This window comes from Oryzias latipes, chromosome 9, assembly GCF_002234675.1.
Source record: "Oryzias latipes chromosome 9, ASM223467v1".
Taxonomy (NCBI): Eukaryota; Metazoa; Chordata; class Actinopteri; order Beloniformes; family Adrianichthyidae; genus Oryzias; species Oryzias latipes.
This window is the reverse complement of record NC_019867.2, coordinates 14,315,734-14,604,091: the sequence shown is the minus strand read 5'-3', so window position 1 is coordinate 14,604,091 and position 288,358 is coordinate 14,315,734. Positions and strand designations below refer to the sequence as shown.

The 288,358-nt window shown below is 38.0% G+C and overlaps 5 protein-coding genes across 7 annotated transcripts; 2 read left to right on the top strand and 3 right to left on the bottom strand.

The window, feature by feature from the left end:
• The first annotated feature begins 50,712 nt into the window (after positions 1-50,712).
• On the top strand, positions 50,713-181,608 carry edil3 (EGF like repeats and discoidin domains 3). 3 transcript variants are annotated; one of them, XM_011479263.3, is made up of 10 exons: positions 50,713-51,065; positions 73,576-73,602; positions 86,251-86,379; positions 113,893-114,006; positions 127,204-127,385; positions 143,916-144,071; positions 144,785-144,929; positions 145,058-145,242; positions 171,187-171,342; positions 178,758-181,608. In XM_011479263.3, the coding sequence occupies exons 1-10, from the start codon at positions 51,002-51,004 to the stop codon at positions 178,905-178,907; spliced, it is 1,308 nt and encodes a 435-aa protein (XP_011477565.1). In that variant the 5' UTR covers positions 50,713-51,001; the 3' UTR covers positions 178,908-181,608. The 3 variants fall into 3 exon arrangements, with proteins under 3 accessions (XP_011477565.1, XP_011477564.1, XP_011477566.1); XM_011479262.3 differs by having other exon boundaries at positions 73,573-73,602; XM_011479264.3 differs by lacking the exon at positions 73,576-73,602.
• A 61,657-nt stretch (positions 181,609-243,265) lies between these two features.
• hapln1 (hyaluronan and proteoglycan link protein 1) lies at positions 243,266-251,098 on the top strand. Its single transcript, XM_004072440.3, has 4 exons — positions 243,266-243,561; positions 247,286-247,609; positions 249,085-249,387; positions 249,541-251,098. The coding sequence occupies exons 1-4, from the start codon at positions 243,471-243,473 to the stop codon at positions 249,825-249,827; spliced, it is 1,005 nt and encodes a 334-aa protein (XP_004072488.1). The 5' UTR covers positions 243,266-243,470; the 3' UTR covers positions 249,828-251,098.
• Positions 251,099-253,958: 2,860 nt separating this feature from the next.
• Positions 253,959-275,405, bottom strand: LOC101165399 (mucin-17). Its single transcript, XM_023958529.1, has 8 exons — positions 259,876-275,405; positions 259,672-259,785; positions 259,467-259,580; positions 257,394-257,552; positions 257,108-257,190; positions 255,018-255,162; positions 254,713-254,895; positions 253,959-254,602 (listed from the first exon to the last, which is right to left on the bottom strand). The coding sequence occupies exons 1-8, from the start codon at positions 275,153-275,155 to the stop codon at positions 254,427-254,429; spliced, it is 16,254 nt and encodes a 5,417-aa protein (XP_023814297.1). The 5' UTR covers positions 275,156-275,405; the 3' UTR covers positions 253,959-254,426.
• A 479-nt stretch (positions 275,406-275,884) lies between these two features.
• Positions 275,885-278,722, bottom strand: LOC111947894 (mucin-3B-like; the record flags this gene model as incomplete). Its single annotated transcript, XM_023958439.1, has 1 exon — positions 275,885-278,722. A coding segment is annotated over one exon (2,838 nt), but the record flags the coding sequence as incomplete, so codon positions are not given.
• A 2-nt stretch (positions 278,723-278,724) lies between these two features.
• LOC111947893 (uncharacterized protein YMR317W-like) lies at positions 278,725-286,642 on the bottom strand (the record flags this gene model as incomplete). The annotated part of the gene is made up of 2 exons (XM_023958438.1): positions 286,632-286,642; positions 278,725-281,095 (listed from the first exon to the last, which is right to left on the bottom strand). Coding segments are annotated over exons 1-2 (2,382 nt in total), but the record flags the coding sequence as incomplete, so codon positions are not given.
• Between the last annotated feature and the right edge of the window lie 1,716 nt (positions 286,643-288,358).

Sequence of the window (288,358 nt, the reverse complement as noted above, 5' to 3'; positions counted from 1 at the left end):
GTGCTTATTGATGTCTAGTCAAAACAGAAAAAATGTTTCTGTATGATTTTCAGAGTTCTTGTTTGTTAAAGTGTGTCATCTTCTGCAGGTTGCATGTAGTTTTCCTGCAGGAGTACAGGATTCTGTGTGGCCCATATGTCATTTACAACATATTTCTGAATAAATCAACTTCAAAGTGTACACTGTATAGTATATAATAATAAAAAAAAGTTGCATTAAATTGTGAGGATTTAGCAGGGTGGAAGTGAAAGACTGGACTAAGATAAAAACTTCTGGGAAGCGAATCCTGACTGAGAGTCTCTGGTGATACTTCAAGCAGTTCACCTGCTGTGCTTAACCGCCTCTTTTCTCTACCTCCTCCCCAGACAGAGTCCATTTATACACACTGGTGCAAAAAGAATTCATCTCAGCAGAAAATTTTCAGGTACTTAGTAATTACAGGTTGTCACAATCGGACTCCTTCATTCAAGTGACTGATGTAATCGCTTGGAAGGAACAAGCACGAAACACCGCAGTCGGGACCTGGAGTGTAAGACAACAAATTTTTCATCTGAAAAGGAGATCAAATCTTGCATTAGTACTAAATGACTTTATTTTAAATCTAATCAATCACTCATATTCTCAATAAACGTGAGCAGAATTTATAGGTCAAGGTTATTGTTAAAAAATATTTATGGTGTGTAAAAGCAAAAACACCCACCAGCGAGTAGAAAGTGTTCATCCCAAAAAGTTTTGGTCTAATTATTCTAAATGATAATGAGCAGAAAAATGTCCCTGCTTTAGATTTTAACCCTGAGCCTACCTCATGGTTTTATTCGCATCAAGTGTGAAGAATTTATGCAAACAAGTTTGAAAACTGGAACACGGTTTGTTCCTTGGAGGCGCAGTATTCCCATTGTATCCTGCACTGTCTCCAGGGAAATTGTGTTACATTTAGGTCTTAGAAGCTTGAAGTTAGTTAGAGGGTTAAAAAAAATGTAGAAGGATGTTCAAAGGTACTGCAGGAAAGGTGATGGAGGTCGCATTCGGGCTAAAAATAAAACACAGTTTTAAGGAAAAAGTGAGATGGATAAACTAGCTTTTATCCTTTCAACAGTGAAATAATAGCACAGAAATGAGTGCAAACCCAGTGACTTTACTGATATAAGTGAGGTGTTTGACAGTCTTTACAAAGGGTCAATACAATCATCTGTTGTTTTTTGTATAAAAAGCATTTTTCACTCTTTTTCTGATCATCTGAATGTTGATCAGGGAAACAAATATGCAAGAGGATGAAAGACAGGAGGGTTTTCATGTAAAACAGAGTACTAATGCTAGCAAAACGTTTTATAAGATCAAGTTAGAAAACTCTAAAAAAGCATGATATAGTTTTATTAAGCAATCGATCTGACAAAATTGAAATAACTGTGTCAGAAAATGGATTTTTGAGGATTTTTTTTCCCCCTGTAAGAACCTAAAATTAGTTCTGGGGATGGACAACTCAATCTTGTTACTTATCTCTGTATTTGCGATAAGCTGCAACAGTTGTTGTCACTGGACTTTTAAATGCCACTGCCTGCTTCCATGGATTTTAGAGGTTTTGGGGAGCTTGATGATACTGCAGCCAATTTTAGAGAAGAGCCTAAATGTCATGAGTCAATACAGGGATTGCTGACCGAGGGAACATTTTATCTGCTGCATGGTGCTGGATAATTGTGATGAAAAACATTGACTAAACAGTTAATTCTAATTAATGTATTTTTCCACTATATTTTTTTAAAGAGTTATATCCCTTTGAAAATACTGTATTCAGTATTAAGAGGAACTTTTCTCTAAAAACAATGACAAAATAAAAATGTGAATGACACTGCAGACATAGGTCTTGTAGTAAGAGATATTGATTGGAGACATTGGAGACAGAGCCATTTATCATTGGTATTCATGCCTATTATATTGATGACGTTTATCCTATTCTGCTGGGGTGATTTGCATTTAAAATCTCATTCTCGGAAGGTCAGGATAATTTATTTTTAAAAGGACAGACCCTCTATACATTTGTCCATATTACTTCACACCTGAGAAATGAAAAGATGCTTCAGTGACATTATCCAGACTTGCTTCTGTATTGGTATCATAGTTTGGAACCAATAAATGACATCAACTTTTCAATTAAATGAGAATACGCTCAACCAACAAGCTAAATGTCATTAACACTTTGAACAGCCAATGTGTCATGTTTAATTTAGGAAATAAGTAATGTTATTCTTAGTTACAAGGTAAAAATCTGTGTAAAAAACAATGTACATCAATTACATTTGAATACCATAAGATAGAGATTGTTATGGTTTATCAATAAAGTAAGTAAATATTTTAATTTAGGAGCAGATATACCAGCAACACATCTTAGTGGAAGTGTGCTGGAATAACAAAACTTTTAACTTGATTTTTAAAGCAACACTGGTATATTTTCTTATGTATAGTTATTGCATGCTGAAATAGTTTTCAGATCAAAAAAGTAACAGATCAAGTTGTTGTTTTTTTTCCCTACAACTTCTAAACTGAATATTTCTCATTATTTGAGGAGTATACCTCAGTCTGCATTTAACCCTATCATAATGCGTATTCACTGTGTTTCACTTAGATGTGACATGCTGTTTTTAAATAAAAAATGGCTTTTCTCACATTTATAATTGTTCATACTTAATTATTAAAAGAAGTTTTAGTTTGTGAGTTGCCAAACTATATTTAATGTATTTTTCTTTAAGGAAAACCCCATAATGACCGGAGAATAAAATGATGCATTATGAAAAATGTAATAATGCATGGAGTATAAGATAATAAGACAATACCGATGTTTTTCTAGGGATGGGATGATTGTAGTGGACTTCAAAGATGGAAAATAAAGAGATAAAGGAATTCATGTTACACTTTTTATACAAAGCAACTTAGAATAGTTAATAAATTAGTAAGGATTATGACAAAAACATTGTGAAAAAAAGCACTTTTCCTATACAGACTTGGTTTTATGCTTTTGCTGTTCAGAGGTTTTACCTTTTTCTCTTTAAAGTCCCACTCGGATCATATTTTAATCTGTTTTAAAGATGTTCCCAGTGATCTTTTAATTATGATTGTGCAGTTTTTAGCCAAAACATTTTTAAAAAATCTGTGTTTTTTTCTAGGAAATATTTTTAGCAGGGTGGCAGTAAGTCATTAGAAATTCGCCTCTGAGTTGTTCGACTTTTGGCACATGGCAAACCCTCCCTCTCCTCTCCGTTGCTGGGAGCTTGGAGCAGGGAGCTTGTGGCCGACCCAACATATTTCTAACGTCACAAATAACCTCTTGTTCAAACAGGACCTTTTCATCTGCTCCTGATTCACAACGATTCGAATAAAGAAATACTCTGAAATGCAACTTTAAGCTTAAATATTCTTTACATTTGTCCTCCATCATCAGAAAAAGGCCAAAAGAGCATGTTAAAAACACCATAAACATAAATTCCCTTTGAATGGATCTTTGAGTAGATGACTTACTCCAATAACAGAAAAAAAACATATTCCTAATTTGCATTTATTATTTATTTATGTTTTGCAGTTACAGAAGGTAAATTCAAATCATCACAGTAGGTCAATCATATTTTACATAAGAATAATCTGTAGGTCAATGAAATTAAACAGGATTTCTAGTGGATTTAAAGAATATTATAAAGAGACAAAAATGCATTATGTACAGATTAGACTAAACCCTATAAGCTGCTTGTCCTAAGCCTTATTTTTTGAAAGCCATCTGTTTCTCTGAGACTGTTTCAGCGATGCCATCTTAGTGTTTGGGCACATCTGAGTCTTTTCAGACTACCTTAGTCTCAAACTATACTGTACTGAAATATAAAATGCTATACTGACTAAAGACTTGAGCCCACCCCCTGATACCAGCAGGAACTGAACTAAGAACCGGATGCCAAAGGGGAAGTTTGTTTGTGAATGTTTTTTTCTCTCCTTTCCTTTCTGCAGCTCCCTTTAAGGGTCGACACAGTGAATCCTCAGCTTTCATCTATCACCATCTTCTGCATTTTCCTCACTCACATAAATCACCATCATGTCTTCCTTCACAACATCCATGAACTTCCTCCTGGGAGCTCCAACCTCAGCATCCTTTTACCTACATAACCACTGTCCCTGTTCTGAATGTGTCTAAAAAACCAACACAATCTAACATCCAACATGAGCTGATTAGCTCATCTATGTACAAGTATTTTAGGCAAACTCTATTAAAAAATACATTTAGTTATACATTTATTGTGTTGTCTTTATTCTATTTCAGTTATTGTGCCATGTATTTAAGGATTCATGACATATAGAATTTTTCTTGAGCTTGCTTAAGTGATGAACGGGTTGATTTCTTCATTAAAGCACAGATGTCCAATAAGCTTTTCAGTTCCCATCTAAGACATTTTTTCTTTATTATTTTATAACTATAGTTGCAGAGTTAAAAGGTTGGATGTCAATCAGGTTTTCAGCAAAGAGAACTGATTTCCTTGCATGTAAGGTGAAGGTGTGCAAGATTGTTGACTGTCTGAAACTGTTTTGTTAAGATGCTACCAGAGTAAAACATTTGTTGAGAAAACATAAATTCAAAATGATCAGTTTTTGATGGCATGTTTTCAATATACACCAACTAACAGTGTCAACTAACACACAACATTCTTTATTTGTTCAGGGATCCAACCGTTTTTAAAATTTTTATTTTATTTTATCACTAGATGAAAGATGTTCCACCGGGTGAGCTGTACTTTTCTGTGCTGCATTCTGCATGACAGGGTTTATTGGGAGTGTCAGTTAGGCATTAATTAAGATCTTGAAAACTGTCCTCATTCAACTGCATTCACTTACATGATGCATCCTTGCAACATCTCACACAATTTGCACATTAATAATATAACTGAAGCAAAAAACAAACATATTTTTAACAGTTCTGCACGAACGTGGTGCCATTCACTATACCGGCAAAATTGTTTTAGTAATTGCCTTAAGTCAAGTAAGTTTAGTAGTAGTTTTGGAGTCAGTCGACAAAAGCAGGTAGACTATCTCTCAGCTGTTTTGGAAAAAAACACTTCAAAGATGGAGGGCAAACTTTTGTGCTAATAGAAAATTGAATGCTGTTGCGTAGGAAGGCACAGTTGGCTCTTCTTCCTGCCAACTCTGCTCGATTCCACTCTGCTTTGTTGAGACATACAAACACAAAGATTGTTCTCTTTGTGAGAGTTCCCATCAAGAATTCACAGGGCCTCCAAGGCGGTGATCAAAAGAGCACACTGAGATACGTAATGGTGAAAGTGCGAAAGAGGGAGAGTTAACTAAGATGAGATGTTCTAATACAATTTCACTGACTCATCTGCTCCCTTTGAAGTTAGTTTTTCACAGCATGTGGTAAAGCTCTATATGCTCTCTTCAAGTGTACATGATGCACCGCGTTTCTTTTAATGTTGTTTATAACATTCAATCCATTTAATAGAGAAATTAAATTAAAGTTTATTTAAGGTTTTAAAAACCAGCAAACTATTTTCAGCATGCTTGTTTTTCAAACGTGACATGACGGGTATAAGATGAGTAGTTGATTCATTTTTTAAGAGATTTAGAATATGTCTAATCCTAAAATATAAATAAATTACCACCAACGTTCACCTTAAATTAACCTAAAAGGTCATGGAGTTAAAAAAAGGAACCAATGTGGGAATTTCTAAGATTAATGCAAAAATATAAGAGAGAGAAAAATTAGTCATTTAAACAACCTCTCTTAAAATAGAAGACAACTTCATTAATCTTCATGTCAGTTCCAAAGATATATGGAAGAAGTAATTAAAGCTAATGGGAATTTCATTTCCTCGTCTATTTTACTGAGTTATTATTCACTATTTGTCTGTAGGAGTAAAAAGTTAAATGAATTCCAGATTACATTAAAATAGCTTGTGCCCCCCTTTGATATGATTGGGGTTGTAACCCTCTTTTTTGGACCTTAATTGTAAATATTTGTTTGAAGTGCACACGTTATTGAATGGATAAAATACACACTGGCTCATTTAGCAGTAAAATGCAAAGATTAGACCCTCTTTTTGAAAAACCTTTTGTTTGAACTTTTTTTTTTTTTTTTTTTTTGATGTTTGAACTTTAAGACAAAAAACGACTTATCAGGAATTGAAAAGAACTGCAAAAGAGATTTTCTCTCATTCCAAGGATGGTTCAGGTAAAAGGGGAAACTGACTTAGGTGTAAAGTAACTGCTATTGGGTGACAAATGAAAATATTTCACAAAGTGTGAACAGAGGGTGAATTAGAGTCCATTCCAATAAATTTGAGGCAGCCCTTTCTTATATCAGAGACTGTCAAAATTTTAAAACCTCCATTAGAGGTAATATAGTTGCTGTCTTTTCTTCCATCATGCATTCTTTGGCTGGAACTATCTTTTACTCAGCTTAATTTGAAGCCTTACATTGCGTTTGGGTCAAACGGGGTGATTTTGACCCGAACACAATATACGGGTTAAGGTAGATAGTAGAGTCAAAATATACAGACTAGAAAAGCACACAGGACAAGAAATTTAAGCCATGCTTAAAGTGACAGATTGGTCTCTTAAAAGGTTGCACCCTCATTTAAAGGCAATGAAAATAGTTTTTTTTAACATGTTTTTGTGTCATTTTCTCATGTTGGAGGAAAGATATAAAGAAAACTAAGCTTAACATTGCATTTTGAGTATTTATTTATTCAAATCATTGAGAACCAGCAGAAGAAGAAAAAATATCAGAATAAGATTGTCATATGTCATCCATTCAACACATCACACCTGTTCAGCGCAGCTCCATTGGCTACCGATCATACACCAAATTACATACTGTGAGGAAACTGGATTTTCTAGAAAGGACTGTATGAATAAAAATATTAGGTTGGTTCGTTCCCTTTTCAGTTTCCAGCACACAGAAATGAATGAATAATGACTCAAAGACAAAACTTAGCTTTTGTGGAGGTTTTACTTCGTCCAAACACGAAGGGGACAGACATGAACATGGTACATTCAAAGTCCGAACCAAAGAGTTCAGGGATGGGCTTTGGTATAAAAACCCTGCATTTGCATATTCAGAAGATCGTCCAATGGACCTCGTGTGAAAATCACGCCCACAGGTTACTGGTGGAGAGAAGCTCCAAGGCTAAAGTGAAGATAAGTCTGAGGCCTGCTCAGCAGATCACACAGTCACAGAAAAAGGGAGGATGAGAATAAACTGTGAAAACTATAGCTTGGCTGTGCTTTCTTCAAATGTAATATAATTTTGAGATGACAATACATGCTCAGCGAATTAAGTTTAAACCATTAGTGTAATAAAAGTTAAAGGCAGTTTCTAACTATTCTATTTCTAATTATTCCTAACACATACAAAATGCTTCTTCTGACTTTTAAATCCATCCAAAACCTTGCCCCTCCATACCTGTCAGATCTTATTCATGTTGCCACACCCACCTATACCAACAGATCCTCCTCCTCCCTTCAACTGGTTGTCCCCACTGCTCAGCTCGTCACTATGGGGAGCAGAGCATTAAGCTACTCTGCCCCCCAGCTCTGGAATTCACGACCCCCTGACCTCCAAAACATTGTCTCTCTCCTACAGTTCTCCAAGAAACTAAAACTCACCTTTACCAACTTGCATATTTCCCCCTCATAACTTGACATCCCTGGCCTATTTTTTTTGCAACTTTCACTGTACATTTTACTCCAGTTTTATAGTTTTTTTTACTGTCATTTTTATGTACGGCGACCTTGGGTTCCAATAAAGGCGCCAAATGAATAAAATTGATTATTATTATTTTTATTTATTTTATTTACATGACATTGAACCTACAATGATGAGCCACAAGCTTCCTGCTCGGCTCCATTCTGATGAATTTGCTTGTAAATAAACAGATCTTTGTACGTCATTGTTTTCCTAATCCGAGCTGGCATCTGGCTCAAGACTGATCCAATATTGCTCACCATTTTTGTTGCTCTTTATTGCTTACTCCTTGCCAAAAGTCCCGCCCACAACTAAGAGGTGAATTTCCAATGAACTCCTGCCGCTCTGCAGAAACTATATGCTAGAAACTATATTTTTTTACTTTGTCTAAAAATGACATAATCACAATTAAAAGAGCATTGGAAACACTTTCACAATAGAGCGAAATATGATCAGAGTAGGACTTTAAGAAAAAAGCCAGTGCATCCTGGGTTAAAATCATTAACATTTTCTGAACATTTACGCTATGTATGGAACATTACTACCTCTTTACCTATTATAAGTTATTTTTTTCCCAATTGTTTGCCAAAACGATAGAACATCATGTTTCAGACCAAGTATTGTATACTACAGGGGAAAAAAGGGACATAATCCAGTTTGCAATGGTTGATGACCTGTCAAAGACATATCTGTCCCCAAAGAATACAATGGTTGGAAGAGGCACAAAGTCATGCACTAATGCAATTATTACCGATACTTTACATGTTATTTTAAAGATTATACATGCAACAAAAATCCGACTAAAGATTGCTGTTCCTTATATCCTATCTGGCATTAGGAAAAACTAAAACAAGCTAAGACATTGTGGAATTTATATCACCATCATATGTCATAGGGCAGCTGTCTGCAACCTCTCAACATTCAGCTAATGTGCCCTTTGTCAAACAAGCATTAACAAGACTTTCTGCTTGTTAGCTTGACTGACTGGCAGAGAAAAAGTTCTCCTAACCACAAGCTGCAGTTTGAATTCTTCATTAGATTTCAAATTCTGATCTGGAAAAGTAAAGAAAACACAGAGACAGCAGTTTACCAAATACATCAGAGGTGCCTTTGAGCCAAACACTTAACCTCCAGCTCCTGATACACCAAAGTGGCTTGCTGCACAAAAACCTGTCTTTTGGGCATTTTCCCGATACCATAATAGTTTTCTTACTTTAATTTTTCTTATTTTTGCAAATACCTTGTAATTAGCTCCACAAGTCTGTCTCTCTCCGACTGGTGTTGTGTTCATTGTGGAAATAAACCGTTTTTATACTCTCTTACACAATTGTAACTTAAAAGACGATACTTAGTTTTTAAATTAAACAGGCACCAAACTTTAATAAGAAAATTGATATGGTGCCTCTGTCAGACTCCTCCCCCTCTCCTCTCCGCTTGGCTCCTGATTCATCCCAGCTGCGACCACTTACCTCATCGCCTCACCTGCCTTCATAAGGAGCTCCAGGATCATCATCCAACGCCAGTCCGTTGCCCCTGATGGTGCATAGTTGGTCATCACGTCTCGTTCATGTTCCCTTTTACGTCAAGCTTGCACCTAATTTCTGTCTCTACTCACCTCCAGGAATCCATAGCCACAAGTGGTCGCCAGAATCAGCCTCAGTCTGGATCCCCTTCTCTGTCTTCACCTGCTGGACACACCTCGAGCCTCTGCCGTCTCCTCTCATCTCTCGGACCTCCACAGACGACGACTCCTTCCGAAGGCCTGCGAAAGACTCCACCAGTGACGTCACCGAAGTCTGCTCCTCGCATGTCAGAAGCCTCGGATCCTGCTCTCGCTCTCTCACCTACCTGCTCATTAAAACCTCTTGCCTGCCACACTCATCCTACTCTCAGTTTCTTCCGGGTTACAGCATCTGGGTCGACAAGTGTTCTGTAGCCATGACAAAAATAACTGAGAGAATCCAAAAAGGGATGTAAAATAAGAGCTGGGGTCCTAAGAGGTTGAGCCAAAGTGGAGGAATTAAACGGCAAATGGGTTGTTAACTGCAGAGAAGGAACTCACATCCTCTTTTGATTATTTAGCTGCGGTTCTATACTAACTGACAGTCCGGTCTAGTAAGCCCCCTGCACCCCTAGATTTCAGGCCGTTACAAACTCTGTGATATAATAGATAATACCGATAGTGGCGCATTGCAATTTATTTTTCAAAGAACTGAGCTGCCGCCCCCCCGTTAAAATTACGCCCCGGGCAATTGCCCGTATGACCCGTGCCTAAAACCACCTCTGTAATCATTAATAAAGAAAAATGTAGATCAAATCTTGTAAATGGTAGATTTAGATACAATGTTTGGTAGAGTGAGTTGCTGGTATGACCAGTAAACCACAGGTTATTGGCAGTGAAAACAATTGTTCGTGGTTGAAATGCAGCCCACATTCCAATTTCAACTGCAGGCTCCTTTCGTAAAATCAACAATATATGGCTCCCATCATTTTCTAAAAACTGAGTATGCTAAACAACATTTTAAGCCATTGTAAACCTGTAGCAACACTGTCGTGCAACCCTTCTGTAACACTCTCTAGCTCATTTCTAAGATATTAACTGTAAAAAAAAAAAAAAAAGAAGAAAATTCGACACTGAGAATATATTGTCTTTTGTCTCGCATCTTTTTTCTTTTTTTGCAGTAATATTCCCAGCTCTGGAAACACTATGTAGAGATTCTTAGTATTGTTTCATGAAATGATTCAAAAAAATTTTGGCATCTGACGTGGAAAGTATGCTGAAATGGAATAACTAACCGTCCATAATTTATCTGCACTCTAATAAAAGCTAGCCTTTAGTTGCATTAATAACCTGCAATCCCCCAATAGTCAGTGTGTAAAAAGAACAACTTAAAGTGGTGTGGAGGAAAGGTGTTTCATTTAACAAGTACCCTGAAGAATGTGTTCTTTGTACCTTTAAACAAAGGATCTTAAGTGGTGGAGGGGTTTATCTCTTAAAAAAAGGTTAAAGCTGAATTCTCTGGCACCCTACTCCCAAGGCAACACGGCTTAGCTGTCCAGTGGTTAGTGCCCATCCATCACCAGGGAGTAAAAGATGATTTACAAGGTGCCAGAAAGACCTTCAGGAATTCCACCTGTGATAAATTAGCAAGGAAGAGATTATTTCCTAACCCACCAAGGACCCACACTAAACAACCTTTTCCTGGGAGACAAAATGTTTCACAATCTTTAGTCTAAAAAAGTATTAAAATGAAAGTAAGGAAAATTGGGGGGAAAAAAATAAATAATTCAAAAGAAATGGGAGTCGTCCAGTTCTAATGGAGAAATAGTCTATCATGAATGACCTGAATAAATCTGGCTGCTGTTTAAAAGTGGGATTTACTAAGGATGGCTGTGGGAATACAACAATCCATCTCACAAAAAAGCAACAAAAAACAGGAAATTTAGCAGCAGTTTTCCTTTATACTTCTTGCTGAAGGTTCAGTAGACATTTTGAGGATTGCTGGCCATGAAAATGTTTTGCAATCCATTGTCCTCATTTTTCTTTGTGGTTGGAGAGTTTACCCAACAATTCTTAATTGAAAGAACAACACATTATGAACTTTGTAGGGGTCAGAATGTGGTTTTCACTAACACAGAGTCCAGACTTTCAGCAAATATGTCATCTTAAACATTGCTTTGTTGTTTTTATTTGTTTTACTTGTTCTGATCCTCAGTTTTACATTGTCATATATGTATGATCTGACAAAACGCAGCCATGAGAACTCGAACATTCAGGGACTAAACAGTCCACTGAGTGCAATAAGACGTGGTCCCTGTCAGCTGCGTAAATAAAAACAATATTTACAGCTGTGTTTGCACTCCTTGTTGGAGGTTCTGCTCTTTATTGGATATTACATGAATCTTACAACTTGATACAGATGCAGCCTGCCTTTGAATGACCATTTTTGCACTTCCATTAAAAGCGATAGTAGGAAAAAAAATGTTCTGCCCTTAAATGTGCAGATGTTTTTTTTAGAAGCCATTCTTGGTTCCATAGAGTATTGCAAAAGGAGACTTCCTTTATGACATGCTCGACCTGTTAAGCTCTTCATTGCATGCATAAGAATGAGGAAGCGCTCTTCGAGCATCTACAAATGACCAAACGCAAAGCTGGGCAGTCAAAGTCAAATAAAAGAATTAGTTATTATTTTAGGACATCTGACCAGTGCCGCCGCATACCATTTGGTTGCCCCCCCCCCCAAAATCTCCTGACCATATCTTAAGATCCAAGTAAAAGAAGGAGACAAAAAAAGTAACATTTAAGAACACTGTATTCCTAAAAGGTTGCATCATGGCATTTTCAATCATTCAATATTGGCATACTAAATAGTTTTAGGTGCAAGCCTAAATTAACAGGGGACGGATGGACCACCCTAGAGAAGGGCACGTCTACGTTTTCTGGCTGCAAGATGATTTATTTGTTCATTATTCTGAACCATTTTAGCATTAATGCTGTTCACAGCAAAGCTCCTTTGACGTTCTTGTCCCTTTGATGACCTTAAGTACCTTTTAATAGATTCCAATTTTGAAAACTTTCCCTCAGCTGAGGCAACTGTAAGCTCAGGGTAATTCAATGCAAAGTGCAGGGATAAACTTTAAGCAGATATAATTTTCTCTTCTTGCTGGATGAGTAACCAATAGAGAAAGAGTCTACTGTCTCTTGACAGTATCCCTCTGTTGTAATTCTCTGCTCTTTGTATCCTTCTAATGCTACACACACACCTGGCATGTATCGTGCTTTTAGCGCATTCTTGAAGGCACGTATAGTGTTCACACCGGACTGTTGCTACCCGATATTAGCTCATGTACTGCTGCTAAAAGAGGCTTGGTGCGAAATGTTGAAATGTCTTTCTTCTTTTCTAACTCTATTCCGATATGTGGAAGACTTGTTGTCATGTTATTGTGCCTGTGCACAAATTCCAATCATTATTTTCTCCTTCTTGGTCAATTTTCAAATAGTTGGGACCTCCGTTAATTAAAAGGCCCGGTCTCCAAATCAGAGTCTCTGATTAGTCAAAGTTCAATTGGTTTAACAGTTGTTCAATGGCCAGAAATTTGTGTAGCAACACATAAACGCAAGAGTTTTGAACGTGGAAGCCTGAAACATGCATTTAGATGCATTATAAAGACTTTCCGTTGGAAGTGGTGGCTTGAACGCACTTTGCCGTGCCCGGTACCGTGGCATAAGGGAGTGATCGTGTTACGGTAGCATCTTCTTTTCTCCCCCTTCATCCACCTGTGAAAAGGTCAGTAGTATTTTTTTTCTAACCATATTAGTATTAAAAAACATAGATGCTAAAAAACAAAAACAATGACATAGTGTACTCAGTGGCAGTGAGTCATATTAATCCCTAGAATGGTTTTGAAGGTTTAACTAATTATATCTCTGTGATGCCTGTGCTTAAATTCTAAGAATAAAACATGCGAGAAAGCTTTAAATCCTTTTATTTTTGGCAAAAATTGACAGAATATCACTATAAGACAGAAGTTTGTAAAATATAGCTGGACAAAGACATTTAATCACATTGACAGGAGCTGCCCCTCCTCCCTAAAAGGACATTTGGTTCCCTACGCACAGTACATTTTTCCCTTGTTGGGGGGCGGCAGTGCCGCCATTACAACACAACACAAGTTTTCACATTCCCCTTTCTTCAACTGACAGTTCTTGTCATCTTACTCAAGAGTTCCGACTTTCTTCTGATGTAATTGCTTCAAGCAAATATAAACTCAGACGTCTGAGAAAGAATGAACAATAGCTGTCTGTAATGAGTGGGTGTCTGTTTTTCTAAGTGTAAGCAACTGCCGACAGCTTCATATTTAATAGAAGTCTTTTCAGCATATCCAGCACTGTGCTACATATTTTCGTTTCTTGCCGTCTTCCCTGAGCTACACACTGAGTTTGCATTCTATAGCTGACTTGGGACTGCTTGATTTGCATACATCTGCAGTGCTGTGATAAACATCTAGTTAGGTCAATGAGGGAATCTACACCAGGGTTCACTTGAGGGCAAATGGTACTCATTGTTGAGGTGCTTTGATGTGAGTTATGAGCTGCCATGGGTGTCATTACGCGGAGATCACTCAGACAGCAATGGAGTAAAAAGATGCTTCAACCACAGAAGACATAAAACAACAGCCGCAATGTGTTGCTTCCATGTTGTGTGATCGGCAACCAACAATGTGGCTAAAACTGTTGAGGAAGTCCGAGGGTCTGACCCATTCGTTTTTATTGGGGTCACTAGGCTTTCACAATATTCTTGCAAGTATGCAAATTTTGGCTCCCATTAAAATTACATTTCAAGAGGGGGAGGGGGGGGGGGGGGCACATTCCTGTTCCAGGAGTGTCAAATATGTCAAAAGAACCACTTTTTTCTGGGACTCGCTCTAGGTGTCCATTTTTCAGCAGCTGAAGCAGGGCCCTGCTGTGACAACACTTTTTTTTTTTTTAAAAAGGAACAAGGTTAACCAAAAAGATCAGTAGGAATTTTTCCTGAAATCTTCTTTTTTCTTTGTATGTAAAACAGCAACAACTGTGTTACTAGAGGAAAGGAATTTTGTACAAACATACTGCCAAGTGAGGCCTGAACAAGTTAGTATGGCCTGCCTTACATGCTTGATTTCATACGGGAGTAAACTGCTGTACATGTAGAAAGGTCACACATGCAAAATGAGAACATGTAAGCTTTACACAAAGGTTTCTTGTGGAACTTCTAATTTTTGTTCTTGTTTTAGGAAGACAGAGCCATAAACAGCTGTTTACATATGCAACATATGCAAGCATGTTTGTCATTTTTAATAGCACAGGAGGGCTGAGCATTTCGCACCGACAGGCTTTCAGTGATGTCCTTCGCCCTCTTTCTATATTAATATGCTTTTTAGGTAGAGTTAATACTAAACTAGGACTCAAAAATCTATTAAGAAACACAATTGATTTGAATCAAAACACACATAACTGGCAGAAAGTTGTCATTTCATGAAAGTTCCTGCTGTCTTTTGCACATGATGTGGGAAAATGAGCAGCATTGGAACCTTTACTCCTACCTGTAAAATCCTCAATAGAGGTGTTAAAAAGGCTAAAATCTCAGCAACAAAACAGCTGAAAAAATAAACTCCCATAATGCACCTTGCCAACAGCTTGCCATGCAGTGAGTGGGGGTCAAAACAATGTTCCAACACAAATCCCCTTCTCAGCACTTTCTCATTAGAAAAAAACAAGACATCTTCCTTTCTTATCTGAGTAAATGACTTTTCTGTACATTTTATGTTTTACTATGTTTTCTTTGTGTTGACAATGGATGTCATAGATAACACCTGTTTGCCGTTGTTGTACTCTTTTTTTTGTCGTCTTGTTTTGTTTATTTCAAGAGTTTCATTGCCAGAAAACTTAGCCTTGAACAAAACAATTAACACAGAAAAGTTGTGGGTAAACAGGCAGGAGCAAAAATGAGCCACGCCCAATATTTTACACTATATGTCAATCAGGTGTAAAGTTAACACCTTATATGTTTGCATCTTATGTGTTAGGGCGTCTGCAAGCAGCAGCCCACGAGGAACACGGTTGGAGACCACCCGCCCACAGCACAAAGCCAGCCTACCTGGCCCCGTCGCAACGGGCAGATCCAACTGAACAAGCTCTGCTGTTAACAGCACATGGCAAGCCCCCTCATGATATCTGAAAATCTCAGGAGAACTTTCAGAAAACATGAGATCACAAGCCAGCCAAAATAAGTTAGTTAAAAAAATCTACCACCTTGTTCAACACTGTCAGCAGCTGAACCAACAGGTGCAACATAATACATGTATAAGAGACTACTACAAAACATGATTAATAGTTTAAAAAATAAATATAAAGTCCATAAATGTTGATTCAACATTAATAAAAAAGTTATAAAAAAAAATTAAATGGAGTTTTCTAAATAGGTTAAGACCTGTAGAGCTCTGATGGCACCATGGTATTTGGTTATCTATGCATTTAGTATCTTTTCCGCCATTTATTTGGAATAAACCAGCACAAAGACAGGTTTAGGATTCTTGGAAATGATAATCCTTTATTAGATGTTAAAAAATGATTCTTGGTATTGCATCAGACTGGAAAAAATGATAGTTTATTGCTGCATCAGACTTTAAATAGTTCATGTTTAAAATGATCATTACTTTTCTGTTCACTGACAATAAATTTACCTTTTGCTTTGCTCATTGAAATAAGTGAGTCAGTGTCCAACACCAAATATATACTAGAAAAATTCATCATTTTGACAAAAATGTGTTTTTAATTTGAATATACTGATTTGTTGCAGTAACAGCATCTTAGGAAGCTGTTGTCAAATCTTGTTTGAGAATTTTAAGGAATATGAGACAAACTCATATAATCCTTTTTGGACACTTACAGGCAAGATAACTAATTTCAGACCGTGTATTTATGTGACTGAATTTGTTTGTTATTGTGCACTTTTTTCCATTCTACTGGGAGGGAGAATAAAAGATTTGACTTGGATTTTCTGGGTCTTTTCCTTCCAATTTGAGATGGCTATTTGCCCAGCTCTATAGTCAACCAATACAAGCTTCCCAGAGGTGAATGGTGCCAACTTCATTTGTTACAGTCAGGGACTGAACCTGGTTTGCTTTTGCGTTAAGTGTTTTCCTCTCCATTACTGAAGCTCCCCAAGAACAAGAACAATCTAGAATACTGCTGGAGTCAAAGTGTCATTATTTTTAACAGTATAGCATCTGCCAGACCTTATGTTTATTGTAGTCTTGTCTGGGGAATTTAGACCTAGAGGCAGAACATAACGCACCAAAGCTGTGAAAAAAGATTGCTCTCTTGTTCTAATTAACTGCATCACAGTTGCACCAAAAATAAACCCAAGTCCTGATCTGTTTAAGGCGTGGGGATTGAGAGTATGGAAGATCTTCACATACCACCCAGGCCTGTAGAGAGAAAGAAAGAGAGAGAGAGAGAAAGACCCTGGAAACCTGCATAAATTACCGCAGAATGTCTCACACAGAAATTTCCCATTTCTCCTTACATTGTGACCTAATTTCTTGTTCCCGGGGGACCCCACAGCATCTTTAGCTCCCCCTTAGTCTCGTATTCGAACTCATAAAAAGGCAAAGCTTTGCAGCAGAGCACAGAACGAAGGCTTTCATGATGTGAAGTCAAATGCAGGTCGCAACCCTCTTAAATAAAAAAAATTGTATGATGCAACTTGAATATCAAAAAAGTGATGCAAATTGCAGTAATGCTCATTTATGCCCTTAAAGCAACTATTAAATTGGGTTCAATGTAACGATTACCTGAGCCTCTGCAAGGGGAAGTGTATGGAGTAGAGGCATGTTTTATAAATGTCTTCTGAAAGAACTGTTTGCTCCCTTTAGTTCCTCGATGGCTGTCACAGTTTGAGCTGCTTTGTCATACATAACAGTGGCTTATGTCGGACACCATGACACCATGTCTTGTTACGCAAGTTTGGATTCCCAGATCACATGCGTTTGTCCTCATGCTGACACATTTCACTACTAATGTCTGCAGCCCACTTGATTGTTCCTCTTTTGATTTAGGGATGTTATGAGGCGCTTTCTCATGGCTCCTTCTCTCTCATTGCTCCTTATGTTGTTTACTACAATTTTTCTTTTATCTTTCTTCTTGTATTTAAGTGTTACATACATAAAATCCAGTTCGCTTGCATCTTTGGAGGTTTCTGTCTGACCCAAAAGCACAGCTTGTTGAAAACATTTTTTTTTGTAATCCAGCTCTCCGATCTTGAGATCTTGACTCAAGGCAAAAGGCAAAGTGAGAACATTGTTTTTTGGTATTTTTAAAATGAATATTATTGGTTATAATATTTCATTGACACTGTTATGGTGGAATTAAGCTGTTAAGACAGCACAGTGGATACATTAGTCGAGGTGAGAACCAAGGAAGAGACACAAACAAGTTCAGTTTTGAAAAGTTTTGAAGAATTGCAAATAGAAAAAAAATTGAAATCTACTAATGGGATAGTATTGTTTCATTATTTGATACAATTACCTTTTTCTTAATAAAAACGAAAAGCAACTTTATAAAAATTGGTTTTAGACTGAGAACTAACCTATAAAAACGAGCTGATAAATGTTTTAAATCTCTTCAGGCTAGAGCTGAAAACATGTAATACCCTGTGTTATGCAATGCCATGTTATCCTGCGCTGAATATTGCAATGACATGGCTTGTATGACATTGTCACAATATCTAAAGAACCTGAACTTACACATTAACCTCTACCTTGGCCTCATAAGTTTTTTTCACTGTCAGGCATTTTTAGTGTCTTTGTCTTCTTATGGAAAGTTGGTACAGACGATTTTTGGGTATGTTTGCAAACATTGAATGACAAAGTTAAGTACGTGTTTTCACTAAAGAGATCACTGCCCCTTTTACACTTCAATTAAAATATAGTTGAAAGTCACTATGAAGCTTTTAACTAAGTTCATAAAAAGTTCCTAATAATGCCAAATATTTTTTACATAATACTATCAATCCAGGCAGTCTTAGTTTGGCAGATTTTAGACAGTCTTTCAGGTCACCACTAAAGCATTTTGTAGTTTTGCTTTTATGGTTTTCAGTAAATGGTAACTGGTGTGTGCTTATACAGCAATTTACTACCTTCTTATAAGGCCCAAAGTGCTTTACAGTCACAGTCCCATTTGCACATATTCACACACTAAAAAACACTGGTGCCAACTACCAGGAGCAAAGTGGGTTTCTTTGAGCTAACTATAAGCCAGTCCAGAGTCATTAAATCTTTAGAAACAATAATGTGCTTCAGGGATTTTTACAAAATATGTTGTATTGCAAATCATGGTGTTTATCGGTACATACCTTCAACATTAAATCTGAATATTCACATTACATCCCAACATTAGCTATACTTTTGAAAATCTCATTGCAAATCAAGCTTCCAAGCATAATCATTGCCAGGATGTGAGTTTATTCAATACAAGATCAGAACAGTGCACCTAGAAATAATTAATGACAAAAAAACTGTGCTGTAAACAATCAAAACCAGCTCTGTTAGAATGGTCTAAATGTAAAGGCCCATTTTGACATGTACAAGAACAAAAAGTAAATATTAATCAAGACAACCCAGATAAAAACCATTTCACGCTTTCTTATTCTAATTATTAATGAAAATACATGAAAACATTTTCTGTTTTTCTTAATTATTTAGTATTTTAGACTCCTTATTGTAAGTTACCCAATAATGAATGGGCAAAAAAGTGTTCAACAGTTCACAGTTAGAGCCTTTGTTTTCAGCAGGAGAGCAATGCAGAGTTAATTCTACTTAACATGCTTAACAAGCCCACAACTTCAAACCAAGCAGAGAGAAGCTGTTTAGACTGAGAGCTGATATGCAGACCGGCATGGCAGGACAACAGCAAGCAATAAACATGCTAATTTAGGAAATTGTAACAGCCATTTATCTAGTGCCAAAAAAGTCATATCAAAAATTGCTTATAGCATTCTTCTCACCGCTGCAGCAAACAAGCTGGAGTTCAGAGTCACATGAGACGTTACGGCGTGATGTGGCTGAGGACCAGTTTGTTTTCTGCCTTCACACAAAACGTATAAATATTTAAGTGATACTTTGATTAGTGTAACATAATCATCACTTGTGGCATTTACATATAAAGTGTGTACATTCTGCAAATAGTGTCTTTGCTCGAGGACAAGATAATAATGTTTGTGTAAAATTAATTTTTAATCTGTCCTTGCTGTTCTGAATTTAAACTTTCAGATATTTTACCAGTAGATGTTGGGATTGTGGCTGCATGTAAAGCATCGCTGGTTAGGTTTGATCTGATAAGACTGAAGTTGGGTTTGCTGTTGTGGTTACGCTGTACAAAAGCATGTAAATCAATACAATGTCCTGATAAAGATATCTGCTCCGAATGTGTGTTTTTGCCTTTAATGAAAGTGTGTGCATGTGAAGTAGTTGTTTTTGTGCCTCAGCGGAATACAAATGTTCTTACTTTAAGACCAAAGGAAATGCGGAGACATAATTAACTGAACATTTACTGAGCTAATGCCAAGTAAATCTCCATTTCTTTTTGGAATAACACATTAATTTTAATGCCATCAGTGGAGTTTATTTTGCAAACTAGTTTATTTAATTTTTTGTTTTTATTTTGCAGCTCTCTGTTTGATCAGGTATCTCATCCCTTGTGTCAGCTGCCTTATATCTCTCCTTTAGTTTTCTTTTTATTGGCAAACCTTTGGTCAATCTAAATACAGGGAAAATCAAAACCATAAGAACGTATTGTCAAGATAGTTTTCTATTGTATCGCTATCTCACAAGCTAGAGAATTTGTTTTTTTTTTTCAAATCAATTTTACAAGCCAAACAGAGATGTTGTAGGAGCTCACAAGGAAGCAGAAATGAGGACAGAAAAATGGCAGGCAATTTTGACAAGACAGTTGAGATGATGAAACGCCAACATGATTGCTGGCTATCATTTTATGTGTTGTTTCCACCTTTGGTGTTGCCCTTGGAGAAATAAATGAGCTCAGTTAGTACCACAAGACACAGGGAATGATGCTGTACATTCCTCTCTTATGGCAGTTTGGCTTCTGAAGGAGCTTGTATAGGGTTTGCTCGTAGACTATAGTCTTCCTGATAAAACTTGATAGGTGCTCATGGGAAAACTGGGAATTTTCTATCTTTGGCTCAACTTGTTATTGATTTGAAAGTTGTGCAGGGGTGGTAAAATATAGTAAGATCCATGGTTAATGTCATGTTTGGTTTTTAGTTTTTGTTTTCCCCCAGTTACAGTCACTCCTGGTTTCAATTGATAATCATCAGTCTTCTGTTCAGTCAGTTTTCCTCACCAAATTAAAGACCCATGAAAATCGTGTTTTTAATGCGTTCTTGTGGCATTTTTCTCATGATGGAGGACATAAAGAAATTAAGATCAAAATGGCATAGCAGGTAATAAACTATAACAGACAGGCCACCAACTCCCTGCTCCATTCTGATGCATCCACTTGCAAACAAATAGATCTATGTACGTCTTCATTTTTCTCGCCTGAGCTGACATCTGGCTCTACGCAGTACAGCCGAATAGCTCCAATATTGCTCGCCATTTTTGTTGGAACGTAAATGTTCGGTTTGGGGTGTGTGGGGCTGTAAGCTTGCAAGAGACACTCTCATCGAATGATGATGGGAAATGTGGGTGGGCTTACTTCGCAACAGTCCTGCTCACAACTCAGAAGCAAATATAAAATATCTAATGAACTACTGCTGCTCTTCAGAAACTAATATGTCCTAGAAAATGTTTAATGATTTTGGCTAAAAATGACATAATAGGAATTTAAATACCATTTGGAACACTTTTAAACTTTAAGTGGAAACTTTTATATTGTTGTCATTTTTTTGTTTATTAATTAATAGTTCTTGCTTTAAGGCATTCTTCAGCATTTTGGATCCCACTCACTTGATTCTTGACACTTTTCCAAAATGTCAATATTAATGATTTTTTTTTTGTTTTTGTTTTTCTTCTAACTTGTTCAGTCCAACAACTGAGCAAACAGATTAGATCTTAAAATGTGCAAACGTTTGAAAATGTCACAGAAACCACTCAAAACATCATTTTCCTAGCAGTTTCTTCATATTTGATCACTTAAAATACAACTGCATAAATGTCATAATGTGCTGTGTCTGATGACCTTCCCACCCATCAAGGTATTCAGCAAACAGCCACAAGTTCCAGAAGTTTAGGCCTTTCTCCTCTCTTACTGATTAACAGGCAAAGTCATTCTGCTGAAAAACATTAAGAAAAGAAAATAGACTATAATGAAAAATGACATTTTGGAACAAAAAGCTCCCTTGGAAAGTGAAGTTTGTTGTTTTTTTTTTTAATCACAGCTTCTAAGCGTAATGACAAAAGAAAAAAGCAACTGTAAACTTTTGAAATAATACATGTTTCAAGACCATCTGTTTAGCAGAATCTTCATTTAGAAACTTTTCAGACCCCTTCAACAACAACTTTATTTTTTATTTTTATTACAAAAAGTGGCCAGTGAAAAATGTAGTGACTTTTTCTTTAGTCACCATGCCTAGCTGACAGCTGCTGACATAAACCACAGACAGTAGCCCTAATGGAAACAAAATATGTAATATTAAAGTCCAGAGTCGGTTCTGACATTTTGTAGAATGCTTCTCGACAACTTTTTTATTTTTGTGGTCTCATGGTGCATTTTTACTGTCAATATTAAGCCTATACACACGGCATGGTTCAATTGTTATGGTAAAACCTTTTACATAAAAATGCAAAGTAAAATGGCAGGCAATTTAGCAAAATGTTTCGTTACTTTTCTTTTTCAGTTCTGTTTCTTCAGTTCAGTTCTGATCATCCACAGCCTTTATATTGTTTAAAGTTGGTCATAATTCAGCCTTTATAAAACAATAGTTCAGTGTCAGGTTTTGTTTTTTTGGCTTTCCAATTATATACATCACAGTTTAGTTATATAATGTTGGCATTTGTTTATAAAAACCCTCAGTTTTCACCAAAAACCCATCTACTGCTCTTGAGTTCTCCACATCTACAAGTGCTGCTTAGGCTGCATTTTTTCAAGCCCTTTTGTTGCTCTCAAGCCAGTAAAAGGAGGATGGTTACATATTTTCCATTAAGAATAAAATTGTTTCGACTGATAATTCTGATCGTCACGTCAAAATGACCTCAGTAGTTCTCACGATGTACTGTAGAGACAGTATTTAAAATTACAAAATGCATTTTTATATTGCAGTTTGTGTGTAAAGATTTACTGTACTCAAATATAAATCAGTAGTCCCTTCCTGCTCTCACAATTTTCTGATCTCACAACTATTTTTATGTTTGCAAAAAAATCCTCCCATTACAGAATTTTTAAGAAAAGCCTCTTTTTATCCAGGTTTGCACTAGACGTTTTCATAAAGTTTGAGATCATATTCAGTTAGATGCTAGTCAAAGCATTCTAATCACAAATGCATCCAACTGAAAAGAGTTTTCATTGTCATAAATATTTCACAAAAGAGAAGAGGTCCAGGCCGAGAAATTGTAAACACGGCACTGCTGACATAAAAAATGTGCAGTCCAAATGCCTTTGTTGGGAGCTGAGAGCTGTAATAAGTGCAGATCATTTTTGTTCAGGAGAGAAAATTGTGTACATAGGCAGGATTCTTTTTTATTTTTGGTTGTTTGCATCTCTCAAATGCCACTAAAAAATGTTTAAATTACCAAAATTGCTTTGAAATAATACAGCTGAACAACTTTTAGTTTACGACATTTATCAAACTGAGTTGTTTTTTTGTGTATTTGTATTTTTAGTGTGCTGAAGCTCCCATTCTGGACAACACATACAGAAAATAGGTCAGAATTTCCCACAAACTGATAAAACTTTCATGCTGCGTGTTTAACTGTTAGTCCTTTCATATAATGGATTTTCTTTGTCTCACTTTTCTTTTTTGTCACCTGTAGTCAGTTTCCTTTCTTTTGACCTTTTGCTCTGTTCTCATGCGTTTTGGCTTTGCCCAACTGCCCTCATGTCGCAGTTTTTCGTTTCCAGGGAAGTGCTGAGCGTTAGAAATCTATGAGGTCATTCCAAATCTACCTTTTAGAGCAGTTGCCAAGAACAACATGTTTTGATGAGTAGTTCGATTTCCAGCTAAGACGCTCTCTTCAAAATGTCTCTTGGGTACTAAATCCCAATTTCATTTTAATGTACTGCAGGTGTATTGCAATAAACAGACCCAGGTGTCTGCACAAGGTTAGGAACCTTCCAGCATGTGATTATCCTGATGTCTGGTTGCAAAAGACAGCTTTGGTATATTATATAATGTCAGGAAAATGATATGAAGGATACATTAAGATTAAAGATTTTGGTACAGAATGCAGACATTTACAAAAATACAAAAGCAGTTGGAATGCAGAATGATATATCAAATCCAGGATTGGATTTCCTTAAAATGTCAAGCGCAGAGATTGTCAACTTTTTTTTTTTTTTACTTATCCTGCAGCTATGCAAAATCCCGAACTCTTATTGCACAAACATGCACACCATATGAATGCACGCATTGTGAGGTCACATGCACTGAAAGTGAGGCAATACTGATCGAAAAGAAAAGTAATACTTTGCCTTTATTTGTTATGTTACTATAATTGTAGAAAAGTATCATTCCCCAATCAAAAGTTTCAAGTAATTTTGAGATTAAATAAAGGTTTGTAAATCACAATAAAGCATAATCTACCCCAGAAACTGCGCTATTTTGCTTTTTGTTGGTTTGGTTTGCTGCAAGTACAAAAATATTATTCAGAAAAATAATTTTTCTGAAAGAAAGACGAACTGTATCTGTTTTTAAACAGCACAGGGTATGCCAATATCTGTATTCCTGCCCCATTATTTAACATGCAATCACTGAATACAAATCAAATGCTTTAACAACATTGCCTGAAGGCATTGCTTTTTTTTTTCTTTTTACAAGATTGTATCATTCTCACTTGTTACCCCCGGTCAGAATATATATTCAACAGCAACTATTAATGCATCATAAAAATAATAGATTTTGTATGTATATTTTCACAATTTGCCTTTAAATTGTTTGTAAGTAGCTTGAAAAATTGATAAAATAACTTTAGGGCTGTTAGCAATGAGATTACCGGTATTTGCTCTTTTGAATGATCCAGATTTTGAGAAATAAGTATTTTTAAATTAAATATTACACAGGATAATAATAGAGGGCTGATTTCCAGTTTTAAAAAAAAGTCCCCAGCAGGTACACAACAGAGTAAACCGTGGTCTGGACATTTCATCGCCACTGAGACCACTTTAACAGAATAAAATAGCCTCTATTTGAAGTGACATTTTTGAAGCGTGATTGCTTTGTGTTTACTCCACTTTTTCCTTTCTTGGGACAACAGCTCAACACACTTTGTGTCACCTGTGGTTCCCAGTTCACTGGAGACAGCTTCCTTACCTCCATTCAGACAGTTGTTGTAACAACACAATTCTTACTGGTTTAAATCTTCATTTTGCATCCAGAAAATCACTTCTAAAAGACTAATGATTTTTTGTGATATCAGAATCAAGGATTACAATGCAGAGTTCAACCTTACCTCTTGTTATCTTTTCACCATCACTTCAAAAGCAGTGATAAATCCATGTGAGAACTGGAGCATAATGGATACAATCAAACTTAATCGCTAAAGAAGTCCATATTCCTGTCAAGATGATAGTTTTAAGACAGATCTCAATCAATGAGTCATTCCTCTCAAAAACATATTAAACTTTATGTTTATTTAGCTGCTGTGAGCAACAGCTGGAGAGCTAAGACATTCAGAACATGCTTGCATCAGAAGAGAAAACTCAATCTCTTTGGTATCCAAGGCATGGAGAATAATCCCGTGTGAAATCTGACTGGGGACCAAGCAGCACATCAAGGCAAGCTTCATTTACATACCCTGCATCTCCTGTTTACACGGCTCCCATTTATCATCAAAGACAACTTCATGGATAGGTTTTTCAACTGGTGAGCGATATTAATCAACCACAGATCCAGCAGGAAACAGAGAAATTGCAAGCCAGCGGCCAGCAATTTCTTGTCTGTGTGGCTAAAGTCTATATCTAGAGAATGCTGCATGCAGATGAAGTGTGGGAGTAAGCACAAACCGCATAAAGGAGACAGCATAGTTTGCAAAAAGAGCAAGTCTATGAAAAAGCATTTTGGCTTATCTGAATACACTGGTATGTTGCCACAGGTAATACTACATTTTACCTTAAAAAGATCCTTATTTTTGTAAAAACACAGTAACTCAAATGCATAATTTACTTTAAAACTAGGCATTGGGAAACTGAAAAAGCACTATTAATAATACAATCCAAAAATATAATCATAGAGAATTTCTCAATTTGAAAATAACATGAGCTTTGATGAATTTCCCAGAATCCCTTCAGATTTGATCTAGATATTTCAGTTGTTAAAGAATAGAAAATTAAAAAAAAGGTTTCCAATGTACCTCTCTTTTTTTGGCACGTCTAAAACAAATACCACAGTCAGTATATCCTAATGTGGTTGCTTTAAAAAAACAAAAAAAACAAGTAGAACAAAAAACACACACACATTTGTTGTGAACAGGAGTAAAATCCAAAATACTAAGATGGTGTACACAACACCAGCAGCATCTCTCTTGACACCCATCGCCAGTTTGAGGTGTTGTTCACACGTTGTCCCAGCAGTGAGAAGCTGTGAACAAGGAGAAAAGAAGAAAAAAAACATAACAACAAAAATAACGTGTGGAGAACGGAGATTTATATATATTGGAACATAACCTTTTTGTTTTTTCAAGGTCAAATGCATAACATAATAATGCTAAACTGTGATATCTATTCAGTGAGGTGCTAGTTAGTGTTTGTCTATAAGCTATATTATAACAAGGTCAGGGACAAATACAGAGCCTATTGGGTAGAGGCACATAAACTCCTTCATTCTCTAACTGCTGTTGTGGAATAAATAAGATATGAGTCCCATTCTCTTTGGTTTCCCTGATACCAGATCACAAAAATACCTGTGAGTTTAGGTTGTATTGCGCATGTTTGTCAGACACAGGATTGTTTAATGATTCAGGCAAGCCCTGATCAGAACAAGTGATGATTGACAGTCAGGATTCTTTCTTTTTTTTTTTTTTTTTCAAGGAGAAATTAAGGCAAGCTGAAAACCAGAAAGATAAAAGATGAGAGGACAATTACAACATATGCATATACCAGTACAGGCAAAACATGTCAGTTCATAATCTTGGATCAAAAAGTAAAATATTTCAAAGTTATATTTGTTCTAGTTACATTATTTTAGTTTTACTGCCAAGATCATCCAAAAAAGCAGGTAGCTCACAAAACATAAATTTACAGCATAAAGGGGATTTATAGGTGTGTTGACATGCCTATTGATGCTTTCTTGCTTCTAGGCTTTTATCTGAAAGGCAAAGAATTGTGAGATAGTATCATCTTTTTTTTTAGAAAGGATGGCTGGTTGTATTTTCTGCTAAAGGAGGTAATAAAAAAAGCTCCGAAGCTCTTTTCCTTTTCAATTTGCTGGATTCAAACCCTCTTTTCAAAGGAGACACTCAGTTACTTCCAGATCACTTTATTCAGTCAAGATCCTTTCTTTAAAAAAAGGGGGAATTTGGAGACTCTATGTTTTTTATCTCCTTCATTTTGTTCTGTCAAAATGTTGGACTTGCATGGGTTGACATGTTTACTTACAACAAAAAATGGCTTAATTCTACCATGAAAATCTAATAAATCAATCAAAATATCACTCCAATGTCTGTGTCCACAAAGGTTGTACAAGAAAATCCAATATACTATCTGGATTAAACTGGATATTTACAATATTAGGCTTTGTTTCCCACAAAGGCTCAAACATACTAATGTCTGAAGCCCCAAAAAATGGGAAATAGTGTCTTCATTAAGGCTTTAGACACGATGGCCTTTAAAGAACATCATTTTAAAGACCCACTCCAATGAAAATCGCATTTTTGGTGTTTTTAACAAGTTCTTGTAACATTTTTCTTATGATGGAGGACGGATGTAAACAACAGGAATTTTAAAATTGCCTTTCTGAGTATTTTTATTTTTGAAATCGTTGTGATCGATGCTCTGCAGGAACTATGTGCTAGAAAACAACACAGGCTTTTTGATTTTGGCTAAAAATGGCAAAATTATAATTATACCAGAAAAACCACTGGAAACGCTTTGAAAATAGATCAAAAAATTGATTAGTGTGGGGCATTCACACACCACAAAGCAAAGTTCAGTTAGTCTTTAAATGGGATCTTATAAAATACGTCCATCTGCAAAATGAGGATATAACACACACTTGACTTGACAGTTGAACATTACCAATTTTAATCCTGTGTGGTTCCAGCACTGACTCACCGTGTACATTAAATATCGTGTTTCAACCAGAATGTGCAGAAGAAAAATGGCAGCACAATTTCTGACCCATCAAATGACACAGACATAAAATAGATGCAAGATATTTGCACATATTTTGAGATAGCATCATATGTGCTGTGATTCTGGAAAGAAACATTTCAGATGAAGATGAAATGGACAGACATGAAAGGCCAGTTTTCAGTTCTGAAGAGGCTCTCATTTATAATTACCCCATTTCGTTGATGATGCTTCATGATTCCTTTAATGTTTTTGTGTTTAAAGCAGATACAAAAGATGTTTGTACAAAAATTCAGCGCATCCTATCTGACTGTTTATTACAGTTAAATTTTATCACACAAACATTATACTTATTTTTTTCATAGCATGTCATAACTTGCTGGTATAATGTCACTAATAGCAGTGCAGTAGCTAACATGAGAAAACGTGAAAAGGTGTAATCATTTTTTCTTTCACATTTGACTTTTTTCATGTATGCCATTGCCACAGGGGAAAAAAAACAGGCACATAGCAAACATCTTGTAAAGTACTGGATGATTTAACAACAGCAGTAATTACTCAGATTTATTCAAGGAGACATCTAAAAAACAATGAGTTCCTTTTCTGTGTCCCTTAGTATAAAAATACCTATAATTTAGTTCTTCCATCAGATTACTCCTTGATTCTCCAAATCTAGAAAGTGTTGGTGTTTATTATCTTGAGTAAATTATTTTTCCACTTGTTTTCCCTGAAACAACTTTCACATGCCTTTAAGACTGTGTGACTGCTTGAATGAAAAGAAAAGCCTTGTTTTGATAAAAATGTTTTTGATAAAAAGAATATATATATATATACTTAAAACATTAAAAAAATATATATGAAAAAAGAAAAAAGAAAAGGGGGGTTTATACAAATTTACAGCCTGGTTACCCGGAGATACATAACCTATTTTTGTGATAGTAAAACCTGTCCAACACAAAAGGCCTTCAGCTCTCATCTGTTCTCTCAGTTGTTGAACAAGTTAAAAAGGAAAAAAATAAAAAGGTTTTTGACTTTTCTTTTTGTTTTAATTGCAACATTTTGTTTGTGTGTCTGGGGCTTTCTGAGCAGTTGTTTTTTTGACAAAAAAGTATAGATTTGTAGCTAGTTTTAGTTTTGGAGTGGTGCATGGCCTGCAGTTTTTGAAGAAGAGCAGTTTAGGTTTAAGTTTCATTTGCAGCCATTGACACCCTTCAGCATTACCAGACTGCAGTATGGAAGTCAAAGTTAGCTGTCCTGAAAGATGCTTCATGTCCATATTAACCCTTGTGCTATCCTAGGCACTTTACCATTGGGAGTTGGGTCATCTAGACCCACTAGACAGTGCGCTGAACCTTTTTTCTTCAATGATTTGTGATCTTCACTGGTGTCCATGGATTACATAAAATCTTTCCACCTTTATCAACCTTTGTCATGGTAGGGAGAACATGTCAATGTAAGGGCAGGGTCATCTAAGATAGTTTAATTGTGCCAAAAATTAGAGATTGTAAAAAAGATTGAAATACTTCATAGATAAAAATGACTTGTCTCTGTTAATATTTACCTTTTTTATCATCTTTCTTGTCCCCAGATATCTGGCACCAATATTTTTTCTCAGAAGCATTCATGTATTTGTATATTTTTCAAATGACTGCGTTTTGCCCAACTGCTAGTTGGTGATTTTCTGCAGTTGGTTCCTTTCTGCTGATGTGCATATTTGCATATATAAGCTGCTCTTTTATCTTAAGCAATAAATCAATGATTTGCTAGCTATCACTATTATGAAAATGGGACAAGAACAGACTTTATAAAATGCGATTTACTTAAGAAAATTACTTCTAGGATTATAATTAATAATTGAACGAGGAAAGAAGCACCACAAAGTTTACAACTTTTGATACATAGACATTCCTATTTACACTTTATATATTTACTTACATGTTAGTATCTGTATCACTTGGGTTAAATCAAATGTTTCTCAAACACCACATGCATGTAACCAATAAATGGATGTCATCCTTGCAAGACTGAGATTATAATTTAAGATGCAGTTCAGAGGAGTTTTATTTACCTTCCCTTTGTGCTCCAGACATATATTACCTGTTGAAAACAGTTTTTTGTGTGCAGGAACAAATTCTTTAAAGATGCACGATCGTCTAAAACCTATTTTTAGCAGATGGTTTAAGGTAAGAAAGGCAGAAAGAAACAGTCGGTATTCCGTCATCTGTGGCAAAGATTTCCAAAAAGCAGTTTTTTTTTTTTTTTTTTTTTTTGCTTATTTCATGCATCCTCCCTAAGACACATGGTTTCTATGGAGACAAATGTGGGTGGAGGTACGAAGGACTCAGAGACCTTTTTACCCACTCATGTTCTGCTACATTGATGGTCCAGCTTGGATAGTCAATAGTTAATGGGTTTTTTTTGCCTTGAAAAGTGAGCAGTCACAGAGCAAAGGCAGATAATAATTCAAATACTTCAAGTTAGATCCAGCAGTAATGTTTTTGCTGGATATGTCTGGAACATTTTCTCTCTAGCCTTATGTTCTTTACTCACTCATGCAAAAACTAAACATGCTTTAAGAGTAGAGAAACTACAGTATCTATTTGCTAAAGCTCTTTAGGGTTAAATTTGAAAAAAAATGAATGTGGAGTATAAAAAGGATGTATGGTACTACTTAATAATCTAAACTGTAGTGATATTTCTATTCTAAAATCCTTAACAAGGTTAAGATTATTTTCCACTTCATAGAAGCATAGTCGACAAATGCATATTTTCACGACTTTTTTTATTATATGTTGCAGATTATCTTGCACAGCTGGGAAAGAGCTCAGCTGAACTAAATGCCAAAAATAGTCCAAGTATTCTGTTTTTCCGAAGTCCTGTGAAAGAGGGAAATCTTCTCATCCACTGGGAGAAGCCGATTTTGTAGTGTCAGCTTCATCTCCACAAACAGTATTCTAATTACTCTGTAGCATCTTCAGTTCACACAGCTGTTTTAAAGAAAAAAAGAGCAACTCTTGAAAGTTTCGGGTGTTCCAATATGGCTCTTTGACTGCGAAATGATAAGGGAAAAATATCCCAAGTCCAAACATAAATTCTCACTGCCTTTCAAGACAATCCCATGGATAACATCCTGAATGATTTACATAACACAGTCGAGGTCCCAATACATTACAATTATAAGCTTTGCTGAGTAGGACTGCATAGACAGGTATGCAGGCACATACAGTGTTCAACATCAAAGACTGTGATGTGAAAGAGTACAGAAAGGGGGGGGGGGGGCAATATCTACAAGCAGCATCGACATATTGATCACAACTCTGAGACAAATGGCTCTGCCGTGTCAGGAGCTATTCCAGCCCTGCTTAACCTATTGATCATTTAACAGTTTTTGCCATGGCAGTCAATGGTAATGCAGAAATTAGACCTCAGCATTTACCTTTAAAAGATCAGACACACTGGTGGTGTTGCAGCCACAGGATTTGGTATAAGGCCATATGCATCCAGTAGCTTCATGCTTTGATCAAAATGGCTGCGTAAGAACAACTGCACTCTACTCCTCTAAAAAACCTGTTTTCATTTCTCTGCTGTTACTATAACACCCATGAAAGTGATGGAGCAGAGATGAAGATTTCCAGAGTAAGGCAAAATCAGTTTAACATTTTTATTATAATATTTAGATCTCATCAAGCTCTTTCTGCATGGTTACTACAGGACAAAAAATACATTCAACAGGACTGAAAGAAGAGTGTAATTAGGTGCTTAAAAATAATGAACACAAGGTCTTACGCAAAAAAACACACGTCGGAATCCATTGGGTTTTACTCAGATAAATACTAGATTTAAAAACTATGATTCCTTAAATATCTACATAAGTTATATACAATCAGAAGTCAATGTGTGGAGCCGTGGCTTTCATATGGTCGGTGCAGACTGGAAAACAGGTGGAGGTTGGAATCCTTACCTTTGACTTTGAGCAGAAACGTCATTTAAAAAGTTCTTGCACAAGATGGAAACAAATAATCTGGATCATGGCTCTGAAAAAACTGATGGACAGGATGGACAGGGAAAAGAGAGGAAGAAAACGATGACAGGGGCCATCAATGAATACATTCTGATAGAACAAAGCTGTAAGATGCAGCAAATTTGCTATGAATGAAACCCAAGCAAAATCATCCCTAATAGAATGTGTATACTTTGTAATGCAAATGTGTGTTTCATTTTTTAATAAGTTGTAAACTTTCTTAAAAGGGCATTAAAAAGTATTAAGTTAAATTTGTTGATTTCTGAAAAGCCTTCCTCAAAAATTCTACAACATGCAACACTCAAACATACATGTTCAAAATGCTCCTGGTTGAACTTGCAGAAGTTCTACACACAAAAAGGAATATAGATAGATAGATAGATGACTTTATTAATCCCACAATGGGGAAATTTCATTTCTGTGGCAGCAACACGACATTCAGAAATAATCTATATAATATAACATCAATAAAGGACATCACAAATGACATTTATATTAGATAATTAAAAATATTGCTAAAATTATTATGAAAAATTATTATCAAAAATGAGATTCTTATTAAATAAAGAAATAAATATTAAATAAATACAGCTGCAAAAGTGTAAAAAACATGCAGTCTGCAAAACATGTAAACTGTAAAAAAACATTACAAATTTTTTCAAAATACAGAAATAACTAATGAAGTTCACACCAAAAACAAAAACAAACAACTGTTCAGGAACAAAAAACAATTTAAAATTGAAAAACAACAACTACAACAAAAGTAAATGAATCAATGACTAAACAGAAAAACACCCCTGGGACCGTGGAGTGTCACTTTGACACGGTGTTGTACAGTCTGATGGCTGTGGGGAGGAATGACCTGCGGAACATGCTTGGATCAATGCCTTCACATGGTTTATCTAGTCTAGTGAAAAGTTTAATACTAAACTTCAACATCTTAAGTTTTTGGAGTTTAGCTTGGAACCCCCCCCCCCCCCCCTTTTTTTTTCAATTTCTACTGTACTAAAATAAGTAACACTTATCCAGTGTAAACCCTTTCTTTAAAAAATCACTTGACAAGAAATGTTTACTTCCATATGAGTGTTTGAACACGTAATGCTGCTTCCTTCTCTTTAAGTGCAGACTTGATTTCTAGTGTCACTTCATTTTTTTCACTCTTTCATCTCCCAATTTTTTAAACTAGAAAGTTTCTGCATCTGCTTTGGATTACGATGCACTATGAAGATCCATTTGGTGAAGAAAAAAAAAAGAGAATCAATAAATAAGTAAGCGCAGAAACTTTCTTATCCTTTGAGTCAAAAGTTTTACACTTATCCCAAGTATCACTGCACTTATTTGTACTTCTTATATATTTTTTTGTTTAGGTAATCTGTGGTTAGTTATTTTATCTAGCTTGTTTCATTGTCTGCATGTAATTCCTGAATATACCAAAGCAAGACTTGAGCCTGAATGTGTATAGTGTACAATGCGACACCTCAACAAGAAAATAGTATCATATTTTTTTAAATATTTTTGACACTTTCAATCATTAATCATGTGATAAGATAAAATGCATAAAAATGAAACCACGAAAATATTAATATTAATTTTCTAACGCCTTTTTCTGCCCTCCGCCTGGATGTCAATAAATACTTTATATGGCTTGGGTGAAGGAGCGAGTAAATGGTTTTAAAGCAGCGCACCAACGCATGAGGTCTCTTTACTATTATTTCACATTTTACCCCTGTTGTAATTCTTTTTGCGGCAGTGGAACAGACCAATTATTCCCCCATTTCATTCTGCCTTTCAGCCTGGCAGGCAGTTCAATTTCTCAGAATGCTGAGACATTTGTGTGTCTGTTTCCTCATTCCCAGCAGTAAGAAAGCTGTGTTTGATTATTTTAAGTTGAGATGACATACAGTACAGACCAAAAGTTTGGACACACCTTCCCATTCATTTGAATGAGAAGGTGTGCTTTGTCTGGACAGAGGTAAAAAAGAAAGACCCAAAAAATGGCCAGCTTTCCTGTTAAAACTCACATTTGAACATTATTCATTTAGCATTTAGCACTTATTGACAAATCATCAGAGCTGCAAGTAGATTTAATGTGACTTTTTCATTTGAAGCTACTATTTATTATGATTAAATAGATTCATTCAAAAAGATTTAAATCCAAGTATACACTACAAATAAGCAAAACGTCTTCAAGTCTTACATCATTCTTAGCATGTCAGCTTAAGGCCCACTCTGATGAAAATCCTGTTTTTTAGTGTTTTAACATGCTCAGCATTTTCCTCCTGATGGAGGGCATACATCAGGAGAATAAAGCTTAACATTTCATTTCATAGTATTTCTTTATTTAAACTGTATTGATTGAGGAGCAGATATCAGAAAAAAGCTTGTAGCTGTGATGGTCTTACTCCAGTGCCCACAACTCAGAGGTGAATTTCCAATGAACTCCTGCCGCTCTGCAAAAAGCCTGTTTTCATGAGGATTCTTCCCAAACTTCTACACTGTTTTGTAAATGTAGAAGTATTATATTAGTAAACGTGCTCTGTAAGTGAGTCTATTTTTTCCCCAATTTTTCCCCAACACTGCGATGCTTTTAGCATGTTTAGCTCTGACTTGCTTTATTTGTGGCTTAAAGCTTATTTTGTGGTCCATAATTACTCCAAGGAACTCAATTTCCAAAACATGACTATCATTAGTAACTTTATGTCTAAATCTGCAGGAAAATGGTGATTTAAAAAAAATCATTAATTTTGTTTTGTTAACATTGAGTGAGTGTTTATTTTTGTCGACCATTTTTTTAGTTTCCCTAATTCTGTATTTCTAGTTTTACTACTTGACTGAGATTTTTCCCTGCACATACTGTACTTGTGTCTTTGGCATATAAAAAGTATTTGAGTGTATTTGACACCATGTGTATGTCAATACTTTTTATATGCCGATGACACAAGTATAGCATGTGCAACTGGAAAATTGTAAATCATCCCTACTAAATTTTAGCTATCCAGTTCCACAAGGGTCAATGTTAGGTCCAACACTGTTCATCCTATATATTCTGTACTAAAGTAGAAAGGATGAAAGAAAAAACAGGAACTAGCCTCCTGCTAGAAATTAACCAGTTTAGCAAATGTTAAACTGGCTAATGCTGAAAACTGAAACAAAAGTTCATTTCAGGAAGTCTCCCAACTCTTTTGTGTTCACTGGTTTTCAGTGAATCATCTGTCTCTGCTTGTTGCTAAATGTTACCAAGATAAAAAAAGCTTGTGATTGTGATCTGTATGATTGTCTATGTGCCAGAAACTCATTGTTTAGACTACAAAAGTAGTTGGCAGCTCAAGGTTTAGCAACAGTGTGCAACAATTGCACAGCTGTTGTCCATAAAATTAGGACAAATTGAAAACATTTTTTAGTAAACTATTTAAGCAAAAGGAATTTAAAACATATATAATCCTGGTATTTACCCAGAGTACCTTTGTATTTTAACCTTTGTAACACTTTTACAAATGTTACAAAGGTTAAAAAGGTTACAAGGTTTCAAAGGGTCTTCAAGAAGGCCCGTTTAAACTACCCTGATTTTAACCCTGAACTCTGGCTGAAGTGAGTCTGAATGTGCTTACTCTGCGTATGTCGGTTTCCAAAAGACTGGATATGAGTTAGCTCAATTACGCTCGACTTGACAACCGTGGGTTAATGCGCGTGCACGGCCAGTAAATAAAGGCATTCTTAATGGATCGCTGATTTCCGGAGTCACCATGGAAATGCGTGGAGAAAAAAAGAGAGCGCCATACTCCAGTGAGACGGAGTTGGAGATTTTAATGATGGCATCAGCACTACGCACTGCCAATTATCAGATACGCTGCAGGAATAATACGATGGACAAAGGAAGAGATACAGACCACGGATGTTAAGACACGAAAGCTCCTCACCATGCATGGAGGGTTCCATCCCAAATCCAGCACCCTGAGACTGTATGCCAGCCGCAAGGAAGGAGGCCGAGGACTAGTGAGCGTAGAAGCCACTATCCAGGATGAAACATCCAAGATGCATGAATACATCAAGCTCAAGGCCCCAACTGACAGTGTGCTCAGTGAATGTCTCAGGCAATGGAGAACAGAGGATGCAGTGCTGGAGGACAGATCCTCATGGGAGGACAAACATCTGCATGGGATGTACCACCGGACAAAAACTGAAGTGGCTGATATCAAGAAGTCCTACCAATGGCTAGAAAGGGCTGGCCTACAGGACAGGAACAAGCCCTGAGCACCAGAGCGATAGAGGCTCAGATCTACCACACCAGACAAGACCCAAGGTGTAGGTTGTGCAAAGAGGCGCCTGAAATCCAGCACATAACTGCAGGGTGTAAGATGCTGGCAGGGAATAATATACAGGAACATGTGTGCAGAATATGGACTGGAAACCCCAAAGTTAAAATGGGAAACACCTCCGAAGGTGGTAGAGGATGAGAGGGCAAAGATCCTGTGGGACTTCCAGATCCAGACTGATAGGATGGTAATGGCGAACCAACCAGGCATTGTAGTGGTGGATAAAGAACAGAGGAAAGCCCTTGTGGTGGATGTGGCAGTGCCAAGCGATGGGAACATCAGGAAGAAGGAACACGAGAAACTGGAGAAATACCAGGGACTCAGAGAAGAACTGGAGAAAGCCTAGAAAGTGAAGGTGACAGTGGTGCCTGTGGTAATTGGAGCACTCGTGGCAGTAACCCCCAAGCTGGAGGAGTGGCTACAACAGATACCTGGAAAGACCTCAGACCTCTCAGTCCAGAGGAGCGCAGTGCTAGGAACAGCTAAGATACTGCGCAGGACCCTCAAGCTCCCAGGCCTCTGGTAGAGGCTTGGAGGAGAAACCACCAGCGGAAGGGTGAGTTTTTCTTTTTTTGATATATATATCCAATTTATCCAACTTAAATGAAGTAATTCAATTGGTAACAAGTAATTGAGTTAAATTTATTCAACCTAATTTCTTAAGTACCAACTTAATAATTGTTTTTACTACTCAAATTTTGTCATATTACCGTAATTTCCGGATTATAAGCCGTTACTTTCTTCCTGCGCTTACAGCCGTGCGGCTTATTCAGCGACGCGGCTAATTTATGATTTTAATTAGCGGCCGCGATGTACGCATTTTCAGACTCAGTGACTGGTTTGAGTTCTCTATCTAACACCAAGCACAAGTCATTTGTTTTCAACACACCTCTTAGCAGCCAAACAGCATGGACTTGACTTCAGGTCTTAGACACTTCAGTCATGGTTCAACCAAACGAAACACGCATGCCCGGCCGCATCCCAGAATCCTTTGGTGCCATTAGACCCAACGTGCACGTGATCGCCACTACAATATGATGAAGCTTTCAAGTTAAAAGCAATCGTTAAAAGCAGCGTGAAAAAATCCACCATCACCAACGGGTTTGGAAAAGCCGGTCTGCTGCGTGACAAAGAGAACAGCGCATGGAGTGAATTTACCTCTGAGTCATAGTGACTCGGCTGGCTGCACGTAAATATGTGGGACTAACATCCGCCTTTATTTTGTCGGGACACGACTGGAAACACAAATTGACGTGGTCGTTTTAACGGTTGTTAAGGACTGAGCGGAGTTTTGCATTGAAACGCTCACAGCCTCCGTGTGAGCTGGAGACTGCGTGTCGTGTGAGCTGCAGGGCCGATGGCAGTCTGAAGGCTCCCACACGTAACAACGCATCCGCCCTTCATACACAAAACGTACAGTATTAAGTCCGATTGCTCTGAACAGACACGATTTGCTCGGTTCACCGGCGCAATGGGGACGAAGCGCTCCTCCTTGAAGCCGCCCTGGCCAGAGCTGTCGGAGTAGATAGGAAGGGGAGACAAGGAGCGCGCGGGAGCGCGGAGGCGTCGAGCCATTCTGCAGGCTGCAGCCAGGGCTTACTCGAGGCGTCCGCGGAGCAACAGTGTTTGTTGTGGAAGGAAACTTCTGACCCACGCGCCGCGAGGAGGCGCGCGTATCGCACTGAGGCGCGCGCTTTTCAGTCGCCACTGCTTTATTTTACCGGTGTGTTTTTTAACCAGCCCTGTTACTCCCATAACGCTGCGGAAGGAGAGCTTTACCCGTTCACCCCTCCGTGCACTGCTGATACTTGCTCATTCTTAAACACTTACAACAGAATGGCGAGCCGGGCATTGGCCCCGCCTTTAGCCCCTAAGACTCATGGGAAATGGGGGATCGTGGATGTAAATTTCCTCATCATAACTGAGGGATGTAATGTTGATTATATGGTTACTGTTTGTAATTTTATGTATGATACCTAGATTGTCAATAAGTTAAAAAAAAAATGAATAAAAAAAAACATAACTGAGGAACTTGTGAACAGAATAGAGCTCCATGCTGTTTGGCAGATGCAGAAACACTCAAATACATGAGCCTGAGGCAAAGCTGGCCCCACCCACTGTGTGCTAATGAATCAAACTTGATCTGGCAGTCAGGACGTGATTTGTCATGATGACAATGTCGCCTAATACTGCCTAATAATGCGGCTTGTACTCCGACGCGGCTTGTGTATGTATAAAAGCAGTTGAACACATGAAATTGGGTGGGTGCGGCTAGTAATTGGGTGCGCTTTGTAGTCCGGAATTTACGGTACTTCAATTCGATTAAATGTTTTTTTGCATCTTAATTTATTGTGCTTCATGAGCTTATTTAGGGGTGCCAAATAAGCTCATCATCCTCTCCCTCCTTCTCACTCATGGTGCAGAAATAATTAAATGTAGTAGGACAAAATAACTCGGCAAAAGAGAGTGAAACAGCTAAACAACTAAACACATTTGGACAAAAATCCACACTTAAACCCTAATCTGTCCAGACAGGCAAAGGGAATGGTATCCCACAATTCCTTGTGCTGCCGATCCAACAGCAGCACCAAAGTTACACCTACTTAATTGAATTAATTTGAATGAAAGTAAATGAACTGTTTAATAACTATGTGTTATTTAAAGTTGACTAAACTCCAAAAAATGATTTATCTTAACTGAAGCAAATAATTAAGTTAGATAAATGTAAAAAAAATGTATCCCTACAACATCCATGCATGGTCTTATCACCCTCTCATGGTGGAAAAAGTATTATCTGAGCTTCCTCATCCACTAAATCATCTTCAAAGGGACACGGCATGCTGCTTCACCTCTCTGAAAACAAACTAACCTTGAACTAAATCTGATCCAGACCAGGTTATGTTCAAAGCATGAATTGCTATGGAAACTAAGCATACCCTGAAACATACCTCTGTTTTTGGAGTAGTGTAGAATTTCACTTTGTTTGTTTTATTAACACATTTTTTCAGAATGTTTTTTTAATTGCCTCTGTAGGGCAAATGTAGAAACTGAAACTGTAAAAATGAAATTTCTTAGGTATTAGTTCACAGTTTGACTTGAGAATTCCCTGCTATATACCGGTACTTGTAAATTCTTTGTAGCCAGAGGAAAAAAAATGGGTAGGAGGGAAATAGATTCATTCTTTCTCATGTGTTTTTGCTTTTTTTTTTTTTTTTTTTTTTTTTTTACTGTATATTCCCTTTCCTCTTACAAAAAGAAGAAGGGCTTTTTTTCATATCCTTTAACTTCTCATCTTGTACGTCTCTAGGTTCTCAGACTCTCCAAAATCAGGCCGCTCGAGTTGTGTTCAAGGCCTTTTTTTTCTCTTTGCACTTACCCAAAAGACAGTCTGAAGAAAGCCTAAGGTGGGGGAAAGAGAAAATGAGGCAAAATAAAAGAAATGGTTGGGGATGGCAGTGTCATAGAGCAGGAAAAGGAGAGATTTTGAAAAAGATAGATGGAAAAAAATTAAATGGGAGTGTCGGAGAGTGGAAGGTTTGTTGAGCCAGCAGGACAGACAAGCAGCACTAAATGATAGGCTCTTGGAGCCTGTGAATATATTCTAAAGAGAATATAACATTGTGTCTTCTTTCCCTCTTTCCTTTTAGCAGTGGGACTCTGTATGGAGTTTTGTTGCCTCAGCAGGGTTGCTCTCTCATGGCTTTTCTGTTAGACTTACGCTGTTAAAACCGTTTTCATTGCTTCATTATTGTTCTTCTGTAAATTAATCTACAGGTTTTGCTGCAAGTTAGTGAGCACTAACATGATATCGTCATTGAAAATCAGTTCCTGACACACATTTTTTATAAGGAATTCCCGGCATTTTATTGATGGGAGGAACTAATGGTTGTATGTAAGCTAATATATGTCTGGAAGTTCTTTAAAATAACTTTCAAAAAAATGTTCAATGTTTTGTTTTCAATAAAAGGAAAATAAATATTTTTACAAAAATGTTAGAATGATAACTGTCCTTTTTTATACTTTTTTTTGTATTCAGATTATGTGTTTTCTTATAAGGTATGAGTCACACCCTCAACTTCTTCTCTTGTAAAGAGCACAGTCCAATGTCATTTGTCATCGCATCCAGCCTTTGTAGTTTGTAGATACAAAAGTGGCAGCTGAAATTTATGACCTGTCTTGAGCTGTAAGAGCAGCACAACAGTCATCAAGGACTTAATGTGCAGATCCTTCACACACAGCAGACACATTACCATCCAAAAGTGCAGCATCAGAAACATCAAAACCAGATGGGCTTCTTTGCTTGTTGCCAAGCAATTCAGAAAATACATTTTTTTTCTTTTGTGCTCAACAGCAGTTGTTTTTTTCTTGGCCTAAAATTACATTTCACTAATTCTTGTTTACTTTTTTTTATCGTCTTATCAATCTTGGCACACAATGTCGTCCTGCAGAAGTGGAAATCCAAATGTCTTACCAACAGATCAAATCTTGTACCTTGCTTATTTTCTTCACTTTACTCCAAAAACTCTCTCTATAAATTACCTGTTCCTATCTTTACACTTTTATTTAAATTCCTATACACTTCTTCCTTCTTAATGTCTTTCTTGTCTTGTTTTTTACCTGACAGATGACTCTCAAAATAGTTCTGTGCTTATCAAAAAAGAAATAGGGAGCACTTCGGAGCTCAATCAATACACAAACTTGTGGGCCCACATTTATTTTGTTATAAACACTGATAAATGGAAACAAATTCACAAATATAGATTTCGGCAAATATAGATTGATGCAGCGTTCAAACACAAACATGCGCCACAAGTTTTTACTTTTTTCTGTCATCAAAGTGGATTCAAAAAAATCTCTGTCTGTTTGTGGGACAGGCTGTCTGTAACACTGTTTTTCTTTTTAAACTTGTTGTCTTTTTTAAGTAATCCAAAGTGACCTTGTATAAAAATGTGGAATGTCATTCCTTGGCTAGCATTGGCTTAACTTAAAGTCTGGTATTCTGCTTGGAAGTCTGTGTCATCTTGGCAGCATGTGAGGATTGTGCTCTTTGGTTTGTTTGCCAGTTTTTGCCGCCCATTTCATGACCTCAACCCTTAGCCGGCCTCGGCAGCGTGTCTGCATTTTGCCCACAATAACAAACGTGCATATAATACGAAAGGAAAGAATTTAGCCGATCAACGCTAACTCCGCAGAGAAAGTGGGTGTGTGTTAGCCTGGGGGCGGTGCTGGCAGCGCAGACTCTTCCTGGAAGGGGCTGTTCTTCACTTTGTGATGTCACAATGTGAGAACCCACTCGTTTTCATGGATTGGGAAGGGCTGGTGCTCAGAGTGCAGGTTTTTAGAGGACTACTCCAAAATTCATGAATGGATCAAAATACCACTTTGAGGTTGCGTTTTTCTGTTAGGAATTAACATTAAGACACAGGAGCCGGTTTAGCTCGTGCTGGTTTGCGGCGCCTCCCGTCCGTGACACCAGGGTTCGACTCCGGGCTGCTCCCCGTTTCCTTCTCTGCTTCTGTGCCGGTTCCAAGCCCGGTTGCTTTGAGAGGGTTGCGTCAGGAAGGCCATCTGGCGTAAAACATTGCCAAGTTTACCATGCGACTCATTCGCTGTGGCGACCCCGATGGGAAAAGCTGAAAGGGAAACAACAACAATTAACATTATAACACACTTCAAAGCTCAAAGAGTTGATTTTGCATGGTATGGTATGTCCCCTTTAGAGTTTTAGTTCTCGTCACAAGCCCGGTCTCCTGTATTTTGGGTCCTACACCAACATTTCCTGACGATATGTTATCAACAAATTCTTTTCAATGGGCAAAAAGTAAAGCTGCTTTAAAGTGCTCCTTAAGGCTGTTTTAGATATGAAAAATTATAAATCAGTCAATCAAAAGATCACACTATTTCAGGATAATTTCCAATTAAATTACTAAATAAAATGCAATTTCACAAAAATTCAAACTAGCACATTTATCTTTGAATTAAAACAATCAAGTTTACAATAGTTGTGTCAAACAGTTATAAGTTTATGTATCAAAAATTAGGAGGTTTTACTTTGAAACGAAGGGTAATTGACTTTGTAACAAGTTATCATGTTGTTACCTCAAATAACTGACTTGGTTACAAAAACTTTTATTTTTGAACCACTATACAAGATCTGTTTTGTTTTAACTCTTATGTCTGGTTCATTTGCAGTAAATAAAGCTAATCCTTGTATTGCCAGCAGTTTGAAAGTCACACAGTCTCAAGTGTTAAAAATGAAATTTACCATACAAACAGTCTTTTTGCATCTTTAACCAACACTCCTACGAAGCAGAAGTTTGGTATCCTACATATCATCATGCACATAAACTAACCTTTACTTGTTGCCCTAACACCACTAACTGGTCAAGTTTATCTACAATTACTTGGGCCAGTTCTTTTTGATATAAGAAAATCATTTTATCAAAGTTTCTTAATGCCTGAAAACACTAGGAAAAACTGCTTCATACCACCTGTTCTATTGCTGTTTAGGTTAGTAAGATTGTGTCAAGTTAAAACATTGCAGGTTAACAGAAGAATGCAACACATAGACTCAAAAAATGCAGTGTGAAAGAGCCAAAATATACAAACGCAGTCCAACACAAGCATCTGCTTTTGCTGCATTGTAGAAATATGTGGAGGAGTTCTGTTTTGAATTAAAACAGCGTAATCCAGCCAACGTCTGCCAGTTTGCCACCTAATACATCAGTGAAGTTAAATCCTATACATCTGACTGACTTACCTGATGACTTGATTTTTGAAAATACTCCAACAAAGGCAGCGTATATAAAAATTTGATTGACAACATATTTGACCAGTTAAAACACATTTGAGTACATACTCTCTGAAATCCAATGAATAGCTAAGCAAATGCAAAAAAAATAAAAAAATGTCTATTTTTAACCAATCCCCTTCAAATTACATTTGCCATTTTAGGTGTAACAACATTAGACGTTATCACCCTCATCTCTCTTCTTTTAAATCTGCATCTATTGAAAAATACAATATGCAAAAAAAAAAAAGAACAAAAAAAAAGAACCTGGATTTTTTTCAAGCAAGTCTCATGATCTCAGCACTGGTTTTGAAACAAACACTGCGGGATATTTCCAGGTTCTTCTACTTGACAGTTATGTATATATTTTTGTTTTATAGCAATGCAGTTTTTACCCACAAGAACCCATATATTCCCCAGAGATTCGTATGCCACACTTGGTGAAGATGATGTATTGTTCTTGACCACATGCACACAGTTGCAGTAGAGACCTCTGCAAAAACGATAAGACACTATGGACTTAAATGATTCATGATTTATGATAAAGAACTCAAACACTTCAAGGTCAGACTTGAAGTAAAATTGGGTTGTTGGGCAATGACATTAGTTTTAAGTCTGTTGGCTCCAGAACACCTGATCCTAAACAAGACACATATAATTGTAACTGGAGAACATTGAAACATCCATCCTAACATTAACAAGTTAGCTTAAGAACATATAACTCTTTAAATTGCATCACTTAAGCACAAATACATATAAAGCCTAAAATGAATTAAAACTGCATTCAAAATCCTCAGATCAGCTCGGATATCTCAAATTAAAATCACAGGTTGCCAAAATATCACAGGATGCAAATAATAAATAGGCACCAAGCCTGTGCTACATTATCACATTTCGTAAAATGTCAGTGAGAAAACTGGAAGCAAATTATCATCGGAACATTGTCTTGAAGATCAGAATAAATAAGATTTCAAAGTCTGAGAGAAAATTATTATACTGGCTGTCATAGGAAAGTTTTTCTGCTCTGTATGTCCTTCAAATAACGTTTTAACTTTAAAAATAATTTAAGCCATAGATTTATTTATTATGTTGTTGATGTCCTCTGGGTAAAAAATGTAATTCTTAGGTTAAAGGATAAAAACAAAAACTCCTTTTGAGTTTTCTGTGCTTGTCTTGAAGAGAAAAATCTAATTAATAACAGGAACCTTTAAATGCCCATAAATCAAACAAATAAGTCATCCTGATGCATTTGTGCTTAATTGTCCTACTAAGAACTGCCTCTTTTAAAATGCCAATCACCGCATGTGCACTAGCCCTGAAGCGCTTCTTTGGGAACAGCACAATGTGACCAGACTGGCTGGGACACTCTGTACTGATAAGAAAACTCTCTTTTAAATTATGTTCATTTTTGGTTTCTAAATGATGCACTCCAAATGGTCTGTTAATTGCCTTATAACCCTCTGAATTATCATTAGAAAACAATTCTATCGCTGAGATCTCCTTTTGGGCACTCTGTGAACACATAATTTATTGCTTCAAAGCAGAATAACAGAGAGGTTGGGGAGGGTAGTCAGAAAGTGTACGAAAGAGTAGGAAGTGTTGCTTCAAAATAATATTACTAAAGAGCTAATAGGTATTCATCCAAACATTCACTCACACAGGAATAAAAAATTAACTGGTGAAAAAACTATTCATAACCGAGGAAGAGAACAATATGAACTGAACTATAATTTGATATTTATTCAGCCAGGCAAACAAGATGTAAAAATCAATGCACAATTTGTGGTGTGCTAAAACATGCTTTTGTACCGGTATTATAACTTTTTTGAGAGTCCTAAGACTTTGACTCACCTATAAAACAAAATACGGACGCAAACAAACTCAAAAGAAGTGGGATTATAAAAGTTAGCTTCTTCCCACTCCTTTTCAAGCAATAAATAAAACTCTACTTGACTTTAGTAAATATTCACTATATTTAATAGATCTAGTGTGTAATGTATACATTATTGGAAAAATCTCTATTGGTTTTCATGAGTAATTACACACTTAAGAGGATGGCATCTCATTCTTACATTTAAAAATAAAAATTCATTGTTTTTTGATCCTAACAGTTCTTTGTTTCTGAAATTAGACTCACATATTCATGCAATTTCTTGTTTTATTGTCTACGTTGATGCTTGAAATAAACCAATAAATCAAATCAAATCAAACATTGTTTTTTTTGCTGCTTTTCTAGTTGCTGATATTTTCAATATAAAAATACGGCGGTGTTCATCATATTTTCTTTCATTCTTCAAGTTAAAATGTCTCATTACAGGATAAGTGGCTGCCATTTTAAAATTTATCATGAATTTTTAGCATCATTTGAGTGTTCTTTTATACTTTTCCATGTATCAATGCTGTTTGGCCAACATGACAAACGGCAAGTTCATTTCCTGTCTAATTTTGAAGTTTGGTTGCAGACTCAATAATCACCTTTTCATAGCGATACTGCAGTATTAATGTGTATCCTCAGAATAAATCCCTCAAACAGTAAAAAAAACAAAATATGTAAGCTCAGAAAATGGATGTGACTATCTTAGTTTCTCCAATGTTAGACAAAAAAAAACTGTTCAGGTTTTTGTGAAAAATTAGGCATGTTTGCCCAGAAACATGTAAGAATTTACTGGTTATTTAAATAATTTGTGGTTTTGTGGAAAAAACATTTTATTTCAATGTGCTTCTTAGTTGATCCTTGGTAGATGTCTTGTGTGTTCAGTGTAGAAATAAGGTAATGGTTTAAGATAGTGTTTTTTGGGTTGAGAAGAAAAATGAACTTTTTCAGTCACAAATTAAGTTTAAAATGAAACGGCATGATGTACCATTGTTGGAAAATTCTTTAAATTTTTTATATTTTCTTAAAATATTAAAGTTTTTAACACATAATGTTTGAAACAGAAACCTGTGTTAGACCTCATACATTATTAATATTCAACTGGAGAACTTTAAGTAAAAAACTGAAAAGATTAAAGTTTATATACATTAAAAAATCTGAGAGAAAGAAGACGACCAGGAGCAACAGTGATAAAACACATCAAGGTAATTGTAACTCACAGGTTCCCATCTACCTCGAAGCAGTTGAAGAAAAAAAAGGTGTTACAACACAGCTTCAGAAGAAAATTGTTCCAATAACTTAGGTGCCAGACACTAAATGAGCAAACCAGAGAACATTTATAGTCAGTGTTTCTCACTTCCCTCCTCATGGTCTAAAAATGTTTCTGTTGACACTCTGCTCTGTCTATGTTCACCAGTAATGTTCCTATATTAAGTGATGCAATGTTGAGGATTGCAGATTTGTGTTTCACCTGGGGACAAAAAAAAGTGTGATGAGAGTGTAGCATAAGTATACTGTGTGCTGCATGAGTCATCAGGGCAGCTAACATCTACAGGCTGGCATGGATTTGCTGGTTCTATACCTTGATTTTTCACCTATATGTTAAAGTAAAGTAATAGTTGTCCCTGTGTAGTGACAGTAGCTTTAGTGGAAGAGGATTGCAAGATTCAAAATGACAGGTACGTATGTACAGAAAAAAGAAGCTTGGAAAATATGAAGGGGTGAAAGACAAATTATAAAGATGTAAAAAATTAATAAAAAATTGGATATTCAGAGGACTTTAGAAGCAAAATCCAAGGACGGGTCGGGGTCTCCGCTGAGGCCGTCGGCGGTTTCCCCGGCCGGTTGGCTGCCTCGGTCCCGTCGAGGCCTGACCAGAGCTCTTCTAGGGCCGGCGTTTGGGGGTGGGGGCCTGGGCTTGCTCCGGGGGGGGCCAGCGCTTTCTGGCTCCTCTCTCTCTGTGTGGGGGGGGTGGTGCTGGGCCTGGGGTGTCGGCGCCTCCGGGGGTGGGGCCCCTGGGCTGGGTGGGCCTGGCCCCCTTGCTGGGGGGGGGGCGGGGGACAGCTGTTTGACCACCGGGGGACAGTCTATCAGCTGTCCCCAACTTACCCCCTTCCTCATATAACCTCATAATAGGGTGAGGGGGTGGGGGGCTTAGCCTGCGATGAGCCTTGGGGGGGGGGTTACTAGGCAGTGGCCCCCCTCCTATGGTTGCCGTATGGAGTGGGCCCCCCCTCTTTCGGTTTTATTTGCACCTTAGACATGTAGGGCCCTTGGTAGGGGGGGTGCTTGGACATCACTGCCAGCAAGCAGCGGATGTCCTCCTAGCACCCTACCCGCCAATTTTAACCGCACCTTAGACATTTAGGGCCCCTTGGTGGGGAGGGTGAGGGGACGTCACTGTGAGTAATCAGGAGATGTCCCCTTAGTGCCCTACCCGCCAATTTTAACTGCACCCCCCTTAGTACACACACCCCTCCCCCCTCAATATATACATCCCAACATAAACACACACACATGCACACACACACCCTCTCAAACACACATACACGCACACACATTTTGCAAGGAAGGTGGGACCTGGGTCCGTCTGTCCCCTGCTTCTTCCCTGGTGGGGGGTGCGGGCCCCTTTGCAACGGCGGCCGTGTCCCCGGGGTGCCGGCTTCCTGGGCCCGGCGGTGCTCTCTCCGCGCGGTGGGGGAGTTCACATTACATCTGAGCCGGGGGTGTCTGGTCCCTGGGGGGTGGGTTCTGGTCCTTGCTCCTGAGTGCTGGGCCCCGCCAAATTTCCAACTGTGGCCGAGCCTGGTCGGGCCATATTTATAACACCCCTTGTGGGCCCTCTTTTTTTCCCCGGGGTTCCCCCCTCCTGGGCGGGGGCGGCGGGCCCCCTGCCTCGCTCCTCCCTGGACTAACCGTGGGCCGGGCGGATGGCTGCCTGGAGTGCGGAGCGGGTCTCCCTTGGGGGGTCCTGGCTCGTACCTGGGGTTGGGGCGGGGGGATGCCCAGAACTCCTGGGTGGTGGTGGGGTGCTCGTTTGGGGCTGTGGGCGTCCTTCTCCGGTGGGGCTGTGCGTTGGGTTCTCCCGGCGCGGCGGGGGGGCTGCTCTCCTGGTTGGGCTGGGGCGGCGCTCTCTTTCCCTCCGTGCTTCCCTGGCCTCTGGCTCTGGGGGCCTTGCGGCGGCCCTGCTGGCCCTGGCCTGGGTGGCGGGCTTGGTCGCCCGGGCGGCGGTTGTTCCCTGCCGGTTCCCGTGTGGCGTTGGGGGGATTCCGGCTGCCGCTGCTGCTGCGGTGGGGGTCTTGGGGTGGGGATGGCTGGGCACTCTCCCTCCTTCTTTTCACGTTCCACCATCCATTTTAGAAGAACATAAACACTCACCTGAGCACTGGTGTTAGCTCACCTTTGCACTAATAGCTTGCATGACTGAAATATTTCACACTAGTTGGTTTTAAGGCATAAGTATGCGTGTGTGAACACTATCTGTTTTGTGTACATGTCGACAGGTGGACATTTTTGCAGCTAGCAGGTGTGTTTATAACATTTGAGTGTGTGGACGGGCCCCGCCCTTTTTGTACTGCATTTGAACCTTACCATAATGATTAACAACCAGTAAACTTGTTGCTGTATGCTGCTTCATGGTCTTATCCCCCTTCCCCTCCTATTATCACCCTCCTACCCCCCCCTCTCTCTAGCGTCCCTCTCTCTTCTTCCCCTCTTTCCTTTTCCGTCCGGTCCAACACCAAAGATTTTCAGACATGATTGAAATTAATAAAGTTTGGCCTCAATTACAAAAGGGGTTTATGCAGACATACCTTTGGTTTGTCTGAAGATTAATAACCCCTCTTGTTAAAGCAAAATATGTCCAACACAAGAGGCCCTCAGCTCTCGTCTGTCTGCCCAGCTGTTGGACAGGACAAGTTAAAAAAAAAAAAAAAAAAAAAAAGAAGCAAAATCAAAGCACCTTAGCAAAGTAAACAATTATTTGATTGTTGTTTATAATGTACGTCTGTCTTAATATGATCAATTTTCGCTAGATAAACACTAGATTAAGATTTGTGCATCCATAGTATAATTTTACATAATTTATTTTAGATTTTTTTTTATTTGAACCAACATGGAGCCTTTTTCTTTTTTTAAATTAACTAAAGTGTGATTTAAAGTAAGATTTAGTGGATACTTCAGAACACATCAAGATCTTGAACTGCTTCGGATCCAATAAATCACAGAACAAATGTTGAAAAGTCTTACAAAAAACTGGTGTTAAGGAGTCCAAATGATTAGAGCACAGTCTATTATGCCTATTATTAAACCTCAGTCCCACGGGGTTTCAGACAGGTGAATGAAGCCCTTTGGTAGCCCCAGGACTGATCTACATTCGGCATAATATTATGGACATACAGTACTCTACAAGAGATTCTGGACCACACATCATTCATTCATTTTCTACATCCCCTTCATGCTGTTCAAGGTTACCAAAAGAAGCAAGCCAATCCCCTCCTTCAGGGTTGATGCACCGTGACTGTGTCGCCAGATCATTGGATGTATATTTAAAAAGAAGCAACCACACAAACTCACACCACAAAAGCCTGAGAAGTACTGCACTTTTTTCTAGAGTGAAATATAGACACAAAAAAAAAGCTGTGGAGAGTGAAGAAGCAGTACACACAATAAGCCCTGAAAAAGTTGACTAAGACATGGTTATAGAAGTGAAATCACTGTTGTAATTCAATGATGATATATTTTCAGTTGGATAGTTTTATCACTTCTAAGGTAACCTAACGTCTTAAAATAAACAAAGAAAACAAGGCCCTTCACATTTAAAGCTCACAGCGATTGCCTTTGCGCCAACCATATACTTCACCTACAGCAATCATCAGGCCTGGTTAAAGTCAGCCAGTTTCACTTGCGACTGACCATGATAACTGCAAAAAACTTCAAAACGCTGTTTATACTTTTCATGCCTAATGACGCGATTTTCTCCAGCATTTTGGTTGTTTGGTATTTTATTTAATGATACATGGAGATCTTTGAGATTCTGGTTATTATTTATATATAAAAGCTTGATTTTCTGAACATGCTTACAACTAAATACACAAGTTTGTGGTTAATTAAGAGAACGTAAGTGGTTAATCATGTTTTATTTATTTATTTATTTATGTTTGGCTATTAAAAGCTTCAACACACCCAAAAACTATACTCAAAAAAAAAAGTTAACTTTGAATTGAATGGCAGCCTGCTTCATATCTAAAGATAAAGTTATTTGCATTAGAAAGTAAATTGGCTATGCAGCAAAAATGAACTGAGTCAAAATGAATTAACCCAGTTATATTTTTAAAATGCAGTAACAGCAGTCTTGTTTTTGAAATCCTGGGCAGCGCAAACCGCAATTTTCGGGGATCCAATTTTTTCTCCACCATTATGTCTTCTAACTGCTCGATATAAGTATAGGTTACATGGTGCAAAATGCACAAAATGCAATGTACTACGGTGTAAAATTCTAATTGTGGGCGATGTCATCAGCTTGTGTCACATTTCACTGTAATCCCTAACAATGGCCTTGGAACTAATGTAACTCAAGCGATTACAAATCGTTATGGCACTTTCCATCAACAATGTACGTTTACCAGTGAATGGTGCATTGTCTATTAAATGTAAAAGGAAAGATACATTTCAATTCATATAAAAAAAAAAACTAAAAAACTGAAAAATTATAAGATTGTCTATATGATATTTGCCAACCTATTTGAACCCCTTCTATGGTTCAAAAAACGTTTATTTTGCCTTCTAACTTAAATACACAAGTCATGTTTTTGTCTATTTTTCAAAAAAATAAATTATAAGATGGGTTTTTGTGCTGGTCTTACAAAGTATATCAAATTTCAAATTAAAAGTCGAATTCAAAGCTTTTGTTTTGTAGATACACACCGGAAACGGAGAGCTAAGCGCACTGCTTCAGCTTGACAGCAGGTATCGCTCTCTCCACTACATCACATCACTGCAGCAGGACCGTGAAGGCAGCATCAGAGGAGAGCGGGCGGCAGCTGGAGCTCACTTGTTCCTCCTCGGCAGAGCCAAAGAGGCGCGCGTGCCTGTGTCCTCTTTAAGGATACTTTACCCTGAAAGGACATCACAGCAACGTCTGCAAAAGGCAGTTTTACACCCTGTCGATAGCGGGGGAGAAGGACAACTTTTGAGAATTTTTCTTTGAAATTCTTACATTTAACGTCATCCCGCTTAACCTTGGAAGTCACACCTGATAGTTGTAGTGCAAGGATGGGACCGCTGCTGCTTGTCATCGCGTTGTGTTTGGGTGCCGCTGTCCCGCGCCATGTGGAAGGTGAGAGGAAAAGCTTTCAGTACTGTTAAACCTCCGCGCAAAGGTGATCGATACTAAGCAGGACATTTTGACGAATCCTAATGAAAGTGATGAAGTATTGATTGATGATGGGCGATTTTTATTTTGAAGTATGAGCTGTGTTTTTGAACATATACGACACTTGTTTTGATCAAACAAACTATAGACACTTTAATTGGATAGAGTTTGTGTACAAGAAAAAAAAAGTAAAATAAAAATAAAACAAAGGGGCATTTTTATTCATCTTCACAGCCATCATCTGATGCATGTCTAGTATTTCGCCTGGAATTTATATGAGAAATTACAATTAATCAGAGTCCAGGTTTAGCTTTCCCATTAAATGCTGTGATGTATTACATTTGAATAAATTAGGATGAATTTCAAAAAGAAAGAAAAGCAAACACAAAGGAGAAGATGCCATGCATGTGTGGAGACAGAGACTAGAAAATAATAGACAGAGCTTTCTCTGTACCAGCCGCACTGTCACCTCATGAAAATAGTCAGCTAGGGCACTGCAAGTTCAATTTTCACTGTTGCCATTAGCCGTCCAGGTTAAATGGGAAATTGCCGCGATCTGGACTGACCTGTAAGACACAAAAGCCCATCCGAACCGTCTGGCATCCGTCCGGCTCTCTTGGGTGACAGAAACGTCTCCGTTCTTCCCAGCTGTGCGTTGCCCACCATTGACACTGAAAAGTACCTGTGGGATTTTCTCCTGTGAAGACAACTACAGCAAGTTAATGGAAGTGGGTCATGCCATTTTCCGTGTCTCCATCAATTTAACAACATGCTTGCCTCAGGAGTCACACATGTCAGACAGACCTCAGTCTCTGCACAGAGAGTGCCTGTAGCACCGTTTCTAAGGCTCCCTAAGCCACAGTGTCAACTCCGAGTCAGCCCCTACAAGATATAATACTCCCTGGATGGCTGTTGTAATGATTGCTTAGGAAAAGTAGGGAGCTACAGTGCTGCAAGTTCACTTTTTCAATTAAAAAAAAAGGCTTTTTGAAAGTTAAAAATACAGCCATGTGTATCTCTTAATCATGCATATCTAAGGGAAATTTGCGGTGCTGCAAAGGGATCTGGGTGCGACTTTTTTCAGGGGCGGATAAAGTTGTAACCTCCTTCACAGCGGGGAGCGGCTTTAAGGAGATTGATGTGAAAGTTATAATGAGTCAAGCGACACTAGTCGAGAGCATTAGGTCGTTCGAAAGCGTTCAAACTTGAGCGTTCAAAGACACTGGGGTTTTTCTTTTCATGATTTCTAAAAGATAGCGAATGGATTAGGAAATAACACAGAAAAACAACAATAAAAAAAACAAAAAAACAGTTGGGGATGTCATGGAGGGCTGCTGGAACAAATCGATGTGGTGCAAACATTCGCCTTCAGCTAAAACAGACAGCATTGTTCCAAGTGAGCGTGCAATACATCACATCCTTTGGTTGGGTGCTGGTTCTCACGCATTGTTTGTCTGAGCACATGACTGTGCCCGGTGTATGTAGTGCCTTTGTGCCTGGATAGTCACTCCTAATGAATTTTATGCATATCAATTTCTGTGTCAGTCTTACTATAATTGCTGCCCAATTAAAGCCTTTTAGGCAGATAGAAAGCCATCTGGAGCGCGTGTGCAATTGTCCGCTGTTAGTGAATCATGATTAGTGTTAATACTTTTGGTTTGCTGCTTGGTCTGAGCAAAGATTGACAGTAATCGGGCTGCAGGAGTTGGACATAGAAGTGCTTGAGTGAAAATGGGAGTGGTGTTGATTATTTGCTGGGAATATCGAATTGAGAGTAAAAAGGGTTGTCTGCTAAGGTAAGAAATTTGCTTAAATGCGGAGATGTGGCATTAGAAATAGAGCATTTGGTTGCGTTCAAAGACAACTCAGAAAAATGTCAACTGCTTTTTTTGAATAGAGAAATATAGCATTCATATGGTTGGCTGTTAAATCACTATTAATGGAAGATTGGAGTTAATGATGGCGGTTTAGCCCTGATAGTAACAGTTAATGTGTCTTTTAATAACAAATTTCAGTAAATAAAAAGGTCAGACCTCTGGTAGACCCTCAGCCAAAGCAATCATGTGCAAATTCAACAAGGTGGACGAGAAAATGGACTCAGCTAACTGACGCCATCTTTTAAAAAAAAAAAAAAATAATTCCACCTATTTATGGGAGTTAATTGAGCCATTAATCCTACTAATATTTGAGTGAAGGATCATTTTTCTCTGACAGTGACAATTTAATGAATAAAGTGCTGTTTGTCTTGTGCTGGTAGTTGGACCTTAGCAGTCCTGCCTACATTTCATGCTTGACTTAATAGCAGGGCACTCGAGGGACGACTATAAGAGCTGCAAGGACACACGGGGAGGAAGCGCTTATCCAAGAACTTTATTAAAGCCATGAGACACAGTGGTAAAAACCAAGCAAAACAATACTTCATTATAAAACAAGAGTTTTAAGTTATTCCTTTTTTTCCCATTTTGTCTTTTTTTTTTTTTTTGCAACTGTGCATGCATGTATCTGTTCCAAAGAGTGCAATTCTACCCCTTAAAATAGTGAAGCTTAGGATGCACGGTGCTTCAGGCCCAGTTCTTGACTCACAAGGTGACTCCAGGCTTATCAGCTCTGCATTTGTACATCAGAGAGAAAAAAATGTGAAAGTGTTCTCGCACCCTTTCCAGATAAAAGACAAACACAAAGGCTGATCAGTGGTAAAAATAGCTTCTTTTCACACACAACCTTCAAGTATGTTGTGTTTTTTTTCTCCTTAATACTTCAAATCAATGTCTGCTTCTATTAAAAAAAAAAAAAAGCCCTCACTGGAAACAATGATTATTAATATTCTCAGACACGTTAAAAGTTATTTGCTGAAAGCTGCACATTTTTGATAGCTGGCTTAAGCAATACATTTTCTGCATTTTAATGAAGCTGGAGTCAAAACTCAAGCCAATACTCTGCCAGGAACAGAGGGCCCTGAAAATAGTAAAAAAAAATGATGATATGAATGTTAATTTGTAGTGTCAGTTCACGTTCAGTGCACACTCATTTTTCTGCTAAGAACACGGAGCAGCTTATCATCTTATAGTCTGAGTAGACCACACACTGGTTTTAAGTAATCCCACTGGGTCACGATTAATGACTCAACTGTGGGCAGCCTCCATGTGTGTGTGTGTGGGTGTGTGTGTTAAAAAACAGCAGATAATAAAGAGCCATGATGGCCTGTCTGAAGGACCTGGACTGTAATAAAACAAAAATAGCCCAAATTAAACCACATTTTGTAACATAGCAAACTTTTTATGCAATTTTGTTACCATTTTTTTAAATGTAAAATTACTGCATAAATCTGAGTTTTTTGCCTGCCAGGAGACAAAATATGTTCCTTCCTTGTTGATAACTAGGGCTGCACGATATGAGAAAAACTCGCGATATGCGATATTAGTGATCAATATTGCGATGATGATATAATTTGCGATAAATTAACAAATAGCAAAAACAACAAAAACATTTCCATTTCACTGCAAAAGTTTAATTTAAATAAGAGTCAAAATACCTTCAATTATTCTCCAAATGACCCTCGTCTAATTAGCAGAGCAACCTCTAACATAAAAGCTTCATCTGATTGGTCAACAATGTGAAGGGCTCCTTCTGATTGGTGAAATGCATAAATGGATTTTTTTTCAATTCTTTAATTAGTTCAAGTTGCCATAAGATTGTTTTAGCACATTTAAGGTTTACCATTTATTGCGATATTCGCTGACTTTTGCAATATGGACATTACACAGCTTGAAATCACGATAACGATAAATTTGCGATTAATTATGATAACCAAACATGTTTCAGTAATATTGACATAAAAGTCACATATTGCAGGGGTTAAAACTTAAGGAAGGAGAGTAATGTACTAAAATATGAGTACATGATAAAAAATGTAACGTAATTGCCATAAGTTCCATTCTGAATTATTTGTCATTAATTAACTGTGCTAAAATGTAACACTCTTTTGCATATTTCCACTTGTTACATGTTGACAATAAATCTTTCGACCTTTATTGCTTAAAAATAGACAAAGAATGCTTTTGAAAGATAACTCAGTTTTAGTTTTTGCAAGCACATAGATGACATCAAACATTGTAAAGACGCGCTCAGGTCTGGACATATAGTCATGTTTTGGGCCATCATTGCTTTAAAAGCATTGCTTATGCTTTGGTAAACCACAGTAGCCATTTTTTGAAAGGATTAGGATCAAAAAATGGTTCTCATTTTCAGAGCGGATCACCAGGGCATCTGGATGTAGTTGAACTTTTGTATCAACTGAACAATTTCCATTCAGTTATAATAAAATAAAATAAAAAAAAGAACTTCTAGCCTTGGGGAACTCTTACATGTTTTCAGCCTTTCATGCTGAGTTGCAACATTATTTTCCTGCAGATTAGGTTGAGGGGATGACTTTTGGTTGGCTTTGTGGTCTTTACAGGTTTTTCTTGTTTGCTAAAACAACATAGTCCTGTTGTAAAATATGTTTAAAAGATAATATGTTGACATCTTATCGTTTGGGGAGATGAAACTGTTTCTAGCACTCAAAGTACTTTTAATATATATAGAGAATAATATACAACAAAAAAGCATGAAGGTGTGCTGATGGATGAGTGTCTGGGAATGTAAAGAGTATGTTTGTAAATGGAGCCAAATCAACAGAAGCCAAACCAAAAGTCTCTCCGAAGCAGGTCTACGGCGGATCTTTTATCCCTGTCTTCGGATTTTTAATAAACCGCCCCTGTGCTGGAGGAGGAGCAAAGGGGCAGGCAGCAGGCACAGACTCATACAGCCCAGGGCTGGAACATTATCAACCATGATGTTTACAGTTACACCACAAGATTACCCAGGCTTTTATTATTGTTAACGTACACCACTACTAATTATTCACTTCATTGTTTACCAGCTAAACATGTCCTTTTAGACGGCTTACATCCAAAAACAGGGAGATTATACAGGTCACCTTGTTACTCTGCTGTCTTCACCTGCTTTTAACAAGGTATTTTACTAAGCTTGGTCTGTTGTTCTTTGGTTTTGAAACCCATCTGATGTCACATAACACTGAGGCAGTTGGTGATTCTCGACTCTTGTGTTTAATAAAGGGATGAAAGTAGGTGGATTGATTCTCAAGTGTACACAGAGCGTCTGCTCGGCCAAATGGAGCAAAGCAGAGTGAGCAGCGTTTGAACATAGACCAAAACATACTTTAGAAACAGCACAAGGAAATGGGGGGGGGGGGGGGGGGGGGGGGGGGGGGGTTGAGAAAAAACTTTGATTAGGTTGAGATCAGGATCTCAACCTAATCAGACTCCATTCAGCTGCATGAGACAAAGCTGAAGGCAGACGGAAAGCAGGAGCCATTCTGGCAGAGATTCCCGTGGGGGTCCAGACTCTGAACTGCCATTGAATTCAAAGGGTTCTCAAATGAACGATTCAAATTCTCTGTCGATTGAAATAACCACCTCTCTACTCCCATTTCTATGATTTTATGTCTTTCTCCACACGTACCCAACTAGAATTAGAAGAAGGAAATATGTTTATTTTGGCATCATGGGAAGTTTAAAGGCTAAAACCCTTAAGCACTAACTAATGTCTCTGTAGTGGGTGTGTCCACCTCGGCCCGTAAGCACAACACATGATTTTTGGATAAACTGCAGCAATGTTCCAGCTTTAATGTCTGAGAAATTGTTTCAACCGGTTTAGGTTTGCTTGGATTCCAAATGTTAAAACTGCAATGCAATTTTCAGAAATAATGAAACCCTTGGCTGTAGGAATGAACCAAATGTGGTTATATTTCCGCGCTTATCCACAAAACCAATTGTATTCTTATAAAAAAAAAAACAACAAGCTTTAGCCTGTAATAGTTGGGTATTTGTCCTTGTCCTTCTCTCTATCTTCTAACCATTCAGCCTCCTTCTACCTTTTTTTTCCCACCAGAATACACTTGAAGGATTTTCTTTTCCATATAAATAAAGCTAGAAACAATGTTGCAAGTATTTATTTCCTGCATGCTGTGCACCTGGGAAGGGAAGCCAGTCAAGCCGTAATAACATTGAGGAGTTGAAGCAATCAAGCTTTGCTCCAATCTGATAGTGTCTGTGCTTGGTTTTGTCACACCAGCACATTTTTAATAAATCGGTCTCCTTATTTGAGCTCAGTGGCTTAAATTGTGACATCTAACAAGCACTGGGTAGACGTGACCAAATCACGCTCTTGTCATTTTCATGGACAGAAAGTGGCTTCAAATTTTTGTACTAATGTGCTGTTTGATATTTGTCTTTGTTTCCTTTTACCTTATATGTTATCTGTCTGACCGTCTGTTCTCTCTCCCATTCATCTGCCCTGATACAAAGTATAGAATGACTTCAGGCAAAATTGACATTTTTGCTGTCAAAGATTGATCTGCTATTACTAAAGGATTATGCGAATACTAAAAATTTCCTTGATGTCAAATCAGATAGAAATATAGAATTGAAATGAAAAAAAAAAACAGTTTTTGTCTGTTTTTCCCCCTTTCTTTTAACATTTGACATAGCTTTACATGACAAACGACTGATACATATGGAGGAAGGCAAAACCCAAGCTGGTCAGACTGTGTAACTGTGTTCTAAATAAAAGCAGAAATGATTTCATGTCATCAGATATGGTGATCAAAGGAAGATATGTGGGATTTAGAGTAGGACAATCTTTTCTGAGAAGAGGATCACATGACTCTTGGATGTAAAATACAGTCACAAATGAAGATGTAGCTCCTCAGTAAACACTGACAGAACTTTTCCGATTTAAATAAAGGATTTAGGAAGCTAAAGCCCACATAAGTTGCTGCAGTCACTGCCAGAATCGTCAAACAGATGTACAGATCAGTACATGTTTATTTTATTTTCAATTAATGTTGCTGTTTTAATGCATATCTGTACAAATCCTCTTCTATATTCTACAGAAGTTCAGACCATCCTTTTTCTGCCACTTTTCAAAGTTTCTTTAGTGAAAACAATGGGAGAAATGCGTCTATGAACTGTCACTGATCTCTTCTATGTAAAAGCTGACCTTAGTTTTGTTCGTGCAGATTTTTTTTCTCCTTACAGCTCCAGTAGCATTGCTCCGCACGCTGGTTTTTGTCACGCAGTTTGCTTCTAAATTAAGGCTCTCTGCAGTTTAGCTGCTATATTATTCATCACTGTTTGAGCTGTATAAAATATTAATTTGTGTGGTCCTATAAACCCGACTCTCTGCACCAAGCTAGGTGTGGGAAGCACAAATGCATGCAGGAATTAGTGATGACTCTACCCGTCTGGCTAAAATTAGCAGATGGAAAAAGTTAAAAAGTGTAAACTAGTCCCTCTTCCCTCTTTTTGTTTGTCCTTTCTTGCACGACACACTCACACAACCTGTGAGCTTTAGTTTGAGGCTTTATGTGGATCTGTCCACCACATTTCGACAACAATTTTCTTTAAATTGACCTTCTCGTTTTGCAAATGCATGCTTATCTGGGCGTCTGCCGTTTAATAGTGCAGTAAATCAGTCAAGCAAATACACAGAAAGACTAATATTTGAACTGTGTGCATACTCAGTGACACACACACACAGATAGAGGAAAAAAAAGGAGGTAAAATATATCATATTTGAAGGTTCAGTTGTAACCCTTGATGACACATCAGCAGTTGTAAGGCTGCTATATGCAAAGCCTTTTCTGGCTCCACAAACAGCCTCTTTGAGTAAGTCCTCCTGCTACAGTGTGAAACTCAGCCCCTCACAAGTGGTGAGCAGGATGAAAAAATTGAATTTGTCAAGCCTGCCCTTTTTGGTATAAACAGTGCACAGCTTTGAAAAGTGTGTGTGATGTTTGGGAGTAAACCACCTCTTCACGCTTTTCCAGCATGCATTTCATGGAGTCGAGTATTATCACTAACTCTCTTACGGAGTTTTGTTAGTCAAACAAACAGTTGCATTGTGGGAAAGACCTGTTGTGTGTTGAAACAGGGAAAAATGCCTGACTGTGTGTTACTTGCAACGACCCAGTAAGTAATAGAAAACTATCATGCTGCTCTAAAAGACCTGCTGTGACATTTGCATACCTCTCCTGTTCAGAGCCCGGGCACAAATTTACATGATCTCATCTGTTTCAGACTCTTGACTGATGATGTGATATTTACCCAAAGCACCCCCTATATGACTTGCAGGATGGTTTTGCACTCACCAGTTGACCTGAGCAGGTAGAGAAACGCTGAAGATGAGTGGAGAAGTTACTTAAATAGAAACATGACAGTGACTTAGAAGATGCAGAGCGGACTTTGATGTGCCTGCCAGCCTGGGAGCCAAAGCTCAGTTGGTAGTAGATGTATTTTTTTGAGATTTGCACAAGTCACATTTGCCTTAAAAGGTCTGACGTTAAATATTACTGGGAGATTCATAGGCTCTGAACATATTCTACTCATGCCTTTTCACTTTTTTTACCTGCATATTTAACCAGAGCAAAGGGGTTTTCTGATAGAGGTTCGGATTTTTTTTTTTTGTGGCAATTTTAAGTGATCTTTTTTAAAGCAGTGTACCTGTCTGGCTAACGAGTGCAAGACGAAGGCTTATGTAATGCTCTCATATGTTCCTGATTTACAGGCAGCTGCAAAAAAATTGCATCTCATATCGCAAATTTATTATTTCGAATGAGCAAAAATCCTTTTTTCCCTCATGTCAGCAGAGCAACTGTGGTTTCAGACCGTCTGTTGGCCAAGAAATAGCCAGAGATGTCATTTCCCTGAATAGCAAAAATGTCTGAATGCACTTTGATTTTAGTCGAACATGTACAAGCTTTGCTCTTTTTTTTTTAACCCGATGAATTGTTTTTTGAAGCTATCTGTGTTATGCTAACTTCAAACACTCTTAAAAACTGTCACAGAAGACTGTTTGAATGTAGTGCTACTCAAGTCTTTGTGAATTTTTAATCAGACCATTGCTCATAGAGAAATTGTCTGTGTGGCCAAATCTGTCTCACATCCAAAATGCCACATGGAAAACATCATGGCAACAAGAAAGCTAATGAGGAAACCATTTAATGAACAGGGGCAAAAGAAGTGCCGCGCCGAGCCGTTGAATATGCATTAATCCTGAAAACTGACACACTTTTCACCAAAAACGCGTTTTCCCCTTTTCCTATTTAACTTCCAGCGCCTGTTAATCTGCAGTAGCACTTTTCATCACAGACTTCAGTCTCTCCACAGAGCGGATTCAGATGAGATGTGAGCCGCACTTCTTTATACATCTTTGATGAATCTTTTTAGGCTGCTCCTGGGATAAAAGCATGAATGTGGGAGATCTTGTCTGGAAAAAAGGTACAAAAGATGGGAGATGTCCAAGTTTGTAATGAGGCTAGCAAGGCTCTTGGCTCACAAGCAAACTAGGGCATCTGTAATGAGCGTGCAGAGATGAGGGGATGGGGACAGAGAAGAAAGAGAGGCGCGCTGCAAACCTGCATTTAGCCAAAAGCTTTACTGTCAGCCGTACAATAAATGCGTGGAGAAAGGAGGTGTCAATCATATTAGAGCTCCCACTTAACAGAACCCCAAACACATTTGGTAATTACTCCTCCCCTCATGCCTTAAGGCTAATTCTTGGAACTAATCGAGTGAATTTTTTCTTTTAAGAACATGAGGTTTTGCAAGAATTTCCGATATTAGATAACACAAAACAGATCTTGTCTGTAATAGAAACACAAACAGTTATCAACCATTAAAGTAAACATAGTTTATAACCAAGGATTTGATTAATACTGTATAGCTCTGCTCTGCACTGAAAGATGCTTGCGTACGATAGATAATGCCTCATTGCCAGGGCGACATGTAGTGGCAGAGATATTGTGAATCCATTGAAATATTTTTGAAGCCAAATTGGCTTTCCTGGCTCTTAATTAGCAAGAAGCTGAAATAGAGCGCTCGAGAGTGATATTAATTAGCACAATCCATCAAAAGGCATTGTTATTATGTTTCCGTGCCAGTCTGTTCTTTTGACAAAGGGAGGGGAACCCGGCGTTGTTTAATAGTGCCTGCTCTTGACTTTTGATTACCATATAGTTAGGTAGTGAGGTTTAATAACCTAGACCTAATTTGTCTGCAGAACTGTCATGTTTGTCAAATATCTGTTCCAAATAGATTCTGTAAGCTTGTCTCAAACAGAACCAATATGTGTCATGATCAACATTAATTACACTTCACCATAGGCCTAAAGGGATAGTTAGGAAAACCTCATTAACTTACCCCTGAATGATTTATATCGGTTAGAGCACCAGTTTAATACGGGGGTTTAAATGAGGATTTCAGTTTTTTGAGCAGTGAGCCCCCACCAGGTCCCGCTCTGCCTCAGGGATCTCTGGAATGAACCCGATAAAAGGAAATAGTGATGTTTGTAAAAAATAAATGCAGCTAGTTTGTGATGAAGAGTATCTTAGATGATGTTTAGTGATTGCATTTTTTTATTTGATTAAACAACAAGGTTGTAATAAATCTTCTAACAAAAGCAGTTAATAATTACCCCTGTAAAGACCTATGCTGCTCTGAGGCCTTTTGCATAGAAAACATGATATAATAGCCTTTTTACTCTGCCCAATATTACCTTTGAACCCTCACTTCTATGTGATTGCTGTTCTTTTCACCAACTCTCTGCTGAGAATTGCGGAGACTCCAGGGTTTTGCTTCTGCGTGGAGTATGCTTTCATCTCCAGGAACTTAAGTTCCTAAATGTTGGACAATCCTGGGGACTTTGCAGGTCCGGGTTGGAGAGCACTGATACTGACCCAAGCCCATAATGAGGCAAGGCATTGATCTTATTCTGAGACAAAATCCCTGCATGCACCTCTGTAGGGCTCATACAGGATGTACAGTATTGACAGCAGAAGGAAGGACTTGCATATTCTTAAAAGGACGGGGACCTTAAGATTAAAACTCTGCTTTTTAAACGTTTTTTTACTCTGCATAGTTCAGGTTTTAGCCACACAGCACCGTAGCCTCCAGGTCTTATCTGAAATTTAGAGCTCCTGTGGGAGTATAACTCAAAGGACAGTTTGAAAGCTGAGCTTGATTTATTCTCACTGTGAAGGTAAGGTTGAGGTCTTAAACAATTACAAGCATTTCTTGAGAAGTGCCCCTAAACAGGAATACCTCACACATGCAGGACGGTCCTTTGAGCTCTCCGCCTAGGTGGGGGTTTGACGGCAGTAAAAGCTGTTTTTTTTTTTTTTTAACAAGGACTGCAAAGACCAAACTGGGTGCAGACCTTTGAAATGTTAATAACATTTGCCGAAGCTGTAAAATCTCTCAGCCTCTCTGTGACCAAAGTTCAAAAAAATATATTGATTATGGATGCGGATTGTTGGTTAAAAAAACCCGGGTCTTACGGTTTACTTGCACAGAGCTCTAGTGTGCATTGATGGAAAATGCAATGCAGCAAAACATATTTATTAAAAATCCCCAACATCATACATGTATACGCATGTATGTAGATGTGTCCGTGTCAGCGTGCAGTCGTCTTAAATCCAGCACTCACTCTGGATTTATGGTTTTCAGGCAACGTAGGTGGTACTGGACCTTTAAAGTGCACACACACTGACACCAGCTGAGAGTGGAGGAAATAGTGTGGAGGAAAAAAAACCCACAAAGTTTTCTTTTTTGTTTATTGCTGAGTTTCAAGAAAAGATAAAGGCCAATGCTGTTTCTAATATAAATATAAAAATAGAAATGCAGAAATTCTCTAAGAGCAGAAAAAGTGACTCTTATAATACATTTTTCTCGAGTTCATACGTTTTAGTGTCATCTCTGACACTCCAATGAAAATTGTGTTTTTAATGTTTTCTTGTGGTATTTTTCTCATTGGGGAGGACATATATAGAAAAAAATTAAACTTCAAATAGCATTTCTGAGTATTTCTGTATTTAAATCATTGTGAATCAGGAGCAGAAGAAAAAAAATCCAGTTGGAAAAAGTCTGTAGCAGTGACACAGCGACTACGATCGGCAGGCCACAAGCTTCCTGCTCCGCTCCATTCCGATGCATCCACATGGAGATGACTAGATCCACGTACATCTTTGTTTTTCCTGTCCGAGCTGCCATCTGGCTCACAACTGTACGGCTGGATAGCTTCTATATTGCATGCTATTTTTGTTTTTTGGTGCTGTGAGGGGTTGTACGCTAACGGGAGAGAGTGTAAACAAAGAGATCACAGGAAATGAGGGTAGGCCTACTCTGTTCTAACAGTCCCCCCATAACTCAGAGGTGAATTTCTAATGAACTACTGCCGCTCTGCAGAAACTACAAAACGACACAGTTTTTTTTCATTTTGTCTAAAAACGGCATAGTTATAATTAAAAGATCACTGCAAACACTTTTAGAATAGATCAAAAGATGATCAAAATGGGACTTTAAAAAAGAAAATAGCTTCTTGGTGATGATTGTCAATATTTAGCACTTTTAAAGTAATGTGTAGTCTTTTCATAGGCATTCTCTGATTTAATATAACATTATTTGTTCTATGGGCTGCTTTCAGCTTCTTCTGTTTCATGGTGTCATTGCTCTCCAGGTTCTTTTCTCTTTCACTCCTTCTATCTCAGTCCCTGTTTTCTGTACAGAGCAGTTTCTGAACAATACGCTGCATATGCTTCTGAGTTCCTGGGACCACGCTGTGTCTTTTTAGTCTTCCAGGGATATTTAACATTTTCAGCCCTCGCTAAACATCTTCTATCTCTTCTCATTCGCCCCTCCTCCCCGAGGCCAACGCAAGTTTATTCCCTCTGGCGATTACATCCAATTAGGAAGAGTGAGGCTTTCACCCCTCCTTCGTTCCTCCGCTAACAATGCGGGATGGGGGCTCGGTGCGTCAGGGCTTTTCCCGTCTCTTCTTTGATGTAACAAAATACACTCTTGGAAAGGAAACAAAGATCCAGTTTATTTTTTTGTGTTGGGATTCATTTATCATTTGGTGAATGTTGAAAGAGGAGCTCTGGATGTGGACAGCTACCCTGAAATCTGTGTAAATATTTGCCTGCATATAGTCATTTTAATTCTAAATTAGAGATTCATTATTTTTCTTTTTATCAACACTGTCATCCGATTGTGCAGCTTTGATATTTGTCTTAGAAGTGTGAGATTGGTGAGATTGTGCATAGGCCACATGTATGTACAGAAAAGTATTTAAAAAAAAACAAGTTTTTTGATAAATTTGTCAATAAAAACAAAAGTTAAAAAAACATATCTATATATATAATATCTATATATCTAATATATAATTATTTTTAATGTTTGTCAGAAGTATCAGGTTAAAAAACGTGTTACTTGTAACACACTTTTAGTATAATTTCATTTCTTCTTCCCGGATTTTGCATTTTTGTGAGAGATTTCTAGACAGAATGAGAGCCATTAGATACTTTTTACAGGGGTTCTCCTGTTCTTATGATTTTTCTTGTTCCTTTTGTCCTTAATCTTGTTTTTCTTTTTCCTATTTTTTTGCTGTTACAGCTCCTGTTTTATTAAGGCAACATGGCTTAACCTTTGGGGCTCCTTGTCTAATAATTGAAGTAAACAATGGTGTGTACACAAAAAGGATGGAAATTACCATAAGGTGTCTGAAAACAGCTCGTGCTGCACGCGCTCCAGGATTCAGCGATAACATTCGCCTTTGTTTATTAGTTTTGCTCATTTCCACTGAACTTGACCTGGATACGTGCCGCTGAAGGCGCTGTTTCTTTAAACTGCGCCTGGGCCTTTAGGATGTACCCTATCCTGCCTTTTGTAGCTTGACTTATCTGCTGGGAACTCTCAATTCTATTTCTTTTTCCATTCATCTTTAATCCTTTTAATTTCTCCTTTTTGGTGCTACAGATCCAAAAAGTACACATTCTCCCTTAACTTCTAACTTCTCTTAAATTTGATAAGATGAGTGTTTAAAACCAAACTGTGTTGCCATCTTACATTAGTCATTTACACTGTACTGCTGTGTATGCCAGTCTTCTGACTTTAAAAAAGAAAGGCCACAGTGTTAATTGAAATTGTTTTGGGATCATAAACACTTGCATATTTTGAAGTCTTTTTTTTTTTTTTTTTTAAATTTCTTTTAGATTTACCTAGATTTTCTAGACAGCCTCAACTTTCACTACAAGGTTTTCACATTTCATCAACATCTTTCATTCAGTCTTTTTTTTTCACTCCTGTATTCTTTAGGTAGGTTCCCAGCATTATGTTTGGCTTTACTTTCATCAACTTTAAAGTAAAGGCTATAAGGCAAGACTACGTCATACATCACACACCTGGTTTTTTTATATACTCAGATTTTCAGATGTTCAAGCTTTTGAGATCTTTGCCTTAAACATCTAAAAGATGTTGGAAATAATAAAACTAGTACTCTTTTTCTGACAGGAGGTGGATTTGTTTATTATTTTCCACTTCTACACATCAGCCACTTGTTAATAGAAGACTCTAAGGCTGCACTCTTGCTCCTCTGACAATAGAGCAGAATGAGGACGGATGGGTTATTTACTCAAAAAGAGATGCTGTTTACCACTTCATTTGGCATAAAGGGGTATGATACCGCACCTCCGTGCCATTAGTTTGAAGACGGCTAATGATAAGGAAGTGCTTCAACAAAGCCTCCCTAATTAATGTTGGTATTGTGTTTGTGAGTCATTTCACAGTTAGCCACCCACTCCACAGCAAGATGATTTTATGTTAATAAGCAGTGCTCTGATGGAATAAACACTTAAAAAAGATGATGGTATGTGGGAGATGGATGTTCAGAGAGCATCTGCTGTTGTCTGCAGGGTGACTATGCGTGTGCTGATGCATGTGTGCGTATCAACTACAGACTCCGAGACATTTATTCCATATATTCAATGCTAATGCACAAACTTTGGCCGGTAAATCAAATTCAGGTGTGTGAAACAGTGTTACACAAATTAATAAATAAATAAAGTTAATAATAATCATTTCAACTTTTAATTTTAAAACTGTACTTTTAAGATTATTTCTCTTTCACATTTATAGTTTTTTTTTTAATTGGGCAATACAACTTTCTAAGCTGCAACTTGAATCATGTGCTAATTAAAGGCAATTATGTTGCAAATTAAATTGGTTTATATTAACATTTTTAATTACAACTTTTTAAACCCACCATACCTGATTGAAACAGCCCCTGTCTCGTACTGGCTGCTCTTTACAGGAGACAAACAGGAAATCCAAAACACTTTTATGGATGATATTCATAACTGGAGACACTTGACAGACACGGATGAGATTTACAAGTCTCACCTAGTGTCAGGGCTGGCAGCATTAGCAGTGACAACTAACTGTCATTCTCTATGTCGCACTGTTAAACTGGAATGCCATCCAATACTCAGATTGTTTTTTTTGCATTGACTTCTATAAAGGGGAAAGGAGACAGTTTTAGGAAAGCAAGGGTTCATTCTTTAGGATGCCTCACATCCATGTAATTCCTAATTCCCTATATACAGTGTAAACAAATAGCATAAACTTAACACATATTAAAAAGACTAGGGGCAGAGAATACTTAATTGATATCTTAATGTCTTACTCAAGTCGCTCAAAATTGTGCATCAATTTGTTCAATTATAACTAAAAACAAGTTGTGGCTTATTTCAATATTTTATAACCTGAATGATCAAGATTTATCCTGTACATTTGCTTTCTTTTTGTTTTAGTCTACTTCTGTGACAGGTAGACTGTGATTAAATACTTTGATGATGTAATTTCCTGCCATTTCACACTTTATTTAAGGTGAAGCTTTTCTTCACTTCATGCAGCATACCATATTTACTTTCTGCTTTGTTTTGTTCCAATCTTTTGAAAAAAGGTTTTCGTAGTTTTGCACTAGGGTTCTGAATTGAAATTTGTTGAGAAGGTTCTTAGACGAGTCCCAGGCAAGGATGTGTTCTTGGTTAGTTACAGCTGCTTGATTGATTATTTTTCTCTGATTATATTGTTCGCATGTGTGTGCATATAAACCAAGTTCCAACGACTCCTCTGGGTTTTCAACGTTAACAACTAACATGCTTATTGTGAAACTTTATTACTCCTCTAAAAGAGACTAGATTAAAGTAGCATCTAGAGAAGAATGAACACACACTGCACATTCTTTCTTTTCACATGTTGTATTCATGTTGGGTTTAATGTTTTATGTGTACCCTCATTCTCAGGTAGGTGTATGTGTGTGTATTTTATGAATGCCTTTCTTTTTGAAGGTTTTCATACTTGCTCGTCTTGTGCAGTCACACCTCTATCTTGACTGAACACCTTGAGGCCATATCAGGCTTCCACTGGACAGGCTAGATGGTTCCTATTAAGATTATTGATGGTTATTACTGCCTGCTGGCTGTCAGTCAGTCAGATTAAACCAATATGTCCTAGGATAGAGGCTTATCGTGCCATAGAAAGGACTCTCACCTGGGAAGGAGGGACAATTTAAATAATTAATCTCTAAAGATGTTCATGTATTACAAATGCATAAGGGGTTGTCTCAGTGTGCATCAATCTTTGAGTGTTTATTGTATAAAATAGTATGATATTCTTCTTGTCCAGTAGCTGACACTCCTGCTCACTACTTCTTAGGTTAATTCATGGTAAGTACAAAAAAAAACATAAAAACTGCCCATTTAAGAAATTACCAATGAAATTACCAATTACCTGCTCTTTTTACTTGTAGGGAAATCACGGTTTTGTTGAGGGCTTTTGTGCGAGACTCTATTGAAAGAGATGCACTGCAGTTGCAAAATCTTGCTTATCTGTGCAAGTCAAAGAAATATGTACACTTGAATTTTTTTCTTTGAGAACACCCATTCGATTCTGCACGATGAAAATAAAGCCATAAGTGCAGAGCATCTTGACCTGAGTTATATTCCCTTTTTCACAAACACTCATAAAACAGCAATTGGGTGTGACAAAATAAAGCTTGAAGCTCTGGTATAAATGTTGCAGTCCATGTTTGAAGGGGGAAGAATGATGAGTAGAATTCCAGAAACATCATACTTTGTTACGGCAAGAGGTTGAGGAAGTACCCAGACGCAGAGAGGATGAAGGAGGCAGGAGGTTGCAGGGGAGTGGGAGCTTTAATACTCAAAAACGAAACAAAACTACAAACCAAAACCACTGCTGTCGGCAGGCAAACTCGAAACACTAGAAACAGGTGATATACACGAACCGGGGTGGGACAGCATAATAACACACTATGGACCAGCACAGGAGGAAGGGAAGGACAGGACTTAAATACATATAGGACTGACGAGACACAGGTGAACACAATCAGGACAGATGGGGACCAAAGTAAAACTCAAAGCCAAAGTACAAAACAGGAACCTTTCAAAATACAACAGGAAGTGAACTAAAAACACGCCAGAACAAAAAGAGAATCAAACCACAAAGGCAAAGAACTGAAACCGTAACATACTTACTGTTAAGCATGGGGGTGGAAGCATAATGCTTCAGAACTGTTCTTCCTCACAGGGGACAGGTATTTTGATCAGTATTTTTAGACAAAAACCTTTTTCCATCAGTGAGAGCATTGAGGATGAAATATGGCTGGATCTTCCAGCATGACCTTAAACACATCGTCTAGGCAATTACTAGGTAATAAAAAATAAAATAAAACATTTTTAGGTTCTGGGGTAGTCTCCAGATCTCAATCTAAAAAGATAATCTGTGGAAGGAATAGTCTGTTATCCAGTGATACCCCAAAAACATCACAGCTCTTCAGAAGATCTTAATGGATGAATGGGCCAAAATAGCAGCTACAGTGTGTGCAAACCTGGTTAAAACTTACAGGTAACCTTTTGACTTCTGTCATTTGGCAACCAGGGTTTCATTGCAAAGCACAGAAGTGAACAATTTATTTTCTTTATTATTGCACAAATAAATTATTTTAAAGTCATACAACATGATTTCCTGTGTCCTCTTCTCACATTGTTTCTCACAGCTGAAGTGTGCCTATCACAAACCTCCCTCATCTTTTTTAGTTGTACATCTTGTGGAGTTGGTGGCTGCCAAATACCTTTTTGCCCCCTGTATGTATGAATGTTTTTGTTAGACTCAATAATGTTCATGCAAAATAAAAAAAATAAAAGCTTTGCAACGGTGCCAACACCGTTTGCATGCTTCTATAGGGAACAGGAGCCAATCGTTTTGCACACTTATGCAATCTTGTGATTCACCACTTCAACACTTGGATAAACAAAAACAGCAGCTAAAACTTCATCTTTCCCCTCTATCTTCTCAGCCTGTGTATTTATGTGTGGGAGTAAAAAGTTGTCTGCACTTGGAGGCATATTTTATTCTCTGCTGCTATTCCCTTTGTTAGTGTGTAATTGTGTGTGTATACTGTATTTGTCTGAAGAATTGCAAGTGTGTGCCTTGACCCTTATGGTAAGAGAGGAGAAGAAAGGCTGATAAAAAAAAAAAAAACCCACACTAAGTGAAGCGTGGAATATGCTTGGTTGAGGATTACATTGGCTCATGTGCATGGGAAAACACAAAAGGGAAGCTTCTGCTGCCAGACAAATGAGAGGCTGACGAAGTGCTTGCTTTTGCCTTTGTGTGACTCTCAACTTCAGCTTTCCTTTAAATTTCAAGCTGTATGAAAGACTGCTTATTTCTTATTTCAAAATTCACAACACTCTTTCTTCCATTGTGTTTGTAGACACCGCTTTGCTGAGTGGTGTTTAAATGTGTTACTTTGCTATTATTCTAGTTTTTCTTACATTTTTATCAACATAATTTGCTCATTTTGCTATAAAGTGGTTCTAAAAGATTTAATTTCATTAATGATATGCCTATAGACTACCAATGTATGTCCAGCTTTTAACTCTTATTTTAAATAGGTAAAGGTATTGGTCTAAAACTAGACAAAAATGTCTTGTTTTTAAGGATGGAACAAACAGTAGGTCAGGTTCTAAATACATAAGTAGGATCAAACGTTTCTTTCTGAATTTTGCTTACTTTTAACCTGAGTCGGGCCTTGTCCAGTCTCCTGTGGGTCCATTTATGATGACTCATTGTAAGACCATTCGTTTTTTTAACCCTTTAACATCAGAAATGTCGCTCTTCGAAATACAGTTACTCTTCAACTGTTTATGTGATCTACATGAATCAGCTTATTCTGACGCAGAAAAAAGTGGCTTTGCACCGTTATGCAACATGTTACTGATAATCAGCACAAAGCCGCTTTTTTCTTCAATACAGAATCAGCAGATTTTAATTGATTGTTTAAGATATTTTGCTGCTGTTAAGTGTTGCATGTCAGTGCAACGCTTGCTTTTCTCTCTTTCAAAATACGCTGGATTTAAGTTAAATGCGCAAATGGTTGAAAAGTTTGGGGAATTGAAAGAATGTGAAGCTAAAACTCCGGTGCTAAAGGGTTAAGTTCTAGTGGTTGCTTTTTTTAGTAGTCATCAAATACTTAGACGAGGGGTTTCAAACGCAATTGTACAGGGAGCCGTAAACCAAAACACAATTTTGGTCACAGGCTAAACAGGATAAACATTTATTGAACATTCATCCACTAAACTTTTAAAACTTTAAAACTTTTGAGACATAACTTCTTTGAACAATAATATGAATAAAAACAAAAAGGAGTATTACTGTGGAATAATTCGATTTTTAGTAGTAAATAAAAACCTCTAATAACTAATAATATTTTGCACTTCATAAAATGAAGTGCAAACTATGCAAGTTAGAAATAAAATATACTTTAAAAGCAAAAGCATTCAAATATCAATTGTCATTTTATGTAGATGGTTAACATTATACCATCTTATAATATGAATTTGCTGCTTAATAAAACAAATAAAACCTGGAAATATAAATAAAAATGTGATTTTCAGAAAAAAACAAATCTGTTTTCTCAACCCTTGTGTCCTTTTATTAGAGCTGGACGCCCGGGCTTCTGTATTTAACAAGTTTGTTTATGCGTGGTGTGAGGTCGTGTGTTGTGGAGATTTTCAGGATGGATTGCAGATGCTCATCAGTGAGATGACTCCTGTGTCATCTCACTGTTTCATCTTCATCAATGAGAAAAGTTTCTCACATAAAAATGTGCTACCAAACATGCACAAAGTTTTGGCTAAACGAAAATGGCAAACAGGGTACCCGAGTCAATAAACATACAGCCACATTTGAGTCCTATAGCTATACAACACATTCTCACCCCATCATATATGGACACATGGGTGGAGACCCCCCTCTGCGTCACATATTGGCGCTTTGGATGAAGCCAACTCGTCATTTTTTGACGGACTGTCTGCTCCGATTTAATGATTTAGGTAAAGTCAGAATGTGTCAACAGATTCTGTCTTCCTCTTTAATAATAATAATAATAATAATAAAAATGATAATAAATAAAAAAGAAAAGAAGACCAAGATGTTTTTTTCCCCCTCATATAGTCTGACAGCAGCGCTCCATGTTTTGCTTTAGCTTAAAATAGCCTATATTTTTGTTGGTGTATAAAACAGAAATTAAAGGAAAAATTTTGTTATAGTTGAAAACGTAAATGAATTACTGGCGTTTCCGGATCTCCTATTTTCAGCATGTCTGAAAACGATGAGGTGGGCTCACCTAAAGCATCGATATGTGACGCGGCGGGGGGTCCTTACTCATGCATGCATGTCTGCCGAGTTGGGGTGAGAACATATTGAGCCATAGAAACTGTGATAATTTTAATTTTCTCCACTATCAATGCATATTCTGCCTTGTAAGAACTTTTGATGAAACACCCAATATATATATATTATATAAAAATTATTTGTGAAGTTTTTTTATTTCTAAATCTAAACCCCACCTCCACCAGAGGACACAATAACTTACTTTGTGCATGTCTCTGTGTTATCAGGTGAGATTGATGTTATTTTGGTTTATTTGTAGCCGAATAAATGCAGCTATTCAATAGCTTTCACAGTGTCTGCTTAGTGATCTATGTGGCCTCAACACTCTCATATGCTAACACCTAATTGGTATTCAACTTAATTAAGCAAGCACTGGTAAGCAATATCATTAACTGTATTAGGAGACAAAAGACTTACATATTTAATCTGCTTTGTAGAGCGGCAACTCCTAACTTGGGTCTTGTTAGGCCATCCATCCGCCCGTCCATCCGTCCATCCATGCAACCATCCATGAAATCATATTTCTGATCGTTCTCTCCAATAATAGTAGCATTTTTAGCCATCCCTTGCATCGAATGGCCTTGGTCTAGTGCTTTTATAGCTGTGTATAGCTTTCAGGGACATTTTTTTGCAGCAATTTCACAGGCAATAATAGAGGTTGAGGATTACAGTAATGATGGCAAACAGGCCAAATCTCAGCTACAAAGATGAAATGGGGCTTGGAGGCTGGGCATGCAGCAAGTCAGCGTTTCCAGCCACGTGAAAGAGTAAGGAACTCAAAATACCAAATTCTGCTTACCAGGACATCAAATTAGTGCAAAAAAACAGAACAATTTTAAATTTAAATCAAAGTAATATGAAATAAAAACATAAAAAATAACTTTATTCTTTAAAAGTCACACATAAAGAACACCTGAAGTTACTGCTCAGTGGTACATCAATTTTGCTTCTAAAAAACATTTTCTATATTAATTTCTAATTGAATAATGATAAATAGCATTATTTAAAGCTAAAAGCCTGATTTCACCTTTTTGGAAGACTACAGTGAGGTTTACATTTATGGCAAACCAGTGGAAGGCATGTGACCAGGGAAAAGCATTTCAATTGGTGGGGGATGGGCTCTGACAGCATGCCAGGCTATGTTTCATGGCAGCACCTAGGAGTACCTATATCGGCAGGATACCAGGTATAGGTCTGCAGTAGGCCCGCAAATATATCGTTATCGCGACATTAAGCTGTGCAATATGCATACCGCAAAAGACGGCGAAAATCGCAATAAATGGTTACCTTAAATATTCTAAAACAATCTCATGGCAGCTTGAAATATTGAACAAATGAAATAAATCCCTTTATGCATTTAACCAATCGGAAGGACCCGTTTACATTGTTGATCAATCAGATGAGCCCTTTTATGTTTGATGTTTGCCTCCTACGTCGACAAGGGTCATTTGGAGTATAATTTTTCAACTGTTGCAGTGAACACGGAAATTATGTTTTTGGTTGTTTTGCTATTTGTTTATATACCGCGAATTATATCGTTATCGCAATATTAATCACCAATATCGCATATCGCGAGTTTTCCTCATATCATGCAGCCCTAGTCTGCAGGTAGCAGGTGTGCTGGACTTTACATAGCGTGTTTTTCTGTGAATTACATGTCAAATGTTAAAGCACATACAGTCGTGCCTTGCAGTTTATTCAGCAGTTGAATAGGCAGTGTTACATGCAGCCGCACACCAGGATACTGGGAGGAAGTTGTTATTACTCCAATAATTCACTTTTCTACCTTTTTTTGTGCTTTTTTTTGGTCTCTAAAGCAGCAGATGGTGAAGAAGCAACCTCCGCAGGTGGGATTTTTTTCTTTTTTTTCTGTACTTTGTTTAACACAATCACCCATCTTCTGTTTTTTTTGCATCAGATTGTATGCGTGTGGACTTAAGAATGCAGAAATAGAAGGAGACTTACTAGGTTTTAACATTTGGGCCTGGATTGTTTTTTGCCTTTATTATTATGGGGTAAAACATTTCTCTATCCACTGATCAAACCTCATCAGCAGCTTTGATGATGATTATTTTGTGGCTGTTCATTTTGTATTAAAATCTCCTTCATTAGAGTGGAGGAAATAGTACATCTGTTTGCAAGAGTTTTGTATTCTGATCATCACAGTTCAATTTGATGCAGTGATTACTTTTGTGTGATTGCTTTTTGGTAACTATTCTATTCACCTGAGTTTTTAGCATCATTTCTGAGTTTTGGTAGACCGTCTTTCAAGTGTGACAGACTTTATTATCCATACACTTCACAGCATCCATAACAAGAATATTTTTTTTAATTTTAAATGTGCATGCAAGTGTCCTCAGTGAAAATGCTTCAGTTTTAATCTGTATTTGAAGAAAACTGAAAAAGAAAAAACGTAAAAAAACCAAAAAAAAACCTACTAATTTTGTTTATTAAAGAATCAATCTATCTGTGGCATGCCTCAAAAAGACAAATATTATTCATCATCATTTAGAATGTAATTAAAATGTCATTTAACGTTCTGGAAAAATACAGCATATGAATACAAACCTATTTATTGTAGCTCTCTACTTCTTTCATTATTATAATTATTAATCTTTGCTCCTTTATTTCAATCAAAGTAGGTGAAAACAGTACTTAGCTTTAATACAATGAATGAGTATGAAAAGAGTAGTGTGTGATTGGTCCATGTGTTTAATGTTCTACAAAAATTTGCTTTAATTACAGTTGAACACACCTTATCACACTTTAAAATAAGAAAACAAGTTGCTCAATTTTTAGTAAAGCGAAGATCACTGCTTCTTTTCAACTCTGTCCAAAGTGAAAACCAAAATGTTTTCCTAAATGTTTGCACATTTCTAGAAGGCTGTCTGAAATGCAACGATAAGTAATGTTTTTTATTTACACTCTTAACATTTGTCAGTGAGCCATGCTCAATACTGTTTATCTTTTTCAAATGTCAATTTATTCCGGCTTGCTACGTGTTAATCTTATTTATTAGGGCTTATTTTTTTATTTAGCCTATTTCTGAGCATGTTTTATTACTCTATATGTAATAATTTAACCAACAGTTCAAGAAATAATTACAGGATTTCAAAATGACCTGAATTTGATGTGATCACTGACCTGGAACTGGACTTTCAGAGAAAAATAGGGCAGCGTGATTTGAAAGGCCAAATTACTTGTGATGGGTTTGAAGAATTTAGCATATCAACTGCTCTTTCACAACCTTCATAAAAGTAATCTCCATAATCTGGAGCTTTGTCTGCACAAGTAAAATGAGACCTATTATTCATCATGTCTGACCCGTTTTGAATTTGGGACTGAACAGATTTCATTTTACTTTTTCTGTGTTACATCTAAATCTAAAGTTTGAACCTGTTTATGAATGATAATGTGATTATGTACACTCCAAATGGAACACAAAATTACATTAATTGGATGAAATTTTTTAAAAAGGAGACTCATGAAACAAAATATATATACTGTAGTTTATTTAGTTCATAATCAGTCTGTAAAAAAAATTTTTTTTTTGTTTCCCACAAAGTGCCTGTTATAAAAAAAGAAAAAAAAATGATAAAATGATCAAAAACACTGCATTTTCAGTAGAGAAAAGACTCTCAAGGGCATGCTCAACATATATGTTTTTCTCTACTGACAATGCAGTGTTTTGATCATACACTCATTGCACAAACAAAAGTGCGATCATATGTATTTTTTTCTATAAACTTAAAGTCATTTGTTAGGGTTTATTAATTGAAAACATGTTTTTAAATTCAGATTAATCCAAATACAAATCCCAGTGTTAATCCAAACATTTTATGAATTGTGATGTATATTTGCTCTCAAATTGTCACAAACTTATTAAGAGGGTTTTTCAAACCATTCACAATTCGATGCAGCCTAGAAACAGCAGAATAAAACTTTCAGCTTTCCTTTATTCCTTTTCATTTCATTGAGCATGCCCTTGAGAGTCAGGATATAGTCCTGACATTTCTGTGGCATTTTGTCTGCCAATAAATCCTCTCATTCAGGGTTTCTCTGGCTCCTCCTACACAACTGCTGTTATCAATGTGACCTCCCCCTCAGGATATTTATTTGACATATTCCAGAAGCAATTGTTTTGGTTTGTCACCTCTAAGTGCTCTTGCCTGACTTTGCCAAATGCTGACTGGCTTAGTAGCAAGGGTTCATAAGAATGGCAGACTTAAGAGTGACTAAAAAGCCTGTTGGTGGAGTGACTCATCCTCAACACCTTGATGCAGTGTTTGGGGTGCACAGCCAGCTTTCATCAGTGGAAAGGCAGGATGGGTGAACTCATGGTGAGCACATAAACCAGTGAAGCCATCGAGGAAAAAAAAAAAAGAGGTTGGGTTAAAATAGATTTGACACAATTAGGCCATGTTAGATTTCCATGTGAAGTGGTTGAGTGCACACTCAGAGCTGTGACGCTTAAATGTAAATTTCAAACCCTTGAAGCAGGTGAACTGTGAGTGTGTGTGTTTGACCAGGTTGTGTGTGTGCCTGTTTTACAGATTACTTGAGAGGTTAACAAGGTGGCCAGTCAGTGCCAACTCAGTGCCAGGTTAAATATAAAATAAAATAAATTCAGAGTTGACACGTTCATTTTCATCTACCTTTTCAGCGAGTCTTCTCACTTCTGTCACATCTCAACCAAACATACTCAAAATAAATACTTTTTACTAAAGGGTCTGGCTCTGTGGAGCTGTCAAGGAGATCAAGGCTTTTGCAGAGTACAAACTCAGTTTAACCCACAATCTGAGCTTCTTCTCTTGGAGCAACAAAATATGATAACGAGACAATCAGCAATATATTGTTCACATTTCTTGGGATTTAAGAATAAATGTTCTTGCATTTTAGTCACTGGGAAACATTGGATCATAGTTTATTTGACTTTAACAAGCACCTTTACCCCAATCCTACTACATATTAGAAGGTTAAAAAAGGCACAGTTTTTTACTTTGTCCTTAACAGAATGAGTGTTCCTTTTAACATTCCCAAACTATTAAATATGTGAAAAAAAAGCTTTTAGTTCAGATGGTCTTTATCCTGAAAATGTCAAGTCTTTGTCGTTTTTCTCTAAAGAAACAAAAGATGCTTTGCCGTCTTTAACCGCGGGTCAGTTTCCACAGCTGATTGATTGGCTTCCGTTTGAAGCCAGAAAAGAAATCCAAGACCCAGTGCTGCACAGAACACAGGCTCAAATCAATCACAGAGTGAGTGCAGACTTCTACAGCAGAGCAAGCAAGCAGTTGACATTAACACAACAAAGCTCCTTATGGCTCCTCTGGACATGCATCACATAGTCATGCATCACATAACTTACAGGAGTGAATAGAGGTTTTATTGGTGACATACCAATGTCCACCTTTTGTCTTCTCTGCAGGATTTAGTGGCGATGTTCATAACAACAGTCTTAGTGATGTCTACAGCTAGGGGATCTGCTTAATATTTCTGACAAACATGGTCACACGGAGCAAGCTCCTGCTCTGGTTATGCCTGTTTTCTCCCTCTTTCTGCCTGATTTGTTTGTCTCCCTCCATCTCCTCGCCAGCTGCTCTCCGCTTTACGCAGTCTCGATTAAAAAAGCTGTCAGCACAGAGTCCACCATAGATCGCTGCATCAGAAAAGCTCAGAAGCTTGTCACCTCTCCTTCCCTCTGAGAGCAACGGCTTAGCGCAAGCTATTATACGTCCCTCTGTTTGACTGATTAACCACCTCTTTTCATTATTACAGATGCAGGTTCTGGCTTTAGAATGGCACAACTTTGATGGGATTACTTTGTTGTAAATTACATCAGGAGGCCAGCTCCTTTAAAACAAACAAATGCACTAATAAACCTGCCATGGATGTTTATGTAGTTATTCATATTCTCCTTTTCAACCTAAAGTAACCAGTTTATGGATTATCTCCAGGTTTCAATGGTTGCCCAGATGATTTACTATACAATTCAAAGTTGCAGTCGTTTGTGTGACTTCGTCAAATGTTGTGCTTTTGCCCATTAATTTGTCAAACTGACTTAAGAGGGCATGATATTCTTTCCTTTGGTACTCCTTCTTGTTGTTTATAACACACAATGACTTAGGAGGCCTGTCAAAGTACAATTTACCTGTCAGGTGTAAGATATTACTGGAAAAAGACCAGAATTGAAATTGCATCAAATATATGGGGTGTGCAAAAAGATATAAAAAATGTATTTTTTTCCCTCTCAGCTATTATTTCAGAAGACTTGTGAGTCTTAAATGGACAAACATTGCAAAGTAAAACCCAACGTATATAAATTTATACAGCTTTTCAATTATTAAAGGAACTTAGAGTGGTAGCTAGTGGACCCCTTCACACACCTACACACATCAACACCATCTGTGATTTCCCTTTAAGCCTCAATGTGTAAATAATGTGAAGCAATTGACTATTAAAAGCTATTGGAATACATTTTATTTAAAAAAAACACCAATGCAGCATTGTGGCTTGCCCACTTAATCTTGCTTTAAATGTCTTAATGCTTCTGCCAATAAACTGTTAACGCATATTACATTTAGTTTTAACATTTTTTATAGAAAGTTATAGGTGGAAAAAAATTTAAAAGTTAGAATATAGGAAACAAAATTCCATTCAGATTTGCAATATTGACTTTTCTGTTCCTGAAAGTTGGCTAATCAAATACTCTGTTTCTTTTGGAAAATACTTAGACAGACATGGTCTAAAAGCAAAACCTTAAGGCCCGTACACACCGGGACGAATTTCACGTGCGATATTCGCCGACGTTTAACGCCTTGTGACTAAACAAAGGGCACCAATGTGAGTGTGCGCACCGACGCGAAAAAACGCCACGCGTCAAAGCGTCACTTTTTAAAAAATCGCCTCGGGTTCGTTTTTTTGGTTTGACGCGCCGCGTCGAAAACTATACGACCAATGAGAATGGTGCTTTTGCACACGTGTCTGGAGCTTCTGAAGTTCCAGTAAAACACAACTTGGGGGCGCTCAAACACAAAACTGCCTTTCTGAGCACACATACCAGCGAAGAAGATAGACGCCAAGTAGCGTCTACACTGCCGCGAAGAAATAATGACGGACATTCTAAAATATCCCCGAACCAAGCACCAGTCGGAGCAACTGGTGCTTGAAATATTCATGTTTTCTTTGTATGATTCTGACAATCGCGTAAATACTTGCTCTCTTCTTCTGAGGGAAAAGCGACTTTAAGAAGCGTAAAGTTGCGCAGCGCCACTTTGTGTACAGGAGTATTTCTGTTTTACATTAAGCGCCATCTAATGTCAGGGAATGAAATTGCATGTTCGCTCGGCTCATTGTCAGCGAAAATCGCCTGGGTGTGAACACAAAAAACGTGGCGAAAAACGCTGGCGAATAACGCCTGGCGAATATTTGTCCCGGTGTGTACGGGCCTTTAGCATGTCATTATAGCAGTTGCACTCCCCACACACCCCTAGAATGACCCTTTTGCTGATTTGACACATTTAGGATGATTAATTCAGTTGAGATCCCAGATATCTAAGAAGTAGGAGGGGAATTAGGTCACAGGGGTTTGGAATATTGGGATTGGGTTTCTTGGCATTTATGGTGTACAATTTGTGTTTTTTTGGAAAGAGTAACACAACCACTCCTTGAATTTATCAGGATGCTCAAAAAGTATTACTTTTTCGTTCGTGACAAAAGATGATTCCGTTTCCATTAAGTTAAAGGGATGTACCAGATGTTGTAATTTCTGGAAAGACCACTAGAGGATGGTGTCAGAAAGGGGCAATTTCCTTTTTTCCACATATAAAGTCTCTTTTGGGAATCTCATTAAGATGGATGGAGTAACTTCTGGTTGGTATGCCAGTCAATCGGAATTTTATTCTTAGTCCAGTGGGTGACATCAGAGATTTTCTGTCCAGTGTATATGTGTCTCTACCAAACCTCCAAATGTCTACAAAGTTACAAAAAGAAAGACCACCATCTCTCATTAGTCAATTTTTCATAGAAACACAGCTCCATAACTTACACCTACTTTAACATTTTCCTGTGTTTGCTAATAACCTATATATGAATGTACACTTTGCTTGCAAGGTTCCTAAAGCAGACAATGTTTCACTCTAGGAATCACTTTTTGTAGTTTTTTTTTATTAAAGTATCTTGTGTATGCGACCCACCATTCATGGGAAATTTTTAGTTTTCCTTTCTTAAGGATCAAACAGGTTAAATAAATACTTCCAAATGAACATGGATGGGGGGAAGTGAGGGGGAACCACTCCATTTGAAAGAGGAAAAAGTAATTGTCTACTATTTTCTTTAAGTTTGTGAGTATTTGGGGTACAACTAAGTACAATAATGAGGTACAATTAGGAAAATGCTGATTAAATTGACCAAATAGTAGTAGAAAAATAAATGTATTTTATTAATTTGATTTTTGATCACACATTTTCTGATTTTTCTTTTTTTTTTTGTTTACATCCTTGCTAACCTTTACTGATATGCAACAACAGAGACATATCCAAATGAAAAAGCAGAAGAAGTTCAAAAACATACTGACTGAGCAAGAACGAAAAGTGCTGCAGGGCAGAAATGCCAGGAGAAAATATACACTAAAATGAAACTACAAGCCAAACAAAGACACTAGACTTGACAAAATGAGAGAGACAGCGGTCTTGGAAGTGAGAGACAACGATAAAGAATGTGAAAAAGGATATGCTGAGAGAATCAAAGCAAATAAGTCAAGGGTCCAGTAGGAAAATCAAATTGGTGTCTGTTATGACCCCCTTGTTTGACCCAGGTTGACTTTTGGGAATTTTTGAGTAGATGAAGCTCAATGGAAAACCTTGACTTTTATTGACCAAAGAAAATTTCAGTTTTCCCCTCTGGTATCTTAAAGAAAACAATGTTTTTTCTAAAAATAGACAACAAAAAAATCAACTATTTATGTGACTTTGGGCTACAGCATGTTGTGCATTAATAAATTATGTAACTTCAGCAGGTTTTTCTGCCAAATTATTCAAGCATCACTGACTGAGATTCAGGTATGTTTTTATTTGACTCAGCCTTTTTCCCTACCTTTAATTGAGAAGCAGCTCCATGCAGTCACATACTGTGAGTAATATCAATACGAATCAAGTTTTGCACTTATAACTATGAATGAAGGTAGATTGTTTATAATTAGCCTTTAAAATGGGAAGATACAGAAAACAGAGACTAAGCCACATGGGGCTCTTAACTTATTAATTGAATAGTCTAATTACTGTAACTAATTATTTTAAAAACAGAAGAGCTTCATTGTCCTGCAGCAATAATGTGCACAAAACATAGATGTATAGCGCAACTTTAAGAAAATTTAAATAAACTGGGCCTATTTTTAACTCTCTTTCTCTTCATCCACGAGGCTCCTCTACCTCCTACCTCCTCTACCTCTAGGCCTTCGTCCTGGTACCTTCAACCTCAGAATCCTTTTAACATCATAATCCTTGTTCCCTCCCTAAATGGGTCTAAACCACCTGGTTTTCCAGCTTTTAACTCCAAAACATCTAACAAGCTGTTTCTTTGATGTGTTCATTCCTGATATTATCCTTCCTTCTCGCACCCTAAAGAGACCTCCACAGGTCTGCCTCATGTCTCTTTCTCAGAGCCACTGTCTCTAAAGCAACAACATGGCTGCACACACCACACACAGGTCTTCTACACTTTGCCATTCATTCTTATTTACACACTTTTGCCATACCTGAAGTCATCCTCCACCCATTCCACCCTATTTGCAAATCTCTTAGGAAGTTTAAGTTAAGTTTCTTTTTCATCCCCCTGTAACATCATTGTTCTACTTGAGTCCCCCTCATTTACACACAAATACTTCGTCTTACTGCAGATGGCCTTCATTCTTCTCCTTTCTGCAAACCTACTACAGATCACACTGTCATCTGCAAACATCATGGCCCACAGAGATTCCTGTCTGACTTCATCTGAAGTTCTTCTGAGAACAAGAAGGGGCTCATAGCTGATCCTTGTTGCAGTCCCATTTTCATCTTAAATTCATCTGTCACACCTACAACACATCTCACCACTGTCTTACAGCTCTCATCCATGTCCTATACAACTTGTGCCCCCATAGTTCCTTTTATGAATCATGGCTCCTTTCTCTGCACCCTTGCATAGACTTTTTTACAAATACACAATGAAGCTCCCTCTGACCTTCTCTGTACTTTTCCAACAGCATTTTTAAAGCAAAATCTGAATTGGTTGTACTCTTTTTTTTGCCATGAAAAAATCAAGTCTACCCTCCCTCCCACTCTGGACCCCCTACCAGTTTGCATATCGGTCTAACCAATCGGCCGATGATGCCATCGGAGAGCATTCTGACCACATGCATCACCATGTGGTACGGAGCCTGAACCGCGTCCTGCCAGAAGACTCTGCAGCACATTGTAAAAACAGCTGAGAAGATCATCGGTGTCCCTCTCACTGGCCTCTCGGACATTTATCACTCCAGCCTCACCCACAAAGCCATCAGGATGGCAGGGGACCCCTCACACCCATCCCAGAGACATTTCCTCCTGCTGCCATCAGGGAGGAGACTGCAAAGTCTCCAGGCCAGAACCAGCAGGCTCAAAGACAGTTTCCTCCACCAGGCGATAAGGAAACTCGACTCCCTCCCTGTCCTCCCCCCTCTGCCCCCTCCACTCCGTGCTACAAACTCACACTGAAAATTCTCACACCTGTTCAGAACATCATCTTCACCAAGGACTGCCATCACTGACTCATCTACTTACTGTTCTTAGCACTGTTGTCACTTTAAACTGCCACTTTAACCACGTCATTGCTCCTTTGCACTGTTTAGATTACTGTTATTCTTCTTATTATTACTGTCATTTATGTATTTTGTTTTATTTATTATTTTATAAGCTGCTTGCACTGTGGGGTGAGAGGAAAGCAATTTCATCTGTGCTTTATGTCTTGTGTATGCAGCATACTTGACAATAAAGCTGACTTTGACTTTGGCCTTGAAACTATACTGTTACTCAAAAATGCTCGCATCTGACCTCGGAGTAGCTTCCAATACTCTTTCCCACAACTTTGTGTTACTGATCAGCTTTAGTCCTCTATAGTTTCCACAATTATTCATAGGTTTCTTGTTGTTAAAAACGGCAGCATTTTTTTATTTTAACTTTTTACATAGATTATCTTCTTAAGATTAATTTTACTTAGCTTAACTATTAGAAGTACACCAATCAATCTTTCATGTGAAATCAGTCTTATCCACCAATCTTATCTGCCTCCACAAAGGCCAACCTCTGCTGTGAGGGATGGCAGATCAGGTCATGTCTCTCTGTAGTCAGTCAGTTTCAGGTAATGATAAAGATCATTTTGTTGGTTTGGCAGACTGTGCAGTAAAGAAAAAGAGCAAAGAATCCCAATTTGCTATTCATACAAAGCCAAATAAAGTCAGGGAGGGGCCACACCAATAAATTTAGTACTGTGAATCTTTTAGTAGTACTCTTTGTCTTATTAATGTCACCCATAAGTGCCAGTCTGTAGTAAACACTAATCTTTAAGGACCCATCACCTTTTCCATACACTAAACGATAGAAGCGCATCTTTAATAATAAGTCCCGAAATATTCGTCTGTTGTTGTGGCCTTCATTTTCTGGCATATAAATATAATACATTTTATTTGATTTGTTGAAAAAGAAAAAGTGTAATTAAACTTAGAGGTTTGTGATCTTAGGAGCAGCTCTCTGTGGACATTTTTCCCTCTGAGTCCTCTTCAGAAATGTTATCATCTGAGTTACAGTTTTTATTTTTTTTCACCGATATGCTTCCATGAGAAGTTCTTAGATATATGGAACCCAAGCAACTTAACACACTGCACCCTCGCCACACATTCTGTGTCAATGAAGAATGTTGGGGAAGACTCGATTAAAAGCTGAGAAGAAATTATTTCTATGCAAACTGATGGTGGTCACTGAAGGCTGGAAGGGTTGCATGGAGGTAATAAATGGAGGTGATTTTTAAGGCCCTCATTATTTCTGGTAATAGTGGGATGGATAATTCTTTAGTCCTTTTTTTTAATGGTAATGATTATTGCTGACTGTAAACAGCGTGGTATAATGGACTGATCCAGGTAAATATTGAAGATCACTGTGACTTCCTTGGCAAGCTAGTCAGCAAAAATCTTGAGATTTTTGTTGGGTACTTCATCAGGTCTGCCTTCCTGAGATTGGCAGTTCGGAGTGCCCCCCCCCACACACACACACACTTCTTTGTTTCACACCCTGTCTTTGCAGCACCAGAGATGGATGGGCAAATCTACCAAACAAGTGGATCAACTCCTCTGCCAGTGAACTGTCAGTGAATTTAGTGATGCTTGCCCTTGTAACTTGTTATTAATTCCAGTCATTGCCACAACTTAGCATGCTCATTGTGTATAAGATAAACATCAAGTCTCGCCTCGTTGGTCTTTCTTGGTTCCCAGTATTCTTTTTTTATTGCAGCTTGTACTGCACTGCATTAAATCTAGTCCCTGATCTGAAGGATGTGTTGTGGCTCCTGTCGGACGTCTATGGTCATTTATTGGTTTTGGTTTAAAAATGCCTTAATAATTATGATGACATAGACATTGTCAGCACAAGAACTGATGATGAATAATGAAGTGTAGGTAAATGTGTCTAGAAACTAGATAATCAATGTTAAATTAGTTCTAATCAGTATTACCAAAAGAGTGGAGCATTGGTTCTGCTGGACTAGTTCCAACAGATGTCATGGATGCTTATCTTGTTTTGCTAAGGGGGCAGTAAGCTGGAAATGGAATAGAGACAGGTTATCTGACTGTCCAAAGACAAGGGAAACAGCCCTCTAGGCTTCCTGGATGTTAGAGTAAAAACCTCTTTATGGTGTTTCGTCCTCTTGTTGCACAGTTTGCTATGTTTGGCAGAATAGTTTTTTTGCTTTGTTTAGGTCGGCTCTCTGTTGTTTACCAATGAGAGTTGGCAAAAATCCCATTGTCTTTGATGTTTGTATTAGGAGAGATGCAAAATATGGTCACAGTAACAACAGTCAACTCTTGGGGTGGACAAAAGAGTCTGCATAAAACCAAGAATGCCTTCAGTTCAGAATTGCAATGCTGAGCAATAATCTTGCTGTTTGCACACCAGTCATTGTGCATATAAATGCAGAGGCCCCTTCCTTCCCTCTTTCCCAACAAGCTGGTTCTGTCCTGCCTGTTGCAGGTGTTTCCTGCTAGCTGAGGGGCAGTTTTGGGATTCATCAGGTGAAGCGATCTCTCAGTGAGGATCATCAGAGAATAGTTTGTGACAAAACGGTTTCTGCGGAATAAAAGTTCGAGTGAATCATTCTTATTTATGATGGATCTTGTGTTAGACAGAAAGAGAATGAGGAGTGGTCATGACTGGTCATTCAATACTGGTGCCGCCATCATACAAGCCAGACATTTAGTAGTTTTTATATAAAGGAAACATCAATTTCAATGGCAGAAATGGTAGAAAAATCAATTTCTTAATACTTTTTAAGACTTCTACATTTGGATGTCTGCTTCTCAAAACCAAAATACAGAGATGTGACCTTGAGAACCACAGTGGGAAGAAAACACTCATTACTAAAAAGGTGACAGTTGCATGGAAAAATACAAGGTTGTGTCCACATTTTTTCATTTTTCTAAAACTATACATACAACAGAAGCTGTATGCTGGAGGCAATGGTTCAAACTTAATACGTTATATCACTTTGTTTACTGTCAATAAGTGGAATATGAAATACTCTAAAGGATTTTAGAACAAACCTAAAATCTGTCTTTCTAATATTAGTGGTTTGGGTGAAATCAAACCTTCTTGAATGGATACAAACCCGAAACAGATGAAAAAACAGAATGACAAATTTCATGTTAAACTTTTCTTTAAAATGAAATGGACTTATATGCCAAAGACTGCTACTCACTTTAGCTTTGATTAGCAGTAGTCTTATCTTAAGCATCTTAAAATTGACATATGGCTGTAGATAATGGTGCTCCACTGCACCCAGCTCTTTCCTTTCACTGTCAGAGTAAGGCTCCCAGAGGGGACAGATTCAGTGATTTTTAGATGATGCCTTTGGCCACCCTCTATGCTACAGAAATCAGCAATAACGGAGAGCCAGGCTCCTCCAGTTCTCTTCTCATATTTAGTATTGCCTGCCAACAGTCAAGCAGAGTTTTATAGACTCTCTAGGTGTACATTTGAGCCAAATCTTTTCCCTTTAAATACACTTAGCAAAATACAACCTGTGCACTATGAACTTTGAATTTGTGGAGTTTTTCTGTTTAGATAGGGCTGCTTGAGTGAATAATTGTCTCTGTTTTATTAATAGAGATAAAAACAGTGCACTGCAACAGGGTAAATGTGTTGCCTGAGATCTAGTAAATGAAAAGATGAAGGATACAGTCCATTATTACTGTCTTTTTCTTTTCTCTTGGTTCACAGGCCCTTGTCATCCAAACCCCTGCCACAACAGAGGAATGTGTGAGATCAGCGAGACCTACAGAGGCGATACATTCATTGGTTACGTGTGCAAGTGTCCGCCAGGCTTCAGTGGAGTTCACTGCCAGCGCAGTAAGTGGGCTGTCTTTTTACTTTTTTGGAATGTTGAAACTTTATATCACAGGGATTTACATATTATTTATTTTCGTTCAACAAAAGCTTGCAAAGCTTCAATTCATCAGGATTTTTTGGGAAAAGCGGAATGAAGTGTGACTGGGTTGTTGTTTAAGGTTGGAGATATTTTCTTGTTATGGCAGCAGTGGTTGTTTAGTAGTAAGAGGAAAATCGGAGCATACCTACAGCTTCCTAATAAAGGTTTGTGTCAGAGGACTTTTGCTGTCCGCGAGATTTACAAGCACGTTAGATCGGGAACATCACTGTCACAGCCAATGCATTTAATTCTTTTAAAACATTTTGCTGAAGCCTTTTAAAGGGGATGCCCCTGAACCTGAGAGCAAGGTCAAACTGTACTATAAACATGGGTGTCAAAGCCATTACCTTTAGTTGTTAAATGACTGACATATTAATGTATCCAAAGTACAATTTCAAGCTATCTTGGCATTTTCTGACCTCAGTGTTAGTTAGGAAAAAAAAAAGACTTATACTTTAACTTGCTCTGCAACTTTTTTTGTACTTTCAATATTTACTGCCAGTATATTAAAGGCAAAGATGATGACTTATGTGAAATAAAAAGGTCATGTAGCAGCTGGAAGCTGCATTGGCAGCTCTACATTATAAATAAACATGCAGCATCAAAAGCACATACATACTGGGATTTTAAAATTGCATTTGGCTTTGTCTGGCTGCAATAAATCTTGCAAAATCTTTTTGAGTGGGATATGGAGAATAAGGAGTGGTAAGTTCAGAGCATCACATTAACCAGCACAGCATAGCTGTCCTTCATTTCCAATGATCTTGTAAGTAATGGATTTAATCTATGAGGTGCAGAATGTGAGAGATATCTGTGCTGGTTTAATGGGAAACAAGAGGCATGGAGGGAAAAGGGCACATCAGGATTTGAGCGCTTATCAGAAAGCATGACATTCAATTCTGCCTCCAAAAATAGAAGAAAAAGAAGAGGTGTGTACCTCAGACAGGTAGGTGTCAGTCATTCATTAGGCTGCTTCCGCATCACCTTTGTGTTTTCTATTCTATTAAAAAGCATGCAATATTAAAGGAAGTGAAGCTATATACCAAATCAGTTGTATTTCATTTGATTTGTTTACAGTCAGAATTGCAAAAAATTGGTTAGCATTGTCATATTTCCTATTAAACCCACAGGGGGGTTGAGAAACGGATTTGATATGGCCTGAAAACTGACTGATGTCTCCCGGTTCTATTTGCGGTCATTACCACTGGAGTGGAAGCAAATTTATGCAAAGACATTAGTAAATCTGCGCCTGGATAATTCCTGAAATTAAATTATAAAGGTGGATGAATAATTGTTCCAACTGGGTGACAGCTTAGCTGGTTTTGTTGTTGTACGGTTTTGGCTCTAAATGAATGATAGGCTTAATGAAATGGATAAAAGTGTTCAAAGCATGAGCTAGGAGCGACAGGTTTTTAGTGAGTAATCTCAATGAAATGCCCGTGTTATTGTAATGAATATCCGTTTAATGGGCAGACAAGTGCTGCATGTGTCATTTATTTTCATATTTTTTAATATTTTTATATTAGAGCATTTAGCCTCTCTTGGTAGCTTTTATCAGGATCCCACAGGTGAGGATTACTTGTGATTGACTAAGTTAAAACTGCATTCTACTCAACACTTCCCAGAATTTTTATGATAATTTTTAGTGGTGAAAACATTTTTAAGCATCTGCTTGTTTGCATTTTTGTTGACTATTTGGGCATGTGCTGAGAAAAAAAAAGGCATTTCTCCCACTGGTTTTAACGGCGTTATTTAAAGCCTACATAGAAAGCATTCAATTGAATTTGTTTGGAAAGGCGCCTAACCTTAATTAATCAAAAGCTGTTGATTTTGGACCTTTTTATTGGGATATTGGTGTTTTAATGTAAGATTTTAATCAAAATAATTTTTTTTTTCATGCACTAAAGGTGGATTGTAATTTCCCTCACAAGTTTTGCTATTTTATTCATGTATTGGTCTACAGGAGCCTGTGAAAATAGTCTTGCCAGTTAAGACTTTGTAATTTTTAACTCACACATTAAACAATTCCTTTTCCCTCATCCAAAAAAAAAAAAAATCCATCTCTCTAGTTTTCTCTCTGAAGTGCAAACTTATAAATAAAGGAAGTAGGGAGAAAAAAAAAAACTAGGAATGTATGTTCTATTCAGTAGGAGCTCTAAGAAAACACAGAAATATGCCTTTTTAAATTTCATCTTTGTTTTCCGCACACTCTGGGATAAACTGATGACCTGTCCGAAGTCTATCAAGTCCTACCCTGAAACACCTGGTATAGCCTTTAACAGCCATGTTTTAAAAAAAGAAGGTTAAAACAATTGAATTAGTTAGATGATTGGCTTAAGATTTTTAAATAACGAGGTAATTTCACTAATTGTTTGAATGCTGTACAGCCGTCGTTTTTTGCCGCTTAACTCCTTCTACAATTTTTCACCTATTTTAACCATTTAACCTTTTAAAATGATCAGCTCTTTCGGCTTATTCCTGCTATGACTTTTGGTTTTTCAAATCCGTTAACTTTTTAAGATATTCCAGGATTTCCAGTATTTTTTGCTCCATTAAAATACATAGGGAAGTCTTGGTGCATGAGGTCGCCGGTTCAAGACCAGGCTCGGACATTTCAAATTTTTTAACCATTCAACTATTAAAATGTTCAGCTCCTTCAGTTTATTCGTGCTATGACTTTTGGTTTTTGAAATTCTTTAACCTTAAAAAGATATTCCAGGATTTTCAGGATTTTTGCCTACATTGAAATACATAAGGAATCCTTGCGCTTAACTCCTACAATTTTTCACCTACTTTAATCATTCAACCATTAAAAGGTTCAGCTCGTTCAGCTTATTCCTGCCTGGATGTTTTGCTCCATTGAAATACATGGAGAATCCTTGAAAGCCTTTGCTTCTTTCAACCATTATAACTTCAACATACTTTTAGCTAGAGACACCATTCAAACGTTAAAATGCTCACAAGGCTTTGGACTTCAACATTAGTTTTGAAATCATTGTGGGATGGCAACACAACCTATGGTTTAGCGGCCATTTTGTGCAAAAACAAGAGGCTAAGTCTATTTTAACCATTCAACTACTAACATGTTCAGCTCTTTCAGCTTATTTCAGCTATGACTTTTGGTTTTTCAAATATTTGAACTTTTCTAGATATTCCAGTATTTTCCAAGATTTTTGCTCAATTGGGCACACCTTGAAAACCTTTGCTTCTTTCAAGCATTATAGCTTTAACATACTTTTAGCTAGAGACACCGTTTAAACATTGAAATCCTCACAATGATTTGGACTTCAACATAAGTTTTGAAATCATTATGGGATGGTGACACGATCTACAGTTTGGCATTTTGAATTTTCTGCGCTTCTACCATTTCTTCAGCAAATTCAGCTATCGTTCAGCAGTACAGTATTTTCTTCAGGAAATGCAGCTCCTTCTAGTTACTGATTTTGTTTTTTGACAATGCTGTTACTAAGTAGTAAACATGGTGTGTTACCATGAATTGAATTAATAAACTGTGCAACCAAATGCAGCACGTATCAGAAGGGGAAACTGTGTGGTCAACAATGGGATAAATGACTGTATTTGGCTAAGGCAGTGTCATGTTTCATGTTAGCCAATCAGAAGCAACATTATGTTACAAATAGCCAGAACAGTCGTCCCCCACACACACAAATACTGAACAGGAAGAAAAAGCTGTAAAAACCCCGAGTCCAGTACAGCCTGATAGAAAGCTGCCATTTAGCCTTAGTGGAGATATAAGTACTAACTCCAGTCTGAGGTTGTGGGAGTTTGATATATTAATTAGCTACAGTCACTGCAAGAATATTTCATATAATATTGAACAGTAAACTTTTGTAAGGAAATAAATACAGATGTGTGGCAGATTATTTTTCTGAGATTGTAAATTTGATTTATATAATTTCAATCAGTTAAATGAACTTTGTTATGTAACTGTTTTTATTTGTTTCCTACGATCAAAATACTTGGCATTACAGTTTGTTTTGTTTCCCAGATGTCTGGGGTTGTTAGAGATTGAATTACCTTATAAAAACTCTAAAGCACTATAAAGCACACTTTATAAACTTTAACTGTTTACTTAAAAAGATACTATTTGAATAATCTAAGCGTATCCATTCATCTTCTAAACCTGTTTTTGTCCCCTGTCCAGGGTCACAGGGCTGCTGGAGCCTATCCCGGCCACTCGTGGACAGGTTATACCCTGGACTGGTTGCCAGTCTGTCGCAGGGTCACAATCAAAATCAAAATCACAGATCCTCCCCCCGATATTTTTTTTACTTTTTTAAATTCATAAATGCCATCTGAACCCATTTTTTTATTTAAAAAAAAAATCTAATAAAGTTTCACAGCTTATTGATCAGCAGTAGTTCTTAAGGGATTCGCTTGTAGTTGTTTTTTTTTTCCTTTTTCATAAAATTCTACACATCAATTCCTCTTCAAGTAACCAGACATCAGAAATCCATCACATTGAAGGTTAATAATCAATTTTACATGAAGTAGAATTCTATTATGTTCGGTATTCTTCCTGTATTTTGGAATCTTTTTTTCATCCAGATTTATGTTTAAGTCTAGAAACTGTACTTTACAGGGCTCTAATGGGAAATAAGACTGGGGCTGACTTTTTAGTGTTGCTCTTAATATTTCCTCGGTCTGTCAGCGCCAAATCCAATTTCACACCTTTAAACATTATCCTAAATACACGCACTGCACATCCTACTTGTAAGATTGGTTTTATGAAGCGCAGTGAGGAATTAGGTCACACTTGGACAATGAGGAGAGATGCAGTCTATTTTACAGCCATTTAATGGGAAGACCCTTCGCATACCTATTTAATGTCAATGTTGATTCTTTTCAAAGTTCAGCTCCTTGCAAGGCAGATGTCCTACAATATCTGCTGTAACAACAGCAGCAGAGATGCAATACACACATTATTATTTTTTTTATTTCACTCAGTTCATGTACAAACATGAAAAATCCTAGATCTTACCACACAAAAATATTCAACAAATTTGACCAATTCACAATCATACTTAAAATAATAATAATAAAAATAAATAAATAGAAACACTTGTCCTAATCTATTACATTAAGATGGTGTGAAGTCGTGTTCATGTGCTGGCAGGAGAACAAGTGTGGTTGTATTGGGCTAGTAGCCAAACGAGTAATGAGTTGTCAGAGTGGGAAGATTGGGAATGATTGCGTTACACGTCATGTGGTTGCTGATCATTTTAGGACACACATTTTCATGTCCATCAAGGAAGATTGTAGTATAAAAAAAGTTGAAAGCTATTTAGTTTCCTGGCTGGCACTTAGATGCAGTTCTTCAATAAGAAACGGACCAATGCATAGGCTCAGATTTACAATGGAAACCAGTTATGATCCCTCATTTTGCTCTGTCAGACTCAAGCAGCAAAAAGGATTCAGCTGTAGAAAAAACAAAGCAACCAAAAAACAAAAAAAAACCTTTTCGATGACTGCCATTTACTTTTTAATTTGATTTTTGAGCTTTTCTCCCAGAAGTCCCTTTTGAAGATAATTCTGTCTTGCTCGGTGATCAATATGTGGTGGAACACATCAGCTTGGCACAATTGATTAAGGCTAAATGCAGGATGTGTGAAAGGATTTTTTTTTTCCTAATGTGTTCTCTGCTTTTGATCCCATATTGACAGAGGCCATCATGCTGTATACATATCTGCTGCTTGGCGTAACATAATTGGACACCGTTTCTGACTGTGGCCTGGTGGTAAATGCCATAAACCTGCTGCAATTTGCATTTCATTGAGGGAAGTAGGAGAATGACTTTCATCAGCCAAACAGAAGGATGAGGACATGTGTTAATGCCCTGTTTAGAAGTGCATTAGTCACCTGTTTAGTTTATGCTTCCCTTGGTGAGAAGTTAACCAAAGGTAATTTCATTCTTCCTTTTTCCTTTGGAACTTTTATTCATTTTTAGCGCTACATTTTCATTCCATGGAACTTTAATGGAAATAAAAAAATACATTTGGAGCTCTGACCTTTTTTAATTGAATTTCTTCTTTCGGTACTACATTTACTACTTAAAAGAAGATAGAGCACGCATTAGCACTCCATTTGACTGCAAGAAAGCACTCTCCTTGTCACATACAACGCAGTTCTTTCCGGTGAACGCCCACCACTTCTCCCTGTCTCCTTGTCTAGTGTGTCAACTGGCTCCCCTGCACTTTTTCCAGCAAAAACATCCCAATCTGAAATCTGCCACTGCATCATTGCAGGCAGTTCTGTTCACTAACTGCACATCCACAGTATTTTGTGATGGAAAAGGGTGGAAAAAATGTGTGACTTGGCACACCTTTCACTCCCCCCTGTGTAGGGTATGATCAGAATCCAGCAGGTGAGGGGGGAGAGAGCATGGCGGTCTCCCCCCTGCACGACTGAAGCAGCTGTTATTTCCCCCTGACTGTGAGCTTGTTTAAGTCACTTCAGCAAAAAATCACGCCGGAGCATGAAGGCCCGTCTTCTACTCCTGCTGCTCCTGTTTTTAAATGTTAATAGCCTTTCACTCAGGATTAAAAAATAATGAAAGACCTTAAATCATTGCAACCATCAACTTTTTTTTCAGCATTTTGCACCTCATCACAAATGTCACAGATAACTTACAGAATTTTAAAGCAAGCAAAAAAAAAAAAAGGTTTTATTCTTGGAGCTAGGCTTTCCTGTTCTCACTGAGCTAGTAAATAGCTCTATAATTCCAGCAAATGATCATGCGAATAGTCACTGTGCCCGCAGAATGAGTGACAGTCAGAGTGCTGTTGCTGTTTATTAAGCAGCTCCAGGGGTAAGTTGCTCATTTCTATCTCCTGGATCACATAAGTGGGACGGGTAAATTTTGTTCAGGGGCAAATTTTCACTTGAATTTAAAAAGCCTTCCGTTTTGGGGAAGATTACGCTAAATGGATTAAGATAGATTTATATACAAGCTGAGTTGGTAAAAAGTTGTTCGGGGAAAACCCAGTAAACAGGCAGAAGAGTCACTTTTATCCATTGAAACTGAATCAATTTCCAAAATAAACAGCAGCCCTGCTTTAGTTATAGTGCCTGAGGTCTGTACTTGTAGATTTAAACATGTCCCATTCCAAAGCCACTGAGCTGCGGGAGTTGGAAGATTTTGCTGAAATTATTTTAATCTGCATACCAGTCCTATTTCAGTGTGCATAAATTAGCATGAAAAAAACTTTTAGGAGCAGTTTCGTCACTCAGAACAACTTGCTCCTTAGCACACATGTGCCGGTGGAGCTTGCAATTGAACCCACATGAGCAATATTTCTCTTGCTTTTCAAAACAGTGTTATGGTTTTGGATGGATAAACAGTCCTAGTGCAGAGTTTATCTTGGCAATATTTAGCAAAAACTCTCAATATTTTGCGAACAGTGGCTGCTTTCCATATTGCTTTGCTGACGAGTTATGTGGTGAACATTTCCAGACACAATCTAACCGTTTCATCCACAAGCTCACAGCCCACCCACTGTTCACAGTCTGTGGCAAGACAGTTGCATTTACAAGAAGAGAGGAAGTGCACACAGTCCTGCGGGAGGGGTCTACTGGCCACCAAACATCCAAAGAATCGACCACAAGTGAACGGCCAGACCGACAGACGCAGATGATTACCAACTACGACAACCAAACATCCAAAGAATTGACCACAAGTGAACAGCCAGACCGACAGATGCAGATGATTACCAACTACGACAAGAGACGAGGACAGTGTCTGCAGAATACACACAAATAAAAGGGGATGTGCCTTTAGGTCAACCTTTCATTCTTTTGTTTTTTATTTTAGCTTGCTGCACATTGGGTTTATGATTCTCCAAATAGTCCTAGACTTGTTTCAGTGGATCAGCCAAACTCTTTATACTGTTTGTGTCAGGAAACACAAATTTTCCAATGTTGCTTAGATGACACAATACCAATCATGAATTATCTTTAACCTATTAACTCTGTTTGGATTATGGGGGTGTGAAAGGAATTCCAGCTGTTATCGGATGTGGAATGAAATACACCAAAAACTGGTCAGGAGTTTGTCATAGACCCTTATTTTATCCCCACATATGTTTGTGATACAGTAATCTGATGGAACGTTAAACTAAAGGTCAGGATGAGTTCAAATATAGAATGAAACACACCCTCACATGTAAACAGCACACACACACAGAGTGTTTGTGTGCTGTTTACATGTGAGGCTATTTAAAGGAGAGCCTCATACTCGGTGGCTGCCACAGTCGTTTTCAGTGACTCAGATTCTCTTGGGTTTTTGTAAAATAGTCTTACCAAGCAGATGTGTTATGTTTACATAAAGTAACAAGCATCACTTGACAGATGCTTAATTATATCCATTGTTGAGGTGGTGAAGGCTCGCTTGGTGCATTGCTCTGCAAATGGGAGTACATTCAGCTCTGGCGGAGGCTTTAGTCCAGTGCGTTGGAGGGAAAACCTACCTGTCTACGGTTGAGAGGACACTGACATTCACATTGCAAATGTTGCATTGTTGCCTTATGCTGTATTCACGCCGGAGACGATTTGAACCCCTGTGTTGCAATTTAGGCATCGGGCGCGACGACTTAGCTTTGGGCATGTGGCGTTTTCAGTGACTCGATCAAAGGGTCGAAAAATTAATCCAACATGGCTGTGTGATAAGAGAATTTTCGTCCTGAACTTCCATCCATTTTCTTAACCTGCTAGAGCCGCGGGATTGCCCAAGGCAGTCCCAGTTACCACGTGGCGAAGGCGGGATACACCCCGGACAAGTTGCCAGCATGTACCCCGCCATCGCCCAACAGTAACCCAAACACTCTCAGGCAACTCAGCGTAGCAAGTGAGTGAGCAAGGAAGGATAATCGAGGTTCACTACTCGGACCCTGAGTAGCGGCGCTCGCTATACTGGGTGGTTGGCTGCCCGACAGATGGAGAGCGGGTGCCGTTAGAGCAACTGTGACCGCTTCAGTAACACCAGCGTTGCCAAAAACCTAATGATAAAGTCGGTTCTCCCCACAAAAGGAAGCATCAATATGCAGCTGAGCGAAAGCCCAATCTAAATAAACAGTTGATAAATGTACTTTTTTTGTGAATTTTTTCTGTTGGATTGCCAAAAACATTTCCTTGATACACAACTTGTATACATTTGTAAAAAGCTTGGCAGTACAAATCTAACAAGTAATTGGGACAATGGATCATATAATGCCACAATTTATTTTCCAATAACTCTCAGGAAATAATAGGTACATCTACTGCTTTGGATGCCAAGTACTCAATAATGTAACAGCTATCGGCAAAATCATTAGAAACTGCAGAGCTCCAGATTTAACAAAATAGCACTAAAATGCACTATGCCATCAAAGAAACCCTTAAGCTTTACGTTAAGACCACTTTTCTAAACATCTAAATACATATGTGAAATGAATTACTTGGAAAAATGACATCATGGTCCTGGAGAGTACTCTCTATCAAAAACATTAAAAATAAATGATAAAACTGGTTAGAATATAGCAGCTGTAACGTGGTTCCATTTCCATCTTGTTGGATTAAAAAGGATTTGATTGTTTTTTAATCAAGAGGAACCTCCTGTCTCCTCCCATTCCTATTCAAGCCAAAAAAGATGTTTCCAGTCAGACGCCATAACGTTCAAGATTTTGGAATGGTGATTTAATCACAAGTGGCCATTCGGAGCCCAATGTCTTTCCTGTGTCAACAACATGCTGAGAAATATGTGCATCTTGTTGTTTACTGACTTTTTAATGTCAGCTATCATGTTACAGAGAGAGTACTCTCCAGGACCATGTTGTGTCATTTTTCCAAGTAATTAATTTCACATATGTATTTAGATGTTTAGAAAAGTGGTCTTAACGTAAAACTTAAGGGTTTCTTTGATTCATTTTAGTGCTATTTTGCTAAATCTGGAGTTTTGCAGTTCTAATGATTTTGCCGATAGCTGTTACATTATCGAGTACTTGGCATCCACAGCAGTAGATGTACCTATTATTTCCTGAGAGGTATTGGAAAATAAATTGTGGCATAAGATGCTCCACTGTCTCAATTAGTATACTTGTTGGATTTGTACTCGCTAGCTCTTTACAAATGTATACAAGTTGTGTATCAAGGAAATGTTTTTGGCAATCCAATAGAAAAAGTACCAAAAAAAAGTACATTTATAAACTGTTTATTTAGATTGGGCTGTGGCTCAGCTGCAAATTGATGCTTCCTTTGGTGGAGAAAACCGACTTTATCATTAGGTTTTTGGCATCGCTAGCGTTATTTCATTTCCCTCCTGGTGCACTTTCTTAAAGGTTAACAGCATTCACCTCTTCGTGTAATGTCTCTTGAGCGCTTTTACTAGTGAAATCGGTAAAGTGATAAAAAGATTGTGGCACAAGAACTCAATAGGGATTCCCAGTAACTAGGCAAACAGATTTTTTTTACGTTGTGTTTGTATCGTAAATTCATCTTCAGAGTGACTCCTGTGTCGGAAGAAAATGTTAGATGTCTCCAGGTATAGAAGTTGTGCAATAACTTTTTGGTCTACTTTTATTAAAATATTACATAACTTTAATTGTTTTTTTCCCTTATTATAAATTAAATGTTGTAAAACACATTAAAGAAACACAAACGAATTAGGATCAAATCAGCAACTTTTGGTGTCTGTAGTTTATTTTGCATTGTGCCTATCATGTGTGTGGTATGAGCAAATTATCAATAGTGTAACACAGTCAAACATCAGTCTTTGGAATTCTAGTTTCTAATATTTCTGGTCCTTGCCTTGTCTTTTGTTGTTTTCAGCGGGCGGTGGAGAAACAAGGTGTTAAAGGTGTTCTTGGAGAATCAAAAGTGACAGAAGATTTCTTCAAATTCACGTCACCTGTATTTTATGACAGAGCTTGGATGATTTTTTTTTTTCTTGCACTTATCGTGGTGGTGTGCTAGTACCTTTTTCTTTCAAGGTAAAATGTTAGAAAAAGTATCCATGCTCATATTTTAAAGTGAATTTTAAAAAAGATGGAGTTTTGCAAAACTGTAAAATTTTCTCTTTTTTCACGTTTTTTTTTAAATCTTGACAGAAATAAGCTCTACACCCCGGTTTGGTGTTGCACTTTTATATTTGGTCTTGCAACACTTTTATCCTACATCAAGTACTGTCTCTTTATTTATAAACCTTTGCATTGATTTAATCCTACAAACATTGGGTGTGGCAAAAGGAAACAGGTTGCTGCATAAAGCCATGCACTGAACCCACTTCAAGTAGGATTTCACCCAGTTTTGTCATCATAAATACCAACCTGAGGTTGTTTGTGCATAAAAAAGTATGTGTCTTATCCTCCTCCCTGATCCAGCGGCAGAATGTCCTTGAAAGATTCCTGTTCTTCAGAAATAAAAAAGACAAGCATGGAAAAGAGCTCCAGTTGTCAAATCAGTAAACTGATAATACGTTGATATATGTTGGCAGCTAAGACAGTCAGGTTTGCGGAGCGGTAAGGTGAGGCATGTGAAACACCACAAATGGATTGCTGTAGGTTTTTGTAGATAACAAGCAAATTGAGTGGCATTGTGTTGATGCTGTAAATAATATTGCTTTTGCTGCAGAAGGAGAAAAAAGGCAAGAACCTAAACCACATTTTTTATTAGTATTCAAACTACTGCAGGTGGACAGGGAGAACCTGGCTCCTCACTGACAACAGAATGGAGATACTCTGTAATTAAGCCTCAGGCAGAGCCACACTGATGCAGTTAAGAATGTAATAGGGAGGCTGAGCTATTTTGTGTCAAAGCCACATCTGAATTATTCCCATATTTATTTAGAACAAAAGAAAAAAAGACACGTAGACTGTATTTGACACAGTAGCCTGGCTGATTGTTGAGTAGGCAACTGCATCTTTTTCTCTGCAGGGGCGGCGGTCCAGAAGAATATGCACTGAAATACAGAGGCTGGCATCCTACAGACTTTTCTATCATAAATATGCCAATCATGAAAACTCATTTCTTCCATACTTTAACCAACTGTTTTTTATTAATAATCAGCACGAACAGATTATTTATTAAGGTTTTTTTTATTTCCTATTAAGTTATATGCATTGAATTTGCATGTAACTAAAGTGTCAATATTTCACTAAAGGATAAACTTTGTGTTGATTTTGGAAAAGTTTCAAAGGAGGATAAAGTTATACATTGCATACATAGTATACCTTTCTTTAATAACTTTTTCTGTTGCCAGAAAAGTGAGACCCACAATTACAAAACCTGTCATAACAAACAGGAGGAAAGAATGGAAAAAAAAAGTTTTATGTTGTCATATTTTTTTTCCTTTGTTCCTTACCATTGAGCATCCTTTCCCCTACTTTATCCCTGTATGGAAGACACGTAGGGAACGGGCTGTTACAGTGCCCTAGTTGTGCAGAGCCTGCACTCGGTCACTGGAGCCAGGCTGTTGCCTTCCTGGCCCTTGCAGTACGGATGGACCTTCTGGCAGATAGCCAGGGCATAAATAGAGATGCAACACTAAATCCCCGATGGCAGCAAACAGTCACACTCAGACCTTCTCTGGTCATTTGGCTGCCACTGGAAGCCAAAACAAAATGCTGAAAACTGTTCAGCTTGGCTTCACAGAGCTGCTGCATTCATTTAGGATATTCAGTGACACCAGTTTGTGGTTACACTACAGATGAGAGGTTAACGGCCATTAAAACAGCACTATAAAAATGTGCACAGGCATGGGACTTTGAAAGCACACAGACGTTTAAGTATTCAGGCTGTTATGACTACATTGAGAAGCCAGGGTTTTTTAGAAAAGAGCTTGGTAAGAAAATGAAATAGTGAAATGAGCGTGAAATCACCTTTTTCAAACCACTGATTAACCCTAATTGGGTGCCAGTATCAACCATACTGTGCGACATTAGATCAGAACTTGACCTTTTAAAAATCCCGACTGTCAATTGCAATGCAACTTTTTTTTTTATAACAAGCTAAACTCATAAACCTTTATGGCCTTCTACTTTTATGTTTAGAGCATTTATCAAAATATAGGCATTCGTATATGTTTCAGAATGAATAAATCCCTTTAATTACCAATTTGAATGTTTCCAAAAACTGTAAATGAAATAACTGTATTTTAATTAACTGCTTTAGTGATGCCGCCATTTCTAACACCTAAAAAGAGGTAGTTAAAGGTCATTTATGAAACCGGGGATAACCTTTTCTCTGAGATTACTTGTCATTTGCAGTTGCGTCGATCCTACAAGTCATACCGCTTTGTCAAGTTCACAGTTCCCCAGTGGTTGTATGATTAAGTGATCCATCCCTTTAGCAGCCCCAGTTTTTGGAGGTTGGGTGAGTTCAGGATCAGTTTTTGAACACAATGTTGTTTTTTTGTGACAGCATTTGTTTGTTCATTTGCTTTTTGTTTTCCCTCATTTCCTCAAAATGTGATTCATAAAAAAAACAAGGTTGGGGGATTTAATACTTTCGAAGCCAAAAAAGAAAACAAAAACCATTTGTGAATGACAGGAGGTAAAATGACAGAAACTTGTTTTTTTTATAAAATGGTATAGGCCTCAGCAAGCCATATCAAGTATTTTAGGGGGGTTTTCAGAGGTCATTGAGACACACTCATCACAACTTTAAACTTGAGATGTTGAGCACTCACAGAATAAATGGTCCTCAAAGGGGTAGAATACAGCCCATAAATACTATTCTGTACTTTCACAGGAAAAAAAAAGCATTCTTAGAGAATATTTTTATGCTGACAGATCATCTGTGACTTATATAAAGTGCATCGTTTCTAGATTGTGAAAGTGGTGACTTTTGAAAATAATCAAAGTCTCCGTCACGGAAAATGCTCCTACAACTTCACGGCTTGTGTTATTTGCCATTGCCCCTGGTGTCATTGAAGAAAGCAGAGACAGTCGTGTGGGAGGAGACGTCTTGCTTTGTGCCAGTCACCTTTACCTGCACTGTTTACCTGCGTGTCATTTAAACATTCGGTTAAGCGCACTGTGGTGGCATTAAGGAGCTTGTGGATTAGGGTTTGTTGTTCCGGGTTCAATCAGTATTCCTCTCACTTACCTCCTGAGGAGCCTCCATCTCAAAGCTTAAAATCACACTTAAGGCTTTCCTTTCCAGTGTCATTGTGGCTGGAAGCTCAGGGCTCTTTTCATTCAGCACATCCCAGCCTCAGCAGATCCCCCCACAGTCTCCATGATGAATGTTTTGCTCCTCTGATACTAAAACCCCTCTGTTGCGGATCCTAAGATACCTTTTCAAGGGCTTCTAGAGTGCTGCTGTGAATAAGTTCCTGGTAGGCTAATCCCACTTCAGAAAGCATGTCCTTGAAATACACCATTCTTAATCCTGCATTCACAACTTAATGCATTTTCATCTGCCCCAAAACATACAGCATGTTTCACTGTGAAACTGACCTGCATATGGAATGAGATTTACTTTGTAAAAGAAGTGAATCCAATCATTTAAGGGCAAGATGCACATGATGAAAAGTCAAATATATCACTATTAAAATAAAATTCAAAGACCCATTGGTGGCTTTCAGCTGGTGTGGAATTCCTGTCTTACAGTCACTCCAGTCACACAGCTATGGCGAGGAAAGACTGACAATTGACAGGTTGACAGTGAAGACAGGCACTTCCTTATTCTGTCCTCCATATCTTACTCAACAAGTAGTGACAGGACATGTCTGGCCTTGTGCAGTGAGGACCAGGCACATTTCGATGCAGCAGTAGCTGTCAAACACAACATCTAAAGCTGATCACCCACGCTCAAAGATGCTACTCTGGACAAGTGAGAACTTGTCAAAGTATACTTTTACTACAGGATTTTTCACTATAAATTGTTTTAATTAGGTGTTAATGTAGTCAAGATGTTGTCAGCTCAGTGCAGAGTTCACCAACTAAGTTGGTGCATTCAAACTAAGTTCATTAACAAAGTCGAGTAACGATAGATTCCTGTATTGTTTCTTGGTAAGGAATTGTACCCTTTTTGGAAGCCTGTTTATCTCCCTTTTAAGAGATGGAAGGTTTGTAAGATGTATGTATTTGTGTGGTGGGCAGTAAACCTGTGAATTTAGGTGACACACATGAAAAAAGGGCTGTAATGAGTATCAAAATGTCCAAAATATTCAGGATGTATTTTCGAAAATGAATATTTGTGAAGTCCAAAATTACTGATTCACTGTCTTTAAAATTATAGTATTGTAAAATACAATTCAGGCAATGTAATTATTGCTTTAAATCTGTAGAATACCATTGCATTTTAATCAAATAAACTAAACATATGCATTACTGCCACTTGGAGCAAAAAATCTTCAAAGTGAAGTGTTGATGAAGGTTCTCTTTTTCAAAGTAAAACTATCAAATGTTTTCTTGGTAGATTACAAAAAAAAGAATGGAATTCAGTTTACTGATATAACTTATGTTTTAAATATAGTCGAGAATATGAATAGAAACATAACGAATATGAAATTGGACACACTTGTCAGTTTAGATGAAAGAACTGTGACGATATTCTAGTTGATATAGCGGCATTTTTATTAAGTTTTGCTATGTCTTTATTTACTATCGTCTTGTCATCTATCTAATGGAACTGTGGTCAGCAAAACCACAAGTAAGGAAAAACTGTGGAGAACGTTTTCAGGATTTGTTGTGAAATGATCCAAAGCAACCTGACATTTATGTTTTGTATACTGCGAAAGTAGACTAGAAGGTTGATAGAAAAACTTTTGAGTGGAACATTGTTTTAAGTGACAAATACCATTTATGTTGTTCTCAAAAATATTTGTTTTTACCTTTTCTGTCTTATTGATTCTGATATCCTGTTCAGAATAAAGTTATAAAATGATGTTGTTTAAAAACATACTATTTTTATTTTCATACATCCAGTAAAAAGACATATATATTACAATCACTCAAAAATATTAAACAGTAAGATTCCTGATTTGATCTGTGAATCGTTTATCTTGATTTGTGAATTGAATCAGATTGCCACCTACTGTAAGTAACAATCCAAAGGCCTGCATGATAATGTTTCCAAATCCTCTTTGCCAAACAGCTTATTGCTGGAGTGGCAAATCATTGGCACCGTATTGCCATGTGTCCTTTTACAGTGGTCAGTAGTCATCTGCGTGAGGAAAATGTGCTACGTTTGTCTGATCTGATGTAATCAAGGCCAACCAACTTTGAGATGAGTCTCAATGTGCTTTAATGTATATATTGCTGTTTTATTCTGTATGACCATCTCCACCAATGATAATCCTACAACTCCACGGCCAGTAATATAGCGCTGTCCTCAAAGAACACAAAGCTCACCCTTGAACACTAGATTCATTAGAGACTTCTTGCAGAAGTTTGGAAATGGAGAAGATTTGTAAGTCTAGCAGCTGTCCTGACCTCACCTACAGAAGCAGCTTGGGGGTGCCATTTGAGCCAGAATGAGGAACCCAACCACACTGGATGAGCTGTGACAAACGCTGGTTAAAACAGATATTGTGGAGAAAAAAGAAATAACTTTTCATCTGCTAGAGAGAAATCAAAATCCTTTACTGACAGAATGACTTGGTGCCTTTATTTTACAGCTTCAAAGCTACAAATCACAGAGTGAAAACCAGTCTGGAAGAGTGCAAATTATTAACATGTGAGTGCAGCGTCTACACAGTGGTGTCGTGCATCTCTTTTAACCTAAATCAACAGAATGTACATGTGATGATGTAGCCTGACTATTGCTGATCTCTGCACCACAAGAACCTGCAAAAGGAGCAGTTGATTTAGCTGCCACTGTGTGTGTGTTGATCAAGCCACACCCAATCTGTGATTGAGTCAAAACAGAAGTGATGAGTGACAGAGTTAATACTACATTAAGTATTAATCATGGCATTGGGTTAAATTATCATAGCAAGAATTTAGTCATAACACAAGTCAAAGCAGTGTTGTAGTGCTGATAAGCACTACAGGAAAGACAAATATCAAGAGGTAAGAGGTTACAGATGGGTTACTGACGTCTTGTTTCTTAAAAATTCTGGATTCACCCAGTCCACCAAACACAGACAGAAAGCAATGGGAGTCTGAAACAAGTTGGCAAATGTATCAAGGCGGCAAACTAGACACTCAACTCTGCTGCTCAACCAACAAACGGATACATACAAATGTGGGACCATTTAAAAGGTTTAGAAGACAGTTTTTCAATGGCATAGGTTCTAGATTTCAATCACTACAACATGTCTGCATGAGAATTGATAAAAACAAATATGTTCAGCATAGGACACAGTCTGGTGGCTTTCAGGCTCATTTGAAGTTGACATTCCAAAGAGCTGCAATGACCTCCTCAGCAGTCCTTCTAACAAGACGTGACGGTGGTTTGCTGTACGTGTTCTTGGTCTTCAGAGATCATGAAGCTAAAGTAAAGAAGTGTTTATCAATGGTTTCTGCTTTGAAAACACAAGAATAAAATTACCAGCAGTCCGTAGAATTGCAAGCAAGAAGTGTTTTCTCCCAAGCACAGCAGCAACAGCTTTTAGTACTTGTTTGAAAAGGAAAATACTGAATTAGTTTAACAATCATTCATTCAATCAATCAAGCTTTATTTATTAATCACTTTTCATATAAAAGTATAACACAAAGTGCTTTACATTAAAAAAAACAAATAACATAAAAATGAGCATTAAAATAATAAAAAAATTAAAAATGTAAAAATAGGGCCCCCCTCCCCATACCTACACACAACCCCCCACTTCTTTCACATCTCCCACCAGAAAATATACATTTTGCAATTGATTCTTATTTTGACTCTCAAACTTCCTGTAGCATTAAAGTGTTTCCTTTTCATATATTGCACTTCACCAATCATGCTGGAATATAACAGCAGTCTCACCTTTTGACAACATTTTTGCCAAAAAGTGAGCATGCAGTAATTTTGCATGCTTCCTTTTTTCTGTAACAGTTACGTTACAAGGCTTTCGGCCTTGTCAATCAATCCCTTCTGTGCTGTCCTGTACTGAGTGCGTTCAGTTTGCATAAATCACAATTACATAAATCTTTGAATGTGAGCAGTTTTTATTTTATTTTTTTATTTCAGAATACTAGACTTATTTTTATTTGAAGGTTAGAACTTCAAACAATAGAGAAACTAGTAAATATGTTAACTTTTGTCTTAGAAAAGTGTATAAAATGTAAATGTGGGGTTTGTAGCCTCAAAACATTAACAGTATAATCCTACTTTATGGATTTCACCTATTGCAGGTTATTTTTTGACTGGAACCCACGCGATAAATGCGGGATCACTGCATATATCAAGCAAATGATTAAGTTTACGAAATGCAAATGAAAGCACTGACAAATCAGCAATCAGTTCAAATCATAACACATGACAAAAACATATATGTCTATGGTAATTCCCAGTGAGGGAAAGAGTGAAACATGGTCGAGAACAAAAAAGTACATTTGGTGTGCCGTCTGGTGATGAAGCAGCTATAGATAAGAGGAAGTGGATTCAGAAGAGTCTACAAAATAAAAAAGGTCACAGCTTAATAGACTAACTGTAAGAACGAATGTATGGCATGTTCTGTAAAGTTAAAGAAAGCTCTATTTAGGTAACGTCACATGAAAGCATTAATCACAGAGAAGGAGGGTCTAAGGTCGGGGATGTGCAGGGTCTGTCTAGTTTAGTTAAGCAATTGGTAATTGTTTATATTTTATAAATGATTCTTTTTCATTCATTCATTTATTTTCTTCCGTTTTGTCCTTTTCGGGTCACGGGGCTGCCAGAGCCTATCCCTGCCACTTGTGGGCGAAGGCAGGGGACAACCTGGACAGGTCGCCAGTCTGTCGCAGGGCCACATACTGCATCACACACTTCACCACACTCACGTTCAAACCAATGGACAATTTAGAGTGACCAATTAACCTATGAGCATGTCTTTTGATGGTGGGATGTCCCCGAAGAAAACTAACCATGCAGGGAGAAAGTGCAAACTCCACACAGAAAGGTCCCCTTTTGATGTTGTATTTCAGGTCCCATTCAGACAAAAAGGCAAATATCTTTAGCTTAGGACCTGAACATGACATCTTTTTTAAAAGACACATTTTTTTAAGGATATACTTTTAGATGCTAGATAGCAGGTGTAGAGGTTTGCAGTGATTTTGTTATGTTAAAGCTTTACCATTGTGTTTCCTGCAAACTTGCGCAACAGAATCTGCTGGGCTGTCTGAGCATGAGGAGAAACTCAGTCACGCTACATTTAGATACTTCCAGTGTGTCTTGGTTGTCAAGCCTAGATGAATATGTCAAAACCTTTATCAGAAATAAAACATATGTTTTCATAACTTCTCATAAATTTCTTTTATACAAGTACTGAAACTTTCAGAATGTTCTGGTCAGGAATATAAATCAGCGGCTGTTTTTTTTTTTTTTTTTTTTTTTCGTCTGAGGAGTTCATTTAAACCAAATCCAATATCTCTCAGGGCCTTAACGTTTCCAACAATAAGACGGTCTCCAGCAAGATTGTCTTTGATGTTAGGGGTTAATGAGGTGACAAACATAAATAATTAGTTGTCCACATCGTGACTGCTGTTAACTGACCGCAGAGGTCAAACGATTATTTCCCCTGCAGATAATGGTGTCAAGAGGATCCACTTGCTTGCTAAACATTTGTGCAATGCCATGTTCTGGAATGTAAAACCAGATAAATGAAACTTCCCCGGGGAAAACTTTGCATGTGAACAAAACTAAGTCCAGATGTAGAGATGAAACACGATGAGACATCTCCTCATGAAAACAAAGTCTTGAGTAATCTCCAGTCGTCTGTCTTTTATCTTTTTGACACATAAACCAAAAAAAAAGAAGGTGCTTTTTTTACTACTTCTTGAAGACTGTGTGGACACCAAATTTCATTTTGTCAATCAAATTTGTAGATAGGAAAGCGATACAAGTGATAAGGTATTTATTTTTGTTTGATTTAATTTAAGGTTAATGTTTTGGGCTTTTCAGAATACAAGCAGTGTCTGCATATATGCAAAATAAGCGCAATTTCTCTTTTTGCAGTAAATTGAGGGTATGACGAGGAAAGATGCCAGTCCTCTTTACAGCTAAATGAAGTGGAAAGCAGAGTCATCAGTCTTTGTGCTTATGTGGATGTAGCAAGAGCAGGTACTGTAGAGGTCAATGCGGCTCTGATCATAGGTGGACCCCCCCCCCCCCCCCCCCCACCACCACCACCACCACCACCACCACGCTCCAAAAAGGCTAGGCTTTTTCTGCAGCTCCCCAGGCACACAAAAGCCACTTTAGCCCTAACAGTGAAGGTTCTTGTCCTTCACCAAATACTATTTACTGCTCTAATTACTGCCCACCTTTCTGAGGAGCAACTAAAAAGTAAAGCTTGGAAACAATGCAGTGTATTGTAGTAATAAAAGCATGATCTTAAGGTGAATCAAAACCTTTGGAGTGCTTTAAAGACAGGGGACAGTCGTGCTTTGTTTAGAGTTAGTGTACCTGTAACTGTTTTCCTATCTATCATGTACAGATAAAGTGTTAGAGATTGGAATCTGAGATTACATGATCTTCCTGTTGATATATTACATGCGGTCCATTTACTGATAATGCCCATATAATCAGTTTAAAAGAGCAACTGTAGACAGATGAATTTAAAAACTGAGTAGACTTCAGTTTGCATTGTCTGTCTTATTTCCCCCTTTCCTTCACATGGTACCTTCCATATTCTGATTGTAGTAATGGAAAATCAGCAGGGCAGAACCTCTGAGGTTTAGAGTCAATAACCCCTGAGTAATGTGCAGCTTTCTGTTTCAAATGTCAAATTCCAGCTCTGTGGTAAAGTGATTCATTTTTCTCCAAATGAAATTATGAAAAATATGGTAGTTTAATTGAACAGCAAATACTTTCACTGCATGATCAAATTTATTTATTTATTTTTTAACTTTTTTGTTAATCATAGCTGTTTCAAATTAATTACTTTATATTCTGTTACAAATTACAATCTGCTATTGAAGGTATTTGGGCAAAAAAAAAGTCTATTTATTGCAGTATTTCAATAATTTAACATGTCAGTATCCACCTAAATGTTTTTTATTTTTTATTTATTACATTTTTTTTTGTTATTGGTCATCTTACGTTTATTAAAGAAAAACCTTGTCACACATCACTACTGCTTCAAAAACATTACAAAGAAATCTTCCTTTGTGAATTTAACGCCCCAACCATGTTATTAAGTTGCAGGTGTTCTGATGCATTCAGCGTGATTATGCTGAATTTTCTTTGCACCGGCCCATGCTGATGCTTAATCTTTAGTGTATCCTTAAAATAAATGTTAAAAAGATCAAAACAGCCCAACGTTGCTGATTAAGAATGTCACCAAACAGATGGTGTGGGACCCCAAATTGCAAGAGACCAGGCTTGATGGCAGAAACTTAAAAAACTAGAATAAATAAACTCAATCAAGAAGGAGATTCAAAGCGAGCAACAAATACAGCTGTGGATACATCTCAAATGAAACCCAATGAAACCTGTGACAGGGGAAAAACATAACTGAAATACAAACCAAAGCGAAGGATGCAATCCTCAGGCTACGTTCACACTGCAGGGCTTAATGCTCAATTCCGATTTTTTGAAAAAATCCGATTTTTTTGCAAGGTTGTTCACATTTCCAATTAAATGCGAACTTTTGTGATCTCCTGTGTGACTGTGAAATGACCCAGAAGTGACCCGCATGCGCAGAAGAGTACTCAACGGTGAACAACGTCACTCGTTGTTTGTGGAAGTGGCTAACTGTAAACAGGGTTGTCAACAGCGGAGCTCTTTTGCATTATTACAATTATTTTCACAAAGGAGCCAGCACAATTACAATGTTCTCATTTTAAGAAGGCATTGGAGTTTATGGGAATGCAGGTATATGGGCGTTTTGGGCATCTGTGTACAAAACTCTTCCATTCATGCGTCCCCACCCAAGTTTTTAAGTCAGGTTTTGGGCTCTATGTATAAAACGCATGGCTATCTAATAAACGTCACGAAATTTGTGCCCGATCAGAATTATATGACACCACGTCTTTCATATATCTAAATAGAGCTGTGAAAGACAAAGCCTGGAGCTATAGGTTTGCGACATTTGGACCGTTATGACTTTTGCACCAAGCCTCTGCGTGGTAGTATCAGGTAGCAACACACCTGTGTGAACACTGTATGCTAAAAAATGACAAAAACACACGTTCAGTACGTTACCTGTTACCATTATAGACTAGACTAAATAAATGCATTTTTGTTTAGTTATGTATTTTTGTTTAGCATTTTTGTTTAGTTATATATATATAAAATATATATATATATATATATATATATATATATATATATATATATATATATATATATATATATATATATATATATATATATATATAGATATATATATATATATATATATATATAAACATACATCCCTTATACCAGTGGAAGAGCAATTACCTCCTCACAGTTATCCTAACATTTGAATACAGATTTCCATTGTAGAGCTATGTTCCAGTAGTGAAGGAAGCTCCTATGATAAATGCCATTGAGTGTAGAAAAAGGCATTCACTGAATTTATTTACCCAAACATCAAGCTCAATAACTTTTTCCAAATTTATATTTTTTCTAGTTTGGTGCATATTTCTTTCATGGTTTCTGGTTTCCTCTGTTTTCTATGCTTGTCTTTCCTTCTCTAATTTTTACCAGATGGATTAACTGCACGCCCCAAAGGAATCTCCTTTCTTTCACCTCATTTGCTGGCGAGTATTACGTTCCCCGCGCTGATCTCCCAGGGGCTGATAGCCTCTCATGAAAGGGAAGTAGGCTCGGCTTGTTGTGTTTTCCTCTCTCTGTGGGCTGCTGTGCTCCAGTTTATTGGAGTGGCCTGACTGCTGGGTTTCATCTGTATTTGAACCCGTTGCTCCCAACAAAACATGGGGTGAACTTTAGGGGTTACCAACAGCTTCACATCTAAAAGAATTGCAGCACTTTGTGTCTTCATCTACACATTCTGACCTAGAATTCCTGAGCTGCTTTTATAATGTTTCCAGCCAAACGTCATCAGTTTAAAGTTTCTACTAATGTGTTTAGATCCACTTATAGCAATATTATGTTGACATGTGGCTTTATAATTGCATTTCTGTGTTAATGTTCTCCTAGGGCAGTTTGCAAAGTGCTAATAAACTTCACAGTGCCTTGTTGGAAATATATACTGTTTTGCAAGGGCATGCCAACAAGCAGGCTTTTTATTTCCACTGTACTGTCTGTACACAATGTGGTAGAATACAGGTAGTAAAAAGCTGGCTTTTTTAATGAGAAATAATGTTATTTTCTTTCATTTAGTTAGCTTTCATTTTGTAATGTCATTTTATTACTTTAGTGTCTTGTTACTTACATCTTGCAGCAGCTACATTAGTTTGTTACTAAAATAAATTCTAATCAGCAACATTTTTTTTTGTTTAATATTTTACTTCTCACATCAATTTCTTGTAGGTGACGATTTTCCATTTGCTATAATGAAGTGGCTTTTGTTTTCGGCTATTGCCTTTTTAAATCAAATCTTATTTCAGTCGGTGATTTCTTTCCAAAACAATGAAGGTTCAGCTCCACAGACTGCAGTGGCCAACGGCAGTCATGTATGTTTTAAAACCCGGCAACAGCTTATATTAAATGTCTTGAAATATCAGGAAGCTGTGGAAAAACGTGTCTTTTTGTGAAGATACCAGACAAAACTGAGATGATGCTGTCCCCTGCACAGTACAAAAATTCAATGGTAAACTGAGTTTTATTGTTTGTCTTCTAAGAATCTCTCTTTATAACTGAAGATGAGTGAAGCTTGCAGTTTAAATGTCTGTGTAGTCAAGTCTTATTGCAGTTCCACTGTTAAAAGTGAGTGATTTTATTGCCTACTGTGAAAATTAGTTTTTTTGTGTGGTTCACAAAGCACACCACGGTTTTCTAGCATGCAAAATGAGAACTAGGAGCCAAAAAAAAGAATAGATTGCATTTTAAGAGTTTTTATTTTACTTTGCAGACTTCTTTTTTATAATCTATAGCTTTTCACAAAAAAATGGTTGACTGGGGAATTGACAGAAGAGAAAACTTGTCATTTTAACTTAAAATGTGAGCATTTTTAATGGGTAATAGGTGTTTAAATCCATGCTTCTCTGCATAGGTGTCCCAGAAAAGCCTCTACTTGTTGGTTTTAATTCGATTTTTTTTAATTGTAGAATATTATTGTGTTTTAGGTTATCTCTATATTTTAGGTAGATATTTTAACCGATTTTTTATTTACTTATTTGTGACAAACTGGAAAATATTAAAGTAGTTATGTACTGAAAAAGTGGAAAGATGCAGATTCACTTGTCAAGCCTTTTTCAAATCATAAGCCTAGATATTCATAAGGATGGGGAACAATTTGTTGCAGCCACAGGCATGTTTGTTAATCCCTTAAAAAGAAAAGTAGAATGACTTAAGAAAAAATCCTTTTGCATTTGAACCTTTCATATCATTCCTCTCACACTCAAGTTTACTAACAGCGATCACATGGGTGTAATGGGTTCTGCTGAAGTTCTGTCAATTTCTCTAATGGGTTAGATGAATCAATCAAAGAGCTTTTTCTTAAATCAGTTACAGAGTAAGGGTGAGACAGCTTTTCATGTTAATATTATAGATTGCTTGTATCTGTTGCTGTCATAACAAGATGAAAACATGGAAGAAATTTAGCAAGCTTTCTGCAAAAATACTAGGCTTAATGCAGTGGGGCGCGCCTGCAATGCCAGGGAGCGCGCGCAGTAGTAGCGGCTTTAGGCACAGGTAATACACGGGCAGTTGTCCGGCGCAAATTTAACAGGGGGGCGGTGGTGACAGGGGCTCAAGGCTTGGAAAAAAATCTGCGCTTCTATTGGTTTTCTATTTTCTGTTATATGACAGAGTTTGTAACAGCCTGAAACAGGGACTGTGAACGTCCCTGCAGCTGCGCGCTCCCGTCTCCTGTCACACGCGGCTGCGTGTGTGAAAACGGGAGGGGTAGGGGGCTCAGACTGCAGGTGGAACGGGGCGCGCGGAGAGCTGCAAGCGCTGCCGGGATAGCGCAACACCACGATCATCGTGTGCCTTTAAATTCCTCAGCTCATGCTAATAATGTCATTCTTTATTAACTATTGTAGACATTTTTTAGACAACTTTACTTTCCATAAATGTATCTTTGTCTGCCTGTCGTTAGTTGGTGTCAGTATTTAACATACAGACAGCAGGTAATGCAGGAAAACAGCTGCACTTTATGAGATCATAAATAAACAATCCATCATTTAGAAAAAAAAATCAGCACAATGTTTTTTTTACCTGTTTCTTCAGACTAAAAACGTTAAATATATTGGTGCTGCTGTGTTAATGTTTCAGATCAATTACATTTAATATTATTTATTGATTGAATTATTTTTCTCAGCATCAAATGGTTCAATTGGTCAAAAATGTTTCTAGTTTAAATAAGGACTGACAGATCTTTTATTATTTTTAGTCACTTTAAGCTACTTTTCTGTTTTAAACTAGAACTGGGTTTCTGTGTAACAAAATAAATGTATTATTTGTTGAAAGTGGATTTATATTGCTTTTTTTTCCTTTTTTATTGTTAAAAGATACAATTTTAGGTATACTTACTTCACTTTTTATACATACTAGCCTAATATATTGTCACCATGCGGCTTTGTGTGGGTAAGGTAAGGTGTATCTTTTGTAATAAAGTGACAAATATTGGGAATGGGAATGGGTAGCAAGATAAAGGAAAGCTGGAGTGGTGTGATTTGTCTGAACTGCATGAAACAAGTTTGTGCTTATCACACCACAAGAGACCGTGTGAGCGCACAACACAGCTCTGCTGCCTGTCCTTAGACCGACACGTTCAGCGTTCGTGCGCTCAGGTGACCTTCCCACCGGCCGTGGATTTGTCCCATTCATTGTCCTTGATGGTATCAAACACGCTGCATATAAGCCAAGAGACTCACACATATCTGAGGAAAGAAAATTATCTATATTTTGCTCTGAATTTCATGTTTCGCAACCTTAAGGGCTCAACCCAGAGGGTAGTATAGAACATCAAATTTTGCCTGACTAAATTTCCCTAACTTGGAGAAGTATGTACTTTTTGTGAAATGTCTGTAGGCATTAGAAGTCAGCCGATAAAATAATAATTGCACATGCACAATAATATGTAAATGGATGCTCACCATTTATGCTTTGATTTGCATACATTTCGCAAGTTTAACATGTAAAGTGCAGGAAGAGCTTGACTATCCTCATCCTGTGCAGTTTTGTAGCCAATGTTCATAAAGTTGTAGTTCCATCACGTGAACCAACATATATGTCCTCAGTTGCACTGCTCTACTATATATTAGTGAAGGTTGAGTTGGATTCTGTAAATGTCAAGATTTCCTTTTCTTAAGTCCTTTTGAATCACATTTTTCTGTATCCTGTGACCTTTTCCACTGAGGTAAAAGAAAAACCAAAAAAAAAGGCAAAAAAAAGATTCATGTACAGGCAGCAAAGAATGGATAAATGGGTGTAACTTGTATTAATATGTCTATCTGCAGATCATCACTGGAGTTATACGGACAGGAAATGCACCTTTCTTGAGCTAGCATACCGTAACGTGATATAGCAGTTGCTTGCCTCAGCTTTTTGCATAATTTTTTTTATCTTTTTTTGTTTTGATGTGGCAACGGTGCAGAGGTAGAGGGGTCAAGCTCTCATCGAAAGATTGCAGAATCGGTTTCTGACCTATTAGTTAAAGTGTCCCTGGGCAAGACACTCCACGTTGCTCCTGGTGGTTATATAGGTTGGCGTCTGTGTTCAGCAGTGGAACCACCATCAGTGCGTGAATGTGTGACTGCATGAGTGAATTGGACTGTAAATGTAAAGCCCTTTGGGCGTTCTAAGAACATAGTGAATTGCCTGATAAATATTTTTACCATTTTACCATTTCTTAAGACCAAGGTTTTCAGTTTAGCATTAATCATTGTATTTTTCCCATACATGGTTTTAGTTCTTCTCTTTGCTCTTAAAATCACTTTCTTTTGGGAGCATCATGGTTCTGTTTTGTAAATTTGCAAGTGAAATCTGTTGCATTTATTGTAAAACTTCTAGTCATGTAGTCATGTCTCCTGACACCATTTTTACAGTCTTGGTGTCTGGAAATGTTAACCTGGCTGTCAAAGGATTTTTGGGGGCCAGCAGAACAAACCATTTTACTTTGGAAAAGCAGTTGCTCCAATAATGTGCTAAATAGTAACTTGCTTTAAAAAGATAATTTTGCTTCCTGGTGATGTATTTTACCTGTTTTTATCAATGAAACGAATGTGGCTTTAGTGTTATATTCTTGTTTCTTTCAGATGTTAATGAATGTGAAAGAGAACCATGTAAGAATGGAGGCCTTTGCACCGATCTGGTTGCCAATTATTCCTGTTCATGCCCAGGGGAGTACATGGGGAGAAACTGTCAATACAGTAAGTGCTGGTCTTTTGGCTTTTTCCTGTTGTCGCTCAGTGTCTGTTCTATTGTCCAGGCAAAGTTTACTCACGTATTTACGGTTTCTTTTTCTTTGTTTGTTTTGTCAATTACACTGATTTAGCATTGCCCCGTTTTTAGCTTGTTGCAACTTGAAGTGAACAGGTTGCATAATCTCAGACCACAGAAAATACTTCAATTTTTTTTTTTATTGAAAAACATACTTTTAATTACATTTAGCTAGGTTAAGATGTCCTTTTTGTCATTCTTAATGCGATAGTCTCCTGTAACAATCAGTTTATAGATATTAGTTTTCCATGCGCTCTGTATAGGACAAAAGGAGAGACACACTGTTTTGTGTGGTTTTATTGGTTTTATAAAATTAAAGGTTTCCAGATAGTGACATGCAACATTTGAATCCTATGTGTTGATGAATAAATATCTCTTAGATGTTAACAGTAAATCTTAAACATAACATTTTTATTGAATAAAAATCTTAACCAGACATGCACTACTGCTTCTTAAGGGCTGTTCCAAACGTTTTGGAGGAGAAAAAGTCCAATACTACTATAAAGTTAAATAAGCACTCACTAATGTTAGCATCAACTGGAAGTCTAACATTCAGTGCAATTGATTTTATTTATTTTTTACAAAATCAAAGCTGTACACATACATTGAAATTATGATTTCACATGTTTTCCAAATGTGTGGTTGTAACGCAAGTAAATACTGCATGAACAACATTCACAATAAATCATTTTTCAGTGCCATGTCTTTACTTTAACACCCTCCTCTTGGCCAACAACCAGCTTAGATTATCCATCACAATAATAATTGTCATTGATATTTTAGTCCCATAGATATACTTTGCATCAACAAAAAGTCATTCATGCAGCAGTTAACACTTCAAATGCATGTTAATGCCAAACACGTTTCAGTGTAGTCAACAATAGCTGAGTTTTCATGGGCAAAAGTAATCGGAAAGAACGCCTGATCGGAAGAAAATGCGTCATGTAAACACGCCGTTCGGAATAGTTTGCCCCGATCAGACTCGTTCTGATCGAAATTTCTTTCTGATTGAGATAGGTGGGTTTTGCCGATTGTTGATCCGATCATTGTTCATGTAAACGGTTCATTCCGATCGTGTGTCACTACTGCTCTGGTTTAACGTCATGCATAGACGGTGTTTTGCTCCAGAGAAAGCCTTGGATCTCAACAGGACCGACCGGCTGCTCTGCGGAGGCCCGGTGCAAAGCGCCGCTCCGCTCTCGCCCCGCTGGCTCTTCGCCTCTCCCCTCTCTTACACGCCTCACGAGGGAGGTGCGGGGGAGGAGTGCTTCGTGCCCCATGACGTATTGACCCTGCGCGGTCCTGGCTCGGGTGCCGGTGGACCGAGCGAACTGTGTCTCTGAAAAGAGCAGCTGGATTAATAACTTTGTGTTTGAGGGGAGGGAGGATGCTTTGTTACTTGTGCGTTTTGTAGTTTTGTTATGTGTGTGAGAATTCGGACTGCGATCCGTCCCGCCGCTCTGAGTTAGTGGCTGCCGGACGCAGGAGAACCGTGTGTCCGAGCAGAATGAAAAGAAAGCAGAATGTCGCTCAGTCCTTAGAAACTGTTCAAACAATCACATGGATTTGTCTTTCCAGTCGTGTCCCGACAAAATAAAGACTGATGTTATTCCCACATATTTACGTGCAGCCAAGCTGCAGATTGCAGCATTTCCCGCATGGATTTTGTGTTCATCAAACAAGGCTAATGTTGTTAGCGCGTGTTAGCCCCTCCTGGGAGCTCCGTTCTTCCACAAAGAAAGCACGGACCACACGGATTAAAAATAAAATGATGAACGAACAGGTGCTTTAGAATATTCATAACATTAATAGAAGCACGTTTGGAAGATCGTCTCGTATATAACTGAGCTGCTGCATAAATGTATTTTCAACACTACTGCGCATGCCCAAATGATTTATTCCGACCGAAAGTGTGACCATGTGAACGTTTGTTCTAATCGGAAAAGCTTTTCTGTGCGCATGTGCACGGTTGAATTTTAATCCGACCATTGATCCGATCAAGATATTTTGCCCATGTAACCGCGGCTAATGTGAGACTTGGATATATTGGATATATAAGAAAAAATATATAAGGATATATAAGAAAAAATATAAGTCATATTTTATTTTGTCAGCCCTACATCACAAAAATGCAATTGAAAAGTAAAAATTAAGTAATTCCCTTTACACATTTTCCACTATCTTATAAGTTCCTCAGTGTCTATGAACTCTTTTTTTTAAGATCTTTAAAGATTCTTGTCAACAAATTATCCACATTTGCAATTAGAAACTCTATAGTCATTCCACACATGCCTCATCATTTCCTGTTTGTGAGTGTCTTACAGTCTTTTTTTTGTTATATGCAACCTGACATTGTAGCCGCTAGCAACAAACACAACTTTGATTTTGAGATTTGGATTCATATCAAAGCTCCTCATATTTTTGTGGCTGCCGATTCAGAAGCCAATGCCTAGGGAGATGCAGAGATGCAAAGAGGTTCTGAAAAAAAAACCCTAACCATAACTTGCTTTGCAAGAAGAACCGTCAGCTGTACTTTTTTTTTTCTCTGTCAGTTGGCAATGATTTTTTACTAAGCCAGCTCAAAGGGCAACATCAGTAGGTTTGTCAGTAGACTTAGGAGCAGTGAGTAGGTGATCTTTATGGTCTAAATTGACCGTCTTATAAAAACAAAAAAAACAAAAAAAGGCCGGACGATAATTCAAACTGAACAATCCAATGTTGAAGGTGTTTATAAAAAATATAACGCCTGACTCTGTACTTTCGCCTGAAAAAATATAATGCCTGAATCTGTACTACAACAGGGGTCACCAACACAGTGCCTGCAGGCACCAGGTTGCCCCCAAGGGTCACATACAGTCAGGACCATAAATATTTGGACAGAGACACATTCTTTTTAATTTTGTTTCTGTACATTACCACAGTGAATTTTAAATAAAACAACTCAGATGCCATTGAAGTGAAGACTTTCAGCTTTTATTCCATGGCTGGAAAAAAATAGAATCATTTCCATGGTCAAGAGGAACCCGTTCACATCAGCCAACCAAGTGAACAACACTCTCCAGGAGGTAGGGGTATCAATATCCAAGTCTACCACAAAAAGAAGACTGCATGAAAGTAGATACAGAGGGTACACTGCAAGATGCAAGCCACTCATAAGCTTCAAGAATAGGAAGGCTAGATTGGACTTTGCTAAAAAGCATCTAAAAAAGCCAGCACAGTTCTGGATAAACATTCTTTGGACCCATGAAAGCAAACTCAACCTCTACCAGAATGACGGCAAGTGAAAAAGTATGGAGAAGGCGTGGAGAAGCTCATGATCCAAAGCACACTACATCATCAGTAAAACACTGTGGAGGCAGTGTGATAGTCTGGGCGTTCAGTGTTTATTGATGACGTGACACAGGACAGAAGCAGCCGAATGAATTCTAAGGTGTTCAGAGACATACTGTCTGCACAGATCCAGGTGAATGCAACCAAACTGATTGGGCGGGGTTTTATAATACAGATGGACAACCACCCAAAACATACAGCCAAAGCAACTCAGGAGTTTATTAAAGCAAAAAAGTAGAATATTCTTGGCCAAGTCAGTCACCTGATCTTAACCCAATTGAGAATGAATTTCACTTGTTGAGGACTAAACTTGAGACAGAAAGGCCCACAAACAAACAGCAACTGAAAGCCGCTGCAGTAAAGGCCTGGCAGAGCACTCAGAAGGAGAAAACCCAGCATCTGGTGATGTCCACGACTTCAAGACTTCAGGCTGTCATTGCCAACAAAGGGGTTTTCAACCAAATATTAGTAATGACCATTTTGTTTTCAGGTATTTCATTTTTCCAATTACTTACGAGCCCATGAAATGAAGGGATTGTGTTTAAAAAATGCTTTAATTTTTCCGATTTGTATGCCATCATTTTGTTCAACCCATGGAATAAAAGCTGAACATCTGCACTTCAATGGCATCTGAGTTGTTTATTTAAATTCACTGTGGTAATGTACAGAAACTAAATTAGAAAAAATGCGTCTCTGTCCAAATATTTATGGTCCTGATTGAGGTGCTGGATGAATTTCTGAGTAAGGGGGGAGGAGATGTAGCTCAACAGCTGGTTCTAGCTGTTCCTGAATCGCGATAACTGTTGTTTGAGTTCCTGTATGGAGAAATGGCATCAGCTGACTCAGAAACGGACTCAGAAATGGACGGAAATCCGTTGTATGCTATATAAGCATATAGGCTATATAAAAATCCCCGCGAATACGGGGAACTTGGATGCTGGACAGGTGATGATTAAAATCATAAAATTGCAAAATGAGCTCTATCTCAAAGCCTACCAGGCTGCACCCAACTTTTGGTGCCTTCTTGACACAGATAATTACGGTGGTGTATGCACATCAGCTATGAAGGTTGCTAGCCTGTTTGGTTCAACCTTTGGTTCAACCTACCTCTTCATCAAAAACAAACTCACTGATGCACATCTGAAAGACTCAGAATTGCAGTATCAAGTTACACACCAGATTACAATAGACTGGTGAACAGCATGCAATGTCAGTCTTCCCACCCACGTCACACTAGATGTTGTCAGTGGAAACACTGCAGAGCCATGGCAAAGGTGAATTAAAATATTGAAGAAATGTTTCATATGTGTTATATAATATAAAAGTGTGTTCATGACATGTAGCAGTTATAATTTTGTTAAAAACACTGCAGATTTGGTCATTAGTCCAAAATATGACAAGATTTAAAAATATGTAAGTTGATTTTTCTTTAGCACTACATTATTGATGAACATGGTATAACAGTGAAAATGGGACAGTTTTCCTATGAAATGTAGGGATGTAAGTGATCATCTGAAAATGTAACAATTACTGAGATGAATAAACAGCTGAGTATTGAGATCTGTTTCTCGACTTGTTGTCATTGTTGATAATTAATGTGAGAAATAAATAAAGTGATGAATCTTTTCACATGAATGAGTATCAATAATCATTATTAATAATGTATAACTAAAGGCAAACTGATCATGTTTGTTGTTGAAACTGGTAGCCTTTCGAATGACTCAGTAACAATGAAGTAGCTCTCAGTTTCAAAAAGGTTGGTGACCCCTGGTGTACAAGATCTTAGCTGCTTGTAGGACATTCCATCATTTTGCAACAGTTGTTTTAAATGTAGCTTTAAGAAGAAGCTCAAGCTGAAAAAGATTGACAAAAAGAAAGTCTATGTACAGAATAGTACTGTACAACCTTTTACGGGCCCTCCAGGTGCCAGTGGTTAAAAAAAAAAAACCATCTGATAACTGTGCGCACGGATTGCTAAACTTTTTCAATAAATAAATATTCTGATAAACTTTAGTTTATCAGATTATTTATTTATTTATTTATTTTTTAACCACTGGGCACCTGGAGGGCTCAGTACCCTTTAGACATCTAACTGCTGAAATTTCCACAGTCAGGTCTACTCTAATCTAAAACAATTTATAGATTTCCAGCGTACAATGACTTCGTATTGGCTTCTTATTCTGCATCTGCAGTCACATTTCTGATTTCAGGATTAAAGGCAGGTGAAAATATTAAAGTAGGTGTTTTCAAAGTGGTTTCTACATGTCAGGTTTGGGACCTGATCTGTCTTGTAAATTCTAAAGTGAAAAAATGCATTTTTATTAAATGCAACAGTGCTATTTAGCAACATTTTGCACATAAAAGCAACATAAAAGATAGAAAAATGATTAGTTTGCGACAAACCAAAAAAATTGTAATAATATTATAGTCTGACCGATGTAACAAAACTAAACAATAACTATCAAATGTTCATTGTTCCTGATGACTGGATTGTAAATATGAAAAAAGGTAAAACAAGCTAAATGAAATAATTGATCACCACCCACAAATCTGTTGAAAGTTTCTAACTAATACACAAAAAAGTTGTTGGGCTATAAGGTTTTCAAGAAAAGTGCATACTATTTAGAATGTATGTATTTTTGCAATAATTTTTTGCCAAACAGTGAATGTAAATGTTTTCGTCTGTAGCAGCCAGGCTCTATCTCCTTTTTTACTCTACTGTTTAGGGATGTGAAATTATGCCATCGCTCTTTTAGGGGATAAGTTCCAGCTGAGTGTGTGTCTGCTTAAATGCCTCCCAATGAGTCATACTAATTCCCTGCTTTCAGAATCACTTTTATCCACTGATGAGCAGTTCAACATCAGGGCAGTGAAACTAAAAGCCTGATTGATGAAAAGTTTTACCATTTTCTTTTTTATTTCTCAAATATGCGTAAAAGGCATTTTGCTCCTAAGTTTTCATTCATTTGACACAATTTATTATGAAAGAGCAGGAAACACAATATCAGTGTTAGCTGCGATACCTAGTGTTGACGGGCTTAGAGGAGAGAAATTATGTTCTATTTATCTTTGTGAATTGTATTATATTGAGTGAGAAATTTTTTCTCGGAGGAAGAAACGCTCAGGAGCCAGAAACAGTCAAATAAATGCAAGAATTATGGAGTTTTATTATTAAAGGCTAGTGGAAGACTAGAGTAAAGCCACCTTAAAAAAGGAAAAGAAAAGCATTAAATCAATAATCAGTTAACCCACACTAAGCTATATAAAAATGAAATGATTCCTTTGCCACGTGGTTGATTCTCACATATCTTCTCTAGGAGACAGGAATGTTTTTGTGAACTTTCGACATTTGTTATATCCAAGTGAAGCAGCCAAATATTATTTATAATTTCCGTATTATATTTAGAATACATAATTGTATATGTTTAGTTTATCTGATTATAAACTGATTTAAAGTTATGTATTTTTTAGTCTACAGGGTTGACCTTTACATTCCTCGTTGAGATTATTGTTCTTTTCCTATTACATAATTATTTGTAATATGAAAGCACATATGTTGAAATAAGTGCAGCAACCATGATAGAAGCTGCTTTGAAAATTCTAAATTGTTGAGAGTACCAACTTCTTTCTTTCCTTTATTTAGGACTATAAATAGTGAATCATTTTCATTAAATGGAAATACTCCTGTTTTGTTCGGTGCAGAGGTAACAATAAAACAATACATTGATTGATATGCACTTAAACAACTTGGATTCATGTTTATAAACATGAGGCCTTGGGGAAACGATGTTTGATAAAATCTTTCACTTTATTGTTTACGTCTTTGCATGTCTCGAATTTAAATAGCCACTCATTACAGCTAAGGTTATACAGAAGATCCTTTCTACACACACAACACGTTGAACCTTGGTGTTGGTTTATAAATGGTGTCAGTCCACTCATTGAAGCGTAAGAACATGCTGTTCAAATGTGCTCAGCAAGAGTGTACAACAGAAGACTGAAGAAATGGTTCTTAATTTCCCATGCGATGGTAAGATGCCCACTGCAGAATAGATAGATCCATCCTTCTTTGTGTCCGTCCCAATGATTCTTGTCTTGGGTTCATTGGTTTTCACAATTTTGTTTACCTAAAAAGTGCTCTTTGGTGAAAACCCTATTGGACTTTGGTGAAGACTAGACAGACAAACTAGTCTGATCAAGGTGCTGAAGGTGCAATCATGAAAACACAGAGACATGCCTTGTCAGTAACGGAAAACGAGGTGTAACCAGCTGCAAGAAGTGAAAGGAGTGCTGGAGATCAGGCAGAGTGGTAGATCTTCAGGACCAGGGTGGGGCATCCCTGCTTAATGCAAGTGAAGCCAGTTGATTGAGTGAAAAGCAAAGTATTGATATAATACTCAACAAGTTTTCAACTACCAGTTAGCTGAGCTCCAATTTTCTACAGCACACTTAGTGAATTAAAAAAAAAAAAAAACAAGGAACAAAAAAATTGTTAGTGTCTCAGTCAAATAGCAGTTAATATACCAGTTTAAGCAAATTACAAAAGGACGGAAACATAGAAAACGTAAAACAAACATATAATTTAAATTGTGGGAAGAATATGACTCAACAGTGATGATTCAAAGAAAAGAAGAGTAGTCTGAAAATAAAGAGATCAGCTGGAAAAGTACAAGGCTGATGCCAAAAGGCTTGCAGATACAAGACTTTTTGACAAGCTATCACGTGTGAAAACACTCTTTACCCCTATATATCTGGTTTGTAGGCCAGGATACCATACATGCATTTTTTTCCCCAAAGAAAAGGTGTATTAGCAATGTATTTTAGCTAGAATATGTTATAAAGACTATAAAAGATAATAAGCTCTTTGATCAAACATAGCTAAAATGAAACACAGTTATTGTAATTATAAAACAAAAACAAAAAAAAACAGGTCATATGTAAAATATTGCAAAAGTAGAAGAACAGACTGTGTAGAATTGTGTGCCAAATAGTAGAGACTTGCATGCATGTGTACACTTTTATGCAGATGATACACCCGTCAAATTCAAAGTTTTGGTGTGTAAAGGAGAGTTCAGTTTTCTGATTGGGATTCTGTGAGGCAGATGCAACAGATGTCCAGACAGGAGGGAAGTCTGACAATCATAGTTTCAGATAAATACTTCTTACAACTTTTGAAGTAAGACAGTCAACCTATTTTTTCAAGTAATTGAAAAGCCATGTCAATTTATCAGGCTAATCATAGAAAAAGCATGCATGAGTAATACTTTTTTCCCCCCTCTTTATTCCATTGTGTTGTTAGTTATTTAATGATAAGAATTCGATTAGGCTTAATTCTGAATTGGATGAGGATGCAAATGTTTGCATGCAGCTGTGTTTCATTCGACATCACTTTTCACCTGCGGAACCTGCTGTTTCTTCTTGCTGTTGTTTTTTTTTTTTCTCATCCTCTCTTTCTGCTTCACACTCATTAGTAGCTGTGTATTGGCATTAATTTCAATGGAGCAGTAATTTGTTTAGGGTGTAGGTGGGGCTTATGGGTGATGGATTCAGCTGTCAGCGCACGGCAGCGCTGGTTTTGTCGATGTCTGCTGTCGCAGTGCTGATATATGCTCAGGGGCCAGCAGGGCAAGGCCCGAGGGCCGTCTGCCTCTGCTGCTCTGATGGACGACTGGCAGGTAGCTCGTTAGGGGCGGCCCATCATTGCTGTGAGGAGAAAAGGATTGTGGCTTTGAAGCGGCGTCTTGTCATAACATAACAACATGATGCAAGAGTACTGCCAAGCAGAAATGATATTAAGCTCCATTACTTGATCTATATGATGATGTTCTACTAAAGAAAGGTGCTGTTCAATTCTAATTTTATTGTGTTTTTCTGATTGCTCTTCCTTTTGTCTGTACTAGAGCTGTAGATAGATCCGATCTGTTTGTTGAAGAGCTGGTTAAACTACTCAGTCTATTCTGTTTTCAGTTCAATTTTATGAAATATTATTTTTGGTCATAACAATGATTTTGCATATAACTAGAGATGCAAATTGAACCAAAGAAATCAAAAAAATTGCTGCCTGAAAAATATATGAAAAAACAAGAATGTATATTTTTCCCCTTTAGAATTCTACCCCAAGCTTGTTTTTGGTATTAAAATTACAATCAGTCTTTTAAATCATCAAATATAAGACACCCCATATGCAGAAAAACGTCCGATTTAAACACAATGTGAACTTAATTTAGCTGCAAATAGTCATACAAATCTAAAGAAAAAATAAATTTTTGGTGTTTAACTTTTTTTTTTATTTCATTATGCAGTTTGTCAAAATACCTTGAATATGCAACATATAATATTTCAGGAGTGAGTTAAATGTAATTAAATTATTGTGTACTGTCTGATATTTGTGTGAGTTTATTTATAATTCTTACTTTTTTAGTAGAATTATGTGTGGTATTACAAATTATTAAAAAAAGAGATGTTAGCAGTAACAAAATTGAATCTTGCATTGACAAATATTTTGGAAAGAGTAAACATTTGGACATTTTAAACGAATGACAGTACTATAGAAGGACATTTAACTAAAAATTTCTAAAGAACTTGTTAAAAACAAACTCATGTCTAAAAGATTTCAATCTCTTTCCAAATCTGAGTGTCTTTAGAAATCCAGCAGGAGTCTGGTGAATCCACCCACACGTCAGTGCAAGCACTGAGTCACATGCAATGAAGAATAACAAAGCAAGAGTGTTTTACCATACTTGCATCAACAATATGAACTCATCTCTGTCAATACACACCGACACACCAACACCCAGAAACATTGTCTCTGCTCTCTTCCTGCCTATCCTCCATGGACCATCTTCAGACATTACTCAGTGTCTCAGTAGCCCGCTGGTTTAGCAGCTGGATATGTCGTGCAAGGGATTGTTTTATTATTCCACTCCTACTTTACTCTTTGCTTTCTTTGAGTGTGAAAATCTTTTCACAGCTCTCAGCCCTGTCAGTTTCATTATCTGTTGTTATGTGTGATTTTTTTTTTTCTCCCTGTGTGTTGGCGCCGAAATGCTTAGGTGATTGTTTAAATGGCGAAGGCGGCATCACTGCTTTTAGATGGCCAGCGCTTGAGGCGTCCCCTGAAGGCAGTTTGCATGGACACAGTTCAGCCACAGTTTACACTTCAGTCAGCATGAGCAAGCTGTGGCTCTGACTGAAGTCTGTGCCTGACATGTCCTCATTCTTCTGGTACTTTGAAGTTCCCTCTGCTGCCTCTGCTTCATGATTTTACACAGACCAACTGTCTTTAACCGCTTGTGACCAGACACAATGTGAGCTATAAAATGAGCTGATTAATCTTTACTTGTCCATGCAACAGTTTATGAGATAAATACATAAAAATACACAATAAATTTAAGAGGTATTAATGGTTAACTGCGTGTTTGTTTCATTTTTATATTTTGCTTAAAAATACTACATTAAGTTTTATTTATTAAACTCCCAGATGTTCCAGAATTGTAATCCCCTGTAATCCATTTTTATTGTAAAAAAATCAGCATAAGACAGATAAACTATGAATGCAACTATGAAAACTTTTATTTGTGGGAATATGCAGCAAATAACAAGCTGAGGCCGTCGTGGTGCAGAGGTAGAGCAGTAATCCTCTGAACAGAGGGTGGCAGGTTTGGTTCCCATCAATGTGTCAAAGTGTCCTTGGGCAAGACACTGAATCCCAGCCTCTGGGCATTGGGGGGGCCCCTGTAGGGGGGCCCTCTCTGTGCCTGGCTGGTGGGGTGGGCGGTCCCCTCCTCCTCCCCTCCCGGGCTGCCTGGGTCCGGATGCTGGGGGGGCTTCTGGCCTGGGGGGCTCTCCTCCCCTCTCCTGGTCTGGCTGGTCTGGCTGGGTAGGATCTGGCTCCCTTTATGAACACACGGTTCACGTCGGCAGCATGCATGTATCTCCACCCCCACGTGCACGTGCACACTCCACACTGCTCCCTGTCTGCTTCATCCCTCCTCCTTACCTACAGTGTATTGATGGACAGTTTTTTTTTCTCGCTCATCTTAGTGTCAGATTTTCACCTTTGATGTAACATTCGTCTTTCCAGCAGATCTGGTATAATTGTTACAGCTTAAATTAATAACTTAGTCAAATCAGTGCTTGTATCCCCCACCTTTTCACCTTTCTTCCTTTTACTCTCTTCCACCCTCCCCTCACATTCTTCCCCTCTCCCTCCCCACACACACTAAATGTAACAAATAAATAAAAAATAATACGAAAAAAAGGGGTTTATACAAATCTACACTCTAGTTTCTTGAAGCTATATAACCTCTTTTTGTGATAGTAAAACCTGTCCAACACAAAAAGCCTTCAGCTCTAATCTGTTTGCTCAGCTGTTGGACAGAACAAGTTAAAAAAAAAAAAAAAAAAAAAAAAAAAAAAGACACTGAATCCCACATTGGTCCTGGTGGTTATAGGTTGGCACCAGTGTTAGGTAGTGGATCCAGAGTAAGTGTGTGTGAATGGTACTGTGACTTTATAGGGCTTTATCTTCTAAGAAGGTAGCAAAGCACTGTAAAAGTATATTTCATTTACCATTTAAGTTGAAAGTTTATTTAGTGTTGAGTTTTTAGCCTTTATAGATGTGTCACCTTTGCAATTTAAGATAAGAATACAAAGAAATTATCTATCTTATTTTTTTTTAGATTGATTGCCTTTACCTGTGATAATGTCCACATTAGCAACAGTCCAGACACAAGATCCACTTACAAATTCCCCACTTTTGTTGTCTCAGATTTATATTTTGAAAAATACGAATTTCCCTTTTACTGTAATTCCTTAAATTTTTGCCAGATATTTGCCTGATGTAAAGACTAATTAAACCTGCTGCACATCCTCATTAAAGCCTTTGGGAGGCTTTATTGCAGGAGCTCTGCAAGAAGAGAAGTGATGATGCAAGGTCTCTATGCCCATAACTGCAAGCCAGATTCTGTTTTATTCCAGATTACAAAGTCTGTGAAATTAATCTCCAATCAATTTTAAGTGAGCCAGTTCCATATTACAAGCAGAGGTGCACATGATGATGTGTTGGGTGGAGATAATTGTCTTACAGAGCCGAATAATTTGGAAGAACTTCGAGTTTTTAAACCAGACACACTACAGCTGTTTTAGATAACACTTTAATCACTTTAATCATCATTTTAAGGGCTTGTTTATACAGTCTGGTGTACCAGAGTTTCTCCACCATGAAGCTTTTGTCCAAATTTTCCAAGTTATTAGGAGCTTTTACAATTCCAATTGACTTAATGCATGCTGATGTCCAAAAGGCCTTTTGGCTACAAATGAGGCAGATTTTGTTCCCCAATAAATAAGATGGACGAATTAAAGTCTTGTTCAGACTTCAAAAATGTTTAAAAAAGAATGAGAAGATACGTTTTGTTGAGATCTTTGATTGGCAACATGTGAAACGATTTTCCTTCCTTGAAAATGAGCCAATTTTTGTTTTGTGATTCTAGTTACCACACAGTGAGGGGTAGAAATCAATGCTGACGTTACTCTGATGATGCTGAAGCAGAGAATGAAACCAAGAATCAGAATGAAGTACCTTTAGTTGCTATGATTAACATAACTTAACAGATTGGGATTTCCAGAGAGAACAAAGATATTAAGAAAAAAATGGTTTAGTGTGAAATGTAAAAATGACTTACTCTTAAGATGAAATAATTGGTACCTTTACGAATCTACTATACATGCTGTCCATTAAAGGATGTATGCTTTTTCAGAGTGCTGCTAAGGGTTTGTGTCTCTATGTTTCTCTCCAGAATGCTCTGGACCACTGGGCATGGAGGGTGGTATTATCTCCAACCAACAGATAACAGCTTCTTCCACCCACCGCGCCCTCTTTGGCTTGCAGAAGTGGTACCCATACTTTGCACGGCTCAACAAGAAGGGCCTGGTCAATGCCTGGACTGCTGCCGAAAATGACAGATGGCCGTGGATCCAGGTAAAGCACAGTAACAGGATGGCCGTCACACAGAGTGGAGCCGGGGCCAAGCAGAACTAAATTAAGATGCAGGTGCTGTCTTAATCACAGAAGGCTCCTATGTTTATCTTTTGCTCTTACAATTTTATTATAAAACCTTTCTACTAAAAACAAGAAATAATCTTTTAAAGGAATCCTAGGAAACTAAATAAAATAATTTTCAAACATGCAAACATTTTCAAAAGCAGTAAAATGAAGGTGCAAGATCAAGATGATGTAAATATGAAAAAAGTTTTAAAATGCCACTTTGATTAAGCTGTAATTGTGTGTATTGTTGCACCCTTGTATGATATAGTGTTTATAGTCCATCAATAATGTTTTTTTCATTTACTCTGAGTTCTCACTATGTATAGTTGTGATCAACGTCCCTCAAATGAACAGCTTTAAGTAGAGATACACAGAAAGGTTATAGTTCAGTTATAGTAATCAAAAAAATATTTCAAAAACTTTCATTTTGGATAAACATCATAAAGAGCTGCTATGACAAGGCATGGTGAACCATTCTAAGCAACAATCGTTTTTGCGCAATCACCGCAAGTAATTGAGTGATCCCCACTAAGAAGCTTATTCTCTTTATCAGGGTTCTTAATTTCTTTGAGTCTCTGACTCTGACATTGATGCGCTCAAAGATTTCAATTATAAAAAGATTTGACTCTGCACTCTCCACCATGCGCATATAAGAACATGGCAACTGATGGTTGGGAATGTTAAAAGACACATTTGTAATGACTCGCGTACTACGTCAAAGAACCACCAGTTAGCATGTGTTTGTTTTGGTGATATTTTTCAAAATAAGTGTAATTAAGGACAGATCATTATTGAGCTTTTAAGAAAACCTGCTGAGTTTAATTTTATACTCACCTGTTATTGTACTAGTAATGTCTATGTCCATATTTCAGCTGTTTTTACACCAGTGTCTATAACTGCAAACAGGTCTTTTACAATGAACAACCATATAATTGAAAATCAGACTGGTGAGTCTGTTTTTGCGTCAGTAAAGCTCTTATGCATGAAACTCCACTGTTTCTAAGGCTCTGCTCACCTCCATGCTGAGCCATTAAGCCATGCTTGTATTCTAAGAGCGACACAAACAGATCGATAAAATGGATTACCTGCACATCACATCCCTTGATTCTGTCATCGCACTCCTGCCCTGACCCAGTTACTTTTAATTTCAACTGTAACTGGATTGTAGCCCTTGAACAACCTGTGCTGTAGGATTTCACTTTACAAGAAAACGCTCTAAATGACTGTAATGAGTCTTCTGTTTCTTCTTGTCCCTGACTTAAAATGATCCTGTACCTGATTTCACTTTATTTTGCTGAAAACAGTCAACATTTGTCTTCAAATACAACCCTTTCTCAAAAATTTTATTTAGTATTGATCACATTGTCACACACAGCACATACACACACAGCTTGGCCAAAAACAAACCACCCAAAAAAAAAAAAAGGTCACACACTAACTTTTGTTGGGCTGTGTTGTTTTAAGAAGCTTCTGCAATGTCCCAAGATTTATTTTCATCCTGTGTTGCATTAATTTTTCACCAAGATGCACTGTTGATGGTCTGAGCATTGCTCAAAGCCTTCTCCAGCTCATCCGTGAGATTCTTAATGGGGCTAAAGTCTGGACTCTGTAGAGATCAATCCATATATGAAAATGATGTCTCATGCTACCTGTACCACTTTCTCACAAATTAAGCCCAATCTATGCTGGCATTGAAATATGCCTGTACCATCAGTGAAGGCAAAAATCCATTGATAGAATAGCCTGGTCATTCAGTATATTTAGATAGTCAGCTGACCTTATTCTTTGAACACATACTGTTGCAGAACCTAGACCTGACCAACTGCAGGAACTCTAGATCATAGCACAGCCCCCACAGGCTTGTACAGTTAGCACGGGGCATGATTAGTGCATCAATTCAGCTGCTTTTATCTACCCAGATGCACTCATCCATCTGGAACATTGTAAATCTGGGCTCATCGCACCACATGACATCCTTCTATTGCTCCAGACTCCAATCTTTGTTTGCAGACAATGGGTCCTCACTATCCTTTCAGATTTTAATAATGCCTTGGACATTTCTTAGCCCAATTTTAGAAGCCTCTGGAATTTCCTTAGATGCTTTCTCTGCTACCTGCATGCCAATAATTTGACCCATGTCAAGTAGGGCAATATCTTTTCCAAAAGCACAGGATGTGTTTTTCAACATGGTTGTTAAGAAAACTGTTAACGTTAAAAAACTATTTGTTTAGTTGGGTCCTAATGGCGTCTTTTTTATGGCCAGGCAGTCTATTTTTCCTTCAAAAGTTATCCATAATACTATACTTTTTGGTTCTTATTAATTCTTATTTCTTTTTTTTTCCTGTAAGTTTACTTATATCTATTATTTGAACTATATATTCACCTCTGTAATGATGTACGGCGAGCTTTGAAGCATACCGCTGTCAGATGTATGATACACAGACAGTAAGCCATAAAAGGGGTGTAATAGATCAACATGCCACACTGTGACAGATCGATCTGGAAGGGAGACAGCGTATAGCAGCAAGATAATAGTAAGATGGGGCAAAAATGGATTTGAAGAATGAGTGAGAAAAATGAGAAGGAGAGAAGGAGCATGGCACGTGGAGAGAGTGTGAGAAAAACGGTACGTAAAACATTCAAGCAGTGTGCTTGGCTTTAATGACACCACGCGGGATGTTGCGTGGGATGCTGCAGGCATTGTGTGTTTCTACAGAGAGGCCTGGATAATTAGGACATAAGCACAGAAGTGTACAGTCAATATTTTGGGATTGAGTTTGCGATCTGTGGCGTTCCTTTGTAGGATAGAATGATGCGGTGGAACTACATGTCTGTCATACTAAACATGTTGATCTTGACGGATGACAACCCTATCTGGGTTGAGATCTCTCTGTACAGCCTCCTGTGTTTCAGCAGGCTCGTCTTACACTTTGGAATGTCTCGGGCCAAATCTGACTTGTCTTTTCCAGCATCCTAACAAATACATCAGGAAAAAAAAAAAAAAGCTAAATAAAGGCCAAGACTCTTTGAATAATGCATCTAGAGTTTTAGACAAGCATACAATCACTGAATATGACTGCGTTTTTGATGTGTGTGTGTGGACAAAAGCTTTCTGCAGCTCACACACCTGTGAACAACCAGCTTTCCACACCCTCACTACATCTGGCTCACACATTAAATTGCATTTGAGTACTCGTGGGAAATATGCTGCCCGGCTGGCCAATATCAACAAGATGTAGCCTCAGACAGTTGTGCTGGAAAAACAAATAATATGATCAATTGTGAAGGCTTAAAACACTTGTTACATATGCCTTATAATTTGCATATTTTTCCCATTAAACATACACATTTGATGCTATATAGGTAGAAAATAGAACTCCATAACTGGGGTCATGGTTGATATTAGTAGGGCTGTATTACTTTATTCTAATAGTTACAATTTTGGATTTTTGGCCAAAAAGGAAAAACATGTTATAGGGAAGGCTGGTTTATTTATTAACCTGAGAACAAAAGTACCCCTACTTAATTAGAATCAAAAAAGAAAATTAAGAACATATGCAGAAGAGGTGGACATTTACCAACACATTTATTCTGCAGGTACTTTATTTGGCTTCCCATCTTAGAGGTCATAAAATAGATCTTCTGTTTGAATTTGGATAACATTTATTTGATTTTAACGAGAAAAATATACCATGAGGGGATCATTGGTTACCTTGGGCAGAGCTGTTTCTGTGCTATAGGCTCTAAATCGTGGCTGCCAACGCTTTTTTGGCATTTGAGCTACTTTTGAAATGACCAAGATATATGTAATCATAATTTGACATTTTCATATTTATTTACTTTTGGATTGGATTGGGAATTGTTTATTTTAAGATACCAAAACAAAATGAAACTAAAATTAAAGCCGCAAGCGGCGTTGTATGGCCCGCAGACGCAACCCGCCTTCCACGCCCAACTCTACGCACCACCGCCCTCACCGCCCACTTTTGATAATGGCTAGTCAAAACTGCATATGCTAATTATGCTAACTATGCTAGCTATGCTAATGTGGCTAAAAGTGCTAGCATAGCGATCAGCATCATCAACTGACTCAGAAAAACACATTACCTAAAATGCTAATTATGCTAACTATGCTAGCTATGCTAATGAGGCTAAAAGTGCTAGCATTGCAATCAACATCATCAACTGACTCAGAAAAACACATTACCTAAAATGCTAATTATGCTAACTATGCTAGTTATGCTAACATAGCTAAAAGTGCTAGCTTAGCGATCAACATCATTAACTGACTCAGAAAAACACATTACTTAAAATGCTTATTATGCTAACTATGCTAGCTATGCTAATGTGGCTAAAAGTGCTAGCATTGCGATCAGCATCATCAATTGACTCAGAAAAACACATTACCTAAAATGCTAATTATGCTAACTATGCTAGCTATGCTAATGTGGCTAAAAGTACTAGCATTGCGATCAGCATCATCAACTCACTCGGAAAAACACATTACCTAAAATGCTATTTATGCTCACTATGCTAGCTATGCTAATGTGGCTAAAAGTGCTAGCATAGCGATCAGCATCATCAACTGATTCAGAAAAACACATTCCTCCATTGGTGAGAGCTGTAAGCCATAAGTTGATAAAAACCCCACTTTTTCCAAAATGGCGGCTATTCTGTTGATTTTATCTCCATAGCAACCATTTTATGTTTTGGTCACCTTGAGAAGACGAACAGATTGACTTCAGTTTCGGACAAATCGGTAAAAGTAAACTTTTAGTTGTCCTTAGCAACAGTGGTTTTATGCTAACCACGCCCACATTCCTTATATGTCCATATCCAGTGTTTTTCAATGTATTCAGTTTCAGGCATGAATGCATGCATTCAATTTTCACTGTATTGTATTGAAAGGCATGGGAGTTATAACAGTGCGCCACTTTGCTAGCTTGCCACATGCACGCCGTTCAAAATCTACAACTTCTAATTCCAACATTTTTTCCACAGTAGTTTGCCATTGATGCCCAAAAAGTTTCGAGACGATCGATAAAAATTCCAACGACAAGTTTACGTTTGAATCCAGTGGCAAAGGTGTTTTTTATAGAAAATTCAAGATGGCCGCCTTTTCCCGAGGTCAAAGGTCGACGAAACTCCAGAGGTAATTGTAGACTTATGCTACGGACATGCGAGTCAAATTTCGTGAAAATCGCTCAAAAAAAGTTCCTTTTTCCATATTGTGTAAAAACGCGATAATCTCAAAATGGCAGATTTTGGCACAAAATGGCCGCCAAACCGTAGGTCGTGTAGCCATCACGTAATGATTTCAAAACTTTGTTTGGATATACCCGACAAAGTTATCTGGGTTTCGCTAGCCGATTCATAAAAAAAAAATCCGAATTTTTTTTTTTAGCCGAGTCAGCACTTTTTTTTGCGATCGTTTTTTGTTTACCACGGCCACATTCCTTTATCGATTTTGTCGTATGTGACATCGATTTGTTCAGTGTGGTTCAAGGAATCGCATATTTCATTTTCAGGCTATTCCGATAAAATATGTGCGAGCTAGCTAAAATGGCGACGGTTGCGAATTCGCCACGCGCACGCGTTTCAAATTCTACAACTTCTAATTCCAACATTTTGTCCACAGTAGCTTGCCATTGATGCCCGAGAAGTTTCAAAAAGATCGAAAAAAATCCCTAGGACGAGTTTTCGTTTGTATCCGTTACTAAAGGTGCTTTTTTATGAAAATTCAAGATGGCCGCCCCTTGCCAAGGTCAAAGGTCAACGAAACTTCTTTGGTAGTTGTAGAATCGTGCTAGTGGCATGTGTGTGAAATTTCATGAAAATCGCTCAAACAAAATTCTCGTTTTCCCATATTGTGAAAAAACACGAAAATCGCCATTTCTCTGAGTTCGCCACAAAATGGCCGCCAAGCCGTAGGTCGTGTGGCCATCCCATAATGATTTCAAAACTTCTTTAGGATATCTCCAACACCCGTGTTTTGGTTTCGTAACTGTATCTTGAAAAAAAAAAAATCGGCTCCATTTGAGATTTCGGCCCCATTCATTTTTTTTACGGTTTTGCCGACTGTGAGGTCATCGGGTTTGGGGGGGGGCGTTCACTTCGCCGAAAATTCATTTTGAATTTATCCTAGGTGTGTGCCAATTTTGGTGAGTTTTCGAGTATGTGGCGGGGTTCAAATTTGAGCTCAAAGACGCAGTAAGAAAGAAGAAACGTAATAAAAATGAAACAAAGCAGAAACAATATAGAAGTTTTTGCAGTCAGGTGGCCTATGTATTTCAATGCGGCCTGTCTTTTACTATAGGCTGGGCAGGTCTTTTTGGCTTGAAACCCTTCTTTTGAGGGCTTTTTGGGGCTTTTTCGTGTTATTATCGTCATTTTTGCGATTACAAATTTGACGTTTTTGCGTTGGTGTTGTGCGTGTGTGTGTGTATTTTTGTTGCGTTACACAATTGTTGTGTCGTTTTGTGCTTTGGGCGACTTTTGACCCCATTTTTTGGCGTTTTGACGCGTTTTTTTGATGTTTTGGACTTTTTGAGTGTTCGACCCTCGTACCAGTTACAATATGGTCCTTGCACTCTGTGAGTGCTGCGGGCCATAATAAACAAACAGCAGAAAGGTACATCTATACACACATATATCAAGCTATATATAGGATTATTAGTCTGGACTTTATTTGGAAAATACATATACATATGCATAAATTCACATACAATTGTAAAAAATTCAGTTGTTACTCTTAGACATCCTTAAATACAAAGACTTACTATGAATAGCAGATTTTAAAGTGAATCAGACAATTATACTGAATTATATTGAGAAATGTATCTGAATGTATAAGATTGCAACATGACAAAAACTTTGTCAGTCATTTTTTTTCCTTCAGTAGCTTGTTGAATTGAACTCATGTGTTTGTAGTTGTCATGTCAACGATGCCACAGTACATAGTGCCGACTACAGAAATGTTCTGTGCGTGTTCTGTTCAAGGTTCTTTTTGAATGGCTGACCTCGGGCTGGTCAACTAAAATATAAGGCAACATTACCGGTGAATTCGGGTTAGAAGTCTGATGCAGAACACAATTGTTATTCTTAAACTTTTCTGATGTTTAGGAGGAAGAAAAACTCAGTGGCACTCAGTTTAATGGGAACACACATGTGCTGTGACTTTAGTATCAAAGGTTGTTTGATTGGCCGATCTGCATGTCAATCAGGTGACATACTTTACTTCAAGGCAAGGATTATAATTGCCTTATGTATTTTTGGGGGTATTTTTTTTAATTCTGTTTTTTTATTTTGGATGGCCTGCGATCTACTTACACATCCTTCTATATATAAATATTGAATGGAACTTACAGAAAACACATACAGTTGATCTGCAACCGTTTTCACAAGAGCTTTGAACATAAAAGTACACAGACCAGTTTGTATCTGAGAATTACAGATCAAGTACAGTTTTTTATGCTTCCTTGCATCTTCCATGACCATTGAAGAAAATCTGTACATAATAATGGTAGAAAAGTGGATTGGAGAGGTGAAATCCAACTGATGGCCATAGACATTTGTGTCATAGTCACTTTGAAAAACTACATTGCATTAGACAGTTAATCTATTATAGATTTTGTGAGATTCTCTTAGAACATTTCTTTCAAATCGAATTGTCTCATCAATGCAGACACCTGAGGACTACCCATTGTGAAGTCATTTCCAAACTTCACTCGTCACCGAGGATTTTACTGCTGGTTGTATATAAATTATTTTGATTTTTAAATAAAGTATGAGGGGTGTCTCTTCATAAATGTGGAATGAAAACAGTTTTTTTTTTCACAGTACAAGAAATAACTTGATCTCATGATCTACTGTCATGCAACACAAGTTATTTACTGCACAGCCACAAAACTAGATTTTTGTATATCTCATAGCTGTGGCTACAGACTGTAATTAAATTTTATATCGATCTTAGTGCTGACAAATTTCTTGATGAATCGATTATCCATTCTGTTAGTGAAATGTTGAGAAACAGTGAAAAATGGCCACAATAATTCCTAAGAGGCCAGCTGTCATATATTGACTAAGACCTTCTGCTATAATTATTATCTATAAATCATTTTTCTTTTGACAACCATTTAAGGGCCTTAGTCTCTAAATGCAGATAAAATGTAAATAAATCAAGGGAGAACACTTACAAATAGATCTGGCTTAAATAGAACTGGCATAGCAAAGCTCTTCTTGTGGTGATGCTGGGATTTGAAAACATTCAAAGTTACATTTATTTCTTACCAGTCTTCTCTTGATATCCTTGTTCTTACCATTTGCTTCTGGTAGGAGGTTGTCTCCAGTGTTCGGCACCAGAGCCATCAATGTGTGAATGTGTGTGTGAATGAATGAATAGGACGGTGACTGTAAAGCGCTTTGGGCCTTCAAGGAAGGTAAAATAATGAAAATAAAACCACAACAAGATGTACCGGTAAGTCATTCTATAATTCTTGTAGTGATGCACTTATTAACACTTCACATGTTTAGTGTTTCTGCGACAGACTTGTTGCTTGTTGTTTGTTCTTGTGCTTGTACCGTTGACTATACTGGACTGAGTGAGTATGACGTCACCATGAAAAATGGCTTGTACCTGGCGTCATCAAAATGAAATTGATTACATCATCACTTTTTGGCTATATGAATGCCACCATGTTGGAACCACACTGTGTCAGTAAGCAGTGAGTGGTCCAAGTCGGTCTGAGTCGATTTTTGTGTGGCAGCCACTTATATTGAGACACCTGATTGGTCTGTTCATAATTCGAATGACTTGCAATAAAGAAATTACAGTGATCCCTTGCTATAACACGGTTTACTTTTCACGGTTTCGCTACTTCACGGATTTGCATCGTGCATTGTGTTCTGCATTCTGATTGGCTAAAAAGTCACTAAGCTTCTTCTCTACCTGTGCGTCAATAACGTTGCAGTTTAATATGTACACGTACGTAAAACAGCTTGCCAAATTTACATTATGTACGTGCAAATTCTCTTGATGTTGGCATGTCGGTGTATAAGGATGTTTTTGATGTTTTTGGGAAGAAGAAAAAAGAGCGACACCAACTATGATCACTATGTTCTTCTTCCCCCGAACAAACACACCTGCAGCTGCACCGCGGGCTGCAAAAGAAGAAAACACTGCAGAGTAAAGTCAGGATGCAGCGGCTTAGTCTGGACTTAGAGCAGTTAAATACACCTATTTGTCCCACTGTACTTTTTTTAATCATTATTTTATAATGACAATTCTTTGGGTCTTGGTGGGCGGGGCTAATCTCCGCGATTTGAAGCCTTCTGTTCACATTGATGATTAAAATTATTATTTGACAGTACAGAACAGAAGTTATTTGTAGAAAAAAACGTTTCTAAGGTACTTTTATTGGTGAAACAAATGCTTGAGCCTGTAAAATGGTTTGTTCTGTCTTTTCAATGTATAATAGAGTATTTAAATGTATAATAATTGTTAAAAGATATAGAGGTTTCTACTTCACGGTTTTTGCCTATCACGGGTTCTTTCTGGAACGTAACCCCCGCGAAAAACAAGGGTTTACTGTATATCATAAAAAAAAGGAGTAGCAAGTAGGGGTGTGACGATAACCGCAAGACGGTCATCACCGCACGTTTTTGTTGTTTTGTTTTTAGAAAGGTTTTTTTTTATGTTCTGCATATGCTGCGTGATGGAACTATAATAAACACATTAAACACATTCATCTTTGCTGATAATTTACTTTTTCTGCTAGTGCTGTGTTCAGACTTCAAGGTCTTTTTTTTTTAAACCTGTTTTTTCCAACAGCTGAGCAAGCAGATCAGAGCTGAGTGCCTTTTGTATTGGACAGATTTTGGACATCATGTTCATGCTCTTCCATCTGTCTAAAATGTAGTGATTCAAATGATTAGGCAAATTGGCTTGACAATGCAGGTGTCACAATGTTTTTGGGGTTATTTAACAGGTTAACTCCTGGAAAGTTTTTAGTTAATTGCACTTTTATGAACACACGTTCTTTTTTTTTTGTTCATTTGTCTGTTTTTAACTCATAAATACACTAACTATAGAACACTTTATCTTAGTTGCCCTAGGTTGATTGTGGATAATAGAAATTGCAGTTTCCAGCTGTTTCAAAATCAACAACCTCAACAAAAAATACACAGACAAGTTTACCAGATCATAACACCAGTTTTGACAAAGAACAGTTTCCCACCGGTTAGTGTAAACACTGCTGCTTAGCGTTTTCCAAACAGAGAAGTTTGCTGTTAAAACAAGAGCTAATCTATGTGTTGACCAGTCTTCAGGTGAGTGTTGCTCCCAGTGTAGTTTGGTCTGGACTGGCTCATGAGTAAACACAAAGCAGCAAGGAAATGAATGAAGTAATCAATATATCATAGTCGGAGAGCTAGCAGGACTAGAAGTGTTGTTCCAGGATAGCAATTTAAAAGAAAAACAAACCAAATGGAGCTGTCAACCTTGTCTACATTTTCTAGAGTAAGCCTGCCCCCCTTGACATGATCCTTTTCTCTGCACTCTCTATCTCTAGCTTACAGCCCCTCACAACCCCAAGCTAACATTAGCTGTGCAAGAAAAATGGTGAACAATTTTGGAGCTCTCTGGCCGTTCTTCGACACACCTCCAAACTTTTTCCAACGCCTTTTTTTTGCAACACTTTGAATAAAGACATACATAGCATAATTGAATAAAGTCATACATAGCATTATATCATGCCATTATGATCTTTATATATATATATATATATATATATATATATATATATATATATATATATATATATATAAATGCCACAAGAACATGTTAAAAACGCAAAACGTGATTTTTATCAGATTTGGTCTTTAATACAAAATCTGAATTTGCATTTTGCAAAGACCATTTTTACTAATAAGACTTAAAACTGGATATGTCCTCTACTTGCCTCAATCCTCAGTTATCTGTTTTTTGCAAATTAGTGTGATGACTAATAAACCAAAAGTTTGCTTCTGCGTAATCCCAGCGTAGGAGCCTGGCTCTGTGAAATAGACCAGGATGATCACTGCTTTCTGAACTCCTGCTGCACTTGCTTTTCTGTGATACCTTTGGACTGAAGCTGCCAAGTAATTATTTGAGTCCGTTAACAGCTGCTAACTCACAACCTACAACAACCCCCCAACTGTGTTCTGAGGTAAAAACTGAAAATTTATTTTGGTAACATAATGAAAGCCATGTAAACATGAAAGCATTGGGTTAGTTGCATTTGGAGGCTGATTGATCTCATCAGCAGAGGACCCAAAAAGAGGATGCCGTTGTTGCTTTTTTTGAGTAATCTCTAGTGTTTTGTTATGTTGTATTTGTAAGAGTTTCATCAGATTACTCTGACAGGGAACAATATTTCTCTGCATTTACTTCTTTTTTTTTTAAATGGAAGAATTTATGTTCCATACATACAGGCAGCAGTAAGTCTGCTATGGTCATTATTTGTAGGCTGGCACAGACTTAAGTGACAACCAGCACCAGTTTAGCAACACGGCTAATAATGACATTTTCTCATCTTTTTATCCAACGCATTCAATAGTGTCTAAAATGTGTGTACAGTACAGACCAAAAGTTTGGACACACCTTCTCATTCAAAGAGTTTTCTTTATTTTCATGACCATGAAAATTGTAGAGTCACACTGAAGGCATCAAAACTGTGAATTAACACATGTGGAATTAGATAACAAGAAAGTGTGAAACAACTGAAGAAAATATGTAATATTCTAGGTTCTTCAAAGTAGCCACCTTTTGATTTGATTACTGCTTTGCACACTCTTGGCATTCTCTTGATGAGCTTCTAGAGGTAGTCACCTGAAATGGTCTTCCAACAGTCTTGAAGGAGTTCCCAGAGATGCTTAGCACTTGTTGGCCGTTTTGCCTTCACTCTGCGGTCCAGCTCACCCCAAACCATCTCAATTAGGTTCAGGTCTGGTGACTGTGGAGGCCAAATCATCTGGCGCAGCACCCCATCACTCTCTTTCCTGGTCAAATAGCCCTTACACAGACTGGAGGTGTGTTTGGGGTCATTGTCCTGTTGAAAAAGAAATGATGGTCCAACTAAACGTAAACCGGATGGAATAGCATGCTTCTGCAAGATGCTGTGGTAGCCATGCTGGTTCAGTATGCCTTCAATTTTAAATAAATCCCCCACAGTGTCATCAACGAAGCACCCCCACACCACCACACCTCCTCCTCCATGCTTTGCGGTGGGAACCAGGCATGTAGAGTCCATCCGTTCACCTTTTCTGCGTCGCACAAAGACACTATGGTTGGAACCAAAAATCTCAAATTTGGACTCATCAAATTCAAATTAATTTTATTGATGGTTTTTGTGACTGCACTTGGGGACACTTTCAAAGTTTTCCCAATTTTTCGGACCGACTGACCTTCACTTCTTAAAGTAATGATGGCGACTCGTTTTTCTGTACTTAGCTGCTGTTTTCTTATCATAATACAAATTCTAGCAGTCTATACAGTAGGTCTATCAACTGTGTATCCGCCTGACTTCTGCACAACACAACTGATGGTCCCAAACCCATTCATAAGGCAAGAAATCACACTTATTAAACCTGACAAGGCACACCTGTGAAGTGAAAAACATTTCAGGTAACTCAGGTAACTACTTCTTGAAGCTCATCAAGAGAATGCCAAGAGTGTGCAAAGCAGTAATCAAATAATAAGGTGCTACTATGAAGAACTTAGAATATGACATATTTTCAGTTATTTCACACTTTTGTGTTGTGTAAATAATTCCACATGTGTTAATTAACAATTTTGATGCCTTCAGTGTGAATCTACAATATTCATAGTCATGAAAATAAAGTAAACTATTTGAAAGAGAAGGTGTGTTCAAACTTTTGGTCTGTATGTAAGAATTGAGTGTATTGAATATAACATTTAATAAATTCATCAGTGTGACATTGCTTTTGCAAAAAAAAAAAAATATTTTCACCTCCTCAAGCTTCTTTTAAATTGTCTCACATGGTTTGGGTCATTGTCCTTTTTCTTCCGATCAATCAGAGCAGCTTTGTTGTTAACACATTTGCAGCTTTTATGGAACAGTCTCTTGTGTGAATCTCACACACAGTCATTCAATTAGTGGTTTCTTCAAAATGACAAAAATGTGACATGTCTGCCTTCATGGAGCCACTTGAGGAAGATTTTTCTAGTGTTGCTTTACTTGATCAACAAAGTCTATCTCTATAAGCACTGAAATGACAGAAGAGCATTTCTGAGTGGTCATTAAAAATGTGAGGGATCACTCCTAATTACCCCAATGGTGCCCCTTTAGTTAGAAAAGGGCTTCTAATTAGTGCAAGACAGGCTTATCTCTATGGAGATGTTGAAAAATAGTGTAGGAATGCAAGTTTGAGTAGATCCCACCTCTTAGCATGTTAAGACAATTTTCTCTCATCCCCCCTTAAGTGGCAATTTGACTGAAGATTAAATTAATTGTGATTAGCCCAATTTGTTCTTGATGATTCTATACAGAATAATAAACATCCAGATTTAAAAATAAAAATCCCTAATGTTACCAGGAGAAATGTGAATGTTTTTTTTTTTGCTTTCCTTTTTTAAATATAATATTTGTCAGTTTATTTACTAAACTATTCTTCTTTCCACTAGAATACTATATTTAAGAGCTTTAAATTTCAAAATAAAATAACTGCCATCATTGCATGAATGAGACAAAATGCAGGAGACCAAGCTTGGTGGCAGAAACTTTAACATTTAATAAATAAATGTAAACATGACGAAACCCACGAAGAAACAAAAATATGACAAAGCAGATGACCTGACAAGAAAGAAATGAAAACCAAACATGTAAATACATTATGGGTCATTAAGGACCCCCTCTGATGAAAATCATGTTTTTTTTAGTTTTAGATATGTACATGTGGCATTTTTCTTTTCAAAAAGAATAAATGTCATACGAAATCATCTCAATTTTGCTTTTTTTTTTGACACTAAGATAAGCTTTTGTAATTGACTATGGGTCATACCGGAAGACATCTGATGCGTCTATCAATACACTGTGGGTTAGGATAGAGGGATATAGCAGACAGGGAGCAGGGGAAACGGAACATGACATAAAACGAAGAAACATCACTAAAATCCAAGTGCAGAATCCTCACACACAAACACATTTGATAGGTTATATAATGGCTCTTCCAACCGTTAAGTAGTGCCAACTCAAAGGTAAACAAAATTATATTTATAGTTACACTAAGCAAGGCGCTACTATGTACTTTTTTGAAACTTCATATATATATTGTGTATTTGTGTTTCTGCTTAGATATGTGTGTGAAGGTTTGCACAATCAATAGGTATGTTTGAGTGTGTGGACATGTGTCTGTTGACAGCACCAGCTCTTCTGGTAAAGATCTAGATGGGATTATTGCCCTTTTCCAGTACTGTACCAATGTCCCCCACCTCATCTAACCCTCATTTCTTCTTCATTTGGCCCATCCAAACAAAAATATACCCAAATACGAATACAAATAAAGTTGAGCCTCAAATACAAAAGGGGTTTATACAAATATATACCTCAAGTGTCCAAAGCTATATAACCCACTGTTGCAACAGTAACACTCATCCAACACAAGAAGTTCTCAGCCCTTATCTGTTTTCTCAGCAGGACAAGAAGAAAACACTAAGAGAACAATGTGAAAAGTGAAATTTGTGTGGGAGAGTGTGCAGAACTTAATCTTTTTGTAGACAGTGCCATCAGATTAACCATAAAAGCTTGTTATGAATACAGTGCTGAAAATATCCTGCATTCTCCTGCTTTTTCATTTTATTTCAATTCTTTTTTTTTTCTTCCGCTTCAAAGTATTCTAAAAATGAGTTGTTTACCTTCCTGGTCAACATGAGAAACAAAGATGATTTACACACTATGCAGCTGTGAAATCACCTACACCAGGCCTCAAGGTTGCATTATAAAAGCCTGAATGATTATGTCAAAGCCTTCCATCTCTGTTTAACCATACTTTATAGTTGAATCGTGCTTTAGACGTGTGCCCTTGAAAGCAAGACAAGTAATCTATCATGGCTTTACAGAGGAAGATTCTGGCCTAAACTCAAAAGGTTTTCACTCAAACAGATAATGGGTTTCTAAACAAAAGACATAAAACTCTTCAATGCAGAAAAGGAACCGAAGACCATGATCCAGGGCAGTGTAAAGTATAATGACAAAAGTGTGTTCTCAAATGGTTGTAGCGTGAAGGTCATCGATATTTAGGATGTCGTACAAGTTAGAAAGTAAGAGAGACAGACAATGGACATTTCCTAATGATAAAACAAAAATACTCATCAACAGCGGTGCAACTGTTAAATAATTTTAATGGGTCTCAACCAGATGGTAGTAAAGTTTTAATTTGGATCATTATCTTGGCAGTTAATCCTCCCTGGGTCCTTCAGTCTTCTTGCTTGTCAGTACTTTGATATATTCTCAGTCATTAATGTGTGATGTCTTTATGGGTTTTTATCACACTCAGATACAAATTATTACACTCAGCCTTTGTGTTTCACATTGAGAATGATGCATTTGCAAGTCTTGATTGTGTTCTTCAAAACCAGAGTGGACTATTCGGCTTCTATCAGCTTTTGTTTTTTTTTCTTGATTTGTCAGATTTCTTTGTATGTTATTTGTTTTTAGAAATGTTTAATCTGACAGCTAAGTTGAAGCTGTTTTTTTCCTTTCTTTTTTTTGGGATGTTGACCACAGAGGTTGACATAATTTAGTGTCTTGAATGGTGTATTTTAAAGAATAGCTGATGACCACAGTTACAGATGTCAGACCTTTGCTATCTGTTTTTCAGAGCTAGTTCGTGCAAGTGGATCTCTTTGAGTGGTCTTATTTTGAAATGTTGGTCTCTATCTCTCTTAATTAGTTCTCAAACTACCTTTTGATTTCTGTGTTGTTGGTCATTCCCTTCTTTGTATGTAACTAATGTGATACATAGACTTTTGATGTAAATATTATGAATACATACTGAAAAATAAAGCAGCCACGGGGACAAATGGCATTAATAGAAAACCTAGCAAGTGTTTATATGTAGCAAGTTTATGATAGATCTCACAACACTGATGAGAGTTCTTTTAACTTGTATGATTACAAATCCACAAAGTCTCTACTACATTTGAAATGTATTCAATTACATTTTATTCAGACATATGAGTCTGTTTAATATATGTCATTTTTTAATTAATTGAAGTGTGGAGAATGAAGGGTATAAAAATGTCTCGTTTAAGGATGTTTGGAATAAAATGGATGGCCTTGAGGCAGCAGATAGAATGAAGTGAATTTACACTACTGTCACACAAATCATACTGGTAACCACATACACATGTAATGTACACATATGTTAAAAAATTCATAAGTTTGCCTTTTCTTTTTGCATTTCCAGATAAACCTCCAAAGAAGAATGAGGGTCACAGGCGTAATTACCCAAGGTGCAAAGCGTATCGGCAGTCCAGAATATGTCAAGTCTTATAAAGTCGCCTACAGTGATGATGGGAAGACCTGGAGAACATATAGAGTCAAGGGCAAGGATGATGACATGGTAAGACACAAGTGGGGACACAGACAAAAATAAAATAAAACATGCACATCTGTTGACATATATTTATGTAGAACAAAGGCCTACACAGTCATGCACGCCGGCGTTCAAGGACTAGAGACGGTGCACTCTTTCAAGGGCATTGAGGAGGACAGGATGAGATGGCTTTTTATTAGCCAGGACACACAGGGACCATCATTCTGCCCTTTACCCCTCTTCAAGTTTAAGGCTTTGAGATTGAATTTTTAGACTATTTGGGGATAAAAGCCTCCAAATAAGAACATTCATTCATTAGAAACTAATGAAAAGCTTTTTATCAAATGTATTTTTGCACCACTGTTGACCTTTTATTAAAATTTTATTTACAAGTTTATTTATTTTCTTTTTTTTTTGTTTAAAGCAAGTGTAAGGAAAGCAACTGCATACATTCAATTTACAGTCAAATTTTGCCTCCCACTTTCCCCAGAGTGTTTAGCAACATAAATGTAGGGCCAATTTTAAACACACTTCTTCTATGAATTAACAGGCTCAAATGGTGCGAGAAATTATCAATTTTTCACTGTAATTCCTATTAATTGACCTTGAATGACAGCAATTTGTTGGGGATGGAATAGTCAGTAGAGACAGAGCTAGATAGACTGGAACACTAAAGTAATAAGATCTGCTTCACTGTCCTCCACGCCTCCAATCTGCTGTTATTTCATCTCTTACAACAGATTTTCAGAGGCAATGTTGATAACAATGCTCCATCAGCCAACTCTTTCACACCTCCCATTGAAGCCCAGTATGTGAGAATTTACCCCCAAGTCTGCAGGAGGCACTGTACTTTACGGATGGAGCTTCTTGGTTGTGAGCTTACAGGTAAATGATAGATCTTAACTAAGTGTATTTTATATATCGCATTTATTAGATAAATGGTGATTTTAGTGTAAGTTGAATTTGTGGGGTAGTTCAAAGATGAAAAGAAATGTGTGTTTGTTTTTGCAAAGGCTGCTCTGAACCTCTGGGGATGAAGTCAGGTCATATCCAGGATTATCAGGTGACAGCCTCCAGCATTTTCAGAACGCTCAACATGGACATGTTCACTTGGGAGCCTGGGAAGGCCCGTTTGGATAAACAGGGGAAGGTCAATGCTTGGACAGCTGGACACAGTGACCAATCACAGTGGCTTCAGGTAAGAGATACTCTGAGTTGTTATCTACTGTCAAGACAAATTAGTGTATCAGCAGGAACTGAAAAGATACATATTTTTGTGAGCTGCAGCTTCTTCCTCTTTGGAAATGTAAATAATGGTGTGTAAAATTTGTGTTCATTCCTTAATAATTAGTCTACATGAGGCAAGATTTAATCCATTGACAGTCTCATCTGTAGATGACATTCTTCACTTGACAGTCAAAAAGCAGTTTTTCAACATCGGTTTCACTCTGCCTTTAATGCAGTCGTTTGTTCCTGTCATCTCTGGCTACTATCCAGCCTTCCTATGAAACCAGCCAATCTATCCATTATCGGCCGCTTGGTAAACATTATCATTATTCTGAAGAGAGGACATGGCGTGGGTCCCTAGATGACTGTTTATCACAAATTTGTTTCTCTGAAAAAATTTGAAAGTGATGCAGGATGAGGGAGATCACATCTATCATGCCCCTGATATTGCTTTTTTGCAGGAGGGTGCTACTTTATTTTTAGAGGGACATGTCACATGTCACTTCAAGTTGAAATAGTGAGGGAAGGCAGACATAAGAAGGCTATCATGCGGATCATTTTCTTTGAGAATCAGAGATCAGAGCAATTTCTATGACTTTTCTTTTTTTTTTTTTATGCACCCAATCTATAAATGAACCCTCCCTTGCAGTGGCTCAGTCAGCTCTCCGTGGTCAGTCTGACTTGTCTGGTCGTTATTAGGTGGCTCTAGTTTGAAATCAGACATTTTTTGAACCGAATACTTTTTTAAAGGCGCTGATGGTGTGTGTTTGAGGAGAAAGCTACTTAGGCAGGCTCCATCTGTGCCATGGAGCTCGGCTGAGGAAAAATTGATTGCTGTGGGTAAAGGGAAACTTGTGGTCTCATATTACATGCTGTGCCGGCAGGACAGAAGAGATGCTATACAGATCCAGTGAAAAAATCAATGGCTTCCATTTTCAAGAACCATGTATGTGCTTATAGGCATAAATGAAATCTGGCTTTTAAAAAAAAGTAAACGTTGAGAATGACTTATTGCAAAGTGCTGTTTCACTTTTGCAATGATATAGCTGCTGGAACTGAGTAGTTTGTGTATCTTATGTGCCTTAATGTCCTACAATTTGTGTCTTTTCTTTGGTTGCCATGGTAAAGAATTGATTTTCAGTGCCATTACAGAAAGACTTAATGGAATTAATCAGCCCTAATGATGAAATAAGTATTCTTATTAATCAAGACAGCTGTTCTGCCATGGAGTGGGAGTAGAGGAAAGGCTTTAACAAACATTAAGTGTTAATATTGAAAACCTGCTGAATGATTCTGCTCATTTCCACCACAGTAAACAATACATTTTCTTTAATGCTGAGCGCTTTCCAGGAAAAACGCTTTCTCTCGTTAATATTTTGTTGTTTTTATTCACACCATTTTGTTTATACACACTTGAAGACACAAACAAAGTGAACAGTCTTTCCCATCGTAGTGTTTTGTACTGGGAACAGCGGTGTGCCAACATCAGTCTCAGAAATATGGATCCAGACAGCAGGGTTTCAAACTTCAAACAAGCCCGAGAAACAAATCCAGACGTCTTGAAGGCTGGAGTTTGTCAGATCAGGGACATGTTTTAATATTAACACTGCAGACACATGACTTGAAGTGGTAAATGCTCATTTTGTTTTTGCCCGTTGCTACTTTTCTAACATTACATCAAGTGAAGACAGAAAAATTCAAGCACGCTTTAACATTTTTTTCAGTAGATACCATTAGGTTTTAACAGCAATTTGGCTTTAGAATGTAATTTTTTATCTGCCACACTTTTAAGAACTCTATTTTGATTCACATATACAACACTTTCTGACAGATAACTGTGACTTTTGTAGCTATAGGCCATTGCAGGTTAAAACAAGCAAAAAAAAAAAAAAATGAATGCTTTGCTTGAGCCATCGTTTTTCTAAACTGATTTGAATTAAAATTACAAAGAGGGAGACTGAAACAGAATCTGTAAAAAAGCTTCATTAGCCCACCTGAAGATGTCAGGTGAGGTAAAAGTCTAAAGGCAAAAGGTAAACACTGTAATTCTTTTTAGGATCTGTTCCCCCAAAGTTTCTTGTTGTACCTGGACACTACTATTGCTGAAACGTACAGCTTGAATTTCTTCCAGCACAGGCAGACACACGGAACCAGCTCACATAATTTATTTGACTATTTGTCAAGAGATGCAGTCAGTTCATCAGCCTGAGTGCACACTGTCACATCCACATGCTACTAAATTGAAAAAGGAAAGAAACTATAAGAATATTTTCAAAGCTTTTTTAGTTATTAACTCCTGGGACGTCTTGCAAAACTACTGCCCCCTCTCCTTCTACAGCTAAGCAATTTAAACTGGGGCTAATCCAACCACTGCACATTCTCCACTCAGGTAACACAAGATTTAAAATGGTAGATTCAATAGCAGTTTTGGTACAAAGCACCTATGAGGTGTTGAGAGTACCAAAGACTTAAAAAAAAAAGAGAATTGCACAAATATATACAAACCAAATGAACAGAACAAGACTGTTTTTCTCCAGGGTCTAAAGACAAGAGATTCTGCCAGTGACCTTTGTTGACCTCTAGTGCAGAGGAAAGAGCAAGCCTTTCTGAACAGATCTACTTTTCATCAGCAGGGGTCACAGAGTAAGCCTGAAACCATGCAACCTAATTAACCTTCCAGTAATCCACACAGAGGCATGTAGGCTCATCCTTCTTGATCACAAGAACAATAGAGCTTCACTAAACACTGTTGGATTTCTCTGTTGCTCACATGTCCGACCACAATTATAATTCTTTCAGAAGTGTTTTTTTACTGCTTTATTTTTTTCCCCTCTATTGTATTATTGAAACCTCTACAACTGTGACTGTAACTTCCTGCCCATCATAGTGTCAGCAAATGGAATACCACATTTGTAAAGTTCTCCTGCAACAGACAACATCTGCTTTACCGAAGAGTTTAACGATGGGTGATCTCACTACAGAGTGATGAGGTGGAATTTGGCACCTTGAGCTCCAGCTCATATCTGATATTTACCATCCCTACCAGAAAAAACTGCCTCTTGCCGTGTTTTGCAGAGGCTGATTGGACATCACTGCTGCGCTCCCTCTGTCAAGACCAAGCCACCACCTTTCAATCTCTGATTTGAAGCAAACGCTACCAAATGTTGCAGTTCCTTAAATGACCCCTGGAGGCAGATTCCACGTTTTGATACAGCTCAGTATGAGTCAGTTTACCCGATGGCTTTTGCTTTGCCATTCAGAAGAGTAACGATTTCCAACTAATCATTACCTTGTGTTAGGATTATTATTTTTTTATACATTAGAAATGCCCAGAACTTTCATCACTTAATTCAGATTTGCTCTTTGGTCCTACATTCACATCGTGGATAAAGTTCACCAGGTTATCTTACAAGTGAATCACAATATTTATTATTTAGACGGCCAGGATTTGCAAGTTTAGGTCTTCCCAAAGTTCAGACAAGTCTCACACTTTCCAATAAAACAGACTATCTAAGAAACCAAACCTTGATATGAACTAAATGATCTAGTGTGAAAGCAACCAAATGTCCCGAACCCATCAGTGATTGTTCAACCTCATGAAGGGCTGAAAATCACCAGGAACCGTAGCACTTCATTAGCAGCTAGAGAGTGTTGTGGACAGATAAAGGGGAGATGTGAGTTTATATTGCTTTTCTCAACTATGATAAAAGCTCATGATGCTTCTCTGTCTACGTCTTTTCTTGTGCACTTATCAACTTTAAGTGTCAAAAAACTGCACTGAACCTGCTCTCATTATAGCAGCTCTTTCTCAGCTTCCTGCCTCCCTGACAGTTTAAATTTCTAGCACAAGTCTTTTTTTCTGCACAGGCATCCACACAGGAAGTGATAGTCTTCCGATACCGTAACTTTAGTTGGCTATTTTTAGGAGTGAAATGAAGTGATCACTTTAATACCCTCAGTTCAGATGTAAGACTTGTTCCGGGTCTCAGCTTCCTATCGAATACAAGAAGGGGAAAAACTGACTAGACATTTTCCACTGTTGTGTTAATTAGTTTTCCCTGACACTGCTCCTGGATTTGCTCCAACATCTCTCCCTGTACATTTGAGCAGAACCATCCATGCTACGACTTTAAAGAGATAAGTGCTGGATTAAAATACATATGCCTCAGATGCACAAGAAGTGACACCTGGAATAAGATGAAGGTGCTTTCTTTTCTCAAAACTAAATTTTTAATAATGATCTGGCAGTTTTAACAAAGAAGAACATAAAACCCATCTTAGGAATTAACACTGCTGATCTTCAAATCAAGCAGATCTATTCGTGAAAACCAATGTTTAACCTTTTTTCATCTTTAGATCAACAGAAATCTGAAGCTAACCTGCGTAGTTAATGCAAAAATTGCATTTGTGATTACAGTATGCCCATGTGTATGGCGAACAATTATAAGGTAGGGGGAAATACTATACAGTAAATCTGATATTTGTAACACATTTGCTTATCTTCTGATATACTTGGAGCCCACAAAAGCAAAAGAAGCCATGATCATTATTCCTTTTTTGGTGGTTCATTAGTTACTCCCCTCGTCTCCAAGGCTTTTACACTCAATTATCTTCTTATGGTGATAAATAAGTGTTATGTGTGTGTGTGTGTGGCAGTGTTATAATCACCTCTGCCTCCGATGATGCCAGAAGAGCTTCTGAGAAAACTGTGAAAGATCTAAGGCATCTCACACCCCCTTACAATTCCTCGCTCACCTGTCTGTACTGTAGAAAAAAAAAAGGGGTTTAAATGCTAAAGTTCAATGCTCAGTCTCTGTTGAAAATCAGTGCCATATTTAGCAATACAGCAATTCACTGTTCTTTTTTGCCTACTCTTCTACATTTACTTTTACCTTTTTTAAATACCTTTATTTAAGTCAACTGTTTTATCAAAATTAAGAAAACGCTGGAGTGGACTCTGATTGAAGCTTTTCATGATTTAGTAATTCAATGCGTTTTACTTAAAAATGCCAAAATGAATGTTTTGTCTGATGAATTTGTCCAGATGTTGTCAGCTGTGTCAATACACTCTCAGAACCCATTTGCACATTGCACACAAAGTGTTTTATGCCTCTGAAGGTATTACATTTACATGGGATGAAGGCTTTTCTCAAGACCAGATAGAATTCACAGCCAGGGGGAATAGAACGACAAAAAGAAAATAGGTAAAAGAGTATGTTAAAGATGTCACTATAATTCCGCAAAAGCACACGCAGTGGGGCAAAAAAGTATTTGCCACTCACTGATTCCACAAATTGCAGTACTTAAATAGATGAGAGAGATCTTTAATGGTCTTCATAGGTATATTTCAACTGTGAGAGAGATTGTAAAGAAAATGATTCAGGAAATCTGTGTATCTGCTGCTGAGATTACCCTTTGGATACGTTTTTTTCTGAACAGATTTCCCGAATGTCATTATCCTCCCTTAAAACTGCACAGTAGAATATTTGTCTTCCATTTTTTCTTCTTTTGTTACATATTTGTTATTTTATACCTTGTGTGAAAATATACAAATGTTAATGTATCCCATATCAAGAAATCCAGGCAAAAGTCATATATAAATTTGCCAATATTGGAGGCAGAATTTATCAATCCTTAGGGCCTAGTTTAGCTTCATGAAACTTCTGGGTTGCAGCCATGTTTCCTCCCAGCCTTTGGCTAAACCAGTTTCTGTGGTGTCTGGCTACTGGTGATAATGAGTTGTAGTGATGAGAGAACAGAACCTCTGCCTTCACACTCTTTTGGTTTGATCAAAAAAAGTTGATGCTCTATTGGCAAAGGACTTTGGGCTGAATATAGATAGCAGTCAAATCTGTTTTGTGTATTTTTTTCAATCAGATTACTTTTACAATGTTTTCACAGTTGATATGAAATGTTTGTGTTTATGTAACCAGACATCAGTGGATCTGTTATCCGTCTTTTCTTCATTTCAAGTCTCATGATGCACTTTTCCCATCCTATCTTTATTTCTGTTAAAGTGGCAAAAAAAAGATCAAATTTGTTGTCCTTGCACAACAGTTCACTGCAATTCTTCACTGTCTCGCTCCCTTAGTTTGTGACTTGTGACTTGAAAAGTGAAAACAGAGTTTTTTCTTTTTTTTCATATTTAAATATGCATGTTTAAGTGGTTACAATTTTTGGGAGATGTTAAAAATGTTGTTTTATTTGATCTTTAAATCCATGTAAATGTGATTCGTCATGACCCCATTTGCATGGGGCTTGTGTGTAGTAATTTTGTCAAAATAAGTTATTAAATGAAAACAAACTTTCATTCATCCATCTTTGGAACCAGCTGAATCCCTTCCAGGGTCACAGAGTTGCTGGAACAACCAAGCTGTTGTTGAGACAAGGTGTGGCACACACTGGACAGGTCGTCAGTCGGATGCAGGTCTACTCACACCTAGGGGCAATTTACCAATTAACCTATGAAGGATGGTTTTGGACTGTGAGAGGAAACCAGAATGCCTGGAGAAATAATGCACACATGCATGGGGAGCAGATGCAAACTCCACAATGAAAGGTCTAAGCCAATTTTTTTTAAAATAGGACCTTTCTGATGTGAGGGGAAGGCGCTAGCAACCAATAATTCAATCAGAATTGTTTAAATTATTTGGTAACAAAGGTAAATTGAATTAAGTGATCTATTTTTGCCCTGTATCTTCCAATAAGAAAAAAAAAAGTAAAATGTTTTAGCCTGAATCAGGAAAAGCAGGAAACAAAGGCATCCTACTTTATGGTTTTTGTGCTGCTCCAGTCCGTAAGCAAATACATGACGGATGTGTAGGTCAAGCTTACTGAACATAGTTGTTAGTAACAAATTATAATTAGCAATAAAGAAGAGCACACCTTATTGTACAATGATTTTGGTAATTACAGAGCTTGCGTCTCATTTAATAATAATATTTGTATGTCCTTAAAGGCATACAGTGCCTGTATGCAAAGAAAAATGATGGATGAACTCTGTATGTCAGCTGCCTTTTTTTTACACGCAGCATTTTGTTGAAGCTTTGATTTACTGAAAATAAAGACAATTTTGTTGGTAGAGACTTTAATATCCTGGCTAGAAGAACATTGTTGGTCAGTGGATTAAAACATCAAAACCCTTTGAGAAGATAAAAGAATCACATAAAGGAAGTCATAAGTGTATGACTTCCTTTATGTGATTCTTCTTACAACTAACTTTTAAATAACATTCTTTGACTCCTGCCTCTTTCAGCGAGGTGTAATACTAAGTACTGACGTTTCTTTGAAGGTTATGATGACATTGTGAATGCATTCACAGAATAACTAAGATTTAAAACCAACTATTAATGCTAGAAAAGTGAGCTGCAGAACAAGATGTTGTGCAGAAAATATTGAAATGTAAAAGGAAAAAAAACTGTAACTTCCCGTATGACACAAGTTTCTATTTATTTAGGGCAAGTGACTTTAAGAAGACATAATATTACTTGTGACAGACTTATTATTACATAAAGGTTTGTTAAAAAAAATCTATTATAATATGTATGCATTAGCATGTCCATACAAATCACAGTCCTGCTAATGACACCAATACTGATGAGTAAAGACCCAGGTAATGCATTGATTAAAAAAAACATTTTGTAAAAGGGATATGTAGTCATAACTCTCAATTGATCTCCTCTGTTGTGTGTTCTATTTAAAAAAAAGTGAAACAATAAAAATCGTAAAATTTGTGAAAAATAAAGATCCAAACCTTGGCCATGATATCTTTTTTTATTATTTGCAATTTATGGAAACTTGCATAATTTGTGAGGCACATAATTTCTGGAACTCAGCAGCCAAAACAAAAATCACAAATGAACTAATGAAACAGCAAGAGGTGCAGCAAGTTACAGTCAGGCCAGCTGAAGTAAGTTAATTATGTGGGAAAAAACACAAGGCTTATTGGAAATACAGTTTGCTTAGAGCAGTGTGAAAATGTGACTCTTACTGGTGGGAGAAATGTTTATTTTGCAAATAACAACATAAAAAAGGGAACCTAATCCTATAGTGCTTAAAATAGAAAATAGCATTTTTAGCCTTTTTTATTCAGGCTTTGTCATAATGTTTTAGAGAGTCAATAAAGGAATGTTCTGCTTTTAACGAGAAAGAAAAAATATGTACTTTGGAATTAATAGTTTTCTTATTTGTCGTCTTGTCCATCCTATCTCAAAGAGTAAACGAAAGAATAGAAATAACAAACACAACTCCAAAATGAAAGAAAAGCAAACATTTCACACATAGCTCCAATAATTGGATCATACTTCACACCATGCATTTTTGTGCTGCAAATACTGTGATCTGTATAGAAATGTAGCTGCACTTTAAAGCATTAATTTTTATTTTTGCCAGTTTTTTTTAAGTAATTCCGCCTCCTAACATCGATTTCAGGTTTAGAAATTGTACATTTATGGTATTACCTTGTGTCTAAAGAGAGAACTGTATCAGTCTGTAAAAACCTCTGAATAAAATGCACAAAACAATGAATAAAATCCATTTGAAATGAAAAAAAAAAAGAAACTAAGTCAATACACTTCCTGACTACTCTTTTCCAGCAGTTTATTAGGCACTGGGGCATGTTGACACTTCACAAAGAACTTTGTCTATTCAGCTCAAATACTCTTTGAGTACCGTCCACAATTACATTTCCCAGCAGACTAATTAAAATGTCAAGCACTCAGTCATCCTTTAACATAGCTGCAACGGTAAACACTTATAAGAGAAAAGTTTAACTGTTCTAAAACTGTGACATTAAAACATTACTTTGTCCAAAACTGTATTAAAATAATCAACCACACAGAGATAATTTTTATTTAAAGCAGTGGTCAGGCTTGACCTTCAGTACGTTTACCTTAAATCAGACCTGAAGAAGCCCTTTACTGACGCTACTTTGCTGCTTTGATTGGATTTTGTGCTTCTTGGACAACATGTTGCAATGCAGCATTTTGTCTTTGCACATTTAGATTTGTATATTATTAATATTATTAATATTTGAACAGAACAAGCCTTCTTTATCATTGATTCAGTGTCTTTGAGTCTCTGGCTGCATTACTTGTACTCCTAAGATACGTGAAGAACGTAACCTTTCTTTTGTCTTCATTCTAAAGAGTTTTAGTGTTGCACTTCCACTATAGCTCAAAACTATTTAAACTTCTACAATACCTTGACGTCTTCCCTCAGGATAGTCTGGGGTTCTCCAATAATCCACAGTCATTCCGGAGTATGAGGAAAGTCTAAGGGGTAAAGAAAAGTTTTTGTCTCATTCATTTTTTTTTACCCATCAGCCTGACAAATTGTGGTCTGTCTGTCAGGTGGTCAAGGGTCATTTTAGGCTCCCCTCTTCTTCTTTCTGGAGCTTCTCTCTCAGCAGCAGAGGCTGGTTATGATAATTCACTTTATAGCAGGTAGACGAAGACATGTCCTGCTACCACATCTGCACACTAAACAAGCTGCAGTCCACTCTGACAGCTTTTCACTAACCTAATTGATTTTATTTCTTTCCAACCAGAACCAGGCAGGATGTCTTCCACATCACCGTAAACTTTCACTCAAGTCACGCTGATGTCTCCAGAACCCTGCAGCATCCACTTAACCTGATTGTCAGTGATGGACAAGGCTGCAGGATGGGAACGTGGGGCCGTTCAGATCAAAAAGCAGCCGCATCAATGAGTGGATGTGATGCTGGATTGATTCCTGCTCAGTACTGGTGAACATGCATTGGATGTAATCAAAACCGGTATTATCTTTTCACCAGCTTTGCCCAGCACAGCTCACTAATCAAATCACACCTCGTAATGCAGCTCTGCTGACAACAAACTCTATTTCTCGCTATCGATGGAATTAACTTGGCATTTGTTTCAGCCATCTTCAAAAGAGAAAAGCTTTAATTTGTTCCATTGAAACTCTGATCTTCCCCTCTCAGTGTTTATGCAGCAAAGCAGAAAAAAGCTTCCTTGTGAGGGAGTGGAGCCGTTGTAGCATGGAAGGATTAAAGTGGCATTCTGATTATCTATAAAAGCAATGATAAAGCCTTTGTTTCAAGAACAAGAGACCAGTACTTTTTCGGTAGTTGCTTGCATAGATAACGGACAAAACAAATCATTTGGGAACATTTAACTGGTGAACTTTATTTTATGCCCTTGAACATATCCCACAATTATTTTAAAATCCCCTTAGCATCAATTGTTTTCTAGTTTTATCCATTTAATTATCAACATAAAAGTATTTTGAACTGGTGTTGGTTTCATAACCATCTCTACCTCCAACTTCCCAAAGTAGGTTTGGCAATGCTCTAACAGTTTTCTGTATTTCACCTGCTGCACCGCTTTTTATCAGTGTTTTCGCTGCCAGAGTACACAGAAAAATTGAATCAATAGCGCCTGTAGCTAAGTTTATTTGCTAAACTAATAAGAGAAAAAATGGAATGCCGCAGTGGCAACATCTCCAGCTGATGCATTTAGTGGGAAGAACACAAGCTGCATGAGATGCAAACATTTTCAGAGCTTGCAAGTTAATAACCTAAGTGACTTAACATGAAAGAAACCATATTCTGCTAGAAGTCTTTGAAAATGTTTCTGCATTGGATTGTAAGAATATATGGAGCTATTTAAGGTCACATAGTTATATAAACCACAACAAAAACTGACTTAGATGTAGAAAGAAGACCTTTAACTGGCAGTATTCATCTTTTTAATTACCGGTACCAATGACTTACATTATCATACATAATAGATTGCATTGCATCATTTAAAATAAACCACATCAAATGCAGAAGCAGTGTGATGAACCTAAGACATACTTTGCTTCACTGCAGCAGTTCCTGCTGTAGCTACATGACTCTCCCAATTTGCATTGCTCCTTTTCTTCCGTTGTGTCTTCAGAATCAGTTACAAGTTTGTTTAATCTTCACCTGGTTGTGCCAGCCCCTTGTACAGCTGCAGAGAAGGCTGTTTAGTAAAGTTTCCAGATCATTCATCTGCCAGTATACCCTTTGGGTAAACCATTGGAACTTCCTGGATGTGTTTCAGTCTGTCCTTGAGTTTCTGCTTAAATAAAAAAGACTTTCCTGGCAGCCCTCTTGAAAAAAGTCGAGCAGAAATTTACCGACTTGAACTTTGAAACTATCTTTGTTATTGCTTTCCTTTCCTGGACACTAATATGAATGTCAATAGTATTTTGATGGATGTTTATAATCCCCAAAAAATAGACCCTGTCGCTATATATATATATATATATATATATATATATATATATATATATATATATATATATATATATATATATATATATATATATATATATATATATATATATATATATATATATATATATATATATATATATATATATATATATATATATATATATATATATATATACATATATATAAAATAGGCCCAACTTTTTTAACTGTAAAACTGGAATACATCAACTCTGTGCCCTAAATCATCACTAACATGGATTGCTAGTCTAGTGTGTTTTAGTGCTGAGCAGAAATAATTAAATGCATTTTTACAACTTGTGCTCTAATTGTTTTTGTTCCTTTTTAGGCCAATTATCTTTTTGAAAAAAATTATACAAATATTAGTTTTTCAATACTTTGGTGGAAAGCAGAAGATACTAGAACAGGTCTGCAACCTGTACCTCTGAAAGAGCCATTTGGATCAGTTTCCCACAGAAATGAAGGCACAGGGAGCTGCAACACTAGGGGTGTTAGAAAAAATCATTTCGCCGATATATCGCGATAGTTCATTTGGTGATACTTGTATTGATTCAAAATGCTGTCAGGAAAATTATTTAATGATTTATTTTAATTATTTATGAGGATGGTGTTTCCTTTGATCTTTTCAGTCTCCACAACCTTGAAAAAACTTTTCTGTCTGTCAAACACCCAGAGTTTAGATGAGTGAGATGATGGAAACAAACTCAATTTGATGCAGACTTCTTTCTATTTATTTTTCTTTAGATCCAGGAAACCCAATAAAGTATATTAGTTTTATGGACGACAACTATTTTATATCAGGAAGCAGCTGTTAGTTTGTTGCGGGTCTGGAATCATCAGCGGTGAGTCTAAGCCCCTCCCCCACCTTTCTACCTGTTCACATCCTCTGCAGCTCCAAGTTGTTTTCCCCCGCGTGTAACCCCCCCCCCAGCGTGTTCTACACAGACAGCGCAACATACGGTCATCAGAGCAGCAGGTTGACAGGATAGTAGGGGCGCCCTAACGCACATTTAATTAATTTTTATGTGGAAATGGGTGGTTTCAGTCTAGGAAAAAAAATTGCTTTTTTTTGGGTGGGGCGGGGGTGTTGCTCATGTTTCCCCCCACTTGCCTTTGACTGTCTTTTTAGAAGAACTTTCCATCCCATAACAGACTCTGGTCGGTTCACAGCTGCAGACACGCCATCTCTGCGTGCTCACGCTGCTCTCTTCCTCCTGCCCGCTCGCGCTATGATATATAAGCGATATAGAAGTTCAGTGGGCTGGTGGTGGAGTGTATACCCTGAGACTGATAGCTTATGGGTTTAGACCCATGGTTGGTTTGTACCAAAGATTTTAAATGGTACCCAACAAACACAGCTGTGACTGCATCTGTTCTGTTGTGTGTGACAATAATGAGATTACACCTAATTTAAATTAGTAATAGGGTTTTAAACAACAATTTTTGAAAACATATAATCTAAACGCATTTCTTTAAGATGTGCATGATCATTTCCTTGGTTGAACTTTCTGGCATTTAAAATATATTTAAAAATATATTGAGATGGTGTTATGATGGCCTCATATTCATACTTTATTGATCCATATTGATGAAACGATTTCAACATATAGATCGTTGAATTTGTCCATGTTTTTACAACCTTGAAAAGGCCAAAGCAACAAACTGCTTTGGAACAGGTGACGAAACATTACTGTTGATCAGTCATAAACTAATTTTAATTATCAGCACACAGCTGCCAGATTCTCTTTCAATATGCAGATTAAAGTGAGCAAATAAGTTTATGTGGTGCCGTTTAAATTTGATAGAATTTTCCTAAAATCTATTGTCAATTTGTAATTTTAGTAAATCTCAGTCTCAGCAGACTTTAACACCTACATTTTAGCAATTAGTTGCATTTGTGTGTAGCTTATATGTGTTAACATTATATGTGTAATAAATGTACATGTGTATGATTGTTTTCTTAAAAGAATTTGGGAAGAATCTTGGAAAGAATCTGCTCTAATTTGAAGTCCGACCTGTTTTCAATTTCATAACGGAATTATTTCCAGAACCTAAATTTAATCTCACTCAATATGGCCTTTTCTTTCCTCAGTTTTAGTCTGCTTCCCTACAGCTAGTATGCTGAATCAATTAGCTTCCCAATGAAGTTTGTAAAGGATTTGTAAATCCATCTGGTTCTCTTTTTAGAGTGGGGACTTTTGCTGTCCTCTCCCTCCAACTCTTCAACGCACAGCTCAGAATTCAGTGTAAAACAATTATTTGGTTTTCGTAATCCCAGGAAGCCTTCTTATCCTTCAACACCATAACCTTTTCCTTGTTTCTCTGTGTCTGCCACAGTCCCTCTAAGCTAACTCAGGTTACATTCATCTGTTTTATCTGGGGGATGATTGATTCATGAGTCTGCTGCAGCGCCTGCTGAAATCGCAGGATCTGCAGGGACTGTCAGACGTGAATGTGCCAGATCTGAAATCAGTGTAGCTCATATTGGGTCCACTGTGTTGAGCATTTGTATCTTTTGAGGCAGAATGTGTCAGAGTTCTCTAGTGACAAGCAGGGAAGCCAGTAAAATATATTTGTGCTGTACCACTGAAAGATTAGAACCTGAATTAATATGTGTATTGTGTATAACTCTAAACTGTTAAGCCCAAAAATAGAAAATACAACTGTTCTAATTAAAATATTACTCTGTTTGTGTGTATATATCAAGGCAGTAAAACTTTTCAATGTCACTACATTGATAAAATGTAGTATATATATATATATATATATATATATATATATATATATATATATATATATATATATATATATATATATATATTTACCACTAGTTATCTAGTTTCATACCACTAGATAATGGATATAATCATTTTAAAGAAAAAGGATTTGACCAATGAGATAATTACTGAGAAGCCCAAAAGACTATTAAAATTTTGAGACTTTGTTTATCAAAAAGCAAAACGCAAACTAATGTGAGGCTACACCAAACAACAAGGTTTATAAATACATTTTTTGTTGAAACTGTATCCATTAAAAGGCAAAAATATAGATCCTTTAAAATAACTATGAACAAGTGATTGATTAAGAAGAGTAAAACCAAACTATTAGCTGCAGCACCAGTCTGCATGCAGGTGCATATTTGATGAAGATATTTTATATACCAGAAGTGGTTTGAAAATGCGGAGAGAAGAATGGAAAATGATGGAAAGTAAATATAGAAGACCTTTATTCACACAGTTTTATTTTCAAATTTTATTTCTTGAGTGACCTCTCTGTCTTCAATGAGAGAATGGTTAAAGCCATATTCCTGGTATGCTTACTCTCAATATTAATAAAAAGCTGATTTTGTTTTACCAGTACGCCTTACCAGTTTCAATCAAAATCCCAGATGGAGGCAGATTGCAGAGTTTTTTTTTATCGCTGAGAGCCCATCAGATGTCTACTCACAGTGAACATTAAACAGTGTTTCCCCTAAGTGCAATGTCTAGAGCCTTGTCAAGGCCATTTTTCACACATCTGGTTCAGGCTCCCTCACTTCATTCATACGGATGTGGGAAACACCTGGCTGGTTCCGTGTGCTGTTTTACTTGCTTCTTTGGCTCTAAATGATCCCGGGCACCATGGTTGATTTCTTTCCTGTTCTTTTGCCATGGCCAATTCTCCTCGGTGGCTCCTGCAACGCTGCAAACTAAAATTGACATGCTGAAGTAAGGCTTCATCTGTTTTAGACCTGTGGGCTCCAGTTGGATTTCTATCAGGTTTATTTCATAAATGACTTTGACCTAAGAAGACTTGTTGAAAACAAAACATTTTATTCAGTTATGCTGTTGGAACCTTATTATTTCTTGAATATACCATCTAAATTGCCTGCTTATAGAAAATGTTAAGAAACTTTGAGAGCTGCTCTGGAATTTCTCCATTGTGATTATTTTTTACTCTTTTCTTTTCAATTTTATTTATTTATATATCCCAATATTACAACAATATGGGCTATATAATTATAATTGTTTAAGAACATGAAATTAGTTATGGTATTCAATATTTGTAATAATAATAATAATAATAGTAATTGCTAAAATAAACTAAACAGTCCAAGCCAAACTGGGCATTCCTGCCCTTTGACCCTCCTTCTGGGTAAGGAAAAACTCCTAAAAAAAAACGGATTCCAGGAAAAAGAGAAGAAACCTCAGGGATGCCCACATGAAGGAGGGATTCTCTCCCAGGATGGACAGGGCTCTAAGAGAAAAATTAGCTTATCTAACTCTACAACGACATGTTTAAATAGTGCAGCAGATGTGCTGGAGTTGGGGATGGCCGGGGGCACGAAAGGAGTCAGTGGTAATGCCCAAGTGGAGGTACAGAGAAAAGAACAGATAAAGAATGTTCAGCCAGTGTGCTTTAAGATTTGTAATGAAATGTATGCACAGCTCCATAAAGGAGAAGGGCAAGCAGTGTATACTATGTATACATAATACATAAAATAGTTTAGCCTTAAATACAGAAGGGGTTCATACAAATTTACACCCCGTGTGTCAGAAGATTTATAACCCCCTATTGTAACAGTAAAATTTGTCCAACCCAAAAATCCTTCAGATCCTGTCTGTTTGCTCAGCTGCTGGACAGGACAAGTTAAATGGAAAAATAAAAAAAAAAGATTGGTACTGATGCAAATCAAAGAACTTTAAAACAATGATGAACATATATCATGGTGTTTTAGCAAACAAATCTTCACCTATACCATATGTAGTTGCTTTAGGATGTCTGCAGCAAATTGTTACTCGTTAGTGCATCTCAAAATAAAACACAAGTCACGTCAAGTATGTTATATATCTGTAGCAATGAGGATAGAAAACACAGAAAATCTACTCTTGTTCCCACATTTTCAGGTTTTAGGTATAGTAAAAATTACAAGTTCAGAAGCAAAACGCAGACAGATGGGGGACAGAAATGAATTTAATGAATCAATATTAAAATGGCAAACTAACAGGTTAAATTCTTTTCCGTTTTCTGCCAGCTTAACATTTAACCAGTCCCATGAGAGAAATGATCACACTCAAAGAACTTGACTTCCATTTAATCTACTGTTTCCTCCACAGGTACAACCCAGTAAGCTCCCACAACAGGAAGCATTGTCATTTCACTGGATTATAGAGCTGTTAGTTCAATACAATGTGTTTAAACCCAAAGCTTTTCAGAAACACAGTTGGTTATAGTTAACTGGACAACAGGACTTGATCCCTGCCCAGCTTGACTGATAGCAAGCTGCCAGCTGTCTTGCAGACCAAAAAAACACCATCTATTATGTTTTATTTTGTCTGCAAGTTGAGAATTTCAGCTCTACGAGATGGTAAAATCAGTGAAAATGGTGCTCACTCTTGCAGCTCAAAGTGCTGCAAACTTGGATTATGCTTTCATTATTGTGTTCTGAGCCCGATCCCACAAACCCAGTGACCCTTAATACATAAGAATGAAGAGTGATCAGAGCCACGGCGTATGGATACCATGGAGCTGAATGCTGATTAGGGACAGTTACCATTCGAAGGATATGTAGATCAAACAATACTTCAACAAGAAGGAAGCAAAAGGGGAGAAACTTTCTATGTTTTCTGTGTTTATTTGAAGACAATGAAAGGGTCTGAAAATGTTCCACCTCTAGCAACCAGCTCAAAAAGAGGTATGGTTGGGAAAAGCTGCTGCAGAAAATCCCAGTACGTCGAAACTTTGAGCTCCAGTATCCCGATCAAACACTGAATACCATTCTACATCAGCTCTGTGAAAACAGGATCTTCAAGATCAAGAAAGATCTTTATTGTTGCTCATTAAATTCTCTCAAGGGATTGTTCAAAACTGTTTTTTGCAACATTTGAGCAAGTGATTGCATGATGGAAAAGTCTTATTTTGACTGTGATTTTTGCAGTTTTAAAGAAAATAGGAATGAGATGGATTTCTGTGACATGTTGGTACATATGCAAATGTGCTGGCGTGAAAACTGAAGTGAGGAATAGCAGAGTGGAAGGGAAAGAATTTTAAATGCAAAGCAATGTTCAGACCGTGTTTGGCTTTCAGATTTGTGCGTTTGCTACGGGTATGCAGTTCAGAGTGAGTTACTGCACGGTGTTAACCCTCCTTTATATCCACAGCATTTTGGCTGCGAGATATGCTCTGGCTGGATGATTCTTGCAACGCTTTGCCAAAACAAGTCACCTTTATCAGCGACAAACGCATCTATTCTCGTGACAGAATCACACAGGCCACATGTAGATCTATCATCATGCAGACGGCTACATTGGACTTAGATTTCACACCTTGTGCTCTTAACATCAGTGCCTACAATTCAAATTTCAAGAAGAAGAAAGTGTTTAAATTCATGCTGGAGTGTTTTTAGTGTCACGCTGGCCCCTCTATGATGTTTCCTACTGTTACATTGCCTTTTCTGTGCTGGATGCTCCGAGGCAAACCCAGAATGTGCACACATCTTCCATTCCCTGTGTGAGAGCTCAGCAGGCATTTATACCTTTCGACATGCCATCAGTCCTGCAGAATAATACCGATCACAAAATGTGTTAGAAGGGGAGATTGACTGTGTGTGTTCTGTATGACCATGGGGAAATTTAAATTCCAAGGATAGCAGAGTTCTTCTTCTTTTTTTTTTTTTTGAGAAGACTGTATGTTTATGTGTTGGGTTGATATAGGGGAAAAAAGTGGGTCAGATAAATAGTTTCAGAACTAAAAGAGATAGAACAGTCAGGCACAGAGAGGAAAAGTTGACTTTTTGTTACTCTGTGAACATCCCATTGACTGTACAAGAGGACTGGACTGAGTGACCCCTCCCCTCTTGTGTTTCAAACAGGAAGTAGCCAAAATCCCTTAAAATTCTATTTTGGGCTAATAATCAGTCATTCCATTTTTCCGAATCACCATCCTTGCTCCACTAATTGTTTTTTTTTTTTTAAATGTTCTTGCTAATCCTCATTTTTTTCAGGATTTTTTTTTCTTCTCAAGTTATCAAAATACCTCAATTCAAGCAATCAGATACCTCATTAAAAGTATGTGGCACCCATTAGCCCTCATCTCGAACATTCAAAATCTTTGACAGATTCTCCCAAGCCCATTTTCATGGGAAGGGGTGTAGTCTTCCAACAAGCTTACTCCTGTTTTGTGAGAGTGGTTGCCATAGACACGTTGACTTGGACCAATCACTGCTTACTGACATAATCTGACTCCAACATGGCAGCGCAGAAAAATGGCGACTGAATTGACTTCATTTTGTTGGACCTAGAAGTAAGCCATTTTCTATGGGTGACATCACACTCCCTCTTGTAGTTCAGTTTATCAGGAACTTATGGTGAAGGACTCAAAATGCAGAACATCAGGCTTGATGGCAGGAAACTTTAATAAACTTTAATTAATCAATTCAACGCATGATACAACCAAGAACCAAATTGGAAAGAAAATAGACAGTATGAGGTAACAGATGACCTGAAAAGCAGCCCAAAATACACCGAGGGTAATTAACCGAAAATCTATTTGAATCTGGTGTGACAAGTGTAAAACAAAAAAGGACTAAACCAAGACAACAGAGCTACAAAACAAACAAAAGGCTACAATTCTCACCCTACAGCTTGTCAAATCACATTAAAGGAAGTTTCCAATACAAGTTGTTGTTGAGAAAGGTATTCCACTTTCCTTTTAGTAAAGTTTGCTGGCAATTTGTGTACGCGACTCTGTCGTATAGCAAAACCTCAACCCTCAACCTTGTACACACAGTAACCCAATGTATCCATTCAGACAGGTTTGAGTCTAGACTGTGATCAGGGCAGAACAAGACATGCTTTTATTAATCCTTTAGTGCGTCTGGGATTGATGGATTGATGCTGTGCTGGAAATTATGGCCAATGAAGAAAGACGTCCTCGGCCTGTTCTGTTTCTAATGCAAAGCAGCTGTCAGCTCACATCTGCCCCCTACTGGCGAGGCTAGCCTCACCATCAGCTTATTCTTCGCCTTTACAGTCAGCGTCCTTCTTGCACCTCACTGTTTAAATTGAGTCCTGCAGTTAGACATGAGGCGAAGCGCTCTGAGCCTCACCCGGAGTTTCTGCTCCCTATATGTGATTGTGCAACATTCAAATTCGGCGATTTTAACCTCAGAAACTGTGGAAAACGTGCCGAGTCAACTGAAAATGTGGAAATAATATAGTATGTACTTTTTTCCATTTTATCACAATGACAGGTGAGGCAGAGCCTCACTTGCCTCATATGACCGCTGTTGTTGCAAAACGAGCCCTAATCATCATTTATTTTCTGTTGTGCTAATAATTTGTTGTAAGTTTATGATGAAACCAGAGTTTTGCACTTTGACCAAAAGGCCCACTCTTAGCTCCCATGTCTGCAAAAGAGCATTGATGCACATCTCTTTGTTTGTGCAGAACCAACTAAGTATCTTTTAGCTGCAATATCTTTTTTTTTTTTTTTAATTGAAAGAAACAGCTGGAGCGGTGGCCAGCATGGTGGAGTAGTAATTATCACTCTCACCTCACAGGTTTGAATCCCAGTTAGGTTCATGTGCTAAGTTTGCATGGATTTTTCTCTGGGCACTGCAAATTCTTCCTGTAGTCCAACAACATGCTTCATTAGGTCTGAATGTGAGTATTTCTGTTTTGTGACTTCCCCTGTGATGGACTGCGGTAAACCATAGGGCTACCCTGGCTTCGCCCAACAGGATCTGGGTAGGCTCCTGCATCCTGTGACCCTGAACAGCAATAAGGGGGTGTAGGAAAAGGATGTATTAATTGATAGATGTTAACTAAGGCCTGTAGATTCGAGGCATTTCATGGTCCATCATTAGTGTTGTCTTTCTGAGATGTCTAATTGTGGCTATTTTTGCCGTTGTCCTAAATCTTTTTTCTACTCTGAACAGGTAAAACATGTTTGGTAGTAATCAACAACAAATGTGTTTTTAGTTTTAATACATTTAACCAATAATTGTTTTCTTGTAATGTCTTTTACATCTGAAGATCCATCTTTTCCAGAAATCCAAATAAAAAAATGCAACAGATGTGATTTGTTTGCATGTTATGCAGTGTAAGCATGCCTAATTAATTGGGATCTTTGTGCGTGTTAAATTATACAAAAAAAATGCTAAATTTGATAGGCTGATCCAATTAATTTAAGCACATGTCAGTCAATGTGATGCGTTTTCCACTGTGGTAACCTTCTGTGAACGCTATTTCTCCTGGTGATTTCCCACCATCTTGTGTCACAGTACATTCAGGCAAAGTGGATGGTATTAATTTGTGTTGTGTGGCTGACAAAGTTTAAACACAGCGTCAGTCAGAGACGTGCAACTGAATCTGTTATTTTATGTTTTGGCAGGTTAAACAGCAGCAATGCAAATAGGGGGACTTGCCGAGTGGAAAAGTTATGAACTGTCAAGTAATTTTCAGACAGTTCCGGTCCAGGCATGTGGTGTGAACTGGCTAAAATCTGTCTGAAAGCTGACTGGAAATCACTTACAAACCCATTTTTCAAGAGTTGCTTAGAATCAAAACCTTCTAGCACCAGTCAAACCGCTTCTTTTTGCTGGACCAGTCGAAAGAATCACTTCCTGTTGCTCTGTTCAATGGTTTGGGAGCATGGATCAGTCTATCCATATTTGCTAATTCCTGTGCAGGGTCACAGGGATTCTGGGTCCTAACCAGGTACTGTCAGGGAAAGGCAGGGAACACTTTGAGTAGTTTGTCAGTTCATTGCAGGATGTACCATGGATGAGTCTACTTATTCAGCAACCACCACATCACTGCATAATTGGTGTTTGGTCGGCGATGGTGAACCCATCTTGCTTTTATCTTGTTTTTGTTGGCAATTTATTTTATTTGTTTCTGAAAGATTGATTCTTTGTATCAGGATCTCCTTTTAAATTTGGGACTGTCACCATTACCCGCAGAAACAAACATGAATCGTTTTATCTTTATTCAATCCCTTTCTTTAGTAAAAAAAAAATGCATTTTCCTTTATTTAACTTTGACCTTTGACCTTAATTTTAAATCTTTTATGTAATTTTAGGTGAACATTTTCAAGTTGTTTGATTGGTAACAGTGTACTATAGTGATAATGTGATATGCAAATATCTTTTTAGAGAGGCTGCAAGATCTGAGACTTCATGGGAAAGTTGTTGCAAATGGAATTCAGTGAATATAAAGCTCATCTTTAATACAGTATTCTGTCTCAGGCTTGCTTTTCACAGCTGTGTAACTTTGTTTTTGTCAGCAGGCGTTAAAATCTGTCCGTCTAAACTCACCAGTATATAAACATGCAGAGCCCTGAACCCATGGGATTGTGTAACTGCTTAAAGACAGGCCTAGAGCATGGAATTAATGAAGTGAAAGTATTGACAGGCTGCAGACAGCTGACTCCTGTGCCACTGTTACTATGCTTGACACATAGAATGAAGCTCTTAATTCATTCTGAATTGCATTGCATGTTTAATTTCCCCTGAGTCAATGCTACCTGAACTTAGCTCCATTCAATGTCATTTTATTTCTTTGGTCTTGCTCTTTTTTGCAAAGCCCTCCTGAGACCTTGTGCTCATTTTACATGATGGAGACCCTGTGAATGTGTTAGTACAACAAAGGTTTTGTTCAGCCTGACCACATTAGCTGTACAATGTTAACAAGTTAAACATGTGATGAAAAATCAAACCTACAGATATTAAAAACTTAGAAAAAGGAAACATTGTGTTTTTATGCTCTCAACACAACTTTAGGCCTCAACAAGGTTGTTTGATCGTTGTTGCATCAACTCAAAACATACATAGTGAATGGAAAGTAATGTCTTAATGTTATCAACTCCCTGTGTGTCTTAAGCTGTTTTGATTGCCGAAGGGGGGGAAAGAGTTTCTTTTGATTTTTAAATGCTTGTCTTCGTATAGTGTGTTTTTCCACCTTCTACAAGGTCCAGAAGTGCTTTGTTGTTACAGTCACATTCACCCACACATTTGCACACCGCTGACAGCAAAGCTTCAAAGCTGCCATGATACTCAATGTTTTACCCAAGGACACTTTGACAACATGGACGGTCAGAACGGTAATCAAACCTGCAATCAGAAATCGGCCGTGTCGCCTTATCCACACCCAACCTCTGGGTAGCAAACTCTGCCTTTAACTGGAAGCATATTTTACTGTTTTGAGGTGAAACCTTCATTTATTCCAAGAGAAAAGGGAAAAATGTAGTTATATGGAGAGGATTTTAGACTGCAGTATGAAATTTCTTACCTCTCAGTAAACTCTGTACCCTTATTAAAATGTAGACATTTTTCCCACTGCGGCGGTATTTCAAAACAGGAAGAATAACTCAGATTGCTACCCACTTGTAGTTTGCTGTCTCTGAGTTTATTTACAATACAGTTTGTTTACCCAATAAGTATATGGAAATGCAGAGAAAAAGCAGTCCTGAAATAATGACCAGAGCTTTTCTTATTTCCTTATTTTTGTGCATCTTTCCTTTATATTTAAAGTAAAACATGATGTGAATGAAGCACACTTTTCTCCCTAGACCCACTGTCATTATTTCCAATAGGCTTATGTTCAGGTAAAACACTCCTGTTTCTAATCAAGCCTGACAAAAAATACTTAAGTGTTCAGTGTTCCTGTCTTAGAAAAGTAAACTGCATCCACTACTGACTGGTATAAATAGCATTAGATAACGAAACATGACAGTCCTAACTACAACTAATAGTACAATTAAGAATTTTCATTTAAAAAGAAGTCATGTAGTTCTCCTTCTAAGCAGGGCAGAGACGTCAATCATCACAGAGTAAGTTGTGTTTTATATGTTGTATGTTGCACTGATCCATGTGATGTGTTTGGGTACAAAGACTTTCTTAAATTCAGGCATTCTCAATTCATCCCAAAGACACAAAATAGAACCAAACTCTTTTTAGAGTGTTTGAAAGAGCAAAACTGTTGCAAAATCAAATTTGAAAACAAACATTTTTATCTTTTAGACCATGATTTTTTGTGAAATATGAAATGTCATATCAAGAGATTTAGTTAAAAAACACTAAAATCCTAAATGCTGCCGAGTAAATATGGATTTATTTCACAGCTGTGAATTCCGAGCTATAAAATATACACAACATGGGCAGTATTCTCTCACCCTTTCATCAGCTGGGCAGGCTGAATGATCTTGCATCATTTTCAGAACAATCGGCACAGCTGGAAGGACAATGCTAGCAGAATGCTATTTATGCATATACTGTCTTCATTAAAAAGGACACGGGGCTCCTTAAAAGCCTTCTCTTGCTGCATATTTTTGTTATCCTATAGTGGCAAAGCCACTTCAGATAGTAACTTTAGAGATTTACACACCAAGTCTTGTCCTAATGAGGAGAGATGCCAGAAGTGTTTGCCTGGAAAACTTTTACAAACATTGGTCCCTTGTATTCTGTCATGAAGATAAGTGCAAATAGGTAGGTAAATGTGCCCCCCCCCCCCCCCCTCGAAATTATAGCTTTCTTTATGTAAGAATATGAGCCAAGATTAAAGCTAATGTAATCTTGTTTTGTAATCTCAGACAAAGTGAGCAAAACCCTGAAATTGATCCTTTTCTCACTTTGAGGTATTTACCCAGCATGCTTTCAAAGAGCAGCAGGAATCACACGTACTCCTAGTTTGTCTCGCTTAAAACCAGACTGAAGAGCAAATGGAGTTGAAAGCGAGATGGAAAAATAACAGAGGGCTGAGACTGGAGGAAAGACCTTGCTTTAACAAGCTTATCTTGCTTCCTAATTTGGTTTGGGCCATCAAAGTGCTGAGAGCCGGCGTCGCTAGGGGCGGTCGTATTTTTTGACCGCTACCTGTGACAGCAATTACAGGTTTCGCTTCAAGCGTGCCTTTGTTTTGGTGGCAGACTTGACTGCTTGGTTGGAACGAGATTACCCGAACGCTCCACAACTGGAGCATAATCAAAGCCTCCCAATGCAAGGTGCCATGGCCCTCTGAATATACCAAACAGCTCCTGTCACAGTTTTTTGCTGGTCCCTTCTATTCAGTGAGGCTTCTGGTGACATTATTGCCTCAATAAGTGAGCAGTTGTTTGAAAGGATTCAGATGCATCATGGGAAAATTACCCTTGGAGCTGCATCAGCCAAACAGAGAGTGAACATTAAAGATAATGCAAGAGCCACTTCTAGGCTGAATATGAGCAGTGAATTGGACTTTATACATTTAGTGGCCTTGACTTGATGGACAAAATGATCGTTTTCTTCAAAAAGCACATCAGCTGTTCAACATTGAACACTCCCTTTGGGAGTAAGTATGTCAAACATGAAGCAGTAAATAAAAAAGGACAAGGCAGGACCTAAAGCAATTCTTAAACTTCATATACATTGATGGACCATTCCTTTTGATTTTATTTTATTTTTGCTTTTACTGAGCACCATATTAGCAGAAGTTCAGTCGGCTTTAATGATTTCTTGAGAGTTGTCAAAAGAAAAAGAAATGCTCACTTAGGTTTTGCCATTTTATATTGATATATTTCTTAACCGTTTAATCTATTTGGGGACTGCCATGTTATGTCATTTCCAGAAGAGCAGGATATATTATCCTTAGGCCCACAGTATCTCTCAGTCATTCAGAGAGAGGAATGTTGAGTTCCTGTTGTGTGCATGCAGCAAATATGCTCTTTTGCTAAAATACCCAAAGTAATTTTACTTCCTGTGTTGAGAGTAAAGTTTAAACTGTTAACATCACAGTTCCATTAATTATGTTTTTTTTAAACAAAATGCTCTCAATCTGATTAATTTAGTGTTTCTCAGACTTTTAATAAATGTAGGTAGGAAGTTAATTTAGTCGCACTAAGCTTTGCAAATGCAAAAACATCCTGCACATACGTTGTCCCCATTTATTACCTAATTATGAGGTTTATTTAAAAATAACAACCTTTATCACAGTAATGCAAGCTATGCTTTGCACTCACCGCCTGCTTTGTGCATACAATGGCTTCCACTTAACTTCTGTTTTGGAGTGTTTACATGTATTATTCATTTTTGGTCCTTAGCACAGCAGAAAGATTTCATTAAAAAACAACAAATAAGTAAGAAAAAACATCCAATGTTTAGACATCATGACAGAATATATTCTCCATGTCTCAGAGTCACACGCACACACTGTTTCTAATGCATTATGGGATTGAGCCCAAATTAATTTTAGTCTCAAACCACTTGCTTTGAGTCCTTGTCCAAAAAAATAAAGCATAAATGAACACAAAAATGTCAATAAATGTAACAGTTTGCATGTTTACTGCCAAGAAGCCTTGCACAGTAAATTGTTTGCAGCAAATGAGATCCTATTAAAAATTAACCCAAATGGAGGAGTGAGAGTGTCAGAAGCTGCTGCAGCGTGCAGTTTCTGTTTTGCTGAGGCGAGGTTGTGGACTTACCCTTGTTGTTCAATATTCTGTGAATAATTGAAACCGACTTGACTTACATCCAATGTCTGTATTCAGTAAATCTGCAGATGACATGAAAAGAGGGAACAAAAAGATGATAAATGGCCTTATTGTGAAAAGTGTGCTGAATTGTTGCTGAAATTCTCTGCTAAGTTTTTTTTTTTTCTGCCTTACTTTTTGTCTTACTTCTTTTCTCTTCGTTTTTCTTAGGTGGATTTGCTTGTGCCAACCAAGGTAACTGGTATCATCACCCAGGGAGCCAAAGACTTCGGCCATGTCCAGTTTGTTGGCTCGTACAAAATTGCCTACAGTAACGATGGAGAGCGGTGGAATGTGTATCAAGATGAGAAACAAGGGAAAGACAAGGTAAATACAAACTTTAGCTTAGGACAAGTCATGCATTTTCTTTTTTAAAAACGAGTCAATTTACTCTTGAACCCTTTTTATCGTTATTCTATTAGATTATATTTTCTTAGTAGAAAAAATGAAAACTGTTGAAATAATCAGATACTTTGAAAACTGTGAGGAAAGTTTGTTATTAATATCATACAGCCATTCAGTTGTGAAAGTGTGAGCTGGAGACGGCAAAAGCCATTAAAACCACAGACACATGAAAAGTAAATGTAGAAAAAGGGAATCTACTGCAAAGGTGTCAATTTTGGGAGCTGCCTGTCTGCTTCTTGTTTCCACTTACCTTCAGCATCTTCTTATCTGTGACTCAAACAGACCCTGGCTGGTCTCCTCTGTTGCATCTGCTTGGTTTGGAATGAGATAAGACCTCACTGTCAAGCTGGCTTGGTCAGTGCTTTGCTGAAAATCTTGTTTACAGCCCCTTCAGCGGAGTGCACATTTCCACTGCAGTCGCCCACAACAGAGGCTGTGCAGAGCTGCTGCGGCTTTTTTTTTTGCTGATAGGTAGCCTATATTCTAATATGTTATATCATAACGTTACAAAACAATTCAGGAACTTGTGTAAAATTAGTAAATTAGGATTTAATGAAAGCATATAAACCAAAATTGGTCCACTTCATTCAAAGACCATTCCTCCATGATTCCTTCTGGCAAAATAGAAATGGAAATATGCTCACCTATAATTAAATCGGTTAGTTCAAGTCCACAATTTTTCAAAATAAAGATATTATATGTACTATGGTCTCCAAGGGAAAAGATATCTGATTATGTGCAAATCCGTTGTAATGTATTGACTATGCTTGACATTTAAAATGCATTAAGTGCAAAATTCCTGGACTTGGGCGTCTCTTGCATGGGTTTTGTTTTATCCCATAGATGGCAGCACTAGTTATCCAATATGGCAGCGCCCCTGTTTAATTCAAGGAGGGCCCAAGTCCAGAGACTTTAGTTTGCTAGTCCTCTGAAATTATAAGAGTGAGGTGCTTCATACTATAGCATTTGTACGCTATGAACTGGTGCTAAATCTGGGTAAAGTATTAATTATTTGGTGTAGCCTCCCTTTAAGCTATGCAATGAAAATCATTTCCTGGAAAAACAAACCTCTTGGACTTGGGCCCCTTTTGAACTAACCGATTCAATTCAAGGGTGAAAATTAGTACATTTAACTATTTATCTTACAGAAGGTATGTGTAAAACTGTTAAAGAGCATTCAAATTGTGCTAGCTTTTAGTTTTTATTAGTCTTTTGTCACTTGTTTATGTAAAAATGTAGAACCAAAATGTAATGGTACAGTTTTGCTGAACATTTTTTCATGGTTCAGGTTTTCATTTCACACTCAGGCCAATCGTCTGCCATCTTTGTACATAAACTGCTCCAGAAATCTTTGTGGACATTAAGCTGTGACTGTGAGCTTCAAAGGGAGAAAAGTTCACACAGTATTTTCCACACTATTGGGGGGCGGATAATAAAGCACATCGTCAATGAATGGTCTATGGCTATGTATGAATTCCTTTACTACTCGCTACATAGAGCACTATAGTTTTTCTAGTGCTGTACAAATCTACTATTCCAAAATCGAGTGCCCTAGAAATTTCCCAGAAATCTCTGCCCAAAACCATTGTGCATCGATGCTCACTAGATTGGCGAATATAGACAAGAATGTATTGCATTTGAACAATTTTTGTGCAAAAAATTATTTAAATGAGGTTTTTTTTAATAATCCTTCAAAGTTTTCATTATCAGAACACAGTGGATTCATGAATAGTCGTTGTAGACCACTCATATCCATTACATTTTCACTTCATGAAAGTGGTGACATCATATCCGCCTTTATAAAAAGAAAGTAATGAGCATGGTGTACAAAGTGCTTTTAAAATCCAGGGCACTAGATAGTCCCGCACTATGGTTTTTTAGTAGTAGGGGTTAGGGTGGGAATTCGGACATAGCCTTTTGTCATATATGGTGCTTTAGCTATAATGGTAGTGATGAGCGCACAAACAACAGGGCAGGAAGCTTAGACCAGAGAGCAGTTTTTGAGGAGCTCACATCATTTTCTTCTTTCATGGTCAAAGTAACACATTTAAAGCAGAACAATCAAGAAAACAACTAAATCTGGACAATCCCAGTTCAGCTGGTGAATCCTTTGGGTTAATGGGTTAAACCATTGCTCTAAAACAAACACGCACTAAACAAGTATTTTAAATAAAGTTTTACCATAAGATAAATATATATTTTTTTAATCTTTCATGTGGATCACATGCTGGTTTAAAATAAATATGTGCACTTTCTCTTCTTGCTCCAGGTGCTGCAACAAAAGCTAAAAAATATTTTTCCACCACCGAGGCTTCGTCTAGTAACTTGATAAGTTTATGACTGCTATAAGAATCTTTGGCCTGCAGTCAATGCTTGCTCAGCATGCTTTTCACTCAAGCAATCTCAGCAATGAAAGTGCTGGAGTGACATGGGATGTTCGAAAAGCTCTGTTGACATCTCAGGAAACTGCTGTCTTTTTTTTTTTGCTTTTTGTCAATGTAAAGGTTTAATGTGGTTTCTCTTTTTATCTTTCAGTCTGTATTGTGCCCTGTGGTGTAACTGTTCTATGAATGTCAACTGTGCTTTAGCCAGACTTCTGAAAAAAACAACAACAAATAGCTGTTTAGATGTAGACAACGGCTCTTCAAGGTCTTTCCATTCTACAACTGAAGCAGCCATTAAGGCTGGAGGACACATTTGGCTCTTAGACTCCTGAGGCTCCTCCTGCCACTGCACAATGCTTGACTTGGCATTGATATACTATGAGTGTGTGCACATTGTGTGTGTTTGTCTCACTAAAACACAGTGGTAGAAGCTTGTAAGTATTCTTCTCAGCTTCCCCCCGCAGCCCCTGTGTGGCAGAAGCTGCAGGCAGTTACATCTAGATTGAGAGAGGAGGCTCTGTCAGAATACATATGTTGTCAAAGCAGGCACAGCGGCATGCTCAACAATCCTGCTGCAAAATCTATAGAGTACCGTGTTTGCCTCTTCCTGAAAATCCCAGATAACCACACGTAGCTAAAACAACAAACAGTGATGCCTGTTGTTTAAACATTTCATTATTCATCCTATTGACTCCACACACTCTAGTCACATGTTGACTCATCCTGCAACCCTGTTCTTGCTTGGGTCTCTATTTCTGCAATCCGTGGGTGGAACTCTAACTTTATTGGTTATTTTTTTATGGAATGAGTTCCAAAAGCTTTCTTTTTTAATTTTAAAAATTGCCAAACTTCCACTGACTCTTAAAAGTTTTATTTAGTTCTTCAGTGCAAAAACTGTTGATGAACCGTTTTCCAAAAGGTGTCTCTGAACGCTTCCTATAATGTGGCGCCCGCAGCAGCGGAGAGATTTAGATATACAATGACCCCAAAGAACTGAAACTGCTACGTCAACCATTTTTTTACTATTCCCTCCTCTTGAACTGGACGAGCTAGATGCCCCAGTGGCTCCGTTTTATGCATACCATTTTTATATGCTGCACTGCTGCTTTACTTATCAACTATTCCCAAAAGAACTATTCAAAAAAAAAAAAGCACGGCATATGACATGTAGCTTCTCGTGTCAGTCGCCTGTCTTCTGTTGCCCAAACGCAACGGCTGCCTGGCAAGATAATCACAAGTCAGGCTACATCTGCAGTGGCTTCCTCAATTATAATGCAGCTGCAGTGGGACACAGGAAGTCAGCTGCCTGCTTCTCTTCATTAAATCTAAATCTTCTCAGCTAAGCTGCTCAAACTCAAAACGTTTGCGAGTCCAATCAGTGGAAAAACACCAACAATGGAAAACATTCAAAGAGGTTGGAAACACATTGCATTGTTAGTTTCCAATAAATGTGTTGTCATTTTTGGGGAGGACATTTTTTGAGATATCGTTTCCTAGCAAACCTGATGTATTACATAAAACATGTCAGTTATATTAATATTTATCAGATCATCAAGGAATTTCAAAACCGTTTTATATAAGGTCATGTGTTAATCTCCTCATTGGACACAACTGTCAAGGTCATCGTCATCCTCACCCTTTTTTTACTTTCTTCTCAACATTTTGAGCTATTACACGTCTCTTTGCCTTCATCCAGCTCCACAGAGTCTGTTTTACACACGTGGTTTTTGACACTATGCGCGTCCCCTGACAGCCGAGGACGGTCCCTCTCATTTTCCTCCATGTTGCATGTTTCATGACCATCCTGCCTCTCGTACCTAGCTATCATGGAGCCCGGCCCCCAGTACAGTCAGAAATGACAGCACAGCAGCGATGTGACACATTTTTCGCTCCCCAGATTAAGATTATGTTCTGTGACGTCCACCTTCTCTCCTTCTGTCTGTCTGTGTTTATTATGATGCCACGCGTCAGTATTAGTAATAAGCAATTTGGAAACAACAGAAAGTGAACATGTTTAAATCCTGTGTCTTATGCACATATTTATGTGTAAGAAGAGGGCTTTCATGGTGTCACACTTTATGAGACAAGGAGTTTTCAGATGATTGCTTATCCAAAATAAAACAGGTTCAGCTCAGTGAGCAGCAATGAGAACAGGACACTTGCCCACAATGTGGCTCCACTAACTACATATGTAGATCATGTTGATGTGTTGTGTTGACACTTGTGTATTGAAGAGGCAATCACTGGAGCACGGAAGATAAAAGCAGCTTGTTTAATCCAAACCACATGGTAGGTTTCAAAAGACTTTAAGAAAAAAGTGTTCTGTTGTAAAGAATTTCACAAGTAAATAGATTCTTTACCTACTTCTTTGCAAATGAAACTAAAGATCTTTTTTAAACAACAGTTGAAGAAACAAAACCAATTTTATGACCAGTTTAAATTTAAATGTTATTGTATTTTTGTTTCTGAGGTCAGAATAAGCATTATTTCTATGGTGTTTTTCAGGCTCACCATAATCAAAGCATACGGTCTATTTCCAGTATGCATGTCTGTGTAAAGGCAAAAATGAGTGCAAGAAAATGACGAGAAAAAAAGTGACAGTAAAGGAGGCGACCTGCTGATGTCAACGAAATAAAGAAAATCATAAACCAGCAAACCTGCTTTACAGGTTTTCAAAGAGAAAGTTACACAAGCAATAAGAGAAAAAAGACAGATTTTTAGTACTGCACATGCATAGCCCTGCTAAAACTACTGAACCGCATAGCTACAGAGTAAATCAACTAACATACGTACTCTGTAAATAATAGTTTTACTGTCACATCAATGCTTATTGCTCGAGGATGTTTGGAAGTATGTTCTTCTGGGTAGGGAAATGATCCATTACGGTGCTTGAATGCTATCAACCATTTTCCCATCAAAGCCTTTTGCAGCATCAGTGTACTGTTTTTAAAACTTAACCTTGTGGCAGGATTAAAGGTAGAGCCACAAACCCAATATGAAATGAATTTCCATCCACAGTGGCTGTCAATTAGCACATTGGGATAATCCCTTATTGAACATGTTGATGTGATAGGTAAACACTAACAAGTATTTTAATGAATACTGGAATCAGTAAAAATTTTGTAATTACAATTATGTTTATGCCCAAAATTGGTAAAAGTTAAAAAATTGCATTCATCACAGTTAATTTTATTGAACAGAGCCCTCTCTTCATGTACCTTAGACTTGGATTAATGCAGCAGCTGATTATATTTACATACTTAATTACAGTCAAAAAAACTAAAAAACATGTTTTATGCAAAGTTATGCACATTTATTGACTATATTAATCAGATTGTACTTCTATTTGTAGTTTTTTTAAACCAGACTAGTTGGAGTGTAAAATGTGTTTTCCACTCTATGAATATTTTCTCCAACCACTTAACGTCTTTTCTGCTGCTCTGCCAAACTGCTCACGCTCCTGAGAACATCTGAAAGAAAGTCACTCGACAGTCTGTTCAAAAAATGGAAATCTTTGCTACCAGCTCCTGTTGGGATTTAGACCTCTGATTGTGTATTCTACACAACAGTGTTCTGATCAATTGAAACGATTAGATCCTTAAGTGAAGCCTTTCCTGTAGAGAGACATTTATTTGTAACATTTTTCATTTCAGGATGATTAAAAGATGCTGATAAGTAGTGGAACTTGGGGTTCAGTGCATCTCCACATATGCACAAAACTTTTTCAAAATTCTAGAAAAAAACACAATTTCAAAATTACAGTGTTTTCATTAAATCATAATTATGCAAGTTACACAAACCAACTCATGCAATAAGTAAGTCAAAAACACGGATGTGGACAATACTTTGATTCACAGCAGATTTGTTCAAATTAGCGCTCATCATCATCTATGAAAGATGATGGGTCTGCATCTTTTTTAGGCCATGGAGCGGCAAGCTCTTTACACGTGGCATGATGCGGTTTGGGGAAATTGTGGTTGAAGATTTTGCAGAGGTGCTGTGGATTTAAGAATTCTGCATGACCCGCCCAACTTTTGATGAGCTGTGTCATGCTGTGGGACCTCTTGTGGCGCCCGCTGTGCAGCACCCAAGGCAGCCAGTTCCTACCAAGAAGTGCATTGCCATTGCTATCCACAACCTGGCTACATGTGGTCATGTCACTCATTTAATTTGAAAAATGTATTTCCATTGCAGTTTTGCTAAATATGTCAATTGTTAAATAGCCTCAAAAACCACCTCCTCCAAGTGCAAAACCTTTTATCAAGTTTTTACAAAATTGTCGTGTTTTCATTAGGCAAATTTGCCATCTCAAATACAATTAGCGCAACTTCCTAATCAATGGAAATGCAGATACTTAGATTTTTAGATGTTTTAGGTCTTCCAATATATATTTGCATTGAAAGTTAAACCAGGTCGAACTTTGACCAATCAGGGACTCTGATTTGGAAGTGACTTATAGGTAGCATGCCTTTTAATTCATGGCAGTGACAACTGTTTGAAAATTGATCACGGACGAAAAATTAATTATTGCGTTTGTGCCCGGCAGACACCAAGTCTGTCATATATCGGAGTAGAACCATGAAAGCAAGATTTGCGAAATTTGCACCGCATTTCGCACCAAGCCACGCGCTCGTGTGCACACTATGTGCACGTCACATGCCTGGTGTGAACGTAACTATATGTTGCGTTATAGACAAGCACCAAAAACAAAATGCTTTGTACTGACTGCCAATATTTACGCTGCCTCATTCTTTGCCTCTTGAGGCAAATGATTTAAGAAAACCATCAAACACAACTAGAGCTTTGACAAAAAAAAGTTTAATATTTCATCATATTTATGCTCCAACATGTTAAAGTCCAATGCCTTAAGTTGAATTTGTTTAAAATGAACCTTTTGTTTTTCAGAAGCAATTTATATAATTATATTTATGATTACTTCTGTTATTTTTTCAGGTGTTCCAGGGGAACTTTGACAACGACACACACAGAAAGAACGTGATAGATCCACCCATCTATGCTCGGCTGGTTCGAATCTTGCCTTGGTCGTGGTACGGCAGAATCACTTTGCGCGCAGAAATACTGGGATGCACTGAGGAGGAGTGACGCCGCTGTCTCCATCCCTCTGCCCACCGTTCCCAGTCCCTTTGGCATATTGAAGATCATGTGGTACTTCAGAGAGAAACTGTTTAACCTGTAAAAAGAAATCGATTTCCAATGGATTTTTCAAGATAAGCATTGAGTTGTGGTGGGTTACTGATTTTTTTTTTTTTTTTGTACAATAATTTAAAACTAGCCCCCCGCTTCACTTTTTGTCTTTCAGCTTCTTATTGAAAGTGTGATCTCTGTCTTTTTATTCTCAAGATTTGCCATCCTGTTTGGAATGAACTTCTACTGCATAATATAAATAAATATGAGTGGGGGCAGAGGAGGGTTTGGAGTCTGAGAGAAAGAGGGGGGGTTCTTTCCGTGGTTTGATCTTGTTTCCATGGAAGCTGTTGTACAGTGTCACTTTTTAACAAAGATGTGAAATCTGTCTGTTGTGCTTCGCTTCACTGGACATAATTAACCAGCTTCATCTCAAAACTGAAATGTCTGAGGTATCATGTACAGACAACATTGTTCGACATATTAAGAAATATGTTTTTGAGTTGATTACTTCACCTCCCCTTAAGCCATGCATTTACCCTAAGAGACACTGGCATTGCTCTCATCAATCAAAACAATATTATTACTCTTGTGTCACATGTAATAGGAACTGCATGGTGCGTGAATTATAAATGTATATAATGACAAATCATTTTAAAAATCATCATCCCTGAGAACTGAGGGCTTTGATTTGGAGTCCTGTTTTCCTGTGCATTTCTGAAATCATGCTCAAACATTACACTAAAATGCAAACGCTTGCTAAAAGTGACTGAAATGTGAGATAGAAAAGCACTGCAGCGAAAACTGCCCATCACATCTAGCTGGTTGTTTTCTTGCCTGCACGAGGATATCACTCCGAATTCTTTTTTACAGTTTTCTTTGTGCCGCTGCTATTTTCACATTCATTTTTGTTCCTTTCTTTTTTGTGTGTCTGATGTTCGATTCATGAAGTTTGCATTCGATGTCTGTCCTCGTGTCATCTCAGAGAGAAAAGTTAAATCACTAAAAGAAAAAGAAGAACTCAGGACAGATTCAGTTCATATTCTAATTGTCATTGTCAGCCTCATGTTCGTCAAAGTTTTAGAAACAAAAAAAGCACTTGTTTGATTCTGCATATGTGCTTTTTTTTTTAAACTTTGAAAATAGATAAACTGCGACATAAAAAAAAAACTTTTTTGTTCAACAAAAGGTCTAAATTAATGTGTATATATATGTCCTCTTAAACCTTTATTTAAAATTAACATGGCAACAATACGAAGTTTACATTTATTTTTCAAGGTTTCCAATTAACCTTCTGAATAAAGACAGAGAAGTAATTAAATGTTTGAGAGCCTGTGGTTGTTTTTCACACAAAATGATCACAGCTGTCTGCACTTTAAACGGCTGCAGGAAGCCGGGAAATTTCAGAAACACATGATACTCTGAAGGGACTGTTACACTAGTCACATCAAAACATTTTGTCCATGCAGTTTCGCTGCAAACATTTAACTGTTGGCTGCATCAAGTAATGCTAAATTAAAAAAAAACAAAAAAAGCAAATGAATAAAATGTTTACAGGCCACTCATCTGTTCCTAAAAACAAACCGTAGTGGTTTGCTCTCCTAAAGCTCTGCAATGTAACAATAACTGACAGTTACAGCATTTATAGTTTTCAATTTCTGGACAAATCATGTCACACATCCAGAACATAATTTATTTGCAGTTAAACTGCAAACTTGTCCAAAAATAATCCAATAGTAGAGAAAAAAATTGAAATATCAGGATTGTCCAGTAGTTTGCACAGGTTTTAGTGTCACTGTACCACTTATAATCACACCTGCAAGTATATGTGGGCATTGAACTGCCAGAAAAAAGTGAGGACCTTGAAAAGAACAGGAAGTGACCGTAACCATGGCTTTGGTTTTGGCAAACTGTATTGTGATGCCCAATATGGCTACTATATATGACATACTTGTAAACTGTAATGGTCCTGTTGTGTTTTAAGATAGGAATTCTTTCCTTAAGTGTGAGTTACATTGAAAGCCTTTGCTCAAGATTATATGAGTCTCCTTCTTGTTGTGAATCGGTGACTTTCACTCATTTGTTTGTGGGCACAGAATAAATAGAAATATATCTAACAGATTTTTTTTTTATTATAAAATTGGACTCTTTGCTTTATTGCTCGTATTGGCCAGCATTTGCTCTGACTGAGCTTTGTAGTTGGCTTCCTGTGGGTATTTTTTATGGAGCAGGGCTACTGCAGAGCTCTGAGGAAGTTTGCATGATACATGAGTTTGAACAGTGCGTTGTAACAAAGATATCCACAGGCACATTGTTCCTGCATATCATGACGATCTAATCCTTTTGGATTGGTACCCTCCATCGGCTGTCATGTGCACTGTAAAACTTCACCTCCAGATCTAAAAGGGGTTTTAAAAAAAATAGAAGATGAAAAAACGCAGTGGAAAGCCATGGTGTCTTTGTGTTTGTGTGTCGACTGTTCACACTATATTTCTTTCTGCCATCGCCGGAGTGTCAACCGCTGTCTAGAAATCACAGCTCGCGTAATACTGGTTAAAGTCAAGCCTGCAGAGGAGGGTGAGGAACTGTGTACAGTTCAACATTGCTTTAAAGAAAAGCTCTTTGAGTTTGACACATAAATACATATCTGTGAAAACGGTGTGTGGTCTTTGTTTTCTTTACATTTCAGAGTCTTTCACAGTCTAGACACATTTAGGTGTTAAACTTAGCTGATCAATATTTGAAAGTGTTGCATTACCTTTAATGCTGAGTTCAGTCTGTGCAACTTGAAGATCTAGTTTAGTTTGTACACCAAGAGCTGCATACAGATCCCACTTTACTGTTTCCTGACATCCAGCGCACCTTTAGCATTTGAATAAAAGGTGAATAGAAAAATGCCACAGAAAAACGTTTCTTGGTTTTTACAGTGTAGTGCCGTCCACGGATTAAACCTGGCTCAGTGTAAACATCAATTTCACAGCTTTAAATGGCTTTCATTGATTTGCCGCATTGTGCCGTTGTCAGGATCGGTGTCTCCCTGAGGTGGCTCCTTGCCGTTGTGGCGGGATATCAGAATGTGAGCTGAAGGGGGGCTGGCACATGGTCAGGTCAGCTGAACTGCCCAGTAATGATTCTGCAGTCAAAGTGTAAGTGCAAGGGCAGCTAATCAGCTTGTAACTTTTGGTGAGGACAGCTACTTTGCAATTAAAGGTTGATTTAAAAGAAATAAGTTTAGTGCTGTTCCCATTAGAGAGATCAGTAAAGATCGGATGCTCAGAGGGGAGTGATCTCAGTCATCAAGAAAGACTACTCCCTGAAGGGCATTTGACTTAATTAAATGATTCCACAACAAATTGTTTCATCTCATATCAGCAATGATGCAGTTTATGAAGAAATAGTCTCTGTTTTTACAGTTTTTGGTTTCAAAGTGCCCTCTAACATGTGCAGTTTTGCAAATCTAACTAATGCCAGCACTATAATAATAATTAGTTTCAGTCTTCCCTTTGTCTTTATTTCAGGCATTATACCCCCGAAGAAAAACGAGGTGAGAGAAAGCCTCCTTAAAGCTTTTGTCGCAAAAACAGCTCACTGTGAGACATCCCAGAACACTGTAACATGACATTAATGTCACTATAGCCTTTTGCTATGTGATGGAGCTTTAGTTTGTAATGGTTATGAGATGTGTTATAAAATCAGCTTTTTCTTCATTTTAAACACTTGTTTTGTAAATTCCTGGAATCCCGGTCTTATTAAAAAAAAAGAGAGAAAGAAGCATAAATTAATTTTACATTTAAATCTCAGCTTTTTAACGTCCTTTTTTGATTGGCTTTTCATCATCTCTCAAATGTCATTTCTCTTTTTTTCTCCTTAAAAAAACACAAATAATTTAAAGTTAAAATAATTTATTCATTTTTCTGAGCAAATAGAAATTTTCATAGAAAAGGTTTAGAAAGAATGAACATTTTTACAGGCAAAACAATGGATTGATTTGTGATTTTTATGGATTTCAAAGTTTGATTGTGGAAACAATTCTTTTTTCTTTTTGGTCGGGTAGTCCAATCTTTCCAAAGTTGCATTTTAAAAATGAAAGTGAATTATTACAAATGCTCTGAGTTGCATGTGTAATTACACAAAAGCCGAAAAAGCTGTAATTCACTTGAAGTGCTCTCCATAAGTAATTCAATTCAATTTGATCACAGTGGCACCATGACACTTTAAATATTACATCAGTACTAATATGATGGCTTTAATACTCATCATTTTATTGAACTTCCTGCTGTGTAGAAGTTTTCAAGAATAGTGTCTGAGAAAAAGGAAAGACACATTTTTAATGTTATATTTGATGAATGGTAAATCAACTGTACAAAGTATAATGTGGTCTGCAGTTACTTTCACTTGGTGTTCAATTTAAATATGGTTACAGTAATAAATGTGCACATTAGGATTAGTTCATCGAGTTGGGAAGAAATGTTTCAGAACACTGCATCAGGAAGTTATGAGAAATGACAGGGTCTGAATCCCATTCAACTCTTTCTGCTGCACAGACGATCAATAAAGTCAAACCAAAATGACAAAGACTATCAAGCTGCTACCTGCAGAACTTCAGCATGCTTTATACAATATACACTACTAAATACTTATGTAGCAGTTTTCTACCTTACCCCAAATGGCTTTACAGTCCCAACCAACCACGCACACACACATTCGCACACGAAGGCAGCACTGCTGCCATGCATGGCAATAACCATTCGATAAGGTCGCTCTCTGCACCCTACCTGCTTTGGTATCACAATAAGTGATTTTGCTTTATAATTAGAAAGAAATATAGAAAGAGAAGACAAACATTTTATCATGCTGTTTTCATATTTGTGTGTCTTCTTTCAGTCTAAAGAACAAACTGATAGTATTTTCTAAAAGCAAGAATTGAAGGTGCTAAAAGAGAAAACATTTTGGATAGTCCATTTTTTTCCTGTTAAGGAGCACGTTTGAGGAACTCCCTTCCTGGGGCAAGAAAACGAGACATGAATGCTTTAGATGACCCCACCCTTCCATTGACGTGTTCTCCCTACCATAATAAAGATAGAAAGATTTCATGTAATCCATGGACACCAGTGAAGATCACAAATCATTGAAGAAAAAAGGTTCAGCGCACTGTCTCGTGGGTCTAGATGATCCAACTCCCAATGTTAAAGTGCCTAGGATAGCACAAGGGTTACAAGAAGCAACAAAAAGAGACTTATGTCTGAACAGAAGTGTGATCATATCAGGCAATAAAAATTAAACTTAACACTAATTTTAAGAGAACTAGTTTAACAAAAACATCATTTATTTTTAAACCTTTTATGCTAAGACGGTAAATAAGTGCTTCTGGTCTGCTCAGTTTTATATGAGGTATGGGTACAGCTTTTGGAATGTGCATGTCCTGAATGTGGTTATTTTGATTTTTTATTGGCATCTGCTGGCATGTATTGTAATATTGGACCATATAACTAAAATTGCATTGTATTGAATAAAATAAAATTTATTGTATTGAATTTCAAACATGCATGTACATTCAAATAGGGACTTTTTAAAAATAGATTTTTTTGAATTTATTAGTTATGTGTGTACACTCACAAAAACAATTCAACAATCTATAAAAGGTGTATCCAGATGCCAGTGGCACAAGAAAATATACAAAAATACATATTATTCTTACAGGGAAACTCTGCTGAAAGACAAATGTGAAACATTATTCTTAACAAGATAGTTTGTAACTAATTGTGTGCATTAAAAATAATGAACCCTTTTTGGCCTAAATAATGCTTAGATAGTAGCTCAAAAGAAGTTTACAAACTTCAAATTAAAATGTCAAAAATGCTACGTAGCTCTATGATAATTTAGATTCTCAAATCAAAGCCTGTCATGGCTAACCAAACATCGAGTCTTAGAAGAACATATCAGTGCAAACGAACCCACTTGCAGACTAAAGCATTTGCTCAGTCTATCTTTTTATGTACTTTATATTTGGATGATGCTCCCCTGTTTAAAGACTAATGTGCATAATTGACCTGAAGTCATATTATATGCATGGTATTATGAAAAAAAGAAGAAAAAATCAAATTATAATCTTTTATTTGCATTTGACTCTTAGCTCAGGGGAGAAAATTACTTACAAGACCATAATCAACAATACATACCATTGCCATCAGGGATTTTAGATGGATTTCTTTTTTCCGTTGTCATTTTAATGAATGGGAGAATTCCGTGTTCATCTTTTGCTGCCTGTAGGCTTTCAGATCTTCATATAAACTCGTTCCTTGGTCAGTGGTTCAAACTGACATGCTTCTTCAGATTCTCCATGGAACCAATTAGAATGAAATGATGCAGCCCCTCAATTCTGACATGAAAACGCTCTCAGATATTTTCACTGAAGTTAAAATGGCCGTGAATCTTAAAGTTTCAAGAAAAACAACACAACTTACAACATACATGATTCTTTACCAAGTTATAAAGGTTTTAATTAAATCAAAATTGACTTTTCTTTTTGCATGAACTACTTTCATATGCTACACACTTAATATGTTACCATTTAAATTGTAAAAAAGAGTATGTGTCTGTGGAATCTCTCAGTCATCCATACCGTGTCATATTTGTGTCACAATTTAGGAGATCATAATATACATACATCCAGGTCGTGTTATCGGAGGTTCTGCTTTATTAACATTGGTTAATGCATAACTAAGCATTAATTAAGCATCAAATAAGTGTTAACAGCAATGTTATGGTTAACTAATGCTTATGTTATACCATGGTCTGAGTGAATACTCAATTCTGATTGGCTGCTGGGTGTGCATTAGAAAGTGAAAACGCAAAGTGATAACTGCACGCCCCAAAAAGAAGTTCCGGTCACCTATCTTAAATCTTCAGTATTGCTTAACCCTTAGCTTTATCATCTGGACAAATACAAGCAGTGAGAGGAGAGCTTTCTCTCCGAACTGATGCTTTATTTAACCCATCGGGACGATCAGCATATACATATCGCTTTATATCGCCGAATCTTGCCAGCAGCGGTGGTGCGGCGCCTCATCACGTTACCATGACAAGGCGCCGCACCACGTAACAAATAGTCCGCTTTTACTGAAAAAAATTAAAAAATTAAGGACCAAGAACTGGTTAATATTTTTTTTCTTTTGTAAGTGACCATGATATGAGCGGGTTAATGGCCTTCGAACTTTTTAACGCACTCCCGTCAGACGGTTCAGGCTTCCACGGCGTGCGTTAAAAAGTGATAATGCATACTTTGTTGGCCATTAACCCTTACATAATCCGCAGAGATAAAAAACTAGTTATCATTTCTGACAATGCACACTTCATCAGCTATTAACCCTTACTTTACAATGGATCACTTACTATTAGGTGTTACAAAAATCATCTCTTAAGCCACAGTCACACCTGGCATGTGACGCGCATTCAACTTGTCAGTGTTCACACTGGACTGTCGCTAACCGACATGTCTGTCGCCTACAGTTGGAGGAGGTTTGGTTCAAAATGTCAAAGTGATGCAAATCTTGCGATTCTTGCTCCAGGTTGATACATGAAAGACTTAGTGTCATATAAATCCAGCTGGGCAAAAACCGCAATCATTACCGATAATTTCTCCTTTAGAATCCATTTTTAAATGGTTTGTGTGTCCATCCATTAACAGGGGTGCCATTCATATGTCACTACAAATCCAAGTCCCTGATTGGTCAAAGTTTAACTTTCAACACGCATTCAATGCACACAAGTTTTGTACAAAGAGCCCATGAGAGGAAATATAAATAGGTGTAGCTATGTGTGAATGCAAGAGTTTTGATCATGGAGGCCCAAATAACAATGAAAACACACGCATAGGCACACATTTTTACATTGAGTTTTCATTGGAAGTGGTCGCTTGAACGATCGTTTCCGAGGCCGGTGTGAACACAGCTTCAGATTTACCTTTTAAGTCCAATTGCCCCAAAAAAACAGAATCCTGTGGCTGTTAGCTGTAAAATCTTCGGAGACACAAGATTGACTTTAGTTCAGTCCAACATTAGTTTAATTACTAGTGGTGTCGATTTCTACAAATGTGTGCTTATGTCTTCGGAAGAAGAGGAATTGTCCATAAAATGGACTTCATGATTTAAACTTTCAACTATATTAGATGAAAAAATACCATCTCATTTAATATTGCTGTATTTTAAGTTAAAACTGAGAAGCTCCTGTCAAACAAGGTAACAGGAGAATTCTGTGTAACTCTTAATTATACTGTTTTCACAGATCAAAAAGATGGATTTTGGCTCTTAAGCTAATTCAGTTTGTCATAGAATGGTTTATCATGACATCCTAATGTCACCCTGCTCCAGGAATTTGCCTAACATTTCAGGATATGTCAGATTTGTTAGTTTAAAAATGTTCTAAAAGCACTTCGGCCGAATCTAAATTTTTCCCCTACCCCTCTGACTTCTTCCTATCCCTCCAATTGTAGGGGCTTTTGGAGGGTTAAGGCTGTCCGAAATAGTTTTTTAAATGGAAAACCCTTGCGGTGGAGGGATACAGAGCCCCTTGTGTCGCACTGTGCCGCAGAGGAGAAACACCAGTCTTCACATGGGTGTGTTCTGAAACCAGAGAAGGTTACATGTAAATGTAAGTAATGCCTTTTTTGTTTTTGTGATGACCTTGTAAAGTTATAAAACTGATGTTGCTTTGCAGAGTAAGAGTGACGTCAGAATTGGGGGGGTAAATGTAGGGGTAGGGAGAAGCCGAAGTGGAAGAATATGAATTCGGCCTTTAACCCAACTTTATATGTAAAAGTAGCTGTTTTGGTTGGTTAATACTAGATTTTTGAAATAATTTAAAATGTGATACAATACGATACAAAATTTTATATCTCTGGGTTATTTTTGTATAATTCAGTTTTTACCCTTCTTGCTTGGTCTTTTATTTTTGGCCGCCTGAAAAGTCATGGTATCTTTTTTTGATCAAATTAGTTTTGTGATACAAAAAATACAACAAAAAATGTATTTGGCACCAGAAAGACAATATTGTTTTACTTTCATCTGGGGGCTCTGAGTCGTGTTCTATATTGCCTTCTTTTTTTGGGATGCTCTTGGATGAGAAACCCCTCCTTGATACGGCGTTATTGCAATCCCCTAAGTCACTGGCAAGTAAAAAACATAATTTATCATTTTAGAAAAGGAAATTCAGTGTTGTTTTTGCTGTTTTATTCATAGAAATCCCTTATGATTTTATAAATGTAGAAAGAGTTGTCTTTGCGTTTACTATTGATTTAATTAAACTCCTTTTGCATAAGTTAAGAGAATTTTAAGGTATTTTATTCAATGGTTTTACATCATTTAAATATAAAAAAATAAAACAATAATGTAATAAAGTCAACATGTTTAGCAAACAGAATCCCACATCACTTTGCTGTTATGAATCTATTATATATGTAATGTGGGTTTTCAGATGAAAAAGAATGTTGTTCTTGAGTAATGAATGGACTAAAATAAGTTTAAAACTATATTTACTTTATCAGAATAAAAGTTTATTTCTGCAAACAGTTTCAAACTTCTTTAAAAAAAATGACAGTAGGCTTTTTGGAAAAAAATTAAAACAAGAAGAATTCTGTGAAACTGTGTTGGACCTCAGAAGATGCTCCAAAAATCCTGAAATCCTCAGATTTAGTGGATGGGAATATGAGCCAGAATATGATTGAAGTAAAGGAAATAGCTTTGATGCTTGCAATCTTGGTCTGGTCAATCTGTAATCAGAGCACACTGAATCACTAATGAGCGGTTTGCGCTTGGAATATAGCGGCGCTGCTGCAGATGTAGATGTAATATGACAGTTAAATCATGCAGGGATCGGCCCATGTGGCGCTCCGAGCAGGAGAGCTGCTGATTTGAAGGGGTATTTTAGAAAAATATTACCTCGTGGCAGGTTTGACACCACAGTTTGAGAAAAGCTGCAGTAAGACAGCTCTGAAAAAGTGTTAATTATATACAGAGATGGTTTCACATGCACAGATGTGAGGGTTTCACTTTCATGATCTTTGCTTCACTACTGCAAGATAGATGATTTCTTAGAGGTTTTTTCTTTGTTATTGTTTTTGCCTGCATTCTGAGTCACATGGACAGGAACAATCTCACTTAGCTCATTCTTCGTGACTCAAACAAACCAGTAACTTCTGGTTGCAAAATCATTTAAACTCACACCAATTATCTACTAAGCGATAACACATTAACATACCATGCCTGTTTGATCCTGTGGTACAGAAATATACATTTTATTAAAATAAGGTAAATAAAGAGAGGACCAGCATAGAAGCTCCATTGCTTTATTATATCAGCCTTATTACGTGTGTGCACATCTGAATTGTGTGGATGTGTGCTACCTCACTGAGCTGTGACTCCAATCCAGTGGCTGCTTTGACAACGCAGCTTAATAACCTAGGTGGTTAAAACTTGTTATTTCTTTCCAAATGGCAGCATCTGTGCAGAGCAGCTGTCCTCGCTTGTGTATTCATCTGTTGAGGTCAGACCACCTACTGTGCTCTCTTTCGGCTGGCTGGGAATTCCAGCATCACCCAGGACTGATGACACCGGTCGTTGATGCTGCATCCAGCCATTGCCCAGCCAATTTAAACCACATCATAAGCCTCATGTCTGGCACAGCACACGGAGCCAGATCCGAGCAGTGGCAGGCTCTTGTTGAGGCAAGCGGGGGTCAACCAGATGGCAACAAAAGATAAAGGAGATTCATTTGCTAATTGGATTTATACAAAACATCCTAATTCACATAGTGATGCTTGGTCAAGAGCCATTTCCATTTGTTTTATGGCAGTGATGCATAGACGATTGCACTGGAGCTGCATTTTGCAAGTTGACCTTGTAGTTTTAACTGATTCATTGGCAGCTGATCAGTAACGTAAATGCAAGCTTAGCTTCTACACCAAGCCAGTCATCTTATTTTGCGTTCAATGAAATAGCTTATGTAGTCGAAACTGCAGAACTTAGAAAATAATATTGTTTTCTCTACAAGAATTTGAAATATATAAATATTTAAATAAATGACCATCAGAATTTCTCTTTCAGCCCCTGTCTTGTGGGCCTCCACTTAGCTCGCCACTGTCCTGTTTAGCAAAGTCACTATATTTGTTAAACCAACCACAAATAAAGATCACATTTGGTTTCTAATGTAAGGGTTAATGGCCGACGAAGTATGCATTATCACATTTTAACGCACGTGAAGTATGTTAATTCTGATGATGCACACTTTGAAGGCCATTTCCCAGCTGGAGTTTGAATCTCAGTGGTTAGCACAGCGATAGCGCTAACCTCTGTGCCACCATGAAGTCCCCAGGGGCCAGAGTGAGCGCGCCTGCCCCGCCGGATCCATGAGGCTGGCTGGGGGGCAAATGGGAGAGCAGATGTAGCACGAGAGGCCACGGCCTGCTTGGGCATTTTACCAAACCCGTTTTAAAAGTTTATAAGTTTTGTTTATTTTAATTTTTTTTGTGGTTCACCAAATCTAATATTGACCTGTGATTCCATTCATTTTCTTTTTCATTCATTTTCTATTCCGTTTGGTCCCTTTCGGGGTCACGGAGCTGCTGGAGCCTATCCCGGCCACTACACTCTGTCGCAGACTCTCTAAACTGTCCTATAAAGTATGTTTTTGGACGGTGGGAGGAAGCTGGAGATCCCGGGGAGAACCCATGCATGCACGGGGAGAACATGCTAACTCCACACAGAAAGGCCCCCCCATTGATGTTGTGTTTTTCATGTCCCCCAGCCGGGACTTTAACCAGGGGCCTTCTTGCTGTGAGGCAAGAGCGCTAACCACTGCGCCACCGTGCAGCCTGTGATTCCAGAAAAGTAAAATGTGCACCACGAAGGTTTTGCAAAACATAAAAAAGATATAAAAAAGCTACCTGTAAACCGTTGCAAATTTTAAAATGTCTTCATTTTTATTAAATAATATGTAAAATCATGTCTTTCCAAAATCTTGTGCCTTACCTTTACTTTAAAATTTTCCAGGAGAGTCCAGCATCCATCTATTTTCCAAACCCTTCTAATCCCTTGAGTGGTCACAGGGTTACTGGGACCTATCCCAAGTACAATTGAGCGAAGGAGGGGTACATCTTGGACGGGTCACTGGTCTGTCGCAGAGAGGAAAGTTAAGCATTTTAAAGTAGTCGTAAAAATTTAGTTGTTACTAAAATTAAAGCCTTTTCTTCATGTTATAGTCACACAGGGCAGATAAATTAAGAACTGACAAGAAAGCTTCTCAACTAACGCACTTAATAAAACAATTCTTCTTTTTTTAATATTACATTACACCCAATTTTAAAATTAATGGGTATTTTATATCTTAAATTTAATTGGAACATCTGTTTAATAAGTGTTGTGAAATAAAACCCAGAAAAGAAATTGCACTGTAGCTGCTGCTCTTAAAAATGACACATGTGCAATTACTTTGAAAGAAAAGAAGGTAGGTTGTCTAATTTAAAAACTGAACTGGCCTTTCTCGTTAAATGTGTGTCTGAAAGAGGAAATACAAGTAAGTGTACTTTGATGTGTAAATTGTACACCCAGCTTCATACAGGTGGTAGTAGTATTAAAAAAGGCTATCAATCAGTGCAGCGGCTGATCATGGCACCCAGTTAACCGCTACAATGAGATATCTGCATGAGATGCAAACCAGTTCCAGGATAACACAGAAGAAATAAAATGCTATGTAATTTGCTAATTGTAAAATTGGGAACAATCTGTTGAAGCTATACATCCAATTACTGAAATAGCTGATGTGAAGACGGTAGCAGTGTGGGGTGCTATCCAGCTACAAGAAAGCTCTATCTCTCTTGCAGGCCTGCTTCAGGAGCCGTCTGTGAGGTCTGATAAGACGCTGCAAATTAATGACATTTTAATTACGGACTCATTTGGATTCTCTGCCTTTGTCTTGTAACAAGGACACTGAAATAACCTTTAGGCTCCATAGACTCGCCTTATCTTTGAACTTCATCTCTTGTATAATATACAACAATGCGGGGTGTTGTGTTAACATTTCATATTGACATAACTTGAAAGAAAAAAGTCCAGTAAAATGGTATCGCAAGAAGACACTTGTCACCCAATCCATATTTCTTTTCGTCTTCTTTTTTTTTTTTTTGTAGTTGTAGCAATCACTTCAGGAAAAGCTCTTTAATCAACTGTCCTCGTCTGCTTTCTCACAGCTTCAGCGTCACTTGCTTTGCATCAACCGTACCCCTCTATCCCGGTATTATAATGGTTAAAACCAGCATCAGATTTATATTGATCCCATTTCAAGCCAGATGTTTAGATTATTGGTTGTTATTGGCAAATGGGAGGAGCCAATAAGTGTTACCACAGAATTTACATAAACGTTTTATGCTTTTATGGGTCCAAATACACAAATGCTACACAAAAATACCTTCTTGAATAGATTGCATCCATCCACGTGTTTAGTGGAGCAAATCAGGTTTAGAGAGTCTGTTAGACAAAGGTAAAATCATTTTCCCTTGTTTTCTTTGTTTGATTTGCCCTTCCTGACACAAGCCGCAGCATTAACTCAGACTGTGGTTTGGCACATAAAAGCACTAGATTTTACCAAGCTGTGATTGCATTATAAATCTATTTTTGTTGAGATGATGAGACTTTTCCCAAATAAAATCAGTTTATTGAGCCTTAAGACCAAAAGAAGCACATAAGTATTCAAAAACTGGAGGACAAAGGAGCTGTAAAACATTTCTTTCAAAATAATAATTCAAATCATAAATAGCACAGTATTAGCACTAGCACCACCACTCCCAAACTCAAACCACATTATGATGATACAAACCCATCATTTTGTTCTAAATAATGAGAAGCAAACTGCTGAAGAACTTCAAAAACCCTATGAAACTAACTGGCAGTTTTTCTTAACACCCTATAATTGTCAACAGCAGGGCCTTTACTGGAAGCCCTCTTAGGGGGCTTTAAATCATGATGTCAAGCTGTATAAGGCAGATCATAAAATTACAGGGGCTTTTAGAGGTGCAAAACAGCTGTTGCTCCTGTCTGGATTATGTGTGTTCTGCAGGAGCCTAATGTTAGGCCTCAGTTGTCTTCTAACCCTTTTTATGCCAGAGCCTTAGCTCCAGCGTTGACATTCAACTACTGTATTCTTTAAATGTTCCTGCAATTAACCTAATGCCAGCGGATTCTGAAGCAGAAGTGGAAAAAAGCAGCGTTGCGGTGATATGCAGCACTGCAGTGCTAAATCAACATAAATTAGCTGATTCTGCTGCAGAGAAAAGCAGTTTTTCGCCATTATGGAACAATTTACTTGAATATCGGTGCAAAGCCAATATGAAAAGTTGCTTTTCTCTGCGGCAGAATCAGCTGATTCATGTTGATAAATAGTCAAAGATTTGCAGTATGTCAGAAAGCGTGTGTTATGTAGGTGTCATCTGCAACATCTTTGACGTCAAAGGGTTAATGGAGGTCCAGCTTTTTGTAGTGGCCAGAAACTACACTTTTCTTTATCTATAATTTTATTTTTTTATCTGTTTTTATTTTTTCTTTACTTATTTAAAAAAGAAGACAATAATCCCACACAACAAAAAAATAATACAAAGTAAAGACAGAATTCAAAGATGTATTCATTGGTGTTTCCTGCACGTTATCATAGAGGAGGATCCTGCCGGAGCTGCAGGTATTTGGTTGGGACGTGAGAAGAATATGAAAGGTAACACACATTTGCATGAACATAACATTAATGAATTAGCAATCAGATGGTGCAAGCAGGTGCTGAAAGTATCATTCTCCTGAGACAAGATGAGGGCAATGTCTTTAATCTAAAGGAGAGAGGAAGATGAAAGCCTCTTTAGATAAGATGCGCAGGCATTTTTTTCCTTCCCTCAGCCATATTTTCTCTTATCTTAATTCATATTATTTTTCTAAAATGTTTTTTGTTTGTTTCATTAATTTTTCCTACTCTAATTAATAGACTTGTTGTTGTCTCATGTATTTCAGTGTGTAGCCTGCTGTGGAATGCAAATGGAGTCACCTGGAGCTGCTATGTAAAATCTACTGCAAATGGAGATCGCACTGAACTCCTGTAGGCTACGCTCTAAATGAGTGGTGTAGAAGATGAGATGGTTAAAAGTGGAGGACAAATACATTTGTTTACAGCGTAATAATTACCTTTTATCTGGGTGGTTTCACAGGACAAATGTCAGTGATGAGTTAGAGGCTGCAGCTTCTCCAGCTTAGCGTTTAGGAAAGAGAAAGTTCACACAGCTTGTGAGTCTCTGCAATCATTTCCCTGCTGCACGAAAAGCACACTCTTTCAAATGAACGATGGGAGTCCAACGAACACCCTTAACAGTTTTTCAATGATTAATCTTCCAAGTTGCGAAATCGATGGCAATGAAGCAGAAAAAAATGTGCAATTATCTGGCAAAATAAGAGCTAATGAGCTAGCCATGGTAGACTAAAATAGTTGGGCCTTATAAAGTCTTGTAATAGCGTTAATAAAGAAAAATGGGTGGCAGTGGTGCTGAAGGCCACCAGTTTAGCTAATCAAGAACAACAGATAGGAGACAAATGTAGATTTAGAGTGTGCTGCCTGTTAAAATGCATCTCATTAGGAGGCTGTTTGCACGGATTTAAAGGCAGATCTGAACATGTTTGTCTTCAAATTGCCAAAAACCTTTGTAGTTTCTTCTAAACTATGTTTAGGTGGATCAGCTCATATTTGACGTTTTTATCATTTCTGCCCAGTATACCTTCCTGGAAATCTGAGGTGAATGTTACAGTGAGTTTATTTAAACCCAATGTGAGCTGCAGAGGTTTAATTTGAGAATTTCTAACAGTGGTTTGAAAGAGTGAAATTAGCACGCTTTCAAAACACACCATGTTGCCTTCCTCCTCTTCTGTGTCTGTTTGTGAGAATGTGACTAAGCCTGCTGGGTCTGGCTTGGCTCCTCCCTAAATTCAGTGCACCTGCAGCTCATCTAACAACCACAGAAGGACTCTTAAGGCTGTGCCAGATGGTCACTCTGTTTTGGTAATACACTGCGGCCAAATCCAGCTCTAATCATTTGGCAAGTCTTTTGATAACTTACCTTTTTTCTTCATATCCAGGAAGCCTGCTCCGCATGGAAACCTTCACCTAACTCAGGAGTCAACATCACTCGCTGGCTTACTCCGCCATGGATTCAGCTCAATTTCCTCAACATAATCCTTACCTGAAACTCAAGATCACCTGCAGAAACTCCAAACTTGTATTCATGTTAAATGCTTCATGTAACAGCCAACTGCAGTTTATCCGTGATCCATTTCAGCTGCAACTAAATTCCAACCAATGCCAAGATCTTCAGTAAACTGCACAAATGTCTACTTCAACTTGTCAATATGCCGGAGTTATCACAATTAGAGTTATGTCCTACAGACCCACCTTACTTAACTACCAGATAATAAAGTTCTGAAAACTTGGAAAGCTTGGAAGGTGAAGGTGACAGTGGTGCCTGTGCAGTGACGTGCGGTGAGGTTCATGGCTGGTGAGGCACTGACATCATGAGTCAGATTTACAAACAAATGTAAATGTACTCCCCATGGGGTAGCTTATTCACCATGTTACCCTTGTGCTATCCTAGGCACTTTAACATTGGGAGTTGGGTCATCTAGACCCACTAGACAGTGCACTGAACCTTTTTTCTTCAATGATTTGTGATCTTCACTGGTGTCCATGATTACATGAAATCTTCCCACCTTTATCCACCTTTGTCATGGTAGGGAGAACATGTCAATGTAAGGATCGGGTCATCTAAGATAGCACAAGGGTTAAGCTATATTTTGGCAGGGCGTACCTCACCTGCCTCCCCTGACTGGCAGTCACTGTGCTTGTGGTAATGGCAGCACTCGGAGCAGTAACCCCTAAACTAAAGGACTGTAGGTCCCTGGAAAGACCTCAGACATCTCAGTCCATGTAGAATTTTTAAACCTTGTTTTGCAAAAACAAATCATACAAATCAACTTATCATCTGCAGTTTATGAAGTCAGGAAAAAATGTTTGACAACCTGGACAAAATACTGTGTGTAAGAAACAAGGTCCAAGAACCTTCTAAGACAATAATTGCGTCACTCATTAGCAGAATTGTATCAGTAATGTTACTAAATTGACCCAGGAATAGTTTCAGAAAGCAAAGCATTGCTGCCAAACACAAGAAAAACAAAAAACAAATAGTCTTTAGGATTTATATAATTGAATGTAAATTAGGAAACAATTTTAACAACAAAAAGACAAGTCACTGTATAATTTAATTTTTTAATTATGCTTTTTTACCGCACATTTAAATCAAAACACTAATGATAATTACAGTCGACATTAGGATGCGTAACTGACACAGGCAACTCTGCTTGCTTTTAACATTCTGACAAAAAGCAATAAAAACAAAAACTAAATAAAAGATAAATATATTGCATTTGGCAACAAATGTAAAAACAAAAATGGGATTTTTTTAAAGTGCTTTTTAGAATAGATCCTGCTGACTTGTTCCAAAACTGACTCTCCCCTACAGCCCAAATTGGGTCATGAGTTTTACAGGAAAAGAGAGATTCCTGATAAGAGCAGTGTCTAGGCTGGTTACAGACGCAAAAAAATCTTCCTCAAAAGCGCTTGACAAACATCGTTGTGCTGTATGCGATTCTGTGTTATATGCAAATGTCTTTGGAACAGTTAAGACTGCAGCCTTATGCACGTCTGTGACGTGGTTGCACAACTTTACAGTAAGGCTTAACTGTATCTGTACAGCAAGTTTGAATATCTTGGCGTGCTTTTTATATCCTGCCTTGCCCTTCACTCTCATGCATAAAACATGCCTGTCACCTGTGCTTTGTCTGAGTGACTAACTCTTTATATCAGAGACCTCCAGAGGACTTTCTTTCAAAGCTGACAGTGCAAGGACACACGTACAGTACAGATTTGTGAACGTCTGCATGGTGTTATCTTGATGACTTGTCCATATGATCTCTTTTATTCAGAGTTTATTTTTAATTACATTTCAGCATTTCTTTGCATATCTTCAGGATATCCATGTTGCTTGTTGCTTTATTCCAGCTTTGAAGTTCTAATCATTATGCAAAAAGAACAGAAATAGGAATTAGTAGAAATAATAGCAACATGTGACCTTTCTTCAGTGTCTGCAGGAATGGTTGAATTTAGGACGATAAATATGTTTTTTTTCGGTGGTGATAAACTATTCACTCTCTTATCTCCAAGTTGAAGTGTTTTACATGAAAAATCAAACTATTATGAAATAAATCTATATTGTTCTGCTTCTTACCTGTTTTAATCTGTTAAATGTACCTTCATACTGTTCACACATCGTTAACTGATTTAGAAGAAGCCTGGACTATTCATAGTTTCTATGGCGAAACTAGAAAAAAAGAAAGTTTCCACAAAAAGAATTTGTCACAGAACAAAGTAATGAGAAAATTGATTAAGCTGCTGAGTCAAAAAGAGCAGGGCTGCAGTAGTTTATGTTCGCAAGTCCTTTTTTTTTTTTTGAGCCAGACAAATTACTTGGTTTTGCTCCTGGGACTAACTGTACCAATGCTATGCAAGGCTTTATTATTAGAGTTTTCCATCTTTAATATAAATTCTTTATTTTTCCGAGGATAAGATCTCTGAACATCCTAGCAGATGACACAGGACATCATTTTTTATCACAGAAAAACACTGTTTTTGTTGATTTAGAAAGCTTCTGTCATGACAGCTCCTTCAAACTGCAATTACCCTGTAAAGCAAGTTTTTCTAAAAACACCTTAAAAAATATAGAATAAAATACGTTTTTCCTTGTTATAAGTGAAATAAACTGCCACTGGTCCTACTAGATTTTGTTTTGATAAGATTTTTCAAAATAAATAGTGAAGTTTTGCCCTTTTAACACAAAATGATATTCTAATTAGCTACAAACCCCTTGTTTTTAGGTATCTCGCTCTGATAATTGGAAAAAAAATTTGCTAGGTGTGTATTGCTAAAAAGAGTTATAAGCATTTTTAACATACATTTTGTATGTTTTTGAATAGCAAAATAATTTTAGCTTAAGAAAACATGTCTTAGTGGCTACAATACTTTTCTTAAAATATAAGAAATCTTGGTAAAGGACACATTTTTTTTACCCCATTGACATAATAATTTTTCGCTTATTTAAAAAAATATCCCAACGGAGTAAGAATTCAGCGAAATCTCTGTTTTAAAAAGTTATATATTTTATTGTTTTTTTATCAAGAAAATAAAGTACATTTTCTACATTTCTTCTTTTCCATGTGTAAGGGAGAAGAAATCTTAAAACCAGAATGATTGTATGTTTTTTTTCTATACCATTTTCCTTATCCCATTTTTTTTTATTAGTATATGTCATGGAAATGTATCCTAAGTTTGTTTCTGCATGTTGTTGGGTGCATCTTTTGGCTATCAAAGTAGTTGAATGTATTTGGTGGCACAAACAGTGTTCGAGCAAAACATACTTTTGTCTTCCAAGTCAAATATTTGAGCCAGTTAACGCCTTCATAACTGTAAATTCGAACAGCTTCCAGGTACGATTGTATGAAGCTGGCATTTAGCTAAATTATGCTCTGACTCACAATTTCCTAATCAGGTGGTGTGACAACACAAGGCATCAACCTTCCTGCTTCACCCTTTATGTCACTCTGAAGGCCTGTTCACACCGGAACGGATTTCGCGCGCGATATTAACCGACGTTTAATGCCTCGTGACTAAACAAAGGGTACCGATGTGAGTGTGCACACCGACAAGAAAAACGCCACGTGTGAAAGCGTAATTTTTTTAAAAACGCCTCAGGTTCGTTTTTTTGGTTTGACGCGCCGCATCAAAAACTATACGACCAATGAGAATGGCGCTTTTGCACCCTTTTCTGGAGCTTCTGAAGTTACAGTAAAACACAACTTGGGGGCGCTCAAACACAAAACTGTCTTGCTGAGCACACATACGTAACGGCGGAAGACATACGCCAAGTAGCGTCTACATGGCCGCGAAGAAATAAGACGAAGAAGGCGAACTCACTGACGGACATTCTAAACTATCCCCAAAAACACTCATGATACATTTTCAGATCTTGTACCAGTCGATAAAACTCCCCATGTTCTTCTCTTCTCGTAACTATGGGATGTACCAAAAATCGGCGTCTTTTCCGGCGTCTTTCATCATTCAACAGATCAATAATTTCTTCATCGCTGGAGCTACTGGTGCTTGAAATATTCATGTTTTCTTTGTATGATTCTGACAATCGCGTAAATACTTGCTCTCTTCTTCTGAGTGAAAAGCGAGTTTAAGAAGCGTAAACTTGCGCAGCGCCACCTTGTGTACAGGGGTATTTCTGTTTTACATTAAGGGCCATCTAATGTCAGGGAATGAATTTGCATGTTCACTCGGCTCATCGTCAGCGAAAATCGCTTGGGTGTGAACACAAAAAAACGTGTTGAAAAACGCTGGCGAATAACGTGCGCCGATATTCGTCCCGGTGTGTACGGCCCTTTAGTGTTCTTGATTAACTGTAAAAACTATTCCTGTCAAAACTTTTTCATAACAATAGAATTCCTTCTGCTTGAATCAATGTGAAGCACATCTCACTGACTTCTGACTCATAGAGACAGATTACCTGTGTCTTTCAAATTCTGTTGTCTGATTTCAAACTCTCTTCTTATCGTTTGTTTGGAGACGACACATGCAACAGACTCTGAAGCATTGTGTCTCTCACAAGTGGAGTCAAAACGTGCGTGTAGATAGTGGGGGGAAAACACCTGCAGGAGGGTTAAAATGGGGAAATCAAACAGACAATCTTATCTCTGCCAACATCTGGTCCTTCAGTCAGACTGAACAGCTCAGTCACCGCTGCTGATATCACCGCACAGAAAAACACCCCCTCACTTATCACGCTCACTTTCCCACTCAGTGTCTCCCTGTGCACAAAGCTAAACCCTCATCATCTAGAGCAGTGGTGTGTGGCAGTAACTGAATAATGACTCGTCTGTAAATACTTGAATATTTATGCTAAGTTTCTCTAAGTTAGCGCGCTGTTCGTTCTGACAGCTGGAGCTGCCAGGATGAAGTGTCACACTTCAAAAATAGTAATGTGCTTTTTCTTATATATTTAAATGAAATAAAAATGTACATGGAAAAGTGATGTGAAATGTTTTAGTTGTCACACTACGCTCCTAGTTTTCCTCAGTCCTTTTTAATTTAGGGGAATAAAATGCTGTCCATGCAGCCTCTCTGTCTGCCCTGGCACGGGTCACAGGGTTTAATTACGCCGGCAGTACGATTGATCGTCCCTCCGGCTCCACCTTAAAGTTTCTTAAGAACTGACATCACACACCTCGCTGAAACGTAATGGTTGGGAAGAATCGAGTCACAGGAAAAAGCACCCAGACGGAAGAAAGATTTTGAAGGAATTAGACGTCAGGAAAGCTACACTATGACATTAACTGACCTGCATGGTGCAGATATACTGTACTTCATGCCCTGAGCAGGATATTGGCTGCTGTGTCTGCTGGTGTGTGACAGCAAAAAAGGAACTCTAGAGGCTTTAGAAGGACATGGCTAATGATCCAAAACTTCCAGGCCTTTGGTTTAGCCTTCCAGAAACATATATACATTTTTGTAGTTCTTCGTTGGGTCAAAGGTCTCCGACTCAAATCTATTACAAAAGAGAAATGACTGATGTTTTATGAAAATGATACGCAAACTCATAAAATCATTCATAAAATATTTTTGACACTTTAGTACTGATCTTGTATTATATAAACTATTGTTTTTTAATATTATCTTTCAAAATAAAATCTGTTTCAATAAATTCAGCCAAAACAAAATTATTTGAAGTAAAAAGGACAGTTTTTGCCTAAAAATTGGAGTATGTGAGCTTTTTAGATGTGCAGCAGAATTATAATACTTTAAACTCTTCCCTGATGTGAGTCACACATACAGTCCTTCATAGCCTGATGCTAACTAAACATTTGCATAAAGTTTGTTTACTGTTTCCTTTAATCCGCTTTCTTCCAGAACCCTTTACTCTGCTTCTAAATATGTAGAAAAGATATTTATCACTAACGCCATGATCATGTACGGAATGCTTAAACAAAGCTTGGGTATCTTTCTTTATTTTACAATCTCTTTATGTGCTGAATTTAAATAAAGCGGCTATTTTAATCAGTTTTCTCATGATAATATGCTAATAATTATGGAGTTTTTAGTCAAGCTGAAACTAAAAGTGTAGTTAACTGTATGCGCTCTACAACATGCAACCGAGTCTTGTTTATGTCCAAATGTATGTCTGCTCAAAGCTGTAATGAGAAAGAACGGGGGGGGGGGGGGGGGGGGGTCAAGAAAGAGACAGAGGGGAAGAAGCAAGAAAATCATTCAGCTCCTCAACTGAATGCTATTACAAGAATGCTATTGCAGCTCATGTGAAATGGTTGCCCGGGGAGGATGCTTTATGTGTTGTCCCTACCTCTAGACTTTTTCTGTCCAGCCAAGATTTTTCTATCTTTTTAAAGATAAAAAAATCATCATTTTCCTTTAATAGTACCAGCAAGTTCTGGCTGTGCTAAGTACTTTAAGGTGAAATGAAAGGCTTTAGCATGTGGCTTAATTCCATTTTTCCCATCAAGTCATATTAATGACTTCTTGAAGTTGACATTAATAATGCTAAAATGATCTATTCAAAGATGATTAACAAAACAGAACTGACTGGTTTGAATGCAGCTCTTTCACGGATTGCATGACTCTGACTTGGCGTCAGCTGTCTGGCCTTACAGCTGTGTGTTCAATTATGCAGGATCTGGCTGTGATGGCAGTGGAGAAATGGAAATACGCATTCAAAATGCGTTTTGCTCAACATCTCATTTTCCCCTTCAGAAAACAAGCTGGAGATATCCAGTTATTCTTACATCTGGAAAACACCTATATGTACAATTAAGGGCAAAATGGAGAAACTTGAAAAAAATGCTTTACATAAGCAAAGTGTTTTATTTCTCTGCTTTATTGATGATTATTTGAATTGGGATGCTCCTAACCACTCCATCCATGGTTTTAGCTGAAGTTCACTGGCCTCAAAGCTGATTTAAGCAGCAAAGGGATTTTGGGGTAATGAGGGCCAGGTACATCCGGACGCTTTCCAATCTGACCAAAGACCCACTGGGTCTAATGTCTACCATTATGTGGGATTTTAGCAGCGGAAGATGGACTAATGGAATGTATAATTACCTGTTTTCATTGCTGTACCAAGAGACAAGTGCTGTTTTGGCTACATTTGAATCAGTCTGGTGTGGTGTTTTGATGATGAATAAAATGTTTCGATGTGGTTGTGGCATTTCATTTTCCTACAGAAGAAAACTGTCTGTATCGCTCATTTCAAAAACGAAAGCCTACACTAACTGGATCTTTATTAAGAGACTTTAAAGAGCTATGAATGTTTAAATTCAGTCTTTTAGGCTGCTCAATTTTCAACTTAAAGCTCAATTCGGTTTTAAAAACTAATTACTTCTACCTAAATCCTCTATTCAGGCTGCTTTGCCTGTTCGTTCTTTTGCTATTATAAAATCCATTTCCGTTCAAAGTATTTTTCCCTGTTCACATGAACTCATTAACTGTATCTTTTGTCATGTGGTCTCTTAAGAAATGGGACAAAAGCAGGGATGCAGTTCTGTGCAGGCCTGTGGCGCTGTGAGGACTGCAGACGCCACGACACAATACTTTACCAATGTGTGTGGCTCAATCACCCCCCCCCCCCACCCCAAAAGATTCCCAAAATCATCTAATGATAAAATAAAACACCACCACCCACAAAAGTCACATTTCAGCAGCGTCAGTTTAAAAGACAAAGATACCCTCCCACACTGAGGACGGAGGTCACCTTCTTTGAGAGTAATGAAGTGAATTCAGGTAAAAGCCATCATCTCTTAATGACTTTACTCATCGTCCGTGTCATTATAAATTAAAAAGATGATGACTTTTTTTTAATATTCAGATTTCTGAATCTTTATAATGCAGGAAAATAGAAACAGTTGTGGTTATTTAATTAAAGTAAAATCTTTTTTACATTTTATCTCTTAATAGATCTAGTAAGGGTAATAGACACAAGTATTGTCCAAAGGATTAGGCTGACTTTAATTAAATGTGGTAAAAGACAGGACTGAACACTGACAAAAAAAAGAAAAAGTGAAACACAAAGAAGAAAAAGATTATACTTTTTTTTCTATTTAAAAGCAAAATGCTCATGTCATTTGCACAAATCAGACCCCTAATCCTAACCCTTATGTTTGGTTAAAACATTACTTGACTAACTGAAGTATGGAATCATACCTTTTAAAAGTGATCTGTTCTTTTTTTGTGGCCACCATGGGATTGTTGCCGGTAAAAAAAACAATCAAGCATTTGCGGAAAATAATAGAATTACACCTTGCTAAAAACATGTTCACCTCAGAAATGCCTCTAGGTCCTTTGAACAGCTCATCGTGGGAGGACATTGCTCTTGCCTAAAGGCTAACAAAGAGAAAATCAAGTTAGCGGAAGTTCTTAAAAAAATTTGTGATGAGTTTGATAATCATATGTTATCAAAGAAATCCTGTTAATGAGTAGTAAAAATGGAAAATCCCCAACAGAAATTCACTAATTTATTTTAAAAAACATGAAGACATTCTGAAATAATAAAAAAAAGTGTGTAATATACATGAAATAAACAAACATAACTATATTTTCTTTTAAGTCTTAGTGATGGATTTTTAACATACTATAGCTTCAACATGTCTAGATACCCAGTGCTGGTTAAAAATGGATAACAAAAAAGTCATATTTTGAAGAAATAAATCAGAGTGTAACTAACGAGAATAAGTAAATTCTTTTTAAATTGTTTTACGCAGGGCATGTTCAGTCATATGTGCTTTTAACAGATTTACATCCTACTATGTGATTTTTCAAAACAGTGAGACCAAAAGGTGTTGACATACCAGTTTTTTGTTTTTTATTTTTTTGTTTTTCGGGGGTCATTTTCTTTTGGATTCATAATAAAGTGTCATTATTCCTGTCTTTATTTTTTAATCTTACTTTTTAATTTCTATTTGTTTTTCCTGAAAAAAAAGTAAGGCCATGTAGGGTGTCAGTGTATAATACAGAAATACCTTTCATTGAAAAACTGAAAAAAAATTGAAAAGCAATTTTGTCTATAAAAATGCATTAAACCTTCAGCCACCTGAACAAGAATAAATAAATTACATAATTTTTTTCCATTGCTTTTTCCCGCTTTTAAAAAATGTTTTCTTAATATGGTCTGCAACTTGGTTGAGCAGGAAGTTCAAGGGTCATGAAAAAAACATAAAAAATATATTTTTTCCAGTGCAAGAGTTTTCTAATGCTCACACTATTGATAACAAATTAATAAAATTCTGTAGTTTAGCACATTAAAGGTAGAAACAAATGTTAGGTTTAATTGAAACAAACTGAGTATTATATTTGAACAATTTTCCATATGTGTATACAAATGAAACAAATCGTTAATCAAATACACTAAAAAAGACAAGTAAAATTTAATTTGAACTCCCAATAACTTCAAGCAACTATAACATGGAATTCCCAAGTTACTCTGTTACTTTTGCTGGCAAATAAACTACATCAAAAGAATGAAATGCACGTTTAATGGCATGAAATCCAGACAAAAATCTGAATGTTATTTTCTTCATAATTGAACTAAAGTAGAATACATTTTACTCTCCAGGCACAGTTTGTGAACATGATGGTGCAAAAAGTTATGTCTAAGAATAGTTCAGAATCAAACAATGACTTTTTACAAACACAACTGATGTAAAAGTAATTTAAAAAATGAACATAATTGCTGGAGACTTCTTTCCTGATATTACAATTTATGTACAGGAGTGCACGCACATCAAAAACCCAGTGATCCTGAAAGGCTTCTAGCTTGATGGACCCCTGCTGACAAGAAAAAGGTGCTGATTGGTTAACCAGTTCAAACAGAATATTCATGTCAAACGGTCGAGGTTCTAACTTTAGTATACACTTATGAATGTATGTGTTGTTATTAGAATCGGATATAATATTTTATATTTTTATGCTCTCTGGCAGCTGAGCTAACAGGAGCGGACAAATTTTACTGTTATAACAGGGCGTCATGAATCTTCTGACACACAAGGTGTATATTTGTATAAACTCCTTTATTATTTAAAGCTAAACTTTACTTATATTGATTATGTTTGTGTACCCTTTTTTAAGCACAAGAAGTGAGAAGAGTGTGGGATGTCAGAGACAGGTGATAGGGAGAGAAAAGAAAGAAAGAAAGGGGGAAAAGAAAAGGTAAAAAAAGGGGGGTGAGGAAGTTGGAGGATGATTGAAGAGATAGTGGGGGAGGGTAGGGAGGTTGTGAATTTTTTTTGTTTTATTTATTTTTGCAAAAGACTGATTTGTGATTTCGCTATGATTTAGCTGTGGGCGGGGCAGAGTCACCAGCTACAAAATCAGTTGATTGTTGATAAAACAATACTTTACTCTGCGTGTTGAAAATTCTTCAAAATAAATGAAAACATGACTCTAGTTCTGCGTCCAGCTGCTTATTTCAACAATGGTCCCCGTTTGGTCTACAATGCCATTAAATTTAGCATAAAAATTTGCTTAACGGTAGTTTGAAATACTTCTTGTGATCTGCAGTGAGGGAGACTAGGGTACAGCAGCATGGATGTCATCTAGCAGTGCAGGGAGAGCCCGAAAACAGGAACGGTGGTAGATCTGAAAGACCAGGGATGGGAATCATCAATCCAGATTTCTATCCTTAGCTTTGGTTTTGATTTTTAAGTTTGAAAGTATTGATTGTGTAAATCACTTTATGCGTATGAAAAGTGCTTTTTGAATTAAGTTGGATTTGATTGAATCTGCTGAAAAATCTGTCTGGGTCCTCACTGCTTCATAACAGGAACAGGGTTTACTTTAAAAGTGAAGAAAAACCTGCATTTTCAGTCAGTCCAGGGTTTCTTTCTGCATCGGATTTCAGGTAAACTTTCACTTTTGCCAAACAAAACGGAATATTACTAGAGACAATTTGGTGTTGACCAACAGTGTCAAAGTGCCTTAACCAAAAATTACCAAAAACTGACCTTTGCATTTTAGATTTTAAAAAGTAAGCATGGAAGAAAAAAGAAAAAGCATGTGAATGTCTTCTGGATTTCTTTAGTGTATGCATTTTCTTGCAACACTGTTGCAGCATGCACACATGCATCTGTAATGATTTGCCTAGTGCAACAAGATGCTCTGCACCATACAGCCCATATTTTCTGTGTATTAAATAAGTGTATCTCCCACCCACCCACCACAATCAGCAGACTTTTTTTTTTTTTACTACTTTGATGTAGTACACCTTGGAACATGATGAGAAGAAATGCAAGCTGCAGATTTTAAAGGAGCTTTCAAAACTATACAGGGCATAATGTTCTTTTTTTTTGCAGTGATTGTGGTGTTCAGGTTTAAAAGGTCAGGAAAAGGATGCTGGTGGATGCATATTGTGAACACCCAGAGAGCACTGATTACATCCACCCACACCTTTCAACCCACCTCGGTCCTCTAGTACATTTGTATATGGATGAATAAAGTGCAGCACATGATGTGTCCAATGGTGCTATCTGCTGTTCAAAGCCTCAAACTGCAAGAATTTGAAAGTACAAGTGATAGAATGCGGAACAAATGAGTCTTCACAAGACTTTTGTTGGCCTCTTTTTCGAAAACTGTTCCATGTGAACCAAAATATTAATCAAATGCACTGAATAAGACAAAAAAAAAAAATATTTGAACTCCCACAATTCAAAACTATCAACAGCTATTGAAGGGAGTTTAGTTTTTATTTTTCTTAATAAAGATACAGTAAGTTTAGAGGGAAGAAGAGATTTGAGTTTTGCATTAACTGCACAGACAGCTCCACCTGCTGTTTGGACTTTATTTGTCTTGAATGCAGAACCTCCTGCATCTACGTTTCCCTGAAGTCTTAAAGAAAAGTCTGGGTACTTTAATGGGGTGGGTCTAAGAATTGGCTGACAATTGTCTTGCTCAGTGGGGAGTAACAGATCCTTCCACATACAGCTCTGTGTGATCCATTGTTTAATCCTTTCCTCTTTGGTTCATTTTTTTGTGGTCACTCTGTGACTAAAGGTGGTCCTGTACCATTACTAGACCTGGAAAGAGACACTAGCCTTGTGGCAATATCTATCTATTACATGTCTGTTTCTTCAGAGACAAGGGAAGGGAAAAATAAAAAAAAGAACAATGATCTGGAGGCGGCAGTGATTGATGACAGTCTCAGGTCAATGTGACGAACCAATCATAGCTCAATAAGGCTCACAATAAACAGGGACATTTCAAGCCTGTTGCTGTGAGAGGGAAACAGAGAGCAGTGGAGGTGTCACAGCTTTGTTTTTGTGTGTTTTTCTCGTGGACAAACAGCAAGTAGAAATAGAGCCGTTTCTAAGGCTGAAGTTGAACTGTTATCTGCTTCCTGCAGTTATCTGTAACCTCCAGGATACGAGGGCTTTTGTCTTTCCTCTGTTCAAACACACCTGCATCCCACTGTCATTTTTACACTTTGGGTGACAAAAAAGAACATATTCAAGTTGGACAGCTCTCTCTTAAACATTTAAGCTTCGGCTTGTGACCATATATCTCAAAAAAACAAAGATATTTTGGGGAAACAGATCAATTTATCCCTTGTGCTATCTTAGATGACCCCACCCTTACATTGACGTGTTCTCCCTACCATGACAAAGGTGGATAAAGGTGGAAAGATTTCATGTAATCCATGGACACCAGTGAAGATCACAAATCATTTAAGAAAATAGGTTCAGCGCACTGTCTAGTGGGTCTAGATGACCCAACTCCCAATGTTAAAGTGCATAGAATAGCGCAAGGGTTACTTGCTTTCTCGCTCCTTCATAAAACATTAGTGATGTTTTCTTCACTTTAGAACATCCTCCCTCATTACATCGGCCAACAAGGACCAGGTAAAGGGCATATCCTGTCCCCAGTGTTGTCAGTTTCAAGCCTGCCTGTAGAAAGAATGTAGGTACACAGACAGCGTCAATATTGACTAAAGACTGCTCTTTTGTCACCTTCACTGAATGATAGTGATTGTCTTTGACCTTTAACCTCCCCTACACTTCCTTTCAATGGTCACAAACACTCTAAGTGTGAAATTCAGCTCCTTCGGGTATGCATACCTTTCATGTGTGTGACTGAACTGTTTGGCAACAAAGTGCAACAAAACAAGGGGTTGCACTGTGACTGGTTTTGTGTTTTCACAAATAAAAGTTATTAGCTAATAAACTATCTCACAGAGTGTGATTTATGCTGGTCCTGTAGGAGCAAAAAACACTTTAGTCTAACGGAAACATGCAAAATCCCATGAGTAATGACAGCTAAGTAAGTTATTGCTGTCTTGAAGGCTGCTGTAACAAAGCTTTAGATATTTGCAAATTGTTTTTCAAATACAAGATTTAAAAATCCCAATTTGTGAATTATTTATACCATCATCTGACTTAGTCTGTTGTATCCAATGATACGACTTGAACCTTCTCTTACTTTCAGAATGCTTCTGATTTTGGTAAACATGGTGACGCCAGCATCCACGCATAGACATTGCTAATGTGTGAACAGATATATCAGCATAGACAACACATTATTGCTGTCCTCAGTTTATTACAAAGAAGAAACAGCTTTTGCTTTAGATACGCAGTGCTGCTCTATGCCTCGCATTTTAATGACTTCCTGTTTCATAGTGTTGCTAAACATGCCAATTTAAAAAACAGAAATTAAATCACATAAACCTTTATACAAGGTGGTAGCTTATATACTTCTTTTTGGAAAACTGCTGTTAGTAGACAGAATCATCCTGTTAAATCAGATAATTTAACCCTTTTTCAGCAGAGCTTCAGTTTTGACATTCTTTCAATTACCCTAACTCTTCAAACATTTATGTAATTAATGCAATTTGAGTTGATTTTGAAAAGCAAAAAAGCATATTTGAGTGATATGTAACTTTAGCAAAAGTGAGTTGTTTACGCAATCTATGTAAATCAGCTTATTCTGTTGTTGTGAAAATATTTGTGCCATTATGCAAAACCTTTTGTTAGTAATGCATTGCGTATGGGTGTCAAGCCAGGATGAAAAGTCACTTTCATCCCAGTCAGAATCAAGTGATTCAAGGTGATCTCGTACAAAAATATATGGTATTTTAAGTTTCAACTTCTGACCATACTCCTTTTACTTACAAGGTATTGTTCAAACCCATGTAATGTTTTAATACTTGGATTTATGCTGTTTTTTGTACCATTTTCACTGAAACGTGCAAAGCTTGCATCACTTCTTCCCATTGTTCCCCTCTGTTACTCTGTATTCCCCTTCTTAATTCTGCTGCGGTTCACCTTTAGATAAATCAGAATTTATTTGTTCGGCCCACGTCAGAGTTCAGGAGAAATAAAACACTTACAAATTGCTCCATCGATGAAAATGACCCATGGCTAACTTAAACCTGTTCAGAAAATTGGTGTTATTTGTGCAAAATGGATGTCACATACATACAAATAACTCCTATCAAACAAATGAATATAAATGTAACAGCCTTTAACATTCACAGTTCTTTACTCACATTAAGATGATTGCAGTCATTTCAAATGAATGTTCATCAAGAACAATTGTCTGCACTTTTCCCCCCCACTTATCATCATTACTGCTAATTGCTGCACCCCGCTTTGCTTGAATTCAGCACCCAAGTTGTAAACCTTGTGCTTTTGACCCTGGGCAAACAAGAGCAGCAGGGTTCCTTTTTCTTTTCCTGAGCTTGTCCCATATTGTCTGTTGTTAGCCCTGAAGATTCTTAACTTAGCACCAAACAGTCACTGATTAAACATGGTTGAGACCAAATATGGAAGCCAAAAGCCATATTTAGAGCATGTTAATGACAATAGCACATTCATACTAGCTTCTATCTATGGGAAATGTCTTGATTTACAAAGAAATGTTGGAAGAAAAATGAGAAGAAACAGCTTTAATGTTGACAGTTAATGTTCGGACTTTGATCTTTTAGTTTAGGAAAAGTCATAGGCAACATGTTCGTAAAGGATGTCAATATTTAGTTGGTAGATTTAGTTTGCCTTTCTTTTCCAGCAGTGGTTCTGTTCTTGTATTCTGTTTGTTTCTACATGCTTTTTCTTAGCTGTTGGTAGCTTTATTAATTCTCTTTCAGTGCAGGGAATTGTCGCGGCTCTGGAGGATAACAGAATTCTTTACAGCTCTGAGCATGATCTTAAGAGAAAACAAACCGCTGCTGCTCAGTCAACCTCTCTGCACAAAAAAAGAAGAAAAAAAAGCAGAACCACATATAACCCTTCTGAGAATTCACACTAGAAGAAAACCATTGACAAAAAAGGCTATTGTCAACGGTCTGCTGAATACTTCTGCATTGTTTCTTCTCATCTTCCTGCTTACTTACATCATCTGATGAAGCCAGAGATGACGGGACTCAAAAGGGCAGATACACTTGTCGAGAATTTCCTTGATTAAACCAACATTCTAGACGTGGTATCTTTTTTGGCTCAGAAAGCTCAATTTACTTTGTGAAGCACTTTTGAGAAAACTCTATAATCGGTGTTAGTTCTCAAAACCCAACCCTATCATCAGGTAGCCACATGGGAAATCAAACGCTACCATTCATTTCACTGTTTCCTTCCCCTGTTTGAAAAATGTGTGCAGGAGCCTCTCCGCAGTGTGAAATTACTCCCTTGGGTGGACAGAGAAAAGGCAGCCAGCCGAAGATTGTCCCTTATTCCACCTTGTGTCCCCTCATTTGTCATAACTCCACTGCAGATACAAGCCTACAGAAGTGTCATTTGCTTTACATGTCGCACCTTAAACCCACGCTGTCTTAAGTTGTCATTGAGAAAGGATGTTGTGGCCTTTCTTCTATTAGCGAGTGAGCTGTTTGGAAAGTAGGTCTCTGCTCTGCCATGTTATCTGACTACAGTTTTCTTTACACAAAAGTCATTATTGGCTCTTTACTCTTGGACGGTAGAAAGGGTTTGGCTTAACGTGCATGTAAATATACATAAGAGAAGACTAAAAAGAGTTAAAGAAACTTTTTTTTTTTAAAGGTGGACAACCTCTGATTTTTCTTTTAATGCCACACTTTGCCCGAGGATTGTGAATGAGACCCATTACATGCAAGGGGGAAGTAGGGGAGGGTCTCTTTTTGAACTTCATGCATTTGTTTTGAAGTTTGCCTCCAATTATGACTGAGCCACTTCCTCAGGCTAACATTTGGAGTTTAATGTGGGCATGTCCCACTTTTTCAAAGAGACAGCGCTCATTTGTTCTGCAGTGCTTTCCTATGTTTCTTGTCTGATTTTTGTGAAATTGAGATTATTTTGCCCAAAGCAATTAGAGAAAAACAGAAGATAAAGCAGCTCTGCACAATAACCTGCTCACCTGTGACATTTTACTTTCAACAAAAGATTTCAGCCAATTCAGATAATTTAGTATTTCATTTTTGTCAATTATAACTTTTTTTTGTTATAACAGAGATTTTTTTTCCCTTTCTGATTTATTATTGATCTCATTGAGCCAGTTTTGAAGAATGCTATGTAGTATTTATCATTTTCATCAGATCTTTTGATAGCTTTATTTTCTTATGCATTCAGTAAATATTGCATCATGTTTTGTTTTATTTTCTAATCTAGTGAATCTGTCGATTTTTGTTTTTATATTGTTTTGGCGCTTCATATTTTATTTTAAATAATGTATTTTCGGCCTCATTTTTTATTAGTGTTTTTTGTTTACTCTATTTTCATGTTTTTATCTTATTTTGTTATGCTATATAGCGTGGGTGTTCAGTTTTGCTGTTGAGCTCTTCCACCCACAGCCCAATGTAGGCTATGAAAGTTAAATTCAATCATTGTGAATAATGAACAGTGAATTGGTGTTATAGCAGTAAGCGCTGTCAGTAATGCTTAGATATACCATTGTGTTTGTACATGAACATGTGGATTAAGAGCAAACACATGTTAAAGCCTTGCATGGATCTGTCAGTTTGTCATCTTTTCTGGCTCATGTCTGTCATTTCCTGTGCAGCATGTATGTGCAGTCATGGAGTCTTGCTGAGCTATCTGTGGGTGTTTTCTTGGCTGCCACTCAAGCGATCTATCTTGTCTCCTCATACAGCTGCTGAGTGGCCACAAGCAGAATTTTTCTTAAAGGCTATTAAACTGGGATTTAAACCTGAATTCGATTTAGAAATGTTTTTTTATTTTTTTTTATTTGATAAATTCCTTTAAAATTACTGTTTTGAGAATGCTTAATTTTGTTGCCAAAGAAAAATCAACAACATGGTTCATCAGTGGGACACTATAAACTATGAGTAACTATTATGTTGTGTTGACGTTTTGCAAACCAGAAATATGTGAGTATCATTAAGGTTTTAATATCTTACAGTTTGACCTAAACAACTCTTTAAAGACTCACTCTGATGAAAATCGTGATTTTGGTGTTTTTAACATGTTCTTGTACCATTTTTTTGGTGATTGAGTACATATATAAAGAAAATTAAGCTTAAACTTGCATTTGTGAGTATTTCTTCATTCAAAACATGGTGATTGAGGAGCAGAAGGGGCTGTGACATTGAGGGAGCAGGCCATAAGCTTCCTGCTCCGCTCCATTCAAATGCATCCAGATGCTGCGAAAAAGCAAGTAGAGTAATAGTAATACGGTGGCCCAGAAGGGTCACAACACATTAACTTAACACACAACACATTAACTTTACACACAACACATTAACTTTACACACAACACATTAACTTTACACACAACACATTAACTTTACACACAACACATTAACTTTACACACAACACATTAACTCACAACACAACACATTAACACACAACACATTAACTCACAACACAACACAATAACTCACAACACAACACAATAACTCACAACACATTAACTCACAACACAACACATTAACTCACAACGGAAGTAAAGCTGCAATGGAAGTGCTTTTATTCTGAAATTTCCACTGGGCTGATTGGCTAACTGCCTAACAGAAAGTAACGTCACAGTGAGCTGTGAAGGGAGCATGATTTTCTACAAGAGAAGCTAGCAGCAGCTTTACCAGATTGGGCGGTTTTGGGTGTAAATTTGCGGTCAAAAATGCATAATTTGGGCGGTTTTAAGGTCGGTTCAGCGGGTTTTTTCCCACTCATGAATATATAATAGCGGCCTACGTTAGGCCGTGTGGCTTTTGGAGTTCTACTGAAGCTCCGTGAACGGCAGAGCTTAATGGACCGGGCTCTGTCATCTAACCTGTTGTTGGGGGAGTGCAACGCCCCGCCTCTTAGAAATTGTGTTCATTAAAGCCTGACAGTGCGATCTCTCCACATTTGTCGTGTCAAGTGTTGGGGACCGCGTGCGTGTGTGAGAGGAAGAGGAAGAGGGAGCGGAAGAAATGAGAGGAGCGCGTGCAGGGACTGGGAGGGTGTGTGGGTGGGTGGGGGGTGTTGGGGACCGAGTGAGTGTGAGAGGAGGGGGCTGCAGAACGGAGAGGAGCGGAGCATGTGCAGCGACAGAGAGGGGTGTGAGTGCAGCGCAGAGGAGTGTGCGTTAACATTGTGTAGCTTCTCTTGTAGAAGAAACATGCTCCCTCCACAGCTCACTGTGACGTTACTTTCTGTTAGGCAGTTAGCCACTCAGCCCAGTGGAAATTTCAGAATAAAAGCACTTCCATTTCAGCTTTTCTTCCGTTGTGAGTTAATGTGTTGTGAGTTAATGTGTTGTGAGTTATTGTGTTGTGTTGTGAGTTATTGTGTTGTGTTGTGAGTTATTGTGTTGTGTTGTGAGTTAATGTGTTATGTTGTGAGTTATTGTGTTGTGTTGTGAGTTAATGTGTTGTGTTGTGAGTTAATGTGTTGTGTTGTGAGTTAATGTGCTGTGTTGTGAGTTAATGTGTTGTGTTGTGAGTTAATGTGTTGTGTGTAAAGTTAATGTGTTGTGTGTAAAGTTAATGTGTTGTGTGTAAAGTTAATGTGTTGTGTGTTAAGTTAATGTGTTGTGGGTAAAGTTAATGTGTTGTGTGTAAAGTTAATGTGTTGTGTTGTGACCCTTCTGGGCCACCGTAAATATCCCCTCTCTACATCTGTGATTTGTGAATGTGTAATTCCTTTGTCTTGGTATTATTTTTTTGGATTCTAAATTGTGTTATTTAAGTGAAACTGCTTTTCTTTGTGTTTTGATTTTTCCTTGACAACATGTCTTTGTTTCCCTGGTCTGATCTGGCTCAAAACTGTACATCTGGATCGCTCCGATATTGCTTGTCATTTTTGTTGCAGTGGTAATGTTAGGTTGGGGTTGTTAGGGGCTGTAAGCTAGCGGGAGAGAGTGTAAACAGATAGCTGAGGGGATGTGGGGGCGGGCTTACTGCGCATCAATGGTCCCACCAACAACACAGAGATTTCTTAAGAACTCCTGCCGCTCTGTGAAAATGTGTCCTAGAAAGTGACAGGTTTTTTGATTTAGGCCAAAAATGCCATAATCACAGTGGAAAGACCACTGGAACCACTTTTAAAATAGATAGAGATAATTGGAGTCTGACTTTACAGCAACTCTAACACTCATGATGTGCTTTATGCTACTGTTTAAAACACAGACATGATTTTTTAGTTATAATATTTCAAAAACTCCAAAAGAAATAAAGAGAAATAGAATAAACAAAATAGAGAAAGTTTAACTTCTTAAAATCCATGTTTGAAAAGGTGTTGCTAATCACCCTCATTCATTTGTCTGTTTACCGCCAGTCACATGAAAGACAATATAAGAGAGTGGTTTGGTTTTTAAATGTCATAACAGTAAAAGGACAAAGGCAGCAACACTATTATCAACCTCTGTGAGATTCTGATAGAGCATGAACATCTGCACAAGTGATGATTAGTAACTGTGCTTTAACTATATTTTTTTATTTCATCAGACTGAAATGTTCTGGGAAACTTAATTTTAGGTACTTGTTCTTATTTGCTTTTGTCTTTTTATCCTTTTATATTTTTATATTTTTTATTTGTGTTTTTATTTGTTTTAGGAATGATTGTATTTTTAGGTGTGGACAGCTGGCCACTTGAAATTTACTTTGGGATTAATAAAATCTATCTATCTATCCATCCGTTCGTCCGTCCATCCGTCCGTCTGTCTAACATGGATAATCACGTGTTAGCTCGTAAATTTAAATTATGTTCTTTTTCTCTAAGAATTTGCTTTTTTTGTCAATTGTAAACCCCCTGTCTAATATTTGTGAGTGTGAATATGTGCTTTATGGAACTGACTGAGAGCAATATGGGAAATTTGACATGCCTTTTTGCACTACAGCTGCAAGAGGGATTGGCAAACTGATACAGTCATTAGTTTATTTTAATCTCCATTATCAGTATATCTAAAGTATTTCTTTCTAGTCTTCTTGTAAATTTATTTGTCTGCATTTTACCTTCCACTCACAGACATAGTAGTGCTTTTGAAGATTAAAAAAGGGGGTTATCAGTGCATATGATAAAAAAAACAATAGAACACCTTAATAAAGGGTGAACTGCCTTTATTTAAGTGCCACCTATAGTATTTTATTGTGAGACTTTATGGTTTTGTTCTGCTGAGGTGGGCAATGCATCTTTTATAAAGCCCACAAAGAGCGATTCTTAACTTTTCCAGTCACCCCAGGTCAAACATGCTTTTGATTTACATTTTACTGCAGTAAAATGACTATTGATCATGCAGCATTCATTTTTCTGTCATAAAGTCCTGGAGGAGCTTTAAGTCAGAAAAACACTGACTATTGCAACATTTTTAAGAAACTGCTATTTAAAAAAATTAGCAAAAAGCTTGAGCAAGCATTTGTAAAAAAGCTATACCTTTATAATGATGAAAACTTATTCAAGATATATACCTTACTGTGGCTGACTAACTGTTTGGAAACAAGGCCCAGCTAAGTGCTGCCATATGTATTTTAAATGCCCTAGGAAACTACTGGGGGGGGGGGGGGGTTACTTCACATTTGAGTCTGCTGTTTGGCTTCCCGCTATGCTGCAGATTTACTGAATACAGTCAGATGCTTTTAATGCTGGAGAGAGTAAGGTCTCAGTCAACATTACCAAAAGTATACCCTTAGATCAACTCAGAGCCTTTGATCACTGCTGTGCCTTGACAGGATAAAACAGAGTTTTTTTTAGTTTGAACCACTGCTGAATGTGTTCTTTTTTAATATGCATTACTATCTAATCCTGAAAGAAAGGATTCTGTGGTAGATGTCAAGGTGCTCAGATTGCACCTACATAGTGAAAAAAAAAGACTTAAACCTATGAGCGCAAACTAATTAGCATGACTCACACAAAGCCTTTTTTTAAAAGGCAAGCAGTTGCTTTGCAGTTGACTAACAAATACAGCAAATAATTTGCAAAAATCTTTTTTGCAAAGCTCAAAAAAGTAACATATGGGAACCAAATTAATGAATTAATGAAAAATATTTCAATTTAGTCTCCTTAATTATAAACAGTTTGTGTCCAGTTAAAGAGATGTTTGAGAAAAGGACTTTTTGTTCAGCAGCCCATTCTTTAGACATTCAGCATTGACAGTCCAAGCATTGATGCTGCGTCGTGGGAGCATGGTTTTCCGTAGTCTGCCTTGCATGTACGATGAGCTGTGAAAACCATCTTTGTCTTCTGAACAGCTGCAAAATTTTACCAAATGTCCATTTATCTGTTGATGCACAGAGCTGCACCAAGGACTCTTTGAGCTTCATTCATCCATCCATGATCTACTGCTCTTCCGGGGGTCCGGGTCACGGGGGGAGCAGTCTCTGTAACCACCTTCTCCACCTCTTCCGGGAAGACACCAAGGTGTTTCCCAGCCAGCCTTTGAGATATAATCTCTCCAGTGTGCCTCGTGTCTGCTACGGAACTCGTCCTGAATGGACTTTTCTGTAATGCCTTGGTATAAAAGCGTCCGGTTGGCGTTCTTCCCATGTGTCCAAACAACCCCAGCTAATTCTCAATGTGGAGGATTTACAGTTCAACTCTTAGGTTTTCTCGAATGGCTGAGCTCAACAGCACTAAGGGAGTCTGTAGCAAGTCCGGAATAGTTTGTTATTTCCATCAGCTGTTTTCTCTGATCTATAGATTCTATAGATCTATAGAATCCACAGCTCATTGTCAAAGATGAGAGATAAACGTAAATTAAACAATTTTATTTTTTGACTTCTTTATTTTCTTAAATTTTTAAATATCAAGTATGCTATTCAAAGGCAATTTTGGGTTAAGTGTGTTCTATATGATATTGACTGTGAAATTTAGGATTAGATCCCCAAACCAACCGATTGGCAGAAAGCTGCTTTACCCACTGAGCTAAAGCCACCCGACTTAACTCTCTCAGAAACAAACCAAGCAGTCAGTCAATCTCTAATCTATCTTTTCTTCAACTGTAAACAGAAAGTGCAGTTATTTAACACATTTACCTAGGAAAGTGCGACGTTCCTAATCTGGAGGATGCATATGACCTTTTTTCCAACTGAGAACCATGACCTCACACCTGGAATTGCTGATTCTGATTCCAGCATCTCAACAAGAAACCACAAATGGCCATCTGCAATTAGAAGAAATGGGAAGAAGTGGTCTGGCATTTGGCTGCCAGAAAACTTTGAATGAACAGAATTTGTGGCAAAGGGCAACTTACAGAAGATTGGTCTGTCTATACCTGTCCTCTGCCTTTAGAGGTCCACAGGACAGCTAGAGCAGTATAAGCCTCTTTCTTCAGCTTGATGGCTTATCCCCAACCAAGTTTTAGGATTTTTGTTATTGCATGCATCGACCACTTTTCACCCACAATGCCAGTCAGCTGCAAAGCCTGTCGTATAATGCTGCCTTTAGACCAGAAAATGTTATGTTAATCAGTGATATTTTTTCATTCATGTATTTATTTTATGCATTTTCTTCCTATATATGAGTTAGCACTTCTATGACTGTATGAGAAATTTGATTAATTCTTGCATGTGCTGAAGGTTGGGCCTCTCCTCTGTCTACATTGTTTGTCTATATAAACACTGATCCAGTGTGTGGAATCAGGTCACAACCTCAGACGCCGCAGGCCTAAAAGCATCCACGCACACACCACACGCTTCCATTTTACATTTTATTTTATACTTATATATTTATCATTTTTGTTTTATATTTTTCTTTTTACTCAGTTCCCCTCTTTCTTAAATTTTGTCCCTCATCTTATTTATTAACCTTGTTAGTTTTGTCATTTTGTTGTCCTTCTATATTACCTTGACCTGAGAGCTGCCGAAGAAAAATTCCAATGTACTTGTCTTACATGTGCAAATGGCAATAAAGCCCTGAAACCCTTGTGGTGAAATTTGGACCTTCTATTAAGGGATCCTTTTGAGGAAGTAATTCAGCGTTTCAGTGTTAGCATAATGACAGAGGTCGAGTGAAGAAACATTCGGCAGCTAAATCAGCGTTGTGTGTTCAAAGATTTACATCGAGTTTCATCATCAAATCCTCATGTTCTCTGTCTTCAGGGTATCATAAATGACAATTATGTGAATCACTTTCCTGTAAATTAATGAAACTATGGCAGCATTTGTTTTCATTATCCATGCTGAGAGCTGTGATCACATTTTCTGTCTGCAGATACAAGCAAATCCTATCTAGATCACCAGAATTTTCTACAGTGGCCCATTCCAGCACTCCCACTTGAGTTTCCAGAACAGGTCTTTTCATGTATATTTGTACAGGAATCTTCATAAGGGGCCAGCCAGCAAGTGAAATGTGAGATATGGGAATAATCAGACAAAATGCTGTGGGTCTTTTAACCTTTAGTATTAGATTTTGTTACCTCAAAGGGGGCAAAGAACGAAAACATGGAGAGAAAAAAAAGAAAACTCACTGGTGAATTATAAGACTTGCCTTGGAAAAACAACATTGCATCTGTGGAGACTGTTTGCAATCCCAATGTGAAAATTAATCAATAAAAATTAAAAATTGGGACCTGTCCTTTTTTCAATGGTTTTAATGATGGATGTCATTCCTAAGCGATGTTAGTATTATTATTTAACGTGTCCCCTTCTGTAGCTCTGGATGATTTAGGAAGCATGTGGGATCCCTTTAAAAATAAGTGGTACCAAATGTTTTCTCCTCTGTTTTTGTGTAACAATGGATCAATGTTGAGCTGAATCATTTGCAGAAGTGTATTTGCAGACAACTCCCCAAGCCTGAAAGGACCTGCAAAAATATGTAAAGGTTCCTCTGATACAATTATCTTTTTGTAACTGCGCTTTTTTATACAATTTATGCAATATGTCCAGTCTGCCACATTTACAACATAATTGATTTTGTTTATTTATTGACATTCTATATATGTCTCAGACACTCATATGGTAAGAATTTTTTTTATTTTCCAACATATTTCAAACTGGGTTTTCACTCGCACTTTTTGAAAATACATTTTTTTCTTCATCTTGTAACATGAAACAAGTGATCCAGATGGGTTAGTCAGCCCCACTTAGGCCCGTAGGGACTTACTTGTTACTTAAAGTAATTCTGAGCTTTCCTTAGACTGAAGAAGCTCATGCTGAGACTGATTCACAGAAGACTGACACAACTGCAGCCTCAGTCACTGCTGTTTCAGCTTGATGCTGCATCCAGGATGCTGTGACCCAGATTCTCATCTTCTGGTGAAACAAGCATCTTCTATCTCAATCCTACTGGGGTGAAATCAATCATATCATCCATGTGGACAATGCGTTGACTTTTTTAGATGTTCAATTCAATTTATGTGCAGTTTTTTTTTAATTTATTTTTTTTTTAGGTAAAGTAACAAAAAAAAGTCAGTGCACACATGAAGAAAATCTCCAAATCCTTCTAACCAATGCTGCAATAAATCTGGTCTCATATTTCTTCCTAACATTGACAGTTTTCGAATGAGTCGTTGCAAAACAAAAAAGGTTTTTACCTCAAAAAATGCAACACTGTCATTTTCTGGGACATGTTATTGGTGCCATGTTTGTGTGAATGGTGCCTCCTTATGTTGTCTAGAGTTGCATACTGAATAAAAAATAGAAACTTATATTATCTCACAGTGTGCAAACAGCAGCCTAATGGCATAATAAAAACCTTTGCAGATGTCAAGTATTAGCATTAATTTAATTTTACTTGGTGTTACTCAGATATAAATGATGTCCACTCAAATGTCCCCCCTCAAGACTGCAGCCTTCATTATAATGAGCAAGGCAAAAAGGAGCTTGATTTTCTTTGTTCCTCTCAGAGTTTTTCCTCACCTCCAGAGCAGCGTTAAAAATGTGCATGAAATCAAGCTTTGACAGGTTTTCCAGAACAATCTGTTTTAAATCACATCACTGACTTGGTGGGAACAAAATAGGAGTAGATTGAAAACAGATTGATTGCTCAGTAGCCAATGACTTTTATTCCCAGACAGGGAGCACACACGTGCATGTTAAAGTCTTGGAGAATTATGTTTTGCAAAACGAAAATCTCAAGGAGAACAGTGATCATTTATGGGAAGGACCCTCACTTTGTTGCTGGAGCCAGCATGTACTAACAGACGTAACAGGTCTCTTAAAGAATTTCATTACACAGTTCTATCTGAAAGCTAACTATGGGAAGTCTGAACGCAGAATATTCAGTTGTTTTGCTTCAAAAAATGACAGAAAAACACACATAAATAGTTTTTCGCTGCAATATTGTATATTGTTTGATACGATGGAGTTTAAGGGCCAGTTTACAAACAAATTCTTTTTAAGTCCTAAATTTACAAAAAGAATTATGAGAACAAAGTCGCAAATTTATGACTTTCAAACACGAAAATTTACAAGAAAAAAGTTATACGTTTACGAGAAAAAAAGTTATAGATTAACAAGAAAAAACAGCACAGTTGACTGTTTATCTGAGCAATGGTGGAAGATGAAATTTCGTGATAGGTTTCAAAAACAAGGAAATTCTGAATCTTTTGGCAACTCAAAACCAAATTATTGGTAGTGTAGCAGGGGTTCGGAATCAGTAATGCGAAGTTTCATATGTAAAATAAAGAGCTCAGAGACATGTTTCAGTGTAGATGACCGTTATTTATTCTGTCCTTTTCTTACACTTACCCAGAAGTCCATTTGTCACTTTACGTCATGTAACTGTGATGCGCACAAGAAACACCCAACCCAAGGGGAATGAAAATAGTATCATATAAGTCCCCTCCTCCAAAGAACACATCTTGTTTCAATACAAAACACCAAACACCATGAAAATAGTCTGATGCATTTGCATGAGAAGTTTGAAAATGCACAAAACTGGGCCTCTTCAGATGGAAGCGTCACATAGATTTGGAGGAGAGCTTGTCTTTCGTGGAGGAAGAAAAGATTGGAAGAGAAAAGCTGCAAGGAAACCAATGGCTTCATCAACGGGCTGGAGGGAACTGTAAATCAAACAATTAAGCTTCCAAACATTTGTAACATTATCAATAAACGTTCAGCTTATCTGTACAATTGAGTTTAGTCTGTTTGCTCTGCTGCTGTGCGACATTGACTTGCTGCACATGCTCACTTCGACTTCACTGAGAAAAAATCTCTTACGAGATTTAAAGTCGTAAATTTACATGGAAAATGTCGTAAATTTACGACTTTAAATCTCGTAATGTTGCTTTCTTTTGTGGCCATAAAACTCTGTCGTACTTTGATACAACTTTAAATTGTCTGCTCGTTTATTATATTTTAGATCATTTATTTGGACAAAATTGCAATTTTTGGTTCTCAAAATAAAGACCATGTTTCCGGTTTATGTATTACAGTTAAATTTACATATTAAATTAACTTACAGTTTTTCTCCATTGGTTTGGCTCATTTCTTGAAACAGAAAGTAGATTTTCAAAACAACATGGACAAACCTCCAAACCACTTGGCAATTGTTCACAACAGAATGGAATTTCTCATTAATTTCATCAAATTGCATTTGTCTTATTACATGTCTCAATGTCTCAGTACATCTTTGCAATTGATTAAGTACAGGTAGCCTACATTTAGCACAATTTCCAAGTGAATAGATCTTGTTGATCTAAACTGATTGTTGATTCTCAGTCTAATGGTTGTTCACTCCAAATTATACCATGGTCCGGGTGAATACTCGATTCTGATTGGCTGCTGGGTGTGCATTAATACCTGATAACCGCACGGTGAAAAAAGAAGTTCTGGTCGCCTAGCTTACATGTTTTGTATCACTGCGCTGGCTTCTTTAAAATTTGCTTCATCATTTGGACAAAAAAAAGGGGTAAGAGGTGAACTTTTTCTCTGAACTGATGCTTTATTCAACCCATCGGAAAGATCAGTACATATATATCGCCGAATCTCGACTGCAGCAGTGGTGCTGCGCGACGCGGACTATATGTTACGTTGCGCCGCATCACGTGACAAATAGTCCGCTTTTTGTGAAAAAAGCGATCCAGATCGGAAAAAAAACAAGAATTGAGGACTAAAAACTGGTTAATATGTATTGATTCTGTAAGTAACCATGGTATAAGCGGGTTAATGGCCGACGAAGTGTGAGTTATTACTTTTTAACGCACTTCGCGGAGGCAATCGTCCGACGCGAAGCGGAGGTTTGTTCAGTCTTCTACAGCATGCGTTAAAAACTAATAACGCACACTTCGTCAGCCTTTAACCCTTACATGAGTCAGCATCATTTCACTGTGTTAGTCATCACTTGCATACTAGTCTGTTCAATTGTCAAAATTAGTCAAGAACATAATGCCATGAATACGATATGAATCCCTTGGAACATTTGATACATTTATTACAGCAATTGACAGTCAGGTGAAACTAGAACTTGACTAACAAAGTCACAGTGTTCCTACCACCTTTCTCTCCTTTCCTCAATCATATTGAGAAGTTTTTCTCCGCTTGTAGGTGGAGAGTGTATGAGCATCGGGCTCAAGATCAGAGGTCCCTGCTCCATGCAATGGATGCTGTGTGTGAGGATATTACAGGAGATTAGTGAAGGGCAGAGGTGGGCACTGAGGGCCGCATTCTTCCATGTTTTCCAACATACCCTGCTCTGGCATGTTCTGATTGGCTGGACACACCTGAACCAGGTAATCAGCCATGAGCAGGGCAAGACTTTCTGGAAATCATGCAAACACACCGGCCCTCAAGGCCTAGAATTGCCCACCCCTGGTGTAGGGGGATGGTTGGGACATGCACGCCGTTTCTTCCCTTGTTGCAGTGCAAGGAAGAATATGGGCTGTGATGTGGACGAGAATCTGTAGCCTGACAGACAGCAGCATGTGGATGGCCAGCAGGGTGAGGACAGCGTCCAGTGAAGAACTGTTAGTTGTGAAACTCAAGCATCATTTACAGCACTGTAGGCTTCATTTTCATTGTTTTTTGTTTGTGTTTAAATTATAAAGTATATTATGCTGTATACATTTTCTTTTTACTCTGATGTATGAAAGTTACTTTGTGTGTATGAATGATAATGGTCAGAATTTCATTGGCAGTATGAGTGCAATGTGTGCTGTTACGTAGACCTAAGCGGCTACTCTAACCCTAAAATCCTTTTCCTTTTTTTCAGTTTTATACAAAATTGTATTCTGTTAGCTATACAAAAACAGTCCAGTAACTATTGTCAATAAAGGACTGAGCTAAGACTGAAAGGTGGACATGAGGGATATTTCAATGGTCTTCTGCTATATTGACTAAACATCTAATCATTTTGACTAGCAGTGCTTACTCAATGCCAAAGGGACGAAGTATTTTGGGGGCACTGACTGTTAAAGTGAGAAGGAAATTTAGTTTTGACACATGAGTGAATTGTTGTGGGACAGATATGAGCTTTTGCACGTGAACCATGGTGTTGTGCCAAACCATCCACATTATTTTGGCAAAAGCACCAAGAGTGTTGAGAACGTCCGGTCTGCCTCAAGAAATGAGCCAAAGCAATTGAGAAGGATCTTTGCCGTTTTTGTGGCACTGACTCTTTACATGGGAAAGGAATTCCGTTTTGAAGCATGAGTGAACAGTTTTGAGAGATATATTAGATTTTGCAAGTAAGCTATAGTGTTGTGCTGAACTGTAAGACTGTTTTGCCAAATGATCTAAGAATTTTCAGAATGTAATTTCTGTTTCAAGAAATGAGCCAAACCAATGGAGAAAAACTGTAAAACACGGAAGTCATGAAAAAAATTGAGAAAAGCTGACTCTTTCTAAAAAAAACACTTAATAAAGTTGAATTTTTTCAACTCATCAATGTCTAAATTGTTCTGAACGTTTCTTAATCTCTTTCCTTTACTAATTTTCCACTTCCCATTTAAATCTGTATGTTATTGTTCATGCACAGCTGGAGGTCTGTTCTCAGCAGTTGACTGACAGGGCCAGTCTAATAACACATTTTTCTTCTCGGGCCTTTTTTCTTTTCCTTCTTTCTTTTTTTATGCTTTTGACTTTGAGAGAACTGCTCTGTTGTATGTCCTATTTTTGTTCCGTCGAAGGGGAATGACAGTCATCCAAATTTTGATGTTGCCAAATGTTTGAGAAAAGTTACTAAAATTATTCCATTAACCATGAACATAAACTTAAATAGTGGGATCTGATTTAAACCAGGTCAGCCTTACTTGTGCAGCTTCTCTTCTTTGCTAAACGCTCTTAGTGTTTGGAGACAATCAATGCACCCAACTAGAAATCCACTTCATCCAATCCAAATCCAAATCCACTTTTATCTTTTAAGTATTATTGATATTTTTTTGTTATTCAATCTCCTGGCAAATTCAAAACATTTTATTGCTACCTCACTTGGCAGCTCTATCGCCATGGACCACAAATGCCTGCAGAGAGTGGTGAAGACTGTGTCTAAGATCACCAGGACTCCTTTGCCCTCGCTTCAGAGCATCTACAAGTGCAGGGTCAGCAGGAAAGCTGCCTCCATCATCAAGGACCCCACCCACCCACAACGAGGTCTGTTCACTCTCCTCCCCTCGGGCCGGAGGTACAGGATTGTTGGACCACCAGACTCAGGAAGTCTTTCTTTCCCGCTGTCATCAGACTCCTTAACAGCTGACAGGAGTCTGGAACAACAAACTGCACCTTTGCACACCTCATTGCTAGTCATTACTGTTCTTGCACATTCATCTCATGTAAGTCTCTTCGCACAGTTAAACTCAGCTGAATTTGCACAACATCTGATTTGTATATAAGTTTAGTCCTTTACTGATGCATAGTTATATTTTATGTCATGTGTGAATTTTCAGTTATCCTGTATATATCCCACTCCTATCTTTATTTTATTTTATCTTATTTAACCTTTGGCCTTCGGAGCAGACGGCAAAGAAAGCATCTCATTGTACAGGAAAACCAGTTTCCTTGCTGTGCAAATGACAATAAACCCCTTTAAATCCATTGAACTTGTGTTCTCTGCTATTCTAAACAAATTTGCACCAAGTGTCACTGTATGATGTTTTGTATGAGCATTATTTGTCAGTTAAAAAATTGCTTCCTCACTACAGGTCTTTAACTACATTTATCTGTTTTTTGTAATACTTTCTGATTATATTTGCCTAAATTCTGTATCATTCAGTTTCACAATCTTTTGTATTAATTTCTTTCCAATCACAACAGAAGCCTGATTTTAGAAGATAATATCCAAAGGAGAGTTTGTGAATCCTCAACCAGGGTGGAACCGTCAGGAACTGGTGGTGCAGAAACCAAAATGCAGGAAATTGGGCTTGGTGGCAGAAAATTAAACATTTAATGAATAAACTAAGACAAAAACCATGGAGAAACAAAAGGTGATAAAGCAGATGACCTGACAATGTAGAACTGAAAACCAGACACCTTCATGCACTGAGGAAAATTAACAGCTGTGGATGATAAACATGAACCTGGAATGACTGACAGAGAGCTGATTAGTTATCAATTAGTACTTTATTTAAAAATGTTACTGAATTATCTTAAAGGACAAAAAAATTTGTGCTTTTGTTTTCCTTTTCTTGTTTTCTGTTTTCCTCCTGCCCTTCTAAAATCCTGTGCACGTCCCTGGTTAGCACAATAGCACAGAAGTCCCCAACCTCAGGTTGATCACAAAGCCGGGATGAAGAATTGTTGCTCCGATCACACTTTAATACACTGGACGGATGATCTCTGATGTTACCCAGAGGATTCACAGGAACAGTGAAGATTAACGTTGTGTACTCAGCCCATCTCAACAATTTTACAAAAATGACAAATAGGAACAAAGTGAGAGCTGTCCACCCTGCTCAGAATCAAAAAGAACAGTCCCATATTATCCCCGAATTAGGAGATTTTGAAATAATCCCCACTTTGCAACGATGTCATAAATATAAAACAAAGCAACAGACATTGCAGAAACAGTTTAAACCAAACTGTTAATACATTTATTTTTGGTGTGAAATCTGACTTTTTTACCATGGGAGTCAATAGGAATTTGTACAGTTTTACAATCAAAATCAGGTTGTATTTGGAGGAACCACAACATTTGGTACCTCCTGTATGTTGTGTGTTTGCGAAATTGGTGGTCAGCAAACAGTGTTTGCTTCTTTAAAGGATTACTTTGTCTTTTCTTTTAAAGAGAAAAAGTTTTCTCCTCAAAACCTCTCTTAAAATGTCATAATTTATTGTTTTATACTTCCAGTCATACTCATGAGACCTGACATGTGCTGTCAAGCCTGCAGATTGAGACTGCTCTCTTTTTTTTGAGTCTCCGTGCAGCAACCCATCTGACCTTGGGATAAAATTGCCAGAATATCCACCACAACAAAGATAGACAGCTGTCTTAAGATCACATTACACACTGTAGAATGCTGGCCCTCAGATTGTTTCAAAGCGCTTTCATAACACAGCAGACATTGACTGGCAGCAACAATTTCTTTTCTGAGTTCCCTGTTGTTATTTTTGACATGGTGAAGCACACCCTGTGTTGTTGTTTACCTTCAGCTGAATTTATTTAATTTGAATACTTAGCAAGGTCCAGATTCCTTTTTCTGTTGGTAAAATATTTCTTTTTCACAGTGCTGAGCTGACAGCCACGACATTGATGTTTACCATCTGGTTACTTTAAGAAAAAAGTGGTTGCCATGGCAATCCAGTCATTTTCTGCAATTTTTTCCAGTTTATAAACGGATCTTGCTATTCAGTTGTTATCTTTACACCTAATTGCCTATTAAAAGTCATTGACTTAAAGAAGCCACATCTCTTCCTTGTTTGCTGGTCCTGTGAGAATCATCTGTGTCCCCCACCACCAACCATAAAGCTGGATTGCTTGAATTCTTTGCAGCTTTTACCTTCAGGATTTCCAAATGGAGAAGCTTTAATTTTGCAAAAGCATACCTGGGAAAATATCTAATTCATTCTGTTTCCAGCTCTGAAGACATCACATCAGCAACAGAATCCCGGAGTTAGACATGAGACAGAAATGAGGCGCCCTGGAGTCCTCACACTGGGGTGGTGGAAATTAGCAGATGGGCAAGATGATGAATGAAATGCCCTGGAGATGTTTTGAGGAGAAGGAGGATGTTAGAAAGACAGCTTGAAAGACAAAGTGATATAATGAAATTCAAAAAACCTGTTTAAAGACTTGATTAGGTCATTGAAATCCCAAAAAACATCGATTGCACATGCTGAGTGATTTGATAGTTGGGTATATTTCCCTGCATCAGCTGTCAGACATGCTAATGGCCACAAATCATGTACTTTCCGTTGTGATTTCCTTCAATATTTTAATAATTTGAAAGGTTGCGTGTGTGTCTTGTGTGTATTCAATAAAGTTTCTGCTGTAAAACTTAAGTAATTGTTTTCTTTTTTTTCCAGGCACCAAGTACAGTTTCTTACGGAGCCCGTGTCCTGACATTAAGATATTAAAATGTGTCTTGTTCCCACAGATTAATATCTTGTTCCCACAGATTATTATCTCGTTCGCACGAAATACTATTCCGTTCCCACAAGATACTATTGCGTTCCCTCGAAAATACTATTCCATTCCCTCAAAATACTATTCCGTTCCCTCGAAATTGAACGGCCAAGATGCTGAAACAAGTTTGACCTCCTAAAAAAACAAAATGCATTTTTTTCATATTCATAGGCTTTGTTTCCTATTTAACTCTTGTGCTATCTTAGATGACCCCACCCTTACATTGACATGTTCTCCCTACCATGACAAAGGTGGATAAAGGTGGAAAGATTTCATGTAATCCATGGACACCAGTGAGGTTCACAAATCATTGAAGAAAAAAGGTTCAGAGCACTGTCTAGTGGGTCTAGATGACCCAACTCCCAATGGTAAAGTGCCTAGGATAGTGCAAGGGTTAAAGTGAATCTAGTGGATTTTCTAAATCCTTGGAATGTTATGCAAAAAGCAAAAAAGAAACAATATGATATCCACAAACTATTTTTGTCCTCTTTTTTTACAAATAGTTTCTCTTAGATAACTTTGGACAAAGGTCAGTCGGGACCGAGAACAAGAACTTTAAATCTAACACATTATTACCTAACTTGAGACAGCTGCCAAAATGTTTTATTCTTATTTGTGTCTTATAAAGTACTGCTTTCTGCTCAAGATTTTAAAGTTTTGATGAGATATTGTTTAATCTCTAAAATGTCACCAAAAAAGAAAAAAGAACATGAAATTAGACAAGATTAATAATTAATATGAATTAAATTATTATTATTAATATGCAGTTTGGAATGTTCTGCCTTGAATTCAATATTGCAATACTGTTTAGTGTGGTGAAGCATATAAAAATAAAAACATCTTGAAATGACGGAGGAGGACGTCCTGTGAGCTGCAGATTTTGGCAGCAACTCAAATGTTTACAGCATCTGTCACCACATTTAGTGAAAGGATGGATGTTGTAGACGGTCACACAAGAGATTAAAAAAAAAACATTCTGTAAGAAAAGCAAAAGGGAACAGGTCCAGTTGTTCATTGACCAAACACTGTTCCTAAGCTCTGTGAGATGTTGGATTGCCACAGGCAAAGCTGAACTTTCTTGGAGGAGATCGCATTTAAAAATCCTGGATCAAGCATGCATTATATTATTTGTCTCTTTTTGAGAAAAAAACATGTCTTTCTTAAAAAAAAATAATAAAAAATAATAATAAAAAAAGCTTTATTTGGGTTTTTTTTGTCCAAAGAGACATCTGTTTGTCGGCCGCAGGTTAGTTGGAATTAGATCACAATAATTGTCATTGGAAGGACTAAATGTGTTTTATTTTGAAAGCCAACAAAATAACATTGTGCAACCAGTTATGTCCCTGCTGTTGAACACAGGAGAACCAATTACTATGGCCAGCCTGAATTAAACGCACATGCTGCTAAAGTTTGAATCTCAGGGGAGCCTGATGGAAAATAAAAGCAGCTGGGCACTGTCCTATGACACAAACCCAGAGCTCACTTGAGATCTGGGAGGGGTAGCCTTCCTGTGCAGGCTGTGCAGGCTGTGCAGGCTGTGCTGGCTGTGCAGGCTGTGCTGGCGCTCTAAACGTGGGGTGGTCGCACTCCCCCACCCCTCTCCAGTTCATCACTGTTCCAAGCACCAGGAGAGCTTAAATGCAGTTCAAACAAGGTTTACATTACAATGTGGAGGTTTACATTTATTGCAAACAGCATTTAAATCACCATTTAGGAAGACCCTTTGAGGATTTCTTGTAAATAGTGAACAGCTGTTCTGACATGAAACACATGAAAGTTTCATATTACAAATGACATCTTTTGTTTGTTTAATATATTTTCTTTCGGTGATCATCAGATTTGACATTTGCCTGTGAATGAGACATCAATGCTAACCAAATACGCTATTATTTACTATTTCAAATGAAAAGGTTTTATTGGAGGACATGTTTTTAGAGCCATTATGACTGGTTTTTAGGTTTCCTCCTCTCACTAAAGTTTGTCCTTCATTTTTTGCTATACATGATTCTGTTTTTGATTCCTCATCCTTTTAGGGAATATTTCTCTAAACACATTGTATTTGCTAGCTCTTTAAAAAAAAGAGAGACGAGCACAGCATTAGAAGTTGGTTGGCTTGTGTGGAAATGTAAATCAATGTGTGGCACTGAGAAGGTCGCACTAGCATCTCGGAGGAATTAATAGGGTTTACAACCCACACTCCATCCTAGGATTATTCCCAGTCAAACAGTGGTCTGTTCAGCAGGATTGAGAAAAGGATGGAACAAATTAATTCTTCCTCCATTTGTCCACCCTTTTCTCACTGCCTAGTGCCTACCCTTTTGCACAAAGGATCCTCTGTGAGACGAGATGGAGGCTGACAGGGGCTGGGGGTTGGGCAAGGAGTTGTGTCTGGGAGGAATTCTGATGTATGGCATTGCACGGCTAAACATGTAATTTATCCATGAGTGCTCAGCCTTGGTAGGATAATCTTTCTCCACAGTCAGTAAGACAACTGACACATGAGGAAGCAATGGTTTTACTGGAGCTTTGCCTTGAAAAATTACTGTCAGTAATAATTAAAAAAAGAAAAAGGACACACAGCTACCAGCACCAGCAGCTTCTTACAAGCTTCCATTACAAGAAAAGTTAAGATTGCCATCAGGAAACAGCAAAATTGCTCTCCATGTAGATTTTGAGAAACTATGACACTTCTGGAGACATAAAGATTCTTTTCTATTAAGTTATAAATTTGCATCACCCCCTCATTACATGTTTTGCTTAGTATCTAAACACTAATGCCCCAGAGTTAAAGGTAAATTTGTTTTCAATGATAATCTTACTGATGAAAAAATGTGCTGAAAATTGAATCGGACATTTTGATCATGTGACACATTTCCATCACATGCGTTTGGGACTATGACTATCCGAGGCAAAACATGAGACTAGCGGCTTACTTGCAAGTGAACACTAGTCATCAAAGTGTGAATACAGTTGAATTAAGTGCTAAAAGAAAGAGTACTGTGCATTACACAAGAAAAGTCAAGTAGATGTCTTGCCTGTAATTTTAGTTTAAGTAAGGAGCTTCAAGCACTATCAGTTTATGACACTAAATTTCCCAGTTTCAGATGTCAATCAAATGATGCCAATGCAGCTGCCCAAAAATTACCAGGTTAAAACATGAAGTAAGCAAAGACAAATAGTGATTTGGTGAGCTTTGCTCACTGTAGCAATATCATCTGTGTGGCAGTTGGGCCAAAGGTCAAGGTCCACAAAAATATCAAATAAGTCTCGATCTGTGATTTATTAGCTAAAAAAACTTGCATTACATTGTCTGACTACAGAAACTACAGTAAAAGTTAAAAAAAATACATAAAGCAGCACTTAAGGACTTAAGTTAAATTTCAGAAGGCCCCGGTTCCAATCCCGGTTTGGTCCTTTCTATGTGGGGTTTGCATTTTTGCGTTATGCACGTGTTGTTTATCTCTGGCTTCCTCCCACCGTGCAAAATCATGGAACAATTGGTAATTCTAAAATGTCCTTCATGTGTGAATGTGTGTGCAGGTGTCTTTTTCTGTGTTGTCCTGTGATGGACTGGTGAAAAAACCATGGTGCACCCCAAGTGCACCCCGACATCCCTATGATTGTGAAATGGAATTAGCAGTTGTAGAAAACTGATGGATGGATAAATGTTTATAGTGTTCTTTGTATATTTGTGTCATTGATTTTAAGTTGGCAGTGTAGTCTTACATCACAGTCCACATTTTAGATCAGATTCACTATCCACCACAACAAATTAACCTTTTTTTTAATTATTGTTTTGTGCATTTTTGCTTTTTTTCTGTTGTAAAGGCCTTAATCATCAGTTTCTTGAGGACCGTTGACCAGTGCAATAGGTTTAGTCTCCAAACAAATCTAAATTTAAGATCTTCTCTGAAATAAATTCTGATTTGTTCAACACAGAAACAAATCATGTCATTTATTTTGCAGCCACACAGTGTGTGGTTACAGCATCAGTTTTTTTTTTTATTATTTGCCTCCCATAATTTTTCACTTTGAGTCTCTATAATTTACATGTGCAATGAGCTGTGAAGACATTTGAAGTATTTCATGGGAAGCTTTGCTTTCTTTTTCCAGCTGCAAGATGGAGATTTGCATATAGTTGCCTGCTCATTTTATATAAACTGTTTTTCTTCAGTCACACACTTAGGTACCTTTTAGATTTCCTTTTGTGCTTTTTTTTGTTTTCAAGTTTGTGGTTTTCCCTGCTTGGAGTTCGGACACCATCTGCTTCCAATCTGGAACTAGGAAAAAGTCCCCTTTTTCTTCCCAAATGAAAGCTATTTCTTAAAAGATTTCACTGCACTGCATTTATTATATTCATAAAGGAACCTGATTATATTTCTTTTAAATAAGACTAACATAATAGAAGAGATCAGTCTTAATCTGATTTTTTTCAACCACTCTGCCAGGTGGCAAGGAGACCAAAACTTGAGTCCTTCAAAAAACAATCTCCAGTGGGAAACTTAGGTTCTGTGACACTTTATGTGTCCCTAAATCACTCTGGGTTGAGAAAAAAAGGCACTTTGTGGTGGTTCATGAGTTTATCATTAAACTGCTATGAATGCTATGATTTGACTTTGGTTTAACAGAAGGTTTTGAGTGACATTCTTAATGTATCTTTTTGTTTTGGTTTGTTTAACCCGTTGATGATCAAATAAAGTTTTGGATCCTTTTTATTTCTAGACTAAACCATAAATTTATTTGCATTCAAAAAATATCAATTTTACAGGTAAAACTATAGATTTTGGTAAAAATAGACTACCTTGAACAGGATTCGTTAATAAAGAAATGTTTTTGACTATTTTATTATTTGTTTTGTTTGATAATCAACCTTAAAAGCACTGTTTTACGTCTACATAAATGTTAAGTGCTCAATATAATTTTTCCACTTCTTTGTGCATTCTTCTGCTTGAAAGACACCAAAAGACTCTTCATTCCTCTGCATTTTAAATTACGTCTGCAGATGGAACAGTATGCATCCGCATTTATAGTTCAAAAATTACAAAAAAGAAACAAACAAACCCCATACCCTTATGACTATTCTTTTTTAACCTTCCCGGTGGATTTTTAATTATGATTATGACGTTTTTAACTAAACTCCCACAACTTGTCCTAAAAAGCCATATTTCAAGTTTATCTGATCTGATTAGCCCTTGATCCCTCCTCCCTCTTGATGATGATAGCACGGGGGGGGGGGGGGGGGGGGGGCACAGAGAACACCGACTGACAGTCTCTATTCTCAAAAGATTATCTTTAGCATAAAGAATCGGTGAAAAGTGACATATTTTTGGTTCCACATCAACACTTCTTGAACACTGTGTGGAATGACAAAGCAAATGTGTGTACTAGACCCTGCTGTTTAATAAAATTACACACCAAAAAGAACTTTGATAAGTCCATGAAAAATGCTTTGAATGACATGATAATTTAGGCTACATTGGAGCAGAAAGCAGCACTGGCTGGAGCTCAGAACTGATTTGATGCTAGCACATGCAGACTGATGGATGAACTTGGACAGCAAATAAAATGAAATGCCATAAAGAAAGTGAATATTCCCACCTTATTTTCCAAATATGTGCAGCCAGTGCTGAACTTTTCTCTTGACTGCACGGACCCAGAGGAAGAGTTAAGTTTAGGATTATGGGTTACGGTCAGGGTTAAACCACTAAATGGTTGTTTAGTGCGGCTGTTTCTGCAGCTCACCGCTCCTCCAGGGGAAGGACCAAATGAGGAGAATGCATTTCAGGCACCTATGTGCGTCACAGCTAATGGGACTTTAGGTTTAATTTTAAATACGTGAGGCCAACAACAAAATCCAGCCTTGGTCGTACTTGTGCATGTGGGCAATGCAGCAATGTGCCATCTTCTCTGCTTCTGCACCTGAGCTTGTGCACACGGGGGGAGGCAGATCAGGGGCCTTAGGCATGCGCAATTGGTCTGTTGTGACATCACAATGACTCATTTTTCCCTTGTGCTATTCTATGCACTTTAACATTGGGAGTTGGGTTATCTAGACCCACTAGACAGTGCTCTGAACCTTTTTTCTTCAATGATTTGTGATCCTCACTGGTGTCAATGGATTACATGAAATCTTTCCACCTTTATCCACCTGTGTCATTGTAGGGAGAGCATGTCAATGCAAGGGTGGGGTCATCCAAGATAGCACAAGGGATAATCAAATCTAGCGTCTTTGCGACAGCTTGATTGACAGCAATTTAAAAGGAGAAATGGTCAGAAATGCAAAAATGAAATGTTTTCTTATTATTACATTTGTTCTCTTTCGTCAGAAAAATGCCAAACCTACATGTCAAAAAGTAAAAAAAAAAAAAAGATTTTCATCAGAGAGGGACTTTAAACATCTTTTAATCTGAGTACAAATAAAACGTATGATACAATAAAATAACTCCAAGCACCAAACAGGTAATTGTTATCAAGAAAATGTTAGCTGTGACATTTCAAGAATAGATATTGAAAGTTTGATTAAAAGATTTTATAGTAAAGCATGAATAGTCAGTAGTCTTTGGCGGTTGGGCTCTGGGCCAGAGACATCTTGCATGTTTGTGATGACCTCAGACCAAGTAAACAGACTCCAGAACCCAGACGCCAATGGTGGTGATGGTGGTGATGATGGTCAGACTGCGCCCAATTGAAGAGCTAGGTTGAGACCAGTGCAGAGGTGGGCCAGCGAAAAGTCTGCAATGCAGATAAACAAACTTGTGAGGACTAATTGATGAGCAACTTGTGGAGTGAAGAATAGGCAACCATAACTGAAGATAAAATACATCTTCTGTATTGAAATTTTGCCAAAGCTTCACTTTATTAAAATTGGCACAAGTTACCCTAAACCGATCAGCTCTCTTTGCTCAGAGAAATCTAATCTAAGGTGGAAAAAGTCAGATTCTAGTCTGCTGTTTTTCTAAACATGATTAGAAATCAGATTAACAAAACTATAGGCTATACCAAATTAGCATTTGGCTTTGAATTTTAATTTCAATCATACAGCTTATTATAATGAAACTTTGTAATGGGTTGTGTATAATGATGAGCAATGACAGAGTTCACGGCAGTGAAGAGAGTAAATGTAGCAGGGGAAGCTATGATGATACAAGAAGGTCCGTGCTATTAAACTGAGCAGTTTTTGTTCTTTTGCCAAAAAAAAAAAGCTTAATTCAATATAATTTCCTAAAAATAATTCCCAGAGAACACAGTTATTTCTCAGGACATCTGTAATTTTTTTTTTTATGTGCCACTGTGGGTTTAGAATGCATACCAACAAATTCCGAAAGAAACTGCAGGCAATTTGATCCGGATTTCTATATCCCCTTATTTTGTGTATCATTACACAACTTTATCAGTAACCAGAGGTGAGCAGAATTTATTCATTTCCTTTAAAATAATACATTAAAAAAATACATTCCAACTATTTACTTGACAAAGAGTATATACAGTAATACTGGACAAAAACACATGTAAGAACTGATTAATGCTTCAAATATATATATATATATATATATATATATATATATATATATATATATATATTACATATAGAATCAGACAATCATTCAAAAGAATAAAGCGCAGACCATGTGCTTTTTAATTGTTTTTGTATAAATCTGTATAACTTGAGTTAAATCTAATTTTAATATGATTTACAAATTTAAAAAAAGAAAATATTAACCACTATTATATCATGATGTTAATCTCATGTAAAAAGATAAACATTGTGCCAAAAAAAAAAGTAAAACAAAAATAGATGGTAACTGGCATAAATAGTCCTTTTCTACTTTCCTTGAAGACCCAAGGTTCAGCCACCACCTTGTACTAGCACCAACCTACAACCACCAGGAGCAATATGGGGTTGCTCGAGGACTTTTTAATCCACAGGTGGGCAAAGCGGGATCCAAGCATCTTCTGATCAGAGATCAACCGCTCTACCTCTGCTCCAAAGCTGCCTATAAACAGAGAAAAAGAAGATGCTTTCGGCAATCCTATTAAAAGTACTTGGTTTTTGTGTGTGTGTGTTTTTTCTTTCAGCTAACAAATAGTGTATTGTTCTCTATCTTGTGCGTGTGTGAATGTGTGTGCGACTGGGTGAATGGGACTGTGACTGTAAAGCGCTTTGGACCTTGTAGGAAGAAAAGCACTACATAAGTATACGCCATATACCATTTACCATTTATCTTGCTTGACCCTTCAATCCACACAGTGTGATTATATTTATACTAATCTAATTACATTTGGGGTAACTATTCTGTTTTATTGTTTGTACTAAAGAGAGAAGGATAAAGATTTTGATTGTTTTACATACAGTATATAAATAAAATGAAAAATAAGACCACAAAACTGTTAGAGGAAACTTGTTGATTGCTCGGTATAATTACTTCAAAAGTGTGAGAAGATTGTTTTACCCTTTCATCCTATATGCAACTATTATAACATAAAAAAATCCTTTTTGCCAACTCTTATGGAAACAAAGTCTCACATTTGGTTAAAAGAAGCCCTTACTGATGTAAATTTTTGAATAACACTAAGATGTTTTGGTAAAAAGCCAAATTAGTTTTGATGTAGTGTTCTTAGATTTAACTGCAGCATATTATTATATTCTGTACAGTTGCATCTATTCAGATAATCATTCCATTATGCTATAGAAGTGAATCAGAAGTATCATTCAGACATGTTCAATTGCTGCCAGCAGCAAGACAAGCATGTATGGGCACTGAGCCTGCATGCATTAAATAAACCTTAATCCTAAAAAGCAGCAAAGTTATTTTGACACAAATTACACTTTGAGAAAAAAGGATTGAGAAAATACACAAAATATCTAAAAGCCCAAAATTAAAATAGCTGACAGTTCATTTGCTTTAATGCTCATATTTTATTGACTGCTGAAAGATGTTCCATTACACAATAACCCAATTAATGAATAAGACCAGCAGCAGCTTGGAGTTATTAACCCCTAAAGGTACAAATAATTGCCCCGGGTATTGCCCTGTTCAGCTAAGATCATCTCAATGTGTTCTGCCTTTGTCAACATCTTCAAATAAAATGTTTTTTTGATTATATCATTTGCCAAAAAATGGTTCACTCCAACACAGTCCTAAAGCTGGCTTTTACAGCAAATTCAGTTAAGATGACGTATTTTTCTTTATCTAAATTCTCATTAAAAGAGATCCTCTGATTGTACATCTCTCCTAATCTTTTTTTTAAAGAACTGATTTGCTAATTAATGATTTTTCACACTGTTGATATACATTGAATGTTTTTAGTGATTTTTTTTATAAAACAAGGAAAGAAAAGTCCAAACTACAAAGAAATATTTCAAAGAAAGTCAGTATCCCTGTCACTACGGCAACCAATCATCACTGAAAACAAGGTTTTAATAGTGTGAGTAGACACACATAATGTGATTACTCAATAAGTGTTACTGTGGTGACTCGCCCACATTTTCTTGCAGCTGGGCCTAAACTCATACTCCCATGTGGCCCCTGGTGAGAGCTTGGCAGCTCTTTTCATGAACAAATCCAACCAATAAATCGTAAAACTCAGGCCGGGGAAGCATAGTGTGACGCAGAAAAAATATCTGTTTGTCACGTCGCAGTGTTCGTGCAAATTTACATCATCATGATCAGGAAAGCGGATTTATGCTAATATTATGTGATGTAAGACAGTTTTTAGAGATTTTACCAGCATTTTATTAACCAGCTTACAATTGATTTTCTGAACTGAACTTGTTTCTAAAATAAAATGCAAATCAACCTGGATTCCATAACCAGGTAGTCAGTTAAAGCTTGATGTCTGAGGTATTAGTTTGCCATTCTGGCAGGGAAACAATGCAAACTTCTTTTTCCACTAGCTTTTTTTCATTTGTATGACAAATGTTGCTCACACTGAAAAACTTGAAAAATGTATTGTTACAAAGTTAGACCAATTTTGATTGAAGTACACAGAAAACACCTCGCTTGTGTAAACAGACTGCCAACAGGTTCATTAGTAAATTGACATGGCTGTTTTACCTTGAAGTGAACCCATAAAAACCAAAGTGGTAAAGCACGTGTAAACAAAGTCATATTTTCCTAGAATGATTAGAATCTGGCTTTAAATTTTGCCATTCTAAGTTTTCACAAGCAAACTTTAATCAAATCTGGACTGCCCTACCCTTTCAGGCTCACAAAATATGAAGTATTTCTTCAAGTTAATATAATAGTGGCCTATTTTGCATTAAGCAATTATGCAGATAACCCTGCGACCTTTCCAGGGTGTACCCTGCCTCCGCCCAGCAGTAGCCAGGACAGGCTTCGATGACCCCGTGACCCCAAAGTGATGTAGCGAGTCAAGAAAATGGATAGATGGATGAATTATGCAGATATAATGAAAGCAATAAAACTGAAAAAGAAGCATGACAAACTCTTGCACACCTGACAAAATAGAAGTGACAAAACCCACACAACACATTTGGTTGCTGATTGGTTGGCTTTTTGATGGCCTAAAATTCTAGATGACTAACCATAAAAAATTTTTGTGCTCAGCCTATTTCTCAGTGTCTTTAACATCAGTTAGGGGGTGGGAGGTGTGAAAGGAGTGGGGGGCTAGGTACGGGGAGGGGGGCCCTCTTTATTTATTTTTGTTTATTTATTTATTTTAATAGTCATGCTTTTTTTTATATTTTGTTGTGTTTTAATGTAAAGCAGTTTGTGTTATATATGAAAAGTGCTTTATAAATAAAGTTTGATTTGATTTGATTTGAAAAATAACAATATGATCCATTACTCTTGCCATTACCTTTTAGTGGGAGTTATAACTAAGTTTGAAAAAGAGTCAAATTTTAACACTGGTTGATGGAAAGTTGCTCATGACTGTAAGAGTAGTTGCTTTAAAAACATCATATGAATTTGTGGCTCTTCAGTGGAATAACTGAGTCTGAACATTTTAAATGTGTTGTATGGTCGTAAATCCGCTTCAATCCCTGTCTCCTGACACACTTCAGAACTTTATACTTTTGGAAAATGTTGTTGCTGCTATTTGGAACAACAGTGGTCCCCATGGCAGCGGTGGTAATATGGTATTATATTTTTTGGCTTCACCATTCAACATAAAAATGCCTTTCTTTCTGTTAGTTTATTCATTTTTTTTATTTTTGTATTTTTGGTTGTTTAGAGCAGAAAATGAAATAACAGCAAATGAGTGTTGTCTTAAAATACCACGTTTATTAATTACTTTGAGTGAATTATGGTAAATACCGTGCATGAGGAATTTATGGTATGTAGCTGCCTCCAATGTAAACTGAAATGGACTGAAAAACCTCAAATCACCTTCCCGTTCTAGGTCTGAAGGAAAAAAGGCTCCATAGGGGATGTTTGGTTTTCGGGTTGACAGTTGCAGGAAAATGTTAGAGTAATATGGTGGAGGCTAATATAACACAAACTTTATACACAATGTTTTTGTAAAAACAGCAATCTGACATACCAGAGGAAGTCAGTTTTATCATCTCACCAGAAGAGGCATTAAAATCAGCTTTGCGTCAAATAAAAGATGTGTCAAATCATCATTTCACTTTGATCTCTTCAGTCGGTCAACAGTGAAAAATGACAAAATGATTCAAATTTGCTTAACTGCTGCTCAGATTTTGGTTTTGGTGCCAAAGCTAACAGATGGATTACATGTCCAACTCCCAAGCAGAACCCGACCCTTCCTCTGAACCTCACACAGATGGCTTTTAAGGACAGCCAGAGGAGCTGACTAAAGCCCACTATTGGACACCACCTCTAAGTACTATCAGTTTATTTAAGTAATGCTGGAAAATTATACTAATTGTATGATAAAAATCAGCTTTTTAACCGTTTTGATCTCCATGAAGGAGGTGAGAGTAAAATTGTCCAGCTGCATGGCGTCAGAGCTGCTCAGCACACATAAGTTTCCGTTCAGCCCATTTTACCAGACCGGTAGAGTCCCATACATTACTACACGTCACTGGTTACCAGAAGCAAATAGAGTACAAAGCCCACGTCATCCTCGTAAATGTTTCCAAGCCTAATCCTGTGTGGTACTGCTGGACATAAAGAGGAACACATGTCTGGCTGTGGCTAATGTGAATGTATTTAATATGGGATAACCTGTACTTTTTCAACCTTTTCCTGTTCAATGTTTTAGGGAAGTTTATTTAACAGCCTCCTAAGAGTCCTGACAGTCACTTTTCAGATGCTACACACCATCCTGCACCTCTGAAGCCTAGAGCCAGAGTGCTGATATATGTTACAAAGAATTATATCGCCTGGCCAAAGATTTGGAGCACAGCATGTGAAAAACCAGCTGTGAATGTGCTCATGGCCTTGAGACCTGGCTCTGACACAACAGAGCCATCAAAAAGTCTCAAGCGTTCAATTCTCCCAAAAGTCAGTGTAAGCACAATACAAAGCATCTGCACATGAGCCATGAACACTATCAACTTTTTGATTCCTAGGCATTTCTTTTGTTGTAGTGTTCTTTTAGTTATTGATCAATGTGGAACTGTTTGACTATAATCTTTAACAAGCAACTATCTTTAATGTAATGCAATTTACTAGAATATGCTTTCACAAGGATAAACAGACACTTAACCCTTGTGCCATCTTAGATGACCCCACCCTTACATTGAGGTGTTCACCCTACCATGACAAAGGTGGATAAAGGTGGAAAGATTTCATGTAATCTATGGACACCAGTGAGGATCACAAATCATTGAAGAAAAAATGTTCAAAGCACTGTAGTGGGTCTAGATGACCCAACTCCCAATGTTAAAGTGGCTAGGATAGCACAAGGGTTACAAAATTATTCAAAATGAAAGAAATTGCTTACAAAATATCATTTCAATTACCCTTGACATGGTTAAATCAATTTAATGTGGCAATTTTTCACAGTACATGTCTCTTCTCACAGACTTCCAGTTTGAAGCTCATTTGAGACTAATCCAAGCTAGGCTCTGTTTGCCAAACAAACCTATAAAGGCTTGTTGAAGCAGAAGGCTTTCCTATTTCACTTAATTGTAAGTTATTTTCTACACTTGTGACAACTTTACCAAGAGTGAATATTTTATAACCTAATAATTTCAAGTTAAGTGTAATATTAAAATTACAAAGAAATGTGATTTCTTTTTAACCAAAATTCTGCATGAACTTCACTGCCTGTGTTCCAACAACGATTAACCTTGTTTGTCCTGCCTAACTGACCATCCATGGAAAGGTCATGGATCTATAATGTAATATTTAATAAATAGGTCCATCTAAGTGCTGTCATTGTTCATGATGAGTGGATATACTGACTGTCTCACCTCTTGTGACCTGGCATCCACATGTGTAGAGACATCACATGTTGGGTTATATTACCACAGAGGTTAATTGTGCTTAACGTTTGCCACGTGTTTAGAGGGTTAGTTCAAATATTATTTCAGGTCTTGAGAAGTTAAAGATTTATTCACAAGTTGACTTTAATTGACAGCAACTGGAGAAAGAGATTGTTGTGGGGCTGTCTGTCTGGCTTGTCCTTGGCTGGATTACTGGCCAAAAAGACTTAGACTCATAGCTAATCAAAAGAGAAGACAGCTTTAATCCTACAACAATGGCAAATGGATTTTCAGCAGCTCATCAAATCAATTTATGCTGAGTTGCCAAATAGATTGTTAGTTGGATACACATGAACTGATCAGTAAACTTGTTTAGTCTTTTTTGTTGTTGTTGCTTTATACCAGTTTCACGAACAACTCTCATATGACCGTGGATCATTTGCCAAGCAGGGCTGAGCAGAAGTCAAAAGTAGATTCTTTTTCTAGCAGATGTTTCCAAGATTGTTTGGTCTCCAAAAGGGTGTGTTTCTGGAACAGAAGGAAGTACTCAGTCATAAAGCCATCTTGCCATTAACAAAAATTTAAAAAAAATAAAAAATACTACACTGACCGCCAGCTCTGATATCCTTTGAGTAATCCACATATGCTGACATAGTCTAGTACTGTAGGTGATTGCAGCTGTCTCCTTGAGAGCCTGCAGTGCCCTCACGCTGAAGCCATGTGTGCTCATTATTTACTCTTGCGCACTGGGGCTGTGGCAGGCTTGTTTAGCCATTGCTTAGATGGGCCCCCTTCTTCTTTTCCGCTATCTGGGGCCAGAGGATGCAATCTAAAATGGGACTTACAGGTTTCTGGATCATCCATCATAAACCCTCTGTGTATTGTGCCTGTCATTTACTGGTTGGACTTAAAGACTGACAGATGGGGCATTGAAAAAAAAAGGATAGGAGTGAAGAGGAAAGCGTCTTAGGCTGTCCCAGCTGTAATGATTTAAGTATGGAGCAGCAATATCTCAAGAATGGGGCATCCTGGTCCGTGGAGCCATCTTTCAAAGACGGCTGCAGAGCTTGACAAAATGTTTGGGAAAGACCACACAATTCCTGAAGGCCTATGGCCTGTTGTGAGTCCACATCCGACCTCCCCAGGGCTCCTCTGTCCGCACAGAGCATGTGCTATCTCTGCTGGGAGAAACTCAGAGTCACTAAAACTGAGAGAAAAACCAGCTCTAATAATTTACTGTAACTGCTGAGAGCACAGCTATTTGCTGACTTCAGTTTCTCACCTTTGTGGTCACAGTAGATCACAACAAAAGGAGAGCAAGAGAACACAGTGAACACAAGCAACAGAAGAGAGAAGGGGGAAAAAAAGAGGCAATTTCTGGGCAGACCTTTTATGTGTGTTTTTAATGGCACTGTTACAGTTAACAGGCTTTTATCAAGCAATTGTATAAACAAGTAAGTTTTATGCAAGCTTGTAGTGTGTACCTATGCTTGTGTCCATATAGGGAGTTTGTATATATCAGTTTTGACTTACATACGTTTTAATTAAAAAAGAAGTAAAGTAAAATCACACAAAAAAAATAAGAGCAAACGTGCTTTTATTTTTCACCAACAGAAAATAAAATATATAGATCTCACAAGCATTAATATACCAAAGTTGCAGCATTTCTTTTTCCAAGTCCTTTGTCCAATTCCAACAGGATGGATAATTATCTCCAAGTTTATTGTCTAGCGGTTTTCTTTTTTCTTCTGTCTCCCATGGGGGAGAGGAGGGAGTATTTCATAAAAGAAGTGCCAAAGGGGAACCATAAGGAGCTAAGCATGGTGATGGGCTGAGGGGAGGAGGAGTGGTCTTTACCAAGCTAGGCTTCAATAAAAGGCACTTGTCTGGACCTCTGAGGAGACCAAATTTTGCAGTAGCACCACAGACGACTGCTGCCCCATCAGAAAAAAAGGGGGCATTTTAGTGAACTAGAATATTTGGTGTCAGATCGTATTTAGTCCTTTTTATATTTAAAGACACCTTTTCTTATTGGGGTTTTATCCCACCGAACAGCTTTTTTGTGCCTAAAGCAAACAGAAAAAAAGGAGAAAATGATGAGTCTGCTCTGCATCACAGTGATCTCTCTGACCCTGGCTGGCAGGGTGTTCTGTGAAAAGCCAACCCCCGCCTCGGTAACAACAGGTAAGACTCAAATGAATTTAAATGCTTCAACGTGTAACGGTCATGTCTCAGCATCTGCTGTTTATGAATGCATGTGGAGCTGCACGATCTGGAGGCAAAGTGGTTTTACAGCACAGGCCTATACAACAATAGGGTCATTGTGATAATATGGGTAAGAGAGTCATCTCCAGGGTATAACACACAGACAGAATGCAACTCAACCTTTAACTCTGCGACTTGCATGCAGGCCTCCTCAACACAGTGTAGCTGGTGAATAAATTACCCTGTCATTCAGGGGGGGATAACTGCTCGCTCTACTGAATGAGAAGCATGCAACCAAAACTGCTGGTTGTTTAAATAGGTCAGAAGTGCTGCAATAGATGAAACTAGACCAGTAGTGCTTGTCTTTTCATTTTGAATTTACATTCTTTTGTTTAGTCTGGGGGAGAAAAGCAAGTAAGTTCCAATGAATGTATATATTATTTACTGTAAAATGATTTTGTTGTAGATTGATGGCACATAGAAGTGGCTGTCAGCTACACAATTGTAGAGCAAATCTACTTCTGTGATGATGGCAGAAAAAGGGTTAGCTCTTATTCTTCATGCTGTATGGATCGAGTGATATTTAATGCGCTTTCAGCAGCCTTGCAAGCTGACTCAGTGGATTTCAAATTAAGGATTCTTCTGGTGTTTCCTTTCAAGGTGGAGAGGAAACAGCTCCCCTGCAAGATGAAGTTACACACAATGGAAGGATTAGCCCTTTTTATTACAATGTTGAAATTACTCCCACAGGCCAGTTATGTGACTATCATGTTCATATGTCTATATCGTGCACCAGATTATGCTTCTGTAACAAGAACACACTCTCTGTTCATGGGGTGCTGCCTGTCATTACACCTACTGACTAACTGTAGCCCTGGGAGCGTTTGGAGAGCAGCCATGGTAACAGACAGTCTGACAAGAGCAGAGCAAAGATTAATGACCCACAGCCAAATATATAGAGCCCTGTGCTGAACGGCGGCCAAATGACTCTGTCTTTCCCTGTGAGGTAACAGTCTGTTAACTATAATGCTTACTGTGGCGATTGGTTAGTGAAGCTTGGCCCAGCTGCTTGAGCTTGATGGAAAAAGGTGCTCTGTTGGAAACTGAATAGGGCTGGCGCCTGACGTGAAAGTGTGTTCTGGCTTGTTGATGGAACCAGATCTGATGCATCCTCTTATTAATCTTGAGTCAAATTTAACAATTTGACTCAATAGCAGTTAAATGCTATTTAATAGCAGTTAAATGTGCTTGCAATTGCAAACACGAATGTGCATGCTATGTATTTCTGCTTGACAGAACACAGGAAAGAGTTTTTTTTTTGGATGAGTGTGGACTGGAGGGGGTGGTTTGCTGTGCTTGTCCCAGCTGTGCTTGTTAATTCCTTCTCCACTCTAAAGCAAACAGGCCAGCAGCACCGGAGGAGAGCAAATCAGTGGGATGTTGTAAAGCATCTCATGCTTTGCAATTCTGTCAGAGGGCGTGGCCCAGTGTTGCACACACTGCTATGAACAGTGTGCAGGTCGCAGATTTCCAGTGTCAGATTCTAACCCGGTTTTCACTGACTTTTATTCAGTTTTAGAAATTAAACAGCAAAATGAAACTTTTGTAGTTTCAGAATGTAGTGCAGACTTGGATCTCTGCGTTATTGCTAATTTACAGTTCAGCATGGCAAAAAGACAGATGGTTCCAATCATTTACTAATGCAACCTTTTACAAAGTGCTTGGTCGTAAAATAGCAGTGGGGCTTGGCTGCAGCTGTTTATTGTCCCACTGCACACATGTGGCCACTTAGTCCTTTGCCATGTTTTCAGTCCCAAGCTTCCCATTTAAAAAAGTCCAAGTTGACTTGCTTGACCATACGTTTGCATATTATCTAAAACATTTTAGCCCCACTTTTGGCTTGAAAGTAAAAGTTGTGGCAGGTGTACTAGTACAGCTTTTTTTTTATTTGCCAAGAGGCTGTGGCTACATAATTTGCTGTTTCTTAATTGGCACAAGACACCTAACCTCCCAGGGGCCACATTAGTGGAAGAATAGAGAAGCAAGTGAAACTTTTAAATTACCTTCAATATTAAAGTCTTCTTTCTTTCTTTCTTTTTTTTGGCTGATAATGTCTTACAGTAAAATTAATTATTTCACCTCCGCCTGAAGTTTTCATTCTAATTTGAAAAAGTAATATGTTCCATGTTCCATTTATATGCCCTCAGAAACACCTTTTAAGAATTACAAACTACATTCAGTGGCCAATCTTTCACTTTGCACACACAAAAAGTGTCCAATGAAGCCTTATCTATTTGTTCTTGTTCTCTGATCTGTAAAATCTAGTGTCTCGGCACAAAAGTTGTCCTGGATCCATCAGCTTCCATCTACTAAGCCATGACTACCCAAAACTGCCTTAAAAGTCATTTTACACAGGCAAAGCCCTGCAGAATTAACAATATCCAGACTGTTTCTAAACACTGCACTGCTTTGAAAGACATTAATAAAAAAGACAAGCAAATGAGTTTTTCTTACATCATAAAACACCTGGCATCTCACTGACCAAGTTGAACAGGGTTACTGGGTGTGGTGATTTTGCAACAGAAGTAGTTGGAGTATGAACAATTTGATTGGAGGGAGGCAGAAAAATAAGAAGTATTAGGTAGCATGAACTGGAACTGAGGGACAGATTAAGTTTGCCAGCAGCTTTCTTACTAATCAAATTCTCATGTAGAAAGGCTCCCACTGAACCAGTGCTCATAAGGTAGAGAAGCATGGTTTGGCTGGAGGACTGGGAGAGTCTGTTTCCAGACTTGAGCTTTAGAGTTGAATCCTAATCAACACACAGATACAGGTGATCTATGGTAAATCAAAGAAAAGCTTTATTAACAAAAAAAAGTTTTAAATATTTAAGATGAAAAAGCAATCTGGCATACTTTATAATTAAACAAATCAAGGTGGTAAAAGAGTTATTTTTTGATAATTACAGACAAGATATTTATTTTAGTCTTGTTTTGGGCGGATTCCAAGAAAATCAAAGGCTGTTCAATTAATTTTTGGTACAACAGAGCTTAACTAAACTTTTACTCAGTTTAGTTTGTTAGTATGTTTGTGATTGAGCACCTTTTAAGGTCCTCCACGTCTATTCATCTGGTGCCTATTATTCCCTGGCACAAACTTCGTCTTGCCAGTTAGAGCCTTCCACAGAAAACCTTTGAATATCCGAGCATGGAGGTCAGGGAGATGATGGAAACCTTTTGAGTTGCACTAAAACTTTAGAGGTAAATGGTGACCTGGATTGGCTTGAAAGAACAATGAAGTTTGGCAAAAGATTTTTTTTTTTTTGTATTCCTTTTTGGGTTTGACATATTTAACATAAATCAGATGGAGAGGATAAAACAGATTTTCATTCTGAAAGATAATATTAAGAAAACAAAAGACTTGATGAAACAACTGCCAAGACTTGACATAAGCAGGAAAGAGACAGAGGTGGAGTATTGGCTCCAGGGGATGAACACTGCCTGAAGCCCCAAACTGTGAATAATCAGACTCAGGAAATTGTATTTTCAGATGGGTTTTTTTTTCAGCCCACAGACTTTTGCTATATCAACTTCAAGCAAAATGTTAATTTGAAGTAAATATTCTAGATCCAGTTTATACCATTTCAAAGTTCAACTGTCATGACTTTATTTTTATAAGCTCAATCCTCTTCTCTTTTGTTCAGTCACAGCTAAACAGGGTGCCAGTGTCACCCTGCCCTGCATAATTCATTCCTACGACAAAATCGCTGGATATCGAATTGAATGGACCAAAGTCAACGATAAGGGCACCTGGACTGACGTGTTGCTGTCCATAAGTTCACATAAGAAGGCTAATGGTAATTTTAACAACCGGGTGTTTCTCGGGGGTTCCAAAGACGAAGATGGATCACTAGTGATTAAAAATGTCTCCATGGGCGACATTGGAAGATACCGTTGTGAGATCGAAAATGGAGAAGAAGACGTCATGCATGATATTATCTTGGAGGTGGAGTCTGGTCTTTCAAATGGTAAATTCCTTTTTTTTGTCCTGTTTTACTTTGATACATTTTCCTTGATGTTTTAATTTCTCATTAGTAGCAACTGTTTCCTGCAATACACAAAGAGTAATATTTCACAGCCTTTTTTTTTTAAAGAACTTTAAAAGTTGCAGCTATTTTTACATTTGAATTGTATTTAGCATTAAAAGAGGAGATCGTGGTTGTTTTTGGTGCACATTTCTAAGCACACAAAAATTTCTGATGATTTATCCTGGAAAAGTTATTGTTAGGATAACCTCCATTCAAAAATCAGTTCATTTTATAGCTACACTGCACAACTTTGAATTTGTGTGTTTTATTACATTATTCTAAAGCAGTAAATGAAAGGATTAAACTGAACCCCATTGGCAAATTGTGTCAACAGTAATCCAAAAAACTACAACACTCCATATCAGTAAAAAAGCAAATAAAGTCAATATTAATTAAACAAACAAATACACCAAAACCATTTCTTACCACTTCATTAAAAGTAAAACGTCATAGAGTATTTTAGGAGATTTTTAACCTTAAATATCTAAATTAACATTTTTCTTAAGATGCACAGAAGTCTAAAGTACAATCCATCCATTCACCACGTTGTCCTCCTTCCACCATTCTGAATGGTTCCCATTCAAACACATAAAGTTTCACTATGACCGCCGCTCTCACATTATGAATGGTCAACCGGATTTCATAATCTCTCACAACTGAACACTGAAATCCTCAGGAGATTTTCTAGAGGAACTGAATGTGAGAATCCATTGGATGTCCTCCAAAGCCAGCTGTTTAGTGAGGAAATAGTTCTTTTTTTTGTTTCTTTTTTTGGGGGGGGTGCCAGGAGTTGAACACTCACCAAATAATACAGAACATTTTTAAGGAAGAAAACTGTCATATTTTACCTCTTACATTAATTTTGAAGCTTATGGTACTTTTCTTGCATTTCATACTTTTTTATTGGACTGTAGATTTGTTAGTGATTCACATATTAAAAGATCATCTCCAAAACAAAAAACATTTTAGATCTTATTATGAGTTCATTAGTTTTAATTGCTTTGAAATCACTGCATAGTTGTTTTTTTTAGCTTGTTCATGGTTGATCTTTTATTCTTAAAAAATAAAATAAAATAATAACTTTGGTTCATCAACTGGGTTGAAAAATTGCTGGCCCACTGCTCACAAATTGGAAAATGTATTCATCTAAGTTTCAACTTTTATTGATTCACATAAATTTTGCTTTTTTTATTCCTAATTTTACTGAAGTTTAATAATGTGCTTCACAAACCTCGACTCAGTGCAGTCTTGTCTGGCGTGAAATTAAGGCATTTGTATAGTTCCAACAACAATTTGATTAATCCTAAAAACCATTGGAAAAAAATTAATGAAGTTAAAAAAAAAAATCAAGATTACTAGTTTAAATATGTTCAAATGTTGCCATGTTGTCCTAAATAATTTTGACCCTCTTCCAGGTGTTGTGTTCCCATACTCCCCTCACGGAGGTCGCTACAGCCTAAACTTTGAGCATGCTGAGAAGGCCTGTGCAGACCAGGGTGCTGTAGTCGCCTCATTTGAACAGCTGTATGAGGCTTGGGAGGATGGCCTTGACTGGTGCAATGCGGGCTGGCTAAATGACGGAACCGTGCAGTATCCCATCACCAAACCCAGAGAGCCTTGTGGTGGGTCCAGGAAAGGCCCTGGACTCAGAAGTTATGGACAGCGAAACAAGAAACTCAGCCACTTTGATGTGTTCTGCTATGCCTCTAAGCTAAGAGGTAAGCTTATGTTCTTTCAAAATCATATAGTGATTTTTATTGTTTATCAAAGTTGTACGTTTTTCTGGAAAAACCAGATCACAGATTCTCTGGTGAATCATATAGACTTTGGAAAGTTATGGATTTGACCACGTTGTCTGTTTTTCTCATCAGGGGAGTTCTATTGGCTGTCAAACCATAATAACCTGACCTTCAATGAAGCTGTTCAGGCATGCCTTCGTAAAGACGCAGAAATTGCCAAAGTCGGCCACATGTTCGCAGCCTGGAAGCTTGAGGGCTATAACCACTGCAACGCCGGCTGGCTAGCAGACGGAAGTGTCCGTTACCCTGTTTCCAAGCCCCGCAAAAACTGCAGCCCTACTGAAGCTGCAGTGCGTTTGGTCGGATTCCCAGACAAAAAGAAAAAGTACGGTGTTTACTGCTTCAGGCCTGAGCAGTGAGGGAAGCAGAAAGTGATGGAGAAACCACAATCACCAAAGAGCTGCAACAACTGCCACTTAAAATCAAGAATAAAGCAGGGACACTTTGGTATTAACTAACATGAAATCAATGTTCTTCTAAAGTTGCAATAACACAAGACCCGATTACTTAAAATCTTGCCTCCATCTGCAACAAAAAACAGAACGGTTGTTGCCTTCTTTCTTTTCTAGCTGTATAAGACTGCTGGGTGTTCATCTGATGTGACTGACACAATAACTGAATGGTTGACATCTTTCTTTCGAATATTAAAAGGTGTGAAGTTGAAGATGGAGAGCAGTTGTGCAGAAATTATGTGCTGCTTAAATAGTGCGATATTGTGTTTTATCAGATATCACATCATTGAAGGACAACAGTGATTACAATGTGACAAAATGTGACAGTTGAGATTATATGTATGCATGTTTCACTGCGGCTGAGTTATCATCAATTACTTGTGTTGAAACTGCTTCTTTAACTCAGACAAGCAAGCAGCATTACTGATTTATTTTTAATCATTTTTGAATCCCATTCATTGAAGGGTTCACCTCCTGATTAGCAATAAATAAACATGTAAACATTTCCTTTTTTTGCAGAACACATTGCGTAATGTTTAGATTAAAACAAAATTTGTTATTTTATTTTGATTAAGGACTTCTTGAGGGATATCAAAAAGTTTACAAGTGAAATTCCAATAAAATTCTTCTTTTTTTGTAGTTTAAAACTCATACAAGCAGGATTAGATAGTTCTTGTGTAAGTCTGTTGTCCCCTTGACCTGAACTAAAACCTCTGAATATATAGAAATAGTGATGTTTTCTCAGTACAAAAAAACTGTGGTATATAAGTAACCACAAGAGAAAAAGCGAAAGGAGACACTGGTGGGTAGTTTGTCAGAATTGACTGAGCCAACCAGCAGTTGCATTTCCAATTGGTTTTTTTTGTTTGTTTTTAAGGCCATACTAATCCCTATATGTCAAATAGTTTCCAAATGTAGTCATAGTCATTCTGTGGTAATTGGAAATCAATAAGTGTCTACTTCAGACTACAGTGTGGGTTAGAGTTGTACCACTCTGTGTTTTCTAGTTTTGTGCTTTTTACTTCTACATTTTTTTTTTTATTCTTCTATTCATGGTTGCTGACATATGCTACTTACTTTAGATGTGTGTACACACATGCATGAAAAGCTAAAAGATGCTTTGAATCGTTTGCCCCTCTTTGGTGACATTTCAAATAAAGAGTACAACTTTTAAACTAGTGTCGCACAGTGTTCCTTTTGGCGTAAATGGCGTATACTTATATAGCACTTTTCTACCTTCATCGAAGGCCCAAAGTGCTTTAAGTCACAGTCCCATTCACACACACATTCACACACTGCTCCCAAACATTGGCGCCAACCTTCCACCAGAGGGAAGATAAAGTTCAATGTCTTGCCCAAGGACACTTCGCCACATGGGCGGGCAAGGTGAGAATCAAACCTGCAAGGTTCCAATCAGAGGTAGCCCGCCCTACCACAGCACCACAGCCCCCTTTTCATAAGAATTTGCAGTGTTTTTGTGAGTAGGCAGGGAAACTCAAAAAGCTATGAAGCAGAAATGCTTAAGTTGCCAAATCAAAAGTGATGCATGTAACACTGACAAATTAGACAACTTAACTTTACATGTGTTTCCCTTTAGCCGTAACATTAACTTTTATTTACACAAAAAATGTTCCATCTCTAAGAAGGATGTTTTGCCTGAAGAACAAAGTCCAGTTTAAGTCAACACAGAACGACACCAACGCAAAGTGTTAGTTAAAGCAACTCTCGTTAGTTAAAGAAACACGTCATTTTTGACACATGAACATATAAAACACATAACAGTCGAATTTATCTGACTGTATTTGATTTTTAGCAGATCGACGACTTGTAATGAAGCAAGGCAAATCATTTTTGTTTTAGTTGCCTCTGCGGTTCCTAACATTACAACGTGGTAAAAACCCCACAGCAAAAAGAATTTTGACTCATTTTTAAGGAGCCTGTTTTTGCAGTGCATCACCTTAAGCCAAGTCTTGGAATAGGTATGACATGACAATAAAAACATATTCAGTTGCCAAGGTGAAGGGTAAAATCTTGTTAAATCTCAGGGAGATTTGGAAGGCAGGGTCCAGATTTTTCCCCCTGAGCTGCCATGAGACATCTGCATTTCATGAGGCCAGATTTCAGGTTCTACTCTCACTGGGGCACCTCCGAGTAGCCTTTAATCACAAGTCAAGTCTGGTCTAATGACAGGGTGGGCAGTCACGGTGAAAACCACAGCAACCTAACTTACACAAAGGTTACACCAGTAAATGCTGTTCCCCAAGGAATGATGTTCTGTGGCAGTAATGTCACTGCTAAGCAGAAGGGACGGCTGCATGAGGAGGCACTCTGAGACTGGATTGTTCTCAGAAAGCATCTGCTTATTAACAGCAAGAAACTTCCTTTACTTGTTGAATATTTGATATAGAAGAAACAACCAACTCAGAAAAGAGAAATCCTCAAAAAAGTCCACATTTACTTTATTAGTTTGCCTCATTTTACACCACTATATCTTAGCTACAGCCCCTGAATATTCTATTTAAATGGCCTGTTAAGTGTGATGATTTTTTTCTGAAATGTGTGATTTGGAGGAAATGTTATATTCTTTGGAGGATTTTTGACTCGTTGTAATGCAAGTGGATAATGGAAGTAATAAAAACCTAAACCTCCTAAGTTCAGCTTTCTGTTTTAGTCTGATAGCACAACCTGCTGGTCAAAGACTGTGTTGCCTATTGAGAAATTCCCATATATTCTCATTTTCACAACTTTCAAACCAGGTCATTCAGCGTTCTGGACCTTTTTCAAGTGATAAAAAAAAACAAAAAAATTAATAAAGAATGAAACTGCAGCTTTACCTACTCCATGACCATAAAAAATACAAATTTTCTTTGAGAAACTTTAAAATATTCATATATTTATTTTTATTTCTTTAGTGATTTAAACAGAAAAAAAACACAAAAAACAGACATTTTAATCTTAAAAGAAATTCACAAGCATCCTGGACAATCACATTAAAATAATGTTATTTTTTTAAATGTTTTTTTTTATAAATATGAAACACTATTATGTGCACAATACACAAAACACATTCACAGGCAGTCAAAACGTAACAGCATTTAAAAAAAAAAACACAGTTGAAACACAAAACCACCCACATGTACAAATTCAGCCCGTTATAAAACAAAGTCATTGCATATTATTGCTGATGTGGCCCTTCAGATTTCCTTGGTCCACTGACAGCGTTAAAGATGTGAAAAGACGTGCACATTGTTCATGCCGCTCAGCAATTTTCCATCTTCAATGCATCCTATTTAGACAGTGTGAATGGGTCTCTGCTCCTGCCGAACACACATTAGAAAAGCGCTGGCCCAGGCGGTGGGATCATATTTTACCTGTCAGTAGAAAACAAGTGAAGAGCTCAAGAGCAGCTTGAAAATAAATTATCGGAATCTCTACCTAAAAAACAGGTCGTACGTTCAAGTCTTTCTGAGTGTTTCACAAATTACATTCACTCAGTGGCTGCGAATACGTGACCACAAAAAAGAAAAATGCTCAGTGAAGAAAAAAAAAAAAAGCACAAGTTAGAAAACCTCAGGAAAACCTGACTGAAGGGAGCAGCAATAAATGAGAAGAAGAGTCTTTGCCATAATTATGAAAGGTATAACAGGTCCATGTAAACATGACAGAAGTTAGGCAACGGAAAGCAAATATGGGCCGCTCAAGGCACACATTCTTTATGCAATTAAAATAAACAAAGAATTAAACATCTATTTCTGTTTTATAGAATTTTGTCACACAAAAGTCTAGCTTTTTAGAAGTTTCTCTGTTTGCTATATATCTAAATATTTCAGCTGACATGGCACACATGAGATTCAACCACAACAAAAAAAGCACAATGTTTGGTGTCAGCTGCCAGCAAAAAAAGTTTTAAACTGTTTTGTCTGGAAAGTTCTCCAAACTTGCATTTTGGACAAGGAATCTAAATAAGTCGAATACTATGAAACCATTGTTCCCAACTGTGTTTGTTTCTGCTGTTAGCCATATCTAATATTATTGGAGTTTTTTTGGTAGATTTTTTAACACTGAGCGCTGCACAGTAAAACCTTGATTTGTGTTCAGCATTGGATCATCAAACGTTGGGTCCAGTTCTCATTTTGAAAGAGCTTCTTATGGATGAATGCAGCTCATGCTGAAAAGTAACACTTCCAACCGCTCACTCTGCTAATAGGAAACACTTGAGGTGGTTTTAAATGGCACAGCTGATATTTATGAAAAGAAAAAAAACAGAGCTTTTGGTTCTCCATTGGCAAACTTGCAACTTTCTGGAAATCCAATTAGGATGTATCAAAGTTCCCTTTCATACAAAATGTTTTGTAATAACATGTTTAAGGCACTTCATAGTTTTCCATTGTCTTTCAAAATGCAGAAGAATTGTACTTTATCCTTTTGGTTCCTTTGATGAGCTTTCCCCCTTGTGCTTTGTTGCTTTTCCTCCTCCCGAACAGCTATCAGGCAGCTGCATTTCCTTTACTTGGAACTAACAACCTTTTTTCTTTTGTGCTCATTTCTGTCTCTCCTTCCCCGGTAGCGCCTATAGCCTGAATGGAAGGAGTCCTCCTGCCATTTTTTGAAGTTGTTGACGCTATACAAACTTCTGTGTTGATGTTGATGTCTTCTTATAAAGCTCCTCTGGTAGCTTGAAGCTAAAATGAAATAAATCATAACATAATAAATCATTTATCACAATGCATGCTTTAAGAAGGACAGCAGTAGCAAAGTGTTTGTGCTCAGGAGATGCAGAAGCTATACTGACGGTTTAAGCAGGTGATTTTAGGAACATCCCATCGTCCATCCCCACGACAACGTATGGTTGGAACGTGTCTCTGAATGAAGCCTGTCCGGCACCGGTACCTCACCAGCGAGTTGATTTCGTACCTTTCCCGCTTCTTTCCGTAAGTGCGGGCATTTTCTACCACAGGGGGTTGACTACAGGCAACTGATGAACAGAAACAACAAATAAGCCTCCTACTGCAGGAAAAGCATTTATATTAAGACCAACAAAAGGCACTTTGTTTATTTGTTCAAAAGCAGTTGTTGTACTGAGCCATCTATTTTTACCTGTGCCCTTTTTGCAGGTGTAGGTGAGATGGTAGTTGCAAGGAACGTCATTCCACTGTCCATCCTCATGCCAGATCAGCACCACACAGTCCTCACCAGAGGAAAAGAAGCTGTCAGGCTGGTTGGGCCTCCAGTGTTCATATTGCTGCAAAAAGATCAAATGTAATTGTTTTTAAGGCATTAGAATTTTTTTTTTATGCAGAAGAAATTTATTCAAATTAAACACATCTAAATAAGAATTTTGTTTCTAAACTCTTGTAATTCCTATGATTTTTTTAATCAAATACAATCTCAAATGTCCAACAACTAATGAAAATTTACATTGTTATTAATCTTTAAAAAAAGGTCTATTTTTACAATGTTTCATTTACTCGCAACATTTTGCTCATCTCTGGATTTTACGCATTTGCGAAATCAGAAATGGAGTCCTTGTTGCTTATTTTTACCAGGTTTATGCCAATTTTGTTTGACATCAACACAACACTTAACTTTGAAAATATTCACTGTTTCTGATTAGTTTTTGCCTCGTTAAAATGGATAAGAAACAGCTTCAGTGTCTGTATAATGTTTCAACACCATGTTTTGCTGAAAATGTGCAGCACATATACACTAACAAGAGTTCCAGAGACAGATAGTGTGTTGTTTCAAGCAGGTTGCTATCAATGTAACTTCTGTGTTGTCCACATGAGGGAGTTAGCATACCTCTGAGCCACAGCTCAAGTCAGAACATTGGTAGCATCCTACTCCAGATGTCAGATTGAAAAAAGGAGTATTGCACAAAGAAAACCACATTCAATAAGTGCACTTCATCACTATTCACTTCACTGCTCACCCAATACCATTATATATGACAAAACAAAAGTTATGTGGAGCTTTTGAGACATGTTTTACGCAAAACAAGATCCCATTTGGAGGCGTATATCACTAAGTGATGGAATTTTATCATCTTGCTATGTTTGGGATCCAAGTTAAAGAGTTGTGTGTGTTTTTATGTTAATGGACAGCCATGGATTTGTGATGACATTTTGTGTGCAATTCTCCATCTGCAGATGTGCATCTACAGTATACACACAGCTGTGGAGCTGTGGGGCATTCTAGCTGGAACTGATGCTAACTGCAGTCTTTCAGCGCATTCTAGAGTCAAACAGTTTCTTCAAAGTTGTGATCCCCTCCACCCACCCTGTCTCCTCCAATCATGCCTGCAGGCCCTGTTACTCTGTCATTAAGGCTGAAAAACACACGGTGGCTTCCTGCTCTGCTCACTTCAGCTCAACAAATGGTTAACCCATCAACTGCCCAGCAGGGCTGCATCCTCCTCGAAAAATTCAAACAAACTTTGATCGTCTAAACTTTGTAGGCACTTTGCCAAACACACGTCTGCAACTGCCTGCGTTTATGAGACACTGCAGCATTTCCCAGTCAAAATACTTTACAGTAGTTTTAAACCATTTTAATATTTATTTTGATGAAGCAGAGGTGACCACCCACCTAGACCCCCTGGGCTGTCCTAGTTTTTTTTTCTCAGTGCTGTAAGGCACAGGTGCTGTCCATCTGTCTGCTTGCCTTTTGAGTGCCCTTTCCCCTGAGTGGCTTCCTCCTAGCTGTGCTCCCTCAGGAGTGTGAAGAATAAAGGGGGACTGTACCAAAGCTTGCCAGCTTAACCTACCCTCCACAAAGCGTCACTCACACCTAACTCGTCGCCACCTCTAAATCAGCCTCCACGGGAGGCCTGTGCTTACTTTTCAACCTTTGGCCTTTTATTCCTGTTCCCTTCACTACTTGGCAATCACCTTTCCCAGACAACAGTCTAACAACCTGGCTGCATATTGTAATTTGGCACTCTTCTGTCAAGTGAGGAGATTTTGTTTAGCTTGTTGTTTTGTTTTGTTTTTTAAATTGGAGACATTCATAAAGCATACTGAATGGCATTTCTGTTATCTTTATCAGGGTTATAGGCTCAGTAGAGAAAGAATTCATGAGAAAGTCAGAAAAAGAAGACAACACTTGTCCTTCCATGATGACATCTGTTTACCATCTTAATATGTACAGTGTCACATTTAAGACTAAAATAGGAGTGAAAGAAGTCTTACCACAACACTTCCATCAGTCCAGCGGAAGTCATTCTGAAACACTTTATCGTTTAGGCCAATCCATTGGTAGTCCTGTCCGAGACCTGCCAATCAGGGTACAATAATACACGTAAGAATGCATTTTCCTTTTCATGTTTTAGAGCTTTTCAAAAGCAAAAAGTTGAAATAAAAGCATAATAGCATTAACATTTGTGCTACCTTATTTTTTTAGTTGCAACTATCTCATGTATATTTTAAGCATGTCACCCACTTAAATGATTTTCTTTGAATCCAATTTGTAACTTACGGTTGACAAACAGCTGCTCCTCATGTGAGAGGATGCTGGTGAGGTGAGCCCCCTGCATGCGGCATTCTCGCTCTGCTGAGTCCCAGTTTTTCCTTTGGGGGAAGTGCTTGTAGCAGTGGCCCTGGAACTTGTGCCAGCCATACTCACATGTTTCTGTGTCTGAACAAAGACAGACAGCGAATATTCCCAAAGATCAATCTTTATCTAACATAAAGCAAATGTGTTACTTCACATATCAATCTCCCTCATCTTTTAAACATCCCTGTCATCATCTGTTAAATCTACATCACTGTTAACACCTGGGTCTGCTTGCCCTGAAGGCCTGCAGTTAACTCTGTATTATTCTGAGCTTGTCTTAAGATGAAAGAGGAACATCATGATGGATCTATCCTTCAAGGCCTTTACAATGCTGCATGCACATAGCAGTAAAAACAGGAAAAAAGCCCAATGGAAACAAGTCAAATGGATACATCCAACGAGCTTCGGGATAAATCACAAAAACATTGCTTACATTAAGCTACTTTTACAGTTTACAGCTATCAAGGGTCAGTTATTGCAGCAATATAAAAATAATTTAATAAATAAAAGGTTTAGAACATGTCAGCTAAATTTTAAAATAGATTTTTGGATGATGTAACATGAAAACAATGACTAAAATACAGCTGCTTTTGTTTCTTCTCTAATCTTTTTATTTGGGCTAAACTTAATTAGAATGCAGCTGTGTCTAGCCACACAATATGGATTTGATTCACTAAAGAGGGATCCAGAATCAATATAGATTCTGATTAATTGAAATCAACCAAGCACTTTACTGTGAGACCTTTGCACAGCTGTATGTAAGCTTGTTTCTCCAGGATTGTATTGTTACTTACAAAAGCTGTCTAACACAGAAATAATCCTGACAACTCATTTTTTTTGCAAGATGCTTCAGTTAATCTTATACTTCTTTGCTTGTGTCATTTGGAATGGGAATCTTTAGATTATTCATTATAAAAAAAATTATAACAATCATGATGTTTATCACAGTAAGTTCCAGCTTTACTCATTATTCTATTCTTACAATACAACTCACAGCTGAATTACATTAGAAGTGCCAGTCCTTGTTCTTTATTGGTTCTAGGTGGAATGTATGATGATAGAAACGGTCAAAAAGACACAGACTATATTTTTTTATGTGACAAAATCTTTAAATTGATGTATTAGAATTTTTAAAAGTCTTATTAAAGTAAAAAGGCTTCTGGCAAAGGTGTTGTGTGCTGTGCCTGGCTTGATCTTAGGCTAAATTTCTAATGTAGATGTTAAAATGCATGGCGTTTGTGCTGCACTAATAAACATTATGCTTTGCTAAAAACTATAAAAACCTGAAAAATGACAACTATTAAAGTTCGCTCCATGTATTCTATTTCTAACTCATTAATAATGCCATTATTTTGTATTTGAAAGTTTTTTTCACTGCTGATTTGCAAAATGAATGAGGTGGAGTATTTTAGTAGTTTTAGCTGGCTATGTAGTATTTTTTATTAGAGCTGGCTAGTGTCAAAATATATTGAGTTTAATATTATTTTCTTTTGCTAAGTACTTGGACATTTTTGATTCTACTTCAACGGGTTTTCTTACCCTTTGACCTTTTTTCTTATCAAGGGAGAGAAACACATTTGAAGGAGAAAGGTCTTATGGATGAGATTTTGTTTGCTTTTTGTATTTCACCACACCCTCTGACCCAACATTCTCATCAGAATGGTTGCAAAACCATAAGCAGACAATTTGTCATCTGTTTGTATCTGAAAGTGATGGCACCTACCATACAAGCCTTAGGGCTACACTTTCAAGAGACCAAAAAAATGTTTGAGGTAATGAGATAATAATGGTTTGTGACTCAGAAATGTCTAGAAGGCAGGTAAGACAACAATTTGTCCAAATCTAAGTGACTGAATGATGATGTTGTTTTTTTTTATTTATATCATCTGAATTTCTAAGCAAGCCCAACAGTATAAACAAGCAGTTGGAGCTAGGTAAGTCTATGTAAAAATAAAAGAAAAAGAGTGTTTGAATTCAGACTCAACAAAAACTTACCACTTTCACAGTAGAGTCCAGTGTAGCTTGGAAGACAAACACATGAAAAGGAGGCCAGCCCATCTACACATGTGCCTCCATTGCGACAAGGATTTGAATGACACTCATCAATGTCTTTGTGGGGGAAAAAGATCATAAACTATGTCAAAAAGTACTTTGTTGCATTAAAAAGGCCTTTTTTATTCAAAAAGAAAGGTTTCCATACCGTTTTCACAAAGAGGACCAGTGTAACCGGGAGCACAGCTGCAAGAAAGGACACTGCCACTTTTGTAGCAAGATCCTCCATTTAGGCAGATGTTTTTGGCACAGGAGTACAGTCCTAGTAAAAACAAAAATAAGTGACAACTCTAAAAACAGTAGTTATAAAAATGTAATTACATTCTAATTAAAGACGTTTAAAAAAACCTACCAGGAATTTCCATCGTCTCGCCAACAACAGTGTGCCCCAAATCCAGTGCCACGGGGGGTGGGGTTGATTTTTCCTTTTTCTCTAGAGACTGTCCTCCTTCAGTAACAGATGAAAGTAAATCGCCAGGTTGTTTGCCATCTTCCACAGGAATGGGTAAAGCTGTGGTGGCCACAGATGTAGCTGATTCTTGCATGCTTTGTGTTGTGGATGATGCAGACTTAGCAGGGATCCTCGAAGTTATCTCACTGTTTTCCATAGGAACTGTGCTCAGATTTTGTACATTCCCCAAGGTATTATCAGAATTGAAAGTCTCTGTCCTTGAAGCAGCTGTTGAATATTCTTTAAATACAGCAAGGATCTCATCTGTCAAACGTAGCTGCTCTTCCAGTCTCCTGGTATTTTCTTTATAAGGTTTGACTGACATAGTCAATGAATTGACAGACTGAAGTCCTGGATCAAGGACAGAAGACATGGTAGTAGTAGGAGACAGGAGGTCAGAGGGGATTTTACCACGAACATAACTGTCCACTTTTGCAGTGCTTGTCAAGGGCATGCTTTCTTCAGAGCTACTGGTGCTTTCTGAACCACTTTCATAAAAAGATATTGGTGATGTGCTGATTGGAGTTTGTGGTTTAGCTAAAGAGTCTTCCATTTCTTTTGAATTGTTTTTGTATTTAGGAACCGATTCAAGTCTGATAGGGTCTACCAAATCATAATCTGGGGCTGTATAATCTATGTTATCAATATACTTTGTGTCTGAAGATGGTTTTGTCTTTAGTTTGAGTGTCTTTCCATCCTCCAACACAGATCCAGCTTCAGTCACAGAATGATCTCCAGGATGAATAGCTGTGAATTTCGTTATTTGACTTCCTTGATGACTTGTAGAGATGGGGAGAATTGTCGTGAGTGATGCATCTTGAGAGTTATGGTTTGCCTGGGGGGTTTGTGTTGATTGGATCTCTGACCTCACTTGTTTAAGTGATTCCAAAGAACTATCATTTCTAAACTGATGAGGCTCAGACCTAGCATGTTGGAATGTCTCCACAGTTTGGATTGTATCTGGTTGTAGTGCAAAGGTGGTAACAAACTGAACTGTAACCTTTGACTTAGGAGTGCTTTGTGGAAAAGACACCGTGGATGCATTTGGTGATATTTCTACAGATGATGTAATTTCCTCATGAGTTGGAGCTGAAGTTATTCTCCCAATGGGTAAAAATTCTTTCTTTTGTTCTGAAACTCCACTACTGTGTAAAGTTTGAGTTTCATCCTTTTCAGTGGTTTTGAAGGTTTCTTCTGGGATGGATACTGGAGTTTCTGTTTCAAGTGTCTCAGATAATAGAGTTGTGTTTTCTGAAATATTACTATCAGCTGTGCTCAGAGTAAAGATACTTTGGTCTAGGTCACCTGGAACTATATCCTTTGTGTCAAGAGTTGGTTTTTGAGTACTAAACATAGAATAGACAGAAGATGTTATCATTTTTACAGATAAGTCATCATAATTTTCACTTGTTTTCGCTGAGTCACGTTCTGTCCTCATTGTGGAAATTATGCCATGACTTGTAAGTGTGACTGATTCAGACTTAGGAGCAGCAGACAAAATACTTGGGGTAGGTGTTAAAATGGCAGACCTAGCAGTTCCTGAACCCTCTGTTTCTTCCATTATCTTAAGCTTTTGTGCCTTTGTATCTGCTTTGATACCTCCAGATGTCAAGACAGTTGGGTAAAAGAAAGGAACCTGAGCTGTTGAAATGGTATCAATGATTGCATTGTCCTTGGTGATAAACTCAGAAGTTATGCTTTCTGGCGTCAGACTTTCTGTACCTCCAGATATTAGTTCATTATTCTCCTTTGCTTCCTCTGTGAAAATTTTGTAAACGCTTATTGATGCTTTAGGCTCATGGAGAACCATTGTGGGGGTTTGTCCAGCTTTTATAGTCTCCACTTGTTTGGTGCTAGGAGTAATAATACCAACTTGCTGGTCTGCTATGCTTCTATATATGATAGTTGGAAATGCAGTGGGAATGGAACTAACCTTATCCTTTAAACTGCTAACGGTTTCTGAAGTAAAGTCGGGCACTGTCTGATCACTTTTTAAAGACTCAGGTGTAAGGAGAGATGCTGTATGGGACGGGTGCAATGTATTTCTTGGCAAATTTGCTCCATCGTTTCCTGTGCTTGAATCAGTTGCTTGAGAAATTAAGGAATCCTTGGTGTATTCAGCAGTTTCCCCTTCAAGTGAGAAGGAAAGATTATCAAGAGCAGGCAAAGATTCAGTTTTACCGGTTGGTGTACTAGATGTGAAGTTTCCCAACACTAATAGTTTTGAGATGAATGATTCATTTGCTGGGTCACCAGAAGTCTTATCCTCTGTTAACAGTTGAACTCGGCTTAGATTTAAGATCTCAGGTGGAGACTGTGTCCTCACTGTATGGAAGGGAGAAACTTTGAAAGCTGTTGGTACTGATGGCTTCTCAGTGCTGTGAAAAGTCGGAAATATATTAACTGAGGTGTGGATGTCAAGAGAGCTTGCTATTGCTTTTTCTGTGCTGTAAAGAAAAGTAGCCTGCGGGTCAACTGTATGGGCAGTAGACAAAAAAGGTTTTCTTTCTAAAATAATACTAGGTTTAAATGTGAATGACTCAGAAGAATTGGCACTGGAAATGTCAACTGAAAAGTCCACACTGCTCTGCTCAAGAGGTAGAGACTTGCTGGCAAGATGTGAAGATTGGGTTGATGGCAAAGTAAGAGAGTATGTTGATGAAGCAGTACTAACAATTTTTAATGTGCTACCTGTCTCATTTATTTCAGCTTCATCTGTAGTCACAATAAATTCAATAAGTGATTCTGTTGTAAATTCTGTAAGCCCTGATCCAGATTCATCATTACTTGACGATTCTTCGTCAGGTAAATCAGTTGAACTTTCCATGTCTGTGTAAGTATCTTTTACTGAAGGCATGTGGACACTGGGTAATGATTTTTTTCCACTGTCAGTAGTGGAAAAGGATTTCACTGTACTGCTGACGTAATCCTTTGGGATGAACGTTTCTTGGGTATGATCAAGGTGATCTACCACACTATCTGAGGTAGAGGAAGGATAATCTTCTGTTTGGTTACCAGATGGAGTAACTGGCAATATTGTTAGGTCTACAGTAACAGTATCATTTTCTTTGACAAACAGGGATGTAGGCTTTTCTGTGCTGAACAGTGAAGAACCTGTGGGACGTGCTGTGGGTTTGCTTGATGGCACCCCTGTTTCCACACTCAATCTTTGGGCGTCTGTCGATAACTTAATTGAGGATGCTTCAGGTTTTGTTGACTCATCCAGAGGTTTGCTTGATGTGAAAATTTGTTGTATTCTTGCTGAGGTTTCAGACAAAACTTTGTCTGTACTGCTGAGCAATGTTGCTGCAGTAGAGGCTGTTCCCAAAGTCTCACTTTTCTCAGGGGTCAGAGATGCTACCACAGATGGTGATACTGTTCCTTGTGTTGAAGACACAGTTGCTGTTATGAGTGAGTCTTTCGTGAAATCATCTGTGCCATCCCCAGAACTTTCTGTGGTGCTGAGCATTGAAGCTATTTTAGAGGAGAATGACGTTCCACTGTCAGTACTGGAAAAGGATTTCACTGTACTGCTGACGTAATCCTTTGGGATGAACGTTTCTTGGGTGTGATCAAGGTGATCTATCACACTATCTGAGGTAGAGGAAGGATAATCTTCTGTTTGGTTACTAGATGGCGTAACTGGCAATATTGTTAGGTCTATAGCAACAGTATCATTTTCTTTGACAGACAGTGATGTAGGCTTCTCTGTGCTGAACAGTGAAGAACCTGTGGGACGTGCTGTGGGTTTGCTTGATGGCACACTTGTTTCCACACTCAATCTTTGGGCGTCTGTAGATAACTTAATTGAGGATGTTTCAGGTTTTGTTAACTCATCCAGGGGTTTGCTTGATGTGAAAATTTGTTGTGTTCTTGCTGAGGTTTCAGACAAAACTTCGTCTATACTGCTGAGCAATGTTGCTGCAGTAGAGGCTGTTCCCAAAGTCTCACTTTTCTCAGGGGTCAGAGATGCTACCACAGATGGTGATACTGTTCCATTGGCTGAAAACACAGTTGCTGTTATGAGTGATTCTTTCGTGAAATCATCTGTGCCATCCCCAGAACTTTCTGTGGTGCTGAGCATTGAAGCTATTTTAGAAGACAATGACGTTCCACTATCAGTACTGGAAAAGGATTTCACTGTACTGCTGACATAATCCTTTGGGATGAACGTTTCTTGGGTATGATCAAGGTGATCTACCACACTACCTGGGGTAGAGGAAGGATAATCTTCTGTTTGGTTAACAGACGGACTAACTGACAATATTGTTAGGTCTACAGCAACAGTATCATTTTCTTTGACAGACAGTGATGTAGGCTTCTCTGTGCTGAACAGTGAAGAACCTGTGGGACGTGCTGTGGGTTTGCTTGATGGCACACTTGTTTCCATGCTCAATCTATGGGCGTCTGTCGATAACTTAATTGAGGATGCTTCAGGTTTTGTTGACTCATCCAGAGGTTTGCTTGATGTGAAAATGTGTTGTGTTCTTGCTGATGTTTCAGACAAAACTTTGTCTGTACTGCTGAGCAATGTTGCTGCAGTAGAGGCTGTTCCCAAAGTCTCACTTTTCTCAGGGGTCAGAGATGCTACCACAGATGGTGATACTGTTCCTTGTGTTGAAGACACAGTTGCTGTTATGAGTGAGTCTTTCGTGAAATCATCTGTGCCATCCCCAGAACTTTCTGTGGTGCTGAGCATTGAAGCTATTTTAGAGGACAATGAAGTTCCACTGTCAGTACTGGAAAAGGATTTCACTGTACTGCTGACGTAATCCTTTGGGATGAACGTTTCTTGGGTATGATCAAGGTGATCTACCACACTATCTGGGGTAGAGGAAGGATAATCTTCTGTTTGGTTACCAGATGGAGTAACTGGCAATATTGTTAGGTCCACAGCAACAGTCTCATTTTCTTTGACAGACAGTGATGTAGGCTTCTCTGTGCTGAACAGTGGAGAACCTGTGGGACGTTCTGTGGGTTTGCTTGATGGCACACTTGTTTCCACACTCAATCTATGGGCGTCTGTCAATAACTTAATTGAGGATGCTTCAGGTTTTGTTAACTCATCCAGAGGTTTGCTTGATGTGAAAATTTGTTGTGTTCTTGCTGAGGTTTCAGATGAAACTATTTCTGTACTGCTGAGCAATGTTGAAACAGTAGAGGCTGTTCCCAAAGTCTCACTTTTTTCAAGGTTCTGAGATGCTACCACAGATGGTGATACTGTTCCATTGGCTGAAGACACAGTTGCTGTTATGAGTGAGTCTTTCGTGAAATCATCTGTGACATCCCCAGAACTTTCTGTGGTGCTGAGCATTGAAGCTATTTTAGAGGACAATGAAGTTCCACTGTCAGTGCTGGAAAAGGATTTCAATGTACTGCTGACGTAATCCTTTGGGATGAACGTTTCTTGGGTGTGATCAAGGTGATCTATCACACTATCTGAGGTAGAGGAAGGATAATCTTCTGTTTGGTTACTAGATGGCGTAACTGGCAATATTGTTAGGTCTATAGCAACAGTATCATTTTCTTTGACAGACAGTGATGTAGGCTTCTCTGTGCTGAACAGTGGAGAACCTGTGGGACGTGCTGTGGGTTTGCTTGATGGCACACTTGTTTCCACACTCAATCTTTGGGCGTCTGTAGATAACTTAATTGAGGATGTTTCAGGTTTTGTTAACTCATCAAGGGGTTTGCTTGATGTGAAAATTTGTTGTGTTCTTGCTGAGGTTTCAGACAAAACTTTGTCTATACTGCTGAGCAATGTTACTGCAGTAGAGGCTGTTCCCAAAGTCTCACTTTTCTCAGGGGTCAGAGATGCTACCACAGATGGTGATACTGTTACATTGGCTGAAAACACAGTTGCTGTTATGAGTGAGTCTTTCGTGAAATCATCTGTGCCATCCCCAGAACTTTCTGTGGTGCTGAGCATTGAAGCTATTTTAGTGGACAATGACGTTCCACTGTCAGTGCTGGAAAAGGATTTCTCTGTACTGCTGACGTAATCCTTTGGGATGAACGTTTCTTGGGTATGATCAAGGTGATCTACCACACTACCTGGGGTAGAGGAAGGATAATCTTCTGTTTGGTTAACAGACGGACTAACTGACAATATTGTTAGGTCTACAGCAACAGTATCATTTTCTTTGACAGACAGTGATGTAGGCTTCTCTGTGCTGAACAGTGAAGAACCTGTGGGACGTGCTGTGGGTTTGCTTGATGGCACACTTGTTTCCATGCTCAATCTATGGGCGTCTGTCGATAACTTAATTGAGGATGCTTCAGGTTTTGTTGACTCATCCAGAGGTTTGCTTGATGTGAAAATGTGTTGTGTTCTTGCTGAGGTTTCAGACAAAACTTTGTCTGTACTGCTGAGCAATGTTGCTGCAGTAGAGGCTGTTCCCAAAGTCTCACTTTTCTCAGGGGTCAGAGATGCTACCACAGATGGTGATACTGTTCCTTGTGTTGAAGACACAGTTGCTGTTATGAGTGAGTCTTTCGTGAAATCATCTGTGCCATCCCCAGAACTTTCTGTGGTGCTGAGCATTGAAGCTATTTTAGAGGACAATGAAGTTCCACTGTCAGTACTGGAAAAGGATTTCACTGTACTGCTGACGTAATCCTTTGGGATGAACGTTTTTTGGGTATGATCAAGGTGATCTACCACACTATCTGGGGTAGAGGAAGGATAATCTTCTGTTTGGTTACCAGATGGAGTAACTGGCAATATTGTTAGGTCCACAGCAACAGTCTCATTTTCTTTGACAGACCGGGATGTAGGCTTCTCTGTGCTGAACAGTGGAGAACCTGTGGGACGTTCTGTGGGTTTGCTTGATGGCACACTTGTTTCCACACTCAATCTATGGGCGTCTGTCAATAACTTAATTGAGGATGCTTCAGGTTTTGTTAACTCATCCAGAGGTTTGCTTGATGTGAAAATTTGTTGTGTTCTTGCTGAGGTTTCAGATGAAACTATTTCTGTACTGCTGAGCAATGTTGAAACAGTAGAGGCTGTTCCCAAAGTCTCACTTTTTTCAAGGTTCTGAGATGCTACCACAGATGGTGATACTGTTCCATTGGCTGAAGACACAGTTGCTGTTATGAGTGAGTCTTTCGTGAAATCATCTGTGACATCCCCAGAACTTTCTGTGGTGCTGAGCATTGAAGCTATTTTAGAGGACAATGAAGTTCCACTGTCAGTGCTGGAAAAGGATTTCAATGTACTGCTGACGTAATCCTTTGGGATGAACGTTTCTTGGGTGTGATCAAGGTGATCTATCACACTATCTGAGGTAGAGGAAGGATAATCTTCTGTTTGGTTACTAGATGGCGTAACTGGCAATATTGTTAGGTCTATAGCAACAGTATCATTTTCTTTGACAGACAGTGATGTAGGCTTCTCTGTGCTGAACAGTGGAGAACCTGTGGGACGTGCTGTGGGTTTGCTTGATGGCACACTTGTTTCCACACTCAATCTTTGGGCGTCTGTAGATAACTTAATTGAGGATGTTTCAGGTTTTGTTAACTCATCAAGGGGTTTGCTTGATGTGAAAATTTGTTGTGTTCTTGCTGAGGTTTCAGACAAAACTTTGTCTATACTGCTGAGCAATGTTACTGCAGTAGAGGCTGTTCCCAAAGTCTCACTTTTCTCAGGGGTCAGAGATGCTACCACAGATGGTGATACTGTTACATTGGCTGAAAACACAGTTGCTGTTATGAGTGAGTCTTTCGTGAAATCATCTGTGCCATCCCCAGAACTTTCTGTGGTGCTGAGCATTGAAGCTATTTTAGAAGACAATGACGTTCCACTGTCAGTACTGGAAAAGGATTTCACTGTACTGCTGACATAATCCTTTGGGATGAACGTTTCTTGGGTATGATCAAGGTGATCTACCACACTACCTGGGGTAGAGGAAGGATAATCTTCTGTTTGGTTAACAGACGGACTAACTGACAATATTGTTAGGTCGACAGCAACAGTATCATTTTCTTTGACAGACAGTGATGTAGGCTTCTCTGTGCTGAACAGTGAAGAACCTGTGGGACGTGCTGTGGGTTTGCTTGATGGCACATTTGTTTCCACGCTCAATCTATGGGCGTCTGTCGATAACTTAATTGAGGATGCTTCAGGTTTTGTTGACTCATCCAGAGGTTTGCTTGATGTGAAAATGTGTTGTGTTCTTGCTGAGGTTTCAGACAAAACTTTGTCTGTACTGCTGAGCAATGTTGCTGCAGTAGAGGCTGTTTCCAAAGTCTCACCTTTCTCAGGGGTCAGAGATGCTACCACAGATGGTGATACTGTTCCTTGTGTTGAAGACACAGTTGCTGTTATGAGTGAGTCTTTCGTGAAATCATCTGTGCCATCCCCAGAACTTTCTGTGGTGCTGAGCATTGAAGCTATTTTAGAGGACAATGAAGTTCCACTGTCAGTACTGGAAAAGGATTTCACTGTACTGCTGACGTAATCCTTTGGGATGAACGTTTCTTGGGTATGATCAAGGTGATCTACCACACTATCTGGGGTAGAGGAAGGATAATCTTCTGTTTGGTTAACAGATGGACTAACTGACAATATTGTTAGGTCTACAGCAACAGTATCATTTTCTTTGACAGACAGTGATGTAGGCTTCTCTGTGCTGAACAGTGAAGAACCTGTGGGACGTGCTGTGGGTTTGCTTGATGGCACACTTGTTTCCATGCTCAATCTATGGGCGTCTGTCGATAACTTAATTGAGGATGCTTCAGGTTTTGTTGACTCATCATGAAGTTTGCTTGATGTGAAAATGTGTTGTGTTCTTGCTGAGGTTTCAGACAAAACTTTGTCTGTACTGCTGAGCAATGTTGCTGCAGTAGAGGCTGTTCCCAAAGTCTCACTTTTCTCAAGGGTCAGAGATGCTACCACAGATGGTGATACTGTTCCTTGTGTTGAAGACACAGTTGCTGTTATGAGTGAGTCTTTCGTGAAATCATCTGTGCCATCCCCAGAACTTTCTGTGGTGCTGAGCATTGAAGCTATTTTAGAGGACAATGAAGTTCCACTGTCAGTACTGGAAAAGGATTTCACTGTACTGCTGACGTAATCCTTTGGGATGAACGTTTTTTGAGTATGATCAAGGGGATCTACCACACTATAATGGGTAGAAGAAGGATAATCTTCTGTTTGGTTACCAGATGGAGTAACTGGCAATATTGTTAGGTCCACAGCAACAGTCTCATTTTCTTTGACAGACAGTGATGTAGGCTTCTCTGTGCTGAACAGCAGAGAACCTGTGGGACGTTCTGTGGGTTTGCTTGGTGGCACACTTGTTTCCACACTCAATCTATGGGCGTCTGTCAATAACTTAATTGAGGATGCTTCAGGTTTTGTTAACTCATCCAGAGGTTTGCTTGATGTGAAAATTTGTTGTGTTCTTGCTGAGGTTTCAGATGAAACTATTTCTGTACTGCTGAGCAATGTTGCAACAGTATAGGCTGTTCCCAAAGTCTCACTTTTTTCAAGGTTCTGAGATGCTACCACAGATGGTGATACTGTTCCATTGGCTGAAGACACAGTTGCTGTTATGAGTGAGTCTTTCGTGAAATCATCTGTGCCATCCCCAGAACTTTCTGTGGTGCTGAGCATTGAAACTATTTTAGAGGACAATGAAGTTCCACTGTCAGTACTGGAAAAGGATTTCACTGTACTGCTGACGTAATCCTTTGGGATGAACGTTTCTTGGGTGTGATCAAGGTGATCTATCACACTATCTGAGGTAGAGGAAGGATAATCTTCTGTTTGGTTACTAGATGGCGTAATTGGCAATATTGTTAGGTCTATAGCAACAGTATCATTTTCTTTGACAGACAGTGATGTAGGCTTCTCTGTGCTGAACAGTGGAGAACCTGTGGAACGTGCTGTGGGTTTGCTTGATGGCACACTTGTTTCCACACTCAATCTTTGGGCGTCTGTAGATAACTTAATTGAGGATGTTTCAGGTTTTGTTAACTCAACCAGGGGTTTGCTTGATGTGAAAATTTGTTGTGTTCTTGATGAGGTTTCAGACAAAACTTTGTCTATACTGCTGAGCAATGTTGCTGCAGTAGAGGCTGTTCCCAAAGTCTCACTTTTCTCAGGGGTCAGAGATGCTACCACAGATGGTGATACTGTTCCATTGGCTGAAAACACAGTTGCTGTTATGAGTGATTCTTTCGTGAAATCATCTGTGCCATCCCCAGAACTTTCTGTGGTGCTGAGCATTGAAGCTATTTTAGAGGACAATGACGTTCCACTGTCAGTACTGGAAAAGGATTTCACTGTACTGCTGACATAATCCTTTGGGATGAACGTTTCTTGGGTATGATCAAGGTGATCTACCACACTACCTGGGGTAGAGGAAGGATAATCTTCTGTTTGGTTAACAGACGGACTAACTGACAATATTGTTAGGTCTACAGCAACAGTATCATTTTCTTTGACAGACAGTGATGTAGGCTTCTCTGTGCTGAACAGTGAAGAACCTGTGGGACGTGCTGTGGGTTTGCTTGATGGCACACTTGTTTCCATGCTCAATCTATGGGCGTCTGTCGATAACTTAATTGAGGATGCTTCAGGTTTTGTTGACTCATCATGAGGTTTGCTTGATGTGAAAATGTGTTGTGTTCTTGCTGAGGTTTCAGACAAAACTTTGTCTGTACTGCTGAGCAATGTTGCTGCAGTAGAGGCTGTTCCCAAAGTCTCACTTTTCTCAGGGGTCAGAGATGCTACCACAGATGGTGATACTGTTCCTTGTGTTGAAGACACAGTTGCTGTTATGAGTGAGTCTTTCGTGAAATCATCTGTGCCATCCCCAGAACTTTCTGTGGTGCTGAGCATTGAAGTTATTTTAGAGGACAATGAAGTTCCACTGTCAGTACTGGAAAAGGATTTCACTGTACTGCTGACGTAATCCTTTGGGATGAACGTTTCTTGGGTATGATCAAGGTGATCTACCACACTATCTGTGGTAGAGGAAGGATAATCTTCTGTTTGGTTAACAGATGGACTAACTGACAATATTGTTAGGTCTATAGCAACAGTATCATTTTCTTTGACAGACAGTGATGTAGGCTTCTCTGTGCTGAACAGTGAAGAACCTGTGGGACGTGCTGTGGGTTTGCTTGATGGCACACTTGTTTCCACGCTCAATCTATGGGCGTCTGTCGATAACTTAATTGAGGATGCTTCAGGTTTTGTTGACTCATCCAGAGGTTTGCTTGATGTGAAAATTTGTTGTGTTCTTGCTGAGGTTTCAGACAAAACTTTGTCTGTACTGCTGAGCAATGTTGCTGCAGTAGAGGCTGTTCCCAAAGTCTCACTTTTGTCAGGGGTCAGAGATGCTACCACAGATGGTGATACTGTTCCTTGTGTTGAAGACACAGTTGCTGTTATGAGTGAGTCTTTCGTGAAATCATCTGTGCCATCCCCAGAACTTTCTGTGGTGCTGAGCATTGAAGCTATTTTAGAGGACAATGAAATTCCACTGTCAGTACTGGAAAAGGATTTCACTGTACTGCTGACATAATCCTTTGGGATGAACGTTTCTTGGGTATGATCAAGGTGATCTACCACACTATCTGAGGTAAAGGAAGGATAATTTTCTGTTTGGTTATCAGATGGAGTAACTGGCAATATTGTTAGGTCTCTAGCAACAGTATCATTTTCTTTGAGAGACAGTGAAGTAGGTTTCTCTGATCTGAATAGTGAAGAACCTGTGGGACGTGCTTTGGGTTTGCTTGATGGCACACTTGATTCCACACTCAATCTATGGGCGTCTGTCGATAACTTAATTGAGGATGCTTCAGGTTTTGTTGACTCATCATGAGGTTTGTTTGATGTGAAAATTTGTTGTGTTCTTGCTGAGGTTTCAGACAAAACTTTGTCTGTACTGCTGAGCAATGTTGCTGCAGTAGAGGCTGTTCCCAAAGTCTCACTTTTCTCAGGGGTCAGAGATGCTACCACAGATGGTGATACTGTTCCTTGTGTTGAAGACACAGTTGCTGTTATGAGTGAGTCTTTCGTGAAATCATCTGTGCCATCCCCAGAACTTTCTGTGGTGCTGAGCATTGAAGCTATTTTAGAGGACAATGAAGTTCCACTGTCAGTACTGGAAAAGGATTTCACTGTACTGCTGACGTAATCCTTTGGGATGAACGTTTCTTGGGTATGATCAAGGTGATCTACCACACTATCTGGGGTAGAGGAAGGATAATCTTCTGTTTGGTTACCAGATGGAGTAACTGACAATATTGTTAGGTCTACAGCAACAGTATCATTTTCTTTGACAGACAGTGATGTAGGCTTCTCTGTGCTGAATAGTGAAGAACCTGTGGGACGTGCTTCGGGTTTGCTTGATGGCACACTTGTTTCCACGCTCAATCTATGGGCGTCTGTCGATAACTTAATTGAGGATGCTTCAGGTTTTGTTGACTCATCCAGAGGTTTGCTTGATGTGAAAATTTGTTGTGTTCTTGCTGAGGTTTCAGACAAAACTTTGTCTGTACTGCTGAGCAATGTTGCTGCAGTAGAGGCTGTTCCCAAAGTCTCACTTTTGTCAGGGGTCAGAGATGCTACCACAGATGGTGATACTGTTCCTTGTGGTGAAGACACAGTGACTGTTATGAGTGAGTCTTTCGTGAAATCATCTGTGCCATCCCCAGAACTTTCTGTGGTGCTGAGCATTGAAGCTATTTTAGAGGACAATGAAGTTCCACTGTCAGTACTGGAAAAGGATTTCACTGTACTGCTGACGTAATCCTTTGGGATGAACGTTTCTTGGGTATGATCAAGGTGATCTACCACACTATCTGGGGTAGAGGAAGGATAATCTTCTGTTTGGTTAACAGATGGACTAACTGACAATATTGTTAGGTCTACAGCAACAGTATCATTTTCTTTGACAGACAGTGATGTAGGCTTCTCTGTGCTGAACAGTGAAGAACCTGTGGGACGTGCTGTGGGTTTGCTTGATGGCACACTTGTTTCCACGCTCAATCTATGGGCGTCTGTCGATAACTTAATTGAGGATGCTACAGGTTTTGTTGACTCATCATGAGGTTTGCTTGATGTGAAAATTTGTTGTGTTCTTGCTGAGGTTTCAGACAAAACTTTGTCTGTACTGCTGAGCAATGTTGCTGCAGTATAGGCTGTTCCCAAAGTCTCACTTTTCTCAGGGGTCAGAGATGCTACCACAGATGGTGATACTGTTCCTTGTGTTGAAGACACAGTTGCTGTTATTAGTGAGTCTTTCGTGAAATCATCTGTGCCATCCCCAGAACTTTCTGTGGTGCTGAGCATTGAAGCTATTTTAGAGGACAATGAAGTTCCACTGTCAGTACTGGAAAAGGATTTCACTGTACTGCTGACGTAATCCTTTGGGATGAACGTTTCTTGGGTATGATCAAGGTGATCTACCACACTATCTGGGGTAGAGGAAGGATAATCTTCTGTTTGGTTACCAGATGGAGTAACTGGCAATATTGTAAGGTCTACAGCAACAGTATAATTTTCTTTGACAGACAGTGATGTAGGCTTCTCTGTGCTGAACAGCGGAGAACCTGTGGGACGTGCTGTGGGTTTGCTTGATGGCACACTTGTTTCCACGCTCAACCTATGGGCGTCTGTCGATAACTTAATTGAGGATGCTTCAGGTTTTGTTAAGTCATCATGAGGTTTGCTTGATGTGAAAATTTGTTGTGTTCTTGCTGAGGTTTCAGACAAAACTTTGTCTGTACTGCTGAGTAATGTTGCTGCAGTAGAGGCTGTTTCCAAAGTCTCACTTTTCTCAGGGGTCAGAGATGCTACCACAGATGGTGATACTGTTCCTTGTGGTGAAGACACAGTGACTGTTATTAGTGAGTCTTTCGTGAAATCATCTGTGCCATCCCCAGAACTTTCTGTGGTGCTGAGCATTGAAGCTATTTTAGAGGACAATGAAGTTCCACTGTCAGTACTGGAAAAGGATTTCACTGTACTGCTGACGTAATCCTTTGGGATGAACGTTTCTTGGGTATGATCAAGGTGATCTACCACACTATCTGGGGTAGAGGAAGGATAATCTTCTGTTGGGTTACCAGATGGACTAACTGGCAATATTGTTAGGTCTACAGCAACAGTATCATTTTCTTTGACAGACAGTGATGTAGGCTTCTCTGTGCTGCACAGCGGAGAACCTGTGGGACGTGAAGTAGGTTTGCTTGATGGCACACTTGTTTCCACACTCATTGATGGCACACTTGTTTCCACACTTAAACTTTGGGCGTCTGTCGCTAATTTAATTGAGGATTCTTCAGGTTTTGTTGACTCATCCAGAGGTTTGCTTGATGTGAAAATTTGTTGTGTTCTTGCTGAGGTTTCAGACAAAACTTTGTCTGTACTGCTGAGCAATGTTGCTGCAGTAGAGGCTGTTCCCAAAGTCTCACTTTTCTCAGGGGTCAGAGATGCTACCAAGGATGGTGATACTGTTCCTTGTGATGAAGACACAGTGTCTGTTATGAGTGAGTCTTTCGTGAAATCATCTGTGCCATCCCCAGAACTTTCTGTGGTGCTGAGCATTGAAGCTATTTTAGTGGACAATGACGTTCCACTGTCAGTGCTGGAAAAGGATTTCACTGTACTGCTGACGTAATCCTTTGGGATGAACGTTTTTTGGGTATGATCAAGGTGATCTACCACACTATCTGAGGTAGAGGAAGGATAATCTTCTGTTTGGTTAACAGATGGACTAAATGACAATATTGTTAAGTCTACAGCAACAGTATCATTTTCTTTGACAGACAGTGATGTAGGCTTCTCTGTGCTGAACAGTGAAGAACCTGTGGGACGTGCTGTGGGTTTGCTTGATGGCACACTTGTTTCCACGCTCAATCTATGGGCGTCTGTCGATAACTTAATTGAGGATGCTTCAGGTTTTGTTGACTCATCATGAGGTTTGCTTGATGTGAAAATTTGTTGTGTTCTTGCTGAGGTTTCAGACAAAACTTTGTCTGTACTGCTGAGCAATGTTGCTGCAGTAGAGGCTGTTCCCAAAGTCTCACTTTTCTCAGGGGTCAGAGATGCTACCACAGATGGTGATACTGTTCCTTGTGTTGAAGACACAGTTGCTGTTATGAGTGAGTCTTTCGTGAAATCATCTGTGCCATCCCCAGAACTTTCTGTGGTGCTGAGCATTGAAGCTATTTTAGAGGACAATGAAGTTCCACTGTCAGTACTGGAAAAGGATTTCACTGTACTGCTGACGTAATCCTTTGGGATGAACGTTTCTTGGGTATGATCAAGGTGATCTACCACACTATCTGGGGTAGAGGAAGGATAATCTTCTGTTTGGTTACCAGATGGAGTAACTGGCAATATTGTTAGGTCTACAGCAACAGTATCATTTTCTTTGACAGACAGTGATGTAGGCTTCTCTGTGCTGAACAGCGGAAGAACCTGTGGGACGTGCTGTGGGTTTGCTTGATGGCACACTTGTTTCCACGCTCAATCTATGGGCGTCTGTCGATAACTTAATTGAGGATGCTTCAGGTTTTGTTGACTCATCATGAGGTTTGCTTGATGTGAAAATTTGTTGTGTTCTTGCTGAGGTTTCAGACAAAACTTTGTCTGTACTGCTGAGCAATGTTGCTGCAGTAGAGGCTGTTCCCAAAGTCTCACTTTTCTCAGGGGTCAGAGATGCTACCACAGATGGTGATACTGTTCCTTGTGTTGAAGACACAGTTGCTGTTATGAGTGAGTCTTTCGTGAAATCATCTGTGCCATCCCCAGAACTTTCTGTGGTGCTGAGCATTGAAGCTATTTTAGAGGACAATGAAGTTCCACTGTCAGTACTGGAAAAGGATTTCACTGTACTGCTGACGTAATCCTTTGGGATGAACGTTTCTTGGGTATGATCAAGGTGATCTACCACACTATCTGGGGTAGAGGAAGGATAATCTTCTGTTTGGTTACAGATGGACTAACTGGCAATATTGTTAGGTCTACAGCAACAGTATCATTTTCTTTGACAGACAGTGATGTAGGCTTCTCTGTGCTGAACAGTGGAGAACCTGTGGGACGTGCTGTGGGTTTGCTTGATGGCACACTTGTTTCCACGCTCAATCTATGGGCGTCTGTCGATAACTTAATTGAGGATGCTTCAGGTTTTGTTGACTCATCCAGAGGTTTGCTTGATGTGAAAATTTGTTGTGTTCTTGCTGAGGTTTCAGACAAAACTTTGTCTGTACTGCTGAGCAATGTTGCTGCAGTAGAGGCTGTTCCCAAAGTCTCACTTTTCTCAGGGGTCAGAGATGCTACCACAGATGGTGATACTGTTCCTTGTGTTGAAGACACAGTTGCTGTTATGAGTGAGTCTTTCGTGAAATCATCTGTGCCATCCCCAGAACTTTCTGTGGTGCTGAGCATTGAAGCTATTTTAGTGGACAATGACGTTCCACTGTCAGTGCTGGAAAAGGATTTCACTGTACTGCTGACGTAATCCTTTGGGATGAACGTTTTTTGGGTATGATCAAGGTGATCTACCACACTATCTGGGGTAGAGGAAGGATAATCTTCTGTTTGGTTAACAGATGGAGTAACTGGCAATATTGTTAAGTCTATAGCAACAGTATCATTTTCTTTGACAGACAGTGATGTAGGCTTCTCTGTGCTGAACAGTGAAGAACCTGTGGGACGTGCTGTGGGTTTGCTTGATGGCACACTTGTTTCCACACTTAAACTTTGGGCGTCTGTCGCTAATTTAATTGAGGATTCTTCAGGTTTTGTTGACTCATCATGAGGTTTGCTTGATGTGAAAATTTGTTGTGTTCTTGCTGAGGTTTCAGACAAAACTTTGTCTGTACTGCTGAGCAATGTTGCTGCAGTAGAGGCTGTTCCCAAAGTCTCACTTTTCTCAGGGGTCAGAGATGCTACCACAGATGGTGATACTGTTCCTTGTGTTGAAGACACAGTTGCTGTTATGAGTGAGTCTTTCGTGAAATCATCTGTGCCATCCCCAGAACTTTCTGTGGTGCTGAGCATTGAAGCTATTTTAGAGGACAATGAAGTTCCACTGTCAGTACTGGAAAAGGATTTCACTGTACTGCTGACGTAATCCTTTGGGATGAACGTTTCTTGGGTATGATCAAGGTGATCTACCACACTATCTGGGGTAGAGGAAGGATAATCTTCTGTTTGGTTAACAGATGGACTAACTGACAATATTGTTAGGTCTACAGCAACAGTATCATTTTCTTTGACAGACAGTGATGTAGGCTTCTCTGTGCTGAACAGTGAAGAACCTGTGGGACGTGCTGTGGGTTTGCTTGATGGCACACTTGTTTCCACGCTCAATCTATGGGCGTCTGTCGATAACTTAATTGAGGATGCTTCAGGTTTTGTTGACTCATCCAGAGGTTTGCTTGATGTGAAAATTTGTTGTGTTCTTGCTGAGGTTTCAGACAAAACTTTGTCTGTACTGCTGAGCAATGTTGCTGCAGTAGAGGCTGTTCCCAAAGTCTCACTTTTCTCAGGGGTCAGAGATGCTACCACAGATGGTGATACTGTTCCTTGTGTTGAAGACACAGTTGCTGTTATGAGTGAGTCTTTCGTGAAATCATCTGTGCCATCCCCAGAACTTTCTGTGGTGCTGAGCATTGAAGCTATTTTAGAGGACAATGAAGTTCCACTGTCAGTACTGGAAAAGGATTTCACTGTACTGCTGACGTAATCCTTTGGGATGAACGTTTCTTGGGTATGATCAAGGTGATCTACCACACTATCTGGGGTAGAGGAAGGATAATCTTCTGTTTGGTTAACAGATGGACTAACTGACAATATTGTTAGGTCTACAGCAACAGTATCATTTTCTTTGACAGACAGTGATGTAGGCTTCTCTGTGCTGAACAGTGAAGAACCTGTGGGACGTGCTGTGGGTTTGCTTGATGGCACACTTGTTTCCACACTCAATCTATGGGCGTCTGTCGATAACTTAATTGAGGATGCTTCAGGTTTTGTTGACTCATCCAGAGGTTTGCTTGATGTGAAAATTTGTTGTGTTCTTGCTGAGGTTTCAGACAAAACTTTGTCTGTACTGCTGAGCAATGTTGCTGCAGTAGAGGCTGTTCCCAAAGTCTCACTTTTCTCAGGGGTCAGAGATGCTACCACAGATGGTGATACTGTTCCTTGTGTTGAAGACACAGTTGCTGTTATGAGTGAGTCTTTCGTGAAATCATCTGTGCCATCCCCAGAACTTTCTGTGGTGCTGAGCATTGAAGCTATTTTAGAGGACAATGAAGTTCCACTGTCAGTACTGGAAAAGGATTTCACTGTACTGCTGACGTAATCCTTTGGGATGAACGTTTCTTGGGTATGATCAAGGTGATCTACCACACTATCTGGGGTAGAGGAAGGATAATCTTCTGTTTGGTTAACAGATGGACTAACTGACAATATTGTTAGGTCTACAGCAACAGTATCATTTTCTTTGACAGACAGTGATGTAGGCTTCTCTGTGCTGAACAGTGAAGAACCTGTGGGACGTGCTGTGGGTTTGCTTGATGGCACACTTGTTTCCACGCTCAATCTATGGGCGTCTGTCGATAACTTAATTGAGGATGCTTCAGGTTTTGTTGACTCATCCAGAGGTTTGCTTGATGTGAAAATTTGTTGTGTTCTTGCTGAGGTTTCAGACAAAACTTTGTCTGTACTGCTGAGCAATGTTGCTGCAGTAGAGGCTGTTCCCAAAGTCTCACTTTTCTCAGGGTCAGAGATGCTACCACAGATGGTGATACTGTTCCTTGTGTTGAAGACACAGTTGCTGTTATGAGTGAGTCTTTCGTGAAATCATCTGTGCCATCCCCAGAACTTTCTGTGGTGCTGAGCATTGAAGCTATTTTAGAGGACAATGAAGTTCCACTGTCAGTACTGGAAAAGGATTTCACTGTACTGCTGACGTAATCCTTTGGGATGAACGTTTCTTGGGTATGATCAAGGTGATCTACCACACTATCTGGGGTAGAGGAAGGATAATCTTCTGTTTGGTTATCAGATGGAGTAACTGGCAATATTGTTAGGTCTATAGCAACAGTATCATTTTCTTTGACAGACAGTGATGTAGGCTTCTCTGTGCTGAACAGTGAAGAACCTGTGGGACGTGCTGTGGGTTTGCTTGATGGCACACTTGTTTCCACGCTCAATCTATGGGCGTCTGTCGATAACTTAATTGAGGATGCTTCAGGTTTTGTTGACTCATCCAGAGGTTTGCTTGATGTGAAAATTTGTTGTGTTCTTGCTGAGGTTTCAGACAAAACTTTGTCTGTACTGCTGAGCAATGTTGCTGCAGTAGAGGCTGTTCCCAAAGTCTCACTTTTCTCAGGGGTCAGAGATGCTACCACAGATGGTGATACTGTTCCTTGTGTTGAAGACACAGTTGCTGTTATGAGTGAGTCTTTCGTGAAATCATCTGTGCCATCCCCAGAACTTTCTGTGGTGCTGAGCATTGAAGCTATTTTAGAGGACAATGACGTTCCACTGTCAGTACTGGAAAAGGATTTCACTGTACTGCTGACGTAATCCTTTGGGATGAACGTTTCTTGGGTATGATCAAGGTGATCTACCACACTATCTGGGGTAGAGGAAGGATAATCTTCTGTTTGGTTAACAGATGGAGTAACTGGCAATATTGTTAGGTCTATAGCAACAGTATCATTTTCTTTGACAGACAGTGATGTAGGCTTCTCTGTGCTGAACAGTGAAGAACCTGTGGGACGTGCTGTGGGTTTGCTTGATGGCACACTTGTTTCCACGCTCAATCTATGGGCGTCTGTCGATAACTTAATTGAGGATGCTTCAGGTTTTGTTGACTCATCATGAGGTTTGCTTGATGTGAAAATTTGTTGTGTTCTTGCTGAGGTTTCAGACAAAACTTTGTCTGTACTGCTGAGCAATGTTGCTGCAGTAGAGGCTGTTCCCAAAGTCTCACTTTTCTCAGGGGTCAGAGATGCTACCACAGATGGTGATACTGTTCCTTGTGTTGAAGACACAGTTGCTGTTATGAGTGAGTCTTTCGTGAAATCATCTGTGCCATCCCCAGAACTTTCTGTGGTGCTGAGCATTGAAGCTATTTTAGAGGACAATGAAGTTCCACTGTCAGTACTGGAAAAGGATTTCACTGTACTGCTGACGTAATCCTTTGGGATGAACGTTTCTTGGGTATGATCAAGGTGATCTACCACACTATCTGGGGTAGAGGAAGGATAATCTTCTGTTTGGTTAACAGATGGACTAACTGACAATATTGTTAGGTCTACAGCAACAGTATCATTTTCTTTGACAGACAGTGATGTAGGCTTCTCTGTGCTGAACAGTGAAGAACCTGTGGGACGTGCTGTGGGTTTGCTTGATGGCACACTTGTTTCCACGCTCAATCTATGGGCGTCTGTCGATAACTTAATTGAGGATGCTTCAGGTTTTGTTGACTCATCCAGAGGTTTGCTTGATGTGAAAATTTGTTGTGTTCTTGCTGAGGTTTCAGACAAAACTTTGTCTGTACTGCTGAGCAATGTTGCTGCAGTAGAGGCTGTTCCCAAAGTCTCACTTTTCTCAGGGGTCAGAGATGCTACCACAGATGGTGATACTGTTCCTTGTGTTGAAGACACAGTTGCTGTTATGAGTGAGTCTTTCGTGAAATCATCTGTGCCATCCCCAGAACTTTCTGTGGTGCTGAGCATTGAAGCTATTTTAGAGGACAATGAAGTTCCACTGTCAGTACTGGAAAAGGATTTCACTGTACTGCTGACGTAATCCTTTGGGATGAACGTTTCTTGGGTATGATCAAGGTGATCTACCACACTATCTGGGGTAGAGGAAGGATAATCTTCTGTTTGGTTAACAGATGGACTAACTGACAATATTGTTAGGTCTACAGCAACAGTATCATTTTCTTTGACAGACAGTGATGTAGGCTTCTCTGTGCTGAACAGTGAAGAACCTGTGGGACGTGCTGTGGGTTTGCTTGATGGCACACTTGTTTCCACGCTCAATCTATGGGCGTCTGTCGATAACTTAATTGAGGATGCTTCAGGTTTTGTTGACTCATCCAGAGGTTTGCTTGATGTGAAAATTGTTGTGTTCTTGCTGAGGTTTCAGACAAAACTTTGTCTGTACTGCTGAGCAATGTTGCTGCAGTAGAGGCTGTTCCCAAAGTCTCACTTTTCTCAGGGGTCAGAGATGCTACCACAGATGGTGATACTGTTCCTTGTGTTGAAGACACAGTTGCTGTTATGAGTGAGTCTTTCGTGAAATCATCTGTGCCATCCCCAGAACTTTCTGTGGTGCTGAGCATTGAAGCTATTTTAGAGGACAATGAAGTTCCACTGTCAGTACTGGAAAAGGATTTCACTGTACTGCTGACGTAATCCTTTGGGATGAACGTTTCTTGGGTATGATCAAGGTGATCTACCACACTATCTGGGGTAGAGGAAGGATAATCTTCTGTTTGGTTAACAGATGGACTAACTGACAATATTGTTAGGTCTACAGCAACAGTATCATTTTCTTTGACAGACAGTGATGTAGGCTTCTCTGTGCTGAACAGTGAAGAACCTGTGGGACGTGCTGTGGGTTTGCTTGATGGCACACTTGTTTCCACGCTCAATCTATGGGCGTCTGTCGATAACTTAATTGAGGATGCTTCAGGTTTTGTTGACTCATCAGAGGTTTGCTTGATGTGAAAATTTGTTGTGTTCTTGCTGAGGTTTCAGACAAAACTTTGTCTGTACTGCTGAGCAATGTTGCTGCAGTAGAGGCTGTTCCCAAAGTCTCACTTTTCTCAGGGGTCAGAGATGCTACCACAGATGGTGATACTGTTCCTTGTGTTGAAGACACAGTTGCTGTTATGAGTGAGTCTTTCGTGAAATCATCTGTGCCATCCCCAGAACTTTCTGTGGTGCTGAGCATTGAAGCTATTTTAGAGGACAATGACGTTCCACTGTCAGTACTGGAAAAGGATTTCACTGTACTGCTGACGTAATCCTTTGGGATGAACGTTTCTTGGGTATGATCAAGGTGATCTACCACACTATCTGGGGTAGAGGAAGGATAATCTTCTGTTTGGTTAACAGATGGACTAACTGACAATATTGTTAGGTCTATAGCAACAGTATCATTTTCTTTGACAGACAGTGATGTAGGCTTCTCTGTGCTGAACAGTGAAGAACCTGTGGGACGTGCTGTGGGTTTGCTTGATGGCACACTTGTTTCCACGCTCAATCTATGGGCGTCTGTCGATAACTTAATTGAGGATGCTTCAGGTTTTGTTGACTCATCATGAGGTTTGCTTGATGTGAAAATTTGTTGTGTTCTTGCTGAGGTTTCAGACAAAACTTTGTCTGTACTGCTGAGCAATGTTGCTGCAGTAGAGGCTGTTCCCAAAGTCTCACTTTTCTCAGGGGTCAGAGATGCTACCACAGATGGTGATACTGTTCCTTGTGTTGAAGACACAGTTGCTGTTATGAGTGAGTCTTTCGTGAAATCATCTGTGCCATCCCCAGAACTTTCTGTGGTGCTGAGCATTGAAGCTATTTTAGAGGACAATGAAGTTCCACTGTCAGTACTGGAAAAGGATTTCACTGTACTGCTGACGTAATCCTTTGGGATGAACGTTTCTTGGGTATGATCAAGGTGATCTACCACACTATCTGGGGTAGAGGAAGGATAATCTTCTGTTTGGTTAACAGATGGACTAACTGACAATATTGTTAGGTCTACAGCAACAGTATCATTTTCTTTGACAGACAGTGATGTAGGCTTCTCTGTGCTGAACAGTGAAGAACCTGTGGGACGTGCTGTGGGTTTGCTTGATGGCACACTTGTTTCCACGCTCAATCTATGGGCGTCTGTCGATAACTTAATTGAGGATGCTTCAGGTTTTGTTGACTCATCCAGAGGTTTGCTTGATGTGAAAATTGTTGTGTTCTTGCTGAGGTTTCAGACAAAACTTTGTCTGTACTGCTGAGCAATGTTGCTGCAGTAGAGGCTGTTCCCAAAGTCTCACTTTTCTCAGAGGTCAGAGATGCTACCACAGATGGTGATACTGTTCCTTGTGTTGAAGACACAGTTGCTGTTATGAGTGAGTCTTTCGTGAAATCATCTGTGCCATCCCCAGAACTTTCTGTGGTGCTGAGCATTGAAGCTATTTTAGTGGACAATGACGTTCCACTGTCAGTGCTGGAAAAGGATTTCACTGTACTGCTGACGTAATCCTTTGGGATGAACGTTTCTTGGGTATGATCAAGGTGATCTACCACACTATCTGGGGTAGAGGAAGGATAATCTTCTGTTTGGTTATCAGATGGAGTAACTGGCAATATTGTTAGGTCTACAGCAACAGTATCATTTTCTTTGACAGACAGTGATGTAGGCTTCTCTGTGCTGAACAGTGAAGAACCTGTGGGACGTGCTGTGGGTTTGCTTGATGGCACACTTGTTTCCACGCTCGATCTATGGGCGTCTGTCGATAACTTAATTGAGGATGCTTCAGGTTTTGTTGACTCATCCAGAGGTTTGCTTGATGTGAAAATTCGTTGTGTTTTTGCTGAGGTTTCAGACAAAACTTTGTCTGTACTGCTGAGCAATGTTGCTGCAGTAGAGGCTGTTCCCAAAGTCTCACTTTTCTCAGAGGTCAGAGATGCTACCACAGATGGTGATACTGTTCCTTGTGTTGAAGACACAGTTGCTGTTATGAGTGAGTCTTTCGTGAAATCATCTGTGCCATCCCCAGAACTTTCTGTGGTGCTGAGCATTGAAGCTATTTTAGTGGACAATGACGTTCCACTGTCAGTGCTGGAAAAGGATTTCACTGTACTGCTGACGTAATCCTTTGGGATGAACGTTTCTTGGGTATGATCAAGGTGATCTACCACACTATCTGGGGTAGAGGAAGGATAATCTTCTGTTTGGTTATCAGATGGAGTAACTGGCAATATTGTTAGGTCTATAGCAACAGTATCATTTTCTTTGACAGACAGTGATGTAGGCTTCTCTGTGCTGAACAGTGAAGAACCTGTGGGACGTGCTGTGGGTTTGCTTGATGGCACACTTGTTTCCACGCTCAATCTATGGGCGTCTGTCGATAACTTAATTGAGGATGCTTCAGGTTTTGTTGACTCATCCAGAGGTTTGCTTGATGTGAAAATATGTTTTGTTCTTGCTGAGGTTTCAGACAAAACTTTGTCTGTACTGCTGAGCAATGTTGCTGCAGTAGAGGCTGTTCCCAAAGTCTCACTTTTCTCAGGGGTCAGAGATGCTACCACAGATGGTGATACTGTTCCTTGTGTTGAAGACACAGTTGCTGTTATGAGTGAGTCTTTCGTGAAATCATCTGTGCCATCCCCAGAACTTTCTGTGGTGCTGAGCATTGAAGCTATTTTAGTGGACAATGACGTTCCACTGTCAGTGCTGGAAAAGGATTTCACTGTACTGCTGACGTAATCCTTTGGGATGAACGTTTTTTGGGTATGATCAAGGTGATCTACCACACTATCTGGGGTAGAGGAAGGATAATCTTCTGTTTGGTAATCAGATGGAGTAACTGGCAATATTGTTAGGTCTATAGCAACAGTATCATTTTCTTTTACAGACAGTGATGTAGGCTTCTCTGTGCTGAACAGTGAAGAGCCTGTAGGACGTGCTGTGGGTTTGCTTGATGGCACACTTGTTTCCACACTTAAACTTTGGGCATCTGTCGCTAATTTAATTGAGGATTCTTCAGGTTTTGTTGACTCATCCAGAGGTTTGCTTGATGTGAAAATATGTTGTGTTCTTCCTGAGGTTTCAGAAAAAACTTTCTCTGTACTGCTGAGCAATGTTGCTGCAGTAGAGGCTGTTCCCAAAGTCTCACTTTTCTCAGAGGTCAGAGATGCTACCACAGATGGTGATACTGTTCCTTGTGTTGAAGACACAGTGGCTGTTATGAGTGAGTCTTTCGTGAAATCATCTGTGCCATCCCCAGAACTTTCTGTGGTGCTGAGCATTGAAGCTATTTTAGAGGACAATGAAGTTCTGCTGTCAGTACTGGAAAAGGATTTCACTGTACTGCTTACGTGATCATTTGGGATGAACGTTTCTTGGGTATGATCAAGGTGATCTACCACATTATCTGGGGTAGAGGAAGGATAATCTTCTGTTTGGTTATCAGATGGAGTAACTGGCAATATTGTTAGGTCTAAAGCAACAGTCTCATTTTCTTTGACAGTCAGTGATGTAGGCTTCTCTGTGCTGAACAGTGAAGAACCTGTGGGACGTGCTGTGGGTTTGTCCTGAGGCTGTACTGTTGGTTGAGCTGCAACGATAATAAAGCAAAACCATGACATTATTGATTATTTAAAAAAAATGATTAGAATAAGTATTTATTTCCCTTAGTAAGAAGTTGTCTTTTTAAGTGTACTACAAATATAATTAGTCTATACAACATGTGTGGCAGTATACTTGAAGTTCACTTTTTATATAATATCTTTATACTGTAAATTTAAATTTAGTCCAATACCAAATTAATCGGATGAAGTATTCAGTTGGTATGCTTTCTGTACATTTTCCATAGAAGACTTTCAATATTTCTATGCAAGTCTACCTAATATAATACAAAATTATTTATACAAGTGTGCTGAGCATGGCTTTTTTATTTATGCAAACAATCTTATACATAAAAGTCAAGCTCTTAGAGTAAGCATTTAAAAAACTACAGAAAAAGTTTGCATTGGGCTATTCTTAGAATTATTTTAAATTCTCCAAAACTGTCATTCACCAACTCATTTACATTCACAACATCCTTAAAACCAGGAAAAAAAGCATTTCCCTAAAAGAAAAACGTTAGGATTAAATTAGTTTTAATCCTAATAGAATAGTCAAATAGATTTCCCCTATTCACTCTCTCTCTCTTTTGCTCCTCTGTTAGTCTGTCTGTCCACAAACTATGTTTCTCCTCCATATTTTTCTCCAATGATGGTGTTGAGAGATTACTGGTTGCAGCAGAAAACACCTGTTTCTGCCAAGTACAGTTTTAAACAGGCACCTGTTTTAGATCCAAGTCAGGCCTGGGAACTTATGCAACGTGCCTACTTTCCTCATTTAGATGTCCATGGACATGCATACACATACACATACACAGAGAAGCATGTTGCTCACTTCGACAAGTACAAATTAAGGAAAAAGAAAGAATTCACATTGCAGACTTTTGTTTTACTTCCTTAACTTAAAGCAATAATCTAGCTTTACACAGCAACTATAGAAGTACTCTTATTTAGATTAAATTTTTGTTAAATTTTACATGTACAGTATTTCACAAGTTTTCATCTAAATAACAACAGAAATCGAAGATTTATATAGCTCTGGCAAATTCAATTCAATTCAATTCAATTCAATTTTATCTATATAGCCCAATATTTACAAGTCATCTCAATGGGCTTCACAAACTGTGCAAACCGAATGCATTCTGGACAGGAGACTCTGCAAGGAAGAGATTAATAAACAAAATCAAGAGCCAATCAGGATGCAGAACACAGTGTACTGTGTATAAAATAAATTTTTTAAAAAAGCATGCAAAATTACTAACAAAGAAATCTGCAAAAAAGGGAAAACAAATTATTCAGTGAAAGGTGAAGTGCAGTATATATACCGAGGGGACATTGTACCTATATGGACTTCCCAACTGTCAGAAGTCATAACTCTGTCTTCCCCTCTGGTCACTGGTGGGAGCCGTCCCTACACTACACCTCCCAGCAACCCCAGCGCCCACTTCCTGGATGCTCCACACCTGACTCTCATTCATTCACTCTTTCACAGCATACTTAAATGCTTCACTGAGTGCAATGTATTGTTTGTGCCACTCTGTTCTGTCTATTTTAGGGCCTTTATTGATTACAGCTTACAATTGTAATCTTTTATTACTACACCCCTACGGTTTTTATCCAACTGAATGCATAAAATACTTTTTCATCACAGCTTTGCTAAATGTTGGTGTCTGTAGTTAGATATGTTTAAAACTGTGTTTTTCTCCTCTGTTTTAATACTGAACTTTAAAATATAAAATCAGATGATGGACTGAGGGTCGTGACTAAGTGCGACTATCACAAAGTAATTAAAAAATAGTAATCCTTGATACAAGGAACACAGAAAAAATGATTATCACTGGAAAAATTTAACTTTTCTAAGTTGAAACACACTGCCCCTCCACCACCTCAGGCAGTCAGACCATCTTTCCCTTTCCCTTCTGCCCTTCCCGGCCTACACTCCCCTCATAGGCCAATCCAGGCCCATCACAAAGACCATCACAGTCTGGCCTAATGATGCCTTATTCATGCTACTGGACTGCTTCCAACAGACAGACTGGGACATATTCCGCCATCGGGAGCTGTAGACACTCACAGGTACAGTGGTGGACTATATACAGTTCTGCGTTGGGAATGTGACTGCGGACAAAACCATCAGGGTTTTTCCAAATCAGAAACTCTGGATGACCACCCAAGTCCGCTCACTCCTCAGAGCTCGAGACGCTGCCTTTAGGTCAGGGGATGGAGCACTATACAGTGTTGCCTGAGCTGACTTGAAAAGAGGAATAAAATCAGCAGCCAAGGCAGACCACAGGATGAGCAAGGAGGCTTACATATCCAGAAACAATCCACGAGAAGTTTGGCGGGGCATCCAAGACATCACCAAATTCAGTGGCCGTGATGTCTCTACAGCATCTCTAGACGCTGGACGGGCAGAGGAGTTTAATTGCTTCTTTGCTCACTATGAATCCACCCAACACCACCCCTCCACCCCAGCCCCACCTCCAACCCCCACCAGCCCCAGCACACATCCACTCACTGTCCAGGAGCATGACGTCAGACGGGTGCTCCTTGCAGTGAACCCCAAGAAGGCTGCTGGCCCCGATGGAGTATCTGGCAAAATGCTCAGGGCATGCGCCCACCAGCTCACCCCCGCCTTCACCAAGATCTTTAACCTCTCCCTCGACCAGGAAGTAATCTCATCCTGCCTGAAATCAGCAACCATAATCCCTGTGCCAAAAACATCTCCCTCAACCAGCCTTAATGACTATCGCCCAATGGCCCTCTCTCCGGTCATAATGAAGTGCTTTGAGAGGGTTATCCTCCCGCAAATCAGGGACCAACTTCCCACAGACTTGGAACCTCACCAGTGTGCATGCCGCAAAAACAGATCCACAGAGGACGGCGTAGCCATGGCTCTCCACTTCACGCTGAACCACCTGGAGCAGCAGCAGAGCTACGTCCGGATGCTCTTTGTGGATTACAGTTCCACCTTTAACACAATATTCCTGGACGGACTCTGCGACAAACTGCTCACTCTTGCCCCCCCCCCCCCCCCCCCCCCCCCCCCCCC

What these genes read in the sequence shown, in the direction of transcription:
- hapln1 (XM_004072440.3), top strand. Translation starts at nt 243,471, where the DNA reads ATGATGAGTCTGCTCTGCATCACAGTGATCTCTCTGACCCTGGCTGGC. An exon ending in CCCCGCCTCGGTAACAACAG is followed by an intron (nt 243,562 to 247,285) that starts GTAAGACTCAAA and finishes TCTTTTGTTCAG; the next exon opens with TCACAGCTAAACAGGGTGCC. An exon ending in GGAGTCTGGTCTTTCAAATG is followed by an intron (nt 247,610 to 249,084) that starts GTAAATTCCTTT and finishes ACCCTCTTCCAG; the next exon opens with GTGTTGTGTTCCCATACTCC.
- edil3 (XM_011479262.3), top strand. Translation starts at nt 51,002, where the DNA reads ATGGGACCGCTGCTGCTTGTCATCGCGTTGTGTTTGGGTGCCGCTGTC. An exon ending in ACAGATGGCCGTGGATCCAG is followed by an intron (nt 127,386 to 143,915) that starts GTAAAGCACAGT and finishes TTGCATTTCCAG; the next exon opens with ATAAACCTCCAAAGAAGAAT. An exon ending in AGAAACAAGGGAAAGACAAG is followed by an intron (nt 171,343 to 178,757) that starts GTAAATACAAAC and finishes TTATTTTTTCAG; the next exon opens with GTGTTCCAGGGGAACTTTGA.
- LOC101165399 (XM_023958529.1), bottom strand. Translation starts at nt 275,155, where the DNA reads ATGCTCAGCACCACAGAAAGTTCTGGGGATGGCACAGATGATTTCACG. An exon ending in CGAGACGATGGAAATTCCTG is followed by an intron (nt 259,786 to 259,875) that starts GTAGGTTTTTTT and finishes TGTTTTTACTAG; the next exon opens with GACTGTACTCCTGTGCCAAA. An exon ending in GGAGCAGCTGTTTGTCAACC is followed by an intron (nt 257,191 to 257,393) that starts GTAAGTTACAAA and finishes CCTGATTGGCAG; the next exon opens with GTCTCGGACAGGACTACCAA.